This window comes from Meriones unguiculatus, chromosome 10 (genome assembly GCF_030254825.1).
Source record: "Meriones unguiculatus strain TT.TT164.6M chromosome 10, Bangor_MerUng_6.1, whole genome shotgun sequence".
NCBI lineage: Eukaryota > Metazoa > Chordata > Mammalia > Rodentia > Muridae > Meriones > Meriones unguiculatus.
In genome coordinates, this window is record NC_083358.1 from 13,676,957 (window position 1) to 13,919,702 (window position 242,746).

Below are 242,746 nucleotides of genomic sequence, written 5' to 3' on the forward strand. Positions count from 1 at the left end.
GAGCTCTACTTCCCCAGTCCAGAACACGACTTCTAAGACAAGGTCATGAAAGACACTGGGACTTCTCCGCCTGTTTCTGAAATTTCATACTCTGGAGACGCCAGCTGCCAAGTTCTGAAGACATTCAGCCAGCCCTGTGAAGGGGCTCTGTGAGCCAGAACCACACGGATTAACCATCCTCAAATCTCTGGCCCTCAGAAGCTAACTGAGATAATAAACCTTGTTGAGCCCACAACTTTTGAGGTCATTTGCCACAGAGTTGAGCCCACAAAAATTAGAGGCAAACAAAATGGCTAAACCTATGTCTTTGAGTTTCAGGATAGTTTGTTGCCTAACAAGAGACATATAAAACTCTGAAATCTGAATCAGCTAAGGGCTTTTGTGTTGCAACAAAGGACAGAAAACGCATATTGAGCAAACGTGAGTGCCGTTTCCTCTTTTATGTATGTATGTATGTATATATATATATATATATATATATATACATATATATATATGTGGGGGGGAGTGACTGTGTGTGTTGGGGGAACACACGTGTTCCACAGCATCTACATGGAGGTAGGAGAACAAACTCTTGAGAAAGTCATTCATTCCTCTGTGGGCTCAGGGGCTCCACATGCATTAGGTCAGCGTCCCTTCCCTTTTCTTTGCTTCCCTATCAGTCACAAGATGGTTGCATTGATTACAGTATCATCTTTTCACAACATCATTTTTGTTTTGTTTTTTTCAAGACAGGGTTTGTCTATTTTGCCTTGGCTGTCCTAGAACTCACTCTGTAGACCAAGCTGGCCTCAAACTCACAGAGATCCACCTGCCTCTTCCTCCCTGAGTGCTGGGACTACAGGAGTGCACCACCATGTCCGGGTACCACATCATTTTTAAACAGGAAGAGAGGCGGTGTGATAGGACAGAAATATGGTCCTCTTTGATCCCCATTTTTAGGGAGAAAAACACATTCTGAGATTCTTCTAGTCAATTTATTTTTCACGGTTCAGTGGCCAGATTCTCACCAAAGGGTCAACTTCATGTTATCATTGTGAGGAACTGAGGCAATTAACTTATGAGAGAAAAAAAAAGATTATGTAGCTTACAATTTGCATGAAACCTGAGGTTGGATGGGGATGGTTAGGGAGCATTCGTTTGGCCTCTGCCAAGGGTGGCACATGATGGCAGAGTTGCCAGTGCTTATATGTGGAGCCAGATAGCAGAGCAAATATAAAATGGGTCCTATAATCCCTTAGGTCCATATCTTAAAGGCCAGAACATCCTTTAACACTGCCTCATCTGGAGACAAGACCTTTACAAACCCACTTGGAGGAACACTTACCTAAACCATAGCACTACTTCTCTGAGATCAAAGGCATGCTAACAAATTCTGGAGCGGAAGAGGGGTCTGTTAGCAAGGAAAGGGGCTAAGGAATATTTCTTAGGTTGACATGCAACACAGTCGTCCACTTATTTATTACATATGTATGTACGTATGTACGCGTATATGTATGTATATGGGGAGGGTGAGTGTGTGTGCTGGGGTGGGGCACACATATTCCTATGTGGAGGTGAGAGAACAGCTCGTGGGAGTTGGTTATGTCCTCCCTTCTATGTGATTTCCAGGAAGAGAACTCAAGTCAGTGTCCAGTCATGGTGACGGCAAGGGTCTTTTTTTTTTTTTTTTAAGTTGATATTTATTTATTTATTTTGTTCTTCTCAATGCAGTTTATTCAGGAACCTTGAACAATCTTCTGACCATGGGGAAAGCCAGCCCACAGCTTAAATAGCCTCTGGGTAGCCAACCCCAGCGTGCCTCGTGGGCAATGCAGATAGGTCCACATACACGGAAGCAAGCCAGATCCTCAGCCTTAGCCAAATATGGAGTTGTTTGTGACAGAGAGCACTCACCATCGGGAAGGTGGAAGGCGGAAACCAGCTCCATCTTTAAGGCGCGGCATTACACAGCTCTCTGCAGTTCCCCCTTTTTGTTTTAGATGCATCAGGCAAGAGTAGAGGTCTGATCTCTGATATTAGAAATAAATTGGGACTTTGTACCAATGTTCATTTAGGTGTCATCCACCCAAAGAGCATCAGACCCATCCGATACCTTTTTCTCAGAGGCAGGACCTGGGGCATCAACCCTCATGCAATCAGACATGCTCTTCTCTGGGTCGAAAGCAGCTGACCCTGAGTGCAGTGCTTAGCCTCGCATCCTGAGCATAACATTTTAGCTTTTTATGGTAGCCAACCATGCTTGGGGAGACTGTCCTGCTTCAATGGCTGTAAAGGCCTGAATGATCATGGCTGCATTATGCTGTTGTGAGACTCTAATCTTGCATATAAACCACAGGCAAACCAAGGAGACCAACACCAGAAGGCCTGCTAACGCTCTGACGGCAAGGGTCTTTTACCCACTGAACCATCTCAGCGGCTCAGATTTATTTACTTATTTATTTATTTATTTATTTATTTATTTATTTTTGAGATAGACTCGTCAAGACTGGCCTTGAACTCATCAACATAGTTGAGGATGACCTTGAACTCCTGATCTTCTTGCCTCTCCTTCTCAAGTTCTTGGATTACAGGTAGGTGTGAACCACCACACTCAGCCTACCAGCGACTCTGCCTGAGAGGGTCTACCTGTCCTTCCAGCCTCTTTCTAGGAAGGACCCCCCCCCCCCCGCTCTAGCGTGGGAACTTTTCTTGACATCCTCAGACAGGCACATTGGGTGCTTTCTCTCTGGAACACTGTTCTTTCTTGGTAGTTTGGTACTTAACAGTGCCTGAAGCTTTTGCTGGGTCTCAAGGCTCATGAAGGAGTGGTGCTCTGGTTCACTGTTGAGTTTGCACAGCTCAGTGCACAGAGTTTATAAATTCACCCTCTGCCTCTTATCTATGATGGTATTTCTAAAGAACAGAAAGCACGGTGAGAAACTCCAATCTCTAGTTGTCCATTTTGATGGATATTCCTGGTTGTCAACTTGACTACATTTGGAATGAAATAAAACCCGAGCAGCTGCTTACACCTGTGATTTAATTTTTTTAATTAAATAATTTGAAGTGGGGAGACCTATCTTAAATGCAAATATTTTGAGGTGGGGTGTCTAGCTTTAATCTGGGCCATATTTTCTGGTGGCAGCCTATAGATAAAGGACATGGAAGAAGGAAGCTGTTGCTCTTTGCTTGCTCACTCTCATTGGCAAGTGCATTTCTTCACTGCCTATCTCCTTGGGATTCTGGCATATACTAAAAACCAGGTGAGACGTGCAGCCACGTGAACTGAGTAACTACTAATTCCTTGGACTTTCCATCAGGAAATAGCCATTTTCGGACTAGTTAGACCTTAACCTGTAAGCCACCCTAATAAACCCTGTGTGTGTGAGAATCTATCTGTCTGTCTGTCTGTCATCTCTCTCTCTCTATCTATACATGTATATATATATATATATATACAATATATATAATAATAGGTATTATATACACAATGTTTAATAAGTGTAAATATGCTTTCGCCGCCCGACGCCACCGAGGTCGCACGCGTGAGGCCTGTCCGCTGCTGCCGACATGCGTTACGTCGCCTCCTACTTGCTGGCCGCCCTCGGGGGCAACTCCTCTCCTAGCGCCAAAGACATCAAGAAGATCCTATACAGCGTGGGCATCGAGGCGGATGATGACCGGCTCAACAAGGTCATCAGTGAGCTGAATGGAAAAAACATTGAGGATGTGATTGCTCAGGGAGTTGGCAAGCTTGCCAGTGTGCCTGCTGGTGGGGCTGTGGCTGTTTCTGCTGCCCCTGGCTCTGCAGCTCCTGCTGCTGGTTCTGCCCCTGCAGCAGCAGAGGAGAAGAAAGACGAGAAGAAGGAGGAGTCTGAGGAGTCAGATGATGACATGGGATTTGGCTTGTTTGATTAAATTCCTGCTCCCCTGCAAATAAAACCTTTCTACATATCTTGAAAAGAAAAAATAAGTGTAAATATATTTACACATAAATATAGAAATAAATAAATATATTTATAAATTTATTATTAAATATATTCTCTAAGTTCTGCTTCTCTAGTGAACCCTGATTAACATACCCATACATTTTTATTTGTGAATCTGCCCTAGGCATGTTCTTTTGACTTGATAGACACAACTGATTAACAAAGCAAGATGTTGGCTTTTTAGCAAATAAAATATTCCACTCTTAATGAAAAGTGCCACACTGGGGGAATCAGATTTCTCCTTGACTTCGAGTAACTGACAAGGCTTGATTAAACATTAATCACGCACTCCTGCAGACAGGGCTGAGTGTGATAGAACTGTGGCTATCATAACAGCTGCTTCCTCGGGGATAATCACACCATCCCCCTTGGTGCTTGTGAAGTCCGGAGACAGATAGGAGTGACAGAAACACAGTGTCACTCCTACTTGGTGTGGCCGCAAGTTGATTAGTTCTGACTGGAATTTGTCTCCTGTGTTTAATATCTCTTGGCCCTTCTATGTAGAGATAAGTGTTCTAGGTGTAGACGCAATGGTGAACCAGATGAAATCCTCGCCCTCAGGAGGCGTCCCTTTATTGTTTGGGACTGATTCCATGCATTCTTCATGAGCGTTCATGGTGACCGGTGGGGTATAGTTTGTTAGCCGCTGTGGCTCATGGTGAGCAGGCAGCCTTTTACTGCCTAGCGTACTTTTCTCCTAGTTTAAAGGATTCCGCCCTGAGAAAGGGATTCTTAGTGACTTGGTGCAGGTGAGTAGCTCTTCTTCCATGCTTCCGGAGGTGGACAAGCAATCTAGGCCAGCATGCCGAGGCTCTTTTCTCTAGACCACGCTGCAGTCCTCTCTGGGGCCTGACAAGAACTGCAGCGCGACTGACGTCCTTGCTGAGGCCAAATCTAGTCTCAGTGGCTCAAAGTTCACTCACTCAGGTGGGTGTGGTAGTGCAAGCTTGTAAATGCCGCGTTGAGATAGAAGCTCAGGCAGATGAATTGCCAGGAATTTGAAGCTACCTGGAACACATAGCAAGACCCTGTCTCAGAAGCAGAGAAACGAAACAGAAAATTCATATGCTGCCCTAGGCCAACCCCTTAGAGAATCTAATCTGCCCGAGGGCTTCTGCTTTCCCTTTGAGCCTCTGCTTTCCCAGGAAGGCCTCCTCTGCCCACGTGGGCACTTTCCCTAAAACACTTGAGTGTACAGCATTAGGCTGAGGTTTTAACTTAGTTGCAGAGCATGTACCTAACAGGTATAGGCCTGAAGGGCACCTCAGTGTCTTCTTCAAACCAAATCAAACCAAATCAGAAAGTCTTTAATCCCAGCACTTGGGAGGCAGAGACAGGCAGATCTCTGTGAGTTTGAGGCCCGCCTGGTCTACAGGGTGGTCGACAGTGTTCCAGGACAACCAGGGCTACACGGAGAAACCCTGTCTTGAGAAACTAAAATGCAAAACAAAAACCTCAAAAATAATAACAACAAGAAAACAGGAAACAAGACCCCAAACTAACATATATATCTAATCCTTTAAAAGACAATATTTTATTATTAATGTATGTATGATGTGTGTGTGCCCACACCCGAGCGCATGCATTCATGTGCACATCTGTGGTCTACAGCATGGGTGTGGAAATAGAGGGCAACTACTGAGGTCAGTTCTCTTCTTCCACGGGGGGTTTCAGGGGTCAAGCTCAAGTAGTCAGGCTCACGGAGCAAGTGCATTTTACCCAGTAACCATCTGGTTAGCCTCCAAACACCCAATCCTTAAGTATTTAGGGATTGTGTAAGCTCACCAGTCAATTATTCTACAGCACACAAGTGAGCTGCATCAGACCTCATCTTTCCTCCCTCCCTTTCTTCCTTCCTTCCTTCTTCCCTCCCTCTCCTTCCCCTCCCTCCTTCTCTCTCTTTTTCTTTCTTCCTTTTTTTTTTTCATCCGAGAGAGTTGTTTTGCTGGCACACCCAGTGGACCACTGTGAGATATGAGAGAGGTTCAGGCTGAGTAGTGTATAAAGGGACACTACGGGACCTTGGAGACACTCAGTTGTGTTTGATTTATCTCTAAACCCCCTTTCTCCAAGCTCCGTGCATTGCATTCCCAAAATCTTTATTAAGCCAACATTTTCAATGTTTGACCCTTTAACAGCTGGCCCAGCCTGGGGGTCAGGCCTCTGATCTTGGTCCCACGTCCAGGGTCAGCACGAGCAATGAGAAAGTGATGAGATTTGGAATTGGTCACAGCCTGAATTTGATGCAAGGTTTTATCACTGGATTAGTTACGGGGCCTGAAGAATGCGTGTGACCTTGGCAGAGGCCCCTCTCCTCACTGCACAAGGCTATGTGGTACAAAAGGTTAAAGCAGTGCAGATAGGAAGGCAGTTTGGAAACTGTGAAATATTATTTCAAGGCAGCCTGGGCACACGTGTAAAACAGAAGCTTCTGGTGTCATAGCTCAATGTTATGCTTTAGGGAGCACGCAGGGAATGTTTGTGGAGACTGTAGCTGGTTTTTGTTTGTTCTGTTTTGGAGACAGGGTCTCACTGTGTATCCTTAGATGGGCTGAGAATTTACTGTATAATCCAAGGCTGCTCTCCGATTTGCAGCGATTCTCCTGCCTTCTCTCTGATTTACCAGTGTGCACTACCACACCCGGCTACCTTTGGAGTTTGTTTGTTTATTTATTCAGGTCCTTTGACACAAGATTTCTCTGTGTAGCCCTAGCCATCCTGCTTTCTTTGGAATTTTTAAGGTGCTTTTACCCCGTGGGGATCCAGCACTGATTTCATAACCAGGACACTTCACAAGTGGACCCTTAGAGAGATAGATAACTTCTCAAAATAGTTCCCGTCCTTCCCAGCTGATTCTGACTTATACCACTGTTGAGTGTAGGAAAGACCGTTCAAAGCGATCCATCAAAGTGTTTGACAGCTCTCGGTGTTGGGCGTGCTCAACAACCCGGAAGTGTGGGGCGGTAAAAGGAAATAGGAAGCATGTCCTGGAACAACCACTAGGTGGCAGTAGGCTTCAGCCAAGTCCAAACCAGTTTACTGTTGGGGCCAGCTGTTTATGGGGAGTGGGAAGGGGAGGGGAACGGGCTTCCTTCATTAGGGAGTCTTGAATGATCTTCTAGGCTGTACCTTGTCTTGGGCGTAGAGATGGGAAGGCTCTTTTACAATAAGACCTACACTGGGCTTTTCATCATAAATGACCTTACGTTGCCATAGAAATTCAGACAGAGCCAGGTGGTGGCGTCCTTAATCCCAGCACTTGTTAAACAGAGGCAGGTGAATCGCTGAGTTCAAGGCCAACATCGTGTACAGAGTGAGTTCCAGGACAGTTTAGGGCTGTTGCACAGAGAAACCCTGTCTTAAAAACCAAGCCAGAAAAAGAAGAAGAGAAGGAGGGGGAGGAGGAAGAAAAAGAGAAAGAAAAGGAAAGAGAACGAAAGGAAGAGAGAAAGAGAAAGAAAGAAAGAAAGAAAGAGAGAAAGAGAAAGAAAGGGAAAGAGAGAGAGAGAAAGAGAAAGAAAGAAAGAAAGAAAGAAAGAAAGAAAGAAAGAAAGAAAGAAAGAAAGAAAGGAAAAGAAATTCAGATAGGATTACAAAAGCTTTTTTGAAATCTTAAAATCTGTATAGTGAGCTGGGTGCTTTTAATCCCAGAACTCAGGGAGGCAGAGCAGGCAGATCTCTCTGAGTTCAAGGATAGCCTGCTCTACCCAGAGAAACCCCCATCTGGAAAACAACAACAACAATAACATCTGTATAGTGTCTGCATATGTGTAAAATGTGGGCTGGGTGTGGTGGTGAACCAGCCCTCAGGAAGCAGAGATGAGATAGGAGGATCTCTGTGAGTTCAAGACCAGCCTGACCTACATAGCAAGCTCCAAAAGGACCAGGACTACATAGTGAGACCCTGACTTAAAAACAAAAAATAAAATGTATGTGTGTGTGTGTGTGTGGGGGTTGTTAGTGTTCACGTGGAGTGTGGTTAGTCTGAATCAGGGTGTGTGTGTGTGTCAATACTGTGACACACGTGGGGAGCTCAGAAGACAATCTTGGACATGTTCTTCCATCTTGTTTTAGACAGTTTTGCTTCTTACATCAGGCTTGTGTGGCCTGACATTTCCAGGGATTCTCCTGAATCTACCTCTCGTTTCCGGTCCTGCTGTAGGAGCTCAGCGGGTCTCTGGCGCCTCATTTTCCATGGGTTCTTGGTTCCTAATCCAGGTCCTTGTGCTCCTCTGGTGTTTCACCCACTAAGCCATCTCTCCACCCCAAGATCTGCATAGCCACAATTCCAAAAATGTGTAAACACGGGCTGGAGAGATGGCTCAGTGGTTAGGAACACTGGCTGCTCTTCCAGAGGACTCTGGTTTATAATCCCAGTGCCCTCACGGAGGCTCATAACCATCTTCAGTGGAGATCCAGTTCCCTCTTCTGGCCTCCAGGCACACCAGGCATGAATGTTATAAACACAAATCCACGCAGACAGAACACTCGTGCCATGAAATAAAATAAATTCAATTAAATTTTAAAATTAAATTAAAATTTAGAACTGGTTTCAAAACAAAAATGGCTAGCTCTCCATTTGTTTTTGTTTTTGTTTTTGTTTTTTTTTCTTTTCTGCAGCTTTGCCTGTCCTGGACTCACTTATGTAGACCAGGCTGGCCTCAACTCATAGAGATCCTCCTGCCTCTGCCTCTGCCTTCTGAGGGCTGGGATTACAGGCCTGTGCCACTGAGCTGGCTGAACTCCATTTCTAGCCCACATTCCCTGATCCACAGAGCCAGGTTTGTGTTTATTTGCACTTGAAGACCTGGAGTCTCTCAGGCCTTCCCAGGAACACTCACAGACCACAACTCAATGCAAAAGCAAGAGGTTTTATTCCAATCACGATAGGGTCGCCCCTCCAAAGACAGGAGACGACCCCGAAGCTGCAAAGCACAGGGTTTTTATACCTGAAAATCAGACCACTTTTGCTCTATGCATTGATTGATTACAGCTGGTTGTAGATAGTTTACAACCAGATTACAGCTGGTTGTAGATAGTTTCTCAGAACAGTTCACCCTGCCCTTCAAGAGCTCTCTGCACCTGGCTTCAATTCAAAGAATCACAGTTGTTTTTCTCATTCCTGGGTGGTCCCTCAGCACCACAGGAACTGAGTTTTTGTTGTTTTTTTTTTTAAAAAGCCTTCAAAATGTACCCAGGATTTACTGAGGGCTGGTGTGTGGAAATGTAGGTTCCCAACTGTCCCAGGACTCCCAAGGAATCTATGGATCTGCATTTCCTTGAGCTCATCCTTGGGATTTTGAGGGGCAATGGGGAGAAGAGAATATTCGCTTAGCATGAGGCATGAGGGTTGTGTTGGGCCCGTTTGTACCTTTACACACACACACACACACACACACACACACACACACAAACGGATGCACGCATGCACAAAGCTTCTTTTTGTTTCTCTTCTTTTTGGATCATAAGCACATACAATGATGCATTTTCATTGTACAAATCTGAGGTTATAAAAATAAGTAACAGAAAATCGAAATCTTCTATTCCGTTGTAAATCAAGGAGAGTGACTGTTACTGAGTGGTGTTTCATTGACTCCATACTTGACCCCTCTCTTTCCTATAAGTAACTAAAATCAGTACAATTTGCCCTGCCAGAAAGGCTCCATAAACAAAACTGTTAGGTGTTCAAGTCCATTTTACAAAAGATCTCTGGGGTCAGTGAGCCACTCAGGGAGTAAAGGTGTCTGCCTCTAAGCCTAATGACTTGGGTTTGATTCCTGGAATCCATGTGATGGAAGGTGACAGCTTGAGGTTGCCAGGAGAGAAAAAAGAAAGTGGATTTAATTACAGAAAAGACAGAGCTTTATAAAAACCTTATTACATGTTATTTATTTGTTGTCTGTGGAGAAGAATGCACACATGCCCCACTGTAAGTGTAGAGGTGAGAGTCAGGTTTCTCCTTCTGGAATGTGGATTCCAGGGTTTAGATTCATGTCGGCAGGCACCTTCACTCGCTGAGGCCTCTTTCTAACACCTGTTCTTTTTCTTTTCTTTTGTTTTTGCATTTTTTATCTTTTTCTAATTTCTTTCTTTCTTTCCCTCTCTTATTCCCCTCCCCCTCTTCCTTCTTTCTTCCCAGGATGCCTTGTAGCTCAGGATGCCCTTGTACTTGCTGTCGAACTGAAGATGACCTTGAACTCCTGGTCTAACTAGGAGGACAGGAGAGCGCTACTGCATCCAGAAGGAGTTGGTGGTTTTTGGACTCTTTCCATGAGACACACACTAAGCTGAAGGGTTCAGTACTCATTAATTCTTAAGACAGCCCAACAGCTGGTGTCTATTATTGTCCTCATTCTATTAGGAAAGTGATGTTGCTACAGAAGATCACAGTGAGCCTGCCCAGATACCCCGAAGTAAGGCCTGGATTTATAAAAATCCACGTGCTTTGACTGTACAACTCTACCCTCAGTCACTACAGCACACTGGCCCTCCAGTTCTTTTTTTCTCTTGCCTACATGTGGTAAATCGTGGTTAAGTGTGTGTTATTCTTTGTAGGGGAGAATTGACAGCACTTTGCTTATTAGGCGGACTGCTTACTTAATCCTCTGAACAATGTTGCATTGTGGGTAATGGTCTTCTCATGTTATAGTTGAGGACACTATTAGTCTGATGGGCTGAATTCTAAGCTGACCCCCCTCCCCCATCCCACACACAGCACTACGAGGCTACATCTGCTCTGGCTCCAGCATACCCAGAAACTAAATGAGAATCAGGTTGTGCAACAGATATTCATTTGAAACTGTCCCCAATTCCCCATCACCCCTTCCCTCAGCCTTCTTCCCCTCCCTAGCCCTCTCTAGGATTCTAGTTACCTGTGCAAGGGAGCAAAGCCGCTGAGTTATTTTCACCAGACCAGACGAAGAAGGCACAGGCCGTGGATGACGAAAGCCTATTCCGGTCATGCACACTCTTTCCACCCTTTGCCATAAAATTCCTTTTCTCCTTAATGCATGGATGCGGATATTTGAGGGAGTGTCTTCTCCGTATCCTTTTCAGGACCAGCTTTGAATAAGCCCACCTCCTCCCGCTGATCTGTCTCCTCAATCCATGACAAAGCAGCAAGCCTTGCCCAATGAGCTCTTCTTTATATATGAGTGGATGAGGCTCAGCAAGGCGGGGTGATGGCAAGGAGGTCATATAGTCGGGGAAGTCCCTCTGAAGCTTGTCTTGGATCTGAGAGCAAAGGTTCTGCCTTCTCTGACTCATTCATGAGACCCGGTCTACACCTGTGCCTCTCCAACTCACACATGAGATCCAATCTACACTGTGTTGTAACCCTGTCTGTCCTTAATTCCCCACAGGATTTTCTAGAGTTCACCCCTTCACCCACCCAAGACTCGGAAGTGATCTGCATGTGTATTTGTCAAAAAGTTCCAGATCTGGTATTGTTAATCCAGTGGCCTAATAATTATCTTATGAGCCAAGGGTTGTAGGTTTGGGTCTTACCAGATATAGACCTCAAAATTTAGTAAATAAAAATATAGGCTGTGTTGCTGTCCTTGTGGGGCTCTTGTCCTCTCCAGATCTTACTATTTCCCACTTCTTTCATAAGGTTCTCTGCACTCTGCCCAAAGGTTGGCCATACGTCTCAGCATCTGCTTTGATACCCTGCAGGACAAATCCTTTCAGAGGCCCTCTGTGGCAGGCTCCTGTCCTGTTCCCTGTTTTCTCCCTCTTCTGATCTCCATCCTCTTTGCCTTTCTGAATGGGGAGGACAGGAGCTACACAAGGAGAGCAACAAAACCAAAAAATCTGGGCACAGGGGGCTTTTCTGAGACTGAAACTCCAAATAAGGACCATGGAGATAACCTAGAACCCCTGCACAGATGTAGCCCATGGCAGTTCAGTGTCCAAGTGGGTTCCATAGTAATGGGAAGAGGGATTGTCTCTAACATGAACTGATTGGCCTGCTCTTTGATCACCTCCTCCTGAAAGGGGAGCAGACAGTGCAGCCAGTCCTGATGAGACCTGATAGACTAGGACCAGAAGGAAGAAGAGGTCCTTCCCTATCAGTGGACTGGGGAAGGGGCATGGGTGGAGAAGGGGGAGGGAGAATGGGATTAGGAAGGGAAGTGGGAGGGAGCTACAGGGGGATACAAAGTGAATAAATTGTAATTAATAAAAATAATTAAAAATATATAGGCTGGATCACTAGTGACCTTTCAATTTAAATAACGAACATTTTTTTTCTTCTGAAACAGTCTTATATAGCCCAGGATAGCCCCCCCAACTTGCTATGTAGCCCAGGCTGGCCTCCAATTTTCTGTGCAGCCAAAGATGACCTTGAACTTCTGATTCTCCTATTTCCACCTCCTCAGGGCTGGGATTACAGGCTTGTGCCATTATGCCTAGTTTATCCACGGCTTTGTCTGTACGTGCCAGGAAAACGTCCTACCAACTGAGCCACCTCTCCTGCTCAAAGCTACATTTTGGATATTAGATGTCTCCTATAGTATTTGAGATGTATGCTGAAAATATTCTCTACCTCTCTGAAGGTCTAATGGAACTGGGAGTCCTGTATTTTGTGTGGCAGTCCACCAGCAAAGCAGAGCTTTTGATTTCTTTGGAGGCCCTTTTCTTAGTGGTCGATGGTGACTGAGCATGTGAGCTCTGTAGCCAGGTGATTAGGGTCTAAATCTTGGCAACAAGTTGCCAGCCATGAAACTTGGGTAAGTTACTTAGCTTCTGGCCTTAGCTGATGCCTCTGGGAAACATTGTCTCAAATGGTGAGAGAATTAAATAGTCCACACAGAGCACTTAGCGGAGGTCCTTCCTCATCTTGATGGTGACTTTTGGGGAAGATGACTTGGTGGTTTAAATAGGAATGGCCTCCATAGATAGGGAGGTGTGGCCTTGTTGGAGTAGGTGTGATCCCATTGGAGGAAGTGTGTCACTGTGGGGAAAGGCTTTGAGGACTCATATGAACAAAGTAGATCCAGTGTGGCATTCACTTCCTGCTGCCTATGGATCAAGATGTAGAACTCTCGGCTCCTTCTCCAGCACCATGTCTGTCTGCATGCTGCCATGCTTCCCACCATGATGGTAATAGACTAAACCTCTGAACCTGTAAGCCAGCCCCAATTAAATATTTTCCTTCATAAGAGTTGCCATGGTCATAGTGTCTCATCACAGCAATAGAAACCCTAAGTCAGATGGCTTGAATGATAATGTTTTCCGTGGTCTCAAGTATTTGGACACTTGGTCCCCAGTTGATGGTGCTGCTTGTGGAGGTGATGAAGTGGTGTGGCCTTGCTGGAGGAAGTTCATCACTGGGGGCTGGCATTGAGAGTTCACAGTTTCACTCTGCTTCCGGTTCAGTCTCTCTGCTCTCTGCTTGTGCTTGAGGATGTGATCTCGTATATTCTTGCTCTTGTCTCCATGCCTACTTCTTGCTGCCATGCCTCTCCACCACTATGGACTCATTCTTACCCTTCTCACACTGTAAACCAGAACAAACTCTTCCTTCTCTAAGGTGCTTCACGTCATGGTATTTTATCACAGCAACAGAAGAGTAATTAATACACTGAGAATCCCTAAGAATCTTTGCCATGGGTCAAGGGAAGAAAGAAGCTCATGGAGATAAGTATTGAGATGCTTTATTAGCCACACAATCATCTTGCTTCACTCAGACATCCTGATACCTCTCCTAGTCTGCCGAGCACAGCTGTAGCCTGGTCAATGGCTTCACGGGTAAGACTTGCTATCTATCCCGGTGCGCTGTGAGAGCTACAGGCTTCCTTCTCTAGGTCTGGTCTGGGGTCTTTCCCACGGGTCTTCAGACTTGGGGATGCGTGTCCAATTGGATCAGCATGGTGGTGATGTCTTAGTTGGTAACGGCCAGCCTGAAGTGGTCTTGTGTTCACCTTGTCTACCCTATCTGTTCAGGAAGGAGGTGTAGGTTATGTCACCCTCGTTTATCCAATGAGGTATCGGTTATGACATTCATTTTACATTATGCTTATTGTTATGTTCGGGTGGACAACTCATGTCACTTCTTATCACAAGGAGCACATTGTTTTACTTACCACTGCCGACATATGTTTTTTACTCTATTTTCTCCTCCTTGTCTCACGTGTTCTCTACGCTCTTACCCACCCCCAAGGACAGGTGAAAATTCAATGGGCATGGCGATGACGGGGGGTGGTACTATATTTTAATCTTTTCCAGGCTCTGAGACCACGCAAGGGGTTGGTTCTCTGGGGTTCTATCTCAGTGTGCTTGACAGCTGGAGACAGGCTATAGAAATGGCAGACAGATGTTTCTCTTTCCACGCAAGTTTTCTGGTGAGCTGGAAACAAAACCTGTCTGGGTGACTCACCCTGCAAGACATGTCTAGCCAGCCTTTAAATAGCAATGGCTGGCTACAGAAAATAGTGTCACCACCCAAAAGCGAGATCTGCTTCAAAACTGGTGAACAGGGTGGATTTCTTACAGATGAAAGGAGGGTATTAAGTTATATTCGATCGAAAGTCTTCTCAGCTGGGGGAAGTAGGACTGCCTCAGCCTCCAGTTGCAGGCTGCAGCCTTTTGCAGGGATCCAAGGTTCTGCAAGCCTCACTGCAGAGGAGCTCCAGGCACGTGCATTTCTAGTGCCCAGTGCCTTAAATCTTATAAAGAGGCCATGCAGGCTGCTTTGTCTTTTAAAATTGTTCCCAAACTCGCAAATGTCTCTTTTATTAACAACAACAGAAAAATGCCCTCCAGTTCCAAGACTTGAGGGGTCAAGTATTTAGCTGGACTAGAATAACCATCTATTGCCATGGTAATTTTGGCTGTGTGCATGTGTGTACGTGAGCTTTTTACTGTTTGTCAGGAGGAGGAAGCCTCAGGTATTATAGCCAGAAAACAGGTCCACCTCCTTTGTGAGGGAGTCATTCATTAGCCTGGAACTCATCAGTTAAGTTAGAGTATCTGCCCTGTTAAATCCAGTGTGCACACAGGCCCAGCAGTTTTACATGGGTTCTGGTGTGTGTGTGTGTGTGTGTGTGTGTGTGTGCGTGTGTATGAAGTGGGGTTCTCTTGCTGGCAAAGCAAATGCTTAATGAACCGAGCTTTTCTCCCAGCCCCCTGTCAGCTCTTTTGCTACTTGATCTTTTGCTATCGTGCCCTTTGAAAAGCTGCAAATATGGCTTCCCTGTTCTGAATCTTACACTGCTCTTCGTAGTGTTCAGTGGAAATCCTTTGCCACATTGCTTGTTCTGACTTCCCTTTAGGAGATCAAGATACTGTAGACGGATGGACACAACTAGGAAGATGAACCGCCCACCTTATATCTCTGCTGAGTCAGTCAGGGATTCTCTTTTAATCAGACAGGGTTCTCGGGCTACATGTGATAAAGATTGGGTCTAATCCCCTGAAGGCCAGAGAATCCACTTCTGATGGCCTAAGATCCAGAGAAGTATAAGGAGGGAGCTGGGGTGTGTCTTGCTCAGTGGTGAGAGCTTTTGTAATACTCACAGGGTTTGGGGTCCAACCCTAAACATTGTCAGGAAAAAGTAACAAAGAATCATGACTGGCTTTGGAGATCTGGGTAGCAGGGACTCATGGGGAGTCTTGATATGTTCCATTCATTTTCCTGTGTTCACACTTCTCTTCTTAAGCATTAGGTTACTAAGATAGATTATCACCGAGGCCTTCCATGGCCCCTGAACCCATTTGGTTAGAGTTGAACTAAAAATACACAGGGACATATGCATGCTCTAAAAGAAGGTCAGGTACAATTGTCAAAGGGCCTCACAAGTGTCTTCTGTGCCGGGTTCCCACTTAAGCATTTTGTATCTCCTGATTCATTTAATTTGCATCCTGTTTTACTGGTAAGAGGACAGGAGAGGCTCAGAGTTCAGGAACGTTGCTCGAGGTCACATTGCTGCTAATTAAAAGTTGAGATTCAAACACAGGCTCTCCATCTTCAGATGCTCTGATTCTTACCGCAGTTACTAATAGGGCATTGTCACTTAACAGGCCCCTAGACATTAGCACAACTGACTCCATGATGGAAGTCCCATTCAGGCCATAAAACTTCGCAAATAGATAGTACCACCTGCCAAAATAAAAACAAAGACATGATTTCTCAAAGCCCGCAGTTCTAGGAAAGTGTCTAAATATACGAACCTTGCTTTTAGCATCTGTAGTTGTTTCTGGTTCACTGTCCTTGTTAACTGAATTATGTCAACTCAGAACATGGTTTTTGTGCTTAGGAGCTCACCCTGAGAAAGGCTCAGTGGTACACTGGGATCCAGAACAACCAGTGTAGTCACCGGTGGGCTAACAAAGACTTTCTATTGACTTAAACACATGTCCAATCGGTCTTCTCCGGTGCATACCCCGCCCCCACAACACACACAACTGATTCTTATCAAGAAAACTGAATCCCTGGAAACTGGGGATTGGCTCAGCAATTAAGAACTCTTACTGTTTGACCAGGCTTTATTTCCAGCGTTGATATCAGGTGCTCGCTACCCATGGTAACTTGTAGCTCTAGAGGATCTCTGAGTCCTTCTTTTGACCTCCCTGGGGATCTCCCTGCAAGTGGTACGCATGCATATACTCCGGTAGATTCATATACACATAAAGTGAAAAAAAATTTAAAAAAGAAAACTGAGCGTCTTCTCCGCCATTTCACACCATCTTATAAAGACTTTCCTTTCCTTTGCTTCAACATTGCTTCTCCCAAATTTTGCACCTTGGGTACCATTCATTTCTTCCTGCCAGTCCTCTCCTGTGGTTTGTGTGTCTTCCTCCTTCTGTCTTCCAGACAATGAACTCTTATCCAGGTTCTGTTTGTCTCTCAATCTTTCACAACATGTAAAGCAGGACCATGCACATAGTCAAAGCTTAGTAAATATTTGCAGAATGGAATAAAATCGCCTCTGTAACATTTGCTTTAACAGAGAGTGACAAGAGTTAGAATCTGGGTGGAGGGGCATTTGATGTACTCTTAATTCACCCAGTTAATAATGATACAGTTTAAGTGTCAGTTTGAGGGGCGCTGTAGTGGATGTAAGCCTGTTTTTGTTTTGATCCCAAGTGTTGTTTTGGTATATCCCCCTTGGAAAACAGCCTCGGTGAAAAGGCACATGATGTTTTTCAGCTGGAAGCTATCTCATGCTGGGGGTGGAGGGCATGATGTGGTTTTAGTCAGCTGAAAAATATCCTGTATGGATTTTGGGAAGGTATAAAATAGCCCCCAAATGAGGAGAGATAGCATTGCATCTTTTGGCTTCTTCACTTCAAATCACTTCCAGATGCTCCTAGAGAAAAATGCCCAGAGGATGCTTCGAGGTTGCTGCTGAGGTTTCTGGACTGCTGCTTGGCTGTTTAGCTGGACTTCTGGATTGGTATTGCTCTCTCCCCCAGACCTAACGCCCACAACCAGCAGGAAGTAGCTAGAGAGGTCTGTGTCCCTCATCCCTGCATCCCTGCTAACCTGTTTTTTCTCCTAACTAGTGTCAGGGGGTTAGAAGGGAAGTAGATGTGTTTAAGAACCATAAATAAAGTAGATTTTCGAAAAAAAAATCTAAGCCTACAGGGCACTGATTTCCTGCCTTATTAATTGGTTAATATCAAAGAGTTATGTGGCTATCCATAGGTGATGGTTAACATAGCTTGTCATCTTGATGAGATTTAGAGTCACCTAGGAGCCAAAGCTCTGGGCAGGAAGGGTGACTTTGAGGATGTTTCCAGAGAAGTTTGAGACTGGAAGACCACACTGAATATGGCTGGCACTACCCCATCGGCAGGGGTCCGAGGCTATCTATAAAAAAGTCATCCACCTCTCTCTTCTTCCTGACTGGACGCAATATAACCATTGCCTAACAGTCCTGCCATCATACCTGCCTCACCATGATGGGCTGTACCCTCAAACCATGAGTCAACACAAACCCTTCCTTCCTTCCTTCAAGTGCTTTTGCTAGATGTTTTGCCACAGCAGCACAACTAATGGCCAATACTTTTGTCCCTCAACAAAGAGAGATTTGTTTGTTTGGTTTTGGTGATGGTAGGAATTGAACCCGAAGCTTTGCACATGTCAAGCAAGTGTTGTATGGTTGGGCTGCATCAACCTGTGCTCAGTAAGCAGGCCTTCATGTGTTTAGCAAAGGGTGTGACAGGCACAAGTATTATGGTTCTCTGTGTTGGTCTGATTCCCTGTCTCACAACACAGTCCTTTAAGTCATCAGGGCTTCTCAGCTTTTTCCCTTGGCTCAGGTAGAATTCTCCAGAGTTGGAAAAACAGCAGTAATCCCTTCTCACTTCCTGGGAAGACTTTTGGAAAATGAAGAGGGACTGGCACCAGGAGTAGTATTAGTTATGACACCAGTTTAGAGTTTGAGTAAATGTTTCCAGTGTGTGAAGTGCTTGTTCCATTTTCAAGGACCTGGGCATTTGGGAGGGTGTTGGCTTGATTTCTTGAGTGCAACTTCTGGAAACTAAGTTGCAGATCGTATTGTTTTAGAGAATTTATTTTATGTCTCCGATTTGTACTTTATCACTGTAAAATGAGGATAGCATCATTTAATTTGTGAAGTGGCCAGGAGAAGTTAGCAAATTAACATCTAAAATGCTATTTTTATTGACATTTCTCCCAAAGGTATCTTGAAGACAAGGGCTTGAGTCAAAATGGTTTAAGTGGAAGGAGATGTTAGGAATAGGGGTATGGAGGACTGTCCATGCCTCTGAACCATGGCCCACAAGGGCAAGGGTGCTGGGTGGGGCATCTGTCATCAGGCTTTTCATCTCCATTGGCTGAGCCTGTTCTCTAGTTGCTTTTCCTCCAACCACATCCCATGAGTGCTTGTACCCTGTGGTGCTGGAATAAGCTTGCAGGTGGAGGAGAACAAAGACCAATGTAGAAGCTCCAGATGGAAGCTGTCAGCATGCTAAGACTTGTGTACAGCTCCAGGTGGGCTCTGGTACAGCAAGACCATGTATGTGGTGGGATTCAGTAGGGGCTGCTGTGGGAGCTTACATCACTGTCTGGCACATAGAGAGTAATGAATACATTGGAAAACTTGGGGTGGTTTACGTGGAAGGGGATATCGTGAAGTGCAAACAGGGGAGCAGAAGAATAAAGCAGAAAGCAAGACCCTCAAGGACCATCAGAGAGGAAGTTACTATTGTGGGAAACTCAGAACTGATTCCTCCCTGGTGACTCCTAAGATGTAGAATATGTCTTAGAATCACAGCGTCAGAGGGCAAAGATGGTGTCTTAATTAGGGTTTCCATTGCTGTGAAGAGACAACATGCCTATAGCAACTCTCATAAAGGAGACTAATTGGGGCTGTTTTACAGTTCAGAGGTTTAGTCTGTTATCATCATGGTGAAGCATGGTGGCATGCAGGCAGACATGGTGCCGGAGAAGGAGCAGAAGTTCTACACCTGGATCCACGGGCAGCAGGATGAGACTGTGAATCACTAGACCTGGCTTGAGCTCCTAAAAGCACAAAGCTTATCCCCAATGAAAAACTTCCTCCACCAAAGCCACACCCACTCCAACAAGGCCACACCTTCTAATAGTACCACTCTCTACAGGCTTATGGGGAGCATGTGTATTGAAACCACCACAGATGGTTTGACTGGCCAGCACCCCTTCCTATGAGGATCTATTCTTCTGTCACTAGACATAGTCCCTGGAGTGGGTACATGTAACCAGGCTGGACAATCAAAAGAGCCATCCCTCTGCTCAGTTGGGTTAATGATAGACTTCCTGAGAACATTGATTTATACTAGGTCTATTGAAGAGGAAGTTACTGCTCTTTGCCAAAATGTGGGGAATATTTCTGTGAGGAGGAAAAATAAGAATTGTTGAACTTCAGGGGATGGAGAGATGGCTCAGCAGTTATGAGCACTGTCTATTCTTCTAGAGGTCCTGAGTTCAATTCCCAGCAACCATATGCTGGCTCACAGCCATCCATACTAGGATATGTTGCCCTCTTCTGTCACATAGGTGTATATGTAGATAGAGCAATCATATACATTACATAAAATAAATTGAAAAAAAAAAAAAGAATTGCTGGACTCCATTGTCCCCAGTGCTGGAAAGAGCTTTTCTATTATATGGAGGCCTGTGTTTCAAGCTAGGATCCTTAATTTTCTGACAGAATGATGGTAGACAGGCCATCCAACCTCTCTGAAATTTGGTACCCTATCTATAGGGTAGAATGATGTCTTTCCAGGAATCTTTCTAGTGTGGCTGTATGTAAAAATGGCTGTTAAATAGTAAATTATTGGTAATGTTCATGGTTTATTTTGATTTAGTTTCATCCTATGGACATCTAGCTCTGAGTTGGAACAATACTTTTGTAAACAAAAGCATTTTTAGTCTTTGAACACAAGACCTGGCATGAGACCATGCCATGTGGGTTGCTGTTCTGCATTATTTTTTACTTCTTCACATGATAAAAGTTTACTTTTTGGAAGCTTCTAATGGAGCAGATTTTTTCCAGATTCCTTGGGAAAGCCATGTCTTGCTGTACTTTTTCTGAGATAAATATTATTTACATCATAACAATTTAGCAGTCACCCCAAAATATGGCCAAATAGACCATGAATGGACCCTGGGAGATTGATCAAAAAACTCTCATTCCAATATGGTCCCCAATCTGTTCTGCTTCCCACAGGTGGACCAAGCAATGTAGTGAGATTTGTTGGTTTGTTTTTGTTTTTCAAGGCACGGTTTCTCTATGTAGCTTTGGCTGTCCCTTAATTTGCTTTGTAGACCAAGCTGGCCTCGCACTCACAGAGATCCGCCTGCCTCTGCCTCCCAGTGGTGGCATTTGCCACCATGCCTGCTGGTCTCTCTTCTCATGATGCACACAACAGCTAGGCAGCTCATTCCATGAACTTGCCCTGTGCTTCTGCACTCAAGTACCTAACGATAGTGACTCTGCCGGGTTAGTTATCAGTACCTGCTCCCCATGGAAGCTCTTTGTTAATTAAAGTCATACTGTTTTCTACTACACACATATAAATATCAAGGGAGATATTAAAAATAAACCTATGTTTCTTGTAAGAGATAAAACTTATTTGTTGTCACAACATTAAACTGAGAACTCCTGGATGGTGACTGAAATTTCAGACACTGAAAAGATTGCAGCTGGCAATGTAATTGGTCTTTGTGACTTTTAGAATGGAATGTGAGGGTGATCCTTTCAATGGATTACACGTACAGGGCCACAGTTAATTTTGCAACATTCCTAAAAACCTAGACAACATGGCCATTTGTGTCCGTCTGATTTTTAATTGCTGTAGTGAAAAACAAGGAGAAGGATTGGCTCATGATCTTAGGGTTCTCAGTCCACGGCTGGTCAGCTGTTAATTCCGGATTGTGGTGAAGATATCAGGTCAGGAGGGCATGAGAGAGCAGAGACGCTCACATCATGACAGCCAGGAAGAAGAGAGGAGGAATGGAAGGGGCCATCACAGGTATACCTTTCAATGACGCTACCGAGTGACCTAATTTCTCTAAAATCCCTCTTGTTCCACAGTTCTACACCCTCCCAGTAGTTTATTAAGATTTTGAATCTATCAGTGGATTAAGACATCAACGAAGATACAGTCCGCCCAATCCAGTCACTTCTGAAATATATTATCTCTGAGTACTGCTTGTATTCAGAACTAAGTCTTCAATGTATGATCCTTCTTGGGTATGTGGGGAGGGGATTTGTATCTGAACCATAACACTCTCTATTTCAACAGGAGGAAATTCAGGTTGGTTTGTCCAAAGCATCACCCCTTGTGGGAGAGATCTCAAGGCTTTTGCTCTTCCTCATTGCACCCGTTCTGTGTAGTTTCAGTCACCCCTGCATAGGTTGCTTCATTTTGTTTGGAGGTGTGGTTACCTATTGGAATATTCAGAGAAGAAATTTACCACCATCTTTGCAGTCAGAGGTTGGCTCAATCTATTCATGACAGAGAATGCCAAAGTACCCATTTCTTCTCCCATAAACAAATTACAGAGCAAATATTGGCATCTACAAACTCTCTGTTGCATTAAGACGGAAGGGAAAGGTGTCTTCTGAATATTTCCCAGGTATCCATTTTCCCCAGTATTGACCAGTGTGTATAGAAAAGGAAAGATGTTTCTTAAAAGCTTATTCACTTTAAGTTTCAATTCTGGGTGTTGTTTGCGGCCTGTGTTTAGATGCGGTTGGGTACATACTGTAACTTTTGAGGGTGATAGGTTATCTTCATGGACAAAATAAGCCAATTCAAGCCAAGTTAAAAGGAAAAAAAAAAAAAAGGCAGATTTATTTGGGAATAGGCTCCTGGGCAAGTTCCTCAGCCTCAGGGGACAAGACTGGAGAAAGTCATGGGCAGACCCTGGCGGGAAAGTTTTTTTATAGATTGTAGGCAAAGGAGAATGACATTTCTGCCACACCCTGCACTTTGCCCAGGTATGGTCAAGGGGCGGGGTGGCTGGGTGGCTGGTGACTTCAGATGAGGGGTGTTGGGGCAGCTGTCAGGAATGTGGGACTGGGCTTTGGGCACCTTTTCTTTTAGAAGGCTTTCTGTTCAGGTTGGACAGGGTGAGAGAATGGGATTTACCAGACCCTGTTGGGGCTGGGGAGCAAGCTGAGGACTCCAGTGGAACAGAGGGCGTCCGTAAGTATTCTCTGCAGAACAAAGACATTAAATACAAACGGATAAATGAGAAAGTCTCAGTACAGAGACCCTGGAAGGCTTTCACTGGCAGTGCAGAGGATGCAGGAGGCCCTGGGATTGTTTCCCAGCACTGCAAACACTGAGTATGGTGGCACGTGGTTGTATCTTCAGCATTCAGGAGGTGGACACAGTAGGATCAGAAGTTCAAGGTCATCCTCCACTACAAAGTGAGACTGAAGCTACTCTCTCTCAGCAAAACCAAACTAGACAACAAGAAGTGTCACGATAGTCTCGCCGTCCTCCCTACTCTGTAAATTGTGATGTACCCATGTGGCCTCCCGGTGGGGGCTTGGGGCAATGTCTCTGGTCTGTCAGCTCCCGCTGAGAAGCATGGTGGAGCACTGAGTGGCCTCCAGGAGTGAACTCCTGCGAGCCTGGTTCTTGCAAAGGAGTTTTCCTAGATAATGTTGACTTTTTAGACTGTGAATGTTCGGTTGGCATCTCCGGCTGCCCCCTCCCCCATGTGATCCGGTAAACCTCACTTTCTCTCTCCAACCCTGCCCACTTCGAGGGAAAGCCTCCACATCTCTAGCAAGCCTGGGGACTGCCCCAACCTACTGTAGACACAGGCTCCCTAAGTCCAGCAGGTGGCAGACAGGTCATCATCCTTTACCTACAATCCTTCAACTCCCCCCTCTTCCTCCCGCCATAGTTGAAGTGGGACTTCCTCTGGCCTCATCCTCTGAGGCATCAAACTCGCCAAGCAGTCTCAGTTCACCCCCAAACCTGCCTTTTTGTACTCTTAATGTGGCTTCGGTTGGCTTATTTCGTTGACAGAGATAACCCATTAGTGAAAATGAATGGTTGTTGAGATAATACAGGCTTTAAAATCAGACTTTCATAGAAATATATCATGTTACAGCTGCTATGAAGGAAATGTAGCAGAGGAAGTCTGCAAAGGAAGCTGGCACTCAATTCCCTTCAGTGAGGTTTGTTCCCATGAGAGGGCCCCATGAGGTCATGGGACCTCATGGTGGGATGGAGAGCATTGGGCGGAAGCAGTATATGGAGACTGATTTGAACATGATGGGGGTCTTAAAGGGAAGGGGAGAGATAGAGAGAGGTGCCCCCAAGAGGTGGGTGTGTTGGTTGGGGGGCGGGTAGGAGGCGAGAGGGAGCAAGAGGAGGGGGGAGAGGAAGGGCCCAAGAGGAACCAAAATGTCTGGATTCTATAGTGAAGTACCTCTGGGAGGGGAGCAGCCTCACCCCTGGGCTAGGGAATTGGGTGTAGAGGGCAGGGTAAGCCAGCCATACCTTGCAGCAGGTAGGGACCAAGGGAGCCCTGAAACCGAACAGCAGGCTGTGTTGAGTCCTGTAGTGATGTTTAAAATATGAGAAATGTGATCCCTCTTCAAGGGCATCAGTTCCCATGGGGCCTCGCTGGAAGTGGGTGAGCGGTGGCTCTGTCACCTACTAGCCATGTGACCTCAGGGCAGTACTACTGTTCACATGCTTTGGTGTTTCCATCCACTGTTAGAGTGAGTGATTTGGCACATGTGTTGTCCTTTCAGCTGCACTCAGTAGGTGTCTCATAAATGCTTGCCATTGTCATCAGTTACTTCCTATGATGTTATTGTCACTGGTACCATCTGCAGTCAATTAGTTTAATTTTTTTTTGAGATGGAGACTTATCATGTAGCCCAGGCTAGCCTCTAAACCACCGTCTTCCATTCTCTGCATACTGAGAGTACAGGCTTGCATCACTATGCCCAGGTAATCAGAATACACCCAGATATTTATGGGGACTGAAGGCTATCAGAAGAGGTTATGCTATGCTGAATACTTTATTTATATTTTTATGTAAACATAATTTGCTTTGTAGGCACAATATAACAATATAATGAAAGCTCTGAAGCCACGGACACACTAGACAATGTTCGGTTCATTCCAATAAAGCTCAACCTTCCAAGAAGCCTTCGCAGCTCCCTTAAGGCATACAGAGACACTCTACATTTCTCCCAGGAAACAATCTCGAGAGGGGAAGGAGGGGACTTAACACAAGAGTCCACGTGATGACCGACCGATTCCAGTTGTCCTCCCCCACCCTCCTGCTGACCTTCATGGCGATGCCGGCCACACTCAAAATTTTCTTTCTGTGTTCTCAGGAGGAGAGGTTTCTCATGTGTGATCAATAGTTTTAAAGAACAAAACAGATTTGGGGACAGATGACTTCCCATGCTTCTCTGCCGTTCCTGACAGGACCACCTGGCATTCTGAATGTCGGACAGGTTCCGTGTCCCCTGAAGGAAGGAGAAGCTTCCTGTGACCAGTGGTCCCTGGCCTCTCCAGAAGGCTATTTCTACATACTAGTAATACCACTTTGAGAGTGGTCCTCAGGTCTACCCACCCTTGAACATGGTCACAATGGAAATTGATTGATTATGTGGTATTTAGCAAAGGGCTATCATCTCCCAGGAGTAGAAAATAGAAATCTGTGGTTGGCACTCGTTTTGGCTATTCTCAGCCCTTGGCTTAGTGGCTGACAGTTCCTTTTCGCATCTTCATATTTGACTTTCACAGTCACAGTAAGGAAAGAAGGACTACCTTCTGGTAAATATTTGGCGTGAAGAAGTCATCATCACAAATTCCAGATCGAGATAAAGGAGTAGGATGAATGGCATGAGACTGGCTACAGGGACTTTTGCAAAGCAAGCAGGGAATGGGAAATGTGTTCATTCCCAGCCCATGAGGAAAGAGTGGGGGCCACCCTAAAACTTGTTAGTGGGGAAAGTAGGCAACACAGGAGCCCCCCCCCCAGTCGTCAAGAATGTGAAGAAACTTGGAACACTACCTCAAGGTCATTGAGGAGCCCACTCAGGTCTTGCAGAAGGCAAATGTGAGTTCAGGGTGCTAACTGCATGGGTGCCTTTTAGATCTAGTTTGGTTTCTGAGTGACATGTGAACCTTTAGGACAAGGGCTGGAAGGAGTCAGTAAGGAGCCTCACTGTGGAGGAAGGGAGACCCCACATCCTCTCAGGTAATGGTTATCATGTCAAAGCCCATTAATAAGGATGGGATGATGTTTTTTCAACGTGGAAAATTGGGGTTCAATCAAGCAGTTTGGTCCCTGATTTCTGAGGAACCTGCAAATCAGCACCGTGGTTTTGTGTGTTAGAAATGGGAACCACACAGTTGCCATCAGAGGCTGGGCCGCCACCATCTGTATCCCTAATGCGCGTTGCCCATTCGAATGTGCTCTGAATAGGCAGAAGAAACCATTTGGTTCTTTTTTTCAACCCCAAAGGTGGTCTTTAAGGGAGCTCTTCCCTGGGAAAGATATTTCCTGGGCAGGAACTTAAAAATAATATGTGGTAATTCTGAAGGCTGAGAGTGAGAACCCAGGTGATTTTAATGACATATGAGTTAGGTCTACATGTGGTGAGGGTTCTTAGGATTTAAAAAGCCATGTGTGGCCACAGGGAGGACTTTGCTCATGAGACACGGTTTCAGAGGAGAGGTCTTTGTAGCTGGTCTTAGATAGATATTGCTGGCCCATCTCTATTCTGGAAAGGACCTACATTTGCCTCCCTGGCTTTATCAACAAGAGCCAGGGAAGAGGGTTAAAGAGAGGCTCAGATCTTAACATGTGGAGGTGGGGTCGTGAATATTCCTCCTGGTCTAGTATCTTGCTACTAGCTAAACTGATGAGTGCCACAGGTGAAGGCATGGCTGATTGCTGGGAGGCAAAGAGTGTCACTGGCCTGAAGAATGATGGGGTCTGGACAGGGCTCTGTGACAACACTTTTCAAATCAAATGTGGCCTTGCCCCTTGTCCGGTTTCTGACCTGGGGCTCCATGAGCTTGTATGTATTTGCAAGGCTATTCTAGAACCGTCAAGAAGGACCCAAAGAAGGATGGGTTTGATTCGAGGGAGAGATAAGAGTGTGGTACACAGACTGGGGAGGGACACAATACTGCATGTAATGGGATTGGCACTTAATTCCAAACACAACAGTGATCAACAGCTTCTTAGCTCGGCTGACTGCAGACAAACACGACACGCACTGGACTACAGCATTGGTTCACTGGGGCACAGAAGAGTTCTCGTGGTGGCCATCTTCTTCCCAGCCATCCTCCACCTTCTGGGATACGAGGTCTGGCTTACTGGATGAAGGGCATCCTCTCCTTGTTCTCACTGTCACCTTCATGGTCCTCTTCCTCCTCGCCTGCCTCGCTGGTCTCTGTGCTGTCATTGGCCATCTGCAATTCAACAGAGATCATGATGGAGGTCATGTACTCACTCCCTCACCATCTCGGAGCATCGAAAGAAGCATTATGGGATGGGCCTCTTTCAGAGTGGTCATTCCCACACAAGAAAGTGCCTTGGAGGACCCCTTTTAGCCCTTCACTTAACACCTGCTAAGGCCCTGCTGCTTCCTCTAAAGGCTTCAAGGAATAGTTCTGAAGATGACCTGACTGGACCATCACGAACGTCATGATGCCCTAGACTTAGTCTGACTTCATGCTGTCTTCTCTTCAATTCTAGTGTTCAGCTACTTTGCTGAAGTAAAATAGTTGGCCAGGGCATCTCTAGAACCTTCTATGCACAGGGATGAAAGAGACCTATTTACATAGGCCACAGTACATGGGAGTCCCGGGACCCCAGTCCCTTCTCCCTGACCTCATGGTTTCATTTCCCCTCCAATTGTCCTGTGACTTCGTACTTTAAAAACTATATCTTCTATATTGTCAGCAGTGGCTTAAGTATCACAGTGTCCCCTCCTTTGACTGACTTGTACAGAGTGAAATGGTCATTGTACCCGAGCCGTGTTATGGCTACAGAAGGCAAGGATCTGTTTCTGAACATGTACACTTGGCCTGAGAGCTACAGATCATTTTAGTCCCTTTTCTTGAAAGTGACAAATACTACTACAAGACTAGTGGCTCAGCGAAGACTCTCAAGAAACGGCAAGCCTCCATGCTTTCTTTGTTTGGCTTAACCAGAGCTTAGCCATGTCGGTGACGGCCTTTCTAACTGACCAAGAGAAACCTGTCAATCTCTAGCCCCTAAACAGGACCAAAGATGGAGTGCAAAGCAAATTTCCCAGGCTGCAGATGGACTGAGCACTGGGTTTTGAATGCATGCAATCTGAGAGTCTTTGTATTGCCGGGTACACCGAATGCTGCCCCTCCCCCAAAGCAGCTATGTTGGGAACAGGTAATTCTGATGTGCTGTATTCTTGTGGGTTGGCCATCAGGATATTAGGGTTTTATTCCGGTGAGATCAAGTGAATGAACGCAACAGGAGCAGCAGGGAACATCCTGCAGGCGTCTGGCACCATATTCCGTGGGGCACATGCATACCCATTGTTTAGGATTAATTAGAAGCCTTCCCATTGGGAGCAGCCTAGGGATAGCAACTGTAAAAGACCCTTTTCTATCCATTCCTGTCTGCCCTCCCTCAGCAACTGTCCGGTCCACTTTCACCTCAGCCCGTGGCTAATCCCTCATTCTGAAAGCATCTTGGACTCTTGGACTCTTGGACTCGTGGACTCTTGGACTCGTGAGCTTGTAAACTGCCTGCATTTCCTCCTGCATCAGCTGTGACTACCCCGACGATCCATCGATTTGTCGTTGGTGTTGAGCTGGGTAGTCTCCTCTGCCTTCCACTTACCAGCGGAGTTGGGGTCTTCTCCACGTCGAGAATTAACTTCCCGATGTTCCCTCGGTCGTGGATGCGCTGCATGGCCTCCTTTACCTGAGACACAAGGTGGACATTAGTGAGGTGTGGCTCCTGGATAACGGGCCTGAAGAAGTCAATCCGCCGTCCTTCCACCAGAGGGCGATGAAGCCCAAAGAGTGGTTCAGCCCGTAACTTTTTGTGGCGCAAATATTTGCCCTGAGTCAATCATACACGCTGACCTATCCTGTAAGTCTTGTGGTCTGAAATATGAGGGTTGCAGTTTACACAACGAGAAGATAATATATATTATCTATATATATATATTAGGTAATATAATATATACGTTATATATATATTTAAAGTCAGAGGGGTCTGACAGAACGTTAAACAATAAGAGTACTTGTGGGGGTCATCTGACGACTGCCTACTTAAGTGTTGCATAACTCTGATTCATAGTTTGGCTAAATACACCTGTTACCAGGGCTGAGCCGCATTTGCAAAATTCCCATGCTTTCTAGTTGCCGGGAGAAAACTGCTTCCACCTAGCAGGAACTCTCTTCAGAGAAGCTTCCTCCCTCTAAAGGAGGATCTGTGGTTTCCTTCCCCTTGTTCAGGCGGTTGTCAGGCTCATGAATGTCCCTGGGGGCTGGGTGGGGGATGATGAAGAGGTACAGGACCCTCTGTGAAAGGATGGTTATAAGACACAATCCTGTTTCTTCGGAGCCTTTCCTGAGCCTGTGCAGAAAGTGAACTGTAGGGGGCGCTGTAGGGATTAACGTAGGCCCGCCGCATTGTAAGTGAAATCTACGCGGAAGGCAACAATTCTTGCCTCACAAAAGTCAATTTATAAAAATTTATAATAGGCTGAGTCTAAATATTTTTTTGTAAAGTCTCACAATTTCAAATATGCTTGTTCCTTCAGCCCACGAGTATTCAGTAGATGTTGCTTCAAGGCTAGATGCTATGACATTAAAAAAAAAAAAAAAGAGTAAAAAAGTCAGACATAGTTAGCTGCGTGTGAGGAACTCAGCCTGTGGCTGATGGAAAAGCGTTTGCTTATTTGAAAACCAAGGCTTCTATTCATTTGGATCCAAACTCACAGAACCATTAAAATGTTTGTGTTCAAATTGCTTTTCTGGGACTTTCGAGACACAATTCCATTTATGGGAGAAAAACATAAAAGATAATGACTGAATTGCTTTTAGTGGCAAAACACTGAAACAGCTTATATGTCACAGTAAAGGGATGGGTAAATAAACAATGGTTTTTACATTCATCTACCGAATGGAAATGTTGCAAAGCTGTTAAGAAAAGAAAGATATATGCCACTAATTATAAAGGAGACACAGCAGGATTGAATGCTTTTGTAATCATGCTAAATGAGAAAGCCAACAGGAATACTTTTATTTACACCTCTATAAAAAAAAAGTAGGTATTTTAAAATAACAAGGAAGGCTTATAGGCATACATTGAAAGTTAGGTGGAGGAGAGAAGGGTGTTTTCACTCTGGTGTCCAGTCCAAATAATGTTACGTGGTACTAGGGTGTCAAATCAACATTTAATGTAAGTTTAATGCACCTTTCAAATGCAAGAGTCCCCCCCCCGCCCGCCCCCCCCACTTTGGTCAGTTTGTAGTGTGAAACAATCTCCATTTTGTAGACTAACAGTGTCATGTGATTGTTAATTGTTTTTGACCTTGATAAACAAACCAGTCGAATGTAGACTGGGGCTAGGACCCGCTTCCCTGCAGAGCACAGCAGAAGTGACGGGCTCCCCCTTCCAAGACCAGGTTAAAAAGGCTACAACATACTCTCCCGAGGGTTGCTGCGTTAATGGGGTCCGCCCTGTGAATCCCTACAGGACAGAGACCTGAGACGTGACACATTTCATCCTATAGCCAGTCAGGAACTGTGACCCCCCCCCCCAGCCCCTCTGAAGATCTGAATCTTACCAGCAGCCCCCAAAGAACTTAGAAGCAGATACTGCTTCAGCCGAACCTTGAAATGAGATTGTATCCCAGCTGACATCTTGACTGTAGCTTTGTGGGAGCCAAAGGACCCGGCTAAGTCACACCCAGCTCCTGGTACCCTATCCCCAGCCTATGAAATCACAAGTACTCTTCAAGTTCACTTTTTTTTTGGGGGGGGGTTTAAATGAAGTAAGACTCATTCCTTGCATACATGATACTTAGCTGGCAAGATATGTACATGAGCGGCTATTTTAAGGATACGTACCCTGAGGCTAAAGAACACAAGTAATTCATTCAAAGATTACATGGCTATGCGGAACAGAAGTGTGGTTCAGAATCAGGTCGGATAGAGTTCAAAGGCAGTATTTCCCCCTCAGTTTTACCTAGGGTGGACTGTTTCACTTGAGGTCTCTCAGAATTCTTTTAGGTACTAGGAACCCTGGGTACCCTCTGTATACCAGGCAAATATTCCGCCACTAAGTCCCCTTTAGCCCCTTGATGGTGGATTCTGGCAAAGCTTTTGATGACTGCCCCCAGTCCCTCACAGTCGGATTCCAGGCAGGTGCTCTACCGCTGAGCTCTGACCAAGCACTCTACCACAGTGCCACATTCCTAGACTTTTCCTGATGGTTTCTAGCCAAGCACTGTGAGGCTGAGCACCAGTGAGCCATGTCCCTAGTCCCTCCCTGATGGTTTCTAGGCAAGTGCTTTACCACGGAGCCACACCCCAGCCTACTTTTCCCTTTTTATTTTGAGACAGGGGTTCAGTAAGTTTCTCAGGGTAGCCTGGAACTCAGTCTGTAGTCCACGGAGACGAGTTTGTAATCCTCCTGTCTCAGCATCTGGAAGTGCCAGAATGCCAGGAGATAGTTAGGCCTACTTTAGGCTGCTTTTGTACTAAGCCGGGGTCCAGGAAAATGCAAAGAGCTGTTTTCATACTCGTTAAAAGTGGATCATGATGTTTGAGGGGTTGGGAGAAGCCCCCTGCCTTTAATCTGCACACTTTTGGAAATTTCTCTCCGAAATGAGACACCGTCTTGAAGTTCTGTCTACGGAAAATGGAGAAAGGGCCCTGAAGTAACCTCTAGAGGTCCCTTAATTACCCTCACCCCAGTCACGATGTTAGACTCTACATGCTCTTTCACGGATGCTTCTGGAGTTGTGCGGGAGCCCCAGTGGCAGAGGCTCAGGAGGAAGAAGGCAGCTACTTTTGATCAATTCTTTATCAGGCACAGTGTGTAGCATTTTGCACGTGTGGAGCTGATTCGTCCACACGCTGAGTTTCTTGAGGGAATGTTTGCAACAGCTTTTCACAGACCAGAAAGAAGCACAAGGAGGGGGCTTCTGAGAGGCTCACCTCTGGCTGTCCCTCAAAAGGGAAAACAGAGTGGGAGGCATGAGTCATTGGCAGCCAGACTCTGGGCAGAACCCATGACAGTGCTGTACTGGCCCCACCCCCAAGACTGCCCTCTGCTGACTTGTACATGGTAGAGTCTGAACAGAGACTTTGCTACTGAGTTACTGGTTTATAAACAGTCTCCTAATAGGTTACGTTCTCCAGATGTTTGATAAGCACCCGAGGAGATCCGTCTTCCCTGCATTTACCAGAAAGACTTTCCTAGTGCACCTTTGTGTTTGAAAGCAGAATTGCATTAAAAAGAAAGAGGCGTGTAGGCTCTCATTGTCTAATCCAGTAGCCACAGATCACCTGAGACAATGGCACTTGGTGGGGCATTACAAGACTTCTAAGATTCAGTAGTTATTCTGGATATCAGCCCTTGGTCAGATATAGGGTTGGTGAAGAGCCTTTCTCAGTCTACAGGCTGTCGTTTTGTTCTGAGGAGAGTGTCTTTTGTTTTACAGAAGCTTTTCAGTTTTATGAGGTCCTATTTATCAATTGTTGCTCTTAGAGCCTGCACTGTTGGTGTTCTGTTCAGGAAGTTGTCTCCTGTGCCAATGAGTTCAAGGCTCTTCCCCACTTTTTCTTCTAACCAATTTAGTGTGTCTGGTTTTATGTTGAGGTCTTTGATCCATTTGGACTTTAGTTTTGTGTGGGGTGGTAAATATGGATCTATTTTCATTTTTCTGTATGTGGACATCCAATTGGACCAGCACCATTTGTTGAAGATGCTGTCTTGTTTCCATTGAATGGTTTTGGCTTCTTTGTCAAAAATCAAGTATCCATAGGTGTGTGGGTTTATTTCTGGGTCTTCTATTTGGTTCCACTGATCCACTATTCTGTTTCTATGCCAATACCAAGCAGTTTTTATTACTATCACTCTGTAGTAGAGCTTGAGAACAGGGATGATATCCAGAATATATAAAGAACTAAAGAAGTTAAAAAGCAACAAATCAAGCAATCCAATTAAAAAATGGGGTACAGAGTTAAGCAAAGAATTCTCAGTAGAGGAATACAGAATGGTGGAGAGACACTTAATGAAATGCTCAACATCCTTAGCCATCAGAGAGATGCAAATCAAAATGACCCTGAGATTTCACTTGACACCCATCAGAATGGCTAAGATCAAAAACTTAAGTGACAACACACGCTGGAGAGGTTGTGGAGAAAGGGGAACCCTCCTCCATTGCTGGTGGGAATGTAAACTTGTACAACCACTTTGGAAATCAATCTGGCGCTTTCTCAGACAATTAGGAATAGTGTTTCCTTAAGATCCAGCTATACCACTCCTAGGCATATATCCAAAAGAGTCTCAAGTACACAACAAGGACATTTGCTCAACCATGTTTGTAGCAGCTTTATTCGTAATAGCCAGAACCTGGAAACAACCCAGATGTCTCTCAGTTGAGGAATGGATACAGAAATTGTGGTACTTTTATACAATGGAATACTACTCAGCAATTAAAAACAAGGAAATCATGAAAATTTCAGGCAAATGGTGGGACCTAGAAAAGATTATCCTGAGTGAGGTATCCCAGAAGCAGAAAGACACACAAGGTATATACTCACTTGTATAGACCTCTAAGATAGGATAAACATACTGAAATCTATACACCTAAAGAAGATAAACAAGAAGGAGGACCCGGGGTAAGATGATCAATCCTCACTTAGAAAGACAAATGAGATGGACATTGGATGTAGAAGAAAACAAGTAACAGGGCAGGATCCTATAACAGAGGGCCTCTGAAAGACTCTACCTAGCAGTGTATCAGAGCAGATATTAAGACTCATAACCAAACCTTCGGCAGAGTGCAGGGAATCATATGAAATAAGCGGGTGTTAATATGAGCTGGAGAGGACAGGAGCTCCACAAGGACCAAATATATCTGGGCACAGGGGTCTTTTATGAGACTGACACTCCACCAAGGACCATGTATGGATATAACCTAGAACCTCTATTCGGATGTAGCCCATGGTAGCTCAGTATCCAAGTAGATACCCTAGTAAGGGGAACAAGGACTATTTCTGACATGAACTCAATGGCTGGCTCTTTGACACCACCACCCCCCGAGGGAGGAGAGGCCCTGCTAGGCCACAGAGAAGGACTTTGCAGCCAGTCCTGAAGATACCTGATAAAACAGGATCAGATGGAAGGAGAGGAGGTCCTCCCCTATCAGTGGACTTGGAAAGGGGCAGGGAGGAGATGAGGGAGGGAGGGTGGGGTTGGAAGGGAATGAGGGAGCTGGATACAGCTGGGATACAAAGTTAATAAACTGTAACTAATATTACAAAAAATAAAAAAGCAAAACAAACAAACAAACAAAAAGATTTAGTAGTTATAAAGCCACCGGGGTGCAAAATAGAAGCTGGAGAGATGGCTCAGGGATAAGAGCATGTACTGCTTTTGCAGAGGACCAGAGTTTGGTTCCCAGCAGCCACACCGGATATTGGGTGGCTCACAGCTACCTAACTCCACCTCTTGGGGATTCAGTGCTCTGTTCTGGCCTCTATGGCCATCTGCACTCATACGGCATGTGCATGTATGCACACACGCACACACACTCACACACTTAAACAAACTTATAATTAAATAACTGAAAAAGCAGACTAAAATATCTAATTGAGGCTTTTGGACAGTGCTTAAAGGCTAAAATTACAAAATTTAGACATTGGCTTAGGGAAACTCACTCAAGTTTTCTTCTTGTCCTTTTCTGAACGTGACTAGTAGAACATTTCAAAGCCTCCTGGGTGGCTTGCCAGGTGTACTGCTCTGCCCTTCACTGGATGCCCCAGAAGCGATGTCAGTTATCCTAGTGGCCATAATCCATCCTTTGGTTCTTACACCCTTTACTCCCACAACTCAAGATATATCTGAAGCTCAGTAGGCTGTCTGCTGTACCTCAGCATGCTCCAGGTCCCTTCTGGGAGTTCCCCAATCCTGGCACTAGCTCAGCTGACAGCTCAGCTGTGAACTCTTCCAAGGCACTTGTTCTGTGCACAGTATGCTTGGCCTTCACCATCTGGCCACAGACTATGGGATCCTGGCAAATCAGGCTGGGTGATAACATCAGCACCTTCCCACCCGGACTTGTAACATCTACATCAGCCTTTATATTGTGAGCCAAACAGAAAAACACAGCCAAATACAAAGCAAACTGCAAATATGGTGAAAGATTTTCTGATTAGGCACAGAAAGAAATGTTAAAACACAGTCAACGAAATTGATTTTAATAATGTATTGTACCAAGTGTATCTGTCCTACTTAGCTTTAATTGTCAACACCCTAGTGTCATTTGAGGAGTCTCAGTTGAGGGGTTGCCCAGAACAGATTGATTGGCCTGTGGGTGTGTCTGTTGGGGATTGTCTTGCCAATTGATATAGGAGGGCCCAGACTCCTGTGGGTCCCTGGGAAGGTGGTCCTGGCCTATAGGAGAGCCAGGAAAGCTTCGGTCTTTGGGTTGTCCACCACACAGTGTTCTTCCAGGCTTTCTACTTCCTGCCCTGATTTCTCTCAGTGATGGACGGTGACCTGTGTGTGGACATAAACTCTTTTCCCCCTAAGTTTGCTTTTGGTCATGATGTTTGTCACAGTGACAGACTATGACTGTGACACTGTTCAAAGCTCTCTCATTTCAATATGCACTTAAAATAATATTAAGTTAATGATGCATGTTTGTTCTGCCTTATAGGATTTGGGGGTATCCTGTAAGCTTATAGAATATCCTAAGTCAGACCAGCCCCTCTTCAAGTACTCTGAGGCCTAGCATGGCTCATGGGTAGCTTGGTGGCACCTACTGGAGCCCCCAGTGTACAGAAAGGTCAGCATAGGACAGCATGCAGAATGAATGAATACGTAAATGAATGAGTGGATATGTGGGGTGGTTGAGATGCTGTGTAGCTGAGCCTCACCCAGTGGGTTTCCATCCTGCATCTACCCCACTTCCCAGAGCTGGGCAGCTGTCTCTTGGTGGCCTGTCCACCGCTTCCTGGGTGGCCTAGAGGAGTCTTCTCCTAATTAAAACTGTGCTTCCCATACCCTGTGGGAGACAACAGCTTCCGGTAGCTGTAAGGCTATCCAGATGTGTTTCAGCAGCTGGATTTCCCAGGGATGGGCATTCTGGAAGTTCTCAGGCCATGTCCAGTGGTACTAGTTTTCCATCCACACGGTGGGAGGCAGGGAATCTGACTCCTCAGCTTCTATCCTCAAGTTGCATGCGCCTTCTCTGACAATACTGCTCTTTGGCTCACTTAGATGGCGGCCCAAGCAGAGAGTGGCAGAGGTGGCTGGCTCTGTTTCTACTCGCTAACATTGTCTGATGTTCTTGTGTTTTGCCTTCCTTGTATGCGAAACAGCAATATCTATGCTGTTCACCCCTTCTTCCATTTGACAGTGCCAGGTAGAATGGCTGTGCTCTATCTTTTTTTTTTTTTTTTTTCAAATGCTTTATTTTAAAATTCATGGGTACGTGTGTGCGTATCTGCGTGTGGAGACCAGGAGAGGGCGCTGTATCCTCCTGGAGGTGGAGTTATAAGCAGTTGTGAGCCATCCTACATGGATACTGAAAACCAAACTCAGGTCTTCCGGGAAGACCAGCTAATGCTTTTAACTCCTGAGCTATCTTTCCAGCCCCTGCTTCACTTTGAAGAAACTTTAAACTATTTAAACAGGTTAATCATAAAGAGAAACATTCCATGACTCTCCTCAAAAGCATTTTTACTCAAAAGGGAGAGAATGATGTTTGGTTACGAAGAAAACATGGCAGTGGGAAGGGGCAGCCTGCTTATATAGTATGACAGGAAAGGACAGTGGACCTCTACCTGTCCTGGTGGCTCAGGTGAGACTTGAGGGAGTGAGAAAACTGTCTACTCACAGGCTGGATACCTCTGCTTACACTCTTGTCCCTGGCCCTGGACCTGTGACAGTCAGACCTGCCTGTGACATAGGAATTATGTACTGTGACTGACAGGACCTAGTAATTGATTGTGGGGGTAGAGGACATCAAGAACCAAAGATAGCTCATGATGATGTTCTAACACACGAATGAGTCAGAATAGATGATGGGCGAAGGTGTCTGACAATGCCATAGGGATGATGATGTGAAATAATGCACATCTATATGAGGCTCCCTTTGTACCTTTGAACAATGCAATGTGGTGAGCATTGATTTCTTCTCCCATCTCCATCCTTAAAATGTGGATCTGAAACTGACTGGACCCCAGGATCAGAGGTTCAGGACTAGGAAGAGGGGACAGAACAAGTAGGTGAACAGCCCAGAGGAAAGAAGACCAATGGCAGTCAGCTGCCTTGCATCCCGGGTCTGATGATCCCGGGTTTAGGGGCAGCAAAACTAAGCCACTGTGCATGGACCGAGAACAGCCCTTTGTGAGTATCCTGGGACTCTCTTGCACTTTGCTTCTTAACAGACTCCCAGGCAATCAAGACTCCTGTTCTCCAAACCCATTCTCTCCATGCGGATTGCCCTAGCAGTTGTGTCCAAGGTTAAAGCCAGACTCTCACGGAGGTTGCAGCCTCCTAATAGAGGCTCTCAGAAAAATGGATTTAAAGCTCTTTCGTTGTGTGCAGGTGGCCTTACTCACGCAGGGATCCTGGGTTGTTTGTGTAGCTTCTGCACGGCAACCTAGCACAGTTTGTCCGGTGCCACTGGTTCATGCTCTGCATGAAGTCCATTGTGTTTAATACTCAGGGCATGACCCACAGGGAAAATTTAATTGGCTCACAGCATGTAGGAGCAGAACTGTGGAGCAATTACGGCCGACCTTGCTTATTTCCAGCTACACCAGAACTAGGAAAGACGAGGTTCCCAGAAGCCTAGCACGGCTGCCTCACAGATTGTGCTCGTGGTGTTCTGTTTATCCTCAAGATACTGTGCCTCTCATTCATTCTCTGGAGAGATGCTGGCAGAAGACTAGAAGACGGGAGGATAGTAGAGGCTTCCCCTTGGTCATCCCTGCCTTGGATGTATTTCTGGCAAGACCTAGGTCTCTTCCTAACTGCAGCCTTAAAGAGCTCCTCTCTGGCATCTGGTAGTGTGACTGTCGTGACAAACAGATATTTCACAGAGATATTTGTGCCCTTCTCTTTGGTTATCACACTAGTGAAACAAAGTACCCACAAGGAATTGGAATTTCCCCCAGAATGTCATGCTGGCAGAAGGAAAACATCAAAACAGGGTGCCAAGCGGAGGGGCGGGGCTTGTGTCCCGGGAAGGAATTTCCACAAAGTTCTGAATTTCACAAAAGAGAGTTCACATCTCTAAGCATCCAGGAGAGAATGGTGCTCACATCATGGCAGGCAGAACCACAGCTTGACTGGGACTGACTGCTTTGTCACACATCTCTGGCCTCTATTTTGACCCAAACCTTATTCTAGGACCCTTAAGATGAACAGTAGGGTAGGGTGGGGTAGGTGGGGGCTGGATCATTTTGTCCTTCTTCCAGAGTGGCCACACTGAATAGATCTCCCCTTTCTGGATTTTTCTCTTACTTATTCATTTTTAATTGGCTTATTAAGAGTGGATGGACAAACAAACACAGACTTGGGTATGTCAGAGACTAGGCTCTGACCCTAACAAGCTCAGTAAAGGTAATACTTGTTCTTTTCCACACACCTTAAAGCCTGGGATGGGCAAGATCTTTCTACTATTCCTGTTTTTTAGGTATTTCAACCTCTTTGTTGGTTTCCTTAACTCTGAAACATCTCAGTGAACAGTTCCATTATTCAAAGTCTTTGAACCCCTGGGTTAATGTGCCGCTGTTTCATCCAGGACACTTAGATTGGCACAGTTAAAACATTCATAGGATTGTTATGAATCTGAGGCCAGTCTGGGTGAGTGTGTGAGACCCAATTTAAAAAACTAAACAACCAAAATGTGTTGAGTGTACACTCAAACTTAGCTCGGGGAAGGCGCTGATGGGCACATGGTGTCTCCGAGAGTCGCTGCCCGTACTGTACTTTAGTCATTCAGACCCTCGAGCTTAGACACAACATTGCTCATTGTTCACTGGTGTGAGGGCAGTGTGGACAGGGGATTTTACCATGCTGGAGGGCCAGAGAGAAGGCCGGAAGAGAAATAACTGAACTGAGATTTAAAGAATGAATGGAGTTTATTTATGGTGAAGAGGGATTGGTTGGAGAGTATGGTTCCAAGCAATATGGGACTATGGAAAAAGACCCACAAAAGGGCAAAAGGGTTGATGGCCATGGGAACTAAAGAACAAAGTGAGTGTGAGCCTAGAGGCTGGAAAGGTGAGTTGGGACTTCCCAGGGATATTAACTGTGATGGCTACCTTTGTCCATGGGACAAAACATGGAGTCACTTGGGAACAGAGTCTCAACAAGGGAGTGTTTACATTGGGTCAGCCTGCGGACAGGACGGTACAGAATTGTCTTAATTCAGATAATTGATGTGGGAAGACCTAGCCCAATGTAGGAAGCACAGTTCCCTGTGTGGGGGCTCCTGAAATGTGTAAGAGTGAAGAAATCAAGCAGAGTAAAAACAAGCAAGCTGCATGCATGCGTGTTTCTCTCTGCTCTTGAGTGTATAGGGCTGTCTGAAGCTCCCGTTACCTTGACTTCCCCACAATGATAGGCCGTAGCCTGGGATTGCAAGTTGAAATAGATTCCCCTCTCCCCAGTTGCCTTTTTTTTTTTTTTTTTTTTTTTTTTTTTTTTTTTGTGAAGAGTATCCTCTCACAGCAACAGAGATGAAATAACACAGATCACATAAACAGAACTTCCCCGCGTTTCCGCTCTGCTACTTGAGCGGCTCGTTCTTTCATACTCGGGCAACGAGGGCTACAGAAAGCTCGGCTTTCGTTTGGGGTTTCATTTAGTGCTTCATAATATTCAATTTTCCTTTGAATGGTATGAAAGGCACAAAGTCGTTAAGGTACAAATGACACCACTTAATAACCGAGCTTGTGTTACGAATAGTAATAAGGGCTTCTCACCAAGACAGGGAAAGAAATGAAGATGGATAATTCTATGAATTGTGCCTATGAGATGATAAACTCAGAGCTTCGAAAATGAAGAGTGGAGAGATACCGTAACGACAGGACGCATCAGCCACGTCCTCCGTGGAGCATGACACTAACCATGCCCGTTTCTTGGAGGGGCCAAGCTTAAAATCAAAAGCAGGTGTTTAAGAGCAGGGTAATCATGGCAAGTACCCACAGGATCTGAATTTCCCAGGCGTGCTGGAAACCATTTCCTGGTGTCAGAGACGAAAGTGGTTGAGGACTAAGTTTAAAAAAGGGTTTTGTGTTTAATTCTGCGTATGTGTAGGTGTGAGTATGTATAAACAAGTGTCAAGCGCCTGTGGAGTCCAGAAGAGGGTATTAGACCTTCTAGAGCTAAAACTGCCGCCAGTGCTGAGCCGTAGGATATGGGTCCTGGGAACCAGGTGTGGGGCCTCTGCAAGAGCAGCAAGTGCTCTTAACTGTTGAGTTGTCTCTTCAGCCCTCGGCCCCAGGGTTTTATGGACAGGATACGAAATGTCAGGCCTACGGACTGACTCACCAGGAAGAGAGCAAGAACGAGGCCGTCCTCATAGTCCTCATCTCCTCCCTGAACAAGCTACGCATGGATCTTTGTGGTAACGCAGGACACGGGGCCACGTGTAAGGAGGGACCTCGGAAGTGGAGGGTTAGCACCTGAAAGTGAGCACTGCCTTAAATTTTGTGCTCTAGCAGCCATGCCTGTCCTCCTCTTGCCTGGGCTGGGAGGGATGACTTATTTAGGAAGGGAGCGGGTGAATTAACCATTGTATTTAAGGCAAGTCTCTACTCGGCAACAGGACAGCTAGCCTTGCATTTGTGTGGGTGTTTATATGCCCTTGTGCTAGTGTGTAGGTGCGTGTGTGCAAATGTACATGTGCAGACCAGAGGATGACCTTGGGTGTCTTCCTCAATCATTCTCCACCTTATCTTTCAACGACTCTCTGGGATTTTGAGACAGGCTCTCTCACCAAACCTGGAGCTTACTGATTCCAGGCCAGGCAGCTCCAGGGGTCCTCCAGCCTTCGTCTCCCCTGGGCTGGGATTACAGAAGCCTAACACCCTGTGTGGCTTCTTCTATGGGTACTTGAGGTCAAACTCAGGTCCTCCCTGGCTTATGTAGCAAGTGCTTTGCTGATTGAGCCATCTCTCCAGCCTCCTCAAGAGGACTTTTAAGGAGCCATCAGTAGCAAGCGTTGGCTCAGAAGACACCAGGACATCCTGGGTATAAAGGGGAAAGCAAAGCAAAAGGCAAGTCAGAACTACCTGGCCAGAGCGCTTGGTTCTCTTGTCTCGAGCAGCTGGATGGTATGGGCTCTCTCAGTCAAATATGTGTTGTGGTCACATGGGGGTTCAAATGAATTAAGCAGGGTCCAAGCCAGCCATGCACCAGGAATCCACCAAATCTATAGCAAGTCTCCGTAGCTTTACTTACTCTGCTCTAATTTCTTATTGTTCGAGACTCAGTTTCTTTGTGTGGTAACCCTGGCTGTCCTAGACTCACTCTATAGACCAGGCTGGACTCAAACTCACAGAGATCTGCCTGCCTCTGCTGCACTAAGGCGTGCATCACCAAGCCTGGCTCTGCCCTATTTTTTTGTTTGTTTGTTTTTATGAAAACAAAACCTATGGAAAAAATCTGTTGATTGCTTTGTCTTTGACAACTATTGATTTAGTTGCTTTTTTTTTTTTTTTTTTTTTTTTTTTTGAGACAGGGTCTCATGTCAAAAAGAAGCTGGCCTTGAACTTGCTACATACCCAGGGTATCTGTGAACTTCTGATCCTCTGGTGAGCTCTGCATGCTTGGCAATTATGTTTGTTTACTCAGCAATGGATTTGAAGTAAGGTACCTATGAATGCTCATTCCAGTGTTTGAGTGAGGCCAGAGGAAAGTAAGAGGATACAAGGAGATACAAAGAGGATACAAAGAGCCTCCTTTCTGGAGAAGCAGTCTCTCAGAAAGGCCTAAACCCCAATGTGTACTGTCCAAACCTGGGTTATTGCTACCGCGGTGCTGTCTGTCAAAGCAGGGACCTTGTGCATGCTAGGTAGACACCCCGACCCTGAGCCAGACCCCTGGCTTGTTGCACAAGAGATATGTTGGTGGTGTGATGAGCATGGAGTTTGTCCAGAAATAGGCCAAGGATGAAAACCTGAGGCAGCCACAGAGAGGAAGTGATTTCTCATCTGGGACTTGAAGTTAGGATAGAAGTCCATCATTCAGCCAGATGGAAGGATAGAAATAATCTAAGAAAATACTGTCCCACCTAGAGAATTGGAGGTGAAGATAATAACCTGAGTTTCCAACAGTTGTGAAGTTCCACAGAAAATGGGGAACTCAGAAACTATATAGCTTATTCTTGTTTTGGATATTTTAGAAAAAAAAAATCCCCAAATTGTGAAAGAGATGCTGTGTTTTCCCTGAAAGGCTCTACTTCCTTATTAAGAATGTAACGACCTCGCTGCCAGATGGTATGAATTTTATTTAGTCACAGGTGAACAACTGTGTCTTTTCTATCACACCTGAGAGGTTTCACCTGGAATTACCCAAAGGAAGACTTTGTGGAAAAGGTCAAAAACTGTAGGAAGGCCAGGGACGAGGAGATGGCTCAGTTGCTAAAGAACTAGGCATGTAAGCATGAAGGCATGACCACCTTTGATCACCTGACCCAAGTGTGATGACCTGTGCTATAACACGAGCTCTGTGAGAAGCAGAGATGGCTCCACTCTGAAGGAGTGGAGACAGGAGGAGACTTTGGGCTTACTGGCCAGCCAGTCTATTCAAACCTTTGAGTTCAAAAAATTACATGGAGATGGCAGTGAAGAATATATCCAACACAATGACCTCTTACCTACACACACACACACACACACACACACACACACACACACACGCTCGTGCACTTGTACAAGCTGTATGGAGTCCAAAGATCTTTCAACTCCTTGGAAGTTCTTAAGTGGTTAGCCATATATAAAGGGGATGTCAGTGAACCTCAGTGATATTAGGGTACAGTTTAGTAAGCACAGATGACATTTCCCTTAGGCTTGAAGACAAAAGGCTGGTTTTCAGGTACCGGGGGGTGTGTATTTCGGTATTTAAGGTGCATTGGCTAAGTGGAATGGAAATGACTGTTTCTGTGCAAAAAGCATTCAGAACAAAGCAATGCTGAACGGAAAGCCAGTCCTTCTCCCACCCCCACTTGGTGGAGGGGGGGTCCTTCCACCAAGAGAGGAAGAATGGGGAGGGCTCTGGGCTCTGAAGAAGCAGGTAGTAATATGAGTCACTGCTTGCTGGCGGGGTGTAGGCAGAGCTGCAACAAAACCTTTGGTAAATGAAAAGGACAAGGCAGGGGTGGTAAGTCAGAGGACATTGCAGGATACCATCACAGCAGCTGACGCATGACAGGTGCCTGCCAGGTGCTGTCACCAAGCAAAACACCTTATATGCATTCTCTCACTTAGTGGCATCAGTCCCAGGAAGCAGGTGGGAGTCTGTCAGGCTGTCACTCAGAGTTACATAAAAATACTTCCCTTTTTCTCTTCTTTTCCTTGAGTCTCTGTCGCTCATGGAAGGGAGTTGAAAGGAGAATGGAGTTTATCCAGGTTAATGGCTTGCCCAAGGTCAGACAACGGAGCAAGGAGAAGCCAGCTCTGTGTACGTGTAGAGCTTGATGCATTGCTGCGACATGAGACTAGGAAGCCTGTGGGGATGACACAGGGATGGAGAAGAGGAGTGAAGGCTGAAGGCTTCTGGGGACCGCAGCAGAGGACCACCAATGTAGTTTCCCCTATGCTTGCTTTTATTCAGTCCTCTGGGGAGGGGTTGTTCAATCAATGGCATTCAGGGGTTGGATGCTTCTTCGATGTGGGAATGGTCCTGCGCACCACAGAAGAGCGGGTAGCACTTTTGGCTCCACTGTACAGTTGTAGGCAACACTCTCTGGTTGTGACAGATATGTTTCCAGGCTTTACTGTGTGTCACTACCCTGCACAATTCTTTCCAATTAAGAACTAAAGCATCATGGGAATGTATTTTCCATATTCACCTTTCTGTTGGTTAGTGTACCTGTTTTTCAAAACCGCATCTTGCCTCATCTTAATCCCACGTAACAACTTGAAAAGGGACTTGCCTGTTTGGTCTCTGACTTCATGTGCTCATTGATTAGAATGCTTTTTCTTAAAGTTTAGATCGGAGACAGCCTTAATCACACGTGGTGCTTGAAAGAGTGATAAACTGGTTGGCTAAGTTCCTTTCCCTGTTATGTGATAAAATACCCGACAGGAGCAGCTTAAGAGATACAGGGTTTATTCTGGGTCAGAGTTCGAGGGCACAGTCCTTCATGGTAGGGAAGTAAAGGTAGCTGAAGCTCTGAGTGGCAGGTCACACTGCATCCACAAACAGAAAGCAGGGAGTGGTCCAGGCGTGCCGCTGCTCAGTTCCCTGTCTCCATTTGCAGAGTTCCGAATCCTGGCCAAGGGAGTTGTACCACTCATAGTGGGCCGGCCTTCCATCTCAATTAACATAAAGATAGTTCCCCCCACAGCCACATCTGGAGGTGATTCTAGATTCTGTCAAGTTGACAATTAACATCAACCATTACACTGGCCTTGCTGTCACCTGCATGTTCCCAGGGCTGTGAAACTCTAGAACTTCTAAAATTCAAACAGTGCTTCATTTAACAAGCAGTGCTTATCCACATGAGCTAAGCACTGCACTTGGCTGATTCATGTAAAGAACAAAAGAGAGAAGTCTCTGGCTTGGCTGAGACCCCAGGAGAGGGAAATGATGGACACCTGGATAGTCCTTGTTCCTGGTTGGTTTAAGCATCATACCATATTGGATATCATCAGAGAGCTGCTATTGATAAGTCCTTCAACTCGGGCAGCAAAAGAGAAAGAACTGGATCTCAGCCGCTGCTCTGTGCAGGCATTAAATAATTAGGTTTCCACTGCGGAAAGAGCCCTTCGGGACATTGCTGTACTGTTAATTAAACTCACTCACCATCTTTGTGTGGTCCCTCGGAAGATCCGTCAGGTGAGCTTCACCTGCTCTGTTTGGAGGGGCTGATGTGGATCGTAATGGCAGGGATGGATTGCTGGGTGTGTGTGATGACTTAGAATCACTGGGTTGGTAGAACAGCCCAAAGCCCTTACTGTGGTGAGAGTTGGAATCTTAGAAGCAGAGGTGCATGGTGGGAATGTAGCAGGTGGGCGAGACTCATTCTTAGGGAGGAAGTGGGAGCCAGTATGAGCCAAAGGCTAGTAGGAACATGCACAGGGCTGTGAAGATGGCTCAGCAGGCAAAGGCACTTGCCACCAAGACTGAGGACCCAACTTCAATTCCTGGAACCTGCAAGTAGAAGGAGAGAACTGACTCCTACAAGTAAGTTGTCCTATGACTTCTGTAAGCAAAGTGGCATGCATGTGCATTGTTCATGGGCACATATATGTATACATGCATGCACTAAAATAAGTGCAAAAAATTAGAGAAACACAAAGCACTGTTCTGCCAAGTGAAAATTAAAGAAAGGCAACCAAACCAGAACAGTTCCATTTGGCTATAAGCACAGGTACTTAAATAATTGCATATGGAAATGATATAGATACACCTTTAAAAGTTATACCCACTGGCTAGCTCACCTAATTAGAGCTCATTTTCTTCATTTAAATTCAAATGTTTTTTTTAAAATGCACATTAAGTTATTAAGGAAAAGGGTCCAGAGAAAGCCTGTGGGGTGGGAGTTCCGACCTGTGCATGTGTGCTGTGGCATGCGTACATACTCACCTCTCTTTCTCCCTCTCTTCCCCTCCCTTTCTCCTTCTTTCTTTCTTTCTTTCTTTCACACACACATGATGATGATAATAATAAATACATGCATATGTGGCCATATACTGGAGACTTATCTTGAATACTAGGGACTGGAAACAAAGGAGACATAATTGTCAATCACTATGGAACCGGCTGAAGAGCAGTGCACAAGTGTAGGACCCCTTTGAATATGGTTCGAACATTCCAAAAGGTTCGTAAAACGCGAACTTCAGACTTTCTTTTCGAGGAACCACTGTATCAGTGACTTTAGTACCCAAGTGCTCACCCACGGGGCCAGGTTGTGAAGATGATGTTATGAAGGAAGGGTTTGGGCTCTTTCCGTATTCAGTGCTTAGAGAAGTGCCATTCCCATCCCCACCGAGAAGGATGTGCCTTTTCAATCAACACCTCACCTTTGCCAAGGTAAGAGCTTCAACCGGCTCTCAGCCAGGCAGCACGCACAGATGAGTGTTTGCAACACCGTACCCCGGAGAAGCCCACAGGCTGGGAGAGGAGGGAGGCAGCCGCGGAGACAGTCAATTCCCATAGAGTGTGGGAAGAGCTACGTTCTCCGAATGAATGAAGAGGCGTGGGAGCCCAGGGGAGGAAATGACTCAATTTGGAGAAAAGTGGCACTCGTACTGGGGTTTTAGAAGTGGAGAGGCTTTTCCGGAAGAGAAGCTGTGTACCCTCAGACCAGAGTCCTGAAGGGGTGTAGGTGGCTCAATTAAGAAAATGGGAGTGGGGGTGGCACCGTCCTTCCTGGATACTGTCGAACTGCGCAGGTGTGGCTCTATGAGGAGCAGTGAAGAGCTGTGAGGAGCACTGAGGGGTTTCAGGAAGACTTTCGCGAGGGTAGTGTCGGCAGGTGGAGATACGGGGAGTCCGGTGGGAACAGGGAGAGAGAGATGCTTGAGGAGGCAGGGCTGACAAGAGCTGAGGTGTGCTACTAAATCCCTGTCTTTAGGATCATTCTAGGTTGGTGGCAAGTCAGATAATCCCCCCAAACGGTGGAGAGGATTCTCCACAAGTAACCTGTGTTTTGGAAGACCCTGTCAGGGAGAGATGAAGTCTGAGATAATTTGCTTTCTTTCCATCCGTTTCAATTAGTGCTGGGAACAGATGGTCTCATCAGCCCTGGAACTGCCTTATGCCCCCCTTGTCAGCATCTGTGTGACTCTGAGGTCTAATTTTTAATTATGCTTGCCCATTTGCAGGGACATGAGGGGAAATGGGAAAGTTCTAACCCTTTCTTTAAAAAATGTTTTCCTTTGCATGTTTCCTGCTTGCTTGTCAGCTATTTTTTTTTTTTTTTCCTTTTAACCACCAGGAATCTATTAGCCTAGGGTCTGTGTTGCCATGGTAACAAGACCAACATAGCCTTGATACATAAGGGATGCAAGGGTATAGTTGAAGGAGACATTGTCTTCCAGCAACTGGGCAATGTGTTGGGCATAGCATCGTCAGATTGAACTCTGGTCCTAAACTGGGATTCATAGGTGGTCCGAGCGGACAGCATGTGAAAGGGCAGCTGGCGGGGAGCAGGCAGGCAGACCTTTAGGGTCATGTAGAAGAGTGGGTTTGGGAAATTTCACACAGCCTGAAGTTCGGTAGCAATTGTTAGGTAAATGGGTGGCAATTCCTCCATGTTAATAAGAAACAGCGTGTAGCCACTATAAGCAGTGTAGCAACTGTTTGTGGGCGCTGGAGAGATTCCTCAGCAATTAAGAGTGCTTGCTGATCTTACAAAGGAGCGGAGCTTGGGCCCCAAGTTCCAGGGGATCTGGCTCCCTCTTTTGGCCTCTGAGGGTACCTGCATGCATGTGCACGCACACAGAGACAGATGCGCAATGCGTGTACTATTTTGAAAAAAAAATAGAAAAGGAAATGTTTGCACATTCTTTAAAAAGTCCCTAATACACTATGAAAATTCTTTAAAATACTCCAAATTGAGCTAGGCGTGGTAACATCCCAGCACTCAGGGAGGCAGAGGCAGGTGGATCTATGTGAGTTCGAGGGCAGGATAGTCAAGGCTACAGAGAGAAACCCTGTCTCAAAACCAAACCCAACCCAACCATACCAAAACCAAAACAAAACCCAAACCCAAACAAAAAACTCCAAAGCACCAAAAAAAAAAAAAAATCCTCAAAATTGGTAGTTCTGTTTCTTAGACTGGGTTCCAAAGAAATAATCCAAAGGAAATAATGGAATTTGCAGGCAAATGGTGGGAACTAGAGAAGATCATCCTGAGTGAGGTATCCCAGAAGCAGAAAGACACACATGGTATATACTCACTTATAAGTGGATATTAGATGTATAATATAGGATAATCATACTAAAATCTGTACACCTGAATAATCTAATCAAGAAGGAAGACCTTGGATAAGATGCTCAATCTTTATTCACAAAGGCAAATGGGATGGCCATCGGAAGAGGGAGAAAACAGGGAACAGGATAGGAACCTACCACAGAGGGCCTCTGAAAGACTCTACCCAGCAACGTAACAAAGCAGATACTGAGATTCATAACCAAACTTTGGTCAGAGTACAGGAAATCTTCTAGAAATACCAGGAAGAGACAGGAGCTCTACAAGGAGACCAAGGGAACAAAAAAAATCTGGGCACAGGGGTCTTTTCTGAGACTGATACTCCAAACAAGGACCATGCATGTAGATAACCTAGAACCCCTGCACAGAAGTAGCCCATGGTAGCTCAGTGTCCAAAAGGGTTCCCTAGTAATGGGAACAGGGACTGTCTCTGACATGAACTCAGGGGCTGGCTCTTTGATCACCTCCCGCTGAGGGGGGAGCAGCCTTACCAGGCCACAGAGGAAGACAATGAAGCAAGTTCTGATGAGACATGATATACTAGGGTCAGATGGAAGGGGAGGTGGACCTGCCCTATCATTGGACTGGGGGAGGAGCATAGGAGGAGAAGAGGTAGGGAGGGTGCGATTGGGAGGGAACAAGAGGGGTCTACAGCTGGGATACAAAATGAATAAAGTGATAAATAAATAAAATTTAAAAGTCAGAAAAAAACAAAAAAGTAAAATAAAGACATATTCAAAATATTAGCAATAAACTGAAAAAGCAAGCTAGGTATCCATGAATAGGGGAATGATTGTGTAAAGGCTTTTGTTGTCATGGCTTAGAGTATTTTGTGGTCATTGTAGTTGTACATTCTTATGATAGGGCAAAACCAGTCCACAGCATGATTGGCATGTTCCCCAAAATGTCCAGTGCCTAAGTGAAAGAAATGCAAACGCAAAATCCCTATTTCTACAAAAAGACAATTCTGGAAACAACAAAACACAAGAATGTTACTACTAATGGGAATATGGGTGGTTTCCATTCATTTTCTTCCTTTTGGTTTAAATACTTGTAAAAAGAAGGTGCTACTTTCATTATGGAAAGAAAATAGGTATTCAAAGATAAGATTTATAACAGCCATATTTCCTGGTAAATGGTCTATGTTTTCAGAAGGTATAGAGACAAAAGTTGGGGGAAGGTGCTCTTTTTTGTTGTTTTTGTATCAGGGTTCCATATAGTTCAAATTGTATTTGTGATGTTGAGTATAACCTTGAGTGCATGATTCTCCTGCCTCCACTTCCTAAGCACTGAGAGTACAGACATGAACCACCAGACCTGGTGTGGTGGTTTGAATAGGAATGGCTCCCATAGACTCATAGATTTGAATGCCTGGTCACTGGAGAGTGGCACTATTTGAAAGGATTAGGAGGTGTGGCCTTGTTGGGGGAAGTATGTCCCTGGAGATGGGCTTTGAGGTTTTAAGGGGCCAAGTCTGACCCACTGCCTTTTTCTTCCTGCTGCCTGTGGATCTCATCTCAATGGAGAACTCTGAGCTACTTTGTTACCTTCCGTTATGATAATGGAGTAAACCTCTGAAACTGTAAGCCAGCCCCAGTTAAATGCTTTCCTTTATAAGAGTTGCCATGGTCATGGTTTCTCTTCACAGCAACAGAGCATCCAGTAAGACACCTGGCTTTAAATCACTTCTTTATAAAAAATATTTTTAGTTTTTGACTCTTGTAAAAAAATGCTTTTATCATGACATTTTCTACATATATTTTATCCTATTTTATTCTTCTTCAACCCTCCCATTTTTTTTTTTATTCCACTCCGTTTTGTAGATGTTAGGTCTCCAGCTCTCCCCCTATTATAGGATGCAGGCCTCTGAGCAAAGCAGCCAATGTCTTCATCAAATTGGTTGTACCTGCTTGCAAGAGACTGTCATTCCCTGGAAGGAGGAGGAACTTTGGGCCATCACCTGAGGCTCCAGATGTCCTTCTCAGCACCTGCATGTAATCCTGCCTTAATTGCACATGGTCTTTGGGGAGGGATATCTAGGGGGTGGCAAAGTATATAGGGTGGGAGAGGTTAATTGAAGAGAGTCTCTATCCACGGAGCAGTTGGGAAGCTGAGGGACTATTTTCCAGGAAGGCTGCTTTGGATTCTCACTCCTGTCAGCAGACCCCCACAAATGTTCTGTAAGCAAGTCCAATAAACGCATTGATTTCCCCAGAGTGAGTGTTTGGTGGAATCGTACTTCAGGTTGTTGTTGGGACTTTATGAGGAGGGGGTAGATTTTTTATGTATATCCAGGTAGGGACTTCTCCAAAACCCCAAGTAGTTCTCACTTCTGCTTTCAAAACACATGATGCATTCCGTTTCATTACTCTCTATTGTTTCCACTGTACCCTTCCTTTAGACTTCTTACTTCCTTCTCATATTATTGGGTACCTTCTATGTGCAGGGTAAAGTCTAGGCACTGTGTAGGATATAGGACCAAATGATTCAATATCTGTCTTTATTGATTTGTCAGATGAGTTCTGTTAGCTTCTGGATGCTTCTAAGCTTGTACTTAGTAAAGCCATATGGTCTGATCTGTATGAACCCAGGGGACTTTGTGCAGCGAGGAATCCATCCTTAGTCCCCTTATTCTCTATTACTTTGGATTTCATGCAAGCTTTAAAGAAATCATCCCAAGATGAAGGTGGTTTGGAAGAACGTTTCTCTCTCTCTCTCTCTCTCTCTCTCTCTCTCTCTCTCTCTCTCTCCCCCCTCTCTCCCTCTCTCTCTTTTTCTTTTTCACTCTTTCTGTGTATAGAGAGCATTAGGAAAAACGTACCCAATAAAGGTTCCATTTGGCATTGTTTTTTCACCAGTCTGTAGTCTTGATACAAACACTCAGATAAACAGCCACCCACAACTGTCTAAGAAAAAAGAATAGGCCAAGAATAATGGTATTGGTGCAATAGTATTCAAGCCTTGGGTACCATACATAGGCAATAGTAGAAAAGAAGGTAATGGTGACAGTTGTTGAGTACACAGCAGTGGTAGTCAGCAAGCTGCTTCACAGGCATTCCTTTTCCCCTTCATGACTCAGTACTAGGCAGGTAAATTTCCTTTGCTTTGTAGGTGAAGAAATGGAAACTCCTGGCTCGTGCACTTCTCAAGAGCACAAGGTGAAGATGTGGGAGGGCCAGGACTTAGAGATAAGGGTCCTGAGAATCTCTCGTGTCTTCCACAATTTTCCTATCTAGTGCTCCTTGTTAGAGAAAATATGAGGTACTATTATAATTTTTTTCGTGTGTGTGTTTGTGTGTGCATTTATGTGCATGTGTGTTTGTACCTGTGGAAGTCAGAAGATAACCTCAGCTTTTATTCCTGCATTGTCCTTTATCTTGTTTTAAATATTTTTATTTTAATCCCCTCCCCTGTCTCTCTGTGAGTGTAGGTGCTTGCAAGCTAAGCATGCATTCAGAGTTCAGAGGACAATCATGGGTGTTGCTTCATGCCATCCATTTTGAGACAGGGTCTCTTGCTCACCTCTGCATTTGCTAGGCTAGCTGATCCATAAGCTTCTGTGGAGTCTCCTTCTCAGCCTTTTGTATTTCCATAGGAGCAATGGGACTATGTTTGCTACCATATCGGAATTTCAGTGGGTTCTGACAATATGAATTTAGATCTTCACACTTGGCATGGTATGCGCTTTGTCCATGAAGCCATCTCTCCAGCCATACCTTGGTTTCTGAGACAAAGTTTTTATTGACCTGAACCTCACCGAGTAGGTTGGATTAGATGACCACCCAACCCTGGGCATCTACTTGTTGCTACCTTACACATGTTATGATTACAGCATGTCCAACTTATTTTTATGTGGATTCTAGGAATTCAAATTGATGTCATGCCTGAATAGGGCATCCTTTACTTAAAAGAAAGAAAGAAAAAAAAAAAAAACTAAGAAGGAACGTTTATGCCCTCCCAAGACTTCCTTTAGATATGTTCAGGAGCACAGAGAGAAGAATGCAAATGGAGTGACCTTTCTGCCAGGTGATTCAAGGTAATACTGCTCTGTATTTGAGCTGTAAGCTATGTCATTGCCCAGTGGGGAAGAGCGGAACTGTCTTTGGAAACACTCACTAGAAGATGCCGAAAGACATGAAGGCAGAGAGAAAACCTTGGTTTTTTTTTTTTGTTTTTTTTTTTTTGATTGAGCATGGAGGTATCATTGAGTTAACTTAATGTCATATTTTTGTGTTTTATTGAATCTAGGTCCCCACACATGCTAGACAAGTCATTTATCACAGATCTTTAACCCCAGTTCCAAATAAGCTCTTAGTTTGACTTGGGTTGTACTAGCTCATAGGGACCTACAATTTCAAATCACAGGGATCTAGCATATCAGTTGATAGCACATTAGTAGCTTGAATTTCGCCAAGCGGGACTGCTTATACAATGGAACTAGGAAATATCACAAATACCCCGCCCTTTAGACCTGGGTCATAGAGTAGCCACTGGCCAAAGCTTTCATGCCTCTTTTACATCTATTGCTGTAGATTTTTGGGGAATTGTCCGTTTTGTTTTTTTTTTTTTTTTTTCCCTCCTGCCTTGGAGAATTTGTGTGGACAGAGTAGAGATGTATTCAGCGGCTTCCTTAAGTCTCATGATCTCATTTCCATTACTTCATCTGGAGGGAGAGCAATAGAAACTACTGTGGAGAAATGTGCTGTAATTGATTATTGCATATAAAGTAGATGAGCCAGGCTTCCTTCCAGCCTATACTCTTTAATGAGCTATTTTAGTGCTGGCCCTGCTAAATGTCTGAAATTTATAATGCTCTGGAAACTCATCAGTTTCTGAGGGTGTAATGACTATTAGGAGAGGAAAAAAAACCCACCCCTCCTGATATAAGACATAATCAATTGAGTGCAGAGATTTTACACCCTCTATATTACCCCAAGTTACTGCTGTTTTATCTTAAGCCTCTCTGTATATTTTCGCCACAGAATCTCCAACCCTTGGTTTTTAACACCCAGGGAGCAAACGGAGATTGCTCAATGTAGTACAATGGTCAGGGCTTTGGAGATGTGCTCCTGGGTGGTGGCTTTCAGTGCATATCTTGTCGTTGGTGAGGTGGTAAACATGATGTCGATGTGATAGTGTAGGTCCAGAGAGGGGTGTCTCAGGGAGGGAAATCCTTGACGTGCAGCACTGCTCCTGTGTGATGCCTTTGATGTAACCAGTTCTGTCTGTGCCAATTTCCAGCCGTGAAGCATCAACTGATGCACACATTTGACTCTGAGCAGCTCCTGCTCCAGTTTGTAGTGTTTCAGAGGAGTGGTGAGTACTCATTCCTACAGAGATATAGAAATAGCAGGGAGAAGGGGAGAGAGTCTCCAGCTGGCCATGGGAGCTGCTGTCATTACCCTCTGCTTGTGGTGCCCATAAGAACCACCAAGGGGTAGCAAAGGGTCCCAGGACAGGAAGCAGCCAGAAGCCCAGATCTTAGCATCCTGGTGAGTGTAAGCAGGAAGGTTGTGAATTTTTATCAGAAGTGGGAAGTGGCTCCAGAGATAAACCAGCCCATCCATGATCAGAATCCCCATGGTTTTCTTAGCATGGATTGCTTTCTAATCTGCTCATTCCATTTGCTTTTCTGGTGTGGTAGTTTTCTAGTGTGAACAACAGTAGCTGGGCTCTGGAGGGATGGTCAAGTTTTTCATTCTTACAGTAACCTTTCCCAGACAGTGGCAGGAATTGCGTGTACCCATGTAATGCACCTGGTCAACCAAGTGTGAGTTAGTCTGCGGTCTTCTCTGTGCATGGGTTCAGGCCCACTTAGATATTGCTAGCTTTTCTCATTCATATCATTAGCATAAAAAATACTTGATCAGGAAATCAGGGACTTCTTATGTGTTCAGAGCATTGCTTTTTATTTTTAGAAGTTGTCTTAGTTACTTTTCTATTGCTATGAACAGACACCACGATCAATGCAGTTTATAAAAGAAAATATTTAATTTGGAGCTCATGGTTCCAGAGGGTAGTAGACTCCTGACCATCTTGGTGAAAAACATTGGGACAAGTGAGAGAGAGAGAGAAGGAGAGAGAGAGAGAGAGAGAGAGAGAGAGAGAGAGAGAGAGAGAGAGAATACTAAATGGTGATGGCATGGAGTTTTGATACTTCAAAGCCTACCCTTAGCAACACATTTTCTTCTAATCCTTCTCAAGGCCACACCTTCTAAGCTTTCCCAAACAGTTCCACTAGCTGGGGACCAAGCATTCACATATATAAGCATTTGGGTACTTTTCTCATGGAAACCACCACAGAAGTGTACTTTTCTTCTAATTCTTTCCCTTCTTTTTTTAATTGATTAATTTTGTTCTTTGATACATTCCTACTTGTATGTAATATATTGATTACTTTCTTTCCTACCTCTTTTTTTTTCTTTATCTCACTCCCATTTATATCAACATACTCTTCCCCCCACATCTCTACCAATCTCTTTCCTAGATTCATGACTTCTGGTTTTGTTTTGTGACCCATTTGATTTTCTCAGGGCCGCTTGTGTGACCATTGGGTTGGAACTAGAGTCTGGTAGGGTCATCAGCAGGTGTTCAGCTGAAGGCAATGATCGCCCCTCACCCTGAATCTGTCAGAAGCTAATAGTCCATCAGTGGGAGGAAGGGCCCCTGAGCACCTTCACCATCCATTCTGACTATCGAGGAGGGCATTCCTGTGTAGATGTAGGTTCGCCATGTCAGCTGCTTTGAGTTCATGACTGCAATGTTGGTATCTTTCCAGAGGATGGCGTGCTGTAGCTCTTTTCCCTCTCTCCTCTTCCCAATGTTAAGCAGGCCTACAAACAGTTCTTATTACTCCAGTCTGATGGATGAAAAGTGCAGAAAGGATGGGCAGTTTGTTTCTGGCCCCTCAGATGGCTTATGTCATAGATGAGCTTCAGATTCTAGCCAGCTTAATATCACTACCATTACCAACATTCCTTAACAACACCTCCTTCAATGATGGCTGTAAACAGAATCCTCTGAACCTCTTTTCCATCTCTTACCACACTCCTTTCTAACCGTCATTCTTCATCACCTGTTCCCCTGTGTCTTTGTCTCTCTGTGATTTGAGATAAGGGTTGATTTTCTTCACAACCATCATTGAATGGTGAGTGAAGGAAGTAATAAGCTCAAATGCCACTTATCAGAAGAAATTGAAAAACGCTGGTACCCCAAATAGTCAGTCAGCTCAGTTCTAATTCTCTGAAGACTGTGAAGCTGTAGAATATAGATTCTATTACCTGAACTGCCAATTTATTCTATTATCCATAATAAGTAGTAATGACATTTCTTAATTGCTCTCATAAAAATCTCAATAGACCACATTAGAATCATGTCATGGTAGATGAAGATCCAATCCCATATAGGCAAAAGGAAATGTTACTCTCTGAATGGATCTTTCATTATTTTTTTTCAGAGATGTCACACACACAGTCAATCAATTTGCTGGCTTCAGGAGATATCCTGGTTAAGAGGAATGAATCCTATTCAGAGGGGTAAAGGCAAGTAACCAGCTTGGAGAAACAGTTCACCAACCCCGAGGGGAACAGACCACCATATCACCTTGTTCTCTTCATCCAAGGACTGAAAACTAGATCTGAGACCCTTTCAGAGGCAAAAGAAGAAGGAGGTCTATCAAGCGGGCATGGAAATTTCCCAGCCTGCAAATTCACCCATCATAGCCTTGGCCCTGCGTCTTACTCATCCTTCCCCCTCCACCATCAGATGTAGGACTTGCTATAAATTGATGCCTCCTACCTGTCGATTTAACAGAAGATACCACACAGTTAAGCACTTTTCCATTTTATAGTTAGACAATAAATCTATCCTGTCTCCTTCTGTTCTCTTGGCTGTAATTCCTGGTTTTCTATGGTGGTCACTGTGTGGTGTTTTAAAGGCTCCAAATAATTGATATTAATTTCCAACTGCTTCTATAACAAAGTACTACTAGCCTAGTGGCCGTCGCCAATAGAAATTTATTATCATTCTGGGGGGCAGGAATCCGAAATGGCTGTCAGTGGCCTAAAATCAAGATGTCAGCTGAGATGTGTTTCATCCGGATGCTTTAGGGGGAAAGTCTGTTTCCTAGGATACCACCTGAGGCTTTCAGCATCCTGCTGTGGCCTTGTGATTCCCTCCTTCAATAACCTCAATACACTAGCAGGTCACATGGATATCCAGGATAGTCCCCTATTACAAGGCCTTTATCTAATCATACCTGTAAGTCTCTTTTGTCACATAAGAAATATATTTACAGGTTCCAGGGATGGAAACATAGACATCTTTGGGGACATCAACCCATGTATTATAGCCATGAGCCATTTGTTTTCAGTCCAGTACTTTTCTTAGTTTTCCCTTCCTTCCAGACTTTACCTTTAACTGACAAGCAAGCAACTCAACTTTCCAAGCCTTCCTCAAGTCTAACACTTCCTAGTTCCTCTCTGCTCTGCCACCTAGGCTATCATTTGCCTGGATGGTTCCAGATGCTTTCTTTCAATGCTATTTACTTCCCTTATTCCTCCTTTTCTACAACAAGGAGGAATATTCTACACAAAGGAGCCAAAATCACACACACACACACACACACACACACACACACACACACACACACACACAGAATCCCTTTCTTTACATGCTTCAATGGTATCGTTCCCATCCTTCATAGATCCTTCCTAGGTTTGCCACTTATCCGCCCTGATTATGCCTCATTAGTTCTCCTACCATAGATCATTTGCTTTGCTGTTGTTTTCTCAAAAGTAAACAGCTTGTTCCCATCTCATGACTGCACTAGCTGTTTTCTCTTCCTCGGGCTCTGCTTAAGACTGCTTCTCTGTCTCCTGCTGTCTTTGAGTCTAACCTGTAACATCTGCTCTCTTTATCCGTTCCCCAATCCTCTCCCCTTAAGATGTTGTACTTTTCTTCTGAGAACTTGTCATTATCAGGAACTATTTGATAATGTCTTTGCTTATTATTTTATTCCCATACAAAGTTCAGTTCTGGGTGGGCAGAATCTGCTGCTTCCTCCAAATCGTAAATAGCAAGTAGGCACATGTAGGTGTTTAATAAATATTTGACTGAATGAACGGCATTCTGGTTCCCTTGATTCTCTCAACAGCCCTGCCAGGTAAATACAGTTCTTGGAAGATGTGGCTTTGATCTTAGTTTGTCACATGCCAGCTGGAAGAGTCTTAGGCAGGTGACGTAAGCATCCCAACCAGCAATTTCTCCGCTGAGAATGGGAGCTCAGATAAACTGCAAGGAACTCTATGTACCAAGGAGAGAGCAATGATACTTTACGATGAGGTGGGCAAAGCATCAGGTCACACATGTTCCTTCTCTTGGCCATGTTCCATCTCATGAAGGCTGAAGCTGGAGACCCTGGCACTTATGTCTAGTTTTTGTCTTCTCCCTGGAGACTGAAGAGGACTACAATTCTGAACTGTCTAAGTTAGGTAGGGCCATGTGACAGTTTTTAGCCAATGAGGTTTGTGGGGGAGAATGTTTCCTAAGTTCTTGAAACCCTCTGTTAGGGTCTAGCTCTAACACACTTGAGTGCTAGTATTCATTTTCCTATGAGCTAACACAGCACTTCTGACAAACAACAAAACTCCTTGTTTTTCTCCTTGTCTTGTACTTCTGTGAATTTGTGGAGGCAAGCGCAAATGCAGGCAGGCAGAGCAGAGAAGGGGTAGCATGGAGTGCTGGGGCCAGCAATAATGACAAGCAGTTGCATCTCAAGGATGGTTTCCTCAGTAGGAGGTGGCCGCAGACACTGCATCTATTGTAGGTTTCAAATGGTGGAGGATGGGATAGGACCAAGAAAAGAGTCTTCACAGTCAAAATTCTGAAAACACAGTGGCCAATATCAATATAAAGATCCGCTGGTGAAAAACTCGTGTGACACTATTCCTAGTGCTTCTTAAATTTACTAGATTTCAATCTTTTAGAATACATTTCCTGAGAGCCTTCCCACCTTACAGCAAAACAATGACAACCCAAATGTCCCATTACCTTTGTCTGCTGAGCCACTTTACCAGCCAGAGATGCAGCCTTTTGACATGATATCAGAAGTTTTAAGTCCACATACACACACACACACACACAATTTGGGGTTTCTACTCATAATATATGAACTTTAATATCTTACCACTAAACCTACCATATATCAGCCTTCACTAGTCTCACTGCATTTCTTTTAGCTGTGTGACTTTTTTTCCATATCTCATAGCAGTCTGTAAGTTTTCAGTGCAGGACCAGGCACCATCATTTCTTACTAGGATCCCACTCTCCAACAGTCTACATTCATACAAATAAATTAGTTTTTCTATAAGATCACTTTTAAAGATCTTAGTTTGTCATCTCCTTTCTTGCATCTGATTTCTTTACAAAGTTAGTTTGTTCTTCATATAACTGCCATTTTTCATACACCAGCAAATGTAGCATTTAACCCCCCTCCAAACTTTTCCATTTTCTGAAGTATCCTTTAATGTTTCACACCTCTTAGTTTTCCACAAAGTACATCTTGGAAAATTTGATGTAAAAGTTAACTCCCTGTAGTCTTGAGAGCAAGATCTTGGTTTTATGTATTTTTTTTCTCTGTGGGTCTTGAGTTTTCTCTGTTAAGTGCTGTTGAAGTACTAAAATCCTAGAACGCCTATCTTCCAAGAGGCCATCCTGTGCATACTAATGTCATTTTATGTAAGGCTAAGCTGCCCTCCTAATCCTTTTTCTCATGAAAGAATGACTTTAGGAGTCAATGACTAAGAGATGCACTCTAATGAAAGAATGTGTCTACTGGCCTCTGGAATAGAATAGCTTGGGTTCAAATTCTGGCTCTCTCATTGCTTGGCTGTGTGCCCCTGAGTAGCTGCTGTTTGGTCTCACCTATAAAATAATGACAATAGTGTTATCTAAGTCTAAAGAACTGGGTTTTGAATACAAGTGAATTTAAGAGCCTTAGTTTGGTGTCACACACATCATTAGTGTGCAATAAATTATATTGACTACCGTGTGTAAGTCAGAGAGAAAATAGAATTTTTTGACCAGCCTACTCTTCCCTACCTGCTGTTTCTAGAAAGGCAAACCCCTTGGGAAGGAAAGAGAAAGAGACCTCATCCCTGCATGTTCCACTGGACAAGAGAGAGAGAAAGAGAAGGAAACTATAAACATCACAGGGAAATGTATGGTTTGCCGAGGGTTTTGTTGGGCACCAGAAACATACTCCTGAGGCAGGAGTGCTGAGCCCACCTCCAAGGTTGGATTAGGGCTGGGACTGCGTTGCTGAGTTGGGGTTCAGCAAGGGGTCATCTTCATGATGCCTCCCCGAGAACTGTTCCCTCTGCAGCATGGTAGAGAGCCATCCCAGGACAAGGCCAGACAAAACTCTTGTTGCCTCTCTTTACTGTGGGCAACAGTTGAGAGCTGCCCCCAAAGAAAAACAGTGGCAGCAACAGCCAGGAATATGTAATGTTATGAGCTGGAGATAAAGCTTAGTGAAGAGCACTTGACTAGAATGCAAAAAGCCCTGAGTTAAATCCTCTGTCACACACACGCACGCACGCACGCACTGCTTGCCACTGAGGTTGACTGATCATGACAGAGAACATGGACAGCATTGGCTAGCTGTGGAACACAGCATATTGTTTTGAGAGTGATGACACCGTCTAGGGGTGGGTCCTGGGGTTCACTCCTAAGAAGGTAAGAAATTTGGGGCAAGGGTTAGGTTGATAGTTCATTACTTTAAGAAGAAATTGGGGGTGTAGTGTAGACTGGAGGCTCATTTGGAAATGAGGTCCCTTTCTGGAAAGAAAGGCCTGCAGGAAGGAGGCAGTGTGAGACAGGAGAATGGCTGACAGCGCAGTGGCAGAAACTCTGCTGACTTAAGATACCAGACGTACCATCTACCAGCTGCTCTCCTCAGACCACCTGCTTCACCTCAAGGTGTTTCCTCCCCAATGAAACAGACATGTGCATCCTTCCTCCCACCATCTTGTGAGTACAGAAGGTGGCTTCTATTTCCTTCTGCAAGGCATTGTTTTGTCACTACGAGTCCCCATCCGATTCCGTGTCTGCTTCCCTCTCCATTTTGAAAGTATCAGCAGATTGAGAAATGTTGACGATTGGGGAAAATGAGGCTCTTCTCTCCTACCTGGAGTTTACTTTCATATCTGAAGTGCTGTCTGACACACAGCTATGAACTGCTGGAGCTGAGAACAGCTTTGCGTGCTTTGTCTTTAAGTGCTGACTGCCGAAGGAGCTTCAGCATGCCTCCACGTTCCTCAGGGAACAACGCGTGCATGTACTTAAAGCCATGCGTGCTGCTTTCTCCCATGTTCAAAGATGCCATGGATCTTTCTCCCACTAAAGATCCCTGCCTGGAAGAGAGTGTCTCCTTGTTTAAAACACCAGTGAGCCCAGGGGTACAATAGCTGGAGAGGGAGGGGGGTTTCTGGAGACAAAGGAAGATGTCACATTCCATCCATCTTGAGGATGCAGTGCACACAGAGGACATTTAGTGTCCCTTGGCATAAAAACGACAGCATTTCACTGCAGAGATCCAATAGGCTTCACTACCCATTTAACAGAACATTTCTTGCTATTCAGAATGTTCTCTGGAGCTATTAATATGACAGTCTACGGAATTTTTTTATAACTGATTTTGGTGAGTCACATGAAACAAATTGTTCAAGAGAGGTTTACACTTAGATACTTTTTCTTTGATCATAAGTATTTGTTTAAAGAGAAGCCCCTTTCCAGATCATACGCAGAGGGAGAGTATCTTCACACAGGCAGACTATAAGAGAAGTAGTGGGATATAGTTATATGCCTGGGCAGAAAACAAAACAAAAAAAATACTTATAACCTGAAGCATGGCTAAGGTCAAAGGCATGGATGAAGAAATGACAGTCACAAGAGTCATTGGGATAAAAGTGGGACTGGGGATGGCTATGGCGTTGCTTTCAGTTTTTAATATAGAATTATTTTGAGACATGGTCTCATCTAGCCAAGGTGGCTCCAAATTTGCTGATGTAGCCAAAGATTGCTTTGAAATTATAACCCCCTACTTTAGCTTATTGAGTGGTGGGATTATATGCATGTGCTACTGTACCTTACGTTTTTCTGAGTTTTTAAAAGTGTGTGTGTGTGTGTGTGTGTGTGTGTGTGTGTGTGTGTGTGTGTAGACCGTGTCTGTGTAGGAGCCCATAGAAGCCAGAAAAGGGCACCGAATTTACTGAGGTGGAGTTACAGACCGTGGTGAGCTGCTCAATCCCGGGGCAGGGAACTAAACTGGGGTCATATGGGAGAGCACAAGCATTCTTAAGACCTAAGCTATAGCTCCAGTCTGGTTCCCGAGTTTAAATTTTGAAATACTTTTTTAGACAACCCGACCACAGCCATGTACCTAACCACTACATCTGTGAGTGTTGCTTGTCTGTCTTATGCCTTAACGATGGATCACTGGCGTGGAAAAATCAAATGAATGCGTAGTGTCGATTGTCAAAGGACCACATGCAGTATCCAGCCAATTTCATGGTTAAGGTCTTTCAAGGCAAGAATCTACAAGAAAGGAAGGAAAAGGTGCTACTAGCTGTTTTAAAGGTTTCCCAGAAGGCACCATTCCATGACCCAGCAACCGCTCTGCTGGTCTGAGATCTATTTCATTCTCTTTATCTCCTTCAGTCTCTCCTTTAGACTTCATGTCATCCTTAGGGTCAAGGAAAAAGTGAAATTGATTTTAGGAAGGGAAGCTGTAAAAAAACAATCAAACAAAAGAGGTCCTGGGTTAGTTTCTTTTCCTACTGAGTCCATTTAATTACACAAACTGGGACAAATACTAGATGCTGGAAACTTAATGGTTCCTTTGCCAATTTTACTCTGGGTTAGGAAAAGCCTCACTGAAGAATCCCCTAATCTTCCCAGTATTCCAGTACCATCATGAAGTATATCGCCCAGTTTTATAGATACAGTTCAAAGAACTTGATCAAGATGAAATAATAATAATTTGATAAAGGTGGGTCAGGTTCATACCTGTCAGATCAAAATTGTACAAGGTTCTCAGACCATAAAACCCAGCTGAGAAACAAGTGCTCAAACACATGAGCCTTGGGGACATTTCGCATTCAAACCCTAAGAGAAGACATGCTTAGTTTTGATTAAAGAAGCAGAGACAATTTTACACACCACAGTTCCTCTATGGGAGATGACCACATGATTGGGGAAAAACTTGATAGATCGTATTTGTTGATACAAGATCTTAAGGAAAGAAAGACATATTTCTGTAAGAAATGAGGAAATGAATCAAAAGGCCTCAGAGGCTAGCTTAAGGGGTGAGAAGAGCAAGAGAAAGGGACGGAGTTTTAAAGAAGTGATTGGCTATTTTAGTGTGCTGTCTCCTTGGTCTCTACACTCAAGATTAGTAATGCTTGGGGCCAGGAGGACTCTTCTGGGGGCAGAGAAGGTGATGATATTGATCTTGGAGGGACAGGCACTAAACAGAGAGCCTAGCCACAGGGAAGATAATAGATCCTAAGCCTCAGAAGTAGCAAATATTGAAAAATCGTTTCAGATTTTTATAGATTGTAGGAATGAGTGGACTCAAAGAGCTTCTTAGGGAAAGCAGGGCCCTAGAAGACCTCTGTCTTAGGTACACCCAGGGACAGCGAGGTCCACAGAGGTGGAGTCAGCTGAGAAGAGCCGCACAGCCAGAAAAAAGCCAGCTTCCGGTGTGTTTGGTTTAAGAGCCATGTACACAGATTTCCTGCCTTTGCTTGGTGAAGGGGATGTGAGGGAGCCAGAAGGAATCATGAGGGACATGTTCAGGCTCTGGAGAGGGCCAGGCTGAAACAAACGACCCCACCTCATTCTCGTGGAGGCTGCTAAACTCAAATGCCTTGACTGAGGACAGTTCTTACGGGAACTGTTCTTCCATCCAGCAAAAGTAGTTAATAGCTGTGTATTCCAGTCTTCATGAAAGCAGAGCAGGAGGGACTTGGGGTGGGGAGATGTTCTTGCTCATCTCCTTTATCTTGCAGAATGGGAAATTAAGTCCCAGAGGAGAAGGTCAGGTGTGTCCAGGCATGAAGAAGCCTTGTGATAAATGCCAAAGGGATTCTACAGATATAAGCAAAGTACCAAGCAAGCCTGACAATGGAGGCAGTTAAGTTGTTTGTTAACCTTAGTCCAGCCAGGGACAGGGATTTCAGTAGTCTACTCTAGGTCTTTAGTGGCTTCCTTTAATGGTGCTATGGACTCCTGCCTTGTTCCTAGTCCCAAGCCCCTGTCAATGGTGGTCAGAAAGCTCATAGCTACCCTGACTCCAGATCTAGAAAGTCCTGCATGAGAAAACCTATGAGTTGGAGAATCTTTCCAAAGCCTACCATTGTAGCCAGGAACTTTGGGCTTTGAAGGGCCTTCAGGGAGAGCCTAGTGGCTCCCAAGTTATAGTATATGCAGAGATCAACTGGGATTCTAAATGGCTCCATGTTAGTTGAGGCCCTAGAGGCTGCATTCTTGCAAGGGTTCCCTTGAATGCTGGCTCAGACAGTTCTTAGAGCACCATGGGGCTAGGTATAGTGAAAATCCCACACCTTGGGAAGCCAAGTCTGAGCCGAAGTTCCTCCATGGGGAAGAGACATCATTCCTCCATGCTTCACTTTTTAAATCTACCAATAGCAGAAGTTCTGAGTATGCAAATATAATGAGAAACTCTCAGAGGTACTGATGTATGACAAGCACCATCAACTTTAATGCAACGGCCTCCCCCCCCCGAGCCCCTGTTTTCAAGGCTGCCTTTTTCCTTGCCCCCTGCGTAAGTGTGATCCTTGCTGTCACAGGCCATGTCTCCCCACCTCTTCCATTCCTAGCTGTGACAAGCCACTAGTAGCTGCCTGTCTTTTCATTATAAAGAATTAATCTCTTCTCTTTTGAAGGCCAAGGCAGGAAAAGAATGCTCTCCTGCAGCCCATAATAAGAAGCACATCCTACATTGGCTTAGGTGCCTTTGTCTGCTCAATTGAAACATGTCTAACTCCGCTGCTTCCCACTGGAACTGGCCTTGATAATTACTGTAATTGTGTGGCTCTGAGTGGCTCAGCAGGAGAGTAGTGCCTTTTAATTGCGGATCTTGTAAGAGCCTTGTGGATTTTAAACCTGCACACACACACACACACACACACACACACACACATATACACACACACACACACAGATATGTGCAGAGACAGACACACACATGCACATTTAGTGACACAGATACATGCAGACACACATACACACACACACACACACACACACACACACACACACACACACACACATGGGAGAGGAAGCCAACCTTAGTAATACAGTAATTGTTCTGATCTCAATTTGAGATGGTCCCCACAGGCTCATGTGTCAGGCGTTTCTCTAGATGATGGAGTTTTGGCAAATTATTGGATCCCCAGGGTTCAGGCCCGGTCAATAGTTTAATCCATGGATGTATTAATGATGGTGTAATTGGGAGGTCGTGGAAAGAGAAGATAGATGTTCAGTGGAGAAAGTAGGTCACTGGAAGTATGCCCTGGGAAGACATGCTTTGTTCCTTGTCCCGGTTTTATACCTTGCTGTTTCCTGGCCACCAGGAAGCAAACAACTTTCTCTGCTATATATTGTTGCTGCCTGACGTTTCGCCTTGCCCACAGGTCTAAATGCAATGGGGCTGCTGACTGCGGACTGAAACCTGTGCAGCCCTGAGCTAAGTTACACCCATCCTTCCATCAGCTGACCTCCTCGGTTCCTGAACACAGTTACACAGACAGGACGATACAGCATGCCACAGATTTGGGACTCCCTTGACAGCAGCAACTTCTTGCAGTAGGTTAATCTGAAGTAAAAGTTTTTTTTTTTTTTTTGAAGAGTACAGAATTCTCTGATTGTTACTTATTCAAGTGGGTTTGAGGTGACTAAGAGAAATGCAAATACCTGAACATCTCAGAAGTAGTAGTCAAAGTAGGACAAGTAAACTCTTCCTAAAGACATGAAATTCAAGGGAAAGAAGAGCAGATAAAAGAAACAGCCATGTGTGTTCACGTTGGCTCTTTTCATTTCTGGCTCTCGCAGGAAGGGGGAAGTAGCCTAGTTAGCTGACGTATCAACTTGACAGAGGTCAGAGTCACCTGTGAAAGGAATCTCCACTAAGGAATTGCCCAGATCAGGTTGGCCTATGGCCATGTTGGTGGGGGATTGTCTTTACTGATGGATGTTGGAGGGCCCAGCTCACAGTGAGTGGTAAATTCCCTGGACAGATGGTCCTGGGCTGCATAAGAAAACTAGCTAAGTGACTGAGCCAGCAAGCAGTATTCCTCTATGGTTTCTGTTGTACCTCTGAGGTCAGAGGTAATGCCTGCCTCTAAGTTGCTGTTTTAGTTCCTGCCCCTAATTCCCTCAATGGTAGATTGCAACCTGTACAGTCAAACAATCCCCTTTACCCTCTAAGTCCCAATTGGTTATGGTATTCACCATTTGGTCACGGTTTAGTTAATGGAACACAGCTAGAACAGGAAGCATAACTCATTACAGGATGCACGGTCTCCAGAAGAAGGGGGCAAACCAGTTCCTTTGGAGAAAGGGTTCTGGTTCCTGCTGTGTGTGTTTCCTTCATGAGTCCTTGAAGATACTATTTACAGACTTCGCTGTGAGAGACTCAGGAGATTCTGTAGCAGCATTCCTTGTTGCAAGACAGAGCATCACCAACACCCTACTCACTAAAAGCATCTCCGTGGTCCACTGGAGCTGTGTCTTGATTCACTGCATTCATAGGCTCTGACTAGCTCCAGCTAGGTAAGAGTAGAAAGCTGACTTGTGTCCTTGCTAAGTCTGGGGACACATACCATCAGTGACAGCCCTTCCTACCCCTCAGAATAGATTTGGCCAGAACAACCTTCGTAATACAGATATCAGGTGACCACTTCTGTACCAAAAATGGCAGGAAATGAAACATTGCTGGTTATGATCCTGAGCAGTGGGGAACTGAGCTAATTTTGGATTCACTGCATGCAAGTATATTTGCAGACACCATGTACCTGCATGTACTTTATATATTATAGACCTTCATATGCACACTATACATAGACACGTTATGTTCCCATCACCAGCTAGAGCTTGGTGAATCTCTAACAAGACATTTTGGAAGTCTTCCCTGCTTCCTTCTCTTCCTTTACTCAGTCTATTGCTTCCAGCAGTTGTAAGGGCTCAGCCTCACTCCTGGTTTCCTTTCCCTCTCTCCCTCTCACCTCCACATGCCACACCACATCTGAATGCAAGCAGCCAAGACTTATGGTGGCTAGAATTTTGTAGAAATCAAAGTTCCCAGGAACTGGATGAAGTCTCTCTTTTAGCAGTTTGGCTCTGTCTGGGTATGGCTTGCTTTTTTAGTTAGATGGCATACAGTCGACCCATTTTAGCAGTATCATCTGTTTTGGTGACTTTTCTCATTGCTGTGATTAAGTAGCTGATGTAACTTAATAGAATAGAACTTAATAGCTGATGTGACACACTAGGAGTAAATTTAAGGAGGAGCGACTTGGCTTACACTGGCTTGCAGTTCAAGGAGGCAGTAGGAGTGTGGGGCAGCTGGCCACACCTTCCACAGCACAAAGCAGAGGAATGAGAGCTGGTGTTCAGCCCATTTTCTCTTTTTCATTCAGCCAGGAACCCCAGTCCAGGAAATGGCACCAACGGCATTCAGGGTGAGTCTCCTGCTCTTAGTTAAGCATTTCTCAAAACGTCCTCCCAGATAAACCTTGAAGTGTGTTTCTTTGGTGATTTTCTAAAGCTAGTCATATCAGCAATGAAGATTTACCATGGCTCCAGGTATCTCTTGCCGGCTGGACCTTCACTTCAGTCTCTTGGTTTGCACACCAGAAGATTTAGGTTTGATGGATAGTTTCTCTCTCACACAGTTACCTTATAATAGACTTATAATAAACTTTTGTGCATATAACACAAGTATGGCTCAGAGGAGGCAAAGCAAACTCATGCAAGAATACTGGATGATTTCCACATCATATTATCAGATTCATTCCCCGCCCCTGCCCCAGCCCTGTTAAGCCAGGGAAGGGAGGCGGTTAACAGTTTCTCATATCTCCACTTCTCATTAATTTTACATAGGCTGCCTGGCAACACTGTCACAGAACGCTTCCCATCCCAGCTCCAGCCTCTCTTTCTGTTAATTGGAGAGTGCTTTGTTTCAACCAATCAGCCCAGCATCTTCTCCATCAAAACACCATTCAAGTCCAGGTACAACACCAGTCACTGAGGGGTCTGTGTGGTTCCTGGTTAATGTTTGTTCACTACAATAATCTCTCTCTCTTCCTCTCTCCCTCCCTCCCTCTCTCTAGTTTCTCTTCTTGTCCCCCCTCTCTTCTTCCCTCCCTCTCTTACACACACAACCCAATCTCAAAACTCCTAAAGGGCGTACAGTCTCTCACTCTTAGCTAGTGGTTTTGAATCCTTCCCTTCCATTTCCCCTTAGTAGAGCTTTAGGGTGAAAGGAAAGATGGATGCCTTAGAATTGCTTATCTAGCTGAGGCACTCTTGAATAAAGAATAAGCGAGGTAGGAAGGCATGATGGATGATTCCTTCCTGCTAAGCAACTTAATTTTAACTATCAACCTAATCTTGTCTTGTGTGTGTGTGTGAGAGAGAGAGAGAGAGAGAAGAGAGAGAGAGAGAGGAAGAGAGAGAGAGGAAGAGAGATTATTCTAGTGAGCAAACATTAACCACGAACCTATATATTCTGAGTGCCAAGATAAATAAAAGAAGAATCCTATATTTAAGAGGCTCAAATTGAAATAAAAAGGAAGAAGGATAAACTAAGAAAAGATAGCTATTCTCAGTTGAGAGGATAGCTGCAACTCTCTCCTTGTTTAAACCTTCATTTTAACGGAAGGAAGTAGGTCTTGAGAAATGACTGGAAGAAGTTGCCCACCTCTCCTACTGATGAAATCAGTCAAACGCACCATGGGTAGGATTCAGGCTCCCAGCTGGTTCTGAGCCCTGACATTTCAATGTTGGTCACAGTAAGAACTAGGAGAGCAGAGGTCATAGCGGGGCACAGAAAACAAGAAGATGAGCATTCAGTGAAGGAATCTAACAAAGAAGATGGCCAATGAGATTACTCCGGCTTCTGTGGGATGACAAGAGAGAACTAGGTTTATGAAACATTCAGAGGGAAGCATGAAGAACACAGGAGTTGGAATACATGTTTGAGGAGGAGAGATATCAGCCTTGGCTTCCTGCATGGATGTCAATAGTGTTAATTGGGACAGCAAGAGAAAAACATTTCTCAGTGACCAAATCATACTTAGCTTATTGGGCCCACTGTGTCACCTTTGGCTGGCCTCTGAGACCACAGAATAATGAGCTTGTTGGGCCAGATGGCATGAAGAAGCCCTGCATTTTGAGCCAATTATCATATTGCTTAACGCCTGTGCTTCACATTCCTGTAGCCTCATACACTAATGTGAATTTCTTCAAAGCGTCTTTTGATGGTATGCTGGATAGTATTTTATCAACTTGACATGCACTAGAGCTATATTGGAAGACGAAACATCAGTCGAGAAAATGCCCCTATCAGATTGGCCTACGGCAAGCCTGTGGTGAATTTTCTTGTTGATGATTGATATTGGAGAGCTGTAGGTGGTACCAACCCTGGGCTGGTGGTCCTGGGTATTAAAAGAAGATAGGTTAAGCAAACCATAAAGAACAAAACAGTAAACAGTATTTTTCCATGGCCTCTGCATTAGCTCCTGTCTTCCAAGGTTCCTGCCTCAGTTTTTTGTTCTGATTTCTTTCCATGATGAAGAGTGACCTGAGATCTACAAGCTGGAATAAGCCCTTTCCTCTCCAAGATGCTTTTGGGAACAATATTTTGTTACAGCAATAGAAACCCTAACAAAGACTGAGAGAATTTAGTTTTATGAACCAACTCCCTATTTTTGCTACTGGATGTGGGCTCCAAATAATCAGTGTTTTTCTAGGGTGATGAGAAAGGGTAGCCCAGACCCGAAGTCTTCCCTAGTCATCAATTGATGCCTACCACTTGGGGCTCCAACAAGCAAACACATGAAGGAAGTCTTGGAGTTTACCATTCTTTTAACCCATAGGTCTCCTCCTCAAATGCAAAGCAAATCTCTCCACTACCACCTTGGATGTCACCTCGTGAATGTCAAATGTGAAATGCCCTCCACAGGCTCGTGTGTTTGGGCACGTGTTCTCCAGCTGATGGTACTCTTTTGGGGAGGTTGTGGATGCTATGAGAGTTGGAGCCTTCCTGGATTAAGTGGGTCACTGAGAGGTAGGTTTTGAGGATTATGTAGCCTGGTCTTGCTTCCAGCATGAGCTCCTTATCTGCTGGGATGGAAGGAAACCACCTCATGGTCCCACCACATGCCTTCTTACCATGATGAAATTATACCTACTTAAACCACGAGCCAAAATAAATGCTTCCTCCCTGAACTTGTGTCTGAGAGCTCTCTGCCCTAGCAAGGAGAAGAGTAACTTAATACTGTGTTGTGGTGGTTTAGATGAGAATGGCTCCCATAGACCCATAGGTTTGAATACTTGCTCCCCAGTTGGCGGAACTGTTTGGAAAGGAGTAGGAGGTGTGGTCTTGTTGGAGGAGGTGTGTTGCCAGGTGCAGGCTTTGAAGTTTCAAGAGCCTCAAGCCATTCCATGTTAGCTCTTCACCTTGTGCTTGTGGATCAAGATGTGAGCTCCCGGCTAGTCTTGCTGCTCTGCCTTTGCTCTGCCTTCATGGACTCTAACTTCCAAAAGGCCAGTTAAGCATTTTCTCTCATTAGTTGCCTTGGCCAGATGTTTTGAAACAGCAATAGAAAACTGACTAATGCTTTGTGACAATCTCCTACTTTCAGAGATACTTACTGCAGACAGAAGGGCAAGGATTAGACAGAACAGGAATCTAGCCCACCCCATATCAATCTTTCTGACCCTTGCTCAATAGTCTTATCTGTAGCCCTGTAAACTCTGTGTCGATGGAGGCTGTGGACAAACCCAGCCACAGCATTGGTTAGTCTCTGAGCTCTCTTGCAAAGTACCTTCATAATTTCAGTGATTTGAGGCTGAATAGGGATCCTTGGGACTGAATTAGGTTGAATTTAATTATCTTTGTTAAATTTGCCATGGGACCTGAGTCCCTCCAGCAATTTTTATTTTTCAATATTAAAGGTGAGATGATAAAAGACAATACTTTAATAAAAGCTAATATATTTGAAATTATAAATCACAGACATACCTTCCCTTTTAATGGCTGCATCTCTGGAGTTAAAGAGGGCTAAGCACCCTTTTCATTTTTTATTTCTTCTTCCCTCCTGATATCTCATCTCCTAGCTAAGAAGACGAGCTTAAATGTTTGCTAATTCTGTCCCTCTTTCCTCTCTCATCCTTCCAAATTGGCCCTTCATTAAGAAAGTGATGTTTCAATGGGACCTGAGAGATTTAGGTTCTATTTCCAGGTCTGCATCAGGCCGAGGGGTTAGATTATTCAACAGTGTTTCTCATCTAAAGCCTTCAAGCTCTGGTGGTTGGCTTATAAACTTTGATTCGCTGGAAACAATATGCCAAGACGATTTCTTTTAAATCAAAGCAGTGTCTGTTAGCACTCCTGTGTGGCCCAGCTGTTCTGCAAAAGCTGAATGATGCTGCTCTGAGATCAATCACCGCTAATCAAGAGGGTGCTCTTTGCTCAGGATGCAACAACAAAGCAGGAGAAATGCTAGAGTTCACTCTGAAAATATGATAGATTTGTTTAAAATGGGCAAAAATCAATGGGCTGTAAGAAAGAATCTTTTTTGCAGTACACTTAAACAAAACAGATGTATCATTTTCATAGTAGATTCTTTTGGTATTTCTTGGTCAACATTTCAAGAAGTTATAAAATATAAAAATTCTCAATTATAAAACACCTCCAATCATATTTAAAATATGTATATGTATACACCTACATGTATATCCATATTCATGTATGTATATATGTATCTATCAGTCTATCTATCAGTCTATCTATCAGTCTATCTATCTATCTATCTATCTATCTATCTATCTATCTATCTATCTATCTATGTCTCTATCATGTTTTGTTTTTGTTTTCTGAGCCAGGGTCTCACTATAATACCCAGGCTAGCCCAAACTGAGTAGATACCTCAAAATCTGCAGCGCCTTCCTTGGTGACTTCTAGATTCTTGCATGGGTGTATATTTTTATAATCTTTCTTCACATTAAGCAGTATTTTACAAAAAAGAATCTATTTTCTCTTGTATTTTATTTGCTTCTCTCCAAGCAGATTTTAAATTTCTGGTTGTCAGGATCATGGTCACAGGCAGTGATGAGCTAGTAAATGTTAAACAACTGACTTTTGGGGAGTGGAAAGGTCCTATACATACACTCATCAGTTTGTGATGAGTTTTTCTGGCATAGAAAATGTAGGTTTGACAATTTAAAAATACTAATACAACACACAGTGTTTCTGTCAAGTCTGTGGGAGTTGATAAGTTCTCGGAGGACGCTCTTGTTGACTTTTGCCAAACTGTTTGGTCTGTAGCCAACCTTGGGGCACCATTCAACCATGCTTCGACAAATTAAGTTGCCTCCCAATCCAATTATTCCTCACACAAGAAACTTGGTACAGCTCAGTGCATTACATGTTTCTTATTTGATCTATGGGAAAGCTATTTCTTACTCACAAACAAGTTCTAGTTAATATTACAAATCTTTTTTAGCTTCATCACTAAGCAAGACAGCTTTTAAAAGATTAGTTTGCATTATTAACATTTCCTTCATTGCTGTTTCTCTCTTGACAATGTTTGGGATTGAACTCCAGGCCTTACACATGCTGAGCAAATGCTGCACCACTGAGCTATTTCCTCAAACTGTCATTCTTTTCCAAAGCCTATTAAGATACTAATTACTAAATCAAGCTCTGATTGTACTATTTGCTCTTTCGCATGGGTTAAAATTGCCATTAATATATAGGTACATATGATGTAGCTCACCATTGATTACACTTCCACCAAATAGACAAAATAAAGGCAAATAAAAAGAACATATATAGTCAAGTAAAGGAAATGGTTAAGAACTAATGGGTTTTAAAGATTAACTACCTTTGGTTTCAATATCTATTTTAAGTAACTTTACATACTGTAATATTTAGTAAGTAGCTGTGAGATTCTGTGACTGGCTCATAGAATCTCTGCCTATTTAGTTATCAACACTTGGGATCTGGTAGGAGCCAGTTCCAGGACAGCTGTGCCCCTGTCTTACCATCCAATAAGAGCCCTCTGAATACTCTCCCTGTGAGTGAGGAACTTTGTTTTCAAAAGGGCTGACAGTCAAACAGCTTGCAAAAATAAGGCAGCCCTCTAAATCTCCCTAGTAAATGTACTGCATTTGGAGATAAGGGTTGGTGACGTGAGACTCCCCAAGAACCAGCCTTCAAAGCAAATTCTTTACCAACTCAGCCATCTCCCCAGCCTGCTTTGTGGCTTTTTTCTTAAACTCCAGGAGCTCCTATGATCTTAGCTATTCATTTGACAATTAACTATGGAAAGCTGTGTCATGGCTTATTGATTGTTGTCTAAAGCTATTACTGGAGAATTACCCATTGCCATTCTTTGCTTTTTACTTCTCCCCAAGAAGACTTTAAAATCATCAGAAGTGAAAAACATGGCCATGAACTTTTGCTTTTGATGGTCCTAAACTATCCAACTTGAAGGTAGTATTGTACTTAGCATCCCTTAGCAAAACTGAGTGAGAAAAGAAGATGCTTCATGTACCAAACTAGTAAATTAGTGCTATGGGTATGAAATTAAGCATCACATCTGGTCCTGCCTTTAGGAAACATATAGCTTGGGGAATATATGAAAAATAAACATTCAATTATGTATCTTTGTTGTAAGGACATAGTACTGAGAATACAAAGCAGTGACTAGAGCCATGGGGATGTTTTCCAGGACACACGTGCTAAAGCAAGACCTAAAGGATGGAACAGAAATGGACCTTGGGGAAGCCTGAAGTCTGGTGCCATGGAGAGTGGGTCTACTTTGATATTAATTTAAAAACTAAAGCCTCCGGAATGTCCTAAGGTTGCTCCTGTAGGCATATTGCACCAGAATAGAATTGGGATTTCTACACACAAGAGACTAGTGAAAGTGAGCTGTATGTCTGCTCCATTTCAGCACTTAAGGGATCAAATTGTTAGCCAATCCTATGGGATTGCAGTTTAAGAAATATGTATCATCAGTGTAGGCTCTGAGCAGGGATGGTTTGCATATTTCCCCAGCTCTGGATTTTCAGTGACATAGTCATGGGGATATTTACACCATAGAAATTGGCAAGTACTACTTTCTTTCTAAGGGCTTGTTGCTAAGAGAGTTGTTAATGCACCACTGAAAATATTTTTACTTGGGAGATTTTATTGTTGCTTCCCAGAAGGCGCAACCATCTTTTTTTAATTATTAATTTTTATTTTTTTATATTAATCACAGGTTATTTACTTTGTATCCCAGCCGTAGCCCCCTCCCTCATTCTCTCCCAATCCCACCCACCCTCCCTGCCCCTTTCCAAGTCCACTGCTAAGGGAGGTCCTCCACCCCATCCATCTGACCCTAGCTTATCAGGTATATTCAGGACTGGCTGCCATGTCCTCCTCTGTGGCCTAGGAAGACTGTTTCTCCCTTGTGGGGGGGGGGAGGGGAGGTAAAGGAGCCAGTCATTGAGTTCCTGTCAGAAATAGTTCCTGTTCCTCTTTCTTTTTTTTTTCAATGCAGTTTATTCAGGAACCTTGAACAATCATCTGACCCTGGGGAAAGCCAGCCCACAGCTTAAATAGCCTCTGGGTAGCCAACCCCAGCATGCCATGTGGGCAATGCAGATAGGTCCACATACATGGAAGCAAGCCAGATCCTTAGCCTTAGCCAAGTGTGGAGTTGTTCGTGACAGAGAGCACTCACCATCGGGAAGGTGGAAGGCGGAAACCAGCTCCATCTTTAAGGCGCGGCATTACACAGCTCTCTGCAGTTCCCCCTTTTTGTTTTAGACGCATCAGGCAAGAGTAGAGGTCTGATCTCTGATATTAGAAATAAATTAGGACTTTGTACTGATGTTCATTTAGGTGTCATCCACCCAAAGAGCATCAGACCCGTCTGATACCTTTTTCTCAGAGGCGGAACCTGGGGCATCAACCCTTATGCAATCAGACATGCTCTTCTCTGGGTTGAAAGCGGCTGACCCTGAGTGCAGTGCTTAGCCTCGCATCCTGTTCCTCTTTCTTGTTCCTCTTACTAGGGAAACCCACTTGGTTACTGAGCTACCATGGGCTACATCCGAGCAGGGGTTCTAGGTTATATCCATACATGGTTCTTGGTTGGAGAAACAGTCTCATAGAGGACCCCTGTGCCCTGATATATTTTGTCCTTGTGGAGCTCCTGTCCTCTCCCAGTCATATTAACTCCCCCTTTTATCGTATGATTCCCTGTACTCTGCCGAAGGTTGGTTATCAGTTTCTGCATCTGCTTTGATACACTGCTGGGTAGAGTCTTTCAGAGGCCCTTCTTCATGGATTTTTTATATTGCATTTTGCTAAAGAAAATTCAACCTCAACCCATTATATTGGAATCTTTGTGCAATTACTGCTATTGGGAACTTTTTTTTTAGTTAGAGTTTGACCAGAAAGACTGAGAATTACTGTCTGTGGGTCACCTTTGACTCATGAGGAGTGATATTTATTAACAAATGGTCCTTGCTCTTGTTTCCCAAAATGACAGTTTTGAGAAGCATTCCTAAAGTCTTCATAGGGGATGGAATCAAGCACCTGGAAAGTGACATTTAATGACAAATCGTCCTGGCTCTGGCTTTCTGGGAAGACAGTTCTGAGATGCATTCCTAAGGCTTCCCAGGGACTGGGATCTAGCACCTGTCACTCACAGCAGGAGCTGCCTTTGAAAACATATCTTTTCTTTTCTGAATATTCTCCTTCTACCTCCCTAATTTGCTCTGGGATCAATACCCAAATGAATTTCTGCTATTTACATCCCAGGCCAAACACACACTTCACTGTTGACATTTATTTGTCAGTCTCAGGAATGACCTGCTGTATTAATAGGTAACAATGAGGAAGTGATCTATGATGGACAATCCACTGTGATGTGTTGGAAGCACTTGTCTGCACCCTCAAGACCAATCATACCTTGGTCCCATGAGGAATCTTTGGAAGCAACCTTCACATTGCAAGGTAATTAATTAATGAATGGATTGACATATCACCTTTCCTTTCCTCTATGTATTTGGCACTAGGACAGTGGGGCTTTGTCTCCCTCACCTTACAGCATTTTCTAGCACAGACTAGGACCCTAATAAAATTTGGATGAATGAATGAAGTAAGACTTTAAAGACACCCTTAGCATATCTTGGAAGAGTCATTAAAATACTAACTGTGGGTGGACAGCAGAGAAATAAGTTACAGATGCAAACATTCAACAAGTGATGTACAGGGGACATTTAACAATATGGCCTAAGAAAATAAAGTAAGCAAAGGCTTTCTTCTGTTGTGACTTGTGAAATGTTCCTCATGGGCTCAGGTATTTGAGTATTTGGGTCCTAGCTGGTAGTACTGTTTTGGGAGGTTGTGGAACTTTTAGTCTACCAGAAGTGGGTCACTGTTAGGTGGACTTTGAGTGATACCTGCTTTTGATTCTGGTCTAATCTCTTTGCCTCCTGGCTAGCTTTTATGTGAGTACCTGCTGCTGCAAGCTCCAGCTATCTTGGATCAAGTTGCTGTGCTATGCCTTCCTCACTGTGATGGAGTGAATTTCCTGAAACTGTGAGCTAAAACAAACCCTTCTCCTGAGCTGTGATTGCCAAGTATTCTGTTTTCCTAGAGGTGAGAAAAGTAGCTAATACTTATATTTCCTAAGTAAAAACAAACAAACAAACACATTAATAAATAAATAAAGGACTTGCTGAGGAGAAAACAGAAGCCACCAATACTGACAATTTTTACTGATGATCTTTCAACAGTGCATCTTTTTGTCACCTGGAGCCTGTGATACACTTATATCAACAGCGGAGGAAGCACAAATGGAGTGGGGGCACGGTTCCAAAGCACTGAGAATGAGCACCGGTATGATAAACCCAAACAACACATAACGCTACAAGCGACGAATAATGACGGGAAGCCGGAGAACTGGACAAAGGACGTCAACCCGTGTATAAACAGGACACTTAAGAATGGCTGTTACACAGAAACGGAAGCACAAAACAAAACAAAACCCCCAAACAAACCAGCAACACAGACCTGAACTGGAAAATGATCTCTGCAGGGTGGGTAGGGCCATTTCAGATCTGCTCCTCAATGTTTTTTGCAGGAATTAGCCCTCCTCGCCAAATTTTTAAGTACAAAAGCCCGTGAGGTTAGAATTTTGACAGAAAAAGTAAGAAGAGGCTCCTCCTCTCAGCTCTTACCTTTTCTTTTGTGATTTTGCCTTAAATTCCTTCCTTCAGAGATGATGAGCCACACCAGCCAGTCTAACCGTGTTTTTTCCCTCCACCTCATTTTTTTTTTTTTCATTTTTAACCGCAGGAAAATTATTTTCATATTTTGAGCCTAGAAAGCTTTCAAGTTGTCTTTATAGATTGTGGCCAAGTGTTGTATAAACAAAGCCTCACTATTGCCCCTAGGGGGGTAGTTTCACAGAGTCTTTCTAATCACCAAAGGCAGAGTGGAAACTCCCTTCTTTGCCATCAGCTGTTCTGAAGAGCCTCTCTCTTTATTGGAGCCACAACTCTGTTTATTCCTCTGTTTACTTTGCAACCACCCTCTTTGAGGGGGCTTTGATTTTCTGTCTCTCCAGGTGGTGAACCCAGCTTTAGTAGATAGGAGATGCTCAGTGAAGGCAAGTTGTTATACAATTAGTGACAATAAATTACATATAATTATATGTAAATTGAAAAAGAATAACATCTTAAAAATGAGTCAAAGATAGACCATAGATGCCACTTAAATAATATTTAAATCACATTTGTTTACCTCCAGTCCTCATATTCATTAGCAAAAAAAAAAGGATTGATTTAAGTTCTTATACTAATTAGGAAAAAAAGTTGATCTAAATCTTTCCTTAGGGAATTTGAGAAGTATTATAGATGGGATGATAGCCCCAAACTCATGTGTTGAAGCCATAAACTCCATCAAAGAGCAATGCTATTTAGAGACAGGGTCCTTGCAAGGTGTGTAAGGTTGGTTGAGGATATGGAGGAAGGGGCCTAATGATGCTTATTAGGCCTTTGATAAGAGACTCCGCAGAACTTTATTTCCCTCTCTCCCCTCTGTAAGAAGACACAGGGAGAAACCACCCACCTGGAAGCCAGAAGGTACACTCTCATCAGGTACCAAACTGACACCTCCATCCTGAACTCTCAGCATCAAGAAAGAGCTGTGGGAAGTAACTGCTATTGTTAAAGCCACCCAGAGAATGGTGTTTTGTTATGACAACCCAAGAAGTCAGAAAATAAAGCAATGAATCAGAAAGGCTGTTAAAAGTGAAAGTTATTAAGAATAAAGTGAAATTCAGGATGGTGGCACATGCCTTTAATCTGAGAATTCAAGAGATGGAGGCAGGTGAATGTTCATGAGGTTGAGACTAGCCTGGTCTACATAGTGAGTTACAGGACAGCCAGAGCTACACAGTGAGACTCTTTCTCAAAAGTAAAAGAAAAAGAGGAAGAAGAAGAAGAAGAAGAAGAAGAAGAAGAAGACAAAAAAGTAAAAAGAAAAGAATAAAACAGAATCTAAGTGAACTAAACTTCAGAACAATAGATAAATCACATTGGTAAACCACTGTGGTGGTTTGAATAGATCTCACATGAATAGATTCATGTGTTTTAATGTTTGGCTCTAGGGAATGGCACTATTAGGAGGTGTTGGAGGAAGTACATCACTGGGTGTGTGGGGGAGGCAGCTTTAAAGTCTCTTATGCTTAGGCTCTGCCCAGTAGAATGCCAATCTCCTGCTGGCTGTCCTTGGATCAAGATGTAGAACTCTCAGACATAATCATGTCTTCCTGCACACTGGCATGCTTCCTGTCATGATAATGGACTGAGCCTTTGAAACTGGAAGGCAGCCCCAATCAAATTCTTTTATAAGAGTTGCCTTAGTCATAGTGTCTTTTCACAGCAATGATAACCTAACTAAATCAGAAGTTGGTACTAGGGACTGAGATTTTACTGTGATAGGCCTGATCATGCTTTTGTTTGAAGAATGTAGATTTTGGGACTTTGGATTAGGAAAGCAGTGGAATACTTTAAGTGGGGGCTTAATGGGCCAAACTAGTAGGAAGACGGTGGTGGTGTGATTTGAACATGGGGGCCCGGCTCAAGAGATAGGAGAAGAATGTGAAGAATAGAGACCATCCTTGTGGTATTTTGGTGAAGAATATGGCTGTATTTTGCCTTTTTCTTGAGATTCTGCCTGAAGCTAAGGTGAAGAGTTTCAGATTATTTGCATGTGCAAAGGGAATCTCAAAACAGCCTAGTATAGATTCTGTCTTGTGGTTCACTCTTATGAAGAGTGTTTTGATCAAAAAGCAAGATGAGAAAGGAAAATACAAAACATGGTTTAAGGGGTAGGTATCAGGAAATGGAATAGAGCTAAATCCTGTGTTCAAGGAAGTACATAGATTAAAGATATTAAATGGAATTAAGGGAGTGGTGACTTCAGAGCAAGATCCCACCCAGCTAAGCTTCCATCTTGTGAAAAGAAACTAAGAAATTAGCAATGATTATGTGGAGACTAGCATCACTGAGGTGAAATCTTCTTGGAAGTGTTTTCTGAGAGCACAAAGAAGCTGTGCTCCAGAGATAGAACTCGTGCTGGGAGCTAGACTTAGTAATCTGTAAGAAGCACCCCAGAGGTACTGGTTTTGAAGGCATGAAGGTGTCATGAAGAGATGCTGAGAGTTAGCACTGTGAGAGGCCAGGCGAGGCCACTAGTAAAGATGCAGCCTTAGTGGCAGTTGAAGACCCAGGATGCAAGGAACTTGAGGCTTGGCACCATGAAGAGACCCTATGAGAGGCTTTTGTGAAAGTGCAGCCTAGTTGCAGTGGAAGACTCCAGCATATTGAAGATGTCAGTACCATGGAGGGACCACCCAAAATAGCAGCAGCAGTAAAATGGAGACAGCCAGAGCCTACGGTGCTACAGAGGGCAGAGCTGGAGAATTGACCTAAGTCCTTTGGAGGAGCCCAGAAGATCATATGTGGATCCCAGACATTGGAACAAGATGCTGTGAAGATGAAGTTGCCTTGGAGACCCCAAGATGTTAGAGATGCCAGAGCTGTGGGATACCTGCTGAGGGAAGCTGCTAACAGGGGCAAATCCAGCCAAGAGAAAGAAGTGTGCTACAGTTAAGAAACGAGTTGGACGTCAGACATGGAGATGCAGAGTTTGGAGTTTGCCTAGCTGGTTTTTGGTCTTGCTTTGGTCCAGTTTTTCCTCACTATGATATTTTGAGATGATAATGTATATCTTGTGATGTTGAAAGTATCTGATCTGCCTTTTGATTTTGATTTTAAAGGGGATTACAATTAAGAGATTGCATGAATCTCAGAAGAGATTTTGAACTTTGGACTTTTTAAACATTGTGTTGAGAAAGACTGTGGGGACTTTTGAAGTTGGACTACATGCATTTTGCATTATGATATGGCTACAATCTTATGGAGGCCAGGCGGTGGAATGTGGTGATTTCAATAGGAATGGCCCCCACAGATTTATGTGTTTCAATGCTTGGCCATAGCGAATGGTGCTGTTAGGAGGTATGGCCTTATTGGAGGAAGTATGGCCTTGTTGGAGAAAGTATGTCACTGTGTAGGTGGGCTCTGAGGTATACTATGCTCAGAGTCCACCCAGTAGAATGCCAGGCTCCTCCTGGCTGTCTTCAGATGAAGATGTAGAACTCTTGGCTCATCTAGCACACTGCACACTGCCATCCTCCTGCCATGATGATAATGGACTGAATCTCTGAAACTGTGTGACAGCCTCGATTAATTGTTTTCTTTTGTAAGAGTTGCCTTGGTCATGATGTCTCTTCACAGCAATAAAATACTAAGATGATGTTCTTCATGATAAAAAGAACAAAGCAGTAACACTTGGAATAAAAAGAGTACCATGAAAGAATTCAGGCAGAGGTGGAATTTTTTAAAGTTATACTTTTGTACATGGATGAGTGTTTGTAAGTATGTGTATCACATTTGTGCAGTGCCTAAAGAAGCCAGAAGAGGGCATTAGAATTCTTGGAACTAGGGTTACAGATGGTTGTGAGACTCTATGTGGGTGCTGGGAACTGATATCAGTGCCTCAGCAAGAATAGTAGGTGTTTATAACTGCTGAACAATTTTTGTAGCCCCAGAAGTGGGGTTTTAATAGTAATATTGTGACTCTTATGTACTAGGATTCTTTTTGAAAAGGTACATTGTTTGATTGCTTCTAAAAGTATCTGTACTAGTATCTCATGATCCAGAACCTCAAAAACTAGTATAGGAATTGTTACCATTTCTCTGTGAGACACTGGGACCTATGCTCATTCCCCCACCCCGTTTTTTTTCTTTTTTTTAAATACACTTTTTTATTTGTTACAATTTATTCACTTTGTATCCCAGCTGTAGTCCCTCCCTCATCCTCTCCAAATCCTACCCTCTTTCCCTCCCTTTTTTCCTCCCATGCCCTTTCCCCATCTCACTGATAGTGGAAGACCTCCTCCCCTTCCCTCTGACCCTAGTCTATCAGGTCTCATCAGGATTGGCTGCATTGTCTTTCTCTGTGGCTGGGTAAGGCTGCTCCTCGCTCAGGGGTGGTGATCAAAGAGCCATCCACTGAGTTCATATCAGAGACAGCTCTTGTTCCCCTTACTAGGGAACACACTTAGAGACTGAGCTGCTGTGGGCTACCTGTGCATGGGTTCTAGGTTATCTCCATGAATGGTCCTTGGTTGGAGTATCAGTCTCAGAAAAGACTCCTAGGCTCACATTTTTTGGTTATGTTTATACCTTGGGTCAGTCTGGTGCTTGTCTTACAAGTCTTTAGTAGGTAGTAGAGGTATCATTTTTAGTAGCTGCTGAAAGTGAGAACAGATTAATTTTCACTCTCACAGAACACCAAACTCAGAGATACAGAATTATGTATGCTAACTACTCACCACAACGTCTATTTCTAAAATTAATTTGCATAGCAAATGCATGTTTAAGCCTTAGCCTTAACACAGAAGAAAAGAGAGAAGTGTAAATTAAAGGTAGGGCTTAGATTTCATAGGAGAGAATGTGATGTTTTCTGTGCCCTTGCTCTGTGATGTATGGGTGGTATTGCATCCAAAATTTAAAAGTGAGGAATCTCCAGTTTAATGTTTCTTGCCACATCCTCATTTACTAGGAAGCAGATATGTGATTAAACATAGGACATGTCTACCAGAACACAGATGCATCCTTCTCAAAGAGACTTTTGGACATACATAAGTAGCACCATATTGCCAGGGCATTGGAACACTCTCTTTATTCTTTGGTGAGTTTGTTTATTTGTCAGTGTTTCTTCTTTCGAGGATCATCCTACTTGTATGCAGCCTTTTGAGGGTCTTTCGCCTTTAAACTGAATACAGCGCTGTTGGGAATTTTGGTGTTAATCTCCATTTTACAACATTTATCAGACTCATTATAAAAAAGCCTAGTAATTAAATCAGAAATAGTAGTTGAATTTCATCAAGTGCTGTGGCATCTATTGAGATAATTACACAATGTTATTATGGAAATGGGATAAATTATATAAATAATTCAGATTGCTGTTGTCCTCTGACATGCACAGGTGAGGTTAATTACAAAAAGGAATGTCATCATGCATTTCTAACTTTGTCCATGGCCCTTGCTTTTATTAGATGAATAGAACACAGAAAAAGAGAGGAATGTGATGAACCTATCAGCCAGTAACAACTCTGGTTGTGTATGCTTTTTGATTTCTAATACAGGAAATTTTGGTGGATTGTAATTACGCCACCAGCCCTCTATGTATCCTGGCTCCATACCTGCAAACTAAAGCAACTATGGACTGAACCTCCTTGAAGCCCAGTTGCACCAGTGCAGAGCACCTGTGGACTTTTTTCTTGTACCATGATGGGTGGGGGTTGCTAGTGTGGTTCGTTTAATATAGGCTTTCCAAGCAGAAGCGGAAATGCCTGGTGGGAAATGTTGAGCTGGGAGTCATCTGATGGTAAGATGTACCAGGCAGAACACACTGACATTGATTGGTGGTGGATGGCAGTGGCTGGGAAGCGAGTTTCCACAGCTCGAAAGCCATGGAGTTGGCCCTGTCCCATCTAAGGAATCCATTTCCTCCGATCAGGGAATAGGTCTTCAGATCTGAGCACAGTCTGACAGAATTTAGATGACAATTGTTCTAAATGATTCTGTGACCACAAAGGCATAAAAGAGAAAATGCACCATGGTTTATAAATCACACAGGGGCACCAGCTTTTTTCCAAATTTCAATGTCACAACTCCAGCTCCACCTCTGACCCTTCTGGCCCTGATCCTGCTGTATGCTCTTCAATCCAAGTATTTACGTCCCTCTTTAATTCTCCCACAGCTATGACCTTAGAGATAAATTGGGTCCTCTCTCTGCTCTGCTGACAATGCCAGTCCAAAGCAAACACCTCCTCACCAAGTTGTGACCCTATGTCCTTTCTCTGGCATCACAACAGACTCTTAAATTGCTTATCCAGACTCAGCAGAAGGCCCAGGGCACCCACGGTTAAAGCAGTGCGGAAGGGGAGGGGAGGGGAAGAGTCATAAAAGAGATGTGCTGCAATAAAGGCTGAAATGTGCTCCATTAAAACAGGAACTTGTTTTCTTTAGGATGGCACAATTTTGAGTGATCTCTGTTGCCTTTTAAAAGCATTTGCTAAATGTTGGGCATTGTGGTCTTATGGTATTTATACCCTTTGTTCTTCTCCCCCTCCCCCATTCTTCTAACTGCAAAAAAAAAGGTGGTGAGGGAAAAAGGCAAATAAGCACAAAAGCAAAGAACACACACATATACAAACACACACACAGGCATGTACACAGACAGACAAACACACATACAGATACACACACAGACACACATATGAGATATCCAGAATAAGATGACCTTAAATTCTACTTCTTTATAAATCACCCCTTTCTACCTATCTTTGTGAAAATCTGTATATTGAGCTGGGGGTGGGGGTGATGTGCACTCAGGAGGCAGAGGCAGAGGCAGGTGGGATCTCTGAGTTCGAGGCCAGCCTGGTCTACAGAGAGAGTTCCAGAAGAGAAAAGACTATATAGTGTGGCCCTGTCTTGACCACTCCCTCCCAAAAAAGTACTGTGGGTTCACTGTGGACCCCAATCTCTACAAAACACAGATTATCTTCTATGAACAGGGAGGGTGCCACTTTTTATTTTTAATTGTCACCTCTGCATTTTCCAGCACAGGCTTGCGTACTGCAGTTCAGAAGGTAAGTGATCCCTTGTAGTATGTCCAACTGGTGAGCAAAGAAATGTAATGAAACCAAAACAAGTAGCTGGCAATTTGCAGAAAGTGGGATTGAGGCCAAGGGGTGGCAGTGGTGGGGTTCAAGCCCTGGCTTTGGAGCAAAGCAAATCAAATCTGTGCCACCATTAAGGGTTGCCTGTCTTGGCAGAAGCATCAGCTCCCATCTCCATCATCTTTGTCTCCTCTGGGATGTGGGTTTAGCTCCCGCAGCAGCCACAGGGGCTAAAGTGGGTTACTCCTGCTGCTTTTTCCAGTCCCAGCATTAACATTTCATCTTCACGTTCCTGTCCTCACCTACTTGTTCTTTGTCGAGTAAACTCATCTGTCTGTCAAGTTGCCAGGGAAACTCTCAAAATGAAACCTTTAGAAAAGAAATGGGAAAGGTTTAATCAAGCGCCCACGCCGGGTTTCAATTTTTTAACACTGTGTTTGTTTTGTGTGCCGTGTATATGTGCATGCATGTGCTCATGGTCAATGCTCGTGGAGATCAGCGACACTGAATGGGAGACAGTGTCTCTCCTTCCACCATGCAGTTCCGAGAGATTGAGCTCAGGTCATCAGGTTTGGCCAGCAGCTGGTGCTTGTGCCTACTGAGTCATCTTACGTGTCCCCCATACTCTGTTTTTTATCCTCCACCAACCAGTCAACAACTTGCATATCAATTGCAAAGGGCTTTAGAACAGGCAGGGAGACCAAGGGTTATTCCCATTTCACAGATGCACAAACTAAGGCTTGGGATATAAAGCCCTCTGAAATTTGAGAAATTAGGGACTGAGGAGCCAGGCTCTTGAAAGCCATTCTCTCTCCCCGCCAAAAAGCCCAGAGCCAGGATGTCTCAACAACAAAGGATTTGGGAGACCCAGAGGGAAAGGATCAGGGCAAAGTCATGCTCACTCTTAGAAGGGATATGGGGTCTGGTTAGAAGCACAACTTCAGAAGATGAGTTTTGGCTCCACTGCTTTGCTGTATGACCCCAACCAGGCCATAAAGCCCTCTCTCTGAAACTCAGCTTCCTGCCTGTAAAATGGGGTAAAGAATTGCTCTTTCCTTATGGGGTCATCATACATCAGACAAGTCAATGTACTTAAGCACCGTGGTGGCTCAGAAACAGCATCAAGTTCCAGCCATCTCTGCCACTTTGTCAGCCATCCAGGACTTGGTGGGCAGCTGCTCACTTACAGCTTATTAAATGACTAGCGGGCACATGGCACTTTCCTGGCAGATCTTCCCCAAATATGTTCAGCATTTAGTAATCAGAGCCGGGTTGGTAGAGGGAAGAGAAAGGCAAACAGCAGCATGTGTTTATCTTGTGTGCCGCGAGGAGCTTCTGCCCACAATGCAGATCCGAAGATGCTTTTGTCAAGGACTGAGCATCATAAGGCAGGGGCGTCAGTGAGCCTGTGGCCCCTATGGTGGCACCTTGGAGGAAGCTGCCACAGGAGGTCCTACTGCAGGATCTGAGAGAGATGTGTTCTCCTTTCTCCTTTCTGAAGAGCAGAGGCTCCAGGGACTTTACACACATCACCTTTGGGCAGTGTCTCATTGATAAGGCTTCACCATTATCTTCTTTTTATAGGGGTCAGAGCAAAGCTCAGGTAAGAAGTAAGGTCATTTCCCAAAAGAACTTGAGGCTGGACCAGGAAAAAGGAAGGTAGAAACCTCTTCTCGAATCTTCCCTTTGAATTCAGACACCAAAGTTTGTCTCTTCAGCCCTTTACAGTCCATAGCACAATTGTGCTTGCCTATCATTTTGGATTCACAAAATTATGTCTTGAATTGTGTCTTTCCCCTCTTTTCTGTTAGGGTTTCAGCTGCAGACTAATCAGTCCATGCCCACCTGCAGAAACCTCTTCCTTACAGCCACGCTTGATATAAGAAAATGGCAAGCCCCCTACCAAGATCCTATTTGTAAATCTCTAAACCCTAGCAGACTCCCCTGGTGCCTGGATTCCAAGAAATTGGCAGGTGACATTTTCACTCACCCAAGGAAGTTTACAGACCTCAGGTCGCCAGAACCTGGGACAGGAGAAGGCTAGCTGCATAATGGCTATACCTCAAGTAGGTTCTCCCTGCCAACCCTCAGAACATCACATTTCTTTCCTGGGAGGCAAGTTCCTCTCCCAGCAGCTCAATAATCAGAGGCAGCTCGACCACAGACCCAAGCTGTCTATCACTCATCAACCCTCTGACACAAAACCTTTCCCCTTCCTCTGAGTCCTAAGAAGGAACTCCTACTCTGCTCAGAGACCCACTTCTCTCTCTCTCTCTCTCTCTGGCATTAATAAGTTTCTTATTCAAAACAGTGATTCACCTTAGGGTCCCCCATGAGCCCCTAATCTGAAACCTTTGACCCCTTTAAGTCCTTATGTTGAAATCCTAATGCTTAAGACCTTACGCTGTGACCATCTTTTCAGATGCAGCTTCCTAGATGACAGAGAAGGAGAGCAGAGCCTGGTGTGATCTGTGTCCTCACCAAATAGGGAATTTGCAAGATGGATGCGTGCGGAGACACCATCCTGTGAGGTGAGCATAGAGACGGGGCGATGTGTCTGCTACCTAAGGCACACAGAGACTGTCAGCAACAAGAAGCTTAAGTAGGCATGGCCAGACCCTGTTCACAGCGTTACTGTCAGAAGGCAGTGGTGCTGCTGACATCTTGATCTTCCCCCTTCTGTTCGCCATATTGAGAGACAAAAGGTTTTAGTTGTTTAAACTGCTTGGCCCATAGTACCTTGCTACAGTACTGTGAGTGAGTGACCACATAATTCCTCTGGAAAATAGAAAATATAAAATTCCCATTTTATGGGAAGATAAGGAATGAGGAAATGAAGCATTAGCGGGCAACAGTTAGACAGTAGGGGGCTGACTAAAGCAATCTGTTGATTCAGTAGCTTATACTATTTATTTCCATGGTTTGATCACAGTTGAGAAGAAGTGTCATGTTAACAGAGCACTTTGCAATTAAAAGCTGAATACGCTGTGGACTCCAGGGACTGCGTGATAATAAACACCTTATAATAATTACCGGAACATGGCAGTATCTCCATTTCTTTCTTTTTTTTTTTTCTTCAAATTTTGTTTATGCTTCTACATCCTTGTCCATATACATGTACATGGAGGTCAGAAACCATCATCAGATGTCTTCCTCAGGCACTCTCTACGTTGGTTTTTAAAATAGGATTGCTCTGAACTTGCAGCCAGATAGGCTGACCAACAAGATACAGGGCTCCTCCTGCTTCTGCCTTCCCCAGCACTGGGATTACAAGTTTGTCATTGTGCCTGGCTCTTTTAAAATGTGGGTTCTGAAGCAAATGGGATAGATATTGGGAGAGGAAGAAAACAGGGAACAGGACAGGAGCCTACCACAGAGGGCCTGTGGAAGACTCTACCTAGCAGGGAATTACAGGAGATGCTAAGACTCATAGCCAAACTTTGGACAGAGTGCAGGGAATGAAAGAAGGGGGAGACAGAAAGACCTGGGGAGGACAGGAGCTCCACAAGAACGACAGAGCCAAAAATTCTGGGCCTAGGGGTCTTTTCTTTTTTTTTTTTTTTATTTTCAACTACAGGCTTTATTTTAAAAATTTCTTTTATATTAATTACTATTTATTCACTTTGTATCCCAGCTGTAGCCCCCTCTCTCATCCCTCCCATTCCCACCTTCCCTCTCTCATCTCTTCCCATTCCCCTCTCCAAGTCCACTGATAGGGGAGAGCTGATCCTAGCCTATCAGGTCTCATCAGGACTGGCTCTGTTGTCTTCTCTGTAGCCTGGCAAGGCTGCTCCCGCATCAGGGGGAGGTGATCAAAGAGCCAGCCACTGAGTTCATGTCAGAGACAGTCCTAGGGGTCTTTTCTGAGACTGATACTCCAACCAAGGACCATTCATAGAGATAACCTAGAACTCCTGTACTGAGCCTATAACAGCTCAGTCTCTAAATGGATACCCTAGTAAGGGGAACAGGGACTGTCTCTGACATGAACTCAGGCTGGCTCTTTGATCTACTTCTCCCTGAAGGGAGTGGGGCAGCCTTACTAGGCCACAGAGGAAGACTATGCAGACAGTTCTGATGATGGGATCAGAGGGAAGGGGAGGAGGGCCTCCTCTATCAGTGGACTGTGGGAGGGGTATGGGAGGAGAAGAGGGAGGGAGTGCAGGATTGGGAGGAGGCAAGAGAGGAGGCTATGGCTGGGATACAAAGTGAATAAATTGCAATAAATAAAAATATCTGTTAAAATAAATAAATTGAAGTGAAAAAAATATGGGTTCTGGGAATCAAATTTAATCCTTACAACTATCTCCTCAGCCCCAATCATCTCTATTTCTAATGGAGGAGACAGAGGTTGAGAGAACTGTTGATGGGTTCTCCATGGTGGGAGTAGAACATATTCACTGAGTGCTCACCTGCCCAGCTCTGGTCTGTAGCCTCAAATCCTCTAATGTAAATGTCTGTGCTGGGGTCCAAAGGACTCCATATCTGCTGCAGAGCAAGCCCTTTCATCTAGCCTAGTGAATAAATCAACATCTGTGGACAACTTGCTTCTGCAGACACCTTGGAAAATACTTAAAAATGATTTCCATTGCTCTCTTGCAAGTAAGATATATTAAATACTTTCCTCTATCAGCTCCAAAGGTGAAGAGAACATTTCTAACCATTGGCATCAGCAGAATATAGCTCCAGATCTTTAAAAACCACGTCCAAGAGCTGCCTACATCAATGGTCTCTGACTTGCAAAGAAGACCAGCTTCCCAATATAGTTTCCACCAAGAGACAGGGCCAAAGGCAAAGGAATAATTATTTTTATCCTAACAGGAATGTATCCAAGCTGAGCTGTGGATTTCAAACAGGAGCATTAAAGCTGTGGATAATGTGCGGAGGGCTATGGTGTAGATGGAGTAGGTCTAAATGGGATAGGCTGCATTGGTCCAATGGAAATGCATGATCTGAGGCCCTGGAAGTCTCTTGAGTTCTCCTTGCTTGGCACCTTGATGCCTTACCTCTGTTATGGTGGCAGAGCAATGCAGTTTAGCAGCATCGAGGGCTTCTGTGTCAATAATAGGCCAAGCACTCTTTGCCTATTAGGACATTTGGGTTTTTCCAATTAGAAGTGGAAGAAAGTGAACATTGCTCTCTAGTTTCCACAGGCTGTGGACCACAAATGTGTCAATGAGAGAGGTGATCCTGTGGACTCTGAAGGCAGAAACTCCTAACTCAGGGCTGGGGTAGTGACAAGAAGGAGGGAGGTGTGTTTTTATAGAGTAGCTGATATCATTTTTTCTGAGTATCTAAATTGACTAAAGAATTCCTAAGGAATTATTTAGGAAGGCAAGGAGGGAAGGGCACAGTGAGCGAAGTTTCCAACATGGACCTAGGAAGTGAGATACAGAGCCGTGGGCATACATTGAGGCTGGAATAATGGCTGTGTTTGGGTATCTGGTTGGGAGGACTCCTACTCTCCCATCTGTTATCCCTTCTCTCATGTTCAGCCTCCTCTTCCTCCCATCTATTCAAGGTTTAACTTGATGAAATTCCTTGTTCTGCCTGGATGTGTCTGCCTCCTCCTGTCTCTTTCTCTAGTTGCTTAGCCTTTCCTGGGCTGTAACACAGACCCAGGTCTTGCTCGCACTCAATTCTCTTCCCTTCATTTTTTTCCCTCCTTATAGAATTAGGAGGAAAATTCACTTGTGCCACCCTGCTTATGCTTTCTATGCAGATCAAGGCCTCAGGCAGAATTGTTTCCAAAGCACAGAGACTGGTGTAGGACAGGCAGCTTACCCAGGATATATTTGGAACATTGATGGTACGTTATATTTCAGTTGCTGCTATATCAAAGTGCCACAAATACAGGGCCCTCCACCAATGCAGATTCGTCTTCTTATAGCTGTTTATACATAAAGCCTCATAGGTACAAAAATCATGTGGGCTAGCAGCGTGCCTTCTGCAGACTTTGAGCCCTTGCCCTTTCTGGTTCCTATAGTTTTTTCCCACTCCTGAGCACATGGTCCTACATCAAATCATCTTTTTCCTCAGCCTATGGTATCATGTGCCTTCCCTGTTTCTGGTCCCTGGATTCCTTTTGATAAGGTCCCTTGTGACTGCAGTGCGGCCACCTGGGAAATACAGTTATTTTGAAGTCCTCAATCAAATATACAACGTGACTTTGTCATACAGCATATTCAAAGATCAGAGATTTGGAAGTAGACATCGGTTTAATTTTATTTTCAGTTCTTGCTTGGCACCTTGCCTTTTAATTCCTGATCTTTGATATCTCAATGCTGGAGTATCACTCCACAGGTTAGGCCGGCTCAGAACTCACCATGTAGTCTAGGCAGGTTGGCAATCTTTCAGCCTCAACCTCCTGACAGATGTGAACATCTTAAAAATTTTACCTATGCTTAACTTACTTATTTGTGTGTGTGTCATAGGCATGCACACACACATGCATGTATGCACACACGTGCATGTATGCACACACATGTCAAGGCACATATACAGAGGTTCCTTCTTCTAGTAGGGAAGGGATTCAGCAAGAATCTCACCTACTGAGCCATCTCACCAGCTGAGATGTAGACATCTCAGTCCCATGTGGACACGGATGAGTGAGCTGAGTCAGAGCTATGCAATTCATTTGGTTTGTTGGATGATTAGAAGCAGGGAGCAAGCAAATGCATGGGTGGCTTTAGATCTACAATCCTCAGGTGAGTTTAGGTAGCAGAAAACATGTGATGGGGCGGGGCTGTGTGCATGGAAGTAGGGAATGTTTCTAGTGTGTGTGTTTATTTGTCTCACGGCTCAAGGGGATTCAGTCCATCATATCAGAGAAAGCATGGTGGTGGGGATGTGAGGTGGCCGGTCACATTGCATCTATAGTCAGGAAGCAGAGAACCGTGGATTCTGGTGCCCAGTTCATCTTCTCTTTTTTATTCAGTCTGAGACCCAAGGCTATAGGATGGTGCCACCCACATTTAAAGGTAAGTCTTTTAGCTTCAACCACCCAATCTAGATCCCCCATCACAGTCATTCCCAGAGACGTCTTGTCCTAGGTGATTCTAGATCCTGTTAAGTTGACAATCAGTAATAACCACCCCATGTATCAATACATTCACACTTCTTTATGTGTACATAGACACACACACACACATAATATCTATATCTTGGATTTAAATATAATTCAAATATCATAGTTCGTCCTTTCCAGGTATACAACTCAATGATTTCTAGAATATTCACAGAGTTGTGCAACTACCTCTACCACTTACTGCAGAACATTTTTTCCCTCTAATAAAAAATCCTGTGCCTGTAAGCATTCCCATTCTATTTCTCATAATCTTTCACCCGAGGGAACTCCTAATCCACTTTCCAAGCAGCCCTCCTCCAGACTTGGCTCCCGTTGGAGGTTTTCCAGCCACTTACTCTGTCTGATGCAAAGCAGCAGGCTTATGCTGGCTGTCAGTTTGACCTACCTACACATTCCCTCCTGGCCCTGGCCAGTTGGATTTCTGCTCTCACTACAGCACTGAAATGGCTTTCTGAAACAATGGCAGTGAGCCCTGGGTCCAACCCGATGACATCTCTAGGATGCACACCTAGTAGCAAGCAGTGGCCAATGGTAATGGCCTATCATAACTATCGTATGATACCGCCTAAGGATACATAGTCTGAGTCTGACTGACAAGTGAAGGGAGGAGCATGCTAGTCTTCCCTTCCCCCTCCCTCCCCCCTCAAACAGTGGAGAAGTTAATGATCCTGCTACCAAGTTCAGAGTCAGGCTGTCTGTGTCTCAAGGTCAGTTTTGATACATATAAGCTCTGTGATCTCCAGGAACTTTATCTCTGTATGCCTCTAATTCTCATCTGTGTCACAGCTGTTGTCATAGTAACCACCACACAGGGTCCTCATGAAGATGAAATGAATGTTAAGGCCTCTGCAAAGTAAGTGGTCTATAGACCCCTTTTGTGTGGATTCCTAATGGAATTATTTAGCTCATTCTTTTGTTCAATGAATTTATTCATTGCCATTTTTTTTCCAACAATATCTATGCTCTGAGGTTCAAATGTCCTACAAATTCAATTGAAGATGCTGACTTTGGGCAGTGAAAATTCTTCAGCAGCTCATTTATGTAATCTTACAGATATGTATAACAGCTCCCTGGGTCGTTGGGTTACAGGAGAGTTTAACCAAGTTAATACATGAAGCACGTCAAATGATACCTGGCACGTGTAGAATCTTCCAGAGATCTTAACGGGACCAGTTACCCAGACCTCTTCCCTCACTTCCACACAGCTGTGGGTCTCAGCTCTTTGGGGATACCTCCACATGTTGCTCTGTATTCTGTAAATGAGATTCACATCTGAGCTTGTAAACTTCCTCACAGAAGCTTCCAGTTTGTATCTGGGCATTTCCTTCCCCAGGCTGACTGCATCATCTCTTAACTTCCTGGTCTGCTGCAAGAGTTGAAGCCTATGGCTACTTTAGGACTGTCAATCACTTCCCCCCTGCCCGCTCTGTCCCTGGGTCATGACACTCTCCTATGATTGCTTCCTCATATTAATCTCCCCTTTATCCAGCTACTATTTTGTCTCCGGGCATAAAAAACACCCATGAAGCTCATTTATCCTTACTTCCCTCCCATTCATGCCTTTAGACAATCGTCTATCTGTTCAAATGAAAGACACAAATATATCCCAGCCATGGCTGCCTACATGGAGCTAAAGTGCAGGCTATGCATAATAAGAGATTTGGGACACACACATCAAATAAGTGACTCTGAGCAGTGACCTTCATGACACCACCACAAAGAGAGAGATACATGGAAGGGCACAATTAACATAATTGACTGAGAGGCAACCAGGCCAGAAGGCTACAGAGACAAATTGTTCCCTGCCTTCAAGCAGAAAGATGACATCATCACATCGAGTGGCTCTGGTGACACTTTCTGCAATGATGGAAGTGTTCTAAATCCACCCTGTCCACTAAGGTGGCCACTAGCTACTTGTGGCTTCAGAGCACTCGAAGCTGCATTTTTAATGTGACCTCATTAAAACTGAAATAGCCACCTGCGACCTGTGGTATCCCATTGGAGACCACATCCAGAGTCTTACTGAAATCATCTTGCATAATACTACACATGGTGTAGTATTATAAATATATTGAGGGCTGGGAAAATAGTTCAGGCTCTAAATGTTCGCTGTTGGGAGTGCAAGGATTTGATCTAGATCCCCACAACCCAAGGCCCATCCAAAGAAACTGGGTGAGGTGGTGCTAAGGAGGCAGAGACAGGAGGACCCCTGGGGTTTGCTAGCCAGTCAGACTAGCTTACTTGATGAGGTCCAGTCTAGTGAGAGACCCTACATTAAAAACAAAACAAAACTGTAGGCAACGCATTAATAATAATGCTCAAAACTGTTCTTCAGATTCCAAAAGCACACACAGGTATGCAGATGCCCTCATAAACATGGATACCATTCACTTGTGTACACATATACAATTATCAAGATCTCATACGGCCCCCAGTGAGCTGTTAATTGACAGATGAGTAAAGTCCACAGTGATATCATCTAGACACATTCCATTTGGATGTTATTGGTGTTTTGTTTTGTTTTTGAGAAAGGGTCAAGTATAGCCCAGGTTGGTCTCATACTTACTACATAGCCAAGGCAGGTTTCAGCTCCTGATATCCTTCATCTTTCAGTACTTGGAGCGCTAGTTATAGGCAGTTGCACAAGATGTAGATATGTAGATGCTAGGAACTGAGTTGGGTCTTCTCCAAAAACAGTATGTGGTCTTAACTAGTGAGCCATCTCTCCAGCTCCAAATATATCTATATCTATATCTATATCTATATCTATCTATATCTATCTCCTATCTATCTCAATCTATCTATCTATCTATCTATCTATCTATCTATCTATCTATCTATCTATCTATCTATCGACAGGGTCTTGCTATCTTAAGGCTTACTTTGGAGCCCAGGCTGGCCTTAAAATCATGTTCCTTTGGCATCAGCCCCCTATGTCCTGGGATGGCAGGTCTGTACCATCAAGCCTCACTTCAGGTACATGACACCATAGTGATCAACGTTAGAACCATGGTTAAGCCTTACTAGACTGAGGATGAAATGGTTTCATAGTCCTTCATAGAATCCCCATTAATCAGATGTAAACTCCAAGTCTTCTGCCAGGCAGCAAAGGCATCCATGATTTGGTTCCATCCACTACATCTTATTTCTTCTCCCATGTTCGTCTGGAGCTTTCTCTCTTTTCCACCTGCCTCATTCATGCCTGTGATGTTGTTCACATTGTCCCTGCAGCTTGTAGTGTTTTTATGATACCCAACATTATCCAAATGATCTCTATTCTTTTAGTATTCAACAAGCCCTGTTTATTATACTTGTGTGTGTGATTCGTATGTATGTGCTCACCTAGCTGTGTATGCATGTGGTTGCAAGTGTACATACACATCTGTTAATGTGTGTGTGGAGGCCAAATGTTGACATTGGGTATTTTCCTCAATCATTTGTACCTTATTTTATGAGATGGAGTTCCTCAGTGAACCTGCAGCTCATTGATTTGCTCAGAGTAGCTCACCAGGGATCTACATGTATCTGCCTGTCTCTGCCTGTCCAGAACTAGCATTACAGGCTTGTGCCACCATGTCCAGCTTTTTATATGGGTACTAGGCATACACACGAGGATCCTCATGCTTTCATAGTAGGAGCTTTCTTGATGGAGACACCTTCCCATCTCCTTTCCCTGTTCATTCTTAAAACTGTCTCTGAACAGTTCATTTATTCTTAACTTTGCTCTCTCTTGATTTCACCCTCTGAAATCAACACCCTGTGACTGACTATTCCTATTCTCTAATTATTTCATAGGTTTAAGTTTTGTTAAAAACCCAAGGGCAGGAAACAGATTGCCCATGATTTGTGTAGACTTGACAGCTGAAAATACCATGGGTGAATGGTAGATGTTTGTTTTTCCTCTTAACTTTTCTAGTCCATGTGACTATGGACGCTTAGTAGGTACTTGTTTTCTTACTTGTCTAGTCCATGTGATCACGAGTGCATAGTAGGTGCTTGTTTTCTTGCCTAAGTGACCTAATGCCTGACAAATGTAACTTAAGAAAAGACAAGTTTATTTTTGCTGCATCGTGGCAGGGAGGCATGGCGTCTGGAGCATGAGGCAGCTGGTCACATACACTCTTACGATCAGGGAGGCAGAGAGATGAATGCTGATGATCAGCTCACATGCTCCTTTTGATTCATCTCAGGGAACCAGCTCATAGGATGGTGCTGCCCATGCTGTGGCTCTTCTCTCTTCAGTTAATGCCCTTTTGGAATTGCTTTTAGAGACACACCCAGAGCTTTGTTTCCATGGTGACACCAAAGCAAGTCACTATGAAAATAAGCATCACGAGTGCCCAAGGAAACAACAGCTGCTTGGATGGCAAACATAAACATTTTGTCCCCTTTCTAGCCTTAAACTGCAAGCTTAATTTTTCCCCCTGCAATGTAAAATACAGCTGTACATTTAGCATCTGAAAGCAAATGGGAGACTACCATATCCCCCGCTCTGCTTTGTGTATTAAATTTACAATAAAGTCCCAGACAGATGGCTAGAAAGAACTAATCGTGACTGATATTATTAAATCTTCTTGTCTGAGGCCTCAGAGAGCCCAAGAAAATTTTCTTTTAATCCCCGTGGGTTTTACATTCTATAAATGGAGTCATGGAGCTGGTCTGAGAAGCAATTTTGTGTAAGCCCTTACCGAGAGGGAGGGGGAATCATTATAGTTTGACCTCGAAGGTTCTCAGGCAATAAGCATGCTGTACTCCCTTTAAGCCCAGAAGAGCTGCGTGGGCTTGATAAATGGCTGCATTTGGCCCAACTGCAGCTCTAAACAGATGTCTGTAAATATTGTAGAAAAGAACCCTCAGAAAGTTGGTGGGTGTCGCTGATGAGTGACTGTGGAGGCTTTGTTGGCAAACAGGCAGCAGCCGTCTGCCGCCCTTCTGTGGAGGACCTGCCTGCTGCAGTGATTATGGTTTCTTTGTTTTACTAGAGACGGGACCGTCTATCGTAGCTTCTGCTGCTGTGGTGGCTTCTCCTGGCTCCATCTCCCCTTTCTCCTCTCCTCTTCTTCCTGGTCCCCCTTCCCCCTAAGGTATCTCAGGCTGGCCTTGAACTCACTACACAGCCCAAGACGACCATGAGCTTCTGATTTTCTTGCCTCTGCCTCCTGAGCGCTGGGCTTACAGGCAGGCGCCATCATCCCTGAGAAGTCGTACTGCAGATGGAAGCCAGGGCTTTGCGCAGTAGATACTGAGCAGCTACTCCCCAGCCCCAGTCCCATGGCTTCTTTCAAAATGGTGATTCTCAACTAGGAACAGTGTTTTCTATCACCCTTGTCCCACCCAGAGGCCCACGGAATACGTGACAATAACTAGAGACATTTTTGTCTTATTGCTGCTGCTGGCAGCTAATGAGCAGGGATGACACTCATTTTTCAATATTGCATAGGGCAGCCTCCTCCCCCATGAAGAGTTATTGAGACTAAAACATAAATCGGGCCCTGAATGAAAAAACCCTGACTTCTTTCTTTTTGCTTAGAAACCGTTTAATAATAATAATAATAATAATAATAATAATAATAATAATAATAAATAGTGATAATAATTTCATTTACCTGAAATTGGTTGAATGTTTCTTTACATTTTATTAAAGAAGCTAATTTTCTCTCTTTTTCTCTCACTCTGTGTATGTATGTACGTACACATGTATAAGTCCGTGTGTATGTCTGTGTAGATGTATAGATTAGAAGAGAGCTCATGGGAATTGGTTTGTTCCTTTCATCTTGTGGGTTCCAGGGCTCATCAGTGTTGGTTACAAGTACAACTTGTTGGTTCCAGCAAAATATCTTTGAAAAGTATAGCTCGTTTATTTGTTCACCTACTCATCTATTTGTTCAGCAAATATTTATTATTAAACACAGAAAGTATCCAGCCAGTCTGGGTTTCTGGGTTAAGCTGGGCTCGCTGACTCATCCATGTGATAGTCTTTTCACTGAGCATCCCCTCTGTCGGGCACTGGAGGCTCAGGCCTATCTGTAGGAACATCCTCACCGAGGGGTTACCTTCTAGTAGATGTGAGACAAGAGTCAATGCACAGGCTGATCAAACAGCAGTTAATAGAGCAGAGACCACCAAGCAGGGGAAAAGGAGAGAGTGACCATGGCAGAGATGGCTTTTTTGGAAGATGGCATTAGAGAAACAGAGACATGAGTAATGGGGAAGATTTATATTTAATGCAGAGGAGCAACTGCCTCAGAGGTTCAAGGTGGGGAGGGAGGTTGTGGTTTTAAAGACCAGAAGACTAGAAGCTGCTGAAGTGTGGGTAGGAGGGGGTCGGTGGATGTATGGAGCATGAGGAAATGGTTGGGAATACAGTGGAATAGGACTTGACTTATTTTGAGAAGACAGGGATTTAGACTAGGTTCCAGGTTCAGTGTTTGTGTGTGTTAACACTCAGGAGAAAGTGAGGTGGAAATGAGAATGTCATAGTTACTGTTCTATTGCTGTCAAGAGAGACCATGACCAATGCAATTCTTATGAAAGAAAGCATTTAGTTGGGACTTGGTTACAGTTTCAGAGGGTTTAGTCCAAAGGGTTTGTTGTCTTGGTGGGGACTATGGCAGTATCCAGGCAAGTGCAGGAGCAGTAGCTGAGATGAGAAATACATACATACATGAGAGAGAGAGAGAGAGAGAGAGAGAGAGAGAGAGAGAGAGAGAGCACAAGCCTAGGCCACATATAGGTTTTTGAAACTTTAAAAGCCACTTCTGCCAACACACTTCCTCCAACAAGGCCATACCTCCTAATTATTCTAATCTTTTCAAATAGTGCCATTCCCTGGTGACTAATCATTGAAATCTATGGGCCTGTGATGGTAATTCTTGTTCACACTACCACAGAGGAGCCTGTACACCTCAGACAAACAGAACTGGGTGTAGAGATGGAAGGAAACCTGGAGATTCAAGGTCAACCCCAGACTTTCCAAGTCCCAGGCCCACACACAGCTCAGTCAAGAGAGCTTCCAGCACGGCTTTTCTGCTGCTGGCTAGTGTTGGACCTGTGTATCTTTTCCCAGAAGCCTGGGTAGACTCAGCCTTCCGTTCATTGCTAATGTTCCTCCAGCATGCACTGAGCTGTAGCAGTCCCCAAACAGTAAAACTGATGGCAAGTCCAGTTGCCTTTCTTAGACCCTGCCCATGGAAGCATAGTTTTCCACTGGGAGGCTTGCTGGCCTCCCGTCTTGTCTTTCCCATTCCTTGGTTTCACGAAGCTCTTCTCAATTACATCATTACGCAAGGTCCTGACTAGCAACTCCAGCTTCTCCTGAGAAGATCATACCTTGAGGACCAGAAAGCAGCCCCTCTTTACCTTGACCTTGTTGGTACTGGGCTAATGAAAATTTCTGTCTGGCCTATCCCTGATGCCCTGTCCTGGCTCTCTTTGCACCATTTCTTCTTGGCTCAGAATAATTTACCTGTGCAACTGCAACTCCCTGAGATGTTCTGTTCTCTGCTCTTTGGTTTTGGGAATCTCTTGGTCTGAAATTCTTTTGTTTAAGGCTTTACCTCCTTCAAGTATTTTCCCAAAGGATGCTATTCCAAGAGACTCTCTTTTGTTTGAGCCACTCTGCAGTGGGTACATTCATTGGCCATCATATTGCCCCAAAGAGTGGAAGGGGATCTTGGTGGATGAAAAATAACTATTTTAATACATAATGCACAAATACACACACACACACACACACACCATTAAAATTTCAGGGGGGGGGGAAGAAAGTCTGAAAAAGGTCCCTAAGGGACAATGATAAAAAAGAGTTTGGGAAACACATCTATGTGGGAACTAAGTGCCCCCATCCCCCACAATTTTCTTCTACTATCACTTAAATCTAAAATGTGCCCCACAGGTCATATTTCCAATGTTTATTCCTAGGTTAGTGATGCTATTTTAGGAGGCTGGGTCCATCTGGTATTTATAGGGCACTAAGGGTGGTCTTTGGCTCTAGCATTGCTTTCTGCTTCCTTGTTATCTAAGATAACATTAGCCAGTCCCACACTCTCTCACCACCATCATCTCTACCTTGTCATGCCTTTCTCTCCATAAAAGACTGAGAGTTTCTGAAACTGAACCAAAGTGACACTTTCATCTCAGGTTGGCAGGTAGTATGATCATGGTGATTAAGACATAGCTTACACATCCCTTGTAAGAGCTGATCACAGGTAGCCATTTATTTCCACGTGTTTTTGCCTGCTTCAGTATTTTCTTATCTTTCATCCTCCTTTGAATATAAGCTCTACAAAGCGGAGGGGTTTTATCTACCTATTCACTGTATCTTCAGCATCCCCCATGAACCAAATACATAATGATTTCATAGTAGGAATTTAGAGACTCTATTGCAGCTGTGAGCAAGGAATGGCGTCAAATACCTGGAGAACTCCTGAGTTCACCTGGACCTATTTTCAGAGTTTTTAAAAATTATTTTTTTTCTGCCCCTCTGATTTCCTCAAACTTTTCCCCCACTCTTCCACAAAACTCCCTGAGCTTGGCCTATTTTTTTGGCTGTGGGTCTCTGTGTCTGTTTCAATCAAATGAAGCCTCTCAGAAGACAATTACCCTAGACTCCTGTCTGCAGGAATAACGTAGTATCATTAATAGTGACAGGGGCTGGGTGGGTCTCCAGTTGGGTCAGTCATTGCTTGGGCATTCCCTCAATCTCTGCTCCATCTTTATCCCTACACTTATTGTAAAGAAGACAAGTTTTGGGCTGGCGGTTTTATTGGTCAGTTGCTGTTCCACCCACCTGGCTACAGGAGATCACCGTCTCCTCAGGCTCCACATCCCCCACTGCTAGGAGTCTCAGCTAAGGTCACCCACACAGACTCCTGGGAGCCTCCTCTGTCCCGTAGATGCCCCCTCCCCAATTTCCATTCTCTCTCCCAGTCCTCCTCCCCAACCCCAGCTCTCCCCAACCCCTCTTCTACCTAGTTCCCTCCCTCAGTCTACTTCAGATGACTATTCCCCTTTCTGAGTGAGATTCAAGCATCATTTCTTGGGCCCTCCTTGGCTTCTTTGGGTCACTGGACTATAGCATGGTTATCTATATTATTTTATGGCTAATATCCACTTATGAGTGAGTACATACCATGTGTGTCTTTCTGGATCTGGGTTACCTCACTCGGGATGATCTTTTTTAGTTCCATCCATTTTTTTCCCACAGATTTCATGATATCCTCGTTTTTAATAGCCAAGTACTATTCCATTGTGTTAATGCACCACATTTTCTTTATCTATTATTTGGTAAAGGGACATTTAGGTTTTTTCCAGTTTCTGGTTATTAGAAATCAAGCTTCTATGAACATAGTTGAGCAAGTGTCCTTGAGCTATGGTAGAACATCTTTTGAATATATGCCCAGGAGTAGTATAGCTGGGTCTTGAGGTCAGTTCTTAATCCTCACAGGCTACTAAATTTGCTGGGTCCCTCCTTAAGTCCTTTCTGTGCCTCCTGGAAAAGAGTTGGTCCTAATCATTCCTGTTTCTCTCTGGCATGCCACAGTGAATACTGTACAGATATCTGATTCATTAAATTGAAATGATTTTCAATGAAATGATGACAAGAGGCCAACCATCTTGGCAATTACACAGGACAAAGAACACATTATTGTCTGATTTACTTTAGCAATAAATCGAATCACAATGAGCATCTGCAATAGAAGAAAGATGGGAAGGAAGGAAGCCTGAATGTTAACCGCATTATCCTTCTCTGGAATGTTGGTGTACCCATTGTTTTCTACATATGCTGGGCTCATTTAGGAATGTCCCGTATTGAATATTTATTTCAGTTATCACAACAAACAAGGCCTTTCGGTGGCTGTTCATTTTTTTAAGGCTGCCCATAATATCTCAATATTAGAATGAGATATATGTGTATAGTTCAAGTTCACTGGTCTAGTTCCAGTTAACTTTTACACACACACACACACACACACACACACACACACACACATATACACACACACCTGATCCATAGAAATTAGTGTTTGCAACTTAGGTTGCAAAGGTTTCTGTGGCTCCCCAAGGTTTAGGAGCTCTTGTTCCAGGGCCGAGGAGATGGCTCAGTATGTTACACACTTGCTGTGCAAACACATGGGCCTGAGTTAGGACCTCCAGCACCGACATAAAAGGTGGGCACGGTGGTGTTGTAAACCCAGTACTAGAATTGGGTGAGGGGAGCTAGGCAGATCTGGGAGCTCACTGGCCAGCAGTCTAGCCTAAATGCCCAGCTCCAGATTCCCTTTATAATTTGACTGTCTCAAATTATACAGTGGAGAGTGATTGAGGAAAAGACTCAGTCTTGATGTCTGACCTTCACACCTGCACACATTGGTGAGTGTACCACAGATGTGTGCACACACTCACACAGCCCCCCCCCAAACCCCTCACACAAACACACCACAAGGTACCTCATCTGCAGAAGCTATTAAAAACAACCCAACAACACAGCCCTTGCCATCTTAAGCATTTTCCTGGGCCACACGACTGAGGGAGGTCTGAAATGTCACCCGAAACTTAGGCCTCATGTTTTCCTTGTTCTCCAAAGGAGCTATCATGACTGACTTCCTACATGTTCCCTCCTTCTCTTGTCCTGGAGGATTTCTAGACTCTTTGAATGCTACCTTCCTCCTTGAGTACCGTATGAACCAATCCAACCAGTTCTGGCATCAGCTTCCTTGAAGGTTATTTTGTTCATGGTTCAAGAATGTACACAAACACAAATAGATCCACCATCATCAAACACCACCATCAGCAACAAAACTCTGAAGTCGGTCCAACACCACATCCAACAGAATTATGGAGTCCACCATGACAGCTGACACTGTCTCAAGGGAACACAACACCCAGTGTCTGCATATAAATCATTGCCATCTGAGAGCTACCTTGAGCTGACCTTGATATAGCCATAGGGTCACAACATTCTTCACGTTTTGACAATGTACACACTAATCCCTAATCAAGGTGGGTTGAGCATATCCATCCAAGTTTGGTGTCTTAGCTGGGAAGAAAGGGCTCATGTATAAATGCCGGAAGTGCATCATTTGAAAACCGCTTGTGAACTTGAAATGATCCTTGGACTCAAAGCCCCGTGATCCAGATATGCCAAACCTGTGGGCCACATGTGGCCAGGGAGTTCAATGAATGTGCACCAACAGAAAATCATGAGCTCACTTAAAATGTTATGAGATTTCTTTTGTAGGGGAGGTGATTATTTTCTTGTTGTTCACCTGTGGGTTTCTTGCGTGTCACTTGGTAGGTGACAATGCTGCAATGTGATGTCAGAAGGTTGGGCTCACCTACTTTAGGACAAATCTGGAGAATAAAAATGGGTTTGAAAAGATTGTCTTGGATGATCAATGCTACTAGAAATAAGCCCAGAAGGTGGCTTGCTTACCTCCTCCAGGGCCCACAAGGAATCCACCACAGGCTTGATCTTCTTCTGGTTGTACAGGCCTATGAGCTTCTCAACTACCCCTCGGATGAGGCCCGAGCGGCCCTGTTTAAAGAGCAGGTTGAGGAGTGAGAAGCCTGCAATGACTTTGTTTTCTTCATACAGCTTGATGGGGTTCACTTTCTCCACCTGCCACCACTGCAATTAGAGAAAAGTTCCGGGTGATTCCAAAGTCTCAATATGGGGCTACATCATGCAATATCATCTATGTTATGGGGGCGCCGTCTATACCGGGGAAGCCAAGGTTGAAACTGGGTGGATTCTAGTGAATCGGCGAGCAGTCTTGGTGATATATTTTAAGCATCTATTCCTGAAACCACTGCGGTTGTTGCACAGGATATATGAGACAGAAATGCTGTGAGAATGATCTAACAGAGAGAGAAAGAGAAGAGAAGAGAAGAGAAGAGAAGAGAAGAGAAGAGAAGAGAAGAGAAGAGAAGAGAAGAGAAGAGAAGAGAAGAGAGAGAGAGGTAGACACCCCGTATTCTAAAATCCTCACTCTAAAATGCTTCAAAAGCCAAATCTTTTGCGTGCTAACGTGATACCACAAAGGGACACTAAAAATACTGGGAAAGTAGCTCAGTTGAGGCAGTGTTTTCTTAGTACATAAAAAATTCTAGGTTCAAATTCCAGAACCACATAAAATGAGCATTGTAGAGGTGCATTCTTGTAATCCCAGTATTTAGGAGGTAGAGGCAGGATGATCAAAGTCCTTGGTCATCTTCAGCTAAATAATAAGTTTTAGAGTAGCCTGGGCTACAACAGAACTATCTTAATACACACAGACATAGAGATGCACACACACTCACACACACATACACACACATGCACACTGCACATGAACACACATGCTATATATAAAACTTATATCTTATGACTTACATGCAAATATCCCCAAATCTGAAAGAAGTTTCCCCTCCCTCCACCAATCCAAATTCCAAAGCTCTTCTTGCCCTATTCATTCAGATACAGTTCCTCAGTTTATTCAAGGCCACAGGTCAATAAAATGTAAGTGTGTGACTGGGACCATTGACCCTGGAGTTGATCCTAACTGTATACCTCCCTTCTCATTCTTCTCCATGCTACTTCCTTCTTGAATGAGAAAATAAACTGGCATCTTCTGGGTGGGTACAGGGCAAAGCTTTTGGCTTTGTGGACTGTTGTGGGGATGATGAAAGAGCCATAACATAGCGAAGTTTACATAGTAATGAAGTATTGAGTACAGGAGCATCTCCCCTTTTCACAGGTCGTGTTGGGGTACATAATGGCTAGGCTAGTTACTGGGCAGGTAGGTAGAAAGGAAGGGTAAGTTAAGAAGAGAGCATGGCATGGAGTGATAAAGGCAGGAGGTCAGGACTACATAAACGACTCTCATGTGAATGCAGACTTTGACATGTGACGAGAAGTTTATGTTCAAATGAACAGCTCTTCTTGAGTTGCCCCACACCCAGCTCTGTTAAGTGTGCTTCAGTGAAGAATTCCTTGTATGTGGCTATGGGTATATCTGAGTTGGTAGAGTATGTGCCTAAGCATGCATGAATCTCTGGTTTTGATCTCCAGCATCACATAAAACTAGATTTGGCAGCACCTGCATAATAAATTTATGTTTGTTCTCAAGGTGTCTTCCCTACCCTTGCTCTCCAAACATAAGCATCCCAACCTAAATGTTCAAAATCCTGAGCCCCAAGATTAAGCTCAATACACACATATCTGTAGGACCTCAGTGCATATTTGTGTCATGCATGCCAGCTGATGCTGCAGTTTCTGCTCAGCTGTGATTAAGAGCTCTAGTGAAGGCTTAGTGGTAAAGGAGGTTGCCACAAGGCCTGATAACCTGAGTTGGGTCCTTGGCACCTACATGGTGAAAACAGAGAACTGACTCCTCCAAATTTTCCTCTGGCCATTTTATGCATGCTATGCAAGGTACACACACACACACACACACACACACACACAATGTGCTAATATACATATGTGTGTGTATATATATATATATGGTTATTTTCTATAATTGAGCATCACCTGATAGCTGTGTAAGTCTAGGCAACTCACCTAACCTCCCCGTGTCCAGTTTCCTTACCGTACTTTGGGGACAGGGAGGTCATTGTACAAAAGCAAATGTGCTCATCCAAGATGCATGCCATTACAGCAGTGTGTATATACCACGTATGCCATAAGCATAAGCAAATTGAATTGTCATCTTAATCTGAAATCCATGTTTTAGATTTCCTGAGCAAGGGCTTGGAGTTTGACATCAGATTGCTCTCTAAATGTTAACTTCATCTGTAAGAATCATCCTTAGGATGGCCCAAGAGTGAATTGCAAGCCTAGCAAAATGTGAAACATTCACTCTGCTGAAATCTGAAGATGGAACATAATTAAGATAGCGGAGTGAGAACTCTATATAATTCTAAATGTGCCTTTCTTGATTGCATAGAATTTTCTTCCTGGAGCAAAGCCATCATTCCATTTCTCAGAAAACCTTTTCTTCAGTTTACTTCCAGCCAATCAGCCTGTGTGGACCCGGGCCTCTGAGAGACAATGGCCTTTCATTCATGACCTTCAGTTCCACAGTGTAATGGCACTCGTTTGGGGAAAAGGAATCTGAGTCTTCATCCTAGCTGTGTTGTTATAATACCTTCCCAGAGCATGGGCACACCGTCATTATTTCATTAGCACTGTGTGTTGGGATTGGGCATTAAGGGTAAGAAAAGGAGAAAACACTTTTTAGAGTTGTATATAATTTGGGACCAGCATGATTCCACAGAGCAGTCTTTCAGCAGCATGCAAATTGTATCCACAGCAACGAAAGAGCTGTGAGTGCTGCAAAGCCTATCTTTAGGGACAGGCAATAGACAGCATCCTTCAGTAGACTCTACCCTTGCTCCTGTAAGCACTGGAGTTCAAATGATTCTTGACCTACACTTTTATTAAACTCATTTATGCAAAAAATGAGCAAAAGCCTTTACATTTTGATCTCACGTATAGAACGAATACTACTATTTCTTGATTCAGCAAATGTTTGAGTGTAAAATGTAGGCAGTCGGTGTCAGCATAGAAAAACATACAAATATTCTTGGCATGTTTAATATTTATTGTCAATCTGACGGCCTCCACAATCATCTCAGAGACAAATCTCTAGGTATGTCTGTGGGGAGTTCTTAGACTGTGTTAGCTGGGCTGGGCAAACAGTCTAAATGTGACCAATACAACTTCATCATGATAGACAGAGAGTGAATTCTAATGCCATTTCCCTGGCTCTCTCACCACCCTATTCACAATGTCCCTGCTCCATCCTGCCTTCTTCCATTCCAGAATCCTGTTTCTATTCCCACTTGAGGTTTGGATGGGCGTTCACAATCAGGCTATTAACAAATTTCCTTATTGTTGGGCCTGTCTTCCTAACAGAGTGTAGGAGTCACAAACCTGTCTCATCTACCGTGACACCTGATGTCTACAAATGCGACCCACGTTAGATGCTCAGAAAATGCCTGTGTAGTGGTGCTTATTGTATAGAACATGGTCCTTTGAGCAAGATAGCTGCCATGTTTATCACAGTACCCATGCCTGTGCACAAGCACGCTTGTTGGCTGTTGACATCCCCTCAGAGAAGGAGAGGATAGAGAGGATCCTTGGATCCTCACCCGAGATTCCAGATGCTCATCCCTGCCACCTGTAATGCAATTCTGCCCTACTTGCATGCGACCTAGCTGTCTTAGGAAGTTCTAGGAGAACATAAGCTGGGGAGGCTATAGGAAGGGGTTCCATCTATGTAGCTAAGGGGAAGCTGTTAGCCACGCTGGCTATGGACTTCCCAGCACAGCTGCTTTAGGGTCACCTACACCCCTGCCCGTACTTCTTCATCAGCACTCAATAGGTAAGAGCAACACTCTCAATAGTTCCTCAGGGTGACTCCAGGGGAATCATCCTTTGCATTGTTGTCAGGACCTTATGAGGAGAGTGTGTGTTCACGTCTCCCCAGGAAAAAAAAATTCTCCCAACACTTACGTTGCATTGATTACACAGAGACCGGGAGCATGGTGACAGAAGCTGACACTAGTAAGAAATAGCAGTCCCTTGCTCCAGTGGGTGGGGTAGCAATAAAGGCACAATTTCAATCAGCTTAATTCTAACACATATAGATATCCATGTGAGCAGATACAGTGAGGGAGAGTGCTTCTCAATGGCAGACAGAGTAATCACATACTTGAAGATTATTAAAGTTAGGAGTTTCCTATTCCCATCTCAGACACAGTTGGATGGGGACAAAGAAATCTACTGAGCCACCAGAAACCTGGCCAGAAAATTACAGTGAAGTAACTCTAAGTTCACTTTTGACACATAGATGAACCAATCTCTACTGAAATAAAAAGGAAGCTTTACAAAAATTCACTGACACTGCCACATCTCAAGACCTGGTCCTGCCTGTATGCAGTTATCAGGGAATGGAGAGGGAACTTATTGGAATCCCAGCAGATGAGAGACCAGCAATTGAGCAATCTCTTTCTCTCTCTCCCTTTCTCTCCCTTCTCTCTCTCTCTCTCTCTCTCTCTCTCTCTCTCTCTCTCTCTCTCTCAAGACAGGAGAGATATATATGTTCTCTGTGTAGCCTTGGCTGTCTTGGAACTTTCTCTGTAGATCAGGCTGGCCTCAAACTTAGAGATGTGTCTGCTTCTGCCTCCCAAGCGCTGGGATTAAAGGCATGTACCACCATCGCCCATTGAGCAATGCCTTTTGCTGGAACTCACACTATGCAAATCAGTGTTACCCACCAGCTGGTAGCCAGGCATGGAGACTTACCGACTTTGCAAAGCTAAAGAAACTCTTGGTCTCTCCAGTTACCATGTTGGATGAACCTGCAAATGAAAGATTCCCCAAGTCAAGCAACTTTTCACAAAAATCAAGATGTCTTCTTATGCAAGAAGAATGGCATGTATTTCATTTGAGCACAAGTGGCAAAGGCTTAAAAAACATATTTTAGTCTTGGAAAAGTGAGAGATGTTGGGGTGGGGTACAAAGTGGGGTGTTTGGCTAGGTATCATCAGCTCCTAGAGAAAAGGACATTTCTCATGGTGGCCACTTCTTTCCTTTGTGAAACCAGGTATGTAGCAAAAGGGATTAGCCCAGTGTTTTAATAATATAAAACATATTTGCTCTGTCTATTGAAAGTAAGTTACCTTCTGCAGGAAGCCACTACATAGATCCAAATTTGATTTTCTAGCAAGTGAGAGGTTTAGGACTATGACCTGGGCTTGGTATTGAACAATAGGATGGAAATTTGGGTGAATGGGGAAAATGAGATACAGAAAAGGTAGAGGAGAGAACAGTAAGTTCAGAGATTCAGGGAATGTGAGACTATCTGTCAGCTCCAAAGGGGTCCAGGCAGAGTTTATAAAAATCAAACCCTAAAACTTTAGATCAAAGAATATTGAAAACTGCATGTTGACAACTGGGCCAAGTGACATTCAGGTGACAGATGGAACTGGAGTTGGGAAAGATAAGCCGAGATGCTCAGAGATAAATGACCCCCTTGCAAGGTTCTGAGTTGTAAGGAATGAATAGAAAATATCCCAATCCAATGGTCCCTCTCCAAAGACTTTCCTGCTTGCCACCAGATATTTGGAAGCATAAAACTTTCTTAGAGAACAGTCATGTTTTTAAAAAAATTTGCATATTTTAAAATTAATTATTTGGTCTGGGTAAACTATTACCCAGCCAGTTAACTATTCCTTTATCTTTGATGGGATGATGATCCCCAGGGAACACAGTGCCAGGCTTCCATTATATAATAACCAAATGATCAATGTAATAACTTGGATAGTTGTGAGACAATCAAGTTGAAGGTCACCCAAATGACATCATGGAATTGAGGCAAAAATATAACTCCCGGCTAATGAGAAGGAAGGATGAATAAATTGTCCACCTGCCCATTTGTCACATATGCTGTCCTCAAAATGGTATTGGCCCTTGTAGGTTTCCATCAACAATACTAACCAATTATTTACTTTTTAGGAAGTATGTGGCCAGGATAGAAATGACCAGAACAGCAAAGGAGTGTTGCCCATGTGCTTAGTGAGCTCAATTCTTTTGGAATAATGGTCTGATGATGTTAAGATATTTATAACCTTCAGATATCCCTTGGAATTAACTTCTTTCTTCCTTATGAAATACTCAGAATTAAGACTCAGTTTCTATTACTAGAACAAGGCACACCGCTTTTAGGAATCTCAAACATCAGACACTCCAATATTCTGCTTTGGAAATGATGACCTCTGGCTTTATATGCACCTTTTGCAATTTCTGGGGACCAATGTTTAAAATTGTGTGTGTGTGTGTGTGTGTGTGTGTGTGTGTGTGTATGAGAGAGAGAGAGAGAGAGAGAGAGAGAGAGAGAGAGAGAGAGAGAGAACGATAGAGAGAAAACATGAATTTCAGGTGCTAAATTTTCATTTTACTGAAGAAAATATGCTTCTAATTTTCATAGCTTTTTGCACACTCGAGAGCATAGCAGATGTGGCCAGGCATGATGGCTCACACTTGTAATCTTATAACTCAAAGGCTAAAGCAGTGGGATTAAGAGTGCAAGGCCATCCTGGGCTATGTAGTGAGACCATGTCTCAGACAAAACAAAATAAAGCAAAGCATAAAAAATGACACTGTAGGGGATGGGTTGGTAGACCTATAAGTCAGTTTTATGATTTATGGCAATAATATCAATAAAACATAATAAATAAATGTTCTAAAAGGCTGGACTCTCCGGTGTTTGCCCGGTTCCCAGTACATTAACCTTTCACCTTGCAGGGTGTGGTGAGCATAGTGGGTACCTCCTACTCCTGTTAATCTTGTTCTGTTCTGCACGCACTCACCATATAAAATGTAGGTCCCCAGAGGTTTGAGGAGACTGAGCCCCTTGCCAGTGTTTTCCCCACACAGGCAGTCCAAAACGATGTCCACACCTTCGGCTGAAATCCTGCACAGCAAGAGACAAAGCAAAGTGATGTAACCTGCCAGAAATCAAACTCTTTTTTTTTTTTTTAGAGGTTCTGGGGTAAGATGATCAGTCCTCACTTAGAAAGACAAATGGGATGGACATTGGAAGTAGGAGAAAACAAGAAACAGGACAGGAGCCTACTACAGAGGTCACGCCCCACAGGGCTTACTCAAGTTCCCTGAGCCTTAGTGCTCTCCTTTGTAAAGCAGAATTAATGCATTTCTTTGTGGGGAGAATGCAATGAGGAAACAAATAAGATATTTGGATCAGGCTCGACACAAGCCAGGCAGTCAGCTAATCTTTGAGCCAACAGTGATTTTTAAAGGAATATGGTCGACATGTAGGGTGCTGTCCAAGGTACTGAAGAGAGTCAGAAAATCAACATTTTCCCTGGCTTATGGGGCTGCTAGGTTCCCCTCCCAATTCTCCCACCCCATGCCTGCTTAAGTTTTCCATCCCCCAGAATTCCTCTTCTTTGTTTTCATATCATTTAGATTATTTCTTCTACTTTAACTACCCACCCAAATGGCCCATTTCTACTTCATTGGATTCTCCAGATAGTCCAAGTTAAAGACATACTCTAAAGATTTCATTCTAGGGTCCACATATGAAAGGGCATGACATTTGTCTTTCCGTGCCTATGTTACCTCACTCAGTCTATTTTGTTTCTAGTTTCATTCATTTACCTATGCATTTCTTATTTCCATTTTCAAAAGTAGATAGAGACACAAAAAGGAAAATCATAATCTAATCTTCCTTATAAACATAGTTACAAATTTCACAATAAAATGCTCCCAAACAAATCCATGAACATACCAAAGAGAATATGCATCATGGCCAAGTTGGCTTTATCCCAGAAATAACAGGTCAACACATAACAGGAATGGTTCAACACATAAACAAATAAGTGTAATTCATCACAGAAATGGCCTCAAAAATCATCTCAGTAGATACATAAAATGCCTCTGACAAAAATTCTACTAAAAACTCTAGAGCTTAGGGATGAGGGAAATATTTTAATGTAATAAAGGTTTTCTATAACAAATCTAGTGCCAGTATCATGCTAAATGGAAAAAAATTCAAAGCATTCTAAGATCAGGACTAAGCTAATGATGTCTCCTGCTCTTACTCTATTTTACTATATTGCTTGAAGACTTAACTAGAGCAAGAAGACAAGTGAAGGCAATATATAAAACAGAATACAAACAGGAAAGGGAGAAGTCAAAACATCCTTGCTTGCAGATGATATGATTTTATGTAGAGAGAATCCTAAAGACTCTACCAGAAAACTCTTTGACATTAAAAACACTTTGAGAGAAATGACAGGGCATAAAGTCAACATTTAAAAATCAGTGGCCTTTTTACATACAGATAATAAATGTACTGAGAAAGAAATTAGGGACACAATAACATTTAAAAGAGCCTCCAAAATAACTTGAAGCAAATATAGCCAAAGAAATAAAGAGCTGCTCCAACACAAAGCTCAAACACCAACGAAAGAAATGGTGGAAGACCTTAGAAGATGGTAAGGCCATCCATGCTCATGGATCAAAAGCATTAGTGTTGTGAAAATGGCCATCCCATCAAAAGCAACCTGCAAATTCAGTGCAATCTTAATTAACATCTCAATTCATTTTTTAAAACAGAAATAATAAAAAAAAACAGTCTTAAAATCTATATGGAGGTACAAAAACCCATGGATAGCTGAAGTTACCCTCAGCAAAGGAGAAGTATGCTGCAGGTAATACAACACCTGTTTTCATAATATATTACAGAGCCATAGTAATAAAAACAGCTCAGTGCTAGCATGAACACAGACACATAGATTGTGTAGTCCCAGGCTAGCCATCAACTGGATATATATTCAGGATGGATGGGGCTACTAGCAGCCATGAAAGTGGAGGCTGGATGCCCTTAACCTTTCTAAGAGTGTGTTATAGTCATGAGCATTTACTATGCCCTAGGCTGAGGAATGTCAGGTCAGTCCCATTTGTGTCTCATGACCTTCCTATGACTATGGAGCCATCATCATTCTCATTTGTTGACAGAAGATAATAGCATTTAGTTAGGTCTCCCTACTCCCAGAGTCCCTTCAGAGAGCACGACAATTATAATTTGGGAGGTCACATCCAAACACCAGTTGGGGTTTTCAGAGGCAGACTAGGGTTTTTCAGGATAAGCTATGGTCAGGGTGAGCACCCATTGTTCTCTTTAGTCTTCCTGCAGAAACTGAGCCAAGACAGAACCTACCCTACTGACCTCAAGGTTAGAAAGAGATCATAGGTTTCCCCTGTATTCAGCTACCTGCTTTCCCCTACAGCTCTTTCTGGGATTTTCTGAAATTAACCCACACGAGATAGGGTTTGTGGTTTTGTAGGGATCAAAGAATTCATATAGTTCCCTCTAGATTACATTGAATCTTTTTGAAAGTCAAGATTCACGTGGGTGTCGGGGGAGGGGAAAGGAGTTGAGTGGAGGCACATAAAATCTCTGGGGGTCTAGGGTACTTGTGCTTGTTTTTTTTTTGCTCAATTGATTCAGCAGGTGTACAGCAGAACTCTGTTGTCTGGCGACAATATAGCTACTGCCACACTGAAATCAGAGCAGGAACCCTCGCAAGACTGGGCCCATTAACTTCCCTTCAGAGAAGGAAGAGGGCTAATCAGCCCCTTTGCCTAAGATTCTAGCTTCTTCCTTTTCCCCATGACATTGTCTTGGGGTGCTACAGTATTTAGGAGACTGGCTATTGACTTGGGTGGGAACTCTAGAGATTGAAATTATTTTAGACATCACCCATACTGGGGGAGGGGGACTTTTTAGTGATATGGTCACACAGATGAGTTACCCACGTTTTGAAAGTAATGTCTCAGTAAAACTCTGCAAGTAACCCCCAAAACCTACGGGTTCACTAAGCAAGAAAAGGGTAGGATTCATGTCTGTGGTCTGTCTGTGTCCCAGCTGTGAATGAGCATTTCTGTATATTGCTCCTTTCCAGGATAGGAAAATTCCTTCAGGGAAGAATTTCAAGTTTATAGAGTCCTGCCATTTCACTCCATTGCTGAGATGAAATGAATGGACACTATTGAATGGAACCTACTCAAACCAAATTGGGATCAGATCTAGTGAAAATGTTCCAGGCCCAGAGTTAGAGATATAACTCTGCAGAGCACTTCCCAAGCATGCACAAAGCCCAGGGTTTGATCTTCATCACCACATAAAACAGTTGTGGTGGTACGTCTTTAGTTCCATCCTTTGGGAGGTGGTGGCAGGGGGATCAGAAGCTCAAGGTTATCCATGACTATGTAGGAAGTTTGCACAGACCTTGTTTTATGAAACTATATCAGGTCCAGAAGTGTCTTTAGGATGGGCCTGGCCACCATCACGTCATGCTCACATTAAAAGCACCCTTGGCTTTCCTTTTCATGGGGTCATTAGGACCATCTCCAGTAGAGCTAGTTAGCTCTGAGAAGCCCGAGGCCCAGCTCATTTCTAGTTGTGTCAAACTGCTTGTGTATACATAATTTCCCAGCAGCAAAGTGGGCCGAGGGCCATGACAGTGGTCCCTCTGTTTTCTGCTGCTGTTGCAAATCACTGTGGATTTCAGACACCAGAAAACCCAGCTCAGCTGGACCAACTCAGCTACAAGATATTTTGGAATTGCTGACCCAAGACCTCACAGTTTATTCTTTTTTGTTGTTGTTGTTGTTCCCACTCCTGGTCCTTCTATTGTGAATGCTGCCTCTTTGCTTTCCACCCACGTGGAAATGGGAGGAATTTCTCTGAGTAGGGTGAGGCTCCCTGAGAGCCATTAGTGTGTAGAAAGCCTCCAGCCTTGCCAGGAAGTGCGTCTTTTTTTTTTTTTATGGTTACCTTGGCTCACTGCTGACCTTTCCTTTTCTAGATTCCTGTGACCTGAGAACTTGCCTGTGTCACAACTTCCGGTACACTTGTAGGTTTCTCACAGAATGGCAGCCCGGATTAGGCTTGTCCCAGAGGTCTGAGCAAAGCACCCAGGAGAGGTCTTTCAGAAGGTGGAACGCAGTGCCTGACAAAGAGCAGCTTCCAGAGGGCTAGCCACAGTGCCTGGTAAAAAGTAGGCTTCTTTTAGGGTGCTGAGCACAGTACTGAGGCACAGTAGGTTTTTCACAGGATGCCAGGCACAGTGCCTAATGCACAATACACATCTCACAGGTGCTAGGGATGCTGTCTTGCACACAGCAGGGTTTTCAATGGGATGCCTGGCACATAGTAGGCTTCTTTAAGGGCACACGGTATTTGGAATCATGGGCTTCCCTCAGGGTATGGAGCACAGTACTGATAGACATTAGCTTTCTGACAGGATGCCAGGCACAGTACTTGGTGCATAGTAAACTTCTCATGGAGTATGTCTGGCACACACTAGGTTTTTTTTTCCAGAATACTTGGGGACAATACCTGTTGCACAAACCGCAAATCTCTTACAGAGGACTAGATAGATGCACATTAGGCTTCTTATAATTGCTGGGCATGATGCCCGGCACACAGTAGGCTTCTTACAGGGTTCCAGGCATGGTATCTGATGTGCAGAAAGCAAGCTTTTCTTCACATAGGTTTCTCTCAGAGTGCTAATCATAAGTGTTGATGCATAGTAGGCTTCTCAGGAAATGTTCGCTACTGGTAGCATCCCTTCTAGAAGTCACCTCAAGAGCTGCCTCCTCATTCTCTCCCAGCAATTTGATTCTCAATAGTTTCCACCAGCAGTTGAGGAAGCACCTACCACGTGCCAGGCACTCCGCTAGGCACTGAAGTTACTGAAGGCAAGAGGGACAATATGCTTTTTTCTGACCTTGTGCTTCATGGCTTCACCCTTCACCTGGTCTGCAGACTCAAGAAGTTTCATGACTAAGCAGCAGATCCTTCCAATGGGAGCTGGGTTCTTCCTCTCTGGATCTGCCGCTCCTCTGGCTTTTTCTTAGATTTGCTCTCCAGCTTCTAGAGCCAGTTCATAGCGGTCACCCAGAAAGTGGCTGCAATCCAGGTCCAGTCCCTGTGACCCCTGGAGGCTTCACAGCCGTGCTAAAGAACATCCTGACAGCTCCCACAGCCACAGCAGACAAAGCAAAATTTTCCTTTCTTCATGTGTGCTTCTCTATAGTAATAGTCACATGTCTATTTTTCTTTTCTTTCTGTTTTCCACCTATGTGCACACACATGGGTGAAGGCCTTAGGTTAGCCTGGGGTATCATTCTCCTCAGATACTGTCCACTTTGTTTTGTGTGATGGGAGCTCCTCACTGGCCAGGACCTCACCGATCAGGCTAGGCTGACCGACCAATGAACCCCTGGGAACTCTGTCTCCATCTCCCCAGCACTGGGATTGCAAGTCTGTGCCACCATGTCCAGCTTTTTTCACTGTGTGTTCTGGGATCAAACTCACACAGACAAGGACTTTATGAACTGAGCTAATTCCTCAGTTCCTGTTCTTTTCCTTTCACTCTGCCTGTTCCTGGCCCCTGAATCCCATCTCCCACTCATCCTGCCCATTGTGGCCAGACCATCTCACAGATTCAACTCACATAATAGCTCTTAACTGCCTTGAATTCTGCAAAGGATTCTCGATGTTCAACATAATCCAATTTTAACTCCATCCAAAGGCTGTCAAGAGCCCCATTCATGCAGCTGAGAAGTTCTGTTTAAAAAATTTTTTTGTTTTGTTTTGTTTTTGAGTTGGAGAGGTGGTTTGGCAGATGAAGGTGCCAATCATCAAGCCTGGCAACTTGAGTTTGAGCCCTGAGATTCACATAGAGGAAGGAGAGAACTGTCTTCACATCTCTGGATGGAGGCCGTGGCACACCTCCTTCCAAGAAATAAATGTAACAACATTTGATTTTTCACGTGCAATAATTGTCCTAATTTATGAGTTACAATGTGATATTTTTGATACGTGCATGTAGGTAGGCCTTGCCTTCTCCCTGAAAAATAAAGACAGCATCCATATCATCAAATTTGCAAAGCGAGCTCCCATGTGTGCCTCAGGCTTTCAGTCCCTAATGCCCTGCATGGCCTACTAAGTGCTGATGTAATCACTTACTACATTAACTGTGACTACTAGTTTGGCAAATTCAGGACACAAGCATATGTATGCTTTGGTCACCATTGTGTGAGCAAACATAACATATTTGTAGGTATTAATAATAGAAAATAATACACAAATGCATGGACATGAGGTTTTAAACAACATTGCGCACCATTTCCACCAAAATGATTTTAAAGGCACCTTTAAGCATCCTCATTGAGCTATAACCGATGGCAATGAATAGAATGGATTTAAAATGTGCAAATAACCGTTCAATAAATTGTGGCAGCCCAGAGCAGTGAAACCAACTCAAGGAAATGGATGCGTCCTTTCAGCTCAAATGTTTCCTCAGGTCATCTTGCAAACCATAAAGAGATGGGAAAACCTGAGCCCACAGATTTGGAGAGTAAATCTGGATGTCAGCTTTAGTCTTCTTGTCTGTGAAATGGGATGGTTTTTGCATTTGTACAAGATTCTTGTGAAATGGTCAGCTAAGTGAAAAGAGGCTGGCTGAGCAGGGTGGCTCCTACCTGCCTTGCCCCTGTCCCAGCTCTCCTTGCCTGAAGCTTGTTCCCACATCTCCCACTGAAGTGCTTTGCACCTTTCCAGTGTGTCCCGGGCTAACCATGCTGTCCTTCTCTCTGATTTTTTTCTCTCTTCTTTATCTCTGAGGGCCTTTGAGTCAGGTACACAGGACTCAGGTCTCTAACTGGACCATTTTTATCCATTGTCATCCCCCTTTGCACACAGCTAAGAAAACCAGTGCAAAGACAAAGTATCTATCAGAGTCGGTTTGTTTCCCTCCCTCAGGTTCAGGAGATGGCTCAGTCCATGCCTCACAACCGCAAGGAGCCGAGTCAGGTCATCGGAACCCATTATGGAAATGCCGGGAGTGGTAAACAAGCTACGAATCCCAGTGTTTGGGAGGCAGAGACAGGAGGCAGTGTGGGGCTCACTGGCAAAGCGGCCCCGGAGCAATGAAAGAGACAGCTTCAAAGAGGGGGCCAATATTCCTGAACACTGTCCTCTGACAGCCGTGTGCATGTGTGCACACACGTGTGGTCATGCGTGCATGTATAAAAACATGCATAGGCACACGCATATACATATATAGCACATCCATTAGAAAAGCATTTTTTCCCCCTATAGTTTCTTTCCTGGCTTAGCATGAATTCCAAAGAGCCCCCCATGTGGCTAGTCTGCGTGAGTTTTTATTGCAGGAAATTTTGTTTTGCTATATTTTTTGCAGTTCACTGTACGTAGATTACTGTAACCATGTCTATAATAAAACACCAGGGAAAAATGACTCCACGTTACGCTTTACTCCATGTGAGTGATGGGGTGTTTTCCCTTTCATTTCACATCCCCACGCACGGAGAATTTGAATCAAGTTGTGATCACAGCTTTGATGGAACTTGGCATTCTGTTTTCTCCCCTCAAATTCTGCCACAGGCATTTTTTCTTCCTTTCTTTTTTTTTTTTTTTTTTGTGACACAGCCTTCATAATTATCATTTTTTAAAAGGGACTGCATAACACATGCATGCGGTGTAGCAAAAAAATCTCTGCCCCGTTTGCCTTCTGTTGACAGTGGAGGCTGGATCTGATTGCTGCTGTTACCGATAGGCCTGTTATAATTCACTGCCGACATATGCTGAGTGGTGAGGACTGACCGTGCAGAAGCAGAGCGTGGCTTAGCGGCTTTGTGCCTTTGGCTTTGATCTTGCTCTGGACTGTTTCCTGGGGATAGGATTTCTGAGCAGCGGCTGCACTCACAGTCACAGCTCCCCAGCCATTTCCCATATCTACCGGGTCTCTACTTAAAACGAGCTGTTGGAAGCCACCTCTGAAGGCAAGTGGTAATGAGGTGGGTCCCCGCCACTGTTTCCTTCCACGCTCCTGAGGGTAGAAATCACTGAGTGGGGCCAGGGCAGGGAGGGGCTGAGGAGATGAAGCAGCTGGGTGGGAAGCAGGGCAGGCAGGAGTACCCTGGCGGGGGCTTCCGTGTGTTGAGAACAGCTGCGCTGTCCTGATTTTCTGTTCTTGCTGTTCTCTATGACCAGCCGCGTTTGTCTCTGCTCAGGACCCTAGTTTCCCCAGCACCTCAGCAATGCTGTTCCCCTTAATCCAAAATGCTTTTCTCCCCTAACTTCTCATCAGTCAGCTCTCAGATCAGTGTCATGTGTGAGCTCTCTACTAGCACCCTGCACCCATCCACCAGACTGTATATCCAAAGTACAAATCTTTCAATAGTTTCCTTCCTTCCTTCCTTCCTTCCTTCCTTCCTTCCTTCCTTCCTTCCTTCCTTCCTTCCTTCCTTCCTTCCTTCCTCCCTCCCTCCCTCCCTCCCTCCCTCCCTCCTTCTCTCTCTCTTTCTTTCTTTCTTTCTTTCTTTCTTTCTTTCTTTCTTTCTTTCTTTCTTTCTTTCTTTCTCTCCCCTCTAGCAACTAGACTCCAAACTCCTTAAGTACAGAGCCTTTCTGATTGGTTGTTGCTGACTCTTCTGCTTTGGCACAGATCCAATTCCATCTCAGACCCTAGCAAGTATTTATTAATCAGTAAGTAGATGAATGTAAAAATAATCTATTACAGAGGTTAAAGAAGATATTACTGAAGGAACAATAGTAGTTCATAGTCCAGACCTCAGCTTGAGAGACTTGAATTAAAAGTAAGTGAAATGGGCAAATGGAAGTCTTCAAAATTACCTATTGTCTCTGCACCTCTGAGAAATGGGGTGAACTTATATTTAGGTTTAAATGGAAGCTCCTTTTTATGTCCTGCTGGAGATATTGGGACAACCTTGCATTATACCCTCACCTCCCATGCGTACATGTGTAGGCCAGAGGTTAAGAGTGCATATCTTAACCTCAATCACTTCCCACCTAAGTATTAGACAGGGTCTCCCTCTGCAACCCTGGACCAGGACTCACTGTGTAGACCAGCCTCACCTTGAATTCACAGGCCATGTTTCTGCCTTTCAAGTTCTAAGATTAAAGGTGTGTACCACCGTGCCTGACTTTATCTTAGTTTTGAGACTGGTCTCTCATTAAACCTTGAGCTGTATTTGGCCAAATTGGCTGTCCATCAAGCCCCAAGGATCCTCCTGTCTCTGTCTCTCAAGAATTAGGATCACAGGTATGTGCTACTATGCCTGGCTCTTTTACATGGGTTCTGGGGATTGAACATGGCTCCTTACACTTGCAAAGCAAGAACTTTAATGATTGGGGCATATCCACAGCCCAACAAATCTGAAATTTTTACTCATCAGAAAATTTTTTCTTCCTAAAAAAATGCCCCACCTAAAAAACAAAACAAAACAAAACAAAACAAAACAAAATAAAGCTAATCTAAATTTCTGCTTAAACAATGAGGGAGAAAGGTCCCTTTTCATCTTAATTTGTGACCTGGAAAAAAATGTTCCTTTATCACGGTGCTGGCTGAGTGACTAATTACATCTGGCTACCACTGATTCCTCCAGCAACTCTCAGTTGAAAAAGGTTGAGACTGAGTTCACCCTGGGCAGCAGCCAAGTGAAACATACACACACATACACACACATACACACACACACACACAATCTACAGATGTGCTATCACCTGAACTCCTCATGTGATTCCCTGTAGACACACATGGCCAAGATCAATAGCTTATGGATGACAGGTAAACTGTGATTAGATTATGTAGTCAGACATCTCTGGACTTAATACCTGTTGAATTTTGTTGCTATTTTCTTAACCTTTGAACCCGTTGCTCAGCATGTGAGTAGCTACCTCTATCTCTAAAACATCCTGTACCGGGCTCCCTTCCTCCTACAGGTAACTATGGCTCAGGCTCTATTCTTTAGAAAGTACTCTTTCCACAGTGAAAGCATGTGCTCACAAGCTAGAGAGCTTGGTATGAACTGGGGCTCCACCTTTCACCATTCCGTGAAGGCTGGCTCTGCCTGCTTATATAACGAGGTGACAGTTATCAGTTTGCACTCAGTGAAGTGTGGCCAACGACCAGATATTAGCATCAAATTTGGGCAGGGTACATGTATTCATCCCAGGTCTGACCAATAAAAACCTCCCATGCATGGACCTATTGCTATTTTCCCATCTTCTTAGCTACAACTGAGGGGCCAGAAGACTGAGGATGATGGTAGAATCAAAATATGAAGAGCCTGAGTACGAGAATCATCTTACATATGAGCATCTACTTTGAGCTTTTTATGTGAATGAATGGGAATTAGATTTGCATGCATCAAGACAGTGTAATGGCAGTTATCATACCATTAACAGATTAATTCTGTAAGTTTTAGGGATAATAACAAGAAGTTTGAGGGTGTCTGATGAACTAACACATGTGAAGCATCAAGCTAGGGCTAGCACCAAGCCTCCAACATGTGTTTGCTATCATTATCATCATTAGTTATCATTTTTTTTAGTAAAAACATTAATTTTATTTAATTTATTCACTTTACATCCCAATCATAGCCCCCTCCCTTCTCTCCTCCTGGCTCCATTCTTCCTCCCACTTCTCCCATCGCCCTTCCCCTATTCCTCAGGAAAGGCTAGCCCTTCCCTACCCACCCCATCAAGATACATCAGGACTGAGCACACCTCTTCCACTGTGGCCTGGTGAAGCAGCCCACTAGTGGTGAGTGATCAAAAAGCAGAAAACAGAGTCCATGTTAGAAACAGCCCCTGCTCCCCTTTCTAGGGAACCCACATTAAGCCTGGACTGCCCATCTGCTACATCTCTGTAGAAGGGTTAGGTCCAGTCTATGTATGATCCTTTGTTGATGCTTCAGCCTTTGCAAGCCCTTCTGGTACCTGGTTAGTTAGCCCTTTTGGTCCTCTTGTGAAGCTCCTGGCCCCCAACCACCACTCCCAGGTCCTTCTATCCTTCCCCTGACTTTTCCACAAAACTCTATACCCTTTACCCAATGTGCATCTTGGCATGTTTCAATCTGCTGCTGGATGGAGTCTCTCAGAGGACAGCTATGTAAGCATAGCAGAGTATCAGTAATAGTTTCAGGGGTTGGCTCTCTCCAATTGCGTGGGTCTCAGGTTGGGCCAGGAATTGGTAGGACATTCCCTCAATCTCTGCTCTCTCTTTATCTGTGCACATCATGTAGGCAGGGTAAATTTTGGATTGAAGTTTTTGTGGGTGGGTTGCTCTTTTCCTCCCTGCACTAGAAGTCCTGTCTGGCTAGAAGTTGGCCTCTTCAGTCTCCATGACCTCCTCTACTAGGAGTCTTATCTGGAGTCACCCCCATATCCTCCCTGGAGCCTACCCTGTTGCAGGTCTCCAGAATGATTCAGAGATGCCCCCCCTCAGTTTCTGTTCTCTCTAAGCCCTCTGGTCTCTGCCTCTCTCCCCACACCTGATCCTCATCCTCATGTTTCTCTCCACTCCCTCTCATTAGTTATCTTTTAAAGATTTATTTTTATTTTATGTGTATGAATGTTTTGTCTGAATGTATGTATGCACAGAATGTGAGTGCAGTGCCCAAGGAAGACAGAAGAGAGGACCAGATCCCCAGGAACTGGAGTTACAGATGGTTGTGAGCATCCATGAGGTGCTGGACACTGAACCACGGTCTTCTGCAGGAGCATCAAATGCTCCCAATAGCCCTCTCCAGCCCCACTATTAGCCATCTTTTCAGTGAATCCTAATGATCTTCAAGGAAGAGCAGGGGCCAGCCTGGACACCCTGCAGAGCCACCCCCTTACCTCTTTACTTCTTGCACGTAGTCTGCATTTCTGTCAAACAGGTGGGTCACAGAATCTTTGATGGCCTCATGCTTGAAAGTAGAGGCTGTTCCAAAGACGGTCACATTGGGGACGGTAGAACACAGCTGAGCCACAGCTTGACCCTGGAAATGAGACACAGTAATCACATCACATGCAAGCACCACCATTCCGAGGGAGGTGTTATATAACATGGGTCAAGAACATGACACAGACACTCAGTAAATATTAAATATTAACTATCCCAAAGCCAGCTTCACTGGACAGAAGGTAGAATTTCTTGACTTTAGCATAGTTGACATTTTTGTTTTTAGCTTAGATTCATGTTTTTCAGTTAAGGCTGTAGGGTATTTATCAGCATCCTTGGCCTCTACATGCTTGAGGTAATGAATATCTCCTGCTCAACTGTGACAGCCAAACATGTGTTCAGACATTGCACCATGTCTCCTGAAGGACAGAAACTTGTCTTGCCTGGCAACCACTTATGTGGAGGAAAAGTCAACAGAATCTGAGAACCCCAACACTAAACTATTATTTAACCTTGCCAGCTACCTCCCAGCAGTAATGCTACCCAGTGCACAGTAATCTTGGAGAATGCCTTAGTTTGGTTCTAAGAAGCAGATTCTGAGTAAACGCATGAATATAAATGTTTTATTTCTAAGATAATCATTGGTACCAACAGGGTTAAGACCCAAATGAAGAGTCAGAAAGATGGCACATCCTGTAAGTACATGGTTTGCAAAATTAAGAAGCTGAGTTTGATCCCCACATTCACATTCAGAGAGAGAGAGAGAGATTGAAAGAGAGGAAGAAAGAAAGAAAAGCAAAAAGCCGGTCATGGGGGAGCGTGCTTGTAATTCAAGTGCTGGGAGGTAGAGACCAGAAGGATCCCCAAGGCTTGCTGGACAGCCATCTTGGCCAACTGAATATGGTCCCAGCCAATGTGAGACCCTTTCTCAAAAGAAATGTGGACGGCAAACTGAGGAGCAACATTTTCGATTTCCCTCAGGAGCACACATGTGCACATGCATGTATACACACATGTAAGTGTGAACATGCACATGATCCCCTCACACACAGAAAGACCCAAAAGAAAACCAGATGATTTAGCACAATGATTCAGTTCACCAACATGTAGCACTTGAGAAAACAAAATCCCCCAAAGAAAGAGCTGGCTGTGCATGTGTTATCAAATTAATGTCTACCCCGGACATCTAGAGCTCAGCCTCTCTGACACCTCCATGATGAAGATCCTAACCAACTAATTTCCATCTAGCACTGGTAGGAGAAACTCTTGATGTGTCCCCATGAGTCAAGTGTGCTCTGTGTCTAGACTGAAGCACACAGTGTGTGGTCATCAGCATGTTGTGTGTGGAGCAGATATGCATGGCCGACTGACAGTGACCCATCGGGAAGGGTTAAATGAGGTATTATACGAGACAGGACCTGAGACAAAATGGGATTCTGACTAGATGCTCAATCTTAATCATCTCTGCCCCTCGTGGGCTTATTATATCCAGGGCTAAAAATGTCCAGTCAAATAAAGAAAAGGTCAACCTGTGGTTTAAATGGTAAGTGGTCTAGGGGGGAATTACAAATGCAGTTAAGAGGAGGGTGATTTGTGTCTTCTCTGCCAGTGTGGTCAACATTTAAGACATTGAGCAACATTACGGGAGCACGTGCATCATGAAACTTTCCAGGAAAACCCAATTTGCTGGTAATTAAGATTAAAAAAACCTGCCATTGCTCTCAGCATCCCATTTATCATCTTAAGGAGGGAGATTTCCATCAGTCATCTGCCACAGTCCTTTCTGCATATCTTCTTATTTTCATGTCTTCATGTTGGTGGGTAATTCACTTTGGCAGGTCAGTTTATGGAAATGTTATCAGCAATTCCAATTAATGGCAAGATGGAGAGATTCATAGAATGTCAGAGTTGGATGATTGCCCCATGTCTCCTCCCTCAACACTCTCTTATAGTTGAGGGAAATGACCGCAGAAGGGTCCAGGCCTCTCAGCTTTTCAGATGCATAGCTGGGACTCAAACCAAAGGATTCCTAACTCTAGTTATTTCCATTTTCTATTATTCTATCCTGTCAACTCATTTTGACATTCTAAGCTAAACAGGTTTGACTTGCTGCCTAAAATAGATGTGGCATTATCACTGGGAGGTCAACATTCCAGAACATGGACATAAACCTAAGACTCTACACAGGGCACAACTCTCTATGCTAAGTATAGTTTTGGTATTTATTTAGTGTTTTGTCCCAGATTTCATAGGACAAAGAGGGCTCTGCCTTCTGAATGAGCACAAATATCCTCAGCCAATACAGTGGCTCCTTCAAATTCGCTGACCTCAGTGTCAGCCTTGGTTACATCTCTGAAGTGATATGGCTTGAGCAGACCCTGACAGTAATGGCGGAGGTTAGAATTAAATTTAACATCCTTGTATGCCTGTCTGTCTTTGGGCAAATGTGACATTTACTCATTCAGTTATTCCCCAAATTTCCATTGTTCAGTTCAGTGCTATTGACATCTGTCTCCATCTGGTGGGTTCCTCCAAAGAGAATGTCAAATTCATTTACCCAAAACATAATTCATGACCACCTTGAAAATGGACTGATCTTAAAAAACAAACAAACAAACAACTTATCTATCTATCTATCTATCTATCTATCTATCTATCTATCTATCATCTATTCATCTATCTTTTATTTTATATCCCAATCATACCCCCCTCCCTCCTCTCTTTCCGGTCCCACCCTCCTTCTCCCTTCCCGGAATCTCCTCTTCCCTCCCCCTCAGAAAAGAGACTCTTCCCCCTCCCAACTACTCATCCCAGCAACATCAAGTTGTGCCAGGACTGAGCACATCCTCTACTTCGGTGGCCTGGCAAGGCAATCCTGCCCAGAGCAAGTGATCAAAAAGCATGCAAGACAGTCCTTGTCAGAGACTGCCCCCACTCCCTTTAGCAGGTGACCCACAAGAAAACTAAACGCTCCATCATGTACTTATAGGTAGGGGGGCCTAGGTCCAGGAAAACGGACTGATGTTTAAATCAGTGGGCAGGGATGCTGCAGCAGTGACCTGACACACTGGATGACTTTCATGATAGAATATATGTTTTCTCGAAGTTTTCAACTCTTCTCCAAGCTTGGTATTGATTCCTCTTGTAGGGAGATTGCTGGTCCAGGCCACTCTCCTTGACTCAGAGGTGGCTACCCACAACCTCTGTCTCTTCACACCCTCTTCCCTCTGTGCCAGTTTCTTGTGTGCAAATTTCTCCATCATCTTCTTGGATTAGGGACCGCTGCAAGAATCTCACTTTCGTTTTATCGCTACTTCTGTAAAAGTCCTGCTATAATTTGAATTTCAAAATCTGCCGAAGGATCTGGGCATGTTAGCTCATGCCTGTAATCTCAGCACTCAGGGAGGCACAGATAGGCTCTGTGAGTCCAGCCTGGTCTACAAAGTGAGTCTAGGACAGCCAAGGCTACAAATAGGAAGCCTGTCTTGAAAAAGGAAATCTGCCAAAGGTGTGTGTGTGTGTTTGAGCTTACTTGCCAGGTTGCACTAGGCTTGAGAGGTAGTAACACCTTGAGTGTGGAGCTAACTAAGAGCTGAGAACTTTCAAGTCATTTTCAGTAGTGGTGGCCTTTGAAGGGAATGTAGGTACTATAGACTTTCATCTCTCCTGCTTCATGACTGGCATGGTATGAGCAGTTTTGTTCTGCCATGCATTTCCACCATGATATTCTAGCTTCAAACAGGCTTAAAATGGCAGAGTCATAACACCAGGGGACTATCATTATATATGAGATCTGTTGTTGACTGAAATTAACATACAAGCATGATTCAAATCATGCAACATGAGTAATATGTATAAAAATAGTATATGTATATAGCATAGATTATACATATGACACCACTTATACATATTAGAATTATGTATAATTATATACTTACATTAAATATATTTTTATAGTTAGTGTTATATACATATACACATACACATATAATTAATACATAATATAGAATGTTTAGGGGCTGGAGAGATGGTTTAGCAATTAAGAGTGGTTATTAACTTTCTTTTCTTGCCTTCTTGCACACCCTCATGCACATCCAGACAGACAAACAGAGACAGACAGACACACACACTTAAGATTAATCTAAAAACTTTAAAAAGAACATTTAATTAGCAACAGATAATTAAGATTCTTTTAGTAACATCTGTATACTATATAAGTATCTTGTGTTGTGTAAAATATATAATATATATTTATTATGTAAGTAACAGTGGTTGGAAAGCACAAATTCAGCTGTTTGTAGCCTTTTAGCATCCCATCAACTCACTGAGATGATGAAAGACTTGTATAAGATCTCAATGATTTTTTTAAAGTAAATACCGTTCTGTGTTCTGTATTTAAGCATTCTCCTTCACAGTTATAGGAAATCTGTACTCTGCTTTCTCTTACTCCCCAGGTAATGCAAGATCAGCAGCTCATTCATTCTTCCCCTTTCCAGCTAGCCCAGGAATTGCAGGGACACAATAAACATTTGTGGGCGATGGAATTACTTCTCAATAAAAAGGATTTTAAATTTACCCACAGACCCATGGTATTAAGTGAACAAGACAATACGTGTTCCTGGCAGCCGAGGTAAATGGTGTTATGCACATGCCTCTTTTAATTGACTCTCCTTCCCTCTTCGGAACACAAGCATTCTGCTGTGAGCACCTCTGCCCTTCTCTATGGCTAACAATGCAACAATAATAGCGGCTGTGCTCCTTTTCGTCCTTCCATGAGCCGGGCACTAAAGGCTTTGTTAAATCCTTAAACCACGCTAAAGCAATTTTTGTTTCCTATTCAAGCCTTAAAATGGGTATTTAGAGAGTGATGGGGGTTTGCCCAAACTTATGGAGCCTGGGAATGATAAAGCCACGTGTCCAGACTTTAAGGTCACCTCTGTATTCTGCTGTCAGTCTTTCCATCTGTTTAGCCAATCATGCAGGCTGCTGACCCAGGACCTAACCATTTAGCAGTTCAACCTTTGGCATCATAGTACAATGCTGTCATCTACAAATGTGTTTGACCCCAGTCATTTTCTTTAGATATGTGCAGTCCGTGAGTCACTAATTAGATACACCTGGTTTGTAGTCTTGGGGATTCTGTTGTCCTTGGCTTCAATCTCAAAGTTTTCACTGGTGTGCTCTGGAGAGCTGGGTCTCATGGTACAGGAGTAAACAGGTTTCTAGCTCTATTTCCATCATTCCATTATCACAAGGTTGCTATAGCCTCCCACCACACCCACAAACAGAGAGAGAGAGCAGGAAACCTGGGAACAATCATGAAGAAGTCTTTCAGGTCTCTGCAGAGTAATAACACAATGAACAGAAGGCAAGATCTTGCTGTAGAAATACCAGATGCAGTAAACAGACAGTTAGAGGAACCTTTGGTGTGGTCCATTCTGAGTGCTGAATAAGCAACAGTCTTTAGCTGTAGTTTTGGAGATTGGAAGAAGCCCAGTGGAACTTTGGAAAGTCACTCAATAAACGTAAAGAAAAAGGAGTGGGTATATCACAAGGTGACTCTATAATGTAGATGTCTTCCACATGCCTGGTCTTGTTTCTCACCATACACTAGAACTCTGGCTTTGATCCTAAGGGGAAATACCCACTTCTTCCAAGGGGTCACCCTGTGTCTTAGCACAGTATCTGTGGTCATACAGTCATTACTGCTTAGCATCCTCTTCCCTGTCATTTATCTGGATGGTCCCTCATCATCTTCATATCTCAGCCCCCCCCCCCACTTACTTAACTCATTCAATCCTGAAGATGCCTGCAATGCCTGCCTGCATTCTGTCTCCACCTTGTGATGTCCCTGAATCGCAAAGGTGAGTCACACATGGTTCCTCTCATCTTGGAATAGGCATTTTAATGCATTTAAAGAGCTACTAGCAGAGTCAATGCACCATTAGAAGTCCAGTGACATACCTACATCAGGGGGGTAAGAGCATCAATTTCAAGGAAAGGTGTGGTCTAAGACCCTATGATGTACTGTGCATTTGTACATATGTGGAGAATAAGAGGTGTGCATTAAGGAGGAGTGTATGGGTATTGAAGGAGACTAGATAGAGAAAAAAAAGGACACCCCCTTCCACTGTGTTATGCATTCTTAACTGTGTCATGTGACTGAGGGCAAGTTAATCTCTTGGTGTCACAATTTCACTGTTTTAGAAATGAGAATTTAGGAGGCTGGAGAGATGGATCAGCAGTTTAGAATGCTTGCTGTGCATTTATGAGGACTGGAGTATGGATCCCAGCTCCCAGATAACAAGCCAGGTGTTCGAGGCAGTTCTGAAAGGCTGATTCTATAAGAGGTGGATGTGGAAGAATTACTGAGGATCCTGGTTTTCATCCTGTTCAAGGAAACGTCATCACAGTTTCAGTGAAAACTCTGCCTCAAAGGAATAAGTTGACAATGATAGAGGATACCAACCTGACAGATGATATCAAGTATCCATGATCATTCAGGCCTTTACAGCCATTGAAGCAGGACAGTCTCCCCAAGCATGGTTGGATACCATAAAAAGCTAAAATGTTACGCTTAGGATGCGAGGCTAAGCACTGCACTCAGGGTCAGCCACTTTCGACCCAGAGAAGAGCAAGTCTGATTGCATGCGGGTTGATGCCCCAGGTCCCGCCTCTGAGAAAAAGGTATCGGTCGGGTCTGATGCTCTTTGGGTGGATGACACCTAAATGAACATCGGTACAAAGTCCCAATTTATTTCTAATATCAGAGATCAGACCTCTACTCTTGCCTGATGTGTCTAAAACAAAAAGGGGAAACTGTAGAGAGCTGCGAAATGCCGCGCCTTAAAGATGGAGCTGGTTTCCGCCTTCCACCTTCCCGATGGTGAGTGCTCTCTGTCACGAACAACTCCACATTTGGCTAAGGCTGAGGATTTGGCTTGCTTCCATGTATGTGGACCTATCTGCATTGCCCACGTGGCATGCTGGGGTTGGCTACCCAGAGGCTATTTAAGCTGTGGGCTGGCTTTCCCCAGGGTCCGATGATTGTTCAAGGTCCCTGAATAAACCGCATTGAAAAAAAAAAAAGTATCCACTAGATTCCTGGTCTTTCTGGCCTTTGCATATGCTCACTACCCATGCATCTGCACATATATGTGGACATACATGCACATAATTAACCAATCAATCAATTTTGAAATGGTTGAATTTTAAGGTTGTTTCAGTTTAAGATTTCAGCTCTCATGAACTCATTCTTCAATAGAACCCTCGAAAGTGTATCAGAAGAAGTTTCCTTGAGACAATGAAAGCCAAACTAGACCTGGGGCACAGATCGTTCACCCCAGCTGCTTGAGAGATGGGGCAAGAAGATTATAAGTTCAAGGGCAGCCTGATATACAGAGTGAGTTCAAGGCCAAGCATGCTGGCGGCCTTGGGTCCAATTCCCCAAAACTATTTAAAAGCAAAGCAAAAAGAGAAGACAGGAAAGGAAGTTTTAATCTGCATCGTAACCACTTCTGAGTTGCTTTCAAAAATAGAATTCTATTTAGCTCTTTTAAAAGTTGTTTTCACTTTCAAACAGCTTATGGAAACCATAGGCTGTTAATGTGGTCGGGGAGTGGAAATGACTTAGCAGAATGAGCCCGTGAGCACACTGAGAAAATGCACAGAGGAAATTAAGAGGGAAGATTTATTCCAAGGAATCATGGGCTAATGTTCCCCCTTTTTATCAATGCGCAGAGGCACAGGCTTGCAAAGATACTGTGCACTATACGACAAACCCTAGACACTCACACTACCCTTATGCCTTTCTTGTATGACAATATAAACTCTCATGTTGGGTCTTCACAATTGATACTGTCATTTGCCTGCTCAACAATTCATTCCATTCTTGGAAGAACATGATATTCAAATCCCACCTTGGGGACTGCTCTCTGTGACCCACCATGAAAAGTAGCAAAGAATATTCTGTGGGCTCACCTACTATGCTGTAAAGATTAGTCAGTTTTTCCTTTTCCTATGTTGTGTTGCTCAAAGCTGTTGACCTAAGCGTGACATTGATTGTAACAGGTGGGCACTGAGACTTTGAACGGCAAGAAGCTACAGGGGAACATGGTCAAGGCAGAAGACAAGGAAAAAGTGAAGAGGGTGGGACAACATTTTTAACTGCTCAAGATATGAGTCTATTTTGGAATGCTGCTCTTTGAGCATATCAGCTGACTTACTATTTCATCAGACCAGCTGTGACTAAAATAGACCTTTAGGATTGGGCCTGTTCATGTTTCTTGATAGAAGAAAAGGGCTTGGAGCATCATGAGAGTCTCATTTGATAGCTGCTCCCCTCCCACACCCCATTGCCATGTAATTCTTACCCAGATACACATGGTCTTGTTAAGTGGTAGAGAATACAGATGTTGGAAAGGGTTGATTGGAGGGGGGTGGGGCTCCATTTTCACTGTATCTTAGGCTAGGTTCCTGTAAACATAACTTTTGTTCTCTACATAATTATTGTCTTGGAGGCTTACTGCCTCTGTCTGCTAAGCTAAGCCTATGGAAATTTTTAGCCTCCATATAATCTAATCTAGGCCTAGATTGTTTCCATCTTTGAGACTTACTGCTTAATAAGCTCACTTTTTCTAGCTCTTTTCTGAACTCTAGGTGTCTGGTTCAACTCAGCTGTTCTGGCTCAATTTCCTCTTCAAGCTGAATCAGCTTCTGACTGAATTTCTCTGCTTGGCCTCATACTACCTTTGACAATATGTTTTAGTTTTCTGGCTCCTTCTCATTCTCTGGTTCATTCTGTCTTCACCTGTGTCTAGCTTCTTCTCTCTTTCTACAACCTGTCTCTGTACAACAGTCCAGGTAAAACTACCTCTTCTCCTCTCTGTGCTGCAATTTCAAGCAGCTTCTTTTTTCTCTCTGCTCTCATGAGAGTTGGGTGTATCCTATCTCTGACTCATTCTGTCGAATCTTTCTCTGATGTGTCACTTTGTCTTTCAATTAGACATAACTTTCAGACATGGGTGCTTTCTTCTACAAACTAACTTTACCTTCATTGTTAGGACTAAGGGTGTGTAGTCAGGGTATGTCTATATCCCAGCTGGATCACACAGCCCTAAAAGGTCTTTGGATGTGGCCAGAGCAGCATTTTGCTGGATTTGAGCTCTTCTACTCGGTCATGTTGAGCTGCGTCTGGGCCTGGTATTGGGCCTCTGCTGCCGCCCACTGCCCACCGCCCACTGCCTGCAGCTTCCCAACCATGGATCCCCACAGAGTGAGTGAGCTTTGGGCCTTCATGAAGATGTGTAGGCAGGATCTATAGGTTTCAGTTGCTGTGATGAAACACAATGACCAAGAGCAAGTTGGGGATGAAGGGTTTATTTGGCTTACACTTCCACACCCATGGTCCGTCACTGAGAGAAGTCAGGGCACAAACTCAAGCAGGGTAGGAAACTGGAGGCAGGAGCGGATGCAGAGGCCATGGAGGTGGGGGGTCCTGCTGACCAGCTAGTTCTCCATGGATTGCTTAGCCTGCTTTCTTATAGAACCCAAGACTTCCTGCCCAAGGGTGTCACCACCCACAGTGATCTGGGTCCTCCCGCATCAACCACTGATCAACAAATGCTCTACAGGCTTGCCTACAGCCCTAGCTTATAGAGGCATTTTCTCAACTGGGGATCCTTCCTCTCTTTAGTTTGTGTCAAGTTGATATAAACTAACCAGCACACACAGCTACGGGGAAGCCATCACTCATCCTAAGGTGGGCTGTCCAGTAGTATTCCAGAGTCAATTGGCAAGCAAGCCAGATAAACTTATTGGTTCACCAAGAGAGAGTTGAGTCTGTCAACTGGTCCGTATTTGGATGACTAGATGTTTGTTTCTACCTTCTAAGGGGAAGTTTAGACAACAGGATTTCCCTCTTTGAAGTTTCCCCCCAAACAGTAGACACATTCTTTGCAAAGTCTAGATAGGTGCTGTCAGCCTTCCACTCCTTCTCTTCTATTACTTATATGAATGAGTACATCTCAGAACTAGTACCAGCCACTCTGATCTTATAGGGACCTCTTGAAATGCAGCTTCCCAGGCTCCACACAGACCTCCAGCAGAAGAACTATCCTGATGGGGCGCTGCAGCCTGAGCTTAACGAGCCTTCTTAAGGAGTCAGACACAGCTCACATTGAAAACTCTGGACGCAGATAATCCTAAGTAAGTAACATCTACTCCATGGGGTAGCTAGGAAGCCCACCCAACAGGTCTGAATGACAGCTGTTCTATTCCAAACACAAATCGCGCTTGGATCTTGGTGCATCCTTTCTATATTACCCAGGGATGCTGATGTGCAGCAGTGCTGGGATTGTTTCACGATGGTTTCCTGCCTCTAATGTGTTCAGTCATAGCCTTGTCACACTCCACTTCTTCTTTGCCTAACCGAGGTTGACGTCAGAGCCTATGGGCTCAGTGTGTGGGATCCTGTCCATTGGGACATGGCTGACGTAGGCTTCTGAGACTCAGACACAGGAAGAGGAAATAAGTCCTTAGCACCAGGCACAGGACCCAAAGCTCTCAACACTTTGGAGGTGCACAACCTGGGCTGTGGCCACAGAAGCTGTACATTGAGTTTCCCAAAGGCTCTGACTCATCAGCTGATTGCAAATGTGACTGTTCTGTGGCTATTTTCTCTGATCTGAAATACTCCCTCCTGAAAGAGGCCTTGTAATACTCAGGAACTGGAATGAAGGAGTAAGTATCCACTTTTCCTTAGCCAGACTGCTTTGAGCTCCTTGCTGAGGCTCTTGTGTAAGGGGTAAAGTGGTGAACTTTGCAGACTGCTCTGTGCCATCCAGGCTCTATAGAGCTCTAGAAATGTCAATTCTTTCCATCTTCGGCAAGAATTTTATCATGCAGATACTAACTACATTTTCCTCATCAACGTGAAAGAACTAAAGCATAGAGAAGTTAGGGAACCACCTCAAATGTCAGAGTACCAGCCAGAGGCAAAATCTGAACCATTTTTGTCATCTTTGTTTGCCCAGGATTCTTAAGTCTTAACTCTTGCTCTCTTCTGTGGAATTACAGTGGGTATGTAGACGAGGAGAGGGAAGAAGATAGGGAGGGAAGAAGGGAGGGAGACATGATAGATAGATAGATAGATAGATAGATAGATAGATAGATACTCTAATAGACTAGTTATTTTCCATCAAGTGTAATGGTGGATGTTTGCCACTACTCATGCCTCACTCCTGTTGGTAGTCCCCATCATTGAATACAGGCTCATCCTCAAGGTAGTCCCACTGAACCATTCCAGGTTCAGAAGGCCTAAGAGGTGCAACTGGAGGTGATGGCAGTTAAACCAAAGCACATTTAGTGCCAAGAGCAAGCTCTTGTTGCCTTGCTATTGACCTTCACTGAAACAAAATGGAGACAATACAGAAATGGCTTGGTAAGCTGAAGCTCCCTCTATTAGGATAGAAGTGGGCCAGGAGGAGGAGACAAGAGAGGTAAAAGGGAGGATACCTATGATCAAAGCACCATATCTACCTGAAAGGAGATAGGAACATAAAATCCATTGATTTGTACAATGAACATGTATTCAAATAATTATAATGGGGGAAGGGGTGCTGTGGCTTGGTTGGTAGAGTACTTTCCTAGCATTCAGGAAACCCTGAGTACAATCTCCAGCATTGCTTAAACCTAGCACTGTGGCACAGCCTTAAATTCTATCCCTCACTATTCACCATATCCTTTATCACTCAAGAGGTAGAGGCAGAAGGATCAGAAACGCATGACTATTCTTGCCTAGCTAGCTTGAGGCCAGTCTGAGCCACATGAAACCGTATCAAAAACTTTGATAAAGGCCCGATGTGTTGGTAAACACCTTTAAATCTAACACTTGGAAGTCAGAGGCAGGCAGGTCTCTGTGAGTTTACAGGCCATCCTGATCTACATAGCAAGTTCCAGTCCAGCCTGGGTTATATAATGAGACCCTTTCTCAAAAAGAAATTGTATTATGATAAATTTTTTGAAAGATAGAAGGGATAGGGGATCATAAACCCCCAATCCTAGCTTAGGAGCTGTTGACAGTTGATAGCTTCCTGTGGAGACGTACGTTGCTGGTTGTTGTTGTTGTTTTAAGGTGCAGTACCCCATAGACTAGCTACACTCCAGTGGAAGTTCCCATATCCAAGAGTATATGGGCAAAACAATTGGACTCAGGTAAAAATAAATAAAAAGAACGAGAGGAAACATTAAGAGTGGGTAAAGTTGGAGGGTGAATCTGGAAGGAGTCAAGGGAAGGATGATGAAAATACATTTTATGAATGTGTGTATAAAAGTCTCAGAATTAATGAAAATGTATTTTTTTTTAAACAAGATGAAGTTCCTGGACCCAATTCCTGAGTCCTTTCTGGATTCTCACTGCATAGTTGGCTTGAGTTACATGGAGCCTCGTTGAGCCCCAGAGCCCTGCTTTTTAGATCCAGGATGCTATTGACTAACTCATGGGATCACATGTGGTTCAAAAGAGGTAACTTCTATGCTCTGAGTTACACTGAGTCAAACTGGGCACCTCACAAACTGTTGCTACCCTTCGCTTTCTTGTGTCTGAGACCAAATTCCTGACAGAGCAGCTTGAAGGGGGCAGATTTATTTCATCCCTTACGCTCAGAGACTGTAGCCCTTCATGGTGGTGGAGCATGCCACCTGGAGCAACCCTCTTTGTAGTGATGGGGGCATGTGTCGGCAGGTTTCACGTGATGCTGGACCAGGACAAGAGGAAACAGCACAAAGTATGACCACGATATGACAGTCACATGCCTGTCCCCAGGAACCCACCTCCACCAGCTAGCTGTGTGCTCAGTTCCAAATGTTCCACAACATCCGGGAACAGCTTCACTACCTAGGAACCAAGGGTTCGGTGCCTACGCCTGTGGGGCACATTTCATATTCAAACCACAGACACTGGCTTTGGCTTTTTCTCCATTGCCTTCCCAATCCACCTCTTCTGGGATGCCTTCCCAGAGTCCTATGGGAGAGTTAGTATCTTGTGCTCAGTCTGCACACTCACTCACAGCCCTACCCAGTGCTCCTCCTCACCACATTAGAATCATCTTTCTCTTCTACCAACCCCTCTTCACACGTCTTTCTTTCCCCTTCCTTTCATTTTTTATTTTACTTTTGGCTTTTTTTTTTTTGAGACAAGATCTCACACTGTAGCCTTCAGGCTAACCTGGAACTCACTGTAGTCATCCTCCCTCAGCCTCCTGACTGCAGAGATTACATGTAAGAGGTTCACATTCACCCCTGAGCCTCAATGTTCCCATCCAGTACATTTGAGAAAGTGCTGACTACCCCAGAGGTGGATAAGGTACTCAGGACAGCAGGGGAGTTTGCTCTGCATGGTGAGTACCCAGAGCAGGGTATCGGTGAATTCCAGGCTTTTTATCCTTTTTACCCAAAGCCACTCTGAGACCTATACTTGACAACTGCAGGGCAATTAGCTGGGTTGGAAGGGTTCCACTTATAACCATTGCCGTCTGGAACAATATCTTACTAGAATTTTATATGAATTGGAAAGACAACCCTGTACCCACAGAGGTGTGAGTCTGGGCAACTGAAGTAAGGATGGTCTTACCTTGCCTGTATGATGTAAGTACCTTTTTGTAGCATATAGCCTGCCCAACTGCACATGACAGCCCTAACCTGCCCTTATAGGCATCACACCAATTCTTGTTTCTCTGATCAGCAACACTCTCCAGGAAGTGGAGGTTATACACAGTCACAGCAAGATCTCTAGCTCAAGATGGCCTCTTTGCCTCAAGTTGAACTCAAGTAACCATGCGGCCAGAATTGTGCTCAGGGAGCAGCCAGCCCACCAGATGGCAAAATCTCCTTGCAGGACTCTAAATCACAGAGTCAGAGCCCTTCCAGGCTGGCTGCCTTCCAAACAGTGCACCTGGACAGATTTCTGGGATGGCTGTATTTGCATAGTGGGGATGCCAGGTCCCTGTTTCCAGCCAAATGACAATTTGCACCCAGTTTGGAACTGTGGTTTTTATAAATGCATCTCTCTCAACCCAAACCAAATTGAATCACAATCCGGGCAAGGTGACCAAGTACATCATATAATTTATTGTTGAAATAGCAAAGTGGAAAATGCTATAGCTAAAATCGTGGATCAATAGATAAACTAAAAGTGTCCTGGTAAATTGTGTCATGCTGTCATTCTGATATTGAATCAGAGGTGGCCAGGAGAGAAGAGCCTCGGTAAGACTTGGATTCTGATCTGTGGTCTATCGCACATTACTTGAGGGTCGCAATTTGGTTATTCTGAATGGCTGGCTGCATTCCTACAGTTGGGGTAACTGGATGTAACCTACCAGGCAACCATGGGAACAGACTAGACATGGAGGAACTGAACCTTGTGAGGACCACAAGCTTATCCCTCTTACTCTGAGTGGAAGCCTACATAGCATCTCCTCCCTAAACACGGAGATTTGTGAACCGACTTGCCATGGCGCCTGGCAGAGATCAGGTGCTCTTCTTGGGCTTTACAACTCAGTGAGCTGCCTTCTGCCCTGCTCTAAATGTCTGCACTTGCGGAAGGCATCTCATTAACTACAGTGGTTGACCCCAGCTGGAGCCCAACACTGGTCTCAACACTTTCTGATGTGATGGAGCATTTCATCTGAAAGCTCCTGCCCTGGCCGTGAACTTCTCCAGCTCAGACAGTTGCTCTGTTCCTGCCAGCCCTCATGGATCAGTCATTGGGACTCTTTACTGGGACTTCAGTTCCTGAGGCTGAGGTTCTGACTGGGGCAGGTCAGGGCCTGTCACTGCTGGAGGTGACATCTGAGGCTCCCAGATCAGACTAGTTCACCGGTTAGTCCTGTAGGGAGGGAGCTGATGTGCTGTGGATCAGTCTCCAGATAAGGCTTCCCACTGGGGTGCTTAGACTGAGTCACTTCATCTTTCTATGCCTTCATCTTCAGACTGGCTCTCTTTGCAGGGCAGCAAGTGTCTCCAAAGCTCTTTGTTCTGCTGTTTCATTTTAAGGAGAAACTTTCAAAGTTAACTGGAATTTTTTTTTTGTGGATACGTCACAAGCAAAATTACTTCATTCTGAGTATTGTTTAGTAAGCAATGCTCCCTAGATATGCCTTTATTCACCTCTTTTCCTAGAGGAGTGGTTCTCAACCTTCCTAATTCTGTACCCCTTTAATACAGTTCCTCATGCTGTGGTGACCCCACAACCATAAATTAAAAATTTTGCTTCAGAAATGTAATTTTGCTGCTGCTATGAATCATAATGTAAATATCCGTGTTTTCCAATGGTCTTAGGCAACCCCTGTGAAAGGGTCATTTGATCTCCAAAGGGGTCAAGACTCATAGGTTGAGAACCAGTAATCTAGAGCCAAGCATAATATTAGTACATAGAAGTGATTCATAAAGCTTAGAGCAGATGAATGAATGACAGCCTTTCACTTTTTCTTTCTTTCTTTCTTTCTTTCTTTTTTTCTTTCTTTCTTTCTTTCTTTCTGCCATCTCTGTAAGGCAACATTGCTCCTATCTTTGTCTCTTCAGTGTCCCACAGATTTTATATGTATATGTTTTATTCAGTAAATATTTATGTGCCATACACATGTCAGTGGATTGTGTGCTGGCCACAGTCCTCTTTCTGCTGCAGGACTTTCTAAGCCCCAGAACACTACATAGCTTGTTCTGGGGACAGAGCACCTCCAGAAACACTCCATTACATTTACCAGCCAGGGCAGCAAATCATGTAAGAACACATGTGTGTGGCCATGGTGCCCTCAGTGTAGCTGTAAGTGGGAAGGAGAGAGTCCTCCACGAGGCTCAATGCATGGCCTGGTACCACCTAATATTGACATGAGCGAATTCATCTTCTATCCTATCTTTTCAAGAAGATGTTGGATCAGGCACTTGGGCTTGTCTCCCACACTAGAGTACAAGGAGGGAGAACTTGGAGCATGGAGAAGATAGACTGGAAGACATGAAACTTGGAAATGGTCTTGGGTCATCTGCCTATTGAGGAAGAAACATCTTTCTGGGACAGTTCCAGGGTGAAAACAAATCTGATGGCATGGGGACCAATGGCCCCCCACAGTAGCCCATTCTTTGTTGAGGTGTCCCTACTATCTCAGAAGGTCTTATTTGTCGTATTATATAGACAGACTCTCTGTAAATTATGCTGCCAGGAAGCATGGTCCACAAAACCATAGGCTTGTTTGTGTTGTGCCCCCACTGTTACTGTTATGCTTCCAACATAAATCCTGTCTTTTGGACCTCTTGTTTCCTGGCCAGTGCTTGTTTACCCCATTTCCCTCCAGTAAATAATGGCCTGGAAGGTGATAATTCTCTTAAATGTGAAACAATGGAGTGCCAGCAGTTGTAGATATTGGCATAACAGAAAGCTATGGCTGCGCTCACACCAGCAAAGCTGAGCTTATCAGTAATTTCTCCTGTTATGTACAAACATTGGAGAATGAAAGGTGCCATAGTGCCATGGTGGCGATCTACACTGGGCTCCAGTCAGCTCTTTTCAGAAAAGCATTGTTACAAAAGCAACACACATTCATGGCCATTGTAAAGAATTACATTCCAAAACTCCAAAAGGATATGTATGTGTATATATATATATATATATATATATATATATATATATATATATCACCAACTATAATGCTGTTTGTCAGAGATAAACACTCTGATCCTTTGGCTTATATCATTCTTGTTTTATTTGCTTACCCACAGAATTGGAACTGTGATAATCACCACTATGCACCTCAATGTATTTTTTTTTTAATTTATAAGCTTACATTGTATTTTGGTAGATTGTGAACAAAATTAAACACCATCAATTTTGAATAGCTACAGGATAATTTTATCATACTGCTAAACTGTATTTTTTTAAATAAATCTATGTCTCACCGGGAAATTTATTCTCTACCATCTTGAACCATATTTAACTGTCTTTTTGAAGGGACCACTGTGACCTGCAAAAGGCGGAGTCTCTTTTATCTACAAAATATAATTTGTGTCCAGTACATTACATCACTTGTAAGTGCCAAAATGTTTGAGTGAAGAGTAGTTGTTTATGGGGTGGTGTTTGTGCGCGTGTGGTATGGTGTGTATGTGTGTGTGTTCATGTATGTGAAGGCTTAAGTCTGGTGTCTGGAATCCCCCATCAACTGCTCTTCTATTATACTCATTGATGTAACCCCGCTGAATCAAACTCAGAACTTGCTGATATGGATACTCGTTAGCCAGCTTGTTCTGGGGACGCCCTGTCTTTATCTTCCAAGGATGGAATTATAGCTGGGCTGTGATGCCAACCCAACATTTCAGGTGTGTCCTGGGCATCTGAACTCCAGGCTTCATGCTTGTAAGGCAAGAATGTGGCCACTGAACTCTTTTCCCAGCCTGATGATCCTAGTTTCTCTAGGAGAGATTGCCTATTGTTGAAGTTGTGTTCTATTATTTCATTTCAGTTTATCTAATTAATACAGTTTTTCTGTAGTGGGGATAGACCAAGGGCCTTTTGTGTGCTTGGCAAACGTCCCCAGCACTATGCCCCATATTTTTATTCAGCAGTCTGACCAGCAGGAAACTAAGTTCAAAAGACTCAGTAATTTTCTACAGAGAAGGTTTGGGGCATTAAAACAAAAATTTCCATGTCTTTAGTCTACAGAGGAATACAGCAGAACCCACCAGGGGGTATTTTTGCTTTGAAGACTACATTTCAGTAGTGGGAAATCAAATACAGTTACTGGCTTAATGGTTTACAAGCTGTCTTAAATAATGAAACTGTCCACATATGGCTTGTGTTTTGATGATAACATATTTATTTATTAATTCCACATACTTAATGTATCTGCTGCCGTGTAATTAAAACGCTCATTATCACCACACAGATGTTGTCCAATTAGAAGAGGTGAAGTTCATCAGTTTAATGCAATCCAACCCTTGTCACTCATTTCCTCCTTTACAGACACAGTGCTACTCACTGAAAGCACAGAGGTGCCGCGTAGCCTAGGAAGATGGATGGGAAATTGCACACATTCTTACCCACCATGCAGAGGCAGCCAATGCCTAGCTGTTGGTGGGTGGATGGGTTAATAGATAAGCATATGGATTATCTGGGTGGATGATGGATGGCTGGGTCAGTGGGTGAATGGATAAATGGATGTGTGAATGGATATATAGATGAGGGGATGGATGGCCGAACAGGTGTATACATAAGTAGACAAATGAGTACATGGGTGAAAGGGTGGGTAACCAGATCAAATCTGGTGAGGGCCACATTAGGGAGGCAATGCAGAATGTGCAGACGAGGAGAAGCATGGAAGGCTTCTAAGAGGATGTAACATTTAAATGAGAAAGAGAAATACCCAGGTGGAAGGTCAAGGGTGGTGGTAGCCATCGCTCGGAAGGCAAAAGGATGTGCTAGTGCAGGACAAGGCTGCATCCCAAAAAAACAATTCTAAAAATAACAAATAGAAATCTTAAAAAGAAATGTTCAAAGTGTGTGGGGGGCGGTGAGGTAAGAGAGAAAGGTCTACATAGCCAGAAGTTTCTCAGCGAGAAAGGCAGGGACAGCAAGGCAGAGCTGGGGATGAAAGGTCGATAAGAGGTCATTACAGGCAGAAAGAACCATTCTGACCTTTGGCTGGTTGTGGAAGATGGATTCAAGAGCTTGGGCTCCCCTCCAAATTCACTGTAAGGTAAAAATATAGGTGCATATAGTTTTCTCAAATTAATTTCTGGAGTAAGAAATGAATCGAGGAAGCTGGGAAAGTCTCGAATAATGGTGAAGACGCACTCCGTTCCATTCCAATGGGGAGCCTTTGAGAGGTCGTGCAAAATATAAAGCGAGGCTCATGAGTCTCCTCTCAAGGGGCCTGATGGTTACTGACTGATCCCCCAGTTCCCGTGCGGCATTTGTTGAGGGGTGCCCCTGGCCACATTAACTTCAGGTCCCTTCCAGCCTGCTCTGAGCATGCATCAAGTTGCACCACAGTAATGAGCCTTGGCAGTAAGCCGTGGGTTTTGCTGGTAGAAAATGGGACTGTCTGTGCTGCCCCGAGGATGGGGAATCTGGTTATATCTGCTGCCAGGCTCAGTGACAACAGCTATATCTCTGCCAGCAAACTGCATCTTAAGAAGGAGAATAATCCCATTCCAATGACTTCAAGCCATAAGCAATGCCTGCCCCAGGGTTTGCTGTTGTGGGGGCACGTGGACCACGCTCACCCCCCCGGGGAATTGGCATGGAAATAATGAAGGAGTTTGTTCAACTCCTGGAAATCTCAAACTTGAGATTTAAAATCTCATCCTGAGAACGGAAGGTGTGGGACAAAGCTCTCCCTCTCCTTGTTTCCGTGCCTAACGCTGGAGCACGTGACACAACCCCCAAGGTGGTTACAGGTGGTCAGTCACGTGAGCTTGTCACCTGTTATCTTTCCCTATGTAAACAGAGCATGAGCAGTGTCCTAAGTTCCAGCCAATGAGAAGCATTCATCCTCTAAGCTCCTCCCCACTGCCCAAAGTTTATAAGTCTCTGTTTCACATGAAATGAAGCATCATCTACTCAGGCTGGCTATTTATTCTGAGCTGTAACACTGGGGGAAAGAAGGGCTCGCCTTCTCCCTGAAGATTTACTTGTCGGACCCCTGGACTCGACCTCCGGCCAGGCAGTTGGGGATCGCTGCCACTCTCTTTCAGGCCGCTCTACCAGCCACAGGGCCCATCTGCGGGAGCGAGCTGTCGGCTGTTTCTGAAGCAACTGTTGCGTTCACCTGAGTCAGGTCAGGCCCCTCTCACCACCTGGTTTGATTTTCAACACCACACGCTTCATCCTTTTCCGCCAGAAACCTTTAGGCAGAGAAGCGCGCACTGCCGGCCTGGCAGCGACCGGGCACCCCTGAATATGTAGAACCACAGGCTGTGTCCTGAGGGCGACAAGGTGCCTTTCCCCTGCCATTCCCACAAACGTATCCGTGTCAAGCAACTATGGGTAGAACCAAATACATAACTCTTCTTGTAAATGGATTCTAGGAGCTATTTCATTTACTTACTTAATAATTAGTTTTCTAAAGTGGTGGAAGAGATGTGCGTATGTAAGCACAGGCATGTGTATATACACATATATTAATTGTCTAGATATATGTATATACATATTAATTAGTCATGCATATTATTTGTTGATATACTCTATATATTAATATATATATTAATTAGTCATACTTATTGATCCACAGAAGATACACATGTAAATATATTTACTTGTCTTTCGGCTACATACCAGTCCCTGAAGCTAGAGCTTGATTTATCTTCCAGATAGCTAGCATGCTGCCTAGCACATAGCAAATAGCAAAGATCTACTGGGTAAGTCCTATAGCTCAACCCATGAACTTTCCATCAGAGGAAGACAGAAGCAGATTTGTCATTTCAATGTCCCGTTTCCCTTCAGGAGGTCCAGGCCCTGCTCTAACAGCAAGGAAAGAGCCCCGAGTATCACAGAGAAAGGTCCACTTTTACTTGGCCATCAGGACAGGCCAAGTTTTAGCACTGAGGGTGCAGCCTTTCTCCCAGCTTGAGGTAGACTGTGGAGAACAGGGACCCCTCAGTCACTGCTCTTGAGGCTTAAAATATTTGCCTTGCTTAATGCATTCCTGACTGGACCTGTCTCCTAATCACCTCAAATCCAGGCTTACTGCCTTGAGAGTGTAAATAATCCCCTGAAGGGCTTAGAACTTTCTATGGGGGAAAAAAAATCACAGATCTCAGGGAAATAAAGATTACTATGTGAAATTTGTATTTGCTCAATCTAAAAACAGGTAGATTGGCCATCTGTTGGGGCTATGGAGAAGGGGGATGTACTATGTCTACCCTCAATGCTTTTCATCTTGTATAGCCTGCTTTCCCACTCTCTGAAAGACTTCTTGGGGACCAACACAATCCCCCATGTACTATTAGAAAAAGACAGTTGGTTGCAAGTTCTCCATGCTCCAAAAATAGGTGACTGGTCAGAGGCCATGAGCAGATGGCTAAACCTGGACCTTCTGTCTTCTTTTTTCTTTTCTGACCCACATTTCTGGTTTAAAGTAGAGGCTTTGGAGAAGACCTACCCAAGTGTGGCTTTTACCTCCATCTTGGCCACCTATGCATTTCTGTTTATGTGACTTAAGTTATGTTCAAGTATTTTAAAATTTCAAAACATTGTCAGTGATCACAGTTTGTGCCTTCTGAAGCTGTTGGAAACATAAGTAAAATGATGGATAAAAAGCCCATAGCAGCATGCTTACATAAAATTAGGCAAGAAAAATACATTAAAATGTGTATTCTATATAATAATTCACCTAGGTCTCTGTTTGCCTGTGAGATGTCTGCCATAGATGCATGTGTTTTTTGAATACTTGGGTCTCTGCTGGTAGTGACATTTTGGGAGGGTGTAGAAGCTTTAGAAGGTACATCTTAGTGGGAGAAGCTTTGTCACTCGGAGAGGGAGTATTTATGACTTCCATCTTTGTTAAGTGAGATGTGGGCAAGCTAGTCTACACCATGAAGATCATTGTGCCTATGCCTTTTCCATAATGACAGACTCTGCCCTCAAACCACAAGCCAAAACAAGCCCTTCCTCCCTTAAGCTGCTCCTTGTCAGGTATTTGGTCACATCAGTGAGAAAAGTAACTAATCCACCTAGTAATATCTGAAAAATGTGCTACTTGGTATTATTTTTGACATTCATATATCCATCAGTTTAACATCAAAGATTTTGCAATATAACTTAATGGATGGGGTTGGGAGTATGGAGAGGCCTACATTATACAGATGTGGAGGTCAGGACTTTCATGATGGGTCATCAGCTACCTTTCTCACTTATCAGTACCTGCCTTTCAGCCTTGGCCATATCCAATGTTTACAGTTTTCTCAAATGATCGTGTAAGAGGTCCTGGGATTCTGTGTGGTGCTGGTTACTTGAAAACTCCCGTTTACCCTTAAGAATGCCTGACACATTATCCCTCCTCACGCTAAGCAATTAACCGTTTTCCTCTGAATACTTCTGTTTTTTCTATCCTTGGAGCCTCACACTCTGTCCACATATTTACTTGCCCATTGGTGTCCTCTACAGACGTGGGATCCATCGCAATGCAAGGCTTGTACCCTTCCAACCTTTGTCTCTACAAGACATTGCATAGGATATGTTCAATTACACAGATCCATTAGCGTAAATGTATTTCAATGAACTCTTAGGTCCATTCGGCCAGACAGTATTTTATGTTATCTTTGTTAAACAGAAACTAACCTGATTTTGAATGACCCAGGTAGCTTCCCTTGCTGGGTCCAGGCTTAGGTGCCACTATGTATTTGAAATAAAGTGAAACCTAGACTTGTCCTTGCACGAGGAGGGGCTCCCTATTTACCACCGTGTTTCAAACCCAGGCTGAACTCGTGCTGGTCATCTCCAGAGAATCAGCTCCCAAGGCTCTCTCAATTATCCAAGAATCCCTGCTTTCCTCTTCTGGTCTGCTCATCTGTCCCAGCTCCCCAAAGCAGGGTGTCTAGGGGGAGGGTGACTGCCTGGTGGATGACAGTTGCACGGCACTGTGTCCCACTGACACCTATATTCTTCATCTTAGAGCACGTGCTCAGTTTTTCCTGGAAGAAGAAAATGTTAGAGACTATTCACAGTTATAAAACTATACCCCTTAGTGATGAATATATTTAGTCATGTGGTCACAGGGGGCAGTGGTTAGGGCCCTGTACTTAGCAGATGAAGGTTCAATATCTGGTTCTACTATTTGCTGATTTATAGGTTTCTTAAGTCCTCTAAATATCAGCTTACTCGTTTGTAAAATAAGAAAACCTAGGTAGTACATATTGAGTAGGCAGTGAAGTGTCTGGCATATAATATTCTCTCAGTTATTCTTTGACTGTAGTATTGAAAGTCTTGTTAGGCTTTACGCCATGGATTTAAAGAGGCAGATATTATAGATGTATGCTTGCTTTACTTTTTTTCCCCTGTCAGATTAAATTGGGTTTACAATAACTCCAACTTCACACCTTATACTATGTGAATGTAAAAGTTAACTATCAAATCTAATGGCTCTGTGTGCAGTGATATGTTTCTCAGGAGCGTTGAGAGATAGACTGAGCTCCTCAATCAGCAGGGGTGTCCGTTTGTATTCCACCCTTGTTGGCTCATTTTACATGGCAGATCTTTACGCCCACTGCCTGGCAAACTTTGGGCAGTGGAGGAATAAATTTCCACCTCCTGTTCCCTCTCATGGATGCTGGTGCTTGGCAATTGCACAGAGATGCCCTCTGTATCAGATAGTTGACCAAAAGGTTCATCAAGCTGTCAATTGAATGCGATGAAGTAGGCCCAAGTGGCCTAGAGTTCATCAGTTTCTTGGTCTCCCCATTTATGTAATCCACTAGCATTCATTTATTTGTTTGAGAACTGTCTGGGTATTCTAAACCAGAGATCTCAGTTAGGGACACGTAGTAAGTTCTAAATGAGACTCATGATAAGGACCAACAGACCATGGAGTTTATATGGGCACACATATGGTGCCTAATAGAGTACCATTATAATTTTCATAGTCCGTGTCCCTGGGAAAGGGTTGTGATGAGAGATAAGAAATATGTGTGAATGGGTGAGCTAAAAAGCACAACTGGCAACAGGGAAGAAGCTAAGCTGTGGTATGCTTGAGAGATGCTCTGGCCAGCTGTCAGAGGAGCTCTGAAACCGTGTTAGCCAGCATTTCAGAGCTGTTCCTCCTGAGGCAAGAGAACTAGCGATTAGTCATAAGCTGCCCTTGCTAACAAAGGGGGGAAATCTTTCAAGATATGGCTCCATTTCTTTTTCTTTCAAGGTTATTCCCATGGAAGGCTGTACTCATCTGGCAGCCAACTCTCCTGACAACTAGAAGCCATGATAACCGTGATCCCAAAGAAGGTCCAGGGTTTTACATCATGGTACTCACTGAAGTTTTATTAGGCAATTTATGTTTATGTACAATGTGCTAGGCATTCTCCAAATGTTTTTCATTAAAATCTCACAATATTTTGAGTGAAAAAATGGTGACTATATTATACATGGAAAACTAATGGACAGCTAAATAAGTCATAAAGCCCAGTAATCTAGTTCAAAAAGTCTCTAGAGATTGAATGCTTAATGCATATTGTTAATTAGCTTTCTAATTCTAAGAATGTGGAGAATTGGGTCATAGTAGGGGTAAAAGGGGTGGTGGTAAAAAGGTTAATAGATAGTGCCATTTTCACACAGGGGCTTAAGGTGGATTCCCAAAAAACACACATACCTCTAATGAAGACAATCAAGACTATAGAAATTATTGGATCTATCCCACTCTTTATTAAATATGAAATCCACCTCATTGAAGAAGCATCTCCTCTACCAGACCTTACAGAAGCAACATCCTGACTGTCTTACCTTACAGAAGAAGCATCTAACTTAACAAAGCAACATCTGGTCTCCCTCACCTCACGGAAGGAACGTCTAGTCTACCTCAGTTTACAGGCGCAGCAACTGTTCTACTTCACCTTATAGAAGTAGCGTCTGCTCTACCTCACCTAACAGAAGACACAGTGGATAGAACTCATGTTATAGAAGAAGTCTGTGCTCCAAGGATGAAAAGGGACTTGTCAGGACACAGTGATGACAACAAAAGGATATAGCCCTGGATGCCCAAATTTGTGAACACAGTTGTAGCGACAATTTTGGCATTTTGGTTTCTTTTAAAAACACTGAAATATTATAAGAATATGTTTTCATTTTCATCACAAGTGTGGGATATGGGGATGCTTTAGATTGTCCACAGCAGCTGATTATCATTTGCCTGGTGCTCTAGCAGGGACATGATTTTGCGACCTGCAGCTAGTTTCTGCGATTGTGGAAGTTTGGAAATCTGGAGACTTTTCAGAGCGTATATAAATGCTAGGGCCCTGGGTGGCAGGGTGGGTTGTTGGTTGTCTGTTGTTGTTGTGTTTGTTAAGTAGTTGTGTGCAAAGAAATAACAACAACAAGAAGAAATGACATATCATGGTGGTGAAGATAAAACTTCCCTCAAGGAAATTGACACTCCTAGTAAGCAGGAACTAGTCTAGTGATAACACTGCCTCTTTTCCCCTCTATTTTTTTCTCCTTTCTAGTGTTAGGGGATTGAAAGGGTGGAAGAAAAGGGGTGGAGAAGGGTGGAAAAAGGGAGAACACATAAAGAAGCAAATGCTGCTATACACAGTCTCTTCTCTCACTGCTCTGTGATAGCTTGGAAAGGGCACTGTCAAATACATCCATTTCCAAACCACCTGGTTCTCACACTAGCAAGCTCCAACATAGTCACATCCATTTCCCCACCCCCAACCCTCCCTCATATAAAGTTTTATGAAAACATCAACCATGCATTAAATATCTATTCAAAATCTTCTAACGATTCCACATGGGTTTTAGGGTAAGATTTCCAACCTCAACTTAGTTTCTGTGAACTCAAGTGTCAGCCCATTTTTATTGTTACTCTCTATCTCCTCCTCTCTGTCATAGTCATTAAGTTTCTACAGTATGTCCAGGTCCTGTGTTTGTGGCCATTCTTGCAATACTCAATTTCTGTCCTTTAAAAAAAAAAAACAAAAACTCTTTCTTTGCCTATGTTCTCCCATTCTGGACAACAGTTCTAAGTTTAGTTCATAAACAGTGAGATGGAATTTCCTAGACTGTGAGTTCATGGCCTATGTTCCTCAGCTTCAGCATTCTTTACTGCTCTTCTAGTTCCTATCGCTACCACAGTGATGAATAGTAAAAAACTTGTGTCGTGCCTTTTAGTTCTCAGAAGGGTTGCTTAATATGAAATATCCAAAGAGCAACAAAGTTATTTCTAATGTTTATACCTCATGGATGTTGAAAAGAAGAGGAGGAGATGGGGAAAAAAAAGAAAGGAAGATAGAGTAAGAAAATGGAGAAAGGAGGCAGGAAAGAAAAAAGAGAGGAACAAAAGAGAGAGGAGAAGAAAGACAAAGATTGAGAGAGAAAAAGGTATGAAGCAGAAATAGAAATGAGAGGAAAGAGAAAAGAACAGAAAAAGAGTGGGAAAAGGGGAAAGAGGAGGGACAATGGGAAGACACAGTATGAAATGCTTTGGGGATAGTTAGTGAGTGTAGGGTAGGGAGAACTCTGGATTAGGTAAGGGAAAGTTGGGCCTCTACTTTCATTTCTCTGTTCTGGTGTCTAATTTAGGGACTCAACTATGTCTTGAGCAAGGAGTATATGTTGGGAAAGGACAACTTGAATTTACCCTAGAGTAAGCTGAGAAGAAAGTAGCCAGAATAATCAAAGATTTGCCTAGGAACCATGTTATCTAAGACTAGGGCCAACAGCCCAAGAGTGTGGGCTGGAACTTAGACTACACGCCTCAAATGTGAAAAAGGTGTCATTGCTACACATCTCATTTATTTCTACCTGAGCCAATTCTTTTTCTTAATAAGGCAATAATATTCTGGAAAGAAACTATGGCCTTTCAGGTGTGTCACTGGGGAAGCTGATGAATCCCCAGGGTCTTATAAACCCAGAAAAGACTAGTCCATTTGGTTGAAGCTCTTAGCAAGTGTTCAAGGGGCTAGAACACTGAAGCTAACTTTTCCTTAAAATTTAATAATCTCTTATGTGTTCAAGAAAACTGATGTTTGTAAAGGTACAAGTGAGACAATTTGAGTAATACAAGACACTCCAGTACCCTAAATAGACACTTTCAAGAAAGAGAAATGAAAAGAGGCAAGATCAGCCTTATCTGCCCTCATTGCAGGTACCAAAAGCTTGCAGTGTGCTGTTGACTACTCATCTACTTCTGGCTGTGGATGATAAAGTACCACTGGGTATTACTAATTGGATGATGATGATTCTGTGTTGGTAATAATATTATTAATAATGGCAACTAGCATGTGTATCTTTTATGTGCTGGAGCGCATGACAATCCAAATACAAAATGGTGTTCTTTATAAAACACCATATAAGAGCCACAGGCAGACATAGCTGCATTCTTACAGATGAAAACACCAGGTCCAAAGAAGTCACTCTGCTCCTGGTGTCTTGCTTAGAAACTAGAAAAGCTAGGATGAACTCCAACTTTGTCTTCAGAGTCTGGACTTTTTCTACAACAGAGGTTTTGTTTACCTTTTGGCCTTTTTGTTCTCCCACCGCCTTATGATTTCTTTATACTTCCTCTAAATATAATTTTGGCAGTTCTGCTACACTAATGTGCTTGATGTGGGCTCAATGGGCAAGATTTGGGAACGAAGGAAAGGCACTGCCCTTGCCTTCACGGAAGTGGCAATGGGGCGTTTAATTTCAGATGGAATGGTGAAGTCAAGGGAAGCTCGAGGAGTGTTGACCATGTTCCTTGAGGCATCATCTGCTGAGTCTTCCCGCCTCTTGAAGCTCATGTATGGGCCAAGATTATTCTCAGCTTAGAAGAAGAGTGCCCAAAACAAAATGCAAGGAGGAGAATATCACATCTCACTCCAAGTGGAAACAAGGCTGCTCACAGCACAGCCCACTCTTTAAATCTGCACAGCCTAACACTTTAAATCCTTGAATCACAGACAGTTCACATACCAGTTCTCATTAATAGCACAATGTAACCCCTAACATCCAAGGCACCTTTCTATGCCTCAGTTTCCCCTACTAAAACAGAACTTTAACAGTTTCTGTCTCACAAACAATAAATGGAAATTATAGCACTCCATCTACTTTAGTATATCCATTCTCAAGAGCTAATATTGAGTGAATGGATCCTGCCTCTGAAGCCAAGCTCAACCTTTACAATATTTATGATAAAGGTAGTTCTTCAAGCTAATCATGATTTATGTGCAGGAGTTAAAAGCAACTAGAATAGAGCTCAAGTAAGGCTTTGCCAGACATAGACAGAGCTTAGAAAAGTATAAATATTCCCTATGCCAGTAATTTATTTAGATCTATCTGTGTAACATGTTTAATATCAATATATCTAATGTGTTTACTAGCTATCTGATATAAAGCATGTTTGTGGCATAAGGAATCCATTCTAGATGTTGTCATCAAATGTTTCTGAGGACTGGGAGTGAGGAACCCTGTTCCATCATGTATCTCAGGGAGCATGCCGGACATTTAGGAAAGCGAGTGCTAGTCTCCCAGGGCTGGCAGTTAGAGGAGGTCTCAACCCCGGTCCTGGCCCTTTCTGCTGATGTAAGGATGCAGTTAATCCTGGTGGTGTCAATTATTTATGAAGGACATGGCAGAGCCACTTTGTTCTCTTTAAATTTTTAGCAGTTCTGCTTCCTATCATTGAAGGCCCTGAGGGACCAAGTGTCTCGCCACCGAAAAAAAAAAATCTCCCTTATTCTATGGCACAAAGTAAAGTAGGCGGAGAAAAATGAAGAGAGATGTAGGTGTTTCTGAAGCTGTTGTTCTTGGGGCAAACTGGTGGCAAGAGCACTGGTTTGGGGATTCCCAAGCCCTGGATACTAGGATCAACTTAGCCCTCTGACTAATGGACTTTGGAAACAACATTGAAACCCTTAGTCTGGGAGCTAAAGTTCTGTTGGTGTTGGTAATCTGACAAGTGCTGATCTAGGTTCACCCATAACTACCAGTACTCTTATTCCCACTCTACAGATGGAACGGTTTGGAAGATAAAACAAGAACTAAACAGACGTATTTAAGCTGAGGGTTCACAGTCTCTTTTCCTTGATATTACATCAAGTCCAACAGCGAGAACTTAACAGGAAATAAATGTTTCAAAGCATCTAATGTGTAGCTGGTGACTGGCAGAAAGTGATGATGGTTTTGGCTTCTTCCAGCACTCTGATGCTCTGTATGTGGCTGCTCTTTGGATCCCTGAAGAAGACTAAGGACTCAGGAGAACTGGGCCATGGGATGGTGGAGGTGTGATGGGAAGGACAGTCACAGATGCTATGAAAATGGATCTCGTTCACCTGCTATACATGCCAGATGCAGATCACAATGTCTTAGAAAAACATTGGCTGGCATGAACCAGAGCCTACCTCCTCCCTATCCTTCCTGAAAACAACATACTAGATTAAATTTTACAAGAATTATGGGGATGTTATTTTCAATCTAGGATTAATTCAGTGGCAGGGCTTCTTAACAAACACTTCATCTAGAATATTTTTCAAGTGGTGAGTTTTTTGGTATGCAAATATTTACTGTCTTTGTGAAGCAGTGAATATGCACAAAAACAGTGAGATATGAGTTTTCTGGGATGAGGGGATTAGATGAGGTAAGTTGATCCTCACTTAATCATTGCTAATACTCTATACCTGGTTTTCTGAATTAATTGTCAGCTCATTTAGCACAAATAGAGAGCTTCTAAGTAATAGTTACATTGCTTAGATTCCTACTATACATCCCTATCATACATCTGAGGAAATTGAGATGTTAAATAGTTGTTCAAGGCACTGGGCTTTGCACCCAGACCTTCTGACTACAGTGCTCAGATAAGAATTGTTGACCTTGGAAAAGCCCAAGGAGAGGGAAGATGCAGATTGGGAGACACAAGCACCAGACACATCGTGCAAGGACTTCAGGGAATGCAGGCAGCTGGAACAAGAGATCCTAGGAAATCTGATTGGTTTAGTGGTAGCGGTTTCTCTTCCTCCCCTTGCTTACATGAAGTCCATCTGTGGGACAGAGAATGGGTGGGGCCACGGAAGATTGCAAAAATTTTCAGGGTTCTGTGTTGGTGGAACAATACCAGGTTCAGAATGTCTCTTGGGTTGAACTCAACACCCTCAATATACTGGGGAGAAAAATCATAGATAATTATGATGGAAGAGACAGGTTTGGAAGTGATGTCTATTATAGAGAGTCTGTCTATGCCCACCATCAGCCCAAATATCAGCACATCATCCCAGCTAGATTTGAGGGTGGGGCATAGTCGGGCCAGCTTAAAAAGCAACTCCTGGTTGTGCGGCTTCTCACACAGAGGGAAGCATGGAGCTGGGTGGTCAGCTAGCCATGCTACCCCTGCCCTTTTTGGATGCTGAAAGTCCTTCTGTACCACTGAGGTAAAGACCTAAGAGACGTGGCCAGATAGGAGCCACAGGAGAATCCTGACAATATAGGCAGCATACATCAAGAAGGTAAGGATGCTGAGCTTAAACTGAGAATAACCCTAATTATCCCTCCCTGCTATCTCCACTGTTGATTCCAGCAAAGGAGTACAGGAGCAGAATGGTAGCTTGTAGAACCATTCCAGCCACAAAGCACAGGGCTAAAAGAACAAAGAGGGATGGGGCTGGACACATGGCTCAGTGGTTACAGTCCATGGCCTGCAAGCATGGTGACCTAAATTTGAGTCCCCGGAATCCATTTAACAGTCAAGTATGGAAAGTAAGTTAGAATACATCTGTCATCTCAGCATCCCTATGGTGATATCAGAGGCAGAGACAGATGAATCCCTTAAAGCTTATGGGCCAACCTCCTGGTGTAAGCAGAGATTAACAACCAAAGAATGCTGTCTCAAACAAGGTAGAAGACAAAGACCGACTCCCAAGGTTGTTCTCGGTCTTCCACAGGCTGACCATGCACACACATGCACAGAAACATACATGCACCCACACACTTCATTTTCACACAAAGACAGAAATTTCAAAAATAATAAGAGGGGGCCTTGTGAGCAGGAAACAGCTAAAGAGCAGTAACCTAGTGAGTGATATTGGATCCACAATGCAATAGCAGAAGGATGGGCCCTGGTTTGCTTCAGTTACAACATAGCCTAGAGTTTTAAGTGAGAACCTCAGTTTAAAATTTTACTTTAGTTGCACTGGCCTTGAACCATGTCTATAAGCCATTATCTTGATTGATGTGGATAGTCCCAGCACTGGGCAGGTGGTCCTGGGTTGTGTAAGAAAGCTAGCTGATCATGAGCCACAAACAATAAGCAGGTAAGCAGCCCCCTCCATGGTTTTGCCCTTGAGTTCCTGCCCTGTTGAGTTCCTGCCTTTCTTTGGCTTCTACTCTAACTTCTACCAACAATGGGTTGTGCCCTGTGAGATGAAAAAACTTGTTTTTCTTCCCAAGTTGCTTTGGGTCATATTTACTGCAGCAACGGAAACCAAGCTAAGACAGATGGAGAGAGGTTGGTGGACATAGAACATACTCTATTGTCTGGAATACTTTAACCAAAGGCATTCCCTCCACTCATTATAAAAAGATCAGCCAACCTCCATTTCTAATAAGGCTGCCTGCGCTCATGCCTATGTCTCTGTGCATGTGTGTGCCATGGTCAGCACGTGGATGTCAGAGGACAACCTTGGGAGTCAGTCTACGTCTTCTGCCTTGTTTGGGATAGCATTCTTTGCTTGTTCATCTCTGCTTACACCAGGAGAGTTGGTCCATAAGTGTTGGCTTCAGGGGATTCATGACTCTGCTTCGGCCTCTGCCTCTGATCTCACCATAGGAATGCTGAGATGACAGCTGTATTCTAGCTCATTCTAAACACACTTCTCACAGAGATCTTCTGCTTCCACCATGATCCAGTTCACCCTCCATCCTTAGAGTAAAGTGCAGATGGTACCCACATGAAGAAGTCACTTTCCTGATTCCACACCCTGCTCTATCCCAGGTCTATTCTCTGTTATAAACACTCATGTTGGCATGCATCTCTTCCCAAGCCCACAGCAATGCTATCTATGCAATCATAGATTTATGTGTCCACATTTGATTTATGGGACTTGTCATTGAAAGAGGAGAATCTATCTTATTCTTTGTACATTTGCTAGTACATAATTCAATGTCTTGAACTAAGTGGATTTTCACAGTTTAGGTGATGAATGTGTGAGTAAACAAATGGGTGAATCATACAGTTTGGAAAGGACAGCATGTCAGAGAAGAACTAACTATAGCTCTTAGGATGTAGGCTTGAGTAGCTGGTTCAATGTTAGTGCCTTTCATGATCAATCACGGTTTTGTTTTCAACTAAATGCCCTTCTAAACTGAAACCTCCACAGAGACAATTAACGGCTGCTTTGACATGATCTTTGCTCTACCATGCCCTCCCCACCACAGTAGGCTGAAATCTTTAGAAAGACCAACTACACAGCATTGAAAAAAAAAAGTCCCATAGCAAAAGTGACTCTTGCTGAGATGGTCTGTCTTCCTGTGATGGTTAGTGTCAACTGTCATTTTGACAGAGCCTAGAGTCACCTAGGAGACTGGTCTCTGGACCATGGCTATGGGGGACTATTTTGGCTGCATTGGGATGGGAAGACTTGCTCACTGTGGGTGGCAGAATTCCCTAGTTAGGGTCCTGGACTGTATAAATGGAGGAAGGGAGCTGATAACAGCATGAACTAGTCTGTTTTTTGATTGTGGATATACAGTGACTAGCTGCTTCCTTCTCCGGCTGCTATGACTTCTGTACCATAATGGACAGTGCCATTGAACTCTGGGTCAAAACACCTTTCTCCCTTAAGCTGCTGTTGTCTGCATTTTTTTTTTAAATTAAAGCACCCTTTTCATCAGTTTTTTTTAAATCAGAAGAGAAACAAAGGCATCATTTTACACACCTAAATTCTTTAACACACTGAGACGCTTTCCTCCGTGTTCTCAAGGTTTCATGCTATAGAATCACAAATAACTCAGTTGCAGGAAACCATCTGTGCCAGGGACTGTGGGGTGCTATAGTGAAGACTTAGGGTACCCTACTAGTGACTCCCCTTTCCTTTTGTGGTTTCTCCTTTTCAAGGGTTTAAATGATGCTGGAAGATGCCTCATCTATAATGAATGGAGTATAGACTTTGAGCTGCAGCCAGTTAGCTGAAAGTTAAACTGTGCTTTCTTTTCCAAGACTCATGGGAAAGATCTGATTTTCTCAGCTATTGGAAGACAGAGCTGAGTGTTCAATTCAGGGTTTTTTGATCACATAATCACACATGCTTCCTGCTAGGTAATACTATGAAACACTGTTCAGGTGAACCCACATACAAAGGAAAAGCTGTAAGTATTCTTCTGCAGCTTCCACACAAGCGTTTACCTAAACACAGACTGCTGAAAGACTTCTCAGAGGACAAGGTGACATTTGAATTAGGCAGGGAGATCATTCTTGAGAGAAGAAACAGGATATGAGAAAGCACAGATGTTCAGAGTGTTTGGTGTGCTGTGAAAAGCATGAACAGGTCAGTGTGGCTGGAAGCCTGTAGGAGAGGGAGATGCTGGTCTGGCACCATCTTCCTGAAGTCCTTTACAGAACTCTGTAAGGTCACCCCGTCTTATTTCCTCATCTCTCTGATGCTAGGGGCCAGGTGGTAGAGCTTCGAGAACATGAAACACAGGGTTAAGAGGTCTGCAGCGCTTTGTGACTCAGACAGTCATACCACTGTCATTTCCCTATCCACCAGCTCCTATATCTGTCAAATGAGGACCAACTCCCACATCATCTGCCCGATGCAGATCAGGACACTCACTGACATGGGGAGGTGGTCACCACTCAGATATGAGGAAAATAGAAAAAGAAAAGTCCTGAAGTAGAGAGCATTGAATGTGACAATGGCTTCCCAGTAGCAGTCATGCCTCATCCAGAACTGGCACACACCCTGAATTACAGTGCCCAAACTCAGGCGCTTCATCAGCAAGCCATACTGAGTAGGACTGCAGCAGAGCCTACACAGCAACTAACACGAGTCCCACACCGTTGCTTATTTTGTTATTTTCGTTTTTAGGGCTCATGAACCAATTTTCTACCAGTTTCTCAGGATTTGATTAGGGGCCTCACCATCTCAGGCCATCTGGTCATGCTATAGTCCGAGGAAATTGATGTGTCCGAGGCTTGTGTGGAACAGTGGATACACTTGGGCCACTCCAGTGACCACACATCCTGCTCTGGTCTGAATTATTTCCCAATGCCCAATAATGTTCCATAAAGTCACAGCTCAGGTTGGAATTCTTTATGAGCTACCTGAGCATTTTCCACTCCAACCTTTAAGGCTAACGAGACTCTTGGCACTATGGGGACTGTATATGTTATAGAAACCCAATTTAGGCAGTTTTATCTAATGAGGTTTAATTTGTACCTTCACATCAATATCAGGATAGAATATGTATACCTGGGCAACAGTCTTAACAGCTTTTTAAATGTCTGTACTTATTCCTGAAAACTGATTAGATAGTAGCATGTGTGTGTGTGTGTGTGTGTGTGTGTGCACCTGTGTAGGTTCTGGAGATCAAACTCAGGTCCTCATGCTTGCATGGCAAGCCTTTTACTGACTGAGTCATTTCCCCAGTTTTGAGTAAGTGAAAACATGAAAATGAACAGCCTATGTTCTTGAGCATTCTGGGTGTCTGAGTGGAAAAAGAATAGGTTTAGAACCATCCAGAGAATGGTACAAATTGTAACTCTTCTATTGCTTGCTGTGCCTCTGTTAAGCCACAGTGGGATCTCCACTGTGAGGGGCAGTCCAAGAAAAAAAAATAGCCTGTGTGACAAATTATTACAAACTTAGAGCTCATAAAACATGTCTTTCTTCTATTATGCCTCTGGAAATTTCACATCCTAAATGGATTTCACTCAGCTGAAAGCAAAATGTTGATAGAGTTGTTTCTTTCTGTGGGCTCAAGATTCTGTATCTCTTTCAGCATCTAAAGGCCACCTGCTTTCTTTGGCTCATAGACCCACTCTGTCAGTAAAAGTACACGGTAGCATTTTTAAACTTCTATGACGTTTCTACTCCCTTTCAAAAACTTGTAATTACACTGGATCGGCCAGAGTAGGAGATAACTTCTCCATCTCAAGGCTTTTACCCTAGTCAGATTGTAACTTCCCCTTGGTATGTAAGGAAACACAAAAGCTCCTGGTGTCTTCAGGAGCTATTATCCTGTCTACCAGAGCAAATGTACACAGGGTGGCTTTGACCATGTTGGGAGTACCTCCATTCCTCTCCAAGGGTGTCACAGACAAGGCAAGTGTAATTGCCTTTAGGGGGCTCCATATGGCCACTGCAGAGTTACTGGCCATTGTCTTGGGAGGAATCTGGTTCTAAGTTTGAGGACTCACTCATTTCCCCAGTGTGGAATAGAGGTGGTGCAGGCCTTTACCTGGCCAAACTTAATTTCTGAAAGACAGCGTCATTCCTGCCCAGCTGGAATGGTTGTCTGTATATGTAAGTATGTCCCCAGGCCACACTCTGTCCTTTAATGGTGACCCTGAATTACTTCCCTGCACGTACTAATTTGGTTTGGGAGAAGTGTTCTTCATGGAAGGCTTCCTCTAGAGAGACAGGAGGCACAACCACATCTTCAAATCTGTCCAAAGATGAACCCAAGCCACCAAGAGGTCCCAGCAGGTTGACTCTCAGTAAATTTTATTTTACTTCATTGCTATTAGACAGCGTTGGGAACACAGAATAAGGAGACTCCATGGAGATACTGTACTTGCTGAAGCAGCTCTGGAGAGGATTCTCTTGGCTTTCCCACATATGTTCCTTGTGAGAAGCCACAGATGAAGAGCCCCCTAGTCTCCAAACCAGTATTTTTCTCTCTAATGGGGTTGTTTCCATCAACTGAACATTGCTTGCTTACATGGATGATCATTTTCCCATATTTTCACCAGTCAGTATGAAACCAACAGAGAAAATTGTTGTCCATCTCAAACAAAGCTTTAACATACTCCAGATGGTGTCATGCCATTAACCTATTTTCCTCCTCTTATTGTCCTCTTTTTCTAAGTCCTTTACCTCTTTCTCATTTTAGTTATTATTTGTCATATCTGCAACCCCAGAATAAGGCAGTGTAAAAATGATGGTGCATTCCCAAGATTTTTTTTTCTTTTTATCCTTAAACAAATAGAAATAATTTGTAAGCACAAATAGAAAAAGGAAAAATTGGTACTGTGATATACAAACAGACTGTTCTAGCTCTCTTTCTGTTACTATGATAAAACATCCTAACCAAAAACAATGTGATAAAAAAAAAAGGTTTGTTTAGATTACAATTCTAGGTAACAATTTGTCACTGAGGGTTGTTGGGGCAGAAACTCAAGGCAGGAACCTGGAGAGAGGAAGCAGAGACCACAGAGAAATGCTACTTACTTGCTTGCTCAGTCCATGAGACTGGGTTTCTCAACAGCACCAATCTGATGCTGAAGGCCTAAAAGATTTTAGGAGAGCTACTGGGCATTAGCCTACATTAGAGGCTGGAAGAAACTGTCCTATTATCATTGAAAAAAAGTGCTGTATCAATAAGATAGATGGACTTGCTAATAAGAGTGGAGGCAAGCAGACAAGAAGCAAGGTTTCTGTCATCCATATCTTTTCTTTTTAATCTAGGTTGCCCTTGAAAGATGCTGCCCACATTTAGGGTGGCCTTCATTATTAAAATAATCTGATCAAGAAAGTCCTAGTAATGGCCAAGAGCTTGAATTTTAGTTGATCCAAGAGCCAATCAAATTGACAAGTGGGTGTGATGAACTGTCCGTCACACTGACAACTCTTGGCAAGAGTGAAGCCAGCATCACCATACAGATGAGTGCTTCTGCTGGCAATGTGAAAACATCCCCATGCTCTGTATGCAGAACACACTAAGACCATAAATGCTAGCTTTCTAAATATCTTGCTTGGCTCTTAGCAGAATAGCTAGAATGGAAATCCATCTCTTTTCTAGGGAGCATTGAGTTCTTATTATATCTTTACTCATCAAAAGACATCAGTAAATTTGTTAATGAGATTAAAGATCTCTTCTTATGATATTCTGAAATTTTCATAGCTTTACTTTTGGATGTGAGCTTGTGTTTGTTTGTTGCTTTTTGCTTTTTTTCATAGAGGAAATGCAGAAATGACAATCATGGGTTGGGAAATGACTCTAGTAAAGTGGAATCCGGGAGTAATTCATGAGGACCTGGATTCCATCCCCAGCATCTGTGTTAAAAAACAGGGTGTAGTGGTTCCTATAATTCCAGTGCAGGGGAGATAGAGACAGATACCTGGGGCTTGCTGGCCAGCCAGCCTAGGTAAATTGGGAGCTTTAGGTTCAGTGACAGATTTTATTTCAAAAAATAAAGAACTACTGATGAAAACACTTGATGATCCAACGTCAACTTCTGGATCACACACACACACATACACAATTTTCTTTACACTTCAGAAAATTGTAAAAAGCCAATTTTTTTTAAATCAATATGAACAAAACCTCCTGAGAAAATATTTGCGATAGACTCAGCTGTAAGAACTTATCTCTGAAGCCACCAAGCAGAACCACAACTTCAGAAACCTTTCAAATTCTGTTATATTGTAGTTTCTCCTCTGAATCTGGGCATCCATAGAGTCTAGAGCATGGCACGTGCTTAATGAGCAGTTTTTGAATTAGTGAGACATACCACCTACTCTCAGAATGATAGACATTCCAGGCAAACCTCAGGAGAACATGCCAAGCCTAGTATTTGTCCATGTGAAGGACATACTGTATGCATTGGATATAAGCACCAAGACACACTGAAACCATGGAAGGAAAACTCACCATACCTGAACTATAGAGCAGAATTTTTTATTTCATTCATTGTCCCACTTGGCAAAGATAAATCTGAAAGATTACACACAGAATACTTCCTCCTGGGTCACCTAAGGTTCTTGTGTAATTCTCAGTGTGACAGGTCAATCTCTGTCCTTTTTTCCCCCCATTTAAGAAAGTAAACCAGAGCACAAGTGAAGTATAATGTTACTATAGGAGTAATGTCAGACATTGCAATTAACTGAAAAGGACATTGTCCACTCTCTTGGCATTTTATATGGTTTCAGTAGGATGTGCCTTGTATAGGTATCTCACAGTGATCAGCATGGCACTTTACTATGATGCCAAGACTCTGTGTCTCTCTACAAAAACCATGCCTGAGACCACTGTGTTCTCACATGACATTCTGAGAACACTCTAAGCCACAGAGACACCGTCGCTGAGGCTTAACCCCACTACAGTCATCTCTAAAGGCTTCTGCTATTCACTCAGGTGCCACCACTGTTGTAGGTTATTCCTACCAATGACCAAAAGCACGTAAGTATCACATTGTCAACTTCAACTCCCTCTGTACCATCGCTACCTGGAAGTAACAGAACCACAAGCAGCAAACTTACCACCCCTCCACCAGCTGAGTGCACGAGCACGGACATCCCTTCCCGGAGGTTGGCGATGTCAAAGAGCATCGTGTAAGCGGTGACGAAGTTCATGGGGAAAGCAGCGGCCTCGGGGAAACTCATGTCATCTGGGATCTTGTAGACAAAGTCGACGGGCGTGCAGACCACCTCAGCCCAGGCATTGTAGTTGACAAATGCCATCACACGGTCTCCAATCTGGGAATAAAGAAATACAAGGTGAAATGGAGTTCTGAGAACAAGCGCCAGGCTCGCCAGGAGCTGTCCATGGTACAGAACATGCGTAGTTTCTCTTACATAACACACATAGGCTGTTCTCCCAATTCATATACTGTGAGCTCTATAGAAATCCTTATGATTTTCATATTTGTTCTTAGATGAAACAAACACTTTCCTATACATTTGTAGTAAAAACTCAAGTAAACTCTAAATAACATCAATGTTTAATGAGCCGTCAAGAGCTCTTACCCACCTTGCTCCCTGCTGCCGTCTCCTCTCACAGCCATGATTTTGGGAAAACTCATTCTTCCCCTGGAATAGTTCTCCTTTTCCTCCTTCACTTCCTCCCTCATTCCTCCTCCTCCTTCTTCTTAAACAGTCTCATGTGTTCTAGCATGGCCTAAAACTTGCTAGGTAGTTGAGAATGAGCATGAACTTCTGAGCCTCATGCTTCCACCTTCTGAGAAATGGGATTTTAGGCATGTGCCATCATGTCTGGTTTTATACAGTGTTGAGGACTTGAACCCAGGGCCTTGTTCATGATAGATAAGCATTCTGTTAACAGAGCTGTGACCTTGTATTCTGGGGAAGAATTCTGAGGACTCTAGGTGGTAGTGGAAGCTTGAGCAGTATCAGCACACCTGATGAAGGTAGAAGGATGACGCAATCCTTCCTTTCCCCTTTCCATACTGCTGTTTGTGTCCTTCCTATAAGGCTTCTCTTAGCCCTCATGTCCAAGATCCCTTGGACTTACACTATGGCTAGAAATGAATTCCTCTTCATGAGAGGTTGTTACATTTGCACATTTGATTGCAACAGAAGAACCCATTTACTGAACAAAAATAATTATATACTGAGCGCTACTTTTCATATTACTTCAGTTATTTAGTCTCCATGACAGCTTTCAGGGTTATCAGCACCACTATGCACACATTGAAACTGAGGGTACATTATGTCTCTAACCTGGATATATCTTTTCATGACACCACAATGCTCTCCTGCCATAATTGTTTATAAAAGTCACCTCTCAGTCTTAAATTCCAAGAACAGGTGATACTGTGGCAAATGAATTACAATTCCTACTCTTAAATTGTTTCATATTCTCTGAAAAAATTGCAGGTGGCAAATACCTTGATTGGCAGGGCTCAGGAGGCAACTCCATTTGGAAGGAATATTTTAGTAGAAAATAAACTTTTAAGCTGATGGCATGAGCACAGTGATATTTCAGACATTGGTCCAAGGGTAAAGATCAGGTTTTTCTGTGTGAAAGGGTTGATGTGGTCCAAGAGAGTCCAGAGTCGTCTGCTTCCCGAGACCAGACATTTCTGTGTACTTGGGGATAAGGCTGCTATAACCTCAGTGTGTGGATGTCACAGTGTCTATAAGGACCTACCTGTCTCCTCTGGCACCTATCAGACCTGGGTTAAGAGGAGCACAATTAGATGACACACTAATAGTGTCCACATCTATAGTGTGGACCTCATCTATCGTGTTCTGCACGTATCTGTCTCAGCATCAGGACCTCCCCGCGGGAGCAGAGATAGCTCAATTCGGGAGAGTTATCTGAGGCAGCAAACCCTGGTGCCTTACCAGCAACAGGGACAATGTAGAACCTAGTCTATTGCTCTTAGGGAGCAATTAACCACCTCAGCGACCTGATAGCTGGACACAGGGATGTGTCTCATACTTACATATTTTTCCCCCTTGGGAGAGTTAAATGGCTTAGACACAAAAAGGTTCTTCCATACCCGACTTCTCTCTGGTCTAGATGGTGAGAAGTCCTTGCTCAGACTTATCTGTGGCTCTGGTTCAAACTTGCCTTCTTTTTTCTCTTCTCTCGTGGCTATAAGTACTCTTGGACTCACTGAATACTGTATAGAGGGAGTTCTCCACTTTGATGGACATATTTCAGACTTTAAGTTTAAACATAAATACATTTTATAATTTTTTGGAGATTCTAATTTTCTAAAATTAGAATCTGATGGATATTAAGGTTTCCTTCCCATGTTACAAAACCTAGCATCACCAAAGATGCATATTCATGTCTACCTCCCAATTTCAAAACATTTTTGATCCTTTGCAACCAATGTATTAAAATCTTTCAAGGACCATGTAGTCCAGGTTCTATCACCACCCCCTCCAACCTGATCTCCAGCCCCGTTAGCCACTCCTCTCCTGCCCTCCTGCCCTCCGTCTCTTCAGATGGAGTGACATATCATGGGCTGTCAGTGTCAAAGTTACTTTCATGGGGTTGTCACTTATCCATGTTATTTTGTTGTCAAAGGAATCAGATAAGCCAGTCTGGTTAAAACTCTGCTAAAAACTTCTGTGGACACTGGGGACAAGAGTAGGAGCTCAGAACACTCTCATTTGCGTAGTTTTGCTCAACTGTCTTTATGCCAGCTTTATTCATAATAGCCAGAAACTGGAAACAAACTAGATGTCCCTCAACAGAAGAATGGATAAAGAAAATGTGACACATTCACACAATGGAATTCTACTCAGCTATTAAAAACAAGCACATCATGAATTCTGCAGGCAAATGGATGGAACTAGAAAAGATTGTCCTGAGTGAGGTAACCCTGACCCAGAAAGACATGCATAGTGTGTATTCACCTATAAGTGGATATAAGGATAACCATGTTACAGTCCACAGACCCAAAGAAGCTAAGTTACAAGGAAGACCGAAGGGAGGATGTTTGAATCACACTCAGAAGAGGAAATAAAATAGACATCTGAAGCAGATGGAGAGAAGGAACTAGGTGGGAGGGGGGTGGGGTGGAGAATGGGGTTGGAGATCGGATTAAATTTTATTTTTCCTAAAACTTCTTTGAGCACTCAAGGACAGGACTAGGCATTCAGAACACTCTCATTTGCTTATTTTTTCATGCCTACATAGGCTCCCTGACAGTCTAGTTCATTGTATTTGTGTCCAGCCGTTTTCCAGGATTATTGACCCTAGTGGCCGTAAAGCTTAGTAGAGGAGTGACCCGCAGAAACACACAGGCAGGAACTGAATGAGAGAAACTGGGTGTGGAGTGAAACAGGAGCGTGTCCCTGGATGTGTAGCACACGGAGGCGGTTTGCTAAGGGCTTCATGTGGTTTGAGTTGTGTAAGCTGTGGCAAACCCCATGAAGGCATGGTAGACACTGCACTAATATCAAAAGCTGACTTATCCAAACCCTATGCAAAGGGGAAGGAAAGGGTACTCTTTCTGAAACGATAAGCTGTTTTGTTTTTTTTTAAAGGTAGCACACTGTCATTAAAGATAAATGGAAACAGCAGAACAAACACTAACAGTTTGTATGAGTCACCAAGTGTTAGGTAAATTGAAACATCTGGGGATTTGGAGTACTAACACTTTATATTACAGTTTATAAAATGTGATAAATTTGCTATGGCCAACATCAACTCCCAAGAATGAATAGCTTTCCTAAAAAAAAAATGGTTCAGTTTTTACATATTGTTCTTATAAATGATTCTACTGTTTTACTTTCCCTGTAGCTTAGTGTTTGCTTCCCACCCCTACCCAACAAGAGCAACAACTCCTTTAAGACGGGTTCAGTTGTAGCCCTGGTGTACAAAAGAATGGCCATAAGTATTTATCTTCATTTAAATGAAACCAAAGAAATGTCAGATCACTGTCAAAGTTCATGGAGCTGGAGAGTGGCAGCATCATTGATTGGCATTCAGGAACTTCGGCTCCAGATATGAATAAGTGACCCATTGTCCTTGAGGAAAGTGCTGTGAAGAAAACATTATTTGGAAGTGCACAACAGCGGAAGGCATACAGAAAGTGAGTCTTTAAGTCCCTTTCCGCATCTCTGAAATGGACACCGTGTTCATGACGTAATGTGGATACAGTACACCTGGCACAGTGCGTGGAGACCAAGAAAAGAGCAACCCATGCATCTGGTTTACAAAGAAAACACTGGCTCTGAAAGTCGGGGATTCATGGATCAGTGATACGGATAAGCACAGATCTGCTCCACTATGTGAAGCAGAAGGAATGGCTGCCCAGTGAAGAAGCAGAGGGAGATGCAAAAAGCCATCCCCACTGGCAGTGACTCTGTTAAGTGTTGGCTTCACTGCAAGCATTTGGACCAGATTGTGACGAGAGCTCAGCACTGGCTTCTTCTTCTAGGAGTTGTGAAAACTGAGACACATACTCAGTACCTCCAGAGTAGCTAATGGCCTCTAGCAACCACATGGAGTGAAGTGAATTGACTGTTTCAGTGAGCTTCATGGTGGAAGTGTGTGACTACCCTCAGGTCTCTCATTCAACTTCAGCCTGTCACCATTCATTTATTTCATTTTCAGAATAGCAAACACAACTAGACAACAGGATCAGCACACACATATCCTCGCATGTATGTGAAATGTATATGCATATTTACCCAATTAGTTGATTCTAATGAGAAAAATAAAACCAGCTCGTGAGACCAGGCGCCCGTATCAGCTCTTTACTGATGGCCTCTGGCAACACCTTTTCAATCCTTTGCTACTGATCAACCCAAGAGAGCCATGGAGCATGTTGCTGCATGGAATTTCATTTCTAACATGATTAAGAATCGTAAGTCAAAAATCACATGGAGTACATTAGTGTTGGCTTTCTCCCATATCACACTCTGGATGGAAACACACAGGGGACTTAAACAAAATACATGGAGCTGAAAACCACTGGCAGAAGAGGCATTGACATGAAGGCTTGATATGACTGTTAAGCCAGGGCTGACTAGAAAATAAGTCATAGTGCCTTTAATTGAGTAAGGTAATTGGTAAGTTATCCCTTTAAACCAAGACCAATAACATTTCTGTTTACTGACATTTACTCAGTGCTCAGGGCTAGCAGAATGAGCTGAGTGAGAGTTTCCTTTGGGCCATGTGGAGGAGTGAAAAACAAACAGATCCATCTATATGCAGCACTTCAAGGAAGAGATGTGTGCCTGGGTGAAAATGTCTACTCGGCACAGAGAATGTAGAGCTGAAATTAAAAATCAAAAGCTTATTTTTTTTCTCCTTTTCTGGGTTTTTCTTCTCCTATATTATTTGGAAATCCTTGATGGAAACATCACTAAATGTGATGAGCTTTCCAGGCAGTCATCAACCTGAATTTGGTGCATTCGGTATTTAGGGTGGGGTGCAGCTCCAAGGAGGTGAGGATGAGTTTCAGGCTGCAGGTCAGGTTGAAGAGAGCTTTGGCATTGGATTTTACAGGACTCACATTCACCCATCACTGCTTGCATGTATTTTGTAGCATTGGGTATGAGGGTTGGAATATTAGTAAAGGCCATGGGATGCTAGGAAGTGTAAAATGGCTTTGGTGACTTGAATCGGGATCTACTTCTGGCCTCATAGAGAATTACTGCACCTTCTGAACCTGAGGGAATAGTAACAACCTTTACTGCATATATGTGTGTGTGGCAGGGTGGAGGGTGTCATTGTGGTTAGAGAAAAGATAACTTCTCTACAAAACTGGTTATAGTGTGTTCTGGGGTATCAGTCCCCCAGCCTTCTTGCTGAGAGCTTATTTATGAGTGAGAGCCCTTGGGTTTGATTTGTAAGTGAGTTTTAAGAGTATGAACTCTTAATTTTTATACAGCTGATGTTGCTGCAGTATTTTGGCATCGTGTGTGTGTGTGTGTGTGTGTGTGTGTGTGTGTGTGTGCCAGAGCACCTGTGTGGAAGTTCTCTCCTTCAGCCACGATGTTGTAGGGATTGAATTCAAATCAGCAGGCTAGGTGGCAAGCACCTTTCTTCACTAGCCACCAGGCCAGTCCCAGAGCTCCAGTTTTTATAGACTGAGCTGTATATGGTTTGTATTAAAACAGTAAGAAAAGTCATGGATGCATCTTATTCTTTTCAAAATGAAATGTCTTATTGTGGAGAATTCCACACGTATATGAAAACAGAATAATGGAACAAACCATTCCCAAAGCCATTATTAACCCATGAACAATTCTATCCTATTGTGAGGGTGAAGGTTTTTTTACTTAAGGTATGTTTTTAAAATCTAAAGCCATGCTTTATCTGTTCCTAAAATAGTTTGGGATTTATAAATGATAACTTAAAAGATATGAACTCGGTAAATATTTTAAGGACCCACATCATAAAATAAGTAACCCCGAGCTTACTTCTGTGTTTTATAGTTGATTGTTAAGCCTGAGATGGTGGGAAACAGTAGCTGCAGCCAGGGCAAGGGGCTGTGCACCTAGATCCTACAACACCAAATAGTCTTAATAGCTATATTAAGTACAAAAAAATAATATAGCAAGACTTGTCCAGCCCACTTTTCTAAACTTTTGCTGGAAAAAACCAAGACAGGGTATAAAATAAATTGTAAGAAATAAGTGAGCAAATGAAGTCATGGGATTTTTGGAACGTCCTATCATTATGAATATGGTTAATATTGCTAAAGAACAAAACGACAAAGTAAAACACGGCTGCTGTCATTTCAAATACAGTTTCACAGTTCCACTGCCTCACAGGCTCTCGGTGGTTACTGCTGTTTAAGTCGCACTTAAAACTTTACCTCGTATCCTTTTACGCTGTCTCCTAGAGCTTCAACAATCCCAGAACATTCAAATCCTGGCACCAGGGGTGTCTTAGGAGGGTTGTCAATATTCCCTTGTCGCACCATCAGGTCAATGAAGTTCAAGCCACTGTGAACAGCAAGCATAAAGAGATTCAAAATGAGATCCCCGCCAAACTCTCCTAGGCCATTTTCTTCCCTCCCTCTGCCTTCCCTCTTCTCCCTCCTTTCCACTCCTTTATTTTGTTAAAATCCTTCTTGCCAAAGTGTCCCTAATAGTAATGCCACTTAGCTAGATATCAGCAATAAAACAAAATTCAATTATCTCTGTGCGGATAAGTAATGCTTTCCTGGCAGTGGAGATGGTTGCAGTTCACACTCTAATTCAGCCCTTTATCCTCCCTCAGAGTGTGTTCACTCGTCTTCTGAAAACACATATTGACTAGATAGGTCATTAGACATTCTAGCACTTAATCAAAGGCTTAAAGAATATACTAGGGGATGGTCATAAACAGACAAATGGAAGGCAGCCAGACACTATGGCTACCAGTCAGTCTAATAAACACAAAGTGAAAGGAGACCCAAAGTAAAAGGGCTGGAGACAAACAGCCACCTCTCCTCGATCACCACACATATTTATGCAAGCACTGTGCATAAGCAGGAATCACAATAGTGAATGGAGGCATCAAAAGACCGTATTAGTTCCTACGGGAGGAAGGCAGCTCAGAAAAAGGGACATCAAAAGATGGTCCCAGGCATGTGAGAATATAGAATCTAAGTCATGTCTGGATGAGAGAATTTCCAGGGTATTTTCTGTTAATTCATCACTTTTAAAATGAGGCAGTTATGACAATTCATATGCCTAAGTCGTTGCCATAGGAAATCATATGCTCAATTTCACTGATGCTATCAATGTACCCAATGGCTTTGTGTTTTAGGTCTATTCTTAGAGTTGCGTTTAACTTTATCTGCTAACCGCATGGAGGATCACATCTCGTTGAGAACGCATCTTTTATGGAGGGAATGTAGTTCTTATAAGCTTCTCATTTTCATTAGCCACCATCTAGGGAAACAAACTTTGCCATCCAGCCCAAGGTCTGTCAGCATCTGGCCACGCAAACAACTTGAACTATTTTGAGCACAGTGATGTCTCTTTGAATAAAAACAAAACAAAACAACCATTTTATTCTACCCATCCTTGCTCTCCTTCATTAGTCCATTCATACAGGATGGAGGAAGTAAAAGAGGATGATTTTCCTGAAAGGCAGGTTGAAAAGTCAACAGTGTGTTGAGGTCCTCCTGATCATAAGTGAGCTGAGTTCCCCATCTTGACTCAGATGATGTGTATCTTGTATGGGGGGGGGGCTTTAGAAGGCAACTGTGTGCCTCGTGGCATTTCTTTGTTTCTACAGTACCTAGCCTGCAATGTTTCCACAGTCATACCATCAAGCAGGTGTTCAAACATCCGTGGAACAAAGGAATAGTCACAAGTACAAATTCTTTTTCGAACACCAGCATAAATGAAAACAGTTTTGAAATGGATGTATAGATTTCCCGATTTGTTGGTTAATAATCTTTTCTGTCATTTCTTAACCAGAATGTTTTCCATCAATATGTCCTGTTTCTTAAGGGGCTGGGGAGACAGAGTTCAAATCTCAAGCGTATCACTTCTAACTACACAACCTTGAATAACTCGTTTTCTCTGCCCTCAGTTTCCCCATCTGGAAGGCAAGGATTAGGCAGCACCCACTTCACAGGCTTGTGAAAATTAATGAGGAGTGAAGCCCTGAAACACGGCACCAGCCTCATAGAAACTATTCAAGCAACATTGGGCTTATACTGCTCATTTTTAGTTAAGAAGGCAGGAAGTACGTGGACATGTCAGGAAGGCTCACTCTTCTTTTTAAAATCAAAGAGGGAATGTGCTAAAAACTGCTCCAGAGATGACATGGGACAACGTCAGCAATGGACAAACTTCACTTCTGTGAGAAGGTCCATTGTCCAAAACCTCCCCCCAGAACAATAAAAATAATTTCTGTGTTTCAAATCAAGCACTCCGCTTCACCCCACACACAGTCCAGCTCACTGTTTCTCTTTGCGTGGTAACTTCTGGTTTTCCAAGACCCTGATAGAGAAATTGCAGAAAATAATCACTCAGTCATTCTGAAGACACAGCCACCGCGGGAGAAGACTCCATTCCATGTGCCCTTGATATGACTTAGGAGAGCTGTCTTCAGTCACCTTCAGCATGAAGTGGGGGTGGTGACTGTGAGCTAAGATCCAAGCTACTGCACTCTCAGCGAGAAGGGCTATGGCTGACTGTTTCCATTCAGCGATTCCATCCGGTCATGGGGTGTGCCACTGTTCCCCAGAAGCTAGCACTCCAGTGTCTGTTTTACAGCAGAGGTGACCTATCATCAGGGAACTGTTGCATCTCCCACATCCTCTTGAAATGGTTATGGTTCGAGCTTGTTAGGAGTTTAACTTGTGGTGTGAAGTGTACTGAGTATTTCCATTTTGTTATTTTAAACACCATGATACTCCCATGAATAATGAATTGTGGTGTACGTTTCCAAATGAGGAAATCAGAAACACACAGATTAAGTCAGTATTATCTTTAAAAAAATAAACATGAAAGGATTTGACTTCGTGCATAGTATAAACTGGAGTCCTTACAGAATACAGACATTACATGTACGTGTGGCGTGTGTGTGCATGTGTGTGTATGTGTGCATGTGTAGTATTTTGTGTGTAGTATATGCAGGTGTTTGCATGCCTACACGGAGGCCAGAGAACATTAGGTGGCCACATCTATCACATTCCAATTTATGTCCTTGAGGCAGAGTCTCTCACTGAAGTTGAACCGGGGCTGGCAGCCAGCAAGCCCTGGTAATCCTGCTGTACCTGCCTCCCTTGGTGCTGAGGTCACAGGCATGCATGATGCCATGCCCAGCTTGTTACATTGATTTGAACTCAGGTTCTGGAGCTTGTCGAACAAGTGTTCCTACCCGCTGAGCCACCTCCCCAGCCTTCTGAATATGCTACCTCTTTATGGAAACATCTCCACCCACCATGCTGGGTGACGGTGCGTGTTCATGGGCAACATCTATAACTCCTTATCTCTTCCCACTTCTCAGGAGCTGAGTGTGCCAAAGGGAGCCTAATCCCGAAGAGCGGCCATTCGAAATCCAACTATCATATAACTATCCTTTCTCTAAGAAATAGATTTTAGTTTATTCTTAATCATGTGTATGTGGTTGGTCTGCATGTGAAGATGTTCACCTGAGGAGTCTAGAGGCTTGGGAACCCCCTGAGATTGGAGTTTCAGGCAGTTGTAAGTCACCTGATATGGGTTCCGGGAGTTAAATTGGGGTCCCTCACAGGAGCAGGGTACAATCTTAACTACTGAGTCATCTTCACGTGCCTGGCTGATACCCACGGAGGCCAGAAGAGTGTGTTGAATCCCCTGGGACTGTAGTTACAGATGGTTGTGAGCTAGCATGTGGGTGCTGGGAATCAAACTTGGGTCCTCCAGAAGAGCAGCCGGTGCCTTTAACTGCAGAGTCATCTCTTCAGTCCCAGGAACCATTTTTAATATGAGCAAGTAAATTATCCCCCCAAATAACTGCTCCCTACAAAAGTCAGGAAGTGGAAACATTCTGAAAACGTGATGCCTCGTCATGCCTCCTGGTCTCTGAGTTCCTTTATTATTCATCCATCTTCCTCCTGGAATCTCTTTACTTGAATCTCCTGTGTATGGTGCTGGTATCATATAACCAAAAAACACAAGCTAAGCAAGCACTATCACCAACCACCCATTGTAACATTAATTTTTTAAGACAAAGCAATACTGTTTAGAAATACAAAAACAAAAGTCACAGAGTGAAGCCTGCTGACCTCAATTTCATTATACTTAGTGCTTTTATTTTTTCCATGGTTACAAAAGCAAAACAAAACAGGGGCCCATCAAGCCATGCAGCTTCACAGTTACGGTTTTCAGTTCTCTCTGGGATAACGTGATTTTTACCTGGACCCTCATGGGGGAGAATTGCTGATGATTAGGTGTAATCACCCAAGTATACTTGGGGCCAAGGATGGTGATGGAAATACTGTCTAGATGCTTCTAATACTGAATGTTTTTCTTAATGGAAGAACAACTTATTCTGGCTTTCAGTTTGTGGGTATAGGCAGACAATCACCACCTGGAAAGCACAGTAGAGTTTGTGGATGTGCAAGCATGTGGCAGGAACTCCTCACATCTCTCAGTTAAGTTGTATACTACAACTTTTCAAGCATTTGAAATCATTGCAAAATGTGGTTGAAAGGACTTAATGATCCTATTTTTAAAAAACGTGTAATTTTAACATATATACCCTTATTTTTTCCTTCCATACTAAATTATTAGTCAAAACTTAAGTATAAGGGGCTATTCTTGATACAGAAAATCCAGAAGGACTGAAGGCAGTAATGTGAGGAAAATATCCTGAAAAAAACTGTAATCATAAGAAGAGGGTTCTAATGTCACAACAGGAAATTGCGGGACATTTGGGGACATTCCTTTTAAATAATATTACCTTATTATACTTAACTTAGAATAGCGTGATTTACAATATGTTTTCATGAAAGCCTCTTTAAACTTTATAACACCTCCAACAAAAACAGAATAGGCAAATATTATTTTCCCCATCATATAGATACACATGCTAAGAATCGTATGAAAATACTGAGCTGCCAAAGGCAGCACATGGCACGTGTGGCAGATCTGAGACTTAACAAAGGCCTTCAGGCTCCTTTCTTATTTCATAACCCAAGACACTGTGAAATGCAAGATAAACCAAGTGTAAATAAAAATCAATGCTCTCAGATTCAAAGGCAGGAAGACAAAGGGGAAATTTTGGCAACTGGGTGTATTTAAGCACATAGATTCTATCCATTTCATTCCATGGTCTTTGAACCATCACTGAGTCCTCTGAAGCCATCCACATCTCTCATGCTGTTCTCCTGATGGATCATTGTTCTGTGGTTTCCACTTAAAATAATATTAGAATTAATTCCCAGGGAGACAGGGAGAGACACTCATGGTCATGAGTTTATAAAAGGAGCTAGTCCTTCTTGGCTTCTATCATTTCCCCTCCTTATTTAGTGAGGCATGTCACATGGGAGGCCACTGGAGAGGCAGCAAGAGAAGTCACACTGTCTTCATCATGTGGTCTGCATCAACAAACATTGCTCCCAGAATGAAGATGCTACCTGTGAATACTAAGGTAGGGACCATTTTAATCATCCTGTACAAAAGGAAAGTGAGGCCATGAGAGAATCCAGTATCCCATCCTCGGCCATATCATAGGACCTGAACAAGCATGCACTTTCTTTCTTTCTTTTGTTTTTTTTTGTTTGTTTGTTTTTTGTTTTTTGTTTTTTTATGACTTCAGAGCTTAAGTTTTTGACAGCTAAATCAGCATCGTATTATTTACAAACCACAGGAGACTGCTGCACACCCTCATCGCTTGTCATTTGGGATATGCTAATTTTTCATATGCTAACAATCTTAACAAAGATACAAACCGTTCCCCAAAAGACACTACTAAGTAAATGATGAACCAGTCAGCCGAGTTACGGTTTATTATTTCTCCAGTTTGAAAGTGTTGGCATTAAGAAGGAATTTTAGGGCTTTTGCCAGGTAGTCAGTAACCTCAAACCTGAGCGTGGGGTCAAAACAATGTTAGATCATTAAGCAATGACTATGGTGACAACCTTCCTTCAACCTGCATTTACCTGGATCCAGATCACAAAATCTCCACCCTATATTCTTAAAGCTTGGCCTGCCATTGGTCCAGTTATGCTCTTTAGTCAGATCACTAAAGGAATCACCCTCAGAACCCAGTGTGTTATTACAGAAGGACTATTGTTGAGCACTTCATTTGCTATAATATAGACTTGTTATATGAAGATGCAATTCTTTCCCTTTCAATTATAATACAAGAAGAGTAGGTTGTTTTAATCTTTGAGACTTGAGATAGTGTACGAACTGGTTGGGGTTTGTTGCTATTCCCACCCCCGCCCCCAAGTTGGACAGTTGGATGCCCTGTGACATTTATTCCCTAAGTTATCTTTCTGGGAGGGTGTGTGTGTGTGTGTGTGTGTGTGTGCAAATATGCTTGCATGTGTGTGAGCACAATGTATACATATAGAGGCCCGATGTTGATATTGTGTATTTCCCTCGTTCACGTCCCACTTTTTCTGCTGAGACAGGTTCTCTCGCTCAACTTGAAGCTCGCCAACTCAGCTAGCCTGGCTAGTCAGCCTGCGCCGAGATCTCTTGTCTTTGTCTCCTGCATGTGCTGACATTAGAGGACCACCATGCCCACCCAGGGTTCATGTGGATGCTGTGGATCCCAGCTCAGGCTCCCTGATTGTGCAAATGCTTTATCCACTGAGCTGTCTCCCTGGCCTTGATTCTGGTGCTTGTCTTCAAAGCTCCACCTCATCTTAACTTCCGAATCTTAGAAATTTCTATTTGAAAATCTTATAATCTTTTACAGTTACTTACACATTCATTTCTTTGTGTGTGAAGGTGCAAATGTGTGTCATGGTGAATGTGTGTATGTGTGTATAAGTGTCTGTGTGCGCTCTAGTAATCAGAGATCAGTAGTCAGTCTTGGTACACTCAGGGGTACTTGAGTGTTGGTACTCAGTCTTGGTACTCAGTACTCAGTCTTGGTACTCAGGGGTTTTCTACTTATTTTTTGAGACAGAATTTCTCTCTGGTACTGAGACTCACCATTCAGCTAGGTTGGTCCAATAGTAAGTATCAGGGATCTTCCTGTCCCTACCTCCCCAAGGCTGGAATTACAAGCACTTGCCACCAAGCCTGGTTTCTTATATAAGGACTAGGAATCAAACTCAGGTCCTCACGCTTGCATTGCAAACACTTTATCAACTGAGCTCTTTTCCCTGCCCTGGTTTCAATATTTTATTGTGTATTAGAATTCCCATGAAGGGTAGTTAAAGTAGATTTTGGTCCCTACCTGTGACTCGAGATGTTAAGTTTCCAAGCTACGCTGCCAGGCTGTGGACAATGCTTAGAGAAGGACCAGCACATCTTCTTGAGCTAATCCAAGTCCTTTTTGGAATGAGCTAGGGTAAGAATTACTAGATGGTCATTAAATATGAAAATAAAAAGTGGTGTTGAGGAGAGTTGAGGTTTCTGGCCCTCGTCCGGAAGATTATATTTGGCCTTGTTAACCGTAGTCTTATTAGATTAGCTTCATTTGTCTAATTTGTCTCTTTTTGGATCCCAATTCTTTGAACCGAAACCTTGGCCTGCCTTCATGAACTTCTGTTCTCTGAACATGTTGTCACCAAGCCATTGCTATCCATAACAAATATCAGATAGGTTGTCACATTCCTGCTAATGATATTTATAAAAAAGCCAACGAGTAAGGCTGTGGTGGAAATGTAAAATATAAGTTGTAGCTGAAAGATCTTTAATTCATGGTTTCTTAGGATTTTATGAAATATTTTCAAGACCTCTTGAGCTCCTGTACAGTAGTATTCATGAGGAGTGTGAGATCTCCTTGGCTGGTAGCAGTCAGTCCCCTCTCTCACTGTAGCATTGTTGAGTACCCCAAATTCAGTATCTTTTGAATACATGTCAAGAGCCCTTCAAGTCTTTTCTCCCTGTAAGCATGACTCTTCTGTCCTGGCTGAGAGGGTCAGGGATAGAATTTGAAAAATGGGCACATTTGAATGTTTGCTTCCTGGCTAATGCTGCTAATCAGAGGGCTGTAGAACTTCTAGGATAAAGGACAGAAGGTGGTAAATACAGAAACAAGGACAGACCCTTATTCTTTCTGTTCCCTGGTTTGTTACAATGTAAACAGCCTGTCTCATGCACACCAAACCGTTAACTAAGCTGTTCTGCCATGCCTTTCTTGCCATGTTGAATGGAAATGCTCTAGTTAAAAAGAATTTCTGAGCCGGGAGTGGTGGCACACACCTGTCATCCCAACACCTGGAGAGGCAGAGGTGGGCAGATTCAAGGCTAGCCCTCTCCACAAAGTGAGTCAAGGACAGCCAGGACTACACAGAGAAACCTTGTCTCGAAAAAAAATTCTGTCAGAGATCATAGTCACATACTGTTGTGAAAGTAAACACTGTAGGCAATCCTCATTGCTGTAAGGGTTGCAAAGCACCACTGTGAGAACTATTGTCAGCTCTTCCCAGGAAGAGGAATGTTCAAGAAGGGATGGGCTCTTCTGACTTCTCTGAAGACGGAACCCAAGGAGGAAATCAATTGATTCATGGGTAATGAATATGATAGATCACATTTATGAGGCACTTACTGCATCCAAGGCCAAGTGGTTTATCCATACGGTATCATTTGTGTTACACAACACCCATAAATAATGCTAAGAGATAATATTATCCCAATTTTACAGAGAACAAAATGAAGGCATGGTGAGGTTCATAATACCAAGATGGGAGTGATACAAATCCAGAACCCCCCTAATTACTTCCTTTGGAACATAGCACCCAGCATTCCAAGTCATGGAGATTAGTCCCCACCTTCAGCATGTGAGCACTGGGTGTTTACAAAGCAGTATGCTAGGTCTGGAGTTAACACATTCAGAATTGTCACAGGAACATTCTTAAAGTTCACTATGGTGTGATGAAATGAGCACTTTCGTAGGACATAATAGCAGACCATTCATATGGCCACCAAACATATGCTGAGACAGAAGTAGCTAGGAGGTCAAAATGTTGACCCTCTGGCATCACTGAAGATCTTTTTAAACCCTCCACTTTAATTTTCTCCCTCTGGCATGAGTCAGTGGCTTGACCTCCTTGGGGATTAGGCCATGGCATTGGTGTGGATCTAATGGTGACAGTGCTTGCTCTACAGAACTGGTCTCACACAGCAAGTGCACCATAAGTGTGAGCCTCTGCTATCACCCCATTCTCATAACACAAAGAGGGCATCAAAGGTCAAATTCACGGGGGGAACAGACTCCAAGACTGAAGTTTTCATGCATCCTAATAGTAGGTGATGTGATGGAAGTTTTGGTCTTTTTGTAAACTCGGTTATGTTATGTAAATATCTTTTTTTTTTAATCCCATGTGGGATTTTAGTTGGGCTATAGTTTGTACACACCTGCTAATTGTCTCATGGGGGGCATGGCTTTTGCCAGCTGGTAACAGCCTTCCACGTGTTACCTGGAGACGTGTATGGTCTAGGACTCCGAGAGTATAAATAGGAGAGCCCAGAAAGAGAAGGGGTGGTGTTTGGTGTTGATGTGTGGCTTGTAACAGGTAGCAGTTTGGAGAGGTGACATGGTGGTTTGGAGCAAACAGACGGAGAGAAATGCTGTGGGGTACAGTGGCATGGAGGAGACTGCTAGATGTTTGTATGGCTAACAAAGATTCGTATAGAGCCCTAAAAGAGCCACTGACCATCAACAGCCAGGAGGAGTAAAGGGGCCTCTCTCCCCACTAACCTTCTTTCTCCTACATAGCGTTGGGAGGTAGGAAGGAAGGTTGAGGCCTGAACACCCCCAAATAAAGTGGAGTTTAAAATGAGTGCTACAACGTGCTCTAGGGAGCAATGGTTGGATCACTGTGAAGGAAGGTGGACTGGGCAGAGATGCTGATTGCCAATGTACCACTACAGACATCTCTGAAAGCATAAAAACCACTGTCCTTTTAGCAAGTATTAGTCAAGACAAGGGGAATTGGCTTTGTGCTGAGTGGTCATGGGTTGAGAGCTTCAGATAGAAAGACAGAGACAGAGAGACAGAGACAGACAGGGAGAGAGGAAGAGAGGGGGAGATCTTGGACAAGGGGGCTCCTTTTGGCTCAAATTAATTCTTTAGAAGGAAATGGGCTATAAGCTGCCAGTAGCCATTTCTCTCAGCAGCAGATTAATAAAGCCTGGGGTTCTAAACTAACATCCTGGTGACATGGCAGTTTCCACTACAAGAGCGGTGGTGCAAAGCCCACTTCAAGGATTTCATTCCCTCATGCTCTTGGGGTAGTTGCTACCTGTAAATATGTAAGGGCTCTTTTGTGGACCCCAAGAAGGAAAGATTTACATGTTCTAATGACTAATTATATAAAACCCGAAATTAGAATGAGGCCATTAATTAAGGATGTGAAGTAGTAAGAGGAAAGGAAAATCTTGAATTAAAGAGATCAAAGAACAAAGAAAGGGGCAGAGACTGAGGACAAAGAAAACAGAAAGGGCTTGGCATGCCTTTTAGTACCACCAAAATACTTACAAGATTTACATATTTCTTGGAGTAAAAGTCAGTATTAAATTATAGTCAAGTATGTTCTTTATGTCTGTGGGAAGCTGAGATCTCAGAATCCTGCAGAGCATGTGGCATCAAGAAAAACACCTTCAGATTCCAAGTGAAATTTAACACCCAATGGACACCAAGGACCCCAGGAGCTGGGACAGCCTCTACCAATTCTGAGAGGGACCAAGCAGATCTGACACGAGGCTCTGACCAAGCAAAAACAGCCAGAGAAAGTGAGGCACTCATTATTCTGGTCTAGTCTTACTGATACTATGCTCATCAAAGCACTTAACTCCAATCCAGGTAGGGTCAAAGAAGCAAATGTTTGATTCATTTTATTTCTTAAGAACCGTCGGTTTTGGTATCTGTTTGTTACTCCCAGCTGGTAGCATGAGCATGCCCAGGAAAATAGATATTGATTGATCTCAGAAAAATCTTGTTCATATTTTTTTTCTTCGCTTTTTTAAAGCACCTGTTTTGATATCTCAAAACTGTGAAAATCATTGCTCTTGGAGGGAAAATTATGTGCAGAGCAAGGACCTCTTGTATGCTAATCCCAAAGAATATCTTACATTAGGACGAGCAGAACTGTCCTGAGTGAGTCACAGCATGGAGAAGGCCCATGTTCAATCAGTGGCTGGTAACCCAGTCCACTTCTTCCTACTTTTCTTGACCATAGTCCCCTTGGGGTGTGGCTCCACAAAGCTCTTCCTACCCTCTCTAAACACAGTTGTTAAGTAAACAAGCTTTTACATCCATATGATAAATAAGGAATTTCCTGACCCATCTGATGTTTTTGCACAGCCTACAATTTCCCTACTAAGTAAATGATGGGCTTGTTGCCCCACCCAGATCACTTTCTCTATAACATGAACTGTGATGATGGATGCTAGGATATAGCTGTATGAGTTCTTTATTGCTACTGTGTCTGAGAAAGGAAATATATTCACATCATCTCTCTAAATTAGTATTCAAGACACACTTCAGTAGTATTTTCACCATGTAATAAAATAGCCAAAGAGACATATTGAGAATGTAAATATCCAGAACCAGTTTTCAACAGAAACAGAAAAGCGTGGCACAAATAAGCTCTTTTCAAAGCCAAGACTAACACTTCTTTGATTTGGGGAGGGGGGCTTGGAGATATCTGCTCAGCCCCTGGGAGAGGCAGGAGGTTTTCATTTCTGTGATGGTTGCTGAAAAGGTTAACATCTCTACGTTCCATGTTGTATTCTGACCAAGGCATGAGCTCCAAAGAGGGTTCTTGGCAGCAGTCGGTTGCATAGAACAATCATTCGCATCCAATTTAGATTCAACAGACCCTCTGTGTTTTGGGGGTTGGCTAGGCAATGATGTTACAAAACTGACGGTGACATCTGTGCTTCCCGGGAGTTCAGAGCTCAGCAAATAAATGACTGCACACTGTGACAATTCCACCAGAGGCTGCAATACAAGGGTCACCGCTAACATGGAGGACGTAGCTCACTGGGACTGGGAGCTTCTTAAGCGAAAGGATGGAATGGGCATGCCCATTCCTCAAACCCTCCAGCTCTAGACCACCTCTCCGTGGAGACGGCAGCAGTTCAGAGTGACCCCAGCTTCACCTCTCCATAAAGCCACAGAGGGCACAGGGGTTCCAAACAGAAACAGTCTCTTGCTGCTGTTACCGGACAGTTATTTCCCAGGACATTGTTGCTGATTCATAAGAGGTACAGGAAAGCTATTGTTTCAGTAGGACAAATGGAGAGAGGCAAAGAACAGCACAGTTATGTCTACGCCATGCTAGGATGACACTTTTATGGTTGATGTGACCAAATGCCTGGCATGGTTTAGAAGAAGGGACGTTACAGTTTGGCTCACGTTTGTGGGCAGTGCAGTCCCTAGTGTGTTATGATACAGGTTAGCATGGTGGTGGGAGCATGAAAGAGAAAGCTGCTCACTTCCTGGCATACAGGAAGCAGGGCAGCAAGGAAGTAGGGACTAAGAACATAATGTTCAAGATACCTATTTTTCTCTATCTAGGTCCCACCCGTTAGAGCTTCCAGAACTTCCTAAATTAGGGTTCAACAAATGAGCCTGTATGTGTGTGTATGTATGTGTATGCGTGCGGGGGGGGGGATGTATTTCAAATTCAAACCAAAGCACGAAGGAATTGAATTTCAAATGTTGTTTCATTAATATTTAAGTGTCGTTAGGTTAAAAAGGAGACAGTAGCAGGATCATGATGCTCCTGCCTTCCCCATGGATAATTTACAACTCTAGGAGTCTGCCTTTCAAAAATGCTTAGCACAGGTCACATCAAAGGCTGGAAAACAATGCTTCTTCGACTGGAGACTCAAATAGGAAAACATCTGAGAGTTTTGAGCTTTCCCTTTTCCTTTCGTCCTTTTTATCCCCCAGCTCTGCTTGGCTGGTAGCCTGAGCTGTACACGGGTATAATGGGGAGGAGGAGAACCAAGCAAATCGAAGGTTTGCTGGATCGAAGTGCTTTGAAAAGAGCAAGGATTTACCCCTGGAAAGTGGAAGGTAGAAGGAGAGCAAGGATAAACAGAAAGGACCAGAGAGTGAGGGCAGAGTTTAAAATCTGGGAGAGGGATCAGGGAGCTGGCTGAGGTGGTGAAAGGCTTGCCACACAAGCATGAGTGCCTTAGATCTGATCCCAAGCACCCACGTGGAGAGCTGTGCACACAGATATCCTGTCTTAACACAGCACCAGGGAGGCAGACACCAGGGTCCTGAGGCTTTCTGGTTAGGCAGTCTAGCTAAACTGGGGAGCACTAGCCTCAATAAGGACTGTGTCTCAAAGTAAATAACAAATGAATGAATGCATTCATGCATAAATTTGGTGAAGAGTAGAAGAGGAAGACGCTGAATGAATTTCTGGTATCCTTGAGCATTCATGGAAACACACAGGAGAGAGAGGGGTGGGAGAGAAGAAGGAAGAAGAGGAGGAGGTGGAGGGGGAGTGTGAAGAGAGCAGAGATAACCTGAAGAAAGCAGGAGGCATTTGGGGATGTCAGCAGGAAAACACTATTTTCAAGACCTTTCTCTGTTGCTCCAGTGAATCCAGCTTTCTTGTTTTCTAGAGGATGCTGGATTGACATGGCTTTTCAGTTATGGTAGGAGCTTGATATCCTCTCGGGAGGGAGAGAGCAAGCCCAGCTATGCTGAAGAAAGGAAAAGAAAGACTGTGACTGAGAAGGGAAGAACAAATTCCACAAGGAAGGAGCCAGGTGCTGCTGGCTCAATGCACAAGCCTTTCAGCTGGAGGAGGCAGAAGAAGGACAATGACCTTTGCTGTCTCCTCACATCTCCCTGAGGTGCTGGCTGTTCCTCTGGTCAGACCAAGAAGGCCCTCAGAACTGAAGCTGCTGTTTTGGGAAGTGGGAGGGGTGCACGAAGCATCTCCAGTTCTGACTGCACGGTTGAGTCAGAGTGTATGACAAAACCCCCAAACGGAACAATTTTTGTGAGTTTTGCTGGGAGGATAAAAAGAATCCAATTACAAAATCACTCAGACCAATCATAGGAATGGTGGGCTTAATAGCTCTCCATTAGCTGACTGAACTAAGATAGCACAGATAAATGAAAAAGCAATTCTCTTTGATCCCAGGCAAGGCTTGCTTCTCTTCTCCCACCAAAGAGGAAAGAGGGAGCTATGGAGAATGTAGTGAGAGAGTCTCACGAGAGCCCACAAAAATTTCAGGACACAAACTATCTGCATGGGGTGGGGCACAGCCCATTGTGCATCAATTTCCGTTAAAACAAACAAACAAAACAGCTGTGTCTTCTGAAAACAAAACCAAAACCAAACACCTTGAAGAAAAAATAGGTCGGAGAATCTAGGCTTGGATGAAGACAACTATGATGTATCAATGTTATGTTTGCTACCAATCCAGCTGTTTCCCCACTCCAGGGGCTCAAGTCTAGGACAGGGCAATAAATCACAGGAACATAAAGAGGGATAGAACGGATCCTGGAAATAGACGTATCCTGGCTCAAATCTAAGCTCTGGGTGATTATTATCTATTTATTTTGTAGTGTTGAGTTTCAAACTCAAGGCCTTGTACATGCTGAGCAAGCATTCTACCACTGACCCAAGCTACATCCATAGTTCAGATCTTGAGCAAATTCTGATCCCAGTTCTTCATCTGGTGTCATAGAGATAGCTACAGAATGTTTAGAATAGTGTCTGTAACACAAAGGAAGGATTCAATGAGGGTTATTATGATATGAATAATATATAATAATATAGATAATATATGAGTAATATAAAGGAAATGATGATAGCATCCTTATATTATTTTCAAATGGTAAGAATATGACTCTAGCCGGAGCGGACACAAAATAGGTGTATAATCTGGATGCTTCAGCGGCGATGGGGGCAGAAGAGGGTGACAGGAAAGGGTCATAATTAAAAGGGCAAAACAGGAGAACTGTATTCTGAGCATCCATACAAGATCCCATAGGAAACACCTCCAAGTATCTGAAGAGGAAAGGGAGTTGGGGGCTGATGCGTACAGAGGAAGATGGGAACAGAGTCATGAAAATGCTTTCCAAATTCTGTTGCTGATACACAGGCTTTGAGGGATGTCTGAGTGAGTGCTTCAGGAATAACGGTTATCAGAGGCAGCCCGGGGGTTTTCTCAGACAGCCCTGGCCTGCAGCACTTGGTGGAGCCAGAGGTCAATAGGGAGAAAATTGCAGAGCATCCTGAGAGGTCAGCCCGTATTTCTCAGCCCAGAGAAGGTAGTTATTAGAGAGCAGGGAAGTAACTGCAGGTTCCACGATAACATGGTGTGTTAAGAAGAAATTAAACTCCCTGAAAACATACTTCCACCGGGAGTTCATTCAGGACTTACTCAAAGACCCACCAGCTGCAGGTCTTGGGAGAGAGGACTCTTCCTGCTGGGGAAAAATGGGAGATAGACCCAGGTGTGTTCTGATGAGGCAGGGAGACTTAAAGCTGCCTCCATCTTGAGTGCCCACTAGGTATGTTACAGTGACCTTATTTGTCACCTTCGGAGTCAGTCATTTATTTATCTATCCTGTGAAAACTTACTGAATGTCTACATTGACCAAGTCCATACTTTGGTATATAATCATTAATTGGTAATCTTAGAATTTCCAAGATTACTAAAGAGGTATGAAAGACTTTAGTCTATATTATTTAATAGCTATGAAATAAGAAATGGAAGATCCTAAAAGGGATAAACAGGTCTACCATTCCAGTCCTCTCTGCTCTTCAGCCTTTTCTGGGTGGAGGGTCTCTCCTAGCTGGGCATGAACCTGCGATCCCAACACTCAGGAAGTTAAGGACTGTGAGTCTGAAGCCAGGCTACGCCACAGAGAGAGTCTAAGGCCAGTCCATGCAGCTTAGTGAGATCTTGACTCAGAAAACACGGGGGGGGGGGCGTTGGGAGGAGGAAATGGAGAGGAATTGCCTAGCCACTGTGATGGCTGCTGTTTTAATCAGTCCGGTGTGGTTCTTTTTCTTCCTCTTTAAAAATTATTTCTTGTAATTTTTTTGAAATTATAATTATAATTACATCATTTTGACCTTCCATTTCCTCCAATCTTTGCATGAGCCCTTTCTCACTCTTTTTCAAATTCATAGCCTCTCTTTAAAATTAGTTGCACACACACATACCCTTAAAACATGACCATAACCTGCTCAGTTTGTATATCTTTTTTGAGTCTTATCTGTATATTTTGATCACTGTTCTGTACTGATTTGGGAGCATGTATTCCCCTCTCTACAGTATGTTCACATACAGGATACACACACATATATATTCATACAAGCAAGTCTGCATTCCAGCTCCCCTGACACACACACACACACACACACACACACACACACACACACACACACACACGCATGCACTCGTGCACACACACACACACACAAACATTCTAACCAGGCTGTTAATCACACTGTTGTATTATTTTTAGGCCAGTGTAGGAGAGAACAAGACAAACACAGACAGTCTAAGTTCTTTATTCCTTTGGGGAGAGAGAGAAGGGGGGTGAGAAAGAGAGAGAAGGAGAGAGAGACAGACACAGAGAGAGACTTCTAAGCAATCACCAATCAAACTCTTTCCTTGCTACATGAAATCAGAAGGAAAAAAAACCATTTTTGTTATACTGAGGCTTACTAAAGCTTGTACAAGGCAGCCAAAGCTAGAGCTGGACACCACTGTCAGTCTCAAGATGAAAACTCACTGTAGGATCTCGCTCAGGAAAAAGGAGACTATGAAAGATAAGAGGAAAGTGAGCAGAGCTGAGAAGATCAATGGCCTGGTCACAATGGTCAACAGAGGTTAGGAAGGAACAGGCTGCTCTTCCCTCTGAAGTTTCCTAAGCCTGGCATACTATGTTCCACTTCCTCTGCTCTTTCTTCAGGTATCTTGGTGCATCCTGCCTAGGCTACTCTTGATGTTAGGGTATTGCAACCTTTTGGGGAGACGTGTAGGGTCTGAATGGTGGGCTCCCTCCAGAAAACCTTATGAGGGGGGAGCTAGGGAAGCAGCTCAATGATAAGGCACATGTAGACATCCACAAGGACCCAGGTTCTATCCCTTGCATGACACACAGGAAATTTTATAGAGTACTGGGGGATTTTCAATGCATTTCTTTGCATCTCTTCCACACCAGTAATATCTTTGAACACATAATATGTGCTGCAAAAAAAAATCATTAATTCAACAAATATTCAACACACCAACATCACTGCTAGATACTTTAGGTGCACTATCTATCTGTGTGAGTGTTTATGTGTGGAGATATTAGGGAGGTGGGTGTGAGAGCATGTGTAAGTGCACCTGTGTGAGGAAACTGGAAATCAACCTCGGGTACCAGTCCTCAAGAGCTGTCTGCTTTGTTTCATGTTTTCTGTTATTTTGTTGTCTTGTTGTTTGAGACAGAGTCTCTCCCTAGGACCTTGGCCTCATCAAGTAGGCTACAGTGGTTGGCCATTGAACCTTGAGGATCTACTGCCTCTACCTCATCAATGCTGAGATTGCAAGCATACACCACCACACCCATGTGGGAGCTGGGAGCTGAATTCAGGTACTCACACTTGAGCTTGCAAGCACTTTACCAACTGAACAATTCCAGAAGTTCCCATTATCTATTTAAACCTTATACAAAATGTTATTTCATTGGTACTTTTATACCTATATTTCATATGAGCAAACTGAGGCTTCAAATGAGCCCATCCTTATCCCATAATTATACAAGTTTGGGAGATGAGAAGCAGGACTTACATTCAGACCCACTTCAATCCAAATATAGAGTATTTTACAACATAAGGCTTACACATGGTGCCATTCCAAGATATGAATCATTATGCTTTTCTGCATAGGGGATAATTATCATGCATTGAGCTCTGGGGACCACAATTATTTAGAGATGTTGAGAGTAAGAAGACCCTATGCTTTAGCTTGCTAACAGGGTTTTGTTGGGGAAAGTGCTATTTGGCACACCCTGCTCTCAGCCAGTGCTGAGGACGAGACTAGATGAAAGAAGAGTCAGGGGTCACTGGAAAAGAAGATTAAAGGCAAAAGCTGACTGCATGCTCTTATGAAGAAAATATCACGTTCAAAGATGGAGCTGTGCCTTCCTCTGGAGTGTCGATGCTGTCTCCTGAGCCTTTAAACATAAAACTCACTCATTTCAGTGCCATGACTTCAGCCAATTTCCTGTATGAGATCACACATAGAGGAACTAATTTGAGATTACATGCCTGCTGCCCTTTCCTATGAAGAGTCTCTTCTGGCTTCTAATTAAACTTTTTCTTCTCCGAAAAATGCCAAGATGTCAAAAGGATTCATCTTAGGAAAGAGAAGTGCTGGGAACTTGGGGGTACAATTTCTCTGTACCTGGGTGAGCTCTGTTGTTATCACTGGATGTCATCGATTGACCCAAAGATCATGGGACTTGGAATCCTTTGAATTACTGTGAACCAAATTCCCAAGGATGCATGCATACTCAACTGTCAGAGAATCCCTGCCACTACCCATGAGTGATGCTATGCAAGAGCTGGGGGATGGAAGACATAGAGCAATGTCATAGAGAATAGGATGGTCTGTTCCCAGCCCTAGAAATAAGAATCAAAAGCTAGCTTCTTGCTGCCAGTGTGGTTCAGAACCAAAAGACATCAATTTAAACCTGAGAAACCCAGGAAGGAAAATTACCTTTATTGAACACCTATTATGGGCAAGGTATTTTGAGAGCTGCTGTAGTTTAAATATGGAATGTCTCCCCTAAGTGCTCGTGTGTCTGAGCACTTGGTTCAAGCTGGTAGCGCTGTGACGAGGGAAGGTGTAGAACCATCAGGAGGTAGAGCCTTGAAAGGAAAAAATAATGGATGGGGGGCTGGGGCTGGGCCTTGAGGTTTTATATCACAACCTTGCTTCCTGATCATTCTCTCTTTGCTCATGACTAGCTTGGTCTCCATGCATTCCCCACCATGATGGAAGGTATCCCTTCAAACTGTAAACCAGAAAAACATCTCCCCCTTATTTATTTTTTTTTATGTTGTTAGGTATTTTATTACAGCAATGAGAAAATTAACTTAAAATAAGGGCTTTCACAGACTCTTCCAATCTTCACAATAAGACCAGGCATTGTTATTAGGATGAGCTGAAAGTGCTGATACCTTAGGCTCAAACAGCTACAGTGATGCAGCCTTAGGATTGGAATTCAGGTCCACAAGAGCTGTTCAATGTTTGTACCTAACTTCTGAGTCCCAGTTTCCTGTTCTGGAAAACGTGATTTTTAATTCCTGTGCTACCATCCTTCAAGAATGGGGAGGATTAAAAAAAAAAAAAAAGAATGGGGAGGATGGGATTCAAAGATGAGGAGCCTAATGAGCTTTGATCCCACAAGGATGCTGCAAGGGGAGGACATGGTGGCCATGATTGTCAGTCGCCAATCCCATGCCTGTATGAGGTCCTGTTGGTTTCTGGCCTCTCTAATTGAGCTCCAGCTGCTATGGGAACCTATTTCACGTCAGATGTTGCGACTTTAATCTTCATTTTGCAAGCTAAGCTCATGCTCAAACACACATGACTAGCAAATAAGCAAAGCAAAACACTAAATCATGGCTGCCCGTAACCAAAACCCAGGCATTTCGTATGGGCAAAACTGATTCTTGCCCAATTTGTTTTCCTACCAAAGAGGGTTGGCCAGTCATCGCCAGCTATAGCTTCTAAAGGGTGAATGAGTGATAGATCTCCCCTTTAAACCCATGGGTGCTATACAAGTGCTGTACCGCTGGAGTAAATTCCTAGTTCAGAACAACTCTCTCTGAGTGGACACACTGCTTCTCTTCCAGTTCTTTCTTCAGATACCTCCTCTTGATCCCATACTACTTTTAATTCCTTAACTTGACTCCAAGAAAGTTTAAGGATATACTTGCTTCCAGAAAGTAATCACAATTATGACACTAGCGACATTTAGCAAATTAAAACTTTCTAAATGGCATTGTTTATGCTAACTGAAATCTACTTCATTTTTATTTTAGTAAAAATATTTCCACTTGGATGAATCCTACTCCACATAAAATACTACTATAAATTTTAATTTCTCAGTCTTGTTTGCCCTCCACTGTAAATTTTTTCATTATTAGGGCTATGCTTTGTTGATCATTGCTGTTTTTATCATAATGGAAAAATTTCAGAGGAAGAAAATAATATATGTGATATATTTGGGAGAGGAGGGAAGGAAAAAGGAAGGAACAGCTTAGTTGTTCCTATTGAATCAAGATTAAAATAGTTGCAAAGGCAGAAGATGGCTCCCTATAGTTTAAAAATGGAGTTAAACATGTGATAGAAGAGCCACTTTGCTATAGGTTAATGATTAATCGTCTCCCATAGGTTCACGTGTTCAAACCTATGTGGTCTCCAGCTGGTAGGGATATGTTGGGGATTTGTGGAACAATTGGGTCCTGTGCATGGCTGGTGGATGTGGGCCGCAGAGGGTAGGTTTCTCAGGATTATATCCTGACCTCATTTGTAAGGTCTCTGCTTCTTGAACCACTGCTATAGAGCCAGTAGCATCTGCAAGCTCCCACCGCCATGGATTGAGCCTCTCCAGCCACCATACCTTTCCTGGCATGGAATTTTTTTTTTTTTTTTCCAAACTGTGAGCCAAAGTAAACCTCTCTTCCTTTAAGTTGCTTTTGTCAGGCATTTGGTCAAGGTAATGAGGAAAGATACATGATGATTTTGTGTTCCTTCCTATTCAAGTTCATGGAATGGCTAAACTGGGTATGATGCCTCATATTTAAACCTTGGAAGGCTGAAGCAGGGGGATTGCAAGTTCTAATCTAGTCTGGGAGGCCTTTGTCTGAAGATAGAACAAAACAAAATGGCCAAAGAATTTCCTTTCTATCATTGGGCAAACTGAGCCATCACTGTCCCCAGCCCTCGTTAGCAAGGACAGAGGTAATAAGCAAATGGTAACTTCAGAAGTAGAGGACAACCACAGAGCTAGCGCCTGTGTCTGCTGACGACCAAAGGAGACTCAATTACAACACACTCAGCACAGGTCACCCTTTTCCTGCCGAACCGTGCAACCTTCACTCAGCACACAGAAATTCAGAACACCGCAGCCCAATTTCCATGCCGAAGCACCTTCTGAGACGGACACTGAGGGTTTTCTGGGCATAATTTCTCAGTTTTATGATCAGCTGTGTCGTTGGACCTCCCAGACTCCATTTGCTTTCTTGAACAAACCCAGAGCATGCCGGTGGCCGTATTTCACACCATCAACCTCATTAGTGACAGTTTAATGCTATCCTGATTTAGGACAACTTGTCCTCAAGCTGTCAGTGTTTGTAACATGGCCAGTTAATCAAAGGAAGCAAAGGGAAGAACTCCACTACCTTGAGTGCATCCAAGGTTTAATCAACATGAGCATCCTTTATCAACAGCCCCAGTAACTTTATCCTCAAGGTATCTTATACCTCAGAAGCACAGAGGAAACGGAAGTGGCACAGATACAAATACTCATCTGAGGGCAGACGTTATACAATTTTGAGTTTTATCAGTCACCTCTCAACTGGATGAAAATCATCCATGGTTTTTTCTCTGTGTACCCTTCACTGAGTCTGCCTGCCTCTCTGTACCCCCCCTCTCTAACTTTCCCCTTCTTGTTTTTATCATAATTTCCTATTCTCTGGCTCCCAAATGTGAGCAATCCAGGAACAAAAAGGACTTGGATTTTTTCTTTTATATCTCTCTTCCACTTGGGGTTCTGAAGTCCTGACAAGTCTCCCTTAGAACACAGTCAGCAACATTGACCTTGTGAACCTATTTATGTACTCAATTTCTGCCTCATAGCAACTTTTCAGTGAGTGTAATTCTTCCTCTGTCTCCTACATACCCTCCTAACATATTAGAATTCTACCCGTCTGTTGGCTTGCTTCTGGTGTGGCCTGCCCTCAGCCCATTTTTAGATCAGCCAATGGGGCCGTGACTAGCCAGAACCATTTTTCATCCAATTGGTCTCTTTCCAGCAGTTTCCTATGGCCTCTTGCCGTAAATCACTCTGGGGCAAACAAATGTCCCCTACGCATTAGTGACTCTCTGCCACAAGCCAATTTGAGCCACAAACTAGACAAGGCTTGTTAACGGCCACTTAAATACATTCCTACAGCCCAACCTTGAGACCTTCAGCCAGGCTCAAACCTCAGCAGCTCCTGTTCAAAAGACTTGATGGCAACAATATTATAGGCCATCAAACCCTTATCAGGTAAGGGAACCACCCTTGTTTATCTGGGATCTTTCCAGTTTGCCCCTGCTATCCCAGCATAATTATCAATCATTTAACTCTCAAAACCATTCGTGCTTGAATAATAAGACTCTGTAAAGTAGTGATGGCAACCAAAAATAATCGTTTAGATAGTAAATCATTTATTAACCACTAGTTGTTTGTAAAAGTCCCGTGTGCTTTAACTCAATTCAACGTCAGTACAGCACTAATAAAGGAGACAACACCATTATCCCCATTTTACAGACCAGTCCACTGAGGTTTAGGGTAGCTAATCAGCAATGCCAAGCAAAGAGTGAGATTGTAGTGATCCCTCCTGGAGATGTTGGCTACTCAGAAGTCCCTGGAGAACTGTGATCTATTTGTGAGCACCTCTATTTAAGATAGCCCATATTCCCATTTGCAGCCCAGCCAGAAACAAGGCTTGCCTTGTTTCTTGCTTTTGGGAGAAACTGGCTCTGCAGAGAGATCCAGCTGAGACCATACCCTTGTTTAGCTCTCTCTCGCTATCCTGTTTGCATTGCTCTCTTTGCCCTGAAAGGTCTTCCTCAGTATACTGCTTGTGAAAGGCTCCTTGTAGCAGACTCTGGTTCAAGGAGTATGGCCCATGGTATCCAGTTAGCGAGGAAGGGGACAAGTTTGGTCCTTTTGATATCACTACAAGGTTCATTGTACTGTTTGTTCATGTTTTGCAGATGAACCCGGGGAAGCTTGGAGAAAGTGAGACAAGCCCACCAAAGTCACACAGAAAGCAAGGGTCAAGGCTCAAACATATACCGAGGTCCACCTTTTTTCAAAGGACACACACATGCACACACACACACTTATACATGCACTCATTTGCTACTTGGGCACTTAAACCTACTGTTAGCCAACTCAATGCAGAATTTGTGAGATGGGTTTCCCATAAGCTGATTTTTTTTTGAGGGCATACCCCCCTGTTCTTCTCTTGGTCCTACAGCACCAAGCAAGCAGTGGGTCTTTGTGAGCTGCACTTGAACATGTATGTAATTTCCAGAGAAACCTTATTACTCTGGGAATAGCCAGAGAGTGTCCCCTTAGCCACCCATGAGAAAAACAATGGGCCCATATGTATTACAGAAACAAAAGGTGCAACCATAGATGGCACAGTCTGGAGAGACAAATCACATCTGTGGTATTTCTGAGGAATAGAAATGAAGGAACAGAAGCCCTGAGGACATGCAAATACACATCCAAATTACTGGTTGTGTGATATTGTTTACAAATCAACCAATGTCCCCAATACTCAATGTGTTCTCTAAGAAAAACACCTGCCCAATCAATCCACATATTAGAGGGTAAATGAGATAAAACGTCCCTTTTTCCCCCTGCTTCTTCTTGTCCCCTTTTATAATTACAGAGTCACCAGCATGGACCCTTGCCCACTGTCTGTTGAATACTAGTTCAGACGAGCTAGGCTTTGTTTCCAAGAGACAAGAACAGCCTGTTTGATGATAAAAGGTTTTCATTAAAAACAGAAAGCAAATGAAAAGAGGACCTTCAGCCACAAGGCCTCAGTTGATTCATAAAAACATGGAATGAGTCACGTTGCCTCTCAAGGCAGAAACTTATAATCAATGGGACTCTTTGGTCAGCCAATCCAAGCCCAGCGGAGGATGGCAGGCCCAGCAGGCCATCTCCACAAGCTATTCTAACGCTGCCTTGCCAACTGAGTAATTCTGTGTCTCACTTGGTGAAAGGAAAAGGCAATCCGGAGCTCTTTACCATACTATTTTCCTGGTACAGACCAGGCCTGTGTAGCTTTCTGAATAAGCAGGCCTTCTGTAGCGGTGTGTGTGATGTGGTGTGTGTGTGTGTGTGTGTGTGTGTGTGTGTTTAGTATGGTGCAGTGTGTGTGGTATAGTGGTATAGTGTGGTGTGTGTGGTATGTGTGTGGTGGGGTGAGTGTGGTGTGGTAAGTGTGGTGTGTGTGTGGTGAAGTGTGTGTGTGTGTGTGTGTGTGTGTGTGTGTGTGTGTGTGTGTGTGTATGTGTGTAATGTCTATGTCTCCATTAAAGAACAGGTTTCTATGCCAGGCTCTGAAAATCACCTCCTTGCTTTTAGCATGATATTATTTCAAAATGTCCCTGCTCCTGTAAGCATTTCTTTCTTTCTTTCTTTCTTTCTTTCTTTCTTTCTTTCTTTCTTTCTCTCTTTCTTTCTTTTTTCTTTGTTTTTCTTTTTTTTTGGCAGTTAGTACAAGGCTAGTGAATTCAGAAGCTGAAGAACACAGACTTATTTGTACTGCAGATGAAGCTTTTTTTTTTTTATTGTGGCCCTAACACTTATTCTTGGAATATATTTTCAAGAGTCCTAGACCCCTCAATATTCAGTGTAAAGGAAACTTCATAAATCATACACACAGAGAGACACACATATACACACATGTATAAATGTGTGTACATGATAGTTTTGATGAGGTAGTTAAGGAAGGGAGAGTATTCATACATGGTTTTAATTATACCAGGTAAATGGTCTTCTATCAACAAGTAAAGAAAAATGACGACTCCACAAGCCCCCTCCAAGCAGCCCTGTCAACCCATTCATCCATTACCATTTCTTAGAATATGCAGTGTGCTAACTGTGCTGGATACTGGTGGTTTATTGGTAAAAAGGGTAGGCAAACCCTCTGCCTGCTGGATTCAACCACCCTGGCTTCCTAAGAGTTAATGAAAAGAACGGTCCAGGATCCCTAGATTGGCCAAACTCGTCTTCTCTTATCCTGGATTCTTCCCCTCACCCGAGAAACCTCAAAACACCCTTTAAAGCCAACTAGGACCAGTTTTGTATATTAAGAGCGAACCATGGGTCATTGCTCATTGCTCCCATCAGCTGCCTCCTAATCTGGCAAAATAAAACCCGCCTGCCGTCAAGGTGACGAAGGGGCATTTTTCCTGCCTTTAGAACAGGTTGCAGATTCTGGCTCTGCTTTCCAGATCTGTCCTAGGGAGGCGTGAGTCAGCTGCTGTTTCCACGAAGTAGGAACACCAGGGGCTTAGGAGATGCAGCCCACAACCCTTGTAAGGAATGCCACAAGGAATGTTGGGTCCAGTGAGTGACTCCATCGGTCCCCACAGCCGCTTGACTTCAGGGACCAGGGGAGGTATAGTGCCCCCAGGCGGAGGGAAGCTTTCTCACTTATGCTCTACTGGGGAATCCCAGATGGTCTAGGCACATTTCCTCGGGAGGAATGGAAATAGGGGACCTTTTTCTAGAGTGTGGGCTACTTCTGAAGCCAGCTCAGGAGTTCCTAAGGAACATGATGGGGCTTTCTCGGCCACCAAGGAAAGCATAAGATGCTGCGGTGCGGGAGAGAGGCTAGGCTGCATCCCTGGCCTCACTTTTACCCAGTTTAGCGGCTGAGGATTTAACCCTCCTGATTCTCATTTCCTTCCGTCCTGTAAGTGCGGGGAAGGAAATGTGCAGCGGAGTGCAGCACCCTGTCCTCAGCCCCGTCTGGACGCACAGAGGTGAAAAAGAGATCAAATGTCAAGTCCAAGTCAGGCCACTTACTGGCAGTCGAGGGAGCTCCATCAGATCCCTCATGCGCTGTGAGCTTTTGTTTTCTCACCTCTAAAGCTGGGCACCTGCGCTTGCTGGGGCTCAGGAAGTATTAAATGGGACCGCATATGTAAAACTCAGAAGGAAAAAAAAGGCACTGGGAAGTACGTATACAGTGATTGCTATTTTTTTTAACCACGTTAAAGACCAAGTCCCATCCTTATGTCCCTCCCAGTATTAGCGGCTGAGTTGTCCTACAACAGGGGCACAGCGCAGCCTTCCAGACCTCAAGTCCTGGGCGCTACTATCCTTCCTGTCACCCTACATCTGGTGTGGGGAAGAGGAGAACCACCTCTGAGCATCCTCCCCAGGCTGCCTTGGCTTGGGCTGCCTAGGAGGCTCGGAGAGGCAAGCGTAGATTGCAGAGAGGGTGCCCGCTGACTGTGGGTGCTGGGTACCTGGGCAGCATCCCCAATCTAGGCTCTCCCACCCACTCCCGGGGCGCCCAGCGCGCAAAAGAGAGAGAACCCAAAAAGTAGTGGATACTGGACCAGGCTTTGACGCGGATCTTGAGCTCGCCGTCCTGTGGCTCCGGCATGGCCTTTCTGGAGAGCCTCAGCTTGTTGAGCCCGCCGAAGCCGGCCAGCACCACGGCGCGCATCTCCTGGGCATCCCCGAGGCGGTGGGAGCTGTCGCCGCCCTCAGCAGGCTCCTTGCTGGTCTCCTTCTCGATCATCTGCTCGGTCTCCTCCGCCTTCTCTACGCCTTCCTTGGCCATGGCGTGCGAGCGGCCGTGGGGCGCACAGGCTGCGGCTGCGAAGGGGGTCGGGGCTGCTCTACCGCGGGTTCCTCCTGTTGAATGCGGGATGCTCCTCAGTGCAATGGCTGCAACCTCTGTGAGCGGAGCCGCGGTCCACCGCCTCCGCCGTAATCCTCAGAGGAGTCGCGCCCTATCGTCCCCCTTCCTCTCTCCCTCCTCCCCCGCCCTCACATTTCCTTCTGCTCAAAAGCTCAAGTCCACCTTTTGTGCGGGTCCCAAATGAGGCTCTTGTTGGCAACCTTAAAAACAGGTTTCTCCAAGACTCTTGAATAAAACACAGCAGGAACAGCCGCCTGGACACCCCAACACCTCACTTGGACTCAATACTTGGGTATATACGGCACAGACTCTGGCGCCTTGAAATGGACAGAGATGAATGTCTGGGCCTGGAGGATGCTGCCGTGAGACAAGGTTGCCTCCTCTCCCTTGGGTAGGCAGGGGTGGGAGGGATAGCTGGGATATTGGGCTGTTTCCCATCTGCTGGTTCTGAGTGGAGCGTCAGGAAGGTGCGGGAAGTTAAAGATCCATCCCAATCAGGGCTTGAAGAGCCAGGTCCAGTCTTTGCCCTCTGCATCATCGTCCCCCCAACCCCCAACCCCCCACCCTCCCACCCCGTCACCCGGGATGCTCTTCCTGGACTTCTGGGCTTCTCTGGCTTCCTGACAGCTAGTTCTCAAGACCCATGCTTTTTCTAGCAAAGAGGCTACAGAAGAATTCGGCCCCAGAACAGGTCTGATTCCTGCTGGGACCTTCAGAAAGCAAGTACCTCCTGGCCAGCACACACACACACACACACACACACACACACACACACACACGAGGCATGCACGAAAGCATGCACCTGCCTATTGTTCTGTAAGATTACAGGGGGGAAAAAGTGTACTTTCTCCAGCAGCATGTGGCAAAACATCTGTGCAGTCAGAAACCTGGGGTAGGAGAGAAATCCTGTCTCAAAGAGCTTAAGCTAGAGCACAGAGGTGCAATACTTTTAATTCCAGCACCCAGGAAGCAGAGGCAGATGAATCTCTGTGAATCCGAGGGTAGCCCGGTCTACATAGTGAGCTCCAGGCTGCTTAGGGCTCCATAGTGAGACCCTGTCTCTAAAAACAAAACAAAACAAAACAAAATGCAGATTCAATCTAATTATGGCCATCACACAGTCAATTCTAACTCGTAGCAAAGGTCATTTGTGCTGTCTTAAAAGATGAGATAAGAGTTGCCATGTGCAGTTTAAGGAACGAGATGCGATTTCCCAGCAGGTGCATGCGTCAGTTCAGGCAACTCCTATCCTTGAGAGCTCAGATGACATTTATTCTTCCTGAGCCCCTGATACCCATGTCCACTGTCCTTAGCATAACTGTTGCTGTGATGAAACACCATGAGCAAAGCAACTTGGGGGGAAAAGGGTTTACTTCCTCCTCACACTTCCGGGTGACAGTCGACATCTGAGGAAAATCCAGGCTGAAACTCAAATCAAGAAGGAACCTGGAGTCAGGAGCTGATGCGGAGGCCGTGGAGGGGTTGCTGCTTACTGGCTTGCTTCATATGGCTTGCTCAGCCTGCTTTCTTATAAAGAACACAGGACCTCCAGCCCAGGGATGGCTCCACCCACAATGGGCTGGGACTTACCCCGTTGATCATTCATTTAGAAAATTCCTGACAGCCAGATCTTAATGGAAGCATTTTCTCAACTGAGATTCTCTACTTTCAGATAGCTGTAGCTTGCATCCCGTTGACATAAAACTACCCAACACATCTACAAAATGGGTACATGTCACGTGTGTTCTGCATTGTGTAAAGTGCTACGGTGGCTTATCTCAGAGAGTATAAAGATGTCGGGCTCAATGAATGAGACTGCTGGGGCACAAGGGTCTCAGGAGCATGGCAAAATAGCCCTGTAACACTGTCTCCTCCTTCCATTCTTCCTGTGCCCCTGTTTTAAAACGTTGGCCTTTACCTAGGAAAATCCATTATGTCCCCCAATCTTAACCCAGGACTGTGCACCTGCTGTGCCCCTGACCTTGGATGTTCAGCCCACTGCCTTTATCAGGGTTCATTTCTAATCCACTATCACCCATTCCCATGCTGGATTTCTCACTGTTAAAGCGTGTGTCTGTTTGTAGCTATACCATGATTTATTTGGCAATGTCTGGTTCTTCTGGCCAACTTAAACTTCAGGTAGAGGAGCTGCTTTTATACAACCTTGTTTTCCTGGGCATCGCTTGTGACTGGTCCCTCGTCAAACATGGTTTGTGGATACACAATTGAGGCAATGAAAACAGATGCTTCTGAGGAGTCCTGGAGGATGGGCCTATTAATGCATCTTACGAAGCTGGGGTAACACTCAGGGAAGAGGGGCTATGTGAGCCAGTTCTGCGGTCTAAGATGATTCCAGGCCCACTGAGGCACATACAATGATGATAGGTAAAGGTGATCCTCAGAGAACACTTATCTGTTCCATGAGCTGCAGTCCCTTGCGGAGGAAGCTGAGGAAAACAACATTTGAGGCCAGTCTCTGAAATATGTTATTATTATTATTATTATTATTATTATTATTATTATTACATCCATGTAGGTAATGGGAGTCACTAAAAGCTTCAAATACAAAAATGAGGGACCATGATTGCTAGAACTGCATTTCGGAGGATAAGCTTGTTGGCAATAAGTGGGCAGTGGACGAGATGAGTCTCTGGACTCATGATGACCAGTTAGAAAAACACAGGCAAAGGAAAGTGATGCAAAGGACAGGAGTAGTTCCTGAGACAATAGCTATGCACGAGGGGAACAAAGCAGAAGGTGGCAGAAGAGAAGGTCCCCTTTAGTGAACTGAACTTTACCATAAATCTAATTAAGAAGTCTGTTCGCTCTGTGAGATGGAGTATTTAGGCTGGATTCAGTCCTGCAACAAGATTTGGAGTGCCCATGGTTTGTTTTGGAGGTAATCCCAGGAAGCTTTGGTTAGACAGGAAAATGATAGAAGTCAATACAGGGTGCGTTCAAGAGCAGATTACCACAATGAATGAATGGAGTTAAAACCATAGGAGACCTTTGGGATACACTGTAGATGAAATAAATCCCAGAGTTGTCTCATTTAAGAAGGGGGGAAATTGTTATTTATTCACTAATCTCTATGAATGACTGGCCAAGAGCTGTTCCTGAAAGTGTTTGCTCTACCCTGCCCTAGGTCTCTAACAGAGAATCCCTAGGCTGAGAACGTCTGCTGTTCTCCGTGGCTCGCTGTCATTTTGCCCACTGGGTAGTGAGTCCTGAGTAGAGGTGGCTTCAGTGTTGATGACATAGCAATATATAGCATTGTGTTGGCTGTGTCTAGACATTGTGTATGATATAAGATTTGATTACCAGAAGAGCCCCATGAGGTAAGAATGACCGTTTCCACCACACAGAAAGGAAATTGAGTCTCATGTGACTCAGCATATCTATCACCTTGGTTCCTTCGGATAAGATAGAAAACTGACTCCAGGTTCATGCTCTTAGCGTTTCAGCATGTGTGTTTGTCGAGCTAGGCCAGATCAGTTCTGCCCCTGATTGGTATTGTGCAATGGAATCTTCACACACTTTGTATTTAGGAGATGCTGTTTGTCTTTTATGTTGTATTAAACCATAACATGATGTAACCGGTAGGCAGCTGAGTATCACAACAGCCGAGGGGACACACCACACCTTGAGCTACTTGGCGAAGAATACGGTCCTCTGAGTCCCATATAACGTGTAAGCAAGCATCTGTAATGCTGTTCCTCTCTAGTTGAGTGCAGCGAGAGCTGTGCTGGCGTGTCTCCACCTAACAGGAGAAGTCAGCTTTTATTTGTTTTAGAAATGGGTTATTTGGGCATTTTCTTAGTGCTGCCCTTGCAAAATACCTCATCATAAAGGGCAATGTCAAACAAACATTGGCATTGTACCACTGTTGGTACAATGGGGCCTTGCAGCTCAGCTCCGAACCATAAATGGCTCCAGGAAAAAGCACTGCATGGGTTCATGTGTGAGTGCATACACTCATGCATGCATTTAGTGTTTCATCTGTGTGTGTGTGTGTGTGTGTGTGTGTGTGTGTGTGCGGTGTAGGAACAGAGAGAAAGAAAGAGAGAGAGAAGAGGGTAGGGAAGGAGGAAGGGAAGAGGAAAGGGAGGAATGGGGGAGGGAAGAAGGGAGGAAGTAGGGAAAGGAGGAAGGGAATGGGGAGTTAGGAAGGGGGAGAGAATTGAGTTAATTCAGGAGGAACAGTGTCAGGTGAAGTCTAACAAGCTAGTCCAGTTGATGGATATTGATTTAGGTTAGGATGTCCAGAAGCAATCTTTTTTTTTTAATTCAGAGAGTAAAAATATATAGAAAATAGCATTTAAAACTGTTAATATTGGTTTATAAATGATCAGCTAAGTAATTTGAAATGGCTCAGCAAGTTTCTAGAGAAATATACCACTGGTGTGAAAATTAATGATTTCAGATATGCTCTTTAAATATGTTTATTCCACCGCATTATATTCAATCCAGTTAGGACAATTTGTTATGCATAAATCATGATAATTGCTCTTCGGGATAATCTTGTGCCTTAGGAACTAGCATCCCTATTTTACAGGGGAGAGATTTGAATATAAACTGAAGAGCTTTCTCACGTTCATCTATTTGGTGTGGCAGAGTTGGGCTTTGAAATGGGAGCCATGTCACTTTGAAACATAAATTATTAACCATTATATAATGGTGTCTACAGTTTTTTATGTTGTTCCATCTCTCTAAATTTTGAAGATTCATTCATTTGTTTTACATACACATGTGGGTATGCCTGAGTGTTAGTGTATCACATGTGTATAGCATTTCCTGGATGTCGGCAGAGGGCATCAGATCCTGTAGAACTGGAGTTACAGGCAGTTTGGGAGCTGCTATGTGAGTTCTGGGAATTGAACCCCAGTTCTATACAAGAGAAGTACCCACTGAGATATTCCTTCAGCCCTCACATATCTCTATTTTTAAGGATACTAATTACCTGGTATGGACCAGAATCTAGCCAACCTTAGTCACATCCTCATACGCAACGGAGGCTGGGAGCTATAGTGTTCCCACAGTGTAGTGACAGAATCCTGGGAGAGGGTCAGAGTTCAGCTATTACTTTTAAGGGAAGAGGTGATATTGGGACTGATGGTAGGACCTCCCTCAGATGACACTGTGTAATGCCAGATGGAAGGTATGGAGAATAAAGGGATTTCCCAGGCTCCCCTGTCGAGGCACAATATCATGTAAATAAGCCCGGCACCTGATACTCAATGCTATCTTCCCAAAGACTCCTCCAAAACATGTTTTCTTCAAAAAAAATATTGTATTACTTAATTATGTGTTTGTGTGTAACACGCCCATGTGCATGCAGTTGTCCACGCAGTCCAGAAGACGGTGTAAATCCCCTGGAGCTGGAGTTCCAGGAGCTTCTGAGCAGTTTAATGATAGAAGGTAATAATTAAGAAAAAAAAAAAAAAACTATTCTTTTCCCATAACTTGGAGTTGCTATCCCTAAGAAGAGCATTTTAGGTCTGTATTTGCCAGATCATGAACGATTAAAATTGGAACCATCTTACCTGCTTATTGTTTCCCTTTTATTCACAAGCAGCTATTGTCTATAGAGACATGATTTTTATCGATTGCTCTGCATCGCTTGGTAAACATGGTTGGTCAAGTGTGGAAGAGAATATACCACATAGGACCAAGAGAGGAAATTTAAATGAGGCAGTTTATGGTTTTGAAACCTCATTCATGCTACAAGATTTCTGAGTGATTTCTTTTATCCCTTTTTGCATATTATGGAGGGTTTCCCCCTAGTGCGAGGCTGTGTGTGATTTCTTCTATGAATTATCACACAATAATGCTGTCTGCTTCTTCCAAATGCTGCGTAGAGATGTGTTTCCCCAAAGCACTTTGATATAGATCATTGTGAATAATGGCAGCTGAATAGGTATGTAAAATCCAGGTTTAGAAGCAAATAAAACCTTGACTCCTCAGATGGGTTCAATAGAAACTAGACCTAGGGGGAATTCTCTGCTTGCTTGGCTGTTTGCTTGGGTTCCTTCCTTCCTTCTTTCCTTCCTTCCTTCCTTCCTTCCTTCCTTCCTTCCTTCCTTCCTTCCTTCCTTCCTTCCTTCCTTTCCTCCCTCCCTCCTTCCTTTCTTTTTTCCTTCCTTCCTACCTTCCTTCCTTTTCTCTTTCCCTCCCTCAACCACTCTTTCTTTCCTTCTTTCTTTCTTTCTTTCTTTCTTTCTTTCTTTCTTTCTTTCTTTCTTTCTTTCTTTCCTTCCTTCCAGATCATTTCATTACACACCAGAGTGAACTAGCCCTGCAGCTACCTTGGCTCTCTATTTTCTCTGACATGTCTGAGCTGAGCCAGGGTTTTTCACAGAGTGCTGTTTCTGTTATTTTATTGGCCAGTATCCAGTTCGTTGGCTTTTTCTCAGAGTCATGACTCTGTGAAGCTGTAAGATCTGGATGAAACTGAGAGTGGGAGAAGGACACACTTGGCCTTTTTCTTTCCTGAGGTTAAATGGCTTAATTTCCAGGAGACGGGAAAAGTTCTTCAGGGACAGGAACCCCATCCATTCATTGCCTTTTAGCCAGTACCCCCCTCTCCATAGAACTTACACAAAGTTAAGTGGTCAAGGAATAGTACTCAACCACCTGCCACTCAGTTATCCATCTACCCATCCACCAGTCCAGCCATCAACAAACTCTTAATATCTACAGAGCAAAGCAGCTGTATAGCTAAAGGTCAAGTTCTTTAACCTTTCCTAAAGAAAAAATGGAGGGAGAGGTTATACATTTTATTGTTATGTGATGGTGTTTTGCTTCTATGTATGTATGTATACCGTGTGCATGCTCTGTGCCCACAGAGGTCAGAAAATAGCATCGGGTGAAACACAATGTGAGTTCTGAGAAGCAAACCTGGGTCCCCTGCAAGAGCAACAAATGCCATTAATCTTTGAGCTGTTTTTCTTGCCCCTTCGATTTTTCTTCTTAAAAATCTATTTGTGGGGGCGGGGAGGTGTATGTGTGCATGTTGTATGCAGGTGCACGTGTATGCATGTGGAGGTCAGAGGTCAATGTGAGATGTCTTCCTCAGTCACATTTTCTTAAGGCAGTGTCAGTCATCCAACATGGGCCTAGAATGGCTGGCCAGTTAACTCTGGGTATCTTCCTGGAATTACAGATGCAAGTATTTGAGTTCTGGTGTTCTGAACTTTAATAACTGAATCAACTTACAACACAAGATTTTTAATCTCTATTGCTTCGTGTCCTAATCGGTAAAATGTGGGTGTTGATCAGTTAGTTTGATCTCAGACACTCTTCACATCCCAGTGTTTCTACTTTCCACTGTGCGAGTTTTAGGCTCTGAGATGCTAAGACAGTTTTGCATATGAAATGAGATTCAAATAGCTAATTCGCTGGAGTGTAAAAACGGCATGGGATGCATGACAAGCCTCGAGTATCGTTTCTCACACGCAGTAGTTGACTGATGCATAATGACTACTTCTCTACTCCCTTCAGGTACAGGGCCTGGTGCCTTGCTTGTGGGGGACAAACATACAAGCCACGTGCCATGACGCCCCAAGGATGTGGGGCCAAGATGAGCAGAGGGAAAACGCTTAGGCCCTAGAGTTGAACAGGCTATACGTTCCAGTCTCGATTTCATTGACCTCTTCCAACTGTGAAACTCCTAGTAAAGTTCCATACGCTTTCTGTTTTCTTATTGTTTAATTTGCAAAATGTGTATATTGATCGTGCTGTCTTCCCAGATTTGTGGGGAAATTTAAAAGAGGCAATCCAAATCAATGTCTGTGCTTGGGAAAAAATATGCCTTACTTGAGACTCCCTTTTACTGCAGCACTTAGTATTTCAACCACTGCTTAACTGGTTCCGCATTAGCCTTTCCTGGAGTCCTTTAGGTGGTACATTGGTTCTCTTAGGATGCTGATGGATGCAGGATTAAAGGGGATTTTTATAATCAAATTAACTGGGGACACTGGGAAAGAACAAGGGCAATTAGGTAGCTTTCTTTAATGCAGGTTTAGAGCCAAGTGCAGCATAAGTCTTAAACCTCCAATGGGGCTATGGAATACAACTCCTTCCAAGCGTATTTCACTTCTAGGCCTTCTCCATTGAAATTCACAGGGATGGGGATCTCAGTGTCTTGTAGGGAAGGCTGTTACAGGTAAATCTAAATCGATCCATAATTACTTCTGAGTATTTGCTCAGCATCAGACGCTGTGGAAGGGCAACAGAAGAAAATGTCATGATTCTACCTTCAAACTTCTAAGAGGCTTGTTAGAAGAAAACAGAGCTAAACAGTTTCAAGAACACTTCATTCTAAATTTGGAACCAGAATGCTTGTGTATCAACTGAAATGACACTTGTGTGGGGTAGGGAGTGGAGGGGACTGAGGTAAACGGGAGAGTGGAAGGCATTCTGAAGAGGGAACTGTCAACTCAACCTTGACTCATTGTGCTGGTTTATTTTTCTGATGCTCGACAAATACCAAGGGGGAAATATTTTAAAGGAGGAGGAATTTGTTATGACATAATGGTTTTAGAGTTTCCAACCTACTGTTTTCTGCCTCCTTTGTGTCTTGATTGAGGACAGACAGAATGTCTTGGTGGAAAGAAACGTGGAGCAGAGCTAGTCAATGTCACGGTGACCTGGAGGCAGAGGCAGGAAAGGATGTGTTATGCTTCAGGGACACACATTCCACTTACTTACTCTGGTGAAGCCCTGCCTCCTTTACTTTCCACTACCAGATGGGGCCAAAGCCTTCAACCTATGAGCCCGTGGACATTTTGTATTGAAACTGTAACAGCCATCACTGCCAGGTAAGAATGTGAGTTTAGGATTGCCAGAGCTTTTAAACATTCACAAGAATTGAGTAGGCTAGATTTATTTTATGCAAAACATGCCACATTTATAAAATCCTTATGAATTTAACATAGGATGAACACAGTATATCTATGAACCAAATTTAGCCCTCATGGCTTCACTTTACAAGCTTCGGTCTTTGCCAATCATTCTCAGGTGGGATAAATTTGTTCCTCCGGACATTTGCCAATGTTTGGGCACATTTTTGTCACAGCTGGCATTACAGGCAACTAAGGGGTCTCTACTAAATACTCTTGTCAATAGAAAGTAATTCATACGTCTATGATGTTAAAAGTGCCCAAAGGAAAAGTGCTCATTCTAAGCCACAGGTCCTCAGATGTTAGGAACGTGGGACTCTCTGTGTTTCTGCCTGTGTGGCTTTGGAAATGTCCTTGTTCTGGTTGGGAAAAGAAGGTACTTGGACTAATTGATGCTTCAGGGACTTTCAAGCCCAGGGCCTGAGGTCATATCAGTCCTCGAATTGGCAGTGACCTAGCACAAAGGCTTTCTGCAGAAATGCTATTGATGGGAAATGATAGCTATGGATGAGAGAACACAGGCTAGGAGTGTTCCCAACCTGGAATACTGTTTGTCCTTTGGATGCGTTCCGAAGCTTCATTCACTCATAGCTCACTCCAGGCACTTGAAAAATTTGAAGCTAATATTGGAAGGCTCCTAAATCATCCTGTACAATTTTGTTTTTAGAGACTGTTCATATTTTCAAAGGGGAAAAAAATCAAAGGATATGCTCTAATTTAATATGCCACTGCCTTTCTGAATAGAGACAGCGTTTCAGATATGAACTGTGAGTCTCGGCATTGTGTGAGCCTGTGTATCTCCTTGGCCCTCATGACCAAAGGTTTTTGTTTGTTTGTTTGTTTGTTTGTTTGTTGTTGTTTAAATCTTCAGGGTTGAGTTCAATCGTGCTCACAGAGGAAGTGAGATAGGCTGTTAGATGAGGTGCATGACAAAAGGATGATGCCCAGACCAGGAGAAACTTTGATAAGCAGAAGGCACATGATGCAGTTTGCAGGCTTCTGTGCTTGCACCCAGCTCACTGCTGAGCATCTCATCTCCAGGCAGCCTGAGTCACTCTGGCTGCTGTCTTAGTTTGGGATTGTAGAACAACATAAGCTGAGTGGGCTTATTTTATAAATAAGAATGATCATGGTTCTGCAAGCTGGAAGTCTAAGATGAAAGCAGCAGCAGATTCAATGTCTGCTGGAGGCCTCTTGATTCATTGCAGGATGTTCAAGCTTCATCTTTCTGTGGTAGAAGGATGGAGGGATCTACTGTGAGTACCTCTTATAGGGATACTGAACTAGTTTCATTTGTGTTGCTCTAATAAAACATTCTGACCCAGGGGAGGACAAAGTTCAACTGGCTTACAATGGTCTATCATGGAGGAGGCATCAAGCAAGGCATGAACTCAAAGCAATTAGTCATACCACATTGACAGGAGAAAAGTAAATAAAATGGACACATGCTTGCTTTTTGGCTGTTTCTGCTCAGCTGGCTCTCTTCACCATTATACAGTGAGTGTCCAGTGCATGATGAAGTGGTGCTGCTAGCATTCAGGGATCTTCCCACTTCAATAAGCATTAAGACAGTCCCTCAAAGACATGCCCACTCCTCAACCTGATCTAGAGAATTCCGCAACTGAGGCTCCCTGCTGATCACTCTAGCTTGTGACAAGCTGTAGACTCAAAGCGAGCCATCACAGATAGTTACCCCACTCACAAAAACTCTTAATGACCTACCTCCCAGTACAGCCACTTTAGGGATGAGGTTTTCAATGCATAAACTCACACTATTCAATCTTCTGTATTACCCTTGTTGGTACCATTGCATCTTTCTTCAACATACTATAAGATTTTCAAACTGGGATACATTTCTTAGGAGGAAGGGCTTTCTGAGCGGCTGGAGAAGAGATAGGGCTGCTCTGAAGGACTTCTGGATACTGACCCCACCAGCCTTCCCAGGATATGTGGTATGGCTTTAGTAATACTGAGTTTCCCTCAGGGTCTCAGAAACTGTCTGTCCACGGCATTTGATTCAACAGCAGTGTGCAGATTGCTATGACAAGCTCTTCTGGAATGGTGGTGTAAACTTGAGGATTCAAGAGTCATGAAAATGCAAACTCCTGCCCTGGGTGAAAAATAACACTCGCCCCAATGTCCCTGTTAGGGGCTTTGTGACCCAGAGCCATTGCACCAAACATGTATGCCTTCCCTCTTTGGGCAGCAATTGCCCTCCCAACAACTTCCGGTACCTTTCACTTTTCAGGTTGGGAAGTTCGGTCTACCAGCATGATAGGTGTGTGTGCAAATACAGGTAGTATGTGCCAGTTCCGCATGCGTGTGTTGTCATGCAGAATGTAGAAGTGCAATGCTGACTGGTGGGCGTTCTCGGTTTCCCTTAAAGCAAGCAGTGAAACTAACATTGGAGGCCAAGTTGACTGGGAGCGGATCCCAGGAAGCACTGCAGTAAAATGGCAGCGTCAGGTCTGGAATGAAAGAAAACAGGGAACAGGAACACTTTCTTCCCTTCTTGCTTTTCTTCTTTCTTTCTACTAAATAGATTATGATGTTTGTTTGTGTGTTTGTTTATCAGACAACACAGCGCTGAACATTTATTTACTATAACAAAATGCATGAGATATCAGATGCTACTGAACAAACTAAATTGTAAAACCTGTCATCCACACTTTCAATGTTTTGTAATCTATCATAAACATTCAGTGCAATGATCATTAATGAAGAATGTTTGTTCATATTAGTGTTTAAAATATTTTGGATCAATCAGAGTAGGAAGTCTTAGAAAATGCTCTTTTATTGTCTATAGCTTATAAAGAATTTGAACAAGAATATTGCAAAGTGTAGGGCTAATGCTCCAAAGAATATATAATAGTATTTGTGAAATAACTTGACCAAGTCATTAAAATTACAATAAAGTGGAACAAAAGTCATTTAAAACTAATGACGAGAGTCAGAGAGAACCAGGCACATTACAAGTGGGCAGCTGGTTCTTGACTCTATTGGAGATTTCCAGACAGTAGTGTGGGTCATGTTTTTTGAACTGGCCCAAATGGCCACTAATGAAGCCGGGATATGTGTGAACTAATGTTTCCCTCTATCAGGTCTTAAGCATTGCTTTCTGAAGAGTAATTTTCAGAACTCCAGCCTTGCCTTCCTTGTAGAACAAGCAGCTTCCCGTCACTGGAGTCCTCGGGGAGACAGTAGCAGGTGTTCAGAACATGCAGCTCCAGGACTGTGGTGAGCACAGAGGGACGGAGGCTGGGGCGGGACCGCACTTGCTGTAGTGTATTGATTTAAATTGTTATTATCATCGCTGCACTTGTACAAATGAAAGGGAACTGTAATATTCTTACGCTTGTAGCTCTTAACAGATTGTGCTAAGAAGCAAAGCATGCTTGAATATTACATTTTCAAAGCAGTAAAACACAGTTCAAGTCAGAATAACAATACCTTGATGTGATGCACGGCGTACTTTGGTCAAACAAGATGAAGATTTACAGTGCAAATGTGCTGACTACCAAGATGCTGATTATTCTGAAATCCACATGGCTAGATCTTGTGATAACTACACCTCCCTTGCAATATTCTGTTCTATTTTCTTGCTTTCTTGCTTTCTTGCTTTTTACTACTAGCTGGGAAGAAAAAAAATCCATATAGCTATGAGGCTTTCAAGTCTTCACTCAACCCAAGCACATCATTTTGTCTTAACTTTTAATTTTAATTAGATGAGGCTCTTAATTAAAACTAGTTGACCTAACAAGTTAAAGAAAAAAGCCTATTGAAAAAGGTGGGGGCCAGAGAGATGGTTCAGAAGGTAAAAGCACTCTCTGCTAGGCCTGATAACTTCAGTTCAGTCCCCAGGACTGACAAGGAGAGAAACAATACCCACGGGTTGTCCTTTGACCTCTACACCTCTGTTGTGGCACATGCACATCTGTCCACATGCAGACACACACATGCGAAATAAATCTCAATGCGGGGGGGAGGTAGGGGTCTAGTTTCCTTCTTCTATATGTCGCTATCCTGTTCGGGCAGTAGCGTTTGTTGAAGGTGCTGTCTTTACTTCAGCGCATACTGCTGGTCTTGTCAAACAGCAGGTGGGTGTAGTAGGAGTATGGCCTTATAGAGAGAAAGCACAGAAGAAGAGCTGAGCCTGGTGGGTGGCACATGTCTGCACTCTCCATACTTGGAGTTAGAAGCATCCGAAATTTGAGGCCAGCCTGGGCTACCAAACAAGACCCCGCCTTAAAAAAGTAAAGTCAACCTATTGACACAAATGATGCTGGGAAGCTCAGAGAATCCCAGGGATCACTGGGACCCTGGAGAAAGATCTGAAGAAATGGCACAGGGGTTTTAAGCACAAAGGACCACGTATTTACTACAACTCACACCTGGCTTGAGTGTGTTCCCTTAAAGCTCCCTGTGCTGGGATAGAGGTGTCGAGGCTCCTTTGAGGCAGGGCTACCGAACAGCAACTCTATGGTGAGGCCCAGCCTATTCAAGAATCAGTACGTGTCTCTTGTGAACTAGTTCTCACGAGAGACAGATGTCACGCACGAAGCAGGGTTAGTCATTCACCTAGCTTCTTCAGCATTTCTCTTTCCACTTCTGCTGTGTTGTGATATGGTCAAGGGGACCCTCACTAGAGCATAACTGAGAAGGCTTCTCAGTCTTGGATTTTTAAGCTAGAAATCTGTGGACTAAATTAGTCTATAAAAAATACCAGCCTCTGACTTTTTGTTATAGCAACACACATCAGACTGGTGATGAACATCCAAGTCATATGAACACCCAGGTTCCACAGAAGAAAAGGTAGGGGAATGGTCAAGAATGGCTGCCTTTCCACAGTCTTTTATCGGCAAGTAAGGATGAAAGGACACGAGTTAGGCAAGATTGTTTGGGCAGCTGTTTTTATCAACTTTGGTTAACAGAGCAGAGTTTCTTGTAAGAGGAAGTGAAGGCCTACTTAATGGAAGGGAGTTCATGCCTGGTACTGCAAACACATGACTGGTGAGGTATTGGATATTACAGGAAAACCCACTACAACCACTTTCCTAAACCATTTCTAATTACCCATCCTGTATCCACAGGCAAGTGTCGTTCTCACCCTTCAGCAAGGAAGCTTTCTTTCTCTCTCTCTTTCTTTCTTTCTCTCTCTCTCTTTCTTTCTTTCTTTCTTTCTTTCTTTCTTTCTTTCTTTCTTTCTTTCTTTCTTTCTTTCTTTCTTTCTTTTTCTTTTTGGGAGTAGACAGACAATCCACAACTTGTCAAAATGAAAAGAACATAGAGGTACCTAACCCCAGCTAATACATCGTAACACAATACCTCAGGTTCAGGGAACATCCATGAAATCAACAGTCTGGTTACCTAAGAAATACCTGAACAAGGATACCATTTGACAAGTCAGTATGCGTAAAGAGTTATCACAGGCACTTTTCCTGGATGAAGAGCTTATGCTGTGAAGGGGATTCAGTCTTCTTCCTGCTCCCTGATAAGATATTCAACCCCTAAACATACATATATGAGCAACATTAAATGGACTCAGCAGCTCATATTTTAGTGTATATATATATATATATATATATATATATATGTATATGTATGTATCATCTATCTATCTTGCTTTCTGTGTGTGTGTGTATAAAAATAATAATCAAAGAAGATGAAATTATAAATTTAAGAGAGATTTGGGCCAGCACAGGGAGAAATGGAGGGAATGATGTAAATTCAGTATTTGTGTGCAAAAATCTCAAAAAATAAAAATAAATCGAAATTTAAAGTCAAAAAAAGAAGAGAGGGGCATGGAGATTTTATTATTTTTATAGAAAATTTCAAAGTACCAGGTAAATTTATTTGATCAGTCTTTCTCTAATTATGCAAGAGCATCTCTACAAGAAGGCTATTAGAAACAGATTGGTTGTAAAATCTGTTTGAGATTATTTTCCTTCTGCATTTTTGAGCATCTGAGCCTTAAAGAGGAATTTCATAGTGAGGCATATGCTTGGAAATGTAAATCTTTTTCAGTCCTACACAGCTCAAGTGTGTCCAATCCTGTCTTAGTTTGGTTTCTGTTACTGTGATAAACACAATGGCCAAAAGCAATTTGGGGGAGCAAGATTTTATTTAGCTTTATAACTGTCTGTCACTGAGAGAAGCCAAGAGAGAACCTTGGAACAGAAGTAATGGAGGAATGCTACATACTAGCTTGCTCCCTCTGGCTTGCTCAACTATACTTTTATTCACCCCAGGCTCGAAGGTAGAGATGACATTACCTTCAGTGAGCTGGATCCTCCTAAATCAATTAGCAATCAACAAATGCCTCACAAACATGGCCATAGGCCAGTCTGATGGAGTCACTTCTTCAGTTGAGGTTTCCTCTTCCTAAGAATATCAAACTATCAACCAAGATTAAACATCACAATCCAAATACCTGGAAAAGGCTCAAGACAAACACGAAAACAGGGCAGCCCCTTAAGATTGTCCTGTGCCATGTAGCCCATGGCAGCTCAGTCTCCAAGTGGGTTTCCTAGTAAGGGATCAGGGGCTGTCTCTGACATGAACTCAGTGGCTGGCTCTTTGATCACCTCCCACTGGTGTGGGGTACAGCCTTACCAGGCCACAGAGGAAGACAATGCAGCCAGTCTTGATGAAATAGGCTAGGGTCAGATGGAAGGGTAGGAGGGCCTTCCCTACAAGTGGACTGGGAGAGGGGCATGGGAGAAGAGGGAGGGAGGGCGGGGTTGGAAGGAGATAAGGGAGGGGACCCCTGGCATACAAAGTGAATGAATTGCAATAAATAAAAAAAGAAAAAAGAATGTCCTGTACATGAGCAGGAGGCACCAGAAAAGAATGGACTCAAATGCATGAAAATTTAAGTATTGACCTTTCCTTCTTTTGCTGCTTAATTTGAGGTGGGGGAGGGGGAATTTGGTGTGGTTATGCATGTGGATTAAGGAGTCAACAGATTGGTAACTTATTTTTGGAGATTTCAAATGGTAGAAACATTTTGGGGAGGGAATTTGGGCAAATGAAACCAAAGCCTGAAAAAAGACAGAACTTTTGTCATAGTAATGAGAAAGCTATTTATTCTCAGGAAATGATTAAAGGTGTGCACATACATTTCAGCTCCAAGTATTTTCACTGCAGTATTAATTAAAAGATGCCAAACCTAGATGTCTAAGCCTACAACAACAGACTAGGAATAAGAGATTTGGTTTTGTGTGTGTCCATACATTTCAAAACCACAGGACCATTATCGGTGGAAGAAGATTTTTAAGGTTTTTTTTTTTTTAAAAAAAAAAAAAACCTTAATAATAAGATCCTTTCTACAATAGGCCATGCATGCACATGTGCTTAGGATTTAGATTTTTCTTTGTAATCAAGATTGCCATGCTGCTTATTTGCAGCCTTTTTTTTTATACTGGTTTATTTTCTCCATGAATTTTTGTGTTTTCTGCTTTTTCTACAATTTAAATATAATTTGTTTTGTTTTGTTTTTTTCAAGACAGGGTTTTTCTATGTAGCCTTGGCTATCCTGGAACTTGCTCTGTAGACCAGGCTGGCCTCCCAAAGGCTGACTGGGATTAAAGGTGTATGCTACCATTGCTTGGCAATACAATTATTTTCAAATGATCCTGTTTTAAGAAAAAAAAAAAAAAAACCTCTCTCCATTGCTCTTCTGTTTCTAGCTATGTTGATGAAAGAGCAGGATGATATTTAAAAAATTATACTTATTTGTTTATATGTGTATTGTGTGAGTATACATATGCCATTCTGTGTGTTTGAAGGTCAGAGGGCAATTGCTTCTCCTTCTATTGTGTGGGTCCCACTGACTGAACCCAGGTCATCAGCCTTGGAAGCAAGCACCTTAACCTGCTGAGCCATCATGCCAGCCCCAAGTGAATTTTAGTAAATAAAATAAATAAGCAGATAGTTACAATATGTGCAATGTTTTTATATGCGCTCTTTTCTGACTGACACTGTGTGTTCTATACAGTATATAATGGTTTATATTGATACAACTTTTGTAAGAAACTAAGCAGAGGAAAGCTTGCATGCTTCTAGACGGTGGAGAACTTGAGTTGAAGTCAGTACAGCGGGTTCCGAAACCTTGGATGATTCTCACCACACCAGCTGACACCTAGATTGGAAGGACTCTCCTACTCCGGCTTTTTATTGACTAGACTTCTATCCTCAGATTGGCTTGGAGAGCCAACAGTTCTTTTCAGGGTGTTGAGCAGGGGGTAGGTGGCCAAAGCCATATGCATTTAGTCTGCCTGATTTGAAATACCAACAAACCCTTGACACATGGGCTGATATTATTTATGTCTTGTCCCTCTTCCTTGAATAATGCCATGTAGTGTTATAATAGGATACAAGAGAGAGAGAAAAAGCCAAACTCTTTTCAATAGCCCAGTGGTGGGAAGGGGATTAGCCTAGGTAGGGTAGCAGTCAGGGTCCAAGATGCACCTATGTTTATCCCAGTGGGCTCGTATAACCTAGGTGAAATCAATGAACAAAAGAACGAATGAAAAGTGACTCTCCATTTTCCTTTAGGATAGAGTGACCGAAGAGTTAAAGATACCAAGAGCTAGAGAGAATTCACAAAGGGGAAAGTATTATTATTATTTACTGTGTAATAGGTAGTGATACAGCATGATCTCAGTGGCTTAGATGGAAGATTCTACCTTGCCATTTAATTGCTATCAAACTGAAGAGTGTGATGGTGACCTTTAATTGTCAGTTTTGACACAACCTAGAATCGCCCAGGAAGGAATTCTCAATGAGGAATTGTCTACATTGGATTCTCCTGTGGGCATGTCTGTGGTGGTGGTAGTGGGGGGGGGTTGTGTTAATTAAGCAAATTCATGTGGGAGGATCCAGCTCACTCTGCGCAACACCATTCCCTAGGCAGGAGGTCAGTCCTGCACTGTGAAAGAATGGAGAAATTGAGCTGAGTACAAGCAAGCAGGCGGGCATGCATTTCTCTCTGCTCTTTGTTGAGGTGCTGTCACCAGCTTTTGATGTTCCTGCCTTGGCTTCCCACAATAATGGGCTAAAACCTAGAGCTTCAAACTGAAATAAACCTCCTTCTCCTTCACATTGCTTTTAGCCAGATACTTTTATAGCAGCAACAGAAATGAAACTAGAACAGGGGGCCTTGGCCCTGAGTGTAGCATGAATTGCAAGAAACTTTTTTTGACTCAAAATATAGGGTAGTTTGATACATGCCAAACCATCTCCCCTTGACCCTGTGTAAGGAAAAATGATGTTAAGCTGACCACCATACCACTCTTCTCGTCTCCTTTAGTGTTATTTTTAATACGTGGAGCACTGTTGTGCCCCCAGAAGAGAAAACTATACAAAAGCTCTACTCAGATGAGCGTTCTCTCTTCTCTGCATCTTCCACCCTCTTCTTCCCACTCACACTTTGTGAATAACTATCTTCATTGCTCTAGGTCTTTCCTTTGTGTTTCTTTCTGAAAAGATTAGCATGTGTATAGACGCATTTTCTTCTTTATTCGCCTCTTGTAGCATAAGAGGTAGCATTCTGTGCCTACCTTTTCTGTACTTTGCTTTTCCATACAACAATATCTGCCAGAAAGTGTTCTGTAATCACCGAACAGAGATTCTTCTTATTTCTTTTGTAGCTGCCTAGTAACACAAATGAGCTTGTGCCACAGTTTATTCCAACTTAGTCATTAACTCTTGACAACTAATGCAATTATCATATTAAGGTGGAATAAATCACACCAGTGAATTTATGATTATTGGCCTGGATATTTGCATTGTGGTGGAAAATGTTCTCCGGGGAAGGAAGGGTTCTTAGGTTGGAATACTGGGGGCTGGAGAAGAGACACAATCAGCTGAGGGATGGGCATTGAGAACATTTCCCAAACTGGGAAAGGCTCACAGATTCCATGAATGGCTGGAGACATCACTTGGCTCTTTCTGACAAACTTCAGAAGGAAATGGCTGTGGGAGGAAGCACTTAATGAAGCTGAGCTCCATGTTCCAGGTCTCTCAGCCTTGAAAATTCTCTTGAATCATGTATCTAAGTGTCAGGAGAACTCCTCCTTCAAGGGTTTGCATTATCAAAGACTAGGAGGCTCCTGGATGATGAGTCTGCTCTTTGGGGTCTCTGAAACTTTCAGAAGGAGGAAGACACACTATTGAATTTAACACCATTCTGATGGGAGGGGGAGTCAACACAGGTTTTCATTTTTTCTTTTTGTAAAATTCATGTGTGCCTGTATGCGTGTGCACGTGTGTGTGTGTGTGTGTGTGTGTGTGTGTGTGCGCGCGCGCGCGCGCCTGCCACATGAGGCCAGAAAAGGATGTTGGATCCCCTGAAGCTAGAGTTAAAGAAGCTGTCTTATATGGGTGTTGGGTTCTGAACTCAGGTCTGTACGAGAACAACAAGCTCCTAACTGCTGAGGCATCTCTCTACCCCTCCCTCCTTTTTTGTTTTGCACAGTCATCCCTCAGTCTCTGTGTAGAAATGCTCCTAAAATTTCTTTGGGCTAGTGAATTTCCCAGATTTCAAACTCCTCATGTAAAATGTTTGTATGTAACCTGGGCACCTCTTCCCGTCAACCCCCAGCTTCTCTAGGTGATGTCTAGGACCTAATTCAGTATCAATGCAACCAGCTAGAGAGCACTATTTAGGGATTGTAGACAACAGGATAATCTGCGTGTGTTGAATGTAGATATCATTATTTTAAAAGGATCTCTTGCTTTATGGTTTTCTGAATTCACAGATACAGACCCTGTGGCTGATGTGGAGAGCGGATTGTATTTTATGTCTCTGAAGTGTGTGGGTGTGGGTAGGTTAGCTGTTTCTCAGAGGAATGAAAGTGACATTTCTTGTCCTTGTGTATTAGAGTTTTACATTCATCCTTCCTTCTTGTATGCTATCATATTTGATTCTTACAGAATTCCTGTCAGGAGGATTTTCTTCCAACTTGATGAGTGTAGGATGCGAAGAAACTGATTCACTTACCTGAGAACACAAAGCCTTTGCATTCATCACAAAACTGGAATAAATACCTGGCTCCTAAATATCACCTCCATCTTTCCTAAAGGGCAGCACTTCTCAGAAATAAGGTTCATGGTCTCAGAAATCACTCTCCTTCAGATAGTTTTTTTAAACCACCTTTGGGATGTTTTGATCCTTCAATTCAAATTCAGGAAATACAGGAGGCTCAGAGTATAATCTGCCTTTGAGTCTGTAAATCCCCGGAAACATTTTTGAACAAGCAAATGATGCCATCCCAGGCCTTTGTTTAGCATGTGTTCTAGTTTTCTTTTTGCTGCTGTGATGAAAACACTCAGACCAAGCAACTTAGGGGTAGAAAGAGTTTATTTGGCCTACACTTCCAGGTCATAGTCCATCAATGATGGAGATCAGGCCAGGACTTCTGCAGCTATCTGAAACAGAAATCAGGGAGAAACATGGCTTGCTAGCTTGCTCATGGCTAATTAACTTTATTTTACAGCCCAGGGCCATCTGCCTAGTAATAGTGCAACTCACAGGAGACTTTATCTATCAAGAGAATCCCCCACAGATGTTTTCACAGACCAACCTGATAAAGACAGTTACTGAACTGAGACTCCTTTTCAGGTGATTCTAGGCTGTGTCAAGTTTTCAGTTAATGCTAACTAGGACAGCATGTTTTATGGTTCACACAATTCAATTTTATCTCTGGGGGAGGGATTTATTTCAAATACATGGAGAAGAGATGTAAAAGTCAAGAAGAGCATTAAAGTGAATTAAATTGATGATCAAAAGGGCTTTTGCATTTTATGCATACATTGGCTAACAATTTTAAAAAAGAGAAAACATAGCCCTCAGACAGTATTTGGAAGGGAGCTGAGGCATAACGGAGAAGTCTAGAGCCCTAACCCCATTTTAACTTTGAGGGTTTCTAAAGAGTTGTCCCAGTCCTTCTCTTCCTTGACTGTATAGACCTTTTTTGCTGGTTTGAATAGGAATGATCCAATAGGCACATATTATTTGAATGATTAGTCATTAGGTAGTGGCATTACTTGGTAGGGATTAGGAGGTATGACCTTGTTGGAGTAGGTGCGGCCTTATTGGAGGAAGTGTTTCACTGAGGGCTGGGCTTTGGGATTTCAAACGCTCAAGCCAGACCCAGTGTCCCTCATTTCTGCCTGTAGATCTAGATGTAGAACCCTCAGCTACCCTCCTGCACATCTGCCTGAATGCTGCCATGCTTCCCACCATGATGATAACGGACTAAACCTGAGACTATAAACCAGCCCCAATTAAATGTTTGTCCTTGTAAGTGTTGCTATGGTGGTGTTTCTTCACAGCAATAGAAGATTGACCAAGGATATTCAATATATAGTTAATAAACTAAAATATAGTTAATAATCTAAACTATTCATTATACTTTGTTCTTTCCATGGACAAAAGGGAAATTAGTGAACAGTAGAAGTGTTTTGTGATGAAGATCAAAGAAAGGGCCTGCAGGAGACTTTCTCCTCCCAAATTCCAAGTGACTTCCAGCAGGTACAACTTGATGCTGTGTTTTATGTATTGTTGGTCCTCCCAGCTTGATCCCCAGGGTGGTATGATGTAACTAGAAGAGGTGTGAAACCATTAAGAGGTTGGATAAGTAGAACATCTTTAGGGCAACAGGGGGTATTTCCTCTGAAGACCCAAAAAGATTAAGATATTTCTCATGGTGTCATAATTAGTTCTTTCTAACTGTTCTTATAAAAATTTGAGCTAACCCAACCCAGTCTCTCTGGCTTTCTCTTGAAGATGTGACTTGTCACACAACATCTCTCTTTGTCTGCCATAGCTAAAACAAGAGGAGGATGCTACCAAGAGCCTGTTTCTGCTGTTCAGACTTTCAGCTTCAAAAATAAGTTTAGCCTTTTTTTTTTCCCCCCTGAGTAGCAGATATCAATCTCATAGACAGCAGAAAAACACAGAAGGCAATGGGGACAGATGAAGGCCTGGAGTCTATGGGAAATAATTTCGCAAATTGCCTTGGGTCAAATGCTGCTCTAAGGCAGACAGAGGATTTCGTTGGGTCCACTCTGATTTCAAACCACTGCACTAAGTCTGTGAAGTGTCAGTTTACCTTTCCCTTTTCCAGTTCCCTCATGAATTGTTGAAAATGCAAATACAGTAAATGGATATGGGTAGTATATTGAAGACTGCTCACCAGATGTGAAATCCACCATGTAGCAGACGCTTCCAGCAGTGGCAGGACCATGTCAGAGGAAGCGGGGGTGGGGGGGGGAGAGGGGGCAGGGACTTGGCTGTGCAAATACAAAGGCAGGTCCTATCTTGATGGAAAATACTGACAATTCAATCATGTACTGTTTTTTTTTCTTTCATTAAAAAATACATTAGGCTACTATACATAATCTTAATTCCTGAGGTTGTGAGTGGGACTAGACATGTTGAGTCTCACATCCAAGGAAAGTCTCTAAGGTAGGCCCTAGTCCTACCCCTGACGTCATTTATCTTGAAAGAGGTTTTCCAAAGTATGGGACACATACATTTAGCAGTATCCAAGAAGATTTAGATGATGCTTTGTCCTAGGATTAGGTAAGGCAGTTTACTTCATCATCAAGATACATCCATTTTTTTTTTCTCTATGCCTTCTAAGTGAAGGATAAAACATCAAGTTGTCGACCGGCATCTCTGAACAGAGAGAGATGAGGCTTCAGCCCTATGCTTGGGAATCTTGGGAGCATCTTCTATTTGCCCTCAAGGTACCACTCATTTCTTCTCATCCTGGTTTGTGCCCCCAGGAGTCCAGGTTCCCCGGAAATCATTGGAATGGATCAATAGAAGCAATTACCTGCTAGTTTCAGGATTGTCCAAATAACTAGAAATTCCAATGGATAGTTTTAAGATCCAAGGAAAAGAATGTTCAAAATGCTTTTTTTTTTTTTTACCAGTTTGCACCCTGTCTAGTTAGGTTCTAACTGGCTTCTAAGGAGGGTTAGAATACCCAGAAGGCTGTTCTTCTCTCCTCATGTCCAAGGTTCTGCTCTCTCTACCCTACTCTCCTCACATCTAGAAAAGTGTTGTCAGAAACACATTAAGCAACCAGTTAACTTTAATCTTCAAGTAAATTACAAATCATTTTAATACAAGTAGATTCCACATTGTACATGAAATATAATAATATGTAAAATTACTTTTTTTCCCCCTGAACTTCAAATTTAACTACATATCTGATATTTTCATCTGTTAGATCTGCCAAGACTAGGTTTATAGATAATTCCACCCACTGTTGCCAGCCCCTTGGTAGGGTTCCTTAGCCTTGTTCACAACTTTATTAATGGTTTCTCCATTGAACCTCACTTGACTTCCCCAGTTGAGAATGGCATTTAGTTTTTGATTAATGGAACTCATACTAGAAGGCAGCAATCGCTGTTATCATTTATAGCACTGTTTCATTTCTCATTTTGTCTTCTTTTGGTGGCAAGTGTAATTTTTTTCTTTTGTGAAATGTATTTTCATTTAAACGTAAATGTATTTGTGGGGATGGGGGAAGTAGCGCAGTTGGGAGAATGCTTATGTAACTTGCACGAGGCACTGTGTTTGACCCCTGCTGCTGCATAGCGAAGGCATGGTGGCGCACACTTGTAATCTCAGTGCTCTGGAAGTAGAAGCAGGAAAATCAGTAGTTTAAGGACTTTCTCGGGTATATAGTGAGTTCGAGGCTAGCCTGGAATACATGATGCTCTGTCTCAAAATAAGTAAATTTAAAGCAAGTAGTAGCTGCATTTTAAAAGTGCTATTCGGGGTGGAACACATCTATAGCAAAGTTCACAGACACAACAGAGAGCGAGTCCTGGTACACAAAACAGTCACAAATACCAACAATAAATGAGGTCTTTGGAATTATGGATCCTTGGCTTTTAGCACTGTCATATTCACATAAGTACACAGGCAGGCAGGCACTCGTGTGTAAAGGTGCCCGCACACACATGCACACCACCTTACTCCGTGACTCAAAGCAAATGTAAGAACTAAGACTAGAGCATGAAAACAGCCCTGAGCCTGCTGTTTCTCAGGAGACCACAGGCCTTGGCATCTTGCATGTAGAGGAATTGCCATGCTGGTTGTGGCCCTATTCTGCCTTGTGGGCCGGCTGGTGAGAGTAATCTGGCCCCATGATTATGGTGTTGTGAAACATGGCAGGGAAGGCCTTTAAGCTCGGCCAAGATGGTATTTCAAAGGCAGATCCTGAAGACTTGGAAAGGAATGCTTTCCCATTGTTGGTAAGAGTGTATAAATTGGTGCAGCCTCTGTGGAGATCAGCATGGAGGTTCCTAAAAGATGTCACCCTTGAGACTATACCTCATTCCTAACTCAACACCCCATAACCCCATAGAAATAATCACATATCTATGTTTATGGTGGTAACAGGCATATCAGCCAAGGTATGAACGGAGCCTAGATGCCCATCAACAGATGAAAAGATAAAGAAAATTATGCATACACAATTAATTCATCCAGTAAGAACTATGAAAACATGTCATTTGCAGGAAAATGTATGGGATTGGAGATCATGATGTTAAATGAAACAAGCCCTATTCAGGTATCCAAATATTGTATGTTTTCTCTCAAGCAAAGGGACTAAGAAGGAGTGGAGTAAAGGGAATAAGGATAAGTGTGAGTAAAGTAAAATGATATACATGTACGGAAATGTCATGATGAAACCCGTTGCTTTGTAAACCAACTTTTAAAAATGAATTTTAAAATCTCCTTGATATTAGGAGGCTTCAAGAATGAAAGGTGAGAACTTGCTTCATGAGTGATAAAAATGATGAATGAATGAATGAATGAATGAATGAATGAAACAAATGAATGGAGGAAGGTGTGGGGTGAGTCTCAGCCTGGGTAAAGTGTCCCATCTTTCATGACCTAATATCTCCTCACCAGCTGTGAGATGATTTGGGTTATCATCCACTTCCGGTCTTTGACCACCGTGGGAGATGTGGCTTATCCTGAGCCCCTCAGACTTCTGGAGTCTAAGCTAACTAACTTCTGTGGTGTGTGTGTGTGTGCGCGCGCGCGTGCGCGCGCATACACACGCGTACGCGCGCGCAAGCGCTATAGCATGTGTGGAGGTCAAAGATCCTAGGAGCTATGCTAGAACCACTTTTATCCACTGAACCATCTTGCCACACAGTCCAAAGTAGGCCATGAAGCCCACAGGCAAAAATCAAGACTTAGCAAGGATACCCTTTGCCCAGAGAAGGGTAGGGGTCACATTACTTGTACCACCATCCTGCCGTAGACAATCCTGGGAGCCTCACATGTAGCCTTTCCTTCAACCTCACTTTAATTCCAAGAAAGGGAAAATGCCTGGAATAGTATTGGTCATGTTGTCCAGAGAGACTGTCCTATTAACTCAGGAAGGAGATCCTCCAAGAAGAAGATACTAGAATTCTGATACTTATCCAAAAATAAATGACATCAGGAACTCCAAGATGCTGTGGCTTAGAGACAGTAGTGGTGAAGCCAGAATCACACTGCAGCTATGTGGCTCGATCCAGGACTGAATCCTGGTCCTTCCACCTTGAAATCCAGCCTCTTAACATCATACCCCTCCCTGGCATAGTGCTTAACAAATTCACTCCTAACAAGAGGAATAGATGTGGAGTAGGTTTCAAACTTATCATAACTATGCACCTCGTGGAGTTCTGTGTGTTTCAACCTTGAAAGATACATTTCTGTTTAGTTAAAATAACACAAATGTGCTAGGGGGAAGGTGAGAGCGAACAGAAGTCTTACCAGGTTGGTAAGATACACGTTGATAGAGAAGATAGCCTTGGAGGATTCATCACAGGGAATGGACTGTGTGAAAAGAGGCTGCAGATGAGGCCAGAGCAGGAACATACACAAACAACAATCTAGATCTCCTGGTAGCTTTGATATCCCAGCAATATCTACTGTGCTCATCTTGGCATATCCATAGGGACCCTCCTCACTGGAATTTGGATTCCTCATTCTCTTGTCACCTGCTCTCTGGTATTTAGGTATCCATAAGCAAAGGCTTCTCTGGGAAATCTAATTGCCTGGACAGAAAATCAAACTTTGCCAACAGAAAATACTTCTCAGCAAGCATCCCTGCTTTTGATGGCCTGGGAGATTGTAGGAATGGGATTCTAGGGTTTGGCATTGATATCCTTAGTGCTTTTGGTAGAGAAAAACTCATCCTTGAAGATGCTTGTCAGATGGATGACCGGATAGTCACATTGGCTTTGTTAGGAAAAAAATATGTTTTTTTTTTTTAATCTTCCTTTTGGCACAATGTCCTATTGTGTTAGGTCTTTTATTCCTGACACAAAGAACATCATGACTTTCATATGTGTTTTCCTGAATAAAAGGACACAGCTAAGGAAGTTGCATTTTTCCAGCCTCCTCAGAAAATGAGCCCTTAGAGAATGGTAAACAACTAAGTAAAGGATTGACATTTCTACAGCTAACAAAGGGCTCCAGCACTTTTAACCCTTCACAGAGCTATCAAGAGGAATGGGTGTTATTAGCTGTCCCCGATCTTCATAGAAAGCTGAATAAATTGGTTAGAACCCGATTTCCAACTTACAAATGAAAATTGAGCATCTGTATATTGGTTCAGCATAGGTGTCACTGTGTCATGCTACCTCCCAGGCACTCATGGTTCCATCATTTAAATTTGATAACGTGACATTTTATTTGGCACAGAGGCAGCCTTGTAAAGTTAGTTATAATGGAACTGGAGAGTTGCCTCAGCAGTTAAGAGCACATACTGCTCTTGCAGAAGACCTGAGTTCAGTTCCCTGCACCCACATGGGGCATCTCACAGCCAGCTGTAACTCCAGGTAGTGAAATCTAATGCTGTCTTGTAACCTCAGTGTTTAGCTGTACTCACATGTACATTAACATATACACAATTAAAAGTATGGGAAATGCTATACTAAAGGAATGTAAATTTTTACTTCATACTGAAGTCACTTTTAAATATGTGGAGAAAAGGTATTTACATTTTTTTTTTTAAATCACTGCTACAGTTGTTGCCATCCTTCTTAGCTGTTCTGAACCATTTTCCCTACTAGATGACGCCCTGTGACTTAGGGTGTAGGATAATACATGGTAAAGAGGATGAATTTGGGAGCCGTACTAGAACTTGGACATGTCACTTAATCCCTCAATTGCAGCTGGGCAATGTGGAACACACCTGTAATACCAGCACTTGGGAGACAGAGATAGGTGAATCTCTGTGAATTCGAGCCCAGCCTAGTCTAGAAAGTCAGTCTAGGACAGCAAGGGCTATACAGAAAAACCCTGTCTCAAAACAATAAAATACAATAAAAGAAGCCCTCTTTTGTTGCTTTAATAAAACAATAAAGACAGCCACCATTGTCTCTAATTCTTCAACCAGACTGATATAGTGCATGATGACCAACATGTTGGAGAAAGCCTCAGGCATATATGACAAAATAAATCATAAAGTGGTAAAGTGGTAGAGATGACAATGCCACCAAAATATTAGTAAAGTTCAGCATTTGAAAATGCCTATACATGTAACTAGGCACAACCTGCGTTGTAATATACCATGAGGCCTTTTTAAAAAAAGTATAAAAGTATCTCAGATTTTATTAAGTAAGTTTATGGTTCTGGGGGTAAAATCCAGGGCCTCATGTATGAAAGGCAAACGCTCTCCACTCAGCCACGTCTCTAGCTCATGCATTTTATGCCGAGCATTTTCAGAGGAGATTGACTGACAGAGAACTTGTACTCTGAGTATGAGCAGGACCACGCCATGTGCTAGGGCGTAGAAGCAAGAGGGGGACAAAGGAGAAGGTGCCTTTTGGCCTGGTACTGACAGGTTGTAGAGAACCTCTCCACCATGCCCTGGGAGGGGCTGAACCTTCTGAAACTGGGAGCCAAAGCAAACCCCAACTCTTTGAAGATTTTTGTGTGAAGTATTTTTGTTTTATTTGTCACAGAGATTAAAAAACTTAAAAAAAACAACCTAATACTAATGCTAGTGTGAAGATTAAAGGCAATTTAGATAAAGGGAGTGCTGGATGCGTGGTTAGTGACAGAACTGTCATTGTCATCATTGCTGTCTTCTTCACTGTCATTTCTATTCCCTGACAAGTCCGAGAATCTGAGGCTGTCTACATCAACCAATGGTCCTCTGATCTCAGACAACTGAAGGTTTGGACAGGCTAATGTTTCTGAGTCCTGCTAATCCTCCAAACTGCCTAGAGATGTCCACTACAAAGGGAGAGGATTACAGCCAGCACAGACTTTCTGGTTGCGGAAATGATGAGCAGAAAATAGACCCAATTTGTCTTGAAGGAGTCAAGGTGCCTTCCAGGTAGGGACTCTCTTGCCCTTCAATCCTTGTACCCGCTCTCTGCTTAAAAAGCATTGAAATATCAACTGGCATGCTGGTTACCACTGAGCAACTGTACCTCTAGCTCAAGCCAGAGTGGCATCTGCTTGGAACAAAACATCTTTTTTTTCTGGGTCCCCCTTCTTCCCAGCAGTTCAGGGATAGTGCATAGGAAATACTGAGCAGCTACCTATGGAGACCTGCACGGAGCTGCAGGTTAAGTCAGAGGAAAAGAACATGCCAACATGTTTGGTAGCATAGAAACAGTAACGACATCCTTGAACTCTCCTAAATTAATTCATTATATTTTCAGAGATCAGAAGGAGAAGTGGAATGACAAGTTTTGTCAGAAAGGTTCTCACCTCATGGGTAGCATCTTTGACTGTTGGCTGGTATTTATGCAACACAGAACACAGAATGACCCTCCCTCTTCCTAACTCCTCTTACACACCACTCTCTGCCAGTCCACCTGATGGAGGCTCCTATTCTGGTCCTCCAGCCTGAATTAAGATTGCATCTAATCATTAGCTATTGCCTGGAAGGAAGGAAGGAAGGAAGGGCAGTGGTATGTATGGTAGCTTCAGGGAGAATGCATTGCAGAGTCATTAAGAGTGCAAATTCTACAACTAAGAAGAGGTGGGCCAAGCCCCACCTTTCCCTGGAGAAGTTTCAAAGCTGAGTTTCTGTTTCACCATTTGTAGAGCAGGAATGACAGTATCGTCTACCACTTTCTTGGTCTTATTGAAGGCTAAAGAAAATATGTATTATCTTTCATGGGCATCTACCTGCATGAGTCTATATGCACCAGGGTACCCACAGAGCCCAGAAAAGGGCACCAGATCTTCTGCAACTGGAGTTACAGGGGGTCATGAGCCACATGCTGTGGGCTCTGGGAACTGAACCTGAATCATGTGTAGAAGCAGTGAGCTCTGTTCACAACCGAGCCATCTCTCCAGCAGAGAGGGCGAAATATAAAAAGAATACAAATGCATCTAGACTAGGGTTTGGCAAGCTTTTTAGTTAAGGAACAGATTATAGTGTTTTTTTTTTTAATTTTATTGTTGACATCCACAGTGATATATTTTTATTACAATGAGCACAAAATATAATTTTTCCATTTTTAAATCTTTAGTCAATTTGTCCTTTGATAATTTGACACATGTCTAAAGTACACTGTGATGGTGTAATTCCCACCCTCTGTAGCCTCCTTCCCAATCTTGTTAATTCCTCTCCTCCCAACAACTCCCTTTCAAACAGTCTATTTTGGTTTGAGACCCATGGAGTCTAACTTTTTTTTAAGTTTAGCTATTGTATGTGTATTTTGCTTGCACATGCGTTTATGTATACCACATTCATCCCTCGTGCCCATAAAGGTCAGAAGGGGAGAATCAGAATCCCAGAAACTGGAATTTGTGTTCCAGATGGCTGTGAGCCACCATCTGAGGGCTGAGAAATCAACCCATGTCCTCTGCAAGAGCAACAAGTGCTTTAACCGCTGAGCCATTTTTCCAGCCCAAGACACATGGAACTTAACCTGTATCATCTATGTGACCATGGGCTTAGAGCCATCCATTGGAGCTGGGTGGGTCCCTCAGTGAATACTCAACTGAAGACAGTTAATATATATTTTTTTGTTTGAAGCTTGAAAGACTCTAGAGAAGATTTTCAGGCAATAGCTCCCTGTAGCAACTCTTTGATTCTCTGGGGCTGTGTGCTGATGAAACTTTATTTGAAAATCAGGGTCTGGACAGTAATCTGCATATCTATGCTCTAGACCAATACCAGTAAACCTTCCAAACTGGTGGCTGTGATTATGATTCTGTATTTCAGAGTATTGTGGTATCAGCCAAGTCCTTATTTGAACTAGCAATTCTCGAAAATGGAGTCTGCTGCCATTCATCTTTATCCTCTTTGGAGAACTGCTTCCATGAACAGTCAGTGGGAAGGAAGGCAGAGGGTGGATTCACTTCTTTGGATTTTAAATCAGCCAAGAGAATTGTATCTTCCAAGTGTTTTTGCTATTGCTTTTTTGAAATGTTGGCCCATTGAAAGGTTTCATTTTTATAGATCAAACGTTAGGGTGTTTGGGGGATAATCTGTGGCATAAATAATGCACAGCACGGTTCATTTCTCATTAACTCAGCCAGATTCAGCTGCAGAGCAAGACGGGTGAAAACTGTACGTGGGAATGGTTCGCTACAAAATGTGAGTAGATTGAGTAGTAATTTAATTGTTTACTTTTAGCTGTCCCAGTGGTCTGAGTAAGTCTTCACAGCCGAGAGAATTGATTTGATGGCTTTAGTGTAAGAACCACGACTTTGTTTTCTCAGGACTAGCTGAGCAGAGGCAGCAGTTTAACGGTGCTTGTGTGCCCTGCAAGCATCCACAGTCTCATGTTCCAAATGAAAAAGCTCATTAGCGAGCTTATCTCCCGATGTGCTATTAGCTGGAAGACAAAATTAATGCATTTGTTAGGTTGCCTGCAGTAAAGAGAGGAAAGGAGAGAATTCTTTGGCAGTCACTTTCCATTCTGTCATTGGCTTATTGTTTTGCCTTGCCTTTTAAATTTTTTTTTTAATGTCACCCCTAAAGGTCTTCTGAACTTTGTATGGCATAGAATTCTCAGAGCTAACTGTCATAGTATTTCCCCATCTCTGTGGTAGCCTTTGACATGTCTATTATATATATATAGGAGGTGTTGGCTAGCCATGAATTTGATGTTAGGCTTCTGTGCTGGTTAGTTTTATGTTTTATTTTTTTTATCAACTTCACACAAACTAGAGTCATCTCAGAAGAAGGAATCTCACTTGGGAAAACACCTCCATTATGTTGGCCCAAAGGCAAGTCTTCAGGGTGTTTTCTTGACTAGCAATTGCTGTGAGAGGGCCCAGCCCGGGGGGGGGGGGGGCGGGGGGGCAACCCTAAGGTGGTCATGAGTTAAAAAAAAAAAAGCAAATTGAATGAACCATGAGGAGCAAGCCAGTAAGCAGCAGCCTTCCCCGGTCTCTGCTTCAATTCCTGCCTCCAGGTTTCTGCCGTGAGATCTTGGCCCTGACTTCTCTCAGTGATGGACTGTGGCCTGGGAGTTGCAAGAGAAAATAGACCCTTTCCTCCCTAAGTTAATTTTGGTCATGGTGTTAATCATAGCGACAGAAAGCAAACAAATGCAGCTTCCTTTGGTAGCAAGCTTTTGTCGCAAATGACATACCATCAGTCCTCCCCATCTGCAAGGCCTGCTTGTATGAGTTCTAACTATGAATTGAAAATAGTTTTTTAAATGTGTCTATTGGGTATGTGTAGGGACTCTGTGTTATTATTCCCAAACAATATAGCATAGTAGCTACTTAGATAGCACTTACATTGTATTAGGCACTGCATTCTTTCGGGGTCTCTAGAGGAACAGAACAGATAGAATGAATGGGGACTTATTAGATTGCCTGACCTAGTACTCTCAGCAGCCCAACAATGGCTGCCTCACACTGAAGAAGCCAAAAAGCTGGTAGTTACTCAGTCCATGAGGCTGGAGGCCTCAGCTGTCCCAAGCTGGCACTGAAGGCCTAGAGAATACCTGGAGAGATGTTACTCTTCAGTTTACATCTAAAGGTAGAAGAAGCTGGTAATAGCGAAGGAATCATCATCATCATTATCACCACCACCATCACCATCACCTTCACCACCACGACCATCATCATCCACAGCAGCAATAGAGTAGATGAACTCATCAGTAAAAGTGAAGGCTAAGGAAGGACAAAAGCAAAACCCTTTTCTTCTTTAATGCTTTTTGTTTGCTTGTTAGTTTTTAAAATCTGGGCCAGTACCAGAAGGCTCCATCCACATTTAGGGAGAGTGTTTCTCCATCAGAGAAGGGAATTGAGACAATCCCCCAAAGACAGGACCACAAGCCAGTCTGACATGGACAACCCCTCACTGAGACTCTCTTTCCAGGGGATTTGGGTTGTATCAAGTTGGCAGTTAGAACTCACCATCACAGATCTCCTAAATAATCTAACAGAAAGTAGTCCTGAGACTCTGAGTGGATGATATGCAGATACTATGATTTGATATCGGGGACTTGAATATCAGTGGATTTGGGTATCTGTAAAGGAAAAAGGGGGTCCGTTCCTTAGAATCCCTGGGCCTGGAGGGCAAAACAAAAACAAAGAGCCCCCCCCCACAAAAAATAAACTCAACACATTTAGCAACAGCATAATTCTCACATGAATAACCTTATGTCACGAAAGAAGCACTGGAAATCAGTAAATACCTTATAGCAAACAACAGGGATGCTTTTATCTTGCACCTGAGATTTTAAAGAGTAAATAAGAACCAGAGTAAGGAGAAGACAGAGCTCAGGAGGTAGAAAACTTACCTAGCATGAACAAGGCCCTGGGCTCCATCCCCAGCTGTGCATAAACTTGACATTGGCAAAGACAACACATGCTGTCCCTGTACCCAGGAGGTAGAGGCAAGAGGATCAGAATGCTAGGATACCCTTGCCTACACAGTGATTTTAAGGGAGGAAAAGAAGCAGCAGAAGGAAGTGCTATATAAATGTGCATTCTTATTTGTTTTCTTTGTTCTTTGTCTTATTTTTGACTTCACTTTACAGCACCAGTGTGTGGAAGATGGAGTCATGGACAAAGAGTTTCTGATCCATGTAATCAGAGTGTGAAGGTCTTTAGAATCAACATGTCCAATTAAAACATATATTTCGTGTTTTTGCACTAGCAATCTTCAAAATGAGAAGCAACGCCTTGGGCAATGAAAGCTCTGACTACTTTTAAGTCATAATATTTCCGTCAAATAGTCACTCATAATTAGTCACAACTAAATCCATATGTTCAGGTCAAGACACTTGCAACTATCGAGTTGTTGTGTGGCTTTTTCTGGGAAGACGAAAAGAAATATTCATCCCAGCTGAGGCACCGGAGACTAAAGGAAGGTTTCAGTAAGGCCAGCTTGCCAGATAACAAGCTGATAAGGTATACTACCTCGTAAGTACACTAGTGCTTGGAAAATTCAAAGGCAGCTTGCGTGGCCAAAGGCTTTCAACCTCAAAAACAGTGACAGCTCTTGGACAGCTGTAGGCTAAAGAACCCCAACCTCAGTCAACCTTCCACCTCTTCTATACTCTTGCACACCCTTTCCCAAGATGAGTAGTACAGTTAGGGGCAAAAGGAGACATGTCTGGAATCTTAAGTGAGGGTCTTATGACCCTCCTTTCCTCCTAAAAGGAGCTATCAGCAGCCTTATTAGCATTCCTTTCACCATGGCTACCAGCTGCACTGATGGCTGCAGATCTCTGCTTGGTTTCTTGCCAGGACTGCAGGGCCAGGGTATCCTATGGGTTGTCAGCAACCATTTCTCCATGATGCAGATGGTTCTGTCACATGTGGTGGACAAGCTACTCTACCACAGGAGCAGACTGGACCTTTTCCATAATTGTCATTTTCCCACCTCCTTAATGAATCTTAGCGGAGTGAATCTTAGGGGATTGTCTTGGAATATACATCAACACTTGCTCTCAGACAGGTGAGCAGCAGGAATCTGAGAGCCTGCAGGTGTTCGTACTTTCAGTTCTATCCATTAAGACTGGTCCTACAAAGCAGTAGAGAAAATCCAAGCCACAAGGTGTTGGTTACTCTCAGGTTCCACCCAGTGCTAGTTTATATTCCTCCTCAGTGGATCTTCTCCTAGGGGGCCTGTGTTCTCTTGGCAATGTATCTGTAGCAGAGACCCCTTTAAATTCTGACATGCCTGAGCATTGCAGGATCCTACTGTGCCAGGGGTTAATTTTCTTTCTCAGCATATGACTCAATCCCATGTAAATTAACTGATGAAAACAGACACCCAAGAGATGGAGAGATCTCTGCTTCACACATCATCTTTGCACATAAAAAGCTCCAGATGTTTCATTTATGGACAATTTGTACTTGCAGAGATGTGAATTGAAGACATAGTGAAATATACAGGGGTGGTGTTAGGGATGTGCAAGGAGCAAGGAAAGAGGAAGAACAAATGAAGCAGGGTCTCGTAGCTGTGATTATTTTAGTATGGTATTATCCAGACAGAGAAAGCCATGACTCCATCACACCAGGTGGACTCAGTAGCTGAGAATGCAGGTTTCAGAATTTGAATTCTTGCTTCCTATAATTTTGTATTAAGGATTCTCTAGAGGAACAGAACTGATAGAACAAATACTTGATAATTTCAGGTATCCTGACCTGAACATTTAGATTGTGGCTAAATACAGGCAATTATTTGGAGAAAATATTATAACTAAAAAGTAGGCAGAACCTTCACTTCCCAAGGCATTGCTTCTCATTTGGACAGATGCTAACACCAAACATGGAATGCATCATGGGAACACAGATTCTAAAGACCTCCCTCTTCTCTCCACATGTGACTCTGCCCATGACTTCTTCCTCTGCCAACTCCTGTCCTAGAGTGGCAACTAAAAACGAAGGAGGAAGGAAATCCACGGTAATGTACATTGATCCAGTACTCCCTCTGCAACTCATGGTGTTAGAAAAGATGCTGTTGAATTTGGGATCTTCCTAGAAATCACCACCTTCTGATGGCCCCACCATCACAGGTGTGGAGCCAATAGGGCCAGATTATGCCTGGGGCATGCTGGGTAAATACTCTAACAAGTGAGTTTTATCCCCAGTCTACTCCGATTCATAACTGAGTTGCCTTCATGAGCCCACGTGCAGGGCTGGAAGGGTTTAGCCCCACTGTACACTGCAGAGACATTGCTTGCTTTGCAGTGTTTCTCCCTGAACAGGTGGCTGTTCAAGCTTACATTTAGACATTAGAACCTTCGTATTTAAAAACTCTTTTTCATACCCAAACACCAAACCCTTCTGTATTTTAACCTTTGAAAACTTCTGTTTTTAGAAGTTAATTTCTCTGAATATCAAAGCAATGCATGAAAATTTTCAGAAAATGGGGAAGTGGAGAACAAGGAAAACCCATCAAAACCCAAACAACCAAAAGGATAGTCACAATCCCAGTACCTGTCTTGGGAATTTTAGAAATTTGGCAACTAATCTTCCAATGATAGAGATATATATAAAATGGATAGGTAGGTTTTTCTATGGTGTTTTATAATCCTAGGAACATTTCACAGTTGTTTGGTGTCTATGGAGTCCTTGGTTTTTCCTACTGTGTACAATTATAGAGCCAGAGAAAATGGCTGAAGAGAAATTATTTTGGGTTCAAGAAAAATGCACTGACAATTATAAAATGTAATGAGACATAAATGTTTCTAAAGTCAGCCCAGGTCAGAGCAAATGATCTATCTATCCTTTTGGTTTCTAGAGCCGGGGACTTACACTGCCCATGCACACATATTAGATAGCCAAGTCTACCATCTAATTTCTGGTAATCCTTTATGCCCCAGCTTTTCCAAGTCCTGCATTTGTCAGGGTAATCCACATCCAGCTAATATCTATTTTTTAAACAGTACTTTATGTATAGCAATATAAATTATATGCTATAAACACTATAATAAAATATTTGATGTAGTTTTAAACAACAAAAAAAACTGGTAAAAAATTTAAGTTACAAAACTCTTCCCTTAAAACAAATTTTTTTAAATCACTTTTTATAAATGGGTCAGTGTGACAAATGCATTCAGAGACTAGTCACATCTAATGCCTATCATGTTAATAACCAATAGAATTGAATAGAAAGTCCAACTTCAACACCCACCAGGCCCAAGCTAATACTTACAAAATAGTAAGAATAAAAGCCATAGTGTTTGGGAATATTTTTTACCTAATAGGGTTTGGTAATATATTTTCCACTATCTTCTTCTCCTCCTCCTTCTTCTTCCTCTTTTTCCTCCTCTTCTTCTTCTTATCATTATTATTTGGTTTTTTAAGACAGGGTTTTCTTTTGTGTGTGAGTGTGTAGCTCTGGCTGTCCTGGAGCTCACTTTGTAGGTCAGGCTGGCCTCTAACTCAGAGATCCACCTGCTTCTGCCTCTGAGTGCGAGGATTAAAGGTGTGAGCCACTACTACCAGGCCTACCTATTTATTACCGTGACTTCAGTATTATAGGAAACTACTTTTTGTTGCAAAGGGCTTTGACCTAATTTCCAAAAAAGATCCCAACTCATTTACCTATTCAAGGACTAGTTACATTCTTAGCAGAAAATGAAATATAATAAAAGGTGGCATGTTCACATGTATTGTGATATAAGCGATAAGAGGAAACACAAGTACTCAGAACAACAGTTATGTAGAATGTAGAAAGTTGAATTGCATATGTACAATAGAGTGGTGTCAGAGTAAGCCTTTCTCAGCATGGGCAAGTGTATTGAGAAGGGTTTAAATTGATGCTTGCCGTGAGGAGACTGGTGTCAACCATGAGTGAAGACTGCCGTGGGAATATGGGGCGCTGAGTGCAGAAACACTGTGGAGCAAATGAGTTCAGCGGGCTTGTGCAGGATTCAGGGAGGCAGAGTTAATCAGGGTCGAGGATGGGTCAGTTCGTAAGGAAGAAAGTCGACGTGTGTTTTCAGAGAACAGCAAGGCAGCAGCGGTGTCACGAGGCATGACAAGATGCTACACTGTCCTGCATGTTGAGTGGAGCGTGCAGCATGGGGAGGAAGAGGAGGCTCTGGTGGAGGTGGGCTAGCTAACGTGTAGGTCTGGGTGGAAGGGGATGGAGCAGGTGCCCACTGGGGCACGGGAGGGGGCATTTGTATGAATTGCAGCTGAACTTGTGCTGGAAAAAAAAAAGGTAGGAGACACGGAAGCACAACAGGCTGAGGTGATATCTGTGGAAATACAGAACGGATACTTTCTTTCTTCAGTGAACATTTGGAGACAAACAGAATAACATGTTTGGGTATCTGTTACAGCACTCGGCGGAGTATGAAAACGATTTTTGGTAAGAACGGTATTTTCCATTTATTAAGAACCTAGCACATATTTAATATTGTTTCCCACCCCCCTTTTCTCATGTACAGGGGAAGCAAGGATACAAAAGTGTACATTGAATGAAATCCTATCCTCTTTATTTTGCTTACTAAATTACCAAATAGCCCATGCTTTCCGTATGGCCTTTGCCCCACTGGGGATTGCATCGCCAAGGAAACAGATTGTTAAGCAGAGGTGCTGCAGCTAAATCCTATTAAACATGCTATAATTCAAACGAAATATGCCAAGCCAACCAGCACTTGGCTTTGGAATGTTGGCCTCCAAATGTCGCCTTCCTAATGCCTAACACTATACTTAATAAGATCCAACATTTAGAGGCCTGTCTAATGCTACCCAGAGTTCTAGGCTTGCACATTCCTTCCTCAAATCCCTGCTCTGAGTGTCAGAATTTTTTAATTAACCCCACCAAATGGTATTTTCACATAATCAACTCTTGGCGTGCTGCTAGTTTCAAAGGATAGGGGAAAAGGGGTAATTCAAGTTGGGGGGTGGGGGCGGTGTCTTGGTCACATTTTTTTCTTGTGAAAAATTAAGTGCAATTGCCTACCCACCCACACACAGTCAAATGTAGCTGGACAAATCCCGAATGGGATTTCAGCAGAAGTTTAGAGGCCACATACTTCACATTGACTTTATACCTCAGGGGCCCGAAGTTCAGTATTATAGGTTTATTTTCCAAGGTCGCACAGCTTATTGATAGGTAGCACCAGAGGCAAGGTCCTTTCGCCCTGGCTACTGCTGTTTTTCTCTGTCTCAAGGCCGTTTCTCTTACCACCTCTTAAAAGTCACCTTTGCTACTCTTTGGTATAAATTTTTCACATTCCCTTCCCTCTCTTACCAATTCCTCTTCCCCCAGTCTCTTTCATGAAGCCATTGACTTATCTCTTCTCAGATGCCCAGGCTTCTCCACTACCACAAATTATTTCAAACCTCACATCTACCCTTATCACTCATTTTATTGCCATGTCTCAGGATCTTCTTTCTCCTTGCAAAATAGGGCATGATGGTGCATACCTATAAGCCCAGCCATTGGGAACTAGAGGCAGGAAATGTGGGGGTTCAAGTCACCTTTAGTTACATAGGTGAGAATGTGGGGGTCCTGGGAGCAGATGCTTCAGGGGAATGGCAGACATTGGATGAATCTGGTTATAGACTGCAGATAGAATTAGCAAACTTACAATGGAATGAAGATAGGAGATGTGAAGGCCAGCCTGGGCCACAGGAAACATTGTTCCAAAACATACATATTTGTACATCAGATTGTATTTTGCATAAGTGTATTTTCCAGTCCAGTGCCCATGGGTTTTGACATAAGCTTGTCCTCATTTGACCCTTGTCATTTCATTAGAAAACATCCAGTGAAGTGCGAAAAATGTAATTGGAACCATTGTAGCACAAACAAATGCTTATATTAGGGCAACTAATGCTAAGCTCACTGGATGCAGAAGATGAATCCCCCTGAGCATGAGATCCCAGATGTCAAACAGATACAGTCCTTCAAAGGGGGTAAGTATGGTGTTAGCAGTAGGTATAAATAGGAGAGGAAAGAGAAGGGTGAATTTGTTATTTCTGCCCAACCAGGACCCAGCATCGGTCTGCTATAGGATATTTTGAAGATGAGAAAATGTAATCTTGTATGGTGTGATACAAATTATCTCTAATATTCTTATGCCTCTAACTCAAGTCACTGAATTACATAAAAACATATTAATGAAATTAAGAATAAAATAAAAATCTCCATCTTGGATTTTGGTTGACATTATATATAAAGAGGGGGTAAGAATTTTTGAAGTACAGAATACAGATGCAAGAGTCACTGAAGCTGGAAATGAAATCAAAGTAAGAACGAGAAGCCCTGAAGCTTTTGAAAAAAATCTCAGTGACACTGAGATTCACACTAGAGCTATTTTAAGGATCTAGGTCAAGTTCATCTAGAACTGATGGGGGAACCGTCCCCAAATCTAAATCAGGTGTTCCAGTCAGCTCTGTGTCACTGTGACAAGATAACCAGGAGATCCTACACTGTGTATGTGGAGAAAAACTGAGTATTAGCTTGAGTTCATTATTCTCTGCTTCTTGCCTAGATAGGATGCGACAACTGCATTAAACTCCTGCTGCTGTGACTCTTCCACCTAGAATGTAACCTTGAACTATGCCCCCAAATAAACTTGACATTGTTTTGTTGGAGTATTTTTATCACAGTAAGACATAGGAGTAAAGAGTCCTGTTTATCTCATGGTACCTGGGGAACAAAGAGATACGGGAAGGGATGAGGGTCCCAGCATCCTCTTCAAGGCCCTGCTCCCAATGACATAGCTTCCACTCAGCGCAGCCTCTTGAAGGCTCCACCACCTCTCAACAGCAGTACAGGAAGACAAGAGAGCCTTTAATATATGCAACTTTGGGAAATACTCCAGATCCAAGCATCAGCCATTGCTTTTAGAAGGATAATGTATTATGACTTTCTGTTACTGGGATAAAACACCATGTACAAACATAACTTATAGATGAAAGGGTTTGTTTGGGTGGGTGTACAGCTCCAGAGGGAAAATCTATAAAGGTGGGGCAGGTATGATATCAGGCAGGTGAAGCAGATTACATCATCACCTGGTCCTGCTATTGTGGGATTTAAGATCTGGAGGGAGAAGGGGATTTCCATCAAAAACATCTACCAAGAATAGCACGCCGTCGCTGGGGCAGAAATTATGAAGGATAGCGTCCTTGGTACCAAGAGAAACCGAACTAATGAAGCTGAGGGAGGGCTGATGATCAGTAAAATAGTGAAATACTTCTGGGTTTGAGGGATCAACTTGTCTGGGAGTCCTATGGCATCCATGAACTGAAGCAAGGCCACTTCTCCTAAGGTGGGATGAGCAGGGAGAGAATGCATGGTGCCTGACACAGCACATAGCTGGAGAGTCACGCAGGAGTGGGGTGAGGTATGAACGTTTTCAATTATAAAAACCAATGAGAGGCCTTTAGGTCACACACACTCACACACACATAATGTGATTCTATGTAAACCTTGAGAAGTGTTTAATTATTGTAGAGCAGCGGTTCTCAGCCTTCACAATGCGGCAACCCTTCAAAATAGTTCTTCAGGTTGTGGTGACCCTCAGCCATGAAGTTATTTTGCTGTTATTCCATAACTGTAATTTTGCTATGATTGTGAATTATAAGTATATGATATGCTAGACATCTAGTATATGATCCCTAGAGGGCCACATTTTAGGGGGCTGACAGGTTGAGCACTGCTGTTAATGAGGCAAGCTAGCGCAAGCAACTAGACAGATGTCTGCAGGAGCTCCCGATGGCTTAAACCTGGCTGATTCAGTAAAGATGGGACATAGGAGAACAGATTGACTGGAGAGTGACATGTGCAGAATTTGGTGACATGTTGGACACTGAAATATAGGAAGCTGAGGAAACCTTAAGTAAGTGAAGTCTTGAGGGGATGTGTGCTGTTGTCATGGGTACAATGATGTCAAGAAACAAAGCCTCAGACCCATAGGAAAATGACAAATCCTTCCCTGAGCTGAAGGAAATGGCAAAGCTTTCCCTTTTAGGGGAAAGAAAAGTGAGTGCTGGTGTTGTGTGTAGAAAGCGCCCACCATAGCTTGCTCCCCCACTGGATGTTTATGGACCAAAGAGTGATCCCTTATCGAGACTGCTAATACTAAGATTAGCTAAACCCGCCTCCTTGGTTCAGGTTCCTGCAAGCATCCTGTCTCTCTGTTCAACCTTATAGCAAACACCCTGAGGTTCAGGAATGCCGTAGCCTCTCCATCAGACAGCCCTGTTCTCTCAGTCTCGGCTCTCCCATGTGTCTTTTCTTCAATCCCTAACAGCTCCAGCCAGGTCACTCTATGGAGCCATGCTGGGACTCATCAGACTTTGTTTGGGTTTACCTAGAGATAGGCCTCGTGGCAGATGCAAGCAGTTTATTTGTAATCTACAGTAGCCCAAGAGAGGACAAATGAGATGAGGCAGAATAGGCAGCTAAGAAACAGAGTTCTTAAGTCACCCATGAGAATGAGAATGTGCTACAGGGGCGTGGTTTACTGTGGGAGTGAATGCACAAAACATGCTTTAGGAGTAGCCCCTCCAGGGGCCATTAGAATACTAAATCCCATCGGTCCTTTTTGGTATGTCAGGACTTGCAGGGTTTGGAGAAGGCACTTAGGGGCAGAGAGGAAAATGTGGGCTCTTGGGAGTACTCCAGGGTTCCCTGCAAGGGCAGACCTACAGCTGTGGGTTGGGCCCTGTCTATTTAAGAGTTGAAAGCTATATCACACAGTCAAGAATTAGCCAGGCCTTTTGAGTTGATGGGTTAAGCAATACTGAAAAGTTGCATGCCAGACATTTCTACATCTTAGTTTCTGTTCCTGCTGCTATAACAAAATATTCTGACAATGTTTGAAAAAAAAACTTCCAGTCTGTGAAGAAAGAATTGAAGAAGATATCAGAAGATGGAAAGATCTCCCGTGCTCATGGATCAGTAGGGTTAACACAGTGAAAATGGCCATCCTGCCAAAAGCAATCTACAGATTCAATGCAACTCCCATCAAAATACCAACACAACTCTTTACAGACCTTGAAAGAATAATTATCAATTTCATTTGGAAAAACAAACAAACAAACAAACAAAAAACAGAATTGCTAAAACCATCCTGTATAACAACAGATCGTCTGGAGGTATCTCCATCCCTGATCTCAAGCTATACTACAGAACAATAATAATAAAAACTGCATGGTACTGGCATAGAAACAGAATGGTGGATCAATGGAATCGAATAGAAGACCCAGAAATAAACCCACACACCTATGGATACTTGGTTGATACTTGGTCTTTTACAAAGAAGTCAAAACCATAAAATGGAAAAAAGACAGCATCTTCAACAAATGGTACTGGTCTAACTGGATGTCCACATGTAGAAAAATGCAAATAGATCCATATTTATCACCCTGCACAAAACTAAAGTCCAAGTGGATCAAAGACCTCAACATAAAACCAGACACGTTAAACCTCTTAGAAGAAAAAGTGGGAAAGAGCCTAGAACTCATTAGGACAGGAGACAACTTCCTGAACAGAACATCAACAGCATAGGCTCTGTGAGCAACGATCAATAAATGGGACTTCAAGAAACTGAAAAGCTTCTGTAAAGCAAAAGACACTGTTGTCAGAACAAAATGACAGCCTACAGACTGAGAAAGGATCTTCACTAACCCTATATCTGGTGAGGGCTGATATCCAGAATATATAAAGAACTCCAAGAAGTTAAACAGCAAAAAATCAAGAAATTCAATTTAAAAATGGGGTACAGAGCTAAACAGAGAATTCTCAATAGAGGAATATCGAATGGCAGAGATACATTTAAAGAAATGCTGAGACTTATAGCCAATTGTTGGGCAGAGTGCATGGAATCTTATGAAAGGAGTGGGAAATAGTAAGATCTGGAGAGGACAGGAACCCCACCAGGAGAGTAACAGAACCAGAAAATTTGAACACAGGGGTCTTTCCAGAGACTCATACTCCTACCAAGTACCATGCATGGAGATAACCTAGAACCCCTGCACAGATGTAGCTCATGGCAGCTCAGTGTCCAAGTGGGTTCCAGAGTAATGGAAAGAGGGACTGCCTCTGACATAAAGTGATTGGCCTGCTCTTTGATCACCTCCCCCTGAGGGGGGAGCAGCCTTTCCAGGCAGAAGATGACAATGCAGCCACTCCTGATGAGATCCGATAGACTAAGCTCAGAAGGAAGGAGAGGAGGACCTCCCCTATCAGTGGACTTGGGGAAGGGCATTCGTGAAGAAGGGGGAGGGAAGGTGGGATTAGGAGGGGAGAAGGGAGGGGCTTATGGGGGGATACAAAGTGAATAAAGTATAATTAATAAAAGTTAAAAAAATAAAGTAGAGGTGAATTACATAATACGATGATTTGAACAATTCCCAAAGCATGTACTAGGATGGGTCTGATTTTATGAACTTCTGTGTTTTTCTATGAATTCTAAAATATAACTAATCCGTATCAGTAGGAGCATTCCTGTTCAGTCTTCTGATTCTTGTTTTATCCTTACAATTCTACAGATAGTTCCAATGTGTTAAGTTGCAGAATATACTTCAGATGTAAAAAATATGTAAAGAAAAATTTAGAAGTATGTGACTTTTTCACAGTGAATGTTGCTTCTGGAATAAACTTTGAAAGTACACACATACACACACACACACACACACAAAAAAAAAAATGCTCAACATCTTTACTCATCAGGGAAATGCAAATCAAAACAACCCTGAGATTTCACCTTACACCCATCAGAATGGCTACGATCAGAAACTCAAGTGACAACACATGCTGGAGAGGTTGTGGAGAAAGGGGAACCCTCCTCCACTGCTGGTGGGAATGTAAACTTGTACAACCACTTTGGAAATCAATCTGGCACTTTCTCAGAGAACTAGGAATAGTGCTTCCTCAAGATCCAGCTATACCACTCCTAGGCATATATCTAAAACATGCTCAAGTATACAACAAGGACATTTGCTCAGCCATATTCATAGCAGCTTTATTTGTTATAGCCAGACTCTGGAAACCCAGATGTCCCTCAACTGGGGAATGGATACAGAAATTGTGGTACATTTACACAATGGAATACTACTCAGCACTTAAAAACAAGGAAATCATGAAATTTGCAGGCAAATGGTGGGATCTAGAAAAGATCATCCTGAGTGAGGTATTCCAGAAACAGAAAGACACACATGGTATACACTTACTTATAAGTGGAAATTAGACATAAAATATAGGATAAACATACTAAAATCTGTACACCTAAAAAAAAAAACTAAGCAAGGAGGAGGACTCTGGATAAGATGATCAATCCTCATGCAGAAAGGCAAAGGGGATGGGCATCAGAAGAGTGAGAAAACAAGCAACAAAACAGGAGCCTACCACAGAGGGCTTCTGAAAGACTTTACCCAGCAAGGTATCAAAGGAGATGCTGAGACTCATATCCAAACTTTGGGCAGAGTGAAGTGAATCTTATGAAAGATGGGGGATATAGGAAGACCTGGAGGGGACAGGAGCTCCACAAAGAGAGCCACAGATCACAAAATTCTGGGCTTTTCTGAGACTGATACTCTAGCCAAGGTCCATGGATGGAGATAACCTACAATCCCTAGAATCCCTGCACAGATATAGTCCATGGCAGTTCAGTCTCAAAGTGGGTTCCCTAGTAATGAGAACAGGAACTGTCTCTGACATGAACTCAGTGGCTGGCTCTTTGATTACCTCCCACTGATGAGGGAGCAGCCTTACCAGGCCACAGAGGAGGACATTGCAACCAGTCCTGATGAGACCTGATAGACTAGGGTCAGAGGGAAGCAGAGGAGTACCTCCCCTATCAGTGGACTTGTGGAGGGGTAGGGGAGGAGCAGAAGGAGGGAGGGTGGGATTGGGAGGGAGTGAGGGAGTGGGCTACAGCAGGGATGCAAAGTGAATAAACTTTAATTTATAAAAATATAAATAAATTTTTTTAAAAATGAGAAAAGATATCCTGACAAAGTAAATTAATGAAGGGTTCCATGTTGGCTGAGCTTGCATCTCATAACAGGAACTGAAAACACACAATCCCCATTTTTCTTTCTATTCTTTGGATTGTAGGCCTGGTCTGTCCAATGGGTCATATTGCTATCAATGAGGATAGAATTTTATCTCTGGGTTTTCTGTCTTCAGAACCTTTCTTAACACAGCATGTTGCTTCCAGAAAGTTCTACCTGTGGATATGTCTAGCCTGAATTAAGAAGATTAGAAGTTCCCTGATGTATGAAGGGGTGTGGGAAAGGAAAAGGGCAGGAGAGTTAAAGTGGTATGTGTTTATTTACATTTTTAAATAAACTTTAGTGTAAAACCTTCCGTGTGAATAAACTCACGACAAACTTAGCCCGACCCAGAGCCTAGGCAAGTCAGTGTAGTCCTCGGCCATTAGAACTGGTGTTCAGAACAGAAGCGGGGAAGCTTCACTTTACACTTCCAGTATTGAATATGTCTTATGCACTTATTTGCCACCAAACCAAAAATCCCACAACAGATTTAGAACGAGAACAACAATTCGCTTCACATCTGCTTTCGTAACTCATGTCTTGTGCCTGTAGGCAGTCAGTCAGTCCTTCAACCCCTTATGTTTAGCCTTTTGGCTTTTTTTCTGTGTTTTGCTATTGTATCCACATGTGCATTTGTTTACATATAGACCTTTTGAGGAAAGGTCTAGAAATTGTCTTAAGTTCGCATGTTAGAGAAAAGCACCCTAAAAGATAGGTATGTTTTATGGAAATATGCAGGCCTCCAGGACATCTGGAGCTCCCGAGACCCTCAGGACACACGGCTGACTCTCTTCCAGTCTGGGCACTGACTTTGTTGTTCCTTCCAGACATCAAGCAAACAGGCCCTGGTGCCACTTGATTCTAATCCCGAGGAGATTTCTGTAGAATTAAATCTGATTAACTGAGGTTAGGCTGCATGCCAATTTCTAGACTGTCAACGGTGGCCTGTTGCCTGCTAATCCCAAGACAGAGGAAAAGCTGCACCGATAAATGGGGAGCTATTTAAGAAAGGGAGGTGAACACACAGCTTGTCCTAACAAGCCAGCGCAAAATCAGTGGCTTCACACAATAAAAATCTGTAATCTTTTGATTCTGGAGGTCAGAAGTCAGAAATGGGGGCATCGACAGCACCTCAGTCTCAGGACTACCAGATCCTGGTGGCTGCCAGCACCCCATGGCTTGTGGCATAACACTCTGATTCCTGCCCCTGTGGTCAGGTGGCTTTCCTCACAGTGTCTTCAGCTTCCTTCTCCTTTCTTTTATGAAGATGGTGGTCACTGAACCTAGGATTCTCCCTCCTCACATTCCTGAGTTAATTACATCCGCAGAGATTCTGCTTCCAAGTACGATCACACTCACAAACACAGTAAGTGCTTCCTCATGTTTAGCCTTTCTTTTTCCTTCATGTATGTATATTTGTTTATGCATGTATAGTTGTTTATACATATAAATTGTTTACATTGGATTCAGATCCGTCTTTCCGTAGCATTAACTTAACTCACTAATGTGGATGAATGGATACTTACAACAGGTTAATAACTCTCAAAATGTTTCCACTGTCTTCCACTGATTGTTCAGTCTGATGAAGAGCTGTACAAACTGATAGTGGAGCCAAAAAAAAATATGTAGGTCACTTCTCAGGAGGCCTTCTGGGACCCATGAAATATAGCAGATGTAAAAGAGAAATTTAAGGCTGGTGGGGAAAAGAATGAAATGAATCCAGAGTCAGGAAATTCATGGGAGTTAAGTAAAGATGAAAAATAATCAGGAACTTAAAATTTCATGTTGACCATAAATGAAGAGACAAATGACACAGACATGCCATGATGAAGTGGGGAAGAAGTACTTGGAGATATAAAAAGAGAAAAGTGATAGTCAAGGAAATATCAAACCAACTCCATGCCTATAAAATAAAAATTTATGGACTTGAGGATGAGACTTTAAAAAGAGGATCTTTAAATTGCTTCAGAAAATATTTCTTCTCCTTCCAGATTTATAAGTTAGAATCTCAAGCAGGACATCCACTGCTTGGGGCAGAGGCTCATTTGCTCCAATTATTGACCAGCTGACCTTTCAACTCTGGCTAGCTGGGCTCACACCAAAGTCTTTCTCAAACATGTATTATCTCTGGTATAGTTCAAAGCCTTGGGACAATCAAATGGATTTGCAGCAGTTATTGAAGAAGGTCCAGAGAAGTCACAGGTCATTAGTCATCGAATGAGGGGCTTAGCTTTAGGCCTGCTGTTGAAGTTAACCTGAAGTCAGATTGAGGAATCTTGCAGTATGGAAATCATTCCTTTTGGGGGCCTGGGCTAGAAGAATACAAAAGCTACAAAAGAACTGTGTCCCATTGGTATTCCCAACAGTGCGATACTGTCCATGAAGTAAAGTGAAGGCAGTTAAAGTGCATGGGGTGACCTGACCTGGGATACCATCAGGAATCCTTTGTATGGGTCATCTAAGATAACTGGAAATGGATGGTGGATGACCATTCCATAAACTCACTGAGACCTTATGCTATTCTCAATAAACCCACTGGGAATAAGGGAAAAGCAACAACAACTTGGGCTATATTTAATCATCTTGTTTAAGGGGTTGGGGAACATTTCTCCATTTTGGTTCATTTTTGTTGAGATTTATTTTTAATTTTTAATTCTCTGGTCTCTCTCTCTCTTTCTCCTTTCTCTCCGTGTGTGTGTGTGTGTGTGTGTGTGTGTGTGTGTGTATGTGTGTGTGTTCATAGAAGTGCCAGAAGAGGGTATCAGATGCCCTGGAGTTGGAATAACCAGCAGTTGTGAACTGCCCAGTGCAGGTGTTTGGGAGCAAACTCAGCTGCCTGGCAAAAGCTGTACTTATTACTAACCACCGAGCCATCTCTCTAACTCTGACCCCATCCAAATTCTTTAATTGAGACTCTGGTGACATGAATGAATTGTGAAATTAGCAGATATGCCAGCACTGTCTTTATTAATTGGTATGTTTCATTTTAATTAAAACCACCCTAGCTAATTACTCATTTCACTGTGTGCAATAACAGCCAAGTACACTGGAGGACATGATTTAGGCAAAAATAAATTCTGCACTCTCTCTGCTTCGTTAACTTTTCAATGTGTTTTCCTTCACACATGTGCCGATTTAAAGGAAGTGCAAATTTAACCTTCTAGTCCCTAATCATCCTGGAGTAAGTGAGCAGAGTAGAAAGAACATGAGCTTTGAAATGTATACATTTGGATTATGATGTTCTCTTTACTTTCCATGAAATCTGTGACCATGACCTTCTGGTTTTGTTAGTTAAAAATAGTCACCTGTATTGGTTTGAATAAAAATGTCCTCTAAGGCTGGACATGGTGGCACATGCCTGTAATCCCAGCATTCTGGGAGGCAGAGGCAGGTGGGTCTCTGTGAGTTTGAGCCCAGCCTGGTCCAGGACAGGTAAGGCTACACAGGAAAACCATGTCTCGAAAACAATAACAACAACAACAAAAATGTCCTCTATAGGTCCATGGGGAGTGGCACTATTAGAAAATGTGGCCTTTTTGGAGTGGGTATGGTTTTGTTGGAGGAAGTGCATCACTAGGGGATGGGCTTTGAGGTCTCAGAAGCTTAAGCCGTGCCTAGTAGCTCACAGTTGCTTCCTGCTGCCTGCTTTTCCAGATGTAGACATCTCGATACCTCTCCCGTGCTGTGTCTGCCTGCATGCCACTATGATTCCTGCTATAATGATAATGGATTAAATATTTGAACTAGAAGCCAGCCCCAAAATGTTTTCCTTTAAAAGAGTTGATGTGGTCACGATGTCTCCTCACAACAATTAGAAACCCTAAGTAAGACAGCGTCACCTGGGTACTTGCTATAAAAATAAAATGATGCGAGGGTTCAATGAAGTCATAAAAGCACAAGGCTGGGCATATAATAAGCCTGGTGACTCCTATCTAAAATGTCTTCCACAGGCTGATTTTGGAGTGCTAGCTTCCCAGCTGGTTGAAGTATGTGGTCTTTAGAAGCTGGGATATACCAGTAGGAAATAGGTCACTTGGGTGAGGGGTGGAAAGAGGGGACAGTGGAGGATATACTCAACTCTTCATTCACCTGTTCTCTCAGGGTTCTTATCTGCCATCACACGATCAGCATCTACCATGCACTTTTGCTGTCATGGAAAAAGAACCTCTACCAGCCTTCTCCACTGTGCTGATGAACTGGGGCCCTCTAAAACCAGAAACCCAGAGAAATCTTTCCTCTCTTCAACAGTGAGGTATTTTGCACAGGCATGCAAAAGTAACTATTAGAGTCTGTGTTTAATAAATCTTAGTCTCAATACTCCAGCCAAGGATCACTCATGGAGATGGCCTGGAACCCCAGCACAGAGGTAGCCCATGGCAGTTCAGTATCCAAGTGGGTTCCATAGTAATGGGGACAGGGACTGTCCCTGACAGGAACTGATTGGCCTTTGATCATCTCCTGCTGAGGGGGGAGCAGCCTTACCCAGCCACAGAGGAAGACAATGCAGCCACTCCTGATGAGACCTGATAGACTAGGATCAGAGGAAAGGGGAGGAGGACCTCCCCTACCAGTGGACTGGGGGAGGGGGAGGAGTATAGGTGACAAGAGGGAAAGAGGGTGGGATTGGGAGGGGAGGAGGAAGGGAGCTACAGGGGGTATACAAAGTGAATAAACTGTAATTAATAAAAAGAAAAAGAAACTAAAAAATAGATCTTAGTCCCCATCAAGTCACTGTCTCCCCCCCCCCAACTGCCCTGGATGCCATCACTCCACCCACCAGCCTCAGCTTACTCAGTCTCCTGAAGGCCTTCACTGTGCTCCCAAGATGATTTCTGCTCTCCCGTCCATGAGGCTCTGATCATATGACACCCCTTACTGAAACCTTCTCTTTGCTTGTAAGTAATAAACCCTTGTGTTTAAGGCTGAAATGAAAACAGTAGTTTCATTTCAGTGTGTGTGTGTATAGACCACATTTTCTAACGACTACCAAGTTAGTAGAACATAAGTACATATTGAGTTGCTGGGATGGAACTGTAGAACAAACAGTGCTGTTAAGTGGTTTTTGTTTTTACCTAAATGAGCCTTGAAAAAGATTAATGATGCATGATGGGATCTGAACTGAGAACGTTCTGGAACCTCTAGTGTGTGGGGAGGGGGAAGGAGGAACGGTGAAGCTTTAATTAGAAAAAATGATTATTGCTATTGTTGTTATGTGTAATACTTATGTCAATATTTCATTTAGCTACTTTAGGAGACTGAGACAGGAGGATGGCTAGTTCAAGCCCTGTTTGGGCTACAGGATGACTTCAAAGCCAGCCGGGGTAAAATGGTGGTAGAGCTGGAGATTGAGTTTAATGGTTCAGGGCTTGTCTAGCAAGCATGAGAGCTTTCATTCAATCCTATTACCACAATGCAACACCATACTTAGTAGCTAACAAGAAAGTAAGTGCATACTAACTTCAGACTCTCATGGGTATTAGTTTATTTCATACTTTGACATCTGCACTGGTTAGTTGGTCTATTTTATTTGTTTTGGTCAACTTGACACAAGCTACAATCATACGGAAAAAGGAACCTCCATTAAAGAATTGCCTCCATCAGTAGACAAGTTTACAGAACTCTGTTCTTGAGTTATGATTGCTATGGGGGAGTCCAGCTCAATGTGGATGGTATCAGCCAAGCAGGTGTTCCT

At 43.4% G+C, this 242,746-nt stretch overlaps 2 protein-coding genes across 2 annotated transcripts; one reads left to right on the forward strand and one right to left on the reverse strand.

The window, feature by feature from the left end:
* The first annotated feature begins 3,484 nt into the window (after positions 1–3,484).
* Positions 3,485–3,936, forward strand: LOC110545769 (large ribosomal subunit protein P2-like). The gene has a single exon (XM_060391925.1). The coding sequence runs from the start codon at positions 3,553–3,555 to the stop codon at positions 3,898–3,900; it is 348 nt and encodes a 115-aa protein (XP_060247908.1). The 5' UTR covers positions 3,485–3,552; the 3' UTR covers positions 3,901–3,936.
* Positions 3,937–24,456: 20,520 nt separating this feature from the next.
* On the reverse strand, positions 24,457–192,327 carry Vat1l (vesicle amine transport 1 like). Its single transcript, XM_021632097.2, has 9 exons — positions 191,912–192,327; positions 165,763–165,892; positions 158,993–159,208; positions 120,802–120,944; positions 108,908–109,011; positions 106,842–106,897; positions 101,985–102,179; positions 28,306–28,389; positions 24,457–26,891 (listed from the first exon to the last, which is right to left on the reverse strand). The coding sequence occupies exons 1-9, from the start codon at positions 192,136–192,138 to the stop codon at positions 26,793–26,795; spliced, it is 1,254 nt and encodes a 417-aa protein (XP_021487772.1). The 5' UTR covers positions 192,139–192,327; the 3' UTR covers positions 24,457–26,792.
* Positions 192,328–242,746: the final 50,419 nt, after the last annotated feature.

Excerpts from the sequence above, each read along its gene's own strand:
- LOC110545769 (XM_060391925.1), top strand. The coding sequence starts at position 3,553 with ATGCGTTACGTCGCCTCCTACTTGCTGGCCGCCCTCGGGGGCAACTCC.
- Vat1l (XM_021632097.2), bottom strand. The coding sequence starts at position 192,138 with ATGGCCAAGGAAGGCGTAGAGAAGGCGGAGGAGACCGAGCAGATGATC. Across the intron at positions 159,209-165,762 it reads ACAGCGTAAAAGGATACGAG|ATTGGAGACCGTGTGATGGC; the intron begins GTAAAGTTTTAA and ends CTTTATTCCCAG. Across the intron at positions 28,390-101,984 it reads CCTTGTGGGCCCTGGAGGAG|GTAAAGGAGGCCATGCAGCG; the intron begins GTAAGCAAGCCA and ends CTTGTGTCTCAG.